The following is a 274,562-nucleotide window of genomic DNA, read 5'->3' as shown; positions in this document are numbered from 1 at the left end:
TCCTGCTGCTCCACTGTGGCAGGAATGATGTGACTGGACGCTGGACCAGACTTGGGGGCACCTCCAGAGCTCCAGCTCTTGGCAGAGCTCCCCAGAGCACTCCACGCCCAGAATCTTTGTGAAAAGTGCCACCAACACCATGGCAGTGTCCAACCATGGCCATGTGAGTCAGGGACACGGCCCTCAAACACATGGACCAAACCAGGCTGGGAATGGGCACCGTGGGAGAGGTGTTCCAGGGGGGGGTTAACTGAGGGTTCTGGTGGGACACCACAGTAGGGATGGAGGGGATGGCACAGCCTGGCATGGGATGGCACAGGCAGGGATGGGATAGCACGGGCAGGGATGGGATGGCACAGAGAGGATTGCATGAGCAGGTAGAGGATGGCCACAGGTAGGGATGGAATGGCTCGGGCAGGGGCAGGGATGGAACAGGCAGGGATGGGATGGAATAGGCAGGGATGGGATGCAAGAGGCAGGGATTGGATGGGACCTGCAGGGCACGGCAGCACAGACAGGGACAGGATGTCACAGGTGGGGATGGGATGGCACGGTCAGGAATGGGCTGGGACAGGTGGGGATGGGATGGCACGGTCAGGACGGGGATGTCACAGGTGGGGACGGGCTGGGCCGGGCTGGCACAGGCGGGGAGGGGGTGGCAGGGGCAGAGCAGGGTCCGGGACAGCGGCGCTGCCGGTCCCCGCCGTGTCCCTGCCCTGTCCCTGCTCTGTCCCTGCCCTATCCCTGCCCTGTCCCTGCTCTGTCCCTGCCCTATCCCTGCCCTGTCCCCGCCGTGTCCCTGCCCTGTCCCTGCTCTGTCCCTGCCCTATCCCTGCCCTGTCCCTGCTCTGTCCCTGCCCTATCCCTGCCCTGTCCCCTCCGTGTCCCTGCCCTGTCCCCGCTGTGTCCCTGCCCTGTCCCTGCCCTGTCCCCGCCGTGTCCCCAGGCCCGTCCCGGGGGCGGGGTCCCTGGGGGCGTGGCCCATCTTGGCCCCGCCCCCTCGCCCCCATCCCCACCCCACGGCGCGCGAGCGGCCCCGCCCCGCGGCGCGAGCCCCCCCCGGCCCCGCCCCCGCGGGGCACTTCCGGCGGAAGCGGGGGGCTCCTTCCCTTTCCGGGCGCGGGCCCCGGGCGGAGCGGCGGGACGGGCGCGGGCCATGGCGGAGCTGGCGCAGGGGCAGAGCCAGAGCGCGGCGCCCGTGGGGATCAAGCCCGAGGGTTTCGTGGACGCTCTGCACCGGGCCCGGCAGGTGAGGCGCCGGCCGGCGGGCCGGGGGCGGGCGGGAGGAGGCCGCGGGGCGCCGCTAGGCCGCGGAGCGGAGGCGGGGCACGGCCGCGGCCCCGCTGCCGGGAGAGCCGAGCCCCGGGGCTGTGCCTGAGGGGGCGGCGGGGCTCTGACAGTCGCGGCCGGGGTTGGTGCCAGGGCAGCGGCGCTGCTGTGCGGGAGGGGCGGCCCGCAGGCTCCGTGAGCCGGTGCCGGTGCGGGTTTCACACGGGCCGGGTGCGTGGGCTGAGCCGCAGCTCGGCCAGAGACCGGCAGCGAAGCTGGGCACGGGTCTGGGGTGTGTGTGCCGTGAAGAGCGGCGGAGGGAGCTGGGGCCGCTCAGCCTGGGGAAGGGGAGGCTCGGGGGGGGCTGGCACAGGGTGCAGCTCCCTGAAAGGAGGCTGGCCCCAGGTGCGGCCCGGAGTTGTCTCCCAGGCGGCAGGACAAGAGCACTCAGTCTTAAGCTATGCCAGGGGAGGTTTAGCTTGGACATTGGGTGGAATTCCTTCACAGAAAGGGTTATTGGACATCGGAATGGGCTGCCCAGGGCGGTGGTGGAGTCCCCGTCCCTGGGGGTGTTTAAGGGAACACTGGATGTGGTACTCAGTGCCATGCTCTGACTGACAAGGTGGTGGTCAGTCACAGGTTGGACTCCACGGCCTCAGAGATCTTTTCCAAGCTAATTCATTCTGTGAATACAGACCTTGGCAGAGCAGGAGCTTGGCATTCCCTCCAGGGAGAGAGGGAGGGGGCAGCGAGGTGCTCCCCAGAGGAACCCATGAGCTTACCCAGTGCTGAAATGGGAGGTTTCAGTGGAAGTGCCCAGCCCTGCAGGAACCAGTGCCCTTGCCTTCAGTACAGGATATTCCAGGTGTTTGTGTGCTCCTTGGTTTGTGGAAAGTGGCTGCACACCAAGAAGCTGCTGCTCACAGCACGGGTGCTGTGGCTGTTCCTCACATCTCCTGCTGCAGGTCTGTCTCAGGTGTTTGTTTCATCTCTGAGCAGGTTGCACTTGTGCTTGGTGACTGCACATTAAGGAGCTGTGACACAGCTGAGTGCCAGGACCAGAGCCCACCAGGTGCTCAAAGACTCTGACTTTATTCTCTCCAGTTTTACAGGCCAGGTGGGAGAAATCCCCTTCTGTTGCCCAGACTTTGTGCTTTCACTGACAGGCTTCTGAGGAAACTAAGCTGGACCCTAACACCTCTCAAGTGCTCTCTGTAATGGAACTGAGGTGCTCTCCCCTCACTCTCAGCTCACCTGGGAGTCAGTGTGGCAGCCAGTCCCTGTTCTGTGCAGCCTGCAGTGACCTGCACTGAGGCACCTGGTGGTGTTGATCCACACCCTGCACCTCCCAGGGCACCAAGAGCTGCTCTGGGGCCATTGAGTTCCTCCTCAGCACAGGCTGGTGGGGTGTGAGCTGCTCCAGGGTGAGCCAGGCCTTGCTTCTTTCAGTCACTGGGAAAGTGCCCTGTCCTTGACATGTGATGTCTGAGCACCCAGACAGGGTTTTGTGCTTGATGCAGTTCAGCTGAGAGGTGCTGCAGCTGTGTTTGTCTTGACCTGATTCTATCTTACTGAAGGCCTCTCATTGCAGAAACATCTCATTTAAATATCATCTGATAATGCTACCACCTGTTAGCAGTTGAATAACCCATTTATGTTAAAGAAAATAATGATTTGCTTGAAGTGCTGGTTGTTGAAATTATTTTGTGAGTGTTTCAAGTCCAGAAGAGGCCATGAAGTTGATCAGGGGTCTGGAGCACCTGTCCTGTGGAGCCAGACTGAAGGAGCTGGGGCTGTTCAGCCTGGAGAAGAGAAGGTTGAATGGGGACACCACAGCATCTTCTGGGATCTGAGGGGGCTGCAGGGAAGCTGGAGAGGGACTGGGCTCTTCCATCAGGAACTGTAGTGACAGGACAAGGCAGAATGGGTTCAAACTGAAAGAGGGGATGTTTAAGTTAGGTATTAGGAAAAAAATCTTCCCTGGAGGAGTGGTGAAGCCCTGGCACAGGTTGCCCAGAGAAGCTGTGGCTGCCCCATCCCTGGAAGTGTCCAAGGCCAGGTTGGACAAGGCTTGGAGCAACCTGGGACAGTGGAAGGTGACCCTGAGGTGGAACTGGATGGTCTTTGAGGTCCCTTCCACCCCAAACCCTTCTGTGTGTACCACTGGTGATCAATAACAGGATAAAGGGTGATGCCTCAGAGCATCCTGGGCTCAAACACAGCACAGACAAACGGATCTGAACAGATCTGGAGCTGTCATCATGTTTGTAGGGGGAATCTGTGAGGCCCCAGCCCGTGCATGAGGGAGATGGAATCATAAATAGTAAATAATTCTGTGCCCTGGCTGTGGTCACTTACTTGCTTTTGTTGTTCTTAAGTTCATTATACTTGCTGCAATTATTCTGTACGTGCTGGGTTTCCATGAGCCTAAAACTGGAAGATTCCAGCAGCAACCTCCTGGCTGTCTCTCACCCTGGAAACAAGTGCACTGGGAAATGTGGGCTCTGCACGTGTTTGTGGGAGAGCAGTGCCCTACATTTTTGTGCAGTGAGTTGTTTGCTGCCTGTTGAATATGATTTTTTTTCTGTTAGTGTTTGTGGGATGAAAATAGCTGTTGGAGGGCTAAAATGTTTCCTTCCCCTGTGAAAGTACTTGATTTAATTGGGTTCTGTAGAGGCTGGGTAAGGGAGCAGGTGGTCTTCTCTTGCACAGAACTAGATTGTCACTGATGACTTGTTACCAAATGTTACTGAAAATGCTCTTCAATGCTCAGGTGATGGATGTTTGCCTCACCACCCAAGCAATCTGTGATGGAACTTCCTGGCTGAGAATCAGGAGAAAATGAAAAGGCAGCTACACCCAATATTTCTCTGGAGGTGATGGCAGAGCTTTCACCAAGGGTGTTTGGTGTTGCATTTGAGCTGGTACAGCTCATTGTCTGTGATCTGGTACAGCTTTTGTTCTGGTTTTGGCCTTTTTGGAGTATTACTTTTGCTCTAAGGGAATGAGGGAGCAGAGGAAAGAAATTCAGCCATGGTTGTTACTGTACGGGTTGGTCATCCCCGGCTTGATGTTTGAGTCTTTCAAGGTTTTGTGTCACATGTAAGACCAGTAACCAAATTTACTAAATTCAGTTCTCATGAGAGCCACAACATTACAATCAGGCTGTGGAATACAGTGCTTGCTTCTGAATATCTAAACAAGGACATAACTTCAGGACAAGGAAGACTTCCCTGAGTCAAGGAAAGTAGCTGCATTCCTCAGAGCCACAGGGATGTGAGATGATTATGGGAATGTAAAATAGAAACCTAGAATATATTTGAAAGAAATTACCTTGCATTGCTTTCAGCGTTTGTGCTGGACTTGCCTGGATTTTTTGTGGACTCTGAAATATTTGGGATTTATGAATAATTACTTTTTCAAGGCAGTTCTGGGACTTTGAATTGCTCTGTCCTGCATCTTCTGCATCATTCTCAAGTGGATTGATGGCTCTTAGGTGGGGACAGATCTGTGCACCTGCTCCCAGGCAGACTGGCTTTTCTGTGGCAATTTGGGGAGAGAGAGAAAGGATGTTTGCTCCCCTTTTGAATAGTGGGATCAGAAAATAAGCAGAGCTGCTTGTACTTTGGACTAAAATGAATTTCTCTCAGACTGCCCTTAAGTTTTGTTCTTATTGACCAAACAGTATCTTGCTGGGTGCTCTGGGAATGCTCTGGAGAGGAGAGGCTGAGGCTTGGTGAGCCTGTGATGTGCCATCCTGGCTACCTCAAAAATGGGGAATATCCTGAGACTGACTGAGAGTCAACAGGCTGTGTTTGAAATCCCTCTCTGTCAGGCTCTAACTTTAATTTCTGTGGTAATGGAGGGGCTTTGGACAAACTTTTCTTTACCCCCTTGCAGAGTCCTTTTTCAGGTCATCCTCAAATAGATTTGGGCTTTGCCAATTACTCTGGTATTTAGGAAAGCCACCTGTGACATGAAGTTTAAATGGTTGTGGATGGTTTCATTGCTTTCTGCAGAGCTCTGCAGAAATGTCTGTCACCCCAACTCAGGTGTTCTGCTGAGTGAATGGGAGGAGCAGCACAAGGACCAGAATAGTCTGAAGGGTCAGATGACAGTGCCTTATTGGGTTTTTTTATCCTGTTAATACCTAGAATTGGTGATTTTATCTGTAGCTGTTCTTTGCAAGGCACCATGGAGAGGTTTTTCCTGGAAGCTGGGCCTGTTCTCTTGAAAGCTGAATTCTGCAGATATTGGTGTTTGTGTGTGCCTAGCAAAGAAGCTTCATATTTAGCAGTGGTTTTGTATTACTCTGTATTTTGTATTGTCATTTTCCTGGCTTTTAAATGTATAGGAGAACAGAAGTGCAAGGTATAGGAAAACTTGTATCTCCCACAAAACTTCGTGGATTAACTTGTTTTTCTTGGCTTTATCAGTGCAATTTGCAGCTGGGGCTTGTCTTGTCCTTTAAAGTCTTTGTTGGAGAGCTTTATTTGGGGAATTTGGGTGCAGAAACAGTGATGCTTTTTCCCTAGTGTATTTCAGAGCTTGATAAAATGGATGCATTGGGTTTAAGGGGGAGGAAAAAACCTAAGGCTGACATAGAGCAGGACAAAAGCAGTGGCTAACAGCAGTACATTACTCAAGGTCATTGAGGCAGATAAGGGCTAGGTCTGCTTGCTTTTGCCATGTCCTAATTTTTGTGCTTACCTCCCTGCTGAACCTGTCATAAAAACTGAGCTTCCCATTTGAACATGAGATGTTAAAATGTATTTTAGCTGCAACATCTACTTTAAAAGCTCAGCTCTTCATTTTGCAGGGTGTATTTTCCTGCTGTGGTGAGGTGGCACCGTTGTCTGCCTGTAATCCAGTGGCAGCTGGAAGGCTTTAGAGATAAGGATACAAGTTTAAATAAAGGGGGGGGAAAGGAAAATATCCTAAAAGCTGATAATGTAAAAGTTGCTTTAACACTCTTGCTTTGCCCTTTACTTGGAGGATTCTGTGCCAGGGTGATCATTGTGTGCTCAGTGTGAGCAGGGGTTCACAAAGCTCCCCTGAGGTGGGAGTAGACAGCTTTGGGGCCAGCAGGCTGGGCCTGAACACCTTTGTACTTCAGGCTGCCTTCCTTCCCTAAGCCAGCTTCTGCTACCCACAGACTGGTTTTTTTATTTTCCTGGAATGTGTGCTGAGTGATTTCACCTCTAAAGGGTCATCCATAACTTATAAGTCATGGTAAATAACTACTGACAGAAAGAGAGTTCTTGAAGGGGGTGTTGAAATCAAATGTCCCAAAATATGTCAGGTGTGTTAGACCTGACACTGTTCCTTTTGGTCTGTGTTGTAAGTTGCTATACGAAAGCTGTCAATAGGTTGCTGTACAATATATTTTCAAATTTATGTTTCAGCATTGAAGTAGTCAGAAAACATTTCTGCTCTTTGTATTTCATTAAAATCCTCTTCATCCCAAACATGAGGGGAAGGGGCAAAGGGCTGAATCCATGGATGCAGTACAACATTTAACAAAAGAGTAAAGCATCACCTGGCCTTCCCTCCTGGAGAGGACAGGGTGTGTTAATGCTTTCAGAACCAGCTGTCTGGGGACTTACTGGAGATGTTGATATACAAAATGCTTTTCATGAAAACTTCACTACAGAATTGCAGCTGGTACCAGTGGAAGATTTTATTCTCTAGCTCTGACATTTCTGACACAACAAACTTTCTGACTTTCCAAAAGGAGACAAGATAGAATGGACTATAAGGAGAAAATGGCCCAAACTTGGGGACCTTTTCATGGAAGGCATTGAACAGAATGTTACCTGTTCTCTTTCTAAAAGCAGTGCCCTCAATCTTTCAAGATTATTTCAAATAGCTTTTTTCCAGTACCCTGTGGTTCTGCATCTTGGGCAGTTGTTTGTTCCACTGCAGCAGAAGATAGTGTCAACAAGCAGAGCTGCTGTAGATGTCTTTCTGTTGCAGTGAAACACAAATTTTAGAAGTCTTTAGATATACTGGTCAGTGTAAAATACTCTTTCATCTGCTCCTGTTCCTGATCAGTCTCTTGGTAAAGATTTGATTAAATGATTTTATTTTTGCTGGGAAAGGCTGCAAGTGTTGCAGCATGCAGTGTACTTTATATTTGTTCTGTAACTGCTTTGGTCTGTGCTTGTTTATTACAGCAAAATACTTTATGTAGGCACAGGGAGCTGTGAGACTGCAGTTTGCTTGTCCTGGGAGGGTGCAGCACCCAGGGAATGCACCTGGGTGTTTCTGGGGTGGATTTCTCAGTTAGCTCAGAGAGCAGCTAGAAGAGCTTGTGTTGTCAGCACCCACCTGTACAGCTGTCCCCCAAATGTCACTAGAGATGAGCTTAACTTTTCACTTGTATTAAGTGATGTTTAGGTATGTGTGTCAGTTTATTTGCGTACCTTAGTCCCCTTACTGTGATACCTGACTGTCTCCTCTTTCCTCTGAATAAACTCCTTGTATCCTGGCTCAGCAGGGAATGGCAGTTTCCCCTCTGGAAGGCTTGGAAGCAGAGGCACAGACAGCATTAGTTGTGTTTGTGCTGTACTGACCACTGCAGGAAATGGAAACTAGTTTTGGACTGATAGTTTGCCCACTGGCTTATTCCTCACTCAGTAAACAAGAGTGATCCAGTTTTTTTGACAGGGAGTTCCCAAACCTATCCTTGTGCTGTGTGTTTCCATTCTCTCCCTCTGCTCCCCCATGGATGTGTGAGTGCATTTCTGTGTGTCTGGATCTGCATGGATGCAGGAGGAAGCACGTGTCCTCCCACACAGCTCTGGTGGTGGCAGCTTCTCCAGGACAAAACTGGTGGGTTAGTTTGAACCCTCCTCTTAGCAAGATTTAGCTTGTCAGCTGTCCATCGAGCAAATAATCCTGAATATAATGTTCCAGGGCTACTTATGATCAGGAAGAGGAACTGGGTGAATATGGTCTTAATTAAGCAAATATTAAAAGTAAGCAGAAAATTGTTTGCTTTACAAATGAAGCACCTTGTTACAAATCCACCTATATAGTAAATACCTGAGAGAAGATTGGCCTGGGGTCAATGCTTTATTGGGGGAAACAGTGTTTAGTTGTGGTGGCTGATAATGCTTTTATCCCCTTTTTGTAGATTGCTGCTAAAATTGGAGATATTCCTCACTTGAATAATTCTACAACACTTGTGGACCCGTCAGTCTACGGTTATGGAGTGCAGAAACGGCCCCTGGATGATGGAGGTAAGCTGGCTGTGATTAGTCAGTCTTGTGGATGCAGCTCCTGAAATTCATCTATGGAGGCAGTTGTCTGTTTTAAGGATGAAAATGCATCTTTCTGTGTATAGACATTTTATACAAGATGCCCTGTGCTGTTGACTCTCACCTAGATTGCACAGTGTTCTTAGGCAGTAGTATTAATGTGAAGCAATTCTTTGTTAGTTCATGACCTCTGGGAATCAGCAAACAAACGGTGTCATTTAAATCTTGGTCTGTGGTAGTTGAGGGAGGGAGGAGGATTTGTTCATTGGGCCTGTTCTGGAGCCCACATATAGGTGTACACAGCACATGTTCTCCCCTGATGGCACTTATTTTCTGAGAGCAGGTAATGTGTAGGGACAATATTACAAGTGTTCCTTTCCATCTGTTTCCAACACAGCCCAGGAGCTGAGTTGCTGTCAAGTTCTAGTTGCTTTTTTACTTGAATTTTAAGGAGAAAAGGTGTTTATGTAAGATGATGCAAGTTGGAAGGAAACTTCCAGTATTTAGCTTCACTTTCTCCATAATTAATTGAGAATTCTAAAATCTCTGAAGAACTTAAAATTGGCTGTAGCCAAAGGATAGTTTATTGCGTGGACCATAACTGGTAACTGTCATAAGTCAATATTGTATGAATTGTTACAATTTTAAAATAAGCCACTAGTTTCTTATGTTTGGTGGGAACAACAAAAATGTTAGAACAAGAGTTTTTTAGGTTTTATAAATTATATGCATTGTTACAAGTGTTTAAACTGTATTATCTGCTGCTATATAGATGCAAAGAGCTCACCTTTTTTTGTGAAGAAATAAAAAGCATGGCTATGTCTTCCTTTTTGCCATTTCCTCTGGTATTTTTCCAGACACTCGTAGCCCTGCTGGGTGATTCTCTCCCCCATGAATATGTTCAGTAGTACTGAGGAGATAAGCCAGGCTGCTGCCTAGCACTTCATTTTGAAAATAATTTTTTTCTGTCTGATACAAAGGCTGAAAATAACTGCACGTCTGCTCCTCAGTCTGAAAAAACATGCTGGTGCATGGGGAGAAGTTTCTTTCATGTGGAGCCTCTGGCTTGCTAACATTACTGTTTTCTGAACACATGCCACCACCCACTTCTGTTCTCTGCTCTTGGCTCTATTTGAGCAACAGCTTGCTGCTGCTCCTTTGGTTTGGGGTTCCAGGAGAGAATGGATTTATCTGGGTGAGCCCCCACACTTTGTATCTTGGACTGGAACATCCTTTTGTTAAGAAGCCAGAGGTCTGGCATTGCTGGTGTGTGCTGGTTCTGCAGGGGAAGGTGCTGGGCAGTGTTGGGGAATGCTGAACAGCTCTGAGCTTAGGGACGTGGCTGTGTGTGAAAAAGAATAAAAATAATCTTCTGGGAACCAGTCATTCACAGCATTTGTCCTGCTTGTGTTTTTCATTGATTCATCAGACTGAGCTGGAGATCTGACCACTTGGCAAAATGGGTTTTAGGAACTCGTAACACGTGAGTTGGTCGTAGTGCTTTAGTGACAGGTTGGACTTTGTACTTCAACTTGTACTGACGAGCCCTAGAACTTGGTGAGCCTTGTTTGTGTTGACACAGACCGTGTCAATACAGTAGCAGTCTGGGCTGGAAAAGTGCATTACTGCTGGTATCTTGTGTAGATAACTCCATGGAGTGGGTGTTGTTCCTGGGAGAGCCTCCCAGAGTGGCTGTTCCTGACTCCTGGATCAGCAGTTGTTCTGCTCACCCTGTCCTCAGCACTGGACCTTGTTTGTTATTGTTTTAAAGTAGCTCCAATGCTGTGTTTGCCACTGGGTTGTTCATACACATCTGTATATAACTTTGTCCAACTCCCCTCCCAAAAATCTGGTCTGTGAGGTCTTTGAGGAGAAGAGAAATGACAGAAGTAATATTTTAAAGGGCTGGAATTTGACAAAGAAGAAGGAATTGTCAGGGTAGGGATAAGGGTTGTAGCACTTCTTTCAGCTTGGGTCATGTTGGATTTTATTTCTAATGGTATTAGTAAATCCTGTACTGAGATGCAGCTGCGTGATGAGTTCCCCTCTACATGTGGGATCCTCCTGTGCTGTTCTTTACCTGCAGCCTGGCAAAGCAACTCCTGAAGCTGTGTGTGCTTCTTGCTCTGGATCTCTTTGTGGTGTGATCCATATCTTAGTCTTGGGCTACCTGCTCTTGCTGCCATGTAATTAAATGTCTGTAATGCAGCTTTAGCTTTAAACTTCTGGAAGATGAAAGTTGCTTTTAATAGGACACTTAAATTAAGAAAGCACTTCCTATTTGGATGATTTTTTTAGTTCTCTGTTAGCTGCAAACAAAGGGTGCTGGAATTTCATGCCCACACTTCTCTCTCAAAGCTCAGTTTGGAGATGTTGTTGTCAAGAAGTGATTATGTTGTTACACATGCTCTAGAAATGTTATAGTGCGTTTTATAGTGGATTAGGATACATTCTACTGCTCTGGATGGGTTGGAAACAAATCTGGTGGGAAATTTCCCTATACACTGCATGCTCACAGCTGGGTGCAGGTCTCACTGCTTCCTTATTCCCATGCAGCTCTTGGGAAATTTTCGCTGTTCCTAAATACTGCTGAAAAAATAGTCTCCAGAGGAAAGTATTTAAGGTGACAGGAGAACTGTCTTTCAGGACAATCTCATTCTTCCCATCTGTTTTTGTAAACAGCTGCTGCTGTGGCTGCCTGATGCCAGCTGAGGAAGTGGTCTTAAGACAGGTGTCAGTGTGTTGATCAAAACAAATTCAGCTGCTTTTCAAGCATTTCCAGGAAAAACAGATTTATCATAGTGTCGGAAACCAGGATGTGTGAGTGTTTTTTTGCACTTCCCTTAACATAACCCTCATCTGAACTGAGGAGCAGCAGGATCAACCCTGGAAACCTGGCTCATTGGTGTTAGATGGAGCTTGAGACTGATTATTTCTCTTTTCCCTGGCTTCTTTTTTCCCCCTTTCTGGAAACAACTTGAAAGTAATCCTGCAAACAGCTGTAGTGCAGGGAAGAGATTAGGTTTATTTGTACTGCTCCTGGGAAGTGACAGCTGGCATTTCTGTGGCCACTTGCAGGGGTTAATGTTTCTCAGTGAAGGGGAGCACTAGGGACAGGTGAGTCCGAACTGCAGAGAGACCTGGTGGCATCTTGCCTGTGGCTGCTGCTGAGGACAGACCCCAGCCCACCTGTTAAGGGCCAACTGCTGCCCCTGGCCTCTATTCTAATTAAAAGGTCCTTCTAATTATCAGCACAGATTAATAAGTTTGTTTAATGCTAAATAACCATTAAAGAAGCAGCCTCCTTTTGTTCAAAGGAAGGAGGGATCTAGTCTGCTGCCAAGAGACTTATGGACAGAACATTCCCCTTTGTTTGCCCTGCTTTGGGCTCCTTTAAAGGAGTGTCCTGTGAGATCCATAGGATTAAGCAGCAGCATTACAGCTGAAGGCTGGGGCACCCTTTGAGTCTGGGAAAACAAAGGTGAGAGACCTTGGAGAAGCCTCACACCCCCCTCTCTCCACTCCCCTCTCCTCAGGAAGCTCCTGTGGTACATCCAGATCTGAAGATGAGCTGTTCTGTTAATAAAATTTGATTGTAGTAGAACCAAGGGCTCAAACACGACATGACCTGCTGTACAGAGTACTTTATTCTTTTCCCCCAATGTGTTTTCAATAAAAATAGTGATGGGCAGAAGGGAATTCTATCCCTGTCTTATTGCTGATGAAAGTCAGTACTGATGCTCTGACACATCTGCAGCAGTAGGACCAGGGCAAAAGTCCAGATCTCTTGGCAAAAGATTTCATTTAATACACAAAATGCCACTATTCTTTAAAATTGTAACTTTACAAATGGCCACTTTTTAAAATTAGGTGGTTTAAGGGAGGGGGGCAAAGCCTCCAAATATTTGCAGTGAAGTCACACACAAAAATTATTAGGGTTTGACTATTTAATTCAAGAAAAAAATCTATCAATATTTAATGATGGAGATCTAGGATAACAATCTTTGTAGCTTTCTAAAATTTATGATGATCCCATTTTGACTCTTAAGTATGAAAAGCAGCCCTGTTCCACTGCTCTCAAGGAGATGTGTCACTCTGATTTTATTCTAGCCATGAAGATATTCCTGAAGAGATTGTATATTCCTATCATGCACATTAATTTAGTGGGAGGCACTGCTCTGTTTTGTGGGGTGGAAGAAAAATCCGCATTTGTTTTGAGTGTCTGTTAGGTAGAATTCAGTTAAGGTGAAGCGTAAAGCAGAATGAAGAGTTATCAACCAGCAGGTGCCATTAATAGGAAATTGTGCTGATTTTATTCAGTATTTTTCCTTATTTGCAGTAAAATGACTGCAGTTACAGTTAAATTGTACTGAATAGATGTAAAAGGGGAAAATATGTATGTGGTTTGTCAGAGTTCAGCCCCCTCCTTGGTGTGAAGGGAGACAGTGGAATGGTGCATCAGATTTCAGTATTGTGGCTGCCCCAGCCCTGCCTCTCTATTAGTCCCTGTTTTTCAGAGAAAAATGAACATGTTGGAGAAGGAATGGCCCTTTAGGTTGTTGGAACTGGGAGCCACACCATTTTTCCCCTAAAAAACAGAGAGAAATCATAACTGACTTGAAGTAAATAATTTCCATTTCTCTCCATTTGCCTTCAGTCTCAGTTTTTTGAGAAGTTACCTGTGAACTGCAGAAGGAATGGTCTCTCACATAAGTTATTGTGGCATAATTTTTCCATACTAATTTGTACAATAAACATGCATTAAGGCTGATACCTCCCTGTGGGGGTGAATGGCTTACTCCGTTTTGATTCTGCAACTCAGACTGGGTTGGAGAGACATTGCTACCTGCATCTAAAGCATTAATTCCCTGACTGATTTAACTTCCTGTGCTCGTACAGGTTTCCCCTCACAAGCTGACTTTTTCAAGTGTAGGATTGTGTTACAAAATGAAGGCTCTTCCCTTCCTTGCATGAACTTGGGGAGTTGATTATAGGATGTGTATCTGTCTCATAATTTGTGGGCAGCGGCCACAGCGGAACAGATTGCTAAGAGAGCTGTTCTGGTGAATTGAAATGCGAAGTGGAGATTTAAATACAGCCTTTGCAGAGTTAAAACCACTTTTTTTGGCATCTTGATAATGAGTGGCCTTGGCTGTGGCAACCCCACACTACACCAATACCACCAGACCTACTGCGTGGAGTTGAAATATTCTGACTTTGGTTGTATTGGCTCAGCTCCGTGGTAGAAGCTTATCAGCCAGAGCAAATATTCCCCATTACATCACCCACCTTTTTCAACTGCAATATTCACAATTATCAAATTAGAGCTTTTCATATTCAAGGTGAGAATATGCAAAGACAAATCTAAGTGAGTCAATTAACACAGCAGTTGTCTTATCACTGAGCTGGAGAGAATAATAAAATCGATACATTATCAATATTTTGGTCCTGAACTATCATGGAGGTATTGACACGCAGCAGAAATACACAATTGACTCTCTTTGTCTGTATTCTTCGAGTAAAGTGTTTGGCCACAAGCTTGATGCATTTTTCTTCCAGATTTAGAGAGTGTGGGATGCATCCACTTTCTATCCCTGCCAGCTGATTGCCAATTTATTTCAGGTCAAAGAATGTGCAGCTTGCTGCAAGGTAGTTTGAAACAGCATCTTTATTATCACAGCTCACATGTTGGCCAGTTTCATTTGTTTTGTTCCGTGCCCTCCAGGCATGCAATATAATCTTTCAACTGGTTGTTAGCACCAAATGGTCTGGTTTTTAGCTGGTTTGCTGCAGGCAAAGTCCAGTAGGAAGCCCAGCAGGGCTCGTGTTCCTACTTTGCATGAGTTGGTCTAATGATATTTTCCCCATTAACATTTGGAAGAAAGATCTAATCTGTTGGGGCTGGGGGGAGAAGTCTGTCTCAGGGTTGTCAGTAGGGAGATAATTGCTAATCATAGATGGACCACCAGCTAGCATGGCAGAAATGCCTGGAATGTGTTCAAGAACATGTGTTTTGTTGGGTTGAAACACTTTGGGTGCCACGAGGTTACTTAACAGCCCTATTCCTTTAACAGGTCTCCGTGTAAGTGGGCTCCATGGAGCACAGATCAGAGACACAGAGAGAAGTATGTGCCAGCCGTGTCTAATGCTTGGACTGAGGGAATCTCTGAGGCTGCTTGGCTTTTATTCTTGTTTATTAATACACACTGGTCTCCTTCAGATTTCTCTCCCTCCTCCTCCCTCCCCCACCTTTTCCCTTTTTTTACTACTTTGGGCTTAATTTGGGAAGGGGGGGAGGTTAGTTGCAGGGATTTGGATTTGGGCAGGCAGGATTTTCTCCCATGACTCTCAGCATGGGGAGACACAGATCAATTCCCTATCCTGTGTTCAGCTGGACACTGGGCTGTGGTGTGTGTTGATCAAGAAATCCCCTCCTGTTTTGTAGCACATAACGCATTCATTTCAGCCACTGAACCTAAATTACTGTTTTGCTTTTCTTTCTTTTTTGATGAAATGGTAAGAACTCTTTTTCTATAGGGATGAAGTTAGTTTATCCGTGCTAATGCTTTGATTTTTTTCCCTTTTTTCTCTCTCTGCCACAGTAGGTAACCAGTTAGGGGCCCTGGTACATCAAAGGTAAGCAGTGGGTTATGTTTTATTATTTATTGATCAATTCTAATTGTTTATTGATCCACCATCTGTAGTAGTGTTAGGAAGTCAGAGGTTGAGAATGTGGAAAAACTGTCAGCTTGGGTTTTCTACAGCCTGGGCTGTTTGTTCTGATGAAAAAAGAAGAGTTGATGTGAAACTTTGATTTGGTCTCTGCAAATCTGCATGACCAAAAAAAAATTAATTCTCTCTCCTTTCCCTTCCCCTGCCCTGGCAGGGGCAAGACAGAAAAAGTGAAAAAAGGTCTGGCATTTTGGCAAAAGGTGGAAGTATCAGACATGTGTTACTGTTGTTGTTGTTGTTGTTATTATTTCGTTTTGTTGGTGTAATACAACCTGGGATGACTCCTTTGTCAAAGATGGTTTGGGAAGACTGAAGCAAGTATGAGTTGTCATCCAACATGTCTCAGCATCCAGTAAAAATGTAAAATTCTCAGTTTTTCTCAAATCCTGCTCTTGAGGACTTTTCTGTGTTGCTTTGATGGGAAGAACATTTCTAAAGCTGGATTAGCCTGAAGGTGAATAGTAATGCATTTCCATCCTAACCAGCTGTTTGGGGCCTCAGCAGAAGGGACAAACAATGTGCATGAAGGCTGTAGAACCTTAAATTTTTAATGGTTAAGTTGAAGCTAATGACCTTCTAGAGAATCCTAGAAAGGGAAAGGCAGTGTTAGTACCTAATCTGCAACTTAGCTAGTCAAGTCTAGTGTGTATTTTACACTTTTCCTAACTGATCTAAAGCAAAAAAATGGAAATATTTTAATATACCTTCCTATAAAACCTGCATTAAACTTACTGTGCAGGTGTTTCATTGCTTTTGAGATTGCTGAGCAAATTGTATATAATACATATGTGCAAATTCCACGTTCATGGTGTTGTGTTTTCTACAAGACAGAAAAAGCTAAACAAAGAACAATGCAAGTTAATTCCTTTCTACTTGCTATGGTCAGGTCTTAGGAAGCAGCTTTGAGTGATTTGTTTTGAAGCAGACACATTGAAAATGTCCAAAGAGCAATAGGTATGGAAGTCTTGAGATAATAAGAATTCAGAGGATAATTGAAGACAGTCTTTATTAATTCCAAGGAAAAGAATTATAAGGACAAGCAGGTGAAAAAAGAGTCCCAAAAACACCAAACCTGTGAATATCAGAAGGGGGATTTCATGTTGGGACTGGCTTTGGTTGGTGTCTTCTGGGAAGAGAATATCCAGAAGCACTGGGCAGATGCTGCTGCTTGGAAGGTCCAGGCTCAATGATAAGGGAACTTTGTGCTTTTTTTTATTAAATCTGTGTGGAGCAAGAATGACAGAAAGAGCTTCTTCCATCAGCTCCATTCAAGATACCAGAGATAAACTGGAAATGGATCCAGCATAGGAGGAATTGTGTGACCGTGAGAGGTCCCTTCCAAAACAAATAATTTTGACAGTGATATGCTTTTACTTGTGTGTGCAGAACCCCTGTGCTGAGCCCAGGCTCCATGGCAGGGCTGTAGTTTCTTCCAAATTGTTCTTTGTAATGACTTTGATGGAGTTTTCATCTTCTTTTATTTTTTAGGGCTGTAATAACAGAAGAGTTCAAAGTGCCTGATAAAATGGTTGGATTTAGTAAGTACCTTGGATGCTTTTGATGCTTTGTGATGTGTTTCCTGTGCAGGACTGCTATTGATTCTGACACAAGTTTTTGTGCTAATTAGCCTTGGATAAGTCTTGTTTAATGCTGTCTTCATGGGGAACAGAGGATCTGTGTTTAAAATCGAGATGCAAACTTCATGGAAAAGCTTGGTGTACCAGTAATAAGAACAAGAATGTTTGGTACAAGTTACTGGGCAATTTAGTGATTTTTCTCTTTTAAATTCCCATTAGCACAGTACATAAACAAGTCAAAAGTGAATTTATTTCCCTTCATGGCAACATTTTACTTTGAGTATGCAAAACTGTGAGAGCTGAGGAAGGAAAACAACATTTAAATGTTAAAATATGAGTTGACTAAAGGCAAGTTAAACAGAATTTTAAATTCCTCACACATTTGCTGCAGGGAAACAACCAGACCAGAGTTTTTCCTAGATTTGCATTCCTGATGCTGTTCTCTTTCAAGCTTGATCCTAATTTCTCTCTTCCTCTTAATGATCATTACTCTGGCTTTCAATGGCACCTCCTGCTGATGTGTTACTGCAGTGATTGCATAGACTCTTCCACTCCTGGGTCTCTGTGTATCCCTTCCAATTTGATATATGGAGAGTAAAGAGGAAAATAACAGGCCGTGCTAATTACCCCATAGCGCGCCAAGTTTTGTCCCGACTCTAAAGACACTGTAAGACTGGAACTCAAATTCCTGCAGAGGAAAGGCTCCCTCCTCTCCTGCCAGAGCTCTTCATTTCCATGCTGCACATGGAGGATGTTGGCCCTGGGAGAGGGGAGCTCACAGGCATCATCTCTGTGTCTCACCCTGGTTCAGGGGGTGGATGGATACGGGGGGATGCAGCCCCACAGCTGAGATGCTGCTCTGGGAGCATCCTGAGCCAGGAATACCTGGGTGATTTGACAGCTTTGCTGGTTTTGCAGTCTGGGAAGGGTAGGAATGGTGATTGGCACAGTCTGTGCTCTGGGTGTCTTGTTGTGAAACAGCAATGTATCAACTCTTGAGAGTTAAGGGAGAGGGATATTTGTGTTCCCTGGAGGTTGATAGAGCATTTCAGGATGTGGTTCTGTCTGAGTGCAGACAGCCAAATAGCATGTCCATTCAAAAATGGCAGTAAAATAGGAATTACAAAGAAACAAGTGTTTGCCTTTTTTAGTACCCCAAATAACAGGCTTATTGGTTCAGGCTGAACAAAATGTACTTAAATTACTCTCCTAGCATCACCCAGACTAGTGCCTTATTTCTTTCATGCTTATTTCTTTCCATTCCTGTGCAAGACAGGCTTTTTTTGTTTTGTTTTTCCAAGCAAATAGAATAATGTTCGGCAGTATTTTAATGTTTTTCTGCTATGATAAGTTTGGTCATGCTGTGGATGCCTCTTCTGCAATCCTGGAGTCAAACTGTTCCTTTATAGAAAGCTGCAGCGGAGTAAAAGGGGGAAGGTGCTCTGCAGTTTCCAGGAAAAACAGTTTGTTCTGATGCTTGTTGAACTCATTTCAGTAATCGGCAGGGGAGGAGAACAGATCTCACGGATTCAGATAGAGTCTGGCTGCAAAATTCAAATTGCTCCAGGTAAGCCCCTCTTTGTTTGATGGGTGAACAGGTTTTAATGTCAAAGGGTTGACAGGCACTTTCCATGCTCAGGATGTGTTATCACCATTAACATGGATACAGACAGCCATGAGAGAGCTGTTGTGGGACCCACCTCCCAACCAGGGTAGAAAACAGGTTGGTCAGGTGGTTTGGGCAATGGAACAGTGAGGGAACTGACTTTAACCAGCAGATGGTTGCAGAGTAAATGAATCTGTGTTGTGCTTAGTCCTGAAGCTGTTGGGTTTTCTCACTTTGCTCAGCTCTGACTGATCTGGTCAGCTCCAGCTCCTGGCAGAAGACATTTCAGGAGGCTTGGCAGCAGCTCTCCATACAGCTTGCTTTGCATCATAAAAATGAGACCATTTGTCCAAATGGGATCATTTGGTGCCAGTTTGCTTTGGGGAAGACTGCTGCAGTGCTGTGCAGGGAACTGTTGATCAATGTTATCTGAGTTTTTCCCCTCCCTTTAATTGGTGGGGAAGGCTTTAAAAGAATGCAGACATCCAGTAAATCATTTAAAATATGTTGATCCTGGATGTCTTTGAATTCTCTAGCATGCTGTGTGTGCAGGTGGGTGGTGCTTCCATTGGTGCTTCATGGTCACTGAAATAGCTGCCACATTTTTAAATCCATGTATCACAAGTTTTCTCCTTGTTTCCTTTGCAGACAGTGGTGGGATGGCCGAGAGGCCCTGTGTACTCACTGGAACACCAGAGAGCATTGAGTGAGTTCTGATTTAATTTCTCTCCTTTTTCCTTCTTTCTCTTCTCCCTAATGCTGTGCTCTGTCAGTGGTGCTACTTGGTTATTAGCCACACCAGCAAATGTTGGCCTAGAGAAACTTGAGGGTCTCTGGAGCATAGAACCTCTTGGTCTGATGCTTTAAGCTGTGCACCTCAGAGGCTTTTTTTCCACTTGCAGTTTGACTTCTCTGCAGAAATTTCCTTGGAATTCCCCTCTTCAGGGTGAGGTTGCTCTTAGGGCGCCTAGGATGCAGTTTAGTAACTGCAGCTTTCCAGGATACTGAGCTAAGCTGTTGAAGGGCATTTCTCTTCTCCCCTTCACTTCCCTACTCCTATTGAGATGAGCATCCTTCCAGCTGAAGAAGGGCTGCATGAGGCCTCCAAAGCCTGTGGGTGCCACTCCAGGATTCCCTGGAGGTGTTGGTGTTGTTGCAGAGCAGCATGAGGCCCACTGGGTGCTTGTCTCTGCATTGCTGCCAACAAGAAGCAAAGGACTGAACCCAAGTCTTGATTCTGCTCCTTGCATGGTAGAGACACGTGGCCAGCCAGCAGGGATTTCTATCTTTAGACCTATAGAAACTTTAGGGACAGTGTTTCCTCCCTCCCCCTTCCCAGGAGCTGAGTTTGAGACTCTCACAAACCAGTTGAGGACCTCCTGCTGGAACTGGATCCAGGATCCTCAGGCTTACAGGAACACACTTAACATATGGAGCTGCTCTTTCTCTCCCCAGCCTTTGGGTAGGTGGGTTTTTTAAAATCCATCTGGAAATCTTTGAGTTGCGTTTGAAAATACATTGGTGCAAAGACTGTCTCTCTAAAGAGAAGACACTCATCATTCTTCCATTCCTAAAGAGATCTAAGGGTACTTAAATCTCCTTATTCTACCATAATACTGCAAGCAGTGAGCCCAAATAAATATAATTGGCAAACTCATAGGACAGGCAGTGTATTCTTGCTGATATTGAAGTGGTTTTCCCCCTTTAGCAAAGGATATTTAAGAACAAGAGCAAAATAGTAAAAAGCTGGGATGCTTCATGAGATGCAGTTGTGGGAAAATGGGGGAGAGGTGTAGTTAAGACTTCATGGTTCTGAAATAAGCAGTTAAATGTACTCATGTCCAAGGCTGTCTTCAAATAAAATACAAGTAAATCTTAAAAGTGAGACTATTAAATTTGTGAAACAGAACATGGACATGGAATTAAGTGAAATTTAATTTAGTTTTGTGTTAAAATTCTTGACAAGTTGGTTGTTTGAACTTGTTTTTTCAGGCTACTTGTAGGAAAAGAAAAGTAAGGAAACCATTCTAACCGTCAGACTTCATTGAGAAAGGTTTTGTGAGCAATGTTTTCATTAGTTACATCCAGTGACAAACTAATAGGGTTAATTTCCAAGTGACCCGTTCTCATCTGAAATATGTTGTGTATTAACTGTTGTGGTCTCTATATTGTCACTAAAAGAAATTTGCACAAAATATGAAGGCAGATGAATAAAACGTCCTAAAACTTTTCCAGAACATTTGAAGCAGGCTTCCAGAAATTCCACTTTTTCCCTTTCATTGTGAGAAAGTCAAGGGCAAGCAGTGTTCTGCTCTGAGTGCAGCCTCAGAGCACCACCCCCTGCGCTGCCCTGGGGGAATGTCTGCTTGAAGGGATGAGTTTGTACTGGTTCTTCAAATCTCCAGAGAGAAGTCAGTCGTCCTTAGGGTGCCTGATATGGCTTGGTGTGAAGTGGAGAGAGGGGAAGATGCTGCATTAGTCTGTACAGGGAGCCAGTGAATTTCTTCTGCTTTCAGAAGGGTTGTGGGACAAGGGCAGGAATGGGATGTGCTGGTATAGGAGTCTTGGAGATGAAAGGAAACCCTGCCAGTTACCTCTGACATGCTAAAGATTTTAGAGAAGGGATCTTTAATCTCCCAAATGCTTCTTTGTGTGTCTCTTCTCACCAGGAGTAGAAGAACCCAGTCTTTCACTGGTGGCTGCTGCAATATCCCTGCCTTGCTTCGTGGTGTAGCTTCAGCACCTACTGCTTGGAGCAGAGGCTGTGTTAGGACAGTGTTCTGGTGCTGCTGGTAAGAGCAGGTAGAGAAGAGCAAAGCAGTTGCCTGTGACTGATCAGAGAATGGTTAATCCATGGGCTGTGTTAGTTTCAGAGCAGTGTGTGTCTTTTTGTCTTGACTGAGGAGGAGACCAGAGCTTGAGTTTTATTATTGTATATGTGTTAGAAAAGTTAAAACCTAGAGCATCTTCATTCAAAGTTAGCACCCCAAATGCTATAGTTCAGCTATTGTCCTTAACTTCCTAAGAGGTCAGAGCATGCTGCTGCTCTTCCTTTTCTCTTCCCCTTCAAAAATCAAACTGCTTATAAGTAATCATGATAGAGGAAAATAGACATCAAAGAGTTTAAAAAAAATAAAAGGGCAAACATTGTGCTGACTATGGTTTCCTCCATCTTTCCACTTCTCTCCCCGGTCGCTCTCCATTCCGATGGTTCCTGGTCTCTTGGTCACGTGGAGCAATGTTGTCTAATGGTTGTTTCCCTCGATTCTTTTCCAAAGACAAGCAAAACGGCTTCTGGGGCAGATTGTAGATCGCTGTCGGAACGGACCTGGTTTTCACAACGATGTTGATGGCAACAGTACCATTCAGGAGATTTTGATCCCGGCATCCAAAGTGGGTCTAGTCATCGGCAAAGGAGGTGAAACAATAAAACAGTTGCAGGTGCGCAAGATGCATTTCCTTTAGGGCTCTCTTCCCTACTGCAGCTTCTCTAGATCCACTGGAACAGGCTGAAATGGAGAGCCTTGAATGCTCTAACCTTCTCCAGCAGGGACTACTCTTCTGCCTTCGGAGATTGGACTCAAATCCAATCTTGTGTTACAAAATCAGTGTGGCCCCAGCTACACAAGTAGTGGAGTTTTGCCAGAACTGTGACAGAAACCCGTGTGCTGTAGATAACACTTGGTGTGTGCTGTTTAGGAGGGGATCCCTGTAGCCAAGGAAGGGCCATGTCTGCTCTGCTTTGCAGTATTTTTAATGCCAGCCATGCTCTTGTGGAGTGCTCTGCTTCTCTTTTGTTGCTGATCTGTGGTAAAGCTGCCATATGTCATCTTTTTTTCTCATCCCACCCCTTTCTAATTAAGTGTTGTGTTATGTATAAACTGTGTTCCTGGATGTTCTTTATTCCTCCATCTGGTACAAGTTTTTAAAGAATAGAGGGTTATAGCAAAACACTTAGGGTCAAAAATGGAAGGGTTTTGAGTGCCCTTATTAGACCTCTGTCATACAGTTTGGAGGCTGGTCACTTAACTGTTACATGCAGAGAGCTACAGATTTTGGAAAGGGCTGGAAAGTCAGTAGTTGAGGTGGAGGGGGTTGTTCTTGCAAGGATTTCAGTTATTTGAGACCCTCAGGAGCAGTGCAGTTTCTGGCAGTCCTTTACACTCTGGGACTGTTCCTGAATTTGTGCATTCTGTAACGGTGCTGCTTTCACCTTCATAATGTTTAGTAACCAAAATCTAGTCCCTTGTTCTAGGGACTCTGCTTAGAAAATTGCTCTGTGCTTTTTCTTCAGGAGCGAACAGGTGTGAAAATGATTATGATCCAAGATGGTCCTTTGCCTACTGGAGCAGATAAACCTCTCCGTATTACTGGAGATGCCTTTAAAGTACAGGTATGTAACACAAGCAAACTGATTGCCCAAGAGAACTGAGGAGAAATTCAAACCTGAGTGTATTTGTGAGCACCTAATGGAGTCAAATCCAACTGTAAATGTAATAATCTTTCCTGGTTTTGTTTGTTCTGTAAGGTTGAGTAGAGCAAGTTAAAACACCAGAGCAGTTTGTTTTACAGCATAACTTAGGAGCTGTCACTCCATATAAATACTCCACATGGGTAGGAGTAGAGATGAGGGGGAGGGTTTGGAGAAAGTAGTTTTGAAATGCTTTCCACTGTGTGACAAAAAATGAGAGCTCCATGTCTCTCAAGCAAATGGGTTCTTAGTGACTGACTGAACCACACGTTTGAGACAGTGAACCTTTCACAAAACTACCTCAGACAGCCAATCGACGCAGGTAATTAAAAACCAATCCCACAACAACTCCTGAAACCAAGGGGTTTGCTTAATAGTCATGCCTCAGTCTCCTTGTGTCAGAGTTCTGCAGATGTGGATGTACCTGTGGTTTGGAAAAAAAAAAAAAACCATCAGCTGGAGACTGGGGGACTGCAGTGTGATGGGAGCGCCTGAATTAGAGCATTAAAGTTTAGCCACAGCATGTTCCACTTCTCAGCAAGTGCCTTTCATACCTTGCTAAGTACTTAAATCTAGCTTAGCATTCCTGTCTCCAATGGAGGTAGTTCTGTTTCATAGGATCTCCCTAATCATAAATTGCTGCCACAGTTGATGTTGCTCAGGCATAGTGTTTGGGTAGTATGTTTCAAAGCTCTTATTGCAAGTTTTAGAGTTAATTATTTCTTCCCCCTGAAATTCTTACTGTGGAGGTATAGCTGTGCAAAAGGAGATTAATGACAGTCTGGCTACTTTTAACCAAACCATACTCTCAGTGCTGCCACTTCCCACGTGGCTTCTGCTGTGCAGGATTTGCTGTTGTCACATCTTCCATTGAAGGAAACATGGAGACTGCACAGGCTGGAAGATCCTTGAGGCACTTAAAGCTGAGCACACTTAGGAAGTGTTTAAGAAGTGTGATGAATCCTTGGGTTTGGTGGGATTCTGTGGATGCTGCAACAGTGTTTCTTAACTCCCTCAAATCCTTCTGAAATCTCTCCATCACCCATATTTCTGTCTTGGCATCTCTGAAATGGCTTTGAGTTGTTTCTTTCTGTTAAAATACTTTGAGGACATAGGGAAATATGTAAAAATGAGAGAGATTCACCTCACCACTGTCCTCAAGCTTGGAAATAGAACCAAGATGTCAAAAGCTTGACTGGTAGTAGATAGAAACAAATGCTGGGGTTTGACTTACAGGCTTTTTTGATTTTGTTGGTGAATACTGCTGGCTAATTTCCAGGGCAGACTTTCACTAGCTGGGCTACATGCAGGCTTGTGAATGGCCTTGAGTGCTGTCAGTAGGTAGGAAAAATATCCATTTGTCTCAGAAAATGTCTTGCTGGATTGCTGCAGATTTGGGTTTAACTTCTCAGAGTCAGTAAGCTCAGTGCAGCCCAGCAGCCTCCTTGGTATGTGCTCTGTAGCTCTTAGTGGGCATGATCTCTGTCATGCTGCCAACAGCTTCTGTACTGGTTTCTGTTCTATCAGTAGGAAAGGGCATCCACTTCCTTTAATTTAAAAAAACAACAAAAAAGCAAAGATACTTTAAAAGTTAAAGGACCTTTTCTGAAAGACTGGAGAAAGCAATTGCACCCAAGAAACTGCCACCTTGTGCACCTGGCATGTTTTGTCAGACATAGAAGATGCCATCAAGAACAGACTGTGGTAAAAGAAATCCTAAATCAGACTGCTGTTCCTGTTCAGCAGATGGAGATCCCCCTGCCCGAAGCCTGACCATTACCCACTGTTGAGGCCCTAACACCAGGAGGGCAAGCAGAATAATTTGAAGCTAACTGTAACTTCTTTCCCCATGTAGCAAGCGAGGGAAATGGTACTGGAGATCATCCGAGAGAAAGATCAGGCAGACTTCCGAGGCGTACGCAGTGATTTCAGTGCTAGAATGGGAGGAGGCAGCATAGAGGTACGTTTCCTTCACAGTGCTCTGCTAACCTCCCTGTGGGATGGGTACTGGGGGGAGTCATCCAACTGCACTTGTAACCTGTAAGCTTTTTTTTAAATGTGTTGTGTTCTTTTTTTTTTGCCAGAAGAATTGAGTCTGGCTCTGCAAAGAGGAGGAGTTCTCGTGGACTCCCAGATGGCACTTTATAATTTAAGCTGCATTCTTGTAGTGCAGAGTTCATTTAGTGGGGAAGGAATTTGTGGCCACGTGTTTTTCTCAAGCGATGCGGTTCTGTAGCCTGGAGCTGCCTAACATGGCCCGTCCTCAAAGTTAAGAGCATCTCCTTGTAAAATCAGAGTCATTCAGTCTAGTTCTCTGCACTTTCATACTCCTTTGCCTTTCCCATCAGGTCTCTGTGCCCAGGTATGCTGTTGGAATTGTGATAGGAAGAAATGGAGAAATGATCAAAAAGATTCAGAATGATGCTGGAGTTAGGATTCAATTTAAACCAGGTTTGTGTGAGGATGGAGAGCCGTTGCTTTCTGACCAGTGTTCCACTTTTGGGTTCCAGCAGCCAGGCTTTCCTTATTTACAGGTGCATTGTGTCTCTTTCTGAAACCCATTTAAATATGATGTGCTGCCTCCTCATGCACTTCCTGGTTTTCAGAGAGTAAGATTATATACAGCTCATTTGCAAACATTAGATGTCACAACAGTCATGTCTTGAGTGGTAATTATACAGATAAATAAAATAACAAAAATCTTTTATTTCCTGTTAAAGAATTCTCCTTCAGGACATTAAAGCCTTTGGGGATCAGGAGTTGATTAATTCTGAGTAACTTTCTCTGGGTCCTTGGCTGTCTGATCACCTATCAAAGCTGCCTTTTTCCTCTTAAAATTATATCATAATTCTTTCATAGCTTTTTGACATTTGAAAATGTTTTCTTTTGAGTGTTGTTCCCTCTGCAGTGTGGGCTGGGTTTTGTCTTCTTGCAGTCCAGGGAAGAGGGGCTGAAGGTGGAGGGAAGCAGTAGCTCCTGGGATAGTTGTGTGGTGTGAAAATGCTGCCAGCAGTGTTGGTGCTGGAAGGAAGCTTTTGTTGGCGAGTGGATGTTTTCTGCTTTTAATTTGGTCTTTGCCTCCTCTCTCCACAGATGATGGGATTAGCGCTGAAAGAGTCGCACAGGTCATGGGGCTCCCCGATCGGTGTCAACACGCAGCACACATCATCAGTGAGCTCATCCTCACGGCACAGGTGGGTTCTGGAAGTGCTCTTGGGGAAGGTAGGCTGCGTGGAGGGATGGAGGCCATCTTCTGAAAAGCAGCAGTGTTCAGTTTTCCCCTGGTAGGGCACACATGCTGCTGCCCAGAGCTGCTGGATTTGAAGTTTGTTTGTTTATGATGGAATTTCTTTTAATGTTATGTGGGCTAACTGAGCTGTGGGAGGCATCATTATAGCTCCACATCTATCTCCTGTTTAGTTGTTGTTAAATTTGGGAACAGTGACCTGATGGAATGGAGTCCATCAGCATCAGTGACCTGGGGCTCTGTTTAGACAACAGAGCCATTGCTCAGTGGTGCCTCATCTTCAGACTCCAGCCCTTTGGTCTGGTGGAGGCACAGGAAGGTGCTGAGGGCTCAGGTGTTGTGTCTGTGCTCTAAGACACACCAACATACTGCATTACACAAGAGCAAGAAGGGTGAAGTACTAGGGCAGACGCTTGAAAGAGGTTGTAACATTCCCTTTGCATTGTAAGGAATTAAAACTTTAGGCCATTTCAGAAACCTGAACATGATTTGTCCAACAAGGTCCATAATTTGTCCATCCTGATATCTCTTCTAACCTGATTTGAATACTTGCTTTCATAATTTGCTGTAATGATTCACTTAAATGTTGAGGTCTGTCATGACAGCCTCTGACTGCCCATGGCATTTGTTTTTGGAAGAATCACTTACCCAAAATGGGTATGTCCTTTAAGTGTCTTTGAACTTAAAAGCTTCCTTTGGAAGTTTTGGAAAATGTGCGTTTCTGCTGGGTAATTCCAGCAGGGTGACACTTGAAAGGGTTTGAAAGCAACTTTTTTGTGTGTCAGTGCCAAGATCCATTGTTTGCTCTAAAGAGACCCCCCATCACAAACTGAAAGTCCTTTAGTAGTTGATGCTTATTTATGGGTTTATTTCAGCACATGTAAAGGCAAGCATTTAAAAATAAAAATATCTTCCTGAATCAGGAAGGCAACTGTAACCTACATTACTTGGCATCTTTCTAAAGTGCTTCAAAACCTTGAATGTGAAGCTGAGGTCCAGGAATATCTCAATTCAATGCCATTGATTATGAGGCAGTTTAACTGACCTGGCTTTATTTTGTTTTTAATGTGTATTGGTGCCAGCATAAAAACACTGATGCACATGTTTTGCCTTCTAAGGAACGAGATGGCTTTGGAAACTTGGCTATTGCCCGAGGAAGAGGTCGTGGCCGTGGGGACTGGAGTGTTGGAACACCTGGGGGCGTGCAGGAAATCACCTACACTGTTCCAGCTGACAAGTGTGGCCTGGTTATAGGCAAAGGTGGGTTTAGTGACTCCAAATACCACAGCTTGCAATCCTTCTCTCTCAGGATGGCCGTGTTCTTGCTGCCTGACAGTGAAGCTTTGGGGTTTTCTGTGGTTGTAGTGTTTAGTGCCCAGTGAATGCAGCATAGGAAAAAGCTGTAAGTGCTTGTGGTTGTTTTCTTTGTGGTGTTCTCACTCATAATTGTGTTCTCCAGGCCCTTGTTCACAAGCTGTATGAGAGGCTCTTAATGCAGAGCTGTCAAATAAGCTTGTTTTATAACAAGCAGCTGGCTGAGAAAAGGCAGGTTCATTTGTGGATTCTTTTTACAGGGAATTTGTTTGAAGGACGGTTTATCAGGGACAAGCAGAGCAGTAATTTCATCCTTCTGTGAGTGCTGTGTGAGGAAATGGAAGGTCTCTGAGTGTGGTAATAACAGGAGTTGCTTCCAGCCCCTGAAGTGTGTGATGAATGAAGTGAAGTAGGAGGATTTCTCTGCCTCTGCTGGCACCTGACCTGGCACAGAAGCCTGTACCACTTGGCTGAGCATGTTCCACTGCCATGGAGGACCCGTGGCTGCTTAGCCAGTGGATCTCTCCATGTTAAGGAGATGGATGGGGAGTCATCCTCTCAATCAGGACAACCCTGTGATGTTATGAAACTGAGCATTAGCAGCAGACTCAGTTTGTCAGAGAGCAGGAGCTGCACGTGAGGCAGTGGGAGGACTTAGGGTAGAGCCAGGAGCAGACAAACTCTCTAGCTCTGAACTGCTGTGATGTGTCTGAGCTAATGTACTGACCTATCCAAGGCAGTGTTTCATTCTTCTATCTGCTTATTTCAGAAAGAATGGCATATGCCTGAAGTAGTATTTAAGTAATCACAGCTGGCTTTCAGCCTCAGCAGAAAATAGAATAGGAATAGATAAGCTTCAGCAGAAAAGGAGGCAGAGACTTGAGGGCATTGGGCCAGGTTTCAGTGGCTGAGAGTGTTCCTGACAGGAGGGAGCTTGTGGTGAGACTTGTGGCCTCTTTCCCTCCTGCACATCCCTGCTGTTCCCTGCCATGGGCCTGTCCCCACAGCACCCTGAGCTCCTGCCTGTTGGATGACCAGGGACATGGGCAGGTCAGCCCTGTAGCTGCAGTTGTTTTCAGATGTTGTTTTTTTTGCCACAAGCCTGTTCACAAACCTGAAAACTTTTTTCAGTATGAAAAACCACCTGCTTTCCCCATTATGCAGAAATTGCAGTTATTATGCTTGTCCTCACTGAACAGTCCAGTTGGCCAAAAGATCAAACAAAGTAAATTTTAAGCCCATGAGTGAGACTTACATGTACAGAAAAATCAAATTATAATGAAACTTTATTGCTGTATCCATTAGTCATCTTTAATAAAGGATCAGAAAAGGTCACTTGTTGTTCAGCAGTGCACTGAAGTGGAGCATTTGTGACTACAGAGAGCACTGTGTGCTGAAAAGATAAATGCAGGTAGTGGAGTGAATGTCCCAGCATTCAAGTGCAGGGCCTGGCACAGCCTCACTGGGGGGTGAAGGGTGGCTTTTTACCTTTGTTTCCACAACAGCAAAATAGGGATTCTTACTTGGCCAGATCAGAAGCTTTCTGGAGTGACTAATTACTAGTTGTATGGTGATTTGAGTGCTGGTAGCATTGTAATACCACCTTGTAATCGGTGTTCTCACAGTGCCTGTGCTTTTAGGCTGCTGCAGCCTTCACTTTTGTCAAGTGAGTGATGGCTGTAACATTGCCTTTTGGGGTCTGGACCAGCATGGATGTGCTACACTCTCCACACGTTGATGCAAGACAGGCAATTCTTGTTATTTCCACCCCCGCTGCCTGTGGGGCAGTGCAGGGCTGAGGGGATCTTAGTGGGGTTTTCTTAACAGTGACCAATTACAAAACCTTTGCACTCCCTGACAGTTTCTGAGCAGTTTCCAGCTGTTGGGTGTTTTTCCTTGCTGTGGTACAGAATGGGGCTGTTGGCCTTCTCTGTAAAATCTGGATGAGGACTCCGGGCCATCAGCTTGGTCTTGAGATCAGCACCCAAGCAAAGAGTGCTGACCCCAGGTGTGGTGTGTGTGATCTGACCCTGTGCTCCCAGCTCCATGTGACCACTCGAGAAGCAGGAAAAAGAGGGAGGCTGGGAAGTTTCTCAGCTCAATTTCTGCAGCATACGTGACAGATCTGGTGCCTTTTCCTTGTGGACATCTCAGCTTGGGAGCATGAGCTTTTGGGAGCTGGCGGGGCTCCCTGCAGATCCTGCTCATGCCTTTTTCCCCTGGAGGGTGGGTAGGTGCAGCTTTTCTTTCCCAAAGGCCCTGAGGAAGGGTGGAGGCGAGCGCCATACACATGTCAAAGTCTGTCTGTGTTTGGTGGTGCTTGGAAACAGCCGCTGACTCCCTGGGCCCCCCTGGATTTCCATGATAAATACGGCGATCCTGACAGATAGCGCGGCCGGCCCGGCTCTTGTCAGCTCGGCCTTTGAGCAGGTTTGATTAATTGCTTTAGGATTTCACATCCAGCCGGGAGGCCGCTCCTGGATCGCTCCTGCCCCCCATCAGGTGGAAGAATGGAGGGGATGAATGCTCTATAGACAGCCACCATGTGCCGAGCGGTCATCTCGCCGTGGGGAGGACATCTCCTTCCGGCACCGCCTTGCATGCTCTGGAGGCTGGCTCGGGGTAGAGCACTTCCACATGTACCAGGCTGCAGGGTGAGGAGGACAAGGGCACTGAGTCCTTCTGGTGTGGGAGTAGGAGCTTGGAGTCTCCCACCAAACCTGGAGAGGCAGCTAACTTAATTCTGCCGTGTGGTATAGGAGGGAGCTGCTGTAGGAACAGGCCCAACAACCACAGGCTTGGTGCTGAATGCTAAATGGGGCAATGATTTGAAATCTGTATTCTCCTTGCTTCCAGTTTGAGAATGCTTCGATTTTTAATCCCCTTTTGGAAGGAGAAACTAGTCTGCAGTGCAAGTAGCAACCTCGGGTTGTGCCTCTGTCACCCAGTAAAGAAGTTGTGGCACTCCTTCAAATTGTGTTGCCTGAAAGGCTCCTCTGTTTTCACGGAGCAGATGAAATGGCTGTTGATTCAGATCTCACCTCGATATGTAAAAAACAGAGCTTCAAACAAATCTGCATCAGACAAAAGCATGACACAGAAAAAAAAAAAAACCTCTTGGTTTTGAAACTTCATCTTACTCCTTTCCCATGCTTGACTGAAAGTTAGTGGGTTGGCTTTTGGCTGCACAGTACAATCCCTGTTGTCTGCCCGGTGATGTGACATGATTATCTTTTGTTAAATGCATCTTCAAAAATTCATTTAGAAAGAGTTAATTGCCCTTTGGCAACTTTTCCTCCTCCCTTCCCCAAGAAGGCTTTAAAATGTTAAAAAGGTCACGAGTCCATTACAATGAAATGAACAAGTGTCTGCAACATCCACAGTTTGTTTTGAAATTGTGCTGGATGTATAGAGATGGAAATGTGAGCAAAATTGAGGCATTTATTTTTTTGGAGGTTCTTTTTAATGAAAACCAAACAAAAATCTCTGGTTAGTTTCCTTTGCTCTCTGTGCTGCTTGCTGTCTATCCTTTGAGCTGGTGATTTTTTTGGTTTGTGATTTAAAAGTTGTAAAACCCCTTCCTTCCCCACACCCTTTAATTTCTCCAGTTGAGTGGAGCTGGTCTGTAAGTTGTGTGAGCTCCCAAAAGAAGAATTGAACCATTGTAACATTGGCTGAGGCTTTTGTTAAGCAAATTTCATGAAGAGACCAGGACCTAGCAAGTCTTGAGGAAATCAGATCCACTTTGACTGGCCCTGCTGCATCCTGCTGGAAGCACTCCTGTGCTCTTGTGCATCCAGATGGCAAACGAGCCAGACATGTTCCCTGCATGCAGAGCTAACTCTGAAATAGCAGGAGACAGCCTGGAATCGTGTGCTGCCGTGCCTGTGGAGGGATGGATGTGTGGCTGCAGGGTGAATAGCAAACCTTGTAAGCAGAGGCTGCTCTAAGGCAATAACCTATCAAATAGCTCATGTTTGGGAGAAGGCTTAAGCTTTGTTATGTGGCTGGTGGCTTTTTGCTTTAGTGATGGAAAAGAAGAAAACCCAGTATGTTTAGATTGCAGGTGACCTTCATTTCCTAGAGGATTTGAACAGCTGTGCAAAAGCAATGGAATTCAGTCAGTGCAGGTTTTGCATCTGTTTTGTCAAAGTGTATCCCAGTCACGCTGCATCTTGTTGGGAGCCTGGCAACGGGCACTTAGCGGGGCTTGTGTGTTTTTAAGCAGCATCATCCACGACCCCAGAAACTGTTACAGTAGCTCAAGGTTTCAGGTTATGCTTGTGAAACATATTAAAGGAGCAGCATGTGCTCAGGTACTGCAGTTTCTTTTGCTGTTGCCATCCTCAGCCCACCTCTCCCAAGGCACACAGAAGGTGGCTGAAACTGTAATCCGTTCCCAGGACCTACCTTTGATACGATTTTATGGAAGGATGTGCTGGATATCCCTCCTTATGTCTTGGCTTTCTTCTCTTCAGGTGGTGAGAACATCAAGAGCATAAATCAGCAGTCAGGAGCACACGTGGAGCTGCAGAGAAACCCACCCCCAAACACAGACCCCGGCGTAAGAATATTCACAATCAGAGGGGTCCCCCAGCAAATCGAGCTCGCTAGACATCTCATAGATGAGAAAGTTGGTGTAAGTTCCATCTCTGCTCTCTTTCTCTGTCCCTTTCAGACATGCTGTTGTCACTCTTGGGTATCTCTAGGCCTGGACTCCCAGGATGGCACAGAATGTACGTGCTTGTGTTATTCAGCTTCAAAACCATTTGCCTCTTAGCAGCTGGCTTGAACTTGATGGCCCTCCAGCACCCATTTGGTTAATTTTTGCTGTGGTCCCAGAAGGATTTGACTGTTGACATAATCCTGGGTAGTGTACACAGCTATATGAGAGGGAAGAACAGCAATAATAAGGTATGAAAAAGCTGTCAAAGGAGATTTTTGAAAGGAAGACAGTAGTGTCACTGTGTGAGAATGACACAGTCCTGGCAGCATCGTCCTGAAAGTAAAGCACTCAACTCCTTGCTCAGTAAGTTCAGGATGACTTATCTTACACTTAATGCAGTGCTGTGGTATTGAAGCTTAATATAGTCAGGCTGCAGTACTACTGAATGGGGAGACTTTGATAAAAAAGTATGGAAGATACTGAACTGGGGCATGGCAAAGCTGAAAAGCTGCCTTCATGCTGAATTGTTTGAGAGGAGAAGGCTTGACAGCAACCACAGGATCCATGTGTCCCAGGATGTCTTCTCTCCTTTCTTACTACTCATAGTAGCTGCCTCCACCCCATACCTGGAGCTGGCATTAAATATTTGTGGATTCTGTGACAGGGTACCAGCATGGGTGGACCTGGAGGATTTGGTCAAAGTCCCTTCAGCCAAGCACCTGCTACACCTCATCAAAAGTAAGCTGCTGCACCTCCTCACCCATGGGCTGGGGGAATGGCTGGGAGCTAGAAAGTGCTGGGAGAAGGGTGGAGGGCCCTGAAGGGGTGGGGTATGAGTGGAGCCTTTTAAAGATTGAGCAGCAAGTGAGCTCAGTCCTTTAAGCTTGACTACAGAAAAGATATCATCTATTAAATGATACACAGGTAGGTATTGGCATCTCCAAAATTCCTATCTCTAGTGCAGTGAGAGCATGGAAAGAAGCCTGAACTGCACAGAGCACAAGGAGTGCTGTTCAGTGTGATGTATCTTCACCTTGGCTTCATGAACAGATTGATACCAAGGCAGGTCATAGCAGTTCACACCTGCACAGCTTTCCTTTTGCTCTCATGTTCCCTGTTTGACCAGCAGCTGCTGACTAGAAGTGAGAACTTCTCTTCTCTGGGCAGCTTCATGTCTGTGGCCTGGTAAGTATTTTATTGTTTACTTGAGCATGGCTTTTTGTCCTCTGCAGTGGTCCTCAGGCGTTCATGACGCAGGGCTGGGGCAGTACCTACCAGACGTGGCAGCAGCCTGGACAGCAAGTCCCAAGTAAGTGCCAGGCCTGGGTTGGAGAAGGGTTGGTGTTCCCTTTGCAGTCTCTGCCTCGTGCCTGCAAAAGGCAGGTTCACCCATGAGACCACGTGTGTGAAAACAGCAGAAGGATTTCCTGAGCGGAAGAGGTGTGTGGAGGCACACGGTGGTGGTTGAGCTCAGAACAAGCCGAAGGCCATGGAAAACTTTTGCTTTTTGTGTGCTTAACTGCTTATTGCCTCTTTCTGGTCTTTGGGTAGAAACTTGGTCCTTGCTGTCTGTTCCTCTCTTAACAAAAACATTTCTGCCTGTGGCTCTCTTCTCCCAGGATTCTCCAGGCAAGCACTTGATGACCACACTTCCCCCTAACAGGCACACTGTTGGTGCTGATTCCTCCCATCTCTTTGTTCTTGACCTTAAAATTTCTTGTTTATTTTTTTATTTATTCCTTACAAGCTTTTCTCACTGTTCAAATTCCAGACTGATGGAACAACAGGGGAGAGGGATGCAGGAAATGGAAGGAAGGTTAGGCAGGGGCTCCTGTACTGGTCATTTTTTCCTGAAAGTCTGTCGAGTCAAAATTAAGCAGTTTGGAATGGGGAGTCGCCTTTTCAGAATAATTCAAGTAGTAAATGCTGATGGTGATGCTGTAGCTGCATCATCCTGTGTCTCCAAGAGCTGAGGAATAGTTTGCTCTGAACAGAGCAGATTCATGTCTGCTTGGTAATCTCGGAGCTCATGTGATGGTGGTAATGTCCAAAGGACCCTTGCAGTCACAATATTTTAAGAAATAGGAGTTTTTAATAGTCTGGTCTCATTAAACTAAAGCTAAGCACCAAAAGGTGTGTGAGGAGGTAATTTTAAAGGGGTTTAATGGCAGATAGTTTTCACTGCTAAGGCTGATTTAGCAATTAAGCAGGTTTTGAACTTTGGTATAAATTTGCTGTGCCTGAAGTAGAGGAATCGTTGCAGGGACAATGCCTGCAATTGCAGTTGTGATTCCCTGTAACACTGATCACCTTTGAGTGTTTATGACATTGTGAATATGTGAAATTTGGAAACCTCAGTGCTGCTTTGTTCACTTGATGCATTTCTGAAATGTGTGCTGTGGTGGCACATGGGAACCCTAGTGTTAAAGTGTGTGTTAAACTCTGGATGAGTCCTTCCTCTCAGCAGTTACAGTCCAGAAATGATGACTTTCCCTTTGAGCTCTAGGGTCTTGGAGAAGGTCAGCAGTTGTTCTGGTTTCAGCACATTAAAATGCAGTGGTGGGCTTCAGTGGACTTTTCTTCTGTACAGAAGTGGAATAGTATGGTACTGAAGAAGAGTATTTTCTCACTAACTTGTTTTACAGGAAAAATTGTTACTCTGCTCCTTTGCTTTGCACCCCCAAGGGCTCTGAATTTCCCTGAGCTTTGGGAAGCAGAGCAGTCAGTGCAGCAGGGAAAGCTCCACAAAAATATTTAACTTTTATCTTCCATAGATCCTTGGAATAAATGCTTACAAAATTGCATTGCTCTTTGCCTTGCAAGATGCCTTTAGAAACTCTCCTTGGTAACTTAACTTCTTCCTCGCCTTCCTGAAACATCCCCTCATGCTGCCCACCAGTCTCTGGGGAAAGAAGGATCTCCCTTCCTGCAGCAGATAATCATGTCTCAGGCTCACCCCTCCTGGCTTTGGAGCCTGGTGTAGGAAGCACAGCCCCCTTGAGCCCCCTGATGACCAATAATGCAGCTCATACTCCAGTGCAGTTTTGCACTGTCAGGTTTCAGGTGGCTCCCAAAACCCCTGAAGCTTTCTGCCTTGCCATTGTCCTTCCCCATGTGGGTTTAGTCCCACACTGCTGCCTTTTGGAGGCAAGTGTTTTATTTCTGCAGGTGAACCTGATGGAAAATGTTGGCTCCCTAGTTCCACGTGTGCTTAGGATGCTCCCTGTTCCTGTTTGTAGCCAGGCACACTGACAGCAGGCTAGGTGAGGAGAGAGGACCCACACATAATGCTTTAAGGACCTTCACCACTCTTCTCTGCTGCAGTGGTGCCCAGGTGGAGCTCACCAAGGCGTAGGAGGTTGTTGTAGGAAATAGACAAATACCTGCTTTTGCACTTTTTAATTTGAAAACAGCCTTGTGCAGGGTCCCTTGCCCGAGTGCTGCAGCCTGTGTGTCACAGCTCTGTCAGCCCTGTCACAGCGCCGGCGTCCTGGGGACAGCCTCGAGTGCCCTCCTTGTGGGAGGAGGGGCAGACCCCCACCCCTACACATGTATTTAGATTTTAATTACTTCCCCCATCTTAAATAAATTAACTGGCTGGGGAAACATTTTGCTGTGAAATGCATTTAGCTGCGTGTCCTTTCAGCCTGCTGTGGACTGTAATTCTCCGAGAAGAAAAGGCATTGAAGGAGGTCCTTTGTTGGCATTAGCAGGTGGACAGTTGAGGCAGCCTTGACCTCTGCCAGAAAAGGTCCTGACTTGTAGCGTTGGTCAAGTCTTTTAACCCGCTTTTATGCCCCTGGACAGGACACTGCTGCCCTGTTCCCTCCACCCACTTCACACTTGCAGTGTATTATTTCCCCCTTCCCCCCACTTCAAAGCCCCCCTTGGGCCGGCGTCGGGGCTGGGCTGCGCACGGAGCTGGGATGGGATGGGAAGAGCTCTGCTCCACGCGTGTCCTCTGTCCTTGCCTCTCTTTGTCCCCAGTGGCTCGTGCTCCCCACTCCTTCCGTGCCTCTCTGCAGCTCCCAGCTGCTGCGTTTGCTGCTCGTTTGCTCTGTGTGTCACTGAGGGCTCTGTGCTCCCGCTGGGATCCAGGGAAGCCTGGGAAGGGCAGGTATCCTTCCTCTGTCCCGGCTGGCCGGGCTCTCCCTGCTGTAGCACTTGGATGTGCTGGGTTGAAGGTGTCTTAGTGCCTCAGAGATGGGGAGTCTGTGCTGGGTGGAGCCCAAGGTGAGGAGACACTGGCACCACTTCCCTTGGAGCAGTGTAGGAGCCTGGAGATGATGCCATGAGCCAGCTGTGGCTGTTTGGGATGTCGTGGCTGCCTCTTCAGTGATGCCTGGGCCGTGCCCCCTGGGCAGTGGAGCTGGCCGTGCCCCCTGGGCAGTGGAGCTGGCCGTGTCCTGTGCAGGGCTCGTGGCACCTTGAGGAGTCAGGAGCTGAGTGGCTGCCCCGGAGTTGTGCAGGTCATGCTGTGGCAGCTCGTGTGTGTGCAGGGTGTATGGAGGGGCATTGTTCACAGGAGTCCTTCAGCTCTGCTCTGCTGAGAAAAATGGGGGTGAAGGATTCAGCCCTTGAGAAACCAATGAGGTGACTCAAAACACGGCCATTCCCTTGGCAGCTCTGTGGAGGTGACAGATCTCAGCTGTCTCAGCTCTCCTGTGCTGAGGGCAAGCAGACTGGGAGCTCAGGGTGGCTGACTGCAGACTGGGCAGCTCCCAGCCACGTGCTTTGGCTTGAGCAGGTCCCACCCAGCAGGGTGACATTTGGCTTCATGCCCTTCAGCAGATGACTTGAGATAAGGAATTTAAGATTTTCCTCAGCTTCCCCTGAAGATGCCCAGCACTGTAGTAAAGTGGAAGCTGAAGTGTCAAGTCTGGCCAGCTGGGGTGGACCCAGGGCCTGTCTAGCGGAGAGGTAGATGTCACTGGCTGGAAACTGTCACCTGTTCCATACTGACGTGCCCCTTGTTGTCATCTTTGCACAGGCCAACAGAGCCAGCAGCAGAACAGCCATCCCGATTACAGCAAAGCATGGGAGGAGTATTTCAAAAAACAGAGTGAGTGAAACAGGCTTACTGGAGATGAATCAGCTCTTCTTACAAGGAGTTAACTCTAATCCGATGACTTGCATCTCCATCCCTGCCATTTTTAGCTTCCAGTCCTTTCCAGATGCCCTCTGGTCCTGCCCTGTTGGTGATGGTGCATGTAGTGCTCCCACGGAAAGCTCTCGGTTGTGCTGTCGCGTCTCGGGAGAGCGGCTCCCACTGAGCCTTGGTCCCCTCGTGCCCCTGCTTGCAGCCAGCCAGCCTGGGGGAGACGGAGCACGCAGGAACTGCTGCTGGCAAAATCCAGAAAGCTGGAGCTGGGTTGTGAGAGGGTAGGAGAGCTCATGGAAGGTCACGGGCCTGGCTCTCTCCACCGTGTTACGGAGTGCATGATCCCGACCTCTGGACTTGCTTTGACATGGAGCTGCTGGAGGCTTTGCGCCTTTGAGGATGAGGGCTGTGCAGGCTGTCAGCCTGTCCCTGCAGGAATGCTCTGGGTGCTTTCTGCCTGCTCTTGCTTGTCCCTCACAGTCCAGCTTGGAGCCCATCCTGCCATCCCACGCAGCGGAGCCCGTGTCGCTCTGTCAGGCGTCTGCAGCAGCTGGAAGGGGGCTGGCTCTTCTTTAAAGCTTGGCAAAAGGAGATCCTAAGCCTGGGCTTGCACTTCTGGAATTGCTTATCTCTCCCTTTTTTCTTCTTTCCCTTCAGGTCATGCTGCCAGTGCTGCTTCTCAGGCAAGTTCCCAGCCGGACTACACGATGGCTTGGGCAGAGTATTACCGACAGCAGGCTGCCTACTACGGGCAGACACTAGGGCAGGCTCAGGCCCACAGCCAGGTCTGTATCCACCTTCCCCAAACCCCTCTGCTCCTTCTCTTGGGCAATTGGGTGTATTGGCCTTGCCCTAGTGTGGGGACTCTCCTTCAGGCTCACATGGTGAAACAGATGTTTTGTGGCTGAGGAAGTGATCACAGAAGTGTTGCCTCAACATCGAAGTCTTATTTTCCTGTACAGGGTGGGTGAGGGGTTTTTTGGGAGAGGACTGGGAGGTTATTTGTTTCTCCTGGGAGCCTTTCCTTATAGTCCCCAGGCAGTTGTTTGACTTCGGGGAATTAAAGTAAAAGGAATGATGAAACCAGGCTGGTGAGGCAGCACAGCACTGATGCATCCCAGAACTGAGAGTGCAGGCGCTGCCTTTTCTCATGCTGGGACAGGAGCTGTGTGTTCACCAGCTCCCTGACTCAAAATTGAGACCAAAACCGTTGAAAAATAATTTGTATTAACCTGTTTCCAAGTAAATTCTCCCCTCAGCTGTCACTCAGTGCACGGAGAGTTGTGTGAGATCTATCCTCATCACACTCGGTGCTTCATGGAGCAAACAAAGCGGCAAAAAGTTTGTGCACAGCACGGGGGCACCTCGCTGTGGTCTGACACTTGTCCCCACGGCTCCACATTTAGCTGTGGCTCCCGGGAGCAGAGGCTGCTGTGGATGCCAGCCCCCAGCAGCTGCCCTCCCCTGCTCTCCCCGCTGACACCGGCGAGGTGGAGCCGGGCGCCAGCGCTCGCCGCGGGCGCTGGCCAAGTGTGACCTGGACGCGGTGATGAAAGGGCTGCTCTTCATTCCTCCCCGAGCCTGCCCTGCTAGAAAGAGAGATCTTGTTTGGTGAGGGGCAGGAGAGCTCTGGGACGGCGTTAGGGCAGAGGGCTCCGGTGGCAGCTCCGAGCATCCTTTGAGCTCCGTTTCCCGCTCAGCTGCAGCGGGGACAGACCTGTGTTGGGGGAGGAGGGCTCGGCAGCTTGGATAATTTCCTGCTGCTCAGTAACTTTTCCTTTTCTCTCCTCTCTCTTTCTTTCCAGGAGCAGTAGAACAAGGTCCTCGTGGCAATTTTTTTCCCTTGGAATGGTTGTGGAAGAAAACCTTTTTGTAACAGAGGTTTTTAGATTTGCAACATTTTGATGAAGACTTTTCTGTTTGTGAAACACTAGCTGTAGGATAATCTATACTGAACTTTTCTAAGAATCAGGAACAATTAGTAATGTACTAAACGTATGGACATGCTGGTAATTTTGTTTCCAAATTTATATTAAAAAAAAAAAAAACAAAACTCCGGGATTCTTTTTGGAGAGAAGCCAGAGAATTTGCAGGCACCAAAACGTACCCCAGAGATGTGACATTTCAACATGTGGGTTTTTTTGTGTGGTTTTTTTTTTTCCTTTTAATTTTCGATCTTTTCTGTTGGAACAGAAAGAGTGGCTTGGAAGTCTTAGGTGGTATGTAACAAATCTTAAAAAGAAAAAAAAAAATTTAAACAGTATTTAAATATTCTTAAATATGTAAATTCATTAAATGTTTTACTTCTAATTTCTTGTATCTTGGCTGTCTTTGATTTTATTGCATTTTTAAAAAACTGAACTATGATATGTATTGTAATTAATGATATGATTTCTGTATTTGAAACAGTTACTGTTTGCAAGTTCGGGGGGGGCATTTTGTAGGGTTTGTATAATTTCTAGAGTCTAAAGGGGTAATATAAAAACGTGTTAATTTTTTTAGCAATACATGTTTTCATGTCTCCATTGCTAGTTGCATTTATGTATCTAAGACCTCCAAGCTTGTTAAAAAAAAGAAAAGCAAAAAAAAAAGAAAAGAAAAAAAACTTCTTCTATGCTCTCAGAAATATAAATACTGTTATTTTTAATATTAAAATGAATCTGCTATTAGTACCTTTAACAAACACTGTGGAACATAAAACCATATAAAAGGTAGTAACTATTTTTTAATTCCAAGGTGTTTTCTGCTTTTTTGTTTCTTTTAAATATTTTCTTATCTAATATTTGTCAAATTACCTAGAGAAATAAATGAATCTAGTATTAACCACAGTATGCTCTAAATAATTTTGATTTAATAAAAGGGATAATATGATTTCTGATGTTTACTGTAGTGTTTCTTGTACAGATAACAGTGTATTTTTAAAGGAAAAACGGAATTGAAGCTATTTTTTCTTGCATTTTTAATTGCCCTGCGGGACATTCCGTTTTTAAATGTACTGAATTTACTGTTCTTGGGTTCTTTCCTTATTTTTCCTTATGCTTGAAATGTCTAACTATAAAGAACCGCAATTGGATAATGTTGAGCATGGTGTTAAAAAAAAAAAAAGTGTTCTTTTTATTTGACTGACAGTTGCATTTTACACTCTATATAATAAAATTTCCACAAGGTGTCTTGTGGGCCAAGTATTTCCCGTCTGTTGGACTCTGTTGTTCCCTCTCCGCCGCGTCCCAGGGAGTTTGGGGTGTCACTGAGGGCAGCATCAGCATTAATTCTGGAGAAACTCTGTCACTGTCACATCCCCCTGGTGCTGTGACACCGAGGATTCCCTGGCAGTTTCTGTGATTGCTGCCGTTTGGGCCAGAAGGGTCTGTGGTAACACCAGGTTTCCTCTGCAGCCCTGTAAGGGTTTCACTGCTAAGGAGTTGGCAGCCCCTGGTTTTAATGCTCTGGACTTGTTGCTCTTCCCCAACTTTGTGGCTGAATCCGTCAGGATCCATCCCTGCAAGGGGCTTGCTGGAGCAGCACTGACGAGAGGGATGGGAGGGACGTGGCTCCAGCCGTTCGTTATCGGATGTGTTAAGGGCATAAGTTGTGCCCAGGCCAAGTTTGGCAATAACTGTAGCTCCTTCAGGGATCCCTTTCTTGTAAAATGTGAGTTTTGAGCTCCTCCGACCTAAGGCAGCTCCATCCCCTGCTCCCAGGCAGCCGTGGGGGTTTGCGACGGGGGAAGGGAGGAAAGAAGATCCCATCTGCAAAGCCGGGAGCGGGAGGCACGCTGAGAGCCGGAAGAAAAGGAGATGTAGCATCTCTAAATATACCTCCAGAGAATCAAGAGAGACATTGAAAGATGGGATAGTAAAAGCCACTTGGAAAGAGGGGAGAGGGGGGAAAAAATGGCTAGAGGAGGGCATAAAGGCTGCTGATGGGAATTGGGAGCGGGCATTACCGAGAAGACTTCCTTCTAATTCATCTTCCAAGCTCTGTGCCAAAACAGCATTTGGCATGGTTCACAGGGAGCAATTGTGTGATAATGAACCCTAAGGTGTCCCTTAATTGAAGACTGAGGATTACAGATTGTGCCAATAGTCGTAAATGGCGCAGGATTGTGGGAGGATGCATTTTCTTAAATGTATCTGTAAGTACAGATGAGTGTGTCTCCCCAGTGAAATGCCCGTACTATAAATTATGGAAATATCTCTTTCTGATGCAACCTTTTATTGAGGGGGTGGGGCAGCAGCACAAGAAATAGTTTGCAAGCCTTTGAAATTTGGCCTGTCATTAAGATGGTGCCTGCGAAGCTGGGGTTTCATCAGCAGTCTGGTGTCCTGGAAGGATGAAGTGCTTGAAACGTTCCCAAGTTCACCGATTTGTTTTCCATTATTGCTGCCTGCTCTGGGCAGAGAGGCCGTGGATGTTGAGCTGTTGTGAGTCCATGATGGGCTGGAGAGGGGCAGGGTTTGAGGCAGAGATGCCTCAGCACTTCATGAGGAGCTGGTGGCCTCTGGGTTCCTCCAAGCCCAAGCTCTCCTCCAGCCCTGCTGTTTTCCTGGTCTCTGTCCATCCAGGGCGTTCTGGGACTGGTCTGATGGTCACTCCCAGCCCAGGGCTGGACAGCCCCCTCACCTTCCACTCTGGGGTCTGCAGGCAGCTCCTCATGTCCTGGCTCAGGTGTGTGGTGCAGCCCAGAAGTTGCTGCGGTGCCTTCAAAGCCAAGTCTTGGTGTCCAGGAGAGAAACCAAATCTGCTCAGCTCTGGGCAAATTTAACCCCAGGTAATGTGGATTAAGCCCTGTCTGCGCCAGGTTTTGAGGCAGGGAGGGTTTCCTTTGGCAGGAACTGGATGCTGCATGGAGCAGGAGCAGTCCCTGAGGGCTGGGCAGGAGCTGGCAAGTGGGACACATTCGGGACTTTGGGGTCCATGAATGGTGATGGGGATGGTGCAGCCTTTTCATCCTCACAGGGAGCCAGAGCCCAGCACGGGGCCGTGCCAGGACAGAATCCTCAGGGGCAGTGAGGTGATCCCATGAGAAGACTTTCAGTTTGGGGAAGGTTCAGCCTCCAGAGTGTGGCATTTGGGAAGAGGGGGACTGGAGTCAATGGCCCTGGCAGGAGGTGCCCAGCCCCTGTTCTTTCCTACCTTTGACAAAAATCCTCAATCCCTTTCCAGAGTCCCTGGCTCAGGCACACGATGGCTCTGCTCCCCCCAGAATTAATCCATCCCACTCCTGCCCAGCAGCACAGCTTTGCTGGGTGTGTGTGGGTGTCAGGACCGTGTCCCACAGGACCCCCACAAGCTGGCAGCACCCACCCCACTCTGCAGGCAGAGCCTGAATCCTGAGCAGACATTAACTGTGGTCCTTCTGCAAACCCTTTCTGAGCAGCAGCCCTACAAACCCTGTCACTAAAGCATCTCACTGAGTCCAGGATGACCCTGATGCTCTCCCCTGCTCTGTATTTGGTGAGCCTGAACAGGAACGGCTCTTTTAGGAGTGGGAGACTTGGAGATAGTCTGAAATACTTTCTTTAATTTTGCATGATTTGAGAACAAACTACATTATGGCCATTGTGAATTAGACTGAAATTGCTATTGAAAGATACAAGATGTGGGACCTTTTTTTTTCCCTTCTCCAAGTATTTAATATTTAATTGCATTAAAGGAACGCTGTATTTACAGTAATGGGCAGCGTGTTCAGGGCTCTCGCTCCTGGTGTTTAACGTGGAGCTTTCCAACAGGATGTGGATGTTCACAAGGTGCCACCTGCACTGCTGCTTCTCCCCTAAACCCACCTGGTTCCTCCCACTCTCGGGGGGATTTTCAGGCAGGATTGTGGCACAGGGTGAGGAATTGGAATCTTGCAGTGTCAGTGTATCCTATCACACAGCATGTGGGTGTTTATTCCGTGCAGGGAGCAGTTTTTCCTTCATTTGGCTGGTGTGGAGGTTTTTTCACTGGATTTGCTGTGGGTAGCAGCAGTGCAGGGTGCCCATGGCAGGCAGCGTTTCTCTGCTCTCATAAGGCTGGAAAAGACACAAAAGAAACTTTCCAGAATTTTAATGGTGGAAATGAGCAGAAATTGTTGTTATGCGATGTGAAGATGAGTTAAAAGAGCCACAGCTCCTGGGTCTGCTGACAGGAGGAGACAGTGGCCCCCGGAGCCAAGGGCAGTGGGAGGGCAGCGAGCTCCACCCGTGTCTGGGCGGCTCCGCAGTGGGTGCTGGGGATGGAGGAAGATGGCAGAGGAGAACCAGCCATTCCTGGGATGAAGGATTTGGGACAGTGGGTGCCAGATCTGCCCTGCCACTTCCCTCCAGCTCTGGGGCACCACGTACAAGGCAGGTGACCCAAAAGAGCATCTCCAGGGGTAATGTGGGGGCAGGTACCAACAGCCCCCAGATTATCCTCCTACCCTGCCCCTTATCACTTGAGGAAATCCTATTTCAAGGCCGCTCTAATGAAGCCTCTGATCTTTGCAGAGCCCGGCTTGCTCCCCTTTAATCCCGGCCGGGCCGGGGTGCAGGTGCCGCGGTCCCGGGGATTAGACGCTCCCTGCCCTTTGTGGGAGCCGTCACTCAGCGCGGCCTCCTTGTTCGGACCATTCGCCAGGGAATATTAAACTTTGCTGCCGTGGAGTCGTTACACGGGGAGGCCGGAGCTGCTGCTCTGCTTGTTTTGGGGGAAATAGGGCTGGTGAAGGGCAGGAGCTGCCGGAGGATTCCTCAGCCCCACGCCGGGGTCATCCGTCTGCCGGGCAGCCCCGTCCCCGTCCCCTCGCCTGTGCCAGGGCTCGTCCAGCCCCGCGGCCCCGGCCCTGGGGCGCTGCCCAGCCCTGGAGCAGGGAAGCTGTGGCTGGGTGCTGAGATCCCGGTCCTGCCAGCCTCAGCTGCCATCTCCCGCAGCCGGCTCCTGCCATTCCCCTGGTGCAGCCGGCCCGTGGCTGTGGCAGCTGCTGGAGAGGCTCGGCCGGCGTGGTCCTGGCTGTGGGCAGCAGAGCAGGGCAGGGGGAGCAGTGGGGCTCACGCACAGCCCCACACACTGTCCCCTCGGGCACCTCTCCCGGCTGATGTCTCAGCGCAGTCCCCACTCCGGCTCACAGCCCGCAGCTGGATTGGAGCTGATGCTGCAGGAGGGATGGGATGTGGGACAGACGCTGGTGGGATGCGGGAGACACATCGGCGGGGTGTGACTGTCCCATCCCCAGATCACTGCCAGGAGGAAAGAAAACGCGCAGAGATTTTCCTGTCTTTGCGGTCCACATCCCCCCTCTGTCCCTCCGGCCACCCCGTGCCACCGGCCCCTGCTGCCGAGCCGCGGTGGTGGCCGAGGAGTCGCCACCGCGATTCGCCACAACCGCGTTCCCTTTCGAGGCCGCTTGAGCTCGGACGCAGCTGGGAAGGTGATTTTCTTCCTCTTGCTCTTGCGTGCCGTGACACCCTCGCCGAAACAATCCTGGAAAAGAAAGGAAGGGGGGGGGAAAGAAAGGCAAAGAAGCGAGCGAGAGCGCAGGGGAGAGCACTCAGCATCTCTGCTCGGCTCCGCGGCCTCCCGCAGAGTGAAATGGAGGCAAATAATGCCCTAAAGCTCCTTCCCCGAGCAGCGCAATCAGCCCGCGGCTCCGCGGGGCTGCCGTGCCCTGTGCCGGAGCGTTTGCCGGGAGGGTCGCGGCTTCACCGCACCAAACCCTCCGTGCCCGGAGCCGCTGGGCACTGCTCGGGATCACCCGACCCCTCCCCACTGCTCCCAGCCCCTCGGAGGGCAGCAGGGACAGGTTAGCAGGGCGCGGTTCGGAGGGAAACAAGGGGTCATTCAGCTCCATGCACGGATGTGGCACCTTGGGGATGGCCGCTCTCTTTTTGCCCCTGGGCAGGTGCCAGCGCATCCTCCTCACCGCGCACCTGCATGTGCCCTGTGTTGGCACTGGGATGGGGGATGCCGGGGGCTGCTCTGAAGCAAGGGGCGCACCCATGGGGACCCCTCCTCGGTGTCCCAGCCCAGCCACGGCCCCTCTGGCCCGTGATGATGAAGCTCCCCAAGTGATGGTGCAGGGATGCTGCGTGGGGCGGGTGGAGGCACAGGTGGGAAGTCCCACCCTATAGAGGGAGCATGCGATGGATCCGCCGGCCCCCCTCGGCCCAGGCTCACCCTGGGCACGTCCTTGTCCTCGCCTTGTCCTCCTGCACTCCCTGCTCCGCCGGTGGGAGCGTTCCCGGGCGCAGGTAACATTTGGGCACATTCCCATAACCGAGTGTCACCAACTGCTGCGGCGGCAGGGCCGGAGCTCCTCTCCAGTGCTGCTGTTTGCTTTGCAGCCTCCTTAGCCCCCATTGAGGCTTTTCAGCTCCAGCCCCTTCAGGGGGTTTAAGTAGGTAAAACCTGAGGAAGAGGCTATTTTCCTCCCTCCCTTTTGAGCCCTGCCTTGTGCCCAAAAGGCCCCCTTGTTTCACGCGTGCCAGTCACCTGGCTGGGCCCCCAGCCCCTTTCTCTCCCAGCCTCCCTTTTCTTTCTCCTTTCTCTCTTTTGACTTTTCCAGGAGCCCTCGCTCTCCAAACGAGCTTCAGATTGGATCCAGATTGAGGTCCCTTTGTCTTTCAAGGGTTGTACTAAGCTAATTAAATGTGATCCCAACAAATAAACGCAGATCTCCCCATTACATTCAGGCCTGCCTTTCAGGCAGCACCGGGCGGCCCCTCGCCCCCGCCCGCTCCGCGCAGGGTCCCCCTCATTGAGTCCTGGCCATTGAAAGCACTGCCAGGATTTCTTTTGTGCCGGGGGTCTCCGAGCCCTTTTTCCATCAGAAAAGACCCCCAAACAGCAGCTCGGCCTTTGTGAGTTTGCAAGCAAACGCCAAAGAAAAGCCCCCTGAATGCTTTAATAAATGACACATTTAGCAACTTCGGAGGCGCCTGGCTCCTGCGGCAGCCGCAGGGGTGCGATGATCCCTCCTGCCCCGGCTCCCCCGGCTCCCGCAGGGGTGCGATGATCCCTCCTGCCCCCCTTTCCCTCCGGCTCCCGGGGCATTTGCAGCCCGTGGAGGCGCGGAGGTTGCGGCCGGAGCAGCTGACCGCCTCGGCTCCCAGCCCGGCTCTCCGCCGTCGCCCTTTCCCGGCGCTCGGGGGGCGCACGGAGCAGGTGATGGGGTCGGCCGGGCCGCCCTGCGCCGCCACCGGGCACCGGGACGTCGGGCAGCGGGCAGGGCGCGGCGGGGCGGCCGCGGCCAGGGGGCTTTTGAACTCAGACCCCATGGTCCCTTCGCCTCGTATTAGCGCCGGCAAATCCAAAATCGTTTTTAATGACACATACCAGCCCACCCCACCCCGGATCGGGGGCTGCGCTGGACTTTTCTCAGCTCAACTAATATCTTTTTAATGACTTTGGGAGGGGGCAGAGCCCGGCTCTGCCCTAGAGCCTGGATTGCTCCAAACAGATGTTGGGGCAGAGGGAGGGGGATGCTCTTCCCTGCCAGGGACTTTCTTCTAAAGTTCAAACGAGAGGGGAGCTTTCAATCACCGCTAAAAATGTATTTCTCCCCATTGAACAATGGGCTCCTTTCTGCGCCCGAGGGGACTCGGCTGCGATCGCGTTTCTGCTGCCGGAGAGGAGAAACCTCCGGTTTTAGGGCAAGAAAAACTCAGCTTCGTAAAGGGCGCTTCCCTGCGCCGGTTATTTTCGTAGCTCTGCATCCCTCCTGCGTTCTACCCTCTACGGAAAAAAAAAAAAATAAATAAAAGAAAATAATACAAAATTGTACTAAAGAAGCACTAATCCTCCTTCCGCGCTGCAGCCCTTCCCCGCCGCACAGGAGCCGCCGCAGATCTTTGCACTGAAGCCGGGCAGTGAATGCGGGGTTTGAGGAAAGGATCGCGGCTGCACCGGCCCGGGGCAGCGGCGGCTCCATCCCCGCATCCCGGCTCCATCGCCAGCGGCCCCACAAGAGTTAAATTTTAAAGCAAATCAAATTCCCATTGGCCACTGTATATTATCTCAGCAGTCTTCATTTGATACCTCTTTAATACAGAAAGGAGCTTTTCAAACCCCTTTTCTCTCTTTTCTCCCCGCCACTCTTTAAGAGCAATAAATGTTCAACTGCAATAACTATAAATCAATCTCCGCTCTGTTCAAATCCTATTCATGCGAAGGGCTGGAAGAGGGGAGAGAGCTCCCCCCTCCCCCCCGCCCCCCAAAAAGCAGCTGCTGGGCTCTAATCTCCTTTCTTGCACTGTCATTCACCCTCATTTTTCCTCCATCACCCCATCCCTGCAATCTTTTCTTGTTTTGCTTTTCTTTTCTCTCTTTGCTGCATTATGATCCCATGTCTCCCCTCATCAGACCCCAACCTTGTCCAGATCCTGACCATCCCCTTGTAGGCTGTGAAAGAAAAGAAGAGTCCATGGATGTCAAATTGGTCTCAAAAAGACCATGAAAGATTGATTTGCTCCACTTTTCTTCTGCCTGACATTATTTCTGAGGGTCCTGAATGGGAAACCAGAAAGTCTGGGACTGGAATAAAGATGTTCTCTCTGTAAGGGGGAGACGGGGGGGAAAAATGCCCATTTACTCCTGGCCCATCAACCCTGCAAAACAGAGCAAAAGAAAAGAGGACTGTGGCTATTCAGAGTCAGACCAATATGTACACCTCCCAACAATATGCCAATATACTGAGGGCTTCTCTATTAACACCCATGAATATTAAAGTGCTCACTAAACGCTCAGAAGGAACTTTGGGAATATACACATGAAAATACAAGCAGCATTGTGCGGGGCTCAGAACAATGGGGCGGCGATAATGGCCCTTCTCTATTAACAGCCATGAATATTAAACTTGTTTCCTCTTAAATGTTAAAAAGGAGGGATAGCTGCGATATTAAAAAAGAGAAATGAGTAGGGGGTGGTGGGGGGGGAACACACAGCAAAGCACCTTCCTAGGACCGGGAAGAAGCTTTGGGAAACAGCTGGGGATATTTAAAACCACGCAGAAAATGGAAGAATTTTTTTTTCACCTTTTTCTACCACTACCCCCCCGCACCGCCGAGCCCCCGCAGCCGGGAGCGGGGTTCAGCGCAGTCCGCACCGGAGCCGCAGGGGGTTCAAGAGCATCTATTATTTTTTTTTTTGTCCCGGGATAACTTGAAGGTTGAAGGGTTTTCCTGGGGAAACGGGGAAAAAAAAAAAAAAAAAAAAAAAAAAAAAAAGCAATCAATCCGATGACTGGCTTGGCTCGGCGGCTGGAGGGAGCCGGTGTTGGGAACCTTTCCACCTGATGCGTTATGTTTAGCAAGACTGAAATATTCTGACGGCTCCTCTAGCCAAAGCCCAGAAAAACAAAATAAACTTATTTTTTACGCTTATTAAACCCCAAACCAAGCCCTGGCAGGTTGTTAACCTCTCCTTTCCAGGACAGCGCTGCCTCTCGCCGGGCGAAGACCCGAAAGTAAGCGCAGGTTTAGGTGGGTTCTTGACATCTGCGTTGCTTCTTGATTGGATTAATAGAAATAATTGCACATGGGTTGTAGCATCATTTCAACCAGGCCAGAAGACACTCCACGGCTTCACCCTATAAGACACCCACGCCGGGGATGGGCTGGGGGTTTGGGCTGTGCTCGGCTGCTGCTCCGGGCACGGTGAGACCCGGCGGGGCTTGCCGGGACTCCGGGGTGCGGGAGCCGGCCTTTGAGCGCCTGAGGACCTTGGGGGCCCAGCCTTCTTCCCGCAGCCCTTTACAGCCCCTCGTCCCCATGAAAATCAAAAGAACAAGGCTAAGGAGAGGGCTCTAAGCTCCGACACAGCAGGACTAGGTTTAAATCCGGGAAAGATTAACCCTTTAGTGAGCCAGCAAAGCTCGGGCCCCGATGGGAGCGCTGGGTTTGGGGACACCGCTCTGATGCCACCTTGCTGGGGAGCAGAGGTGGCTGCGGAGCTCGCCAGGGCTCGGCAGGGCGGGGATGGGCGCCGTGGCTGACCGGGAGATGCCTTCGGGTGCGGGGACAGGGGCGATGCGGCGGCGGAGCCCCGGAGATGCTGCAGCCTCCCCGGGGTGCGGGTCCGGCCCTGGGGGGACACGGCAGGGCATGGTTGCTATTGCAGGGAGACGGGACATCCACGAGCGGTCCCCAATCCACACCTGGGCACAATTCCCGCGGGGATGTGGCGTTGGGCACCGGCCGGGCTGGTGGCGGCAGCCGGGTGAGCGCTGCCTTAGGGTCAAGCGGGGATCGGCCCCGGGAGCGCCGTGGACCCTCCCCGTGCTTGGCGACGTTCTCCCGGCATTTGGGGGAGCAGCGCCGGAGCCTCCCGGTGCTGCCGGTCCCGGCTGGGAAAGTCGGGGATGAGGAGGGCAGGGGGGAGCCGAGCACGGTCGGGACCAACTGCGGGAGCCTCAGCCCGTTCCCCCGGGGCTGCGAGGGCCAAACGCCGCAGAGCACCGGGAGCTGTCGGGCTCGGGGCCGCCGATTTCGTTGTGGTGCTCAATGGCCCCAAAGCGCAGCGTTTCAGTTCCAAAACGAGCGCCGGGGCCAGGTGGGGAGCGGGACCGTGCCCGAGGGTGCGCCCCGTCCGTGGGACACTGGCGGGGACATTTCTGCCCGTTTCGCTGCTGTTCTGCTGTGCCCGGGGACAGGTGCCCAGGTTTGGGATTGCCCGGGCCGGGAGGTGCGGGGGGCCGAGCCGGTGCGCGTGTGTGTGTATCGGTGTGTGTATATGTGTGTGTGTATCCTCTGTGTGTGTTTGTGTGTTTGTGTGTGTGTGTGTGTGTGCGTGTGTGTGCGCCCGCCGTGTCCCTCCCTCCCTCCAGCCACCCCACCCCCGGGAGGGGAGGGAAGGAGGAGATGGGAGGGGGGGGCTCCGACGGCTCGCCTCGCTCCGGCAGCCCCAGTCTCTCCGCCAACGTCAGGGAGGTCATTAATAACCAATTAGGAGGGTCAATGAAGCTCATATATAGCCGGGCGGGAGCCGCCGAGCCGAACGGAGCCCAGCCCGCCGCCCACCGCCCGCCGCGCCCGGCCCCGTCGCGCTCGGCCCCGCCGCCTCGCCCCCATGATGGGCTCGGTGCTGCCCGCCGAGGCCCTGGTCCTCAAGCCTGGGCTGAAGCCGCAGGGGCTCTCGCTGGCCGAGGTGATCACCTCCGACATCCTGCACAGCTTCCTCTACGGCCGCTGGAGAAACGTCCTGGGCGAGCAGCTCTTCGAGGAGAAGAGCAGCCCCAAGACAGCCTTCACGGCCGAAGTCCTGGCTCAGTCCTTCTCCGGAGGTGAGTGACCCCCCCCGGATCCTCCCCGATCCCCTCGGTTTCCCCCATCGGCCCCAGGCCGGCTCCCGGATTCCGGCGGCGGGATGCGGTCCCGGCGCCCCGCTCTCCCCAGGCGTGGGACTGGGGAAAAAGGGCTTTAAATTCATTTGGTTAACTTGGGCTTGACCTGAGAAAGTTCCCACTTAAACCGCGGGCTGGGGGGGCCGGGGCCGTCCCGCATTCAGCCGCCCGGGACAATATCTTTTCTCTCGCCCCGGCATCGCCGGGGCGTCCCAGCTCCCTTTTCCCCCTCTCGGATTTCTGTTCCTCTCTTAATTTACCATGAAGGCTAATTCCATTTCCATTCACGATATGTCAACCATCTCATCTCCCCATTTTGTAAGAGGAATTCCTGGGCCCTTTTAAACAAGCCCTCGCGCCATTCAGGCACAATGTACCGCTACAGCATTCCTAAAGGACTAATGAATTTAGAATTAGCAATTTCTTTCTAGTTGAGTTTAATGAATGCAGATCACTTTAACAGCATGACAAATTGCTGGATGGGCCGAAATAGACACCATTTAACCTCCTTTCCCAGCCCCGCTCCCTCGCCCAGCCCGGGATGCTTTTCCCAGGTACCTCCTCAATGCCCCGGGGGAACCTTGTACCGCTTTGTGGGAGCCCGGCTGGGCGTTTAAAAAGCTCAGCCCCGGGGTCTGGGCTGGGGCCGGGGTTGGGCGGGGTCCCCGCCGCCCCCGATCTCCCCCCTCTCCCCCACCCTTGTCCCTTTCTGAGCTGGTCTCCCCCCTCGCAGAGGTGCAGAAGCTCTCCAGCCTGGTGCTGCCGTCGGAAGTGATAATCGCCCAGAGCTCCATCCCCGGGGAAGGGCTCGGCATCTTCTCCAAGACTTGGATCAAGGCTGGCACCGAGATGGGGCCGTTCACGGGCAGGGTCATCTCCCCCGAGCATGTGGACCTGTGCAAGAACAACAACCTCATGTGGGAGGTAACGAACGCCCTGAACCCCGAGCCCGGACTGGTCTGGGGAGAAGCAGGGACGGGGTGCTGGGGCTCTGTGCCATGCTTGCGCACCATCCTTGTGCCTCAGTTTCCCATTCATGCAAATATCTGGGCAGGTGGGTTTAGGAACCCCTTGCAGGAGAAGCATGAGGTTTCCTCAGCCCTCGGGGTGCAGCCAGCTCACAGAGGAGCCCCGAAATGCTGTTGCTCGTGTGCCGTGCAGGCAGATCACACCCTGCCCTGCCCTGCCCCTCCTGTCCTGGTGGAACACCCGACTGGTTGCTGCCTGCACTGGCCACAGTGGACAAAACCAGCTCTGCCCTGTCCCTTGCTCCCTGCTTTGCCCCAGCCTGGTGAGGTTAATCCTGAATAAAACTGTGGAGTTTGGGGGGATCTAAGATCCCAGAACATTGTGCACTAATGCACAGCCAATAGGGAAGGTTTTCCTATTTTTTTATTTGTTTGACTCAGACTTGCACTTCTTAACTATTGTTAATTATTATTGTAATTTTATGCCTAACAGAAACTTGCCTCATCTTTTCTTGCTAAGCATCTTTCCAGACCTGGCATGCACCTTCCCCCTCCACCTAGGGATTCTCCCGCTCCCACGGCAGCTGCAGGATGCTGAACAGCCCCTTCCTCTAGGGCTGAGCTGCTGGTGGGGCTCTGATGAGAAGGGAGATTGAGGAAGGGAGTTGGGTTATCCAGGGACACAGGGGCTGGCAGGACCAGCCACGCCAGTGAGAGCAGGGCACATTTCTCAGCCCTGCCACACTCCAGCACCACGAGCAGGAAGGGTCTAGCATCTCCCGGCTGCTGTCAGGATCTCAGCCCTGAGGCTGTGCTGGCTTTGAGCTTGTCCCTGTCCAGGGGCTTTATCCCAGAGGCAGGAGGTGGAGGGGCTCAGCCCACTGCGGGCAGCATCGCTACCAAGCGCTCTCTGCCCTTGCAGGTGTTCAACGAGGACGGCACAGTGCGGTACTTCATCGACGCCAGCCAGGAGGATCACCGCAGCTGGATGACCTACATCAAATGTGCACGGAACGAGCAGGAGCAGAACCTCGAGGTGGTCCAGATCGGGAACAGCATCTTCTACAAGGCCATTGAGGTAAGTGGGGCTGAAGACTCTCCCTCCCTTGTTCTTTGGGTTGTTGGTGGGGTGTCTGCGGAAGGACACGGCAGCTTTTCCATCCTTGGCACTCAGATCCACCAGCAGAGGTAGAAACCATAGGGAAGGGCCATTGCATGGGCTCTGGGGAGTAGCAAAGGTCCCTTCTCCTTTCTGCCCCCTTTCTGTGGGCTCATGGAATGATGTGTGTTGAACAGGGCGAGAGTAGATCCTTGTTTGGGGTGCAAAGCATGAAAAGAGCTGCAATTCTGGCCCATATGGGCCTTTGGGCAAGGACAGGGTTTGGATGCTGTATTGAAAAAGTGGGATTTTGTGCAGAGCCTGCTTCTTTGTAGCAGGGTAAAGTTTGGGGGGTTCTGTGAAACCCAGGTGCTGAGCACAGGCTGTGCTTGACTCCACACTGCTTTGCCTGGGCATCACTCTGGCTGTGCAGGGAGCCACGGAGAGGACAGGGAGTGGCGCTGGTGCAGCTGTGCCCTGGGCTTTACACTGTGGGGAAGGGGCTCTTCCTGCCCCCCTCATCCCTGTGCTCCTGCACGAAGTGCTGTCGTGTGTTGGCGTGGCACAGGAGCAGGGGCAGGGTCCTGGCGTGGCACAGGCTGCTGTGCAGTGGGGTGATGGCTGAAGGGTGCCCACAGCTCCCTACAGGCGACTCTGGGATGGAGGTGGGTGTCTGGCTCCCCGGCATTATTGGTGACATGTGCATCCAAATCACACAGTGCCAGAGCGGGGAGATGGTGGGGACCAGCCCTGCTTACGGGCAGTGTCCCCATAACCCAACGCTATTGCAGGTGGAGAAAGGTGGTGGCTTGGGGAGATGGCCCTGTGCAGCAGCTTTGGCTTAAAGAGTCACAAGAGGGGACACGTCCCAGTCCATCCCAGACCAGCAGTGTGGGATTGTGCCCCTCCAGTATGGGGTTCAGAGTCTCACCTGAGGAGCGTTTGCAGCTGGGAGAGGCTCTCAGCTGGGAATGACCACGAGTGCCTGCTGGCTCCCTGGGCACGGGCAGCTCTCCGGATCTGTCCAGGCTCCTGCACTGGCTCACGGAGGAGCACAAACTCAAATGCTCCATGGCACAGGACCACAGCCCAACCCTGCACTGAGCAAGCAGCAGGGCTGGGTTAGGGATTGCTGCCGTGGGGTGGCAAAGGAGAATAGGTGGGTAGGAAGAGGATCAGATATTCTCTCCTCCTGCTGGAGAGTCCTGTGTGCCCTTTGGGCTCTGCCACCTTTCCCAAGAGCTCCAAGCACTTCCCTGCTGTTCTCATGCTGGACAACAGGCTTCAGGTGTTTCTAGTTTTAAGACCTGATATTCCTGTAGGCAGCTGTGCCTGTTGTGACAGTATCTTAAATACTTTTTACTACTGTTCTTAAATTATGCAAATAAGTAAAATAATTCCAGGTAGCCGTGGTGTAATTAGGAGCACAGCTGTGGTTTTTACACCTTGTGCAGGCACAGACAAGGGGGTGGGTGAGGGAATATTTGGGTATAGCCATGATCCAGCTGTAGGCTTGCTCCTGGGGCTGAGGCAGTGAGCAGGGGAGCAGGATGAGTTTAATTCCTTTGGCACAAGCAGTGAATTTAAGATGCTGAGAGTGCTGAACCCCAAGTGATGTGTGGGAGGAGGTGGGTGTGAAGGGTCCCTGCTGTCACACTGCTCCTCAAGCTCGGCAGGGCACGCACACACCAACCTGAACTTGGGTGCTGCCCTGCTCAGCACCAGAGGTGTCCATGCATAGCCATTGTCACCCTCCATCCCCTACCTGCCCTGGTGGATTCCCAGCCGGGGAATCCATCTCTTTGGATGCATTTCTCACCTACATGCCAAAAAAACAGATTGATTTGGTGCTTTTTTGTCCTATTTACCTTAGATATTTTAATGCATTTTGCCCGTTCCTGCCCTTATTTGCTGATTTGTTTTTCCCATCCTCTTTCTCAGCAATACCAAGTTGCTGCTGCTGGAAGATAAAGCAAAGGCAGAAAGATTTGGCCTTTGATCTGAAGGCCACAAAATTCCTGGGGGGCAATTTGAATTTGCTTTGGGATGTATGTACATGGGTGCTCACCTGCTGCTGGTGTGGCTGCAGCAGCTTCAGCAGAAAAAAACACACACCCATGTATGCACCCATGTAGATTGTTTTATCCTTTCAGCAATATTTTATTTGCTTGTATTAAAAATGACTAATTTTCTGTTAAGAGTAAATAATGCCAAGAAACAGTGTCATCAATTTGGGATGCAAAAGGATATCAGCTTCCTTTGCCTCCCAAATTCCTCCTCTGCAGCCCAGTGAGGTCATTATGCAGATGGACAAAGATATGAAGTCAAATTCCTATTGATTTCAGATGCTTTAAATTCAACATATTTTGTGTTGAAGAGATTGAACTTAGCATCTGTGTTTCATGTGGATGATGCTTTACTTGGATCTAACATGCTCAGTGTACAGAAAACGGTCCTCCAAAACACAGGATATTCCTATTTATAAATTAGATACTTAACAGTAGGGACTGCTGTGAAAATATGTATTTTTTAAAAAAATGATATTATTAGTGTTGTTTGAACTGGTCTGAGAGGATCCATCTTCCCAGCCACGGCTGCTGCACAAGGGGAGCCTTGAGCAGCGTTTCCTGGCCGCTCGCCCCGGCCATGCGGGAACACGACAGGAACAGCAGGGACAGAAGTGCCATCACTGCAGGGAAACGGGAGCGTGGATGATGCAAAATCCCTGCCCTGCTCCTATAGCTGTCCTTGGGCTGTTGCAGGCACTGCAGATTTGGTGGGGGATATAAGCAGCGTTTCACACCGGAGCCACGGTCTCTGACAGCAGCTCCTCTGCTCCACAGGCTGATGAGCTCTTTGCTGGCAGATCTGCATTTCCACCTTCTGAAATCGGCCCCGGCAGGGGTGGGTGGGAGGTGCTGCCTGTGCCCTGCAGCTGGAGGGTACTGATGGCTCTGTCCAAAGACAAAATGCTCTGCTGGAGTCCTGAGCGGGGGCTCCATGTCCCATATGTTTGTATCCCAGCTTGGGGGAGAGCCTGGAGTGGTTTGTGCTGGTGCTGAGCTGTGCCATCACCTCCAGTGCCACATCCTGGGCTGTTCTGTGCCTGCCTGTGGGTGTTGGGGTCAGCTGGCAGGTCCCAGATGGCATCAGGATCTCACAGAAATGGGGCACAGCCAGGGTAGGTCCGAATGGATCAGCGCAGGGATGGATGTTCATCGCCCCTCCCAACAACCCTTTCTTTATCTCTCTTTCTAGATGATTCCTCCAGACCAAGAGCTGCTGGTCTGGTATGGGAACTCCCACAACACCTTCCTGGGCATCCCAGGTGTGCCAGGGCTGGAAGAGGAGCAGAAGAAGAACAAACATGGTAGGTAACATCAGAAAGAGCCAAGGGTGCAGCATCCCTGCCTGTTCACCCTGTGCCCCGCTCTGAGGCCGTTGGGCGGGCACAAGGCAGGGACATCCCAGGGGTACGTCAGATATCCCAGTTCTCTGTGACAAGCACAGGGACTATGACATGATTCACACAGCTTGAGCAGATCCTCAGTTATTCAGGGCGATGCCTCCAGGCCAGCTTGCCCACGGCTGTTGCTGGTGGGGTGGTGGCAGTCGCTGCCTGACCCAGCCAGGCAGGGAGGAGCAGTGCAGGGTGTGAGCGCGAGGCAGCTCCAACACTCCGTGAAACACCAAGTGGATGCAGCCTCTACACTCCCACTCTGCATTTAAGGGATCTTAATCACCAACACAGGAGGGCTTTCTCTCCTTGAGCTTCCGCTCTCCGCTTGTCTCAGTGGCTCCCTGAGGTGCTTCTCTGTGGCACAGCTGAGCTCAGGCTGTGTTTGGAGTCACTTCTGTGCTCCCTGACTCTGCTCCCCACTCTGAGAGAGCCATGTCTGAGCCCAGCAGAGCAAGGGGAGAAGCTGGGACTGGGGCAGGGGCTGGACAGTGTGGTTGGGGGTTCCTGAGAGTTCCTGCACCCACCTCCTCCAGCTCTGCTGCAGCCCAGGGAGGGGAAAATTGGTTTTGTGTCCATTTATAAGGGATTCATTCAGCTCAGCTTGAACGATCCCCTTACCTAAATCTGGCTGAGCCCATTCCCAGCACTGGCTGCATCCCAAAATCCTAAGAGCCAGCCTCAATGCCAGTGTGCCCAGAATAGGTGACCTCAGCAGCAGGGAGCCAGCAAGAAGGCACTGGGGGGCTTTCCAGAGCACCCAGCACCCCAGGGACTTGGGGTGGGGTGAGCTGCTGTGCTGGAGGGCAGCGCCTGACTATCTCCTGTCGTCCCCAGAGGATTTCCACGCGGTGGAGACGGGGGCCAGCACGACGGGGCGCATGCGCTGCGTCATCTGCCACCGCGGCTTCAACTCCCGCAGCAACCTGCGCTCCCACATGCGCATCCACACCCTGGACAAGCCCTTCGTGTGCCGCTTCTGCAACCGCCGCTTCAGCCAGTCCTCCACCCTCCGCAACCACGTCCGCTTGCACACGGGCGAGCGGCCCTACAAGTGCCAGGTTTGCCAAAGTGCCTATTCCCAGCTCGCGGGGCTGCGGGCGCACCAGAAAAGCGCCCGCCACCGGCCCCCCAACGCCTCCCTGCAGGCCCACTCGCCCGCCCTGCCCGTGCCCCACCCTGCCTCCCTGGCCCATCACATCCCCACCATGGTGCTGTGAAGCCCTGGTACGGCAGCAGGATTTGGGACAGCAAAGACTGATGCTGAGACATGCAATGAACTGGGGGGGTGACCCTTGGCTGAGCTGCTTTGTGTCTCGGAGGAGTGTTGGGTTGTTTTTGGGCATCGCTGACTGCAGGGGGTCGGCAGGAGGGGAACCCCCAGCTCTGCAGCTGAGTTCCCCAGGGAGATGTGGCTGGTGGTCCCTGGGGTTGGCAGGGGAGAAGGGATGCAGTGGGATGTCCTGTGTGGGTTTGCCAGCGCACTGGGGGAGGACTGGGAGAGCCGAAAAGCTGGGCCTGGAGGAGTCATGGAGGATTTTACAGATAATTTGGTAGAAAGAAAAATTCGTCTAATCCATCCTCCTCTGCTCTAGCAGACATGTGCCCCGCTGAAAGGTTGGCACAGCCCTGATGTGGCCACCACAGTCACACTGTTTGCCCTGGGAGTGGCTTTGGTCCCGGTGGCTCCTTCCAAGGGACACCTTTCCCTCCTTGGGAGCCCTGAACATTCGCATCTTCCTGCACCCGAGCCCCCTGTGCCCGCCCTGCTCCAGCCAGAGCCCTGCGCTGGGGTCTGTCACCGCTCCAAGCCGTGCTGTGGGCAGAGGGGACAGGCCACGTCCCGCAGGGACACCGTGCCAGCTGGGAATGCCCATCCACAGGCAGGTTTTGCGGGGACCCTGAGCTCTGCCGGGCTGTGCCTGTTCCTGCACTGGCAGGAGCTCTTCTCCCCATCCCTTTCCCAGCTGTGAGGGAACATTTTGGTTGGAATTGCTACTGCCCTCTGGGGACAGAGAAAACCTGTCCCCGGGCCAGCTCTGTCCCCAAGGACAACTCTAAGCGCCCTCTGGAGTCCCCACACTACGGAGGAGGGCTGTGTATCATAAATCTTAAAAGAAGGTATTCTAATATTAATTATAAGTCTAAGATGTATAAAGTTCTCACAAACCGTGTTTCACTTCCAGAAGAAAATAAACAAAAACAAACGAAAAAAAAAAAACCCAAACAACTGTCACTTTAACTTTGTAAATATTTATGTAAACATTATTTACAAGACTTTGATATTATATATTATTTGATTGTATATGTACACAGTGTAAATACATTTGTACCTCTCTTGTATTCTAAATAAAAATTACTTGGAACATTTATCATTTAGAAGAGGGATTGCATGGAGAGCTTTATTTTATGTGACAGGGGAAGGATGTGGGTATTGGGATGAATGAAGGTCTTATCTACCACAACAAATCTGTGAGTGAGGACATGTGGTGTCATCTGTTGGACCAAGAAGTGCATCTGGGAGGGGAAAAAACCCCAGGTTTTGGCTAAAGAAGCCCCTTTTCAGGTCTGGAAGCTGGGGTAAGGGCTGGCTCACTTTGGAGTGGGTGGTATCTACTGATTCCACCCTGCCAGTCCCTATTCTTGTGAACTTGCACAGTCCCTCTTTGAAGCCACAGCTACTTGACACCCTTTGATACATTCCATGAATTAGTGCCCATATTTCGGCTGTGATGGGATACAGGTGCAAGCCCTGCTGGAAGGAAGCGACATTATTTGCTGACGGTCATCGCGGGCTGCTTTACCCGTGGAATTTCCTCCGCAGCCCTGAGACCCTAACCGGTGCTTGAATGGATTAAACTTTTCCACGGACTTACCAGTTCGTGCTGGCACAGCTCGGCCGAGGGGAAGGGCTCAGTGCCGAGTCCCGCGGGGATGTTTAAGCCAAGCGTGAGCACCGGCCAACCGGGGAGAGCGTCAGAGGATGGCCCTCAGGGGGACACCTCGTGTGAGGGGCGCCCGAACTGGGGGTGCTGCTCCCCACCTCGACCCGCAGCACTGCAGCCCGGCCCGGGCTGTGGGGCCCGGTGAGCCCCGGGGGAGGCCCGTGGCGTCCCCCCCGTTTGCCAGGCGGGTTCTGAGGAAGCGGGTCACTGCCGGGGGGTGCCCGCACTAAAGATGGCCGCGGTCTCCCTTGGGCTCCACCGGAACGAAGCCCGAGAGGCCCCTCGCTGCCAGGAACAAACATGGCTGCCCAGTCACCGCCCCTGCTGCCCTCACTCAAGATGGCGGCGCCCGTGCCCTCAGGCGCGCTTTCGCCAGCAGCCAACATGGCGGGCGGAAGGCGCGTGCGGCGGGGCCAAGATGGCGGCGGTGACCATGAGGCTGCCGGCCGCCCGCGCGCCCCTGGATTCCAGCGCGCCCCGGGGCGGCGAGAAGCACCTGGTGGCACCGGGGGACACCATCACCACGGACACGGGATACATGAGGTGCGGGCAGCGGCGGAGGGGAGGCGGCGGCGGCGGCGGGGTGGCGCGGCTTCGGGCTGTCCTTAGGTAGTCGCTGTCTCTCCGCAGGGGCCACGGTACTTATGTGGAGGACGAGAAGCTGATCGCCTCGGTGGCCGGCGTGGTGGAGAGGGTGAACAAGCTGGTGTGTGTCAGGGCGCTGAAGGCCAGGTGAGCGCGGCCGTGGCGGGCGCGGGCCGGCGGCGGGGCCTGGCTCGGCACGGTGAGGTGTGTGACCGCCGCTCTCTGGCCCAGGTACAACGGCGAGATCGGCGACATCGTGGTCGGCAGGATTACGGAGGTAAAGCCCCGTGTTTGTCGCGGTGCCTTGGAGGAGGAGGGTGGTCGTGGCTCAGTCCGACTCTAAGCGCTTCCCGGGATCCTAAAACACTGACACACATCATTGTCCCTGCGCGGGGTACCGGGAGCGTGTGGATTTTAACCGGGATGAGGCTGGAAGAAGCCAGCAGAGCTGTCCCCTCCTGCAGCTCGGTGAGCTGCAGCTCCCATTCAGTTTTTGAGTGTGTACCCATAAGTTTGGGTGGGTTTTTTCCCCCTTAGGTTCAGCAGAAGCGATGGAAAGTGGAAACAAATTCCAGGCTGGATTCAGTCCTGTTGCTGTCGTCTATAAATTTACCTGGTGGGGAGCTGGTGAGTGTAGCTGGTTGTGTTTTGCATGGCATCTTAAGGTCCCCCACAATGAGCTACTGATGGATGTTTTCTCGTTCTGGGCTACATGTAACTTTTCTTGTGATGTTTCAGAGAAGGAAATCAGCAGAAGATGAGCTTGCAATGAGGGACTACCTGCAGGAAGGGGATCTCATCAGTGTATCCTTCTGCTGCTCCCATTGACAGAAGAGCCAAGGGCATGGGAAGAACAGGGAGAGCTTGGCTGGCCTGGCTGGGGGTGAGAGCTATGCTGGGGTGGCACTGGGCAGCCTGAGGGACCCTGTTTCCTTAAGTGGCACCGACAGGCAGAGGTCCAGTCTATATTTTCTGATGGGGCTGTATCGCTGCACACCCGGAGCCTGAAGTATGGGAAGGTGAGTTATTCCAAAGCCCTTGATCCTGGGATAATTCTGCACTGGCTGACTTGTACAAGGCTTTTTGGAGGCTTTTTTTAAGAAAAAAGCTCCAAAGTAGAGCAGGATGTTGTTATAACTAATTCCTGCAGGACAGGAAGACTCTCAGCTCTTCCATGGGACCACCAAGCAGAGTTTCCCCGAAGCAAAGGAGGTGTCCTTGAGTTGCCCTTTGATCCACTGCTCTCCCTGTCCACAGTTTCAGCCTGCTAGTTCTGTTTCCCCCACTAGCCACTTGGGAATTAAATCCTGGGGAGAGATCTCCTCACTCCTCTTCTGCTGGCTGTTGCCCCTGTGACTTGTTCCTCTCCCCAGGGCTCTATTTTAGGCTTTACACAGTTGGCATTTATCTCTGGTTTTGTGCATTGAAATAAGCCAAGAGGCCGTTGGAGCATAGGCTGCAGTTTGGGATTACCAGACCAAGGGTATTAGCACTTAAAAGATGAAAGGGAAGTGTGCTTATTGCACAAAGGGTGAAGGACAGTGATTGGATTACCAGAGAAAGTGTTCTGCTAAATTGGGCCTCTGACTCCTCATTTTTCTGCAGGGATGGTTGATGTGTAGTTACAATCAAGATATTATTAACATTTGTGCTAAGCACTTAGAGTATTCTTCATCTTCAAAGGGCTGCACAGGCATTAGCTAATCCTCCCAGGGCTCCCAGAGGCAGGCAGGTTTTACATTCACTGTTTCACAGGAAAAGGTGTTAAAACAGAGTTGTTCCTAGGCCAGAGTGGAGTGAGTGTGTATCAGTGACTTGGTGTTATCTGTGGTGGCTCATGATGTCTCTCACACTGAGCCTCGTGGTCTGCTCTCCAGCTTGGCCAGGGTGTGCTGGTTCAGGTCTCTCCCTCCCTTGTGAAACGCCAGAAGACTCATTTCCATGACCTGCCCTGTGGTGCATCCGTGATCCTCGGCAACAACGGCTTCATCTGGATCTACCCAACTCCGGAGCAGAAGGATGACAAGGCTGGAGGCTACACGGCCAACTTGGAGGTGAGAGTCCAGGGAACATCAGCCTTCTTCTGCCAGTGATGGTTTTTAGTCTGACATAGTCAGAGGCCCATGAGTAACCTGAGACTTTGGGGATCTTGTGTTAGGTTCACAGCCAGGCTTTTTTACTTGCATTATTTCCCTGTGCATTCATCCCTTTTCCTCTGTCCTTCCTCAGCCAGTTCCCTTGTCTGACCGGGAGGTGATCTCACGGCTCCGAAACTGCATCATGGCTCTGGTTACTCACAAGATTATGCTCTTTGACACCAGCATCCTGTATTGCTATGAAGCATCCCTTCCTCATAAGGTACAGGAACCAGTAGTGTTTATTCCACACTGAGGGGAGGGAACAGAAAGGCTGCATCAGTTACTGCTGAAGTCAGAGTTTCCTTTCATCTTACCAAAGCATCCTGTAGTAAGTGACAGTATGAACTTTTCTCTTCTGCACAACATAAGTTTGCACAATTTCAAGGAATAGTTTGAAAGGTTCTGCCTCTGGCAAAGTCTAACTATTCCTAAAGAGAGATCAGTCCTTTTTTTGATAGATGTTGTGTATCCCTTGCTGGGATTATGGACCCTTTAATTCCTGTGAAAACAGTGTTAAATTTGGCATTGTATGAGGGTACAGTGCATTTTATGAAGCAATGAAAAAGTAAATGTCATGTATTGTACAGAGAGCAGGCTCATGTCTGTATCCACATCCTGCACTCTGGAAGACTGCCTCCATTTGACCTCTTGCTGTACAGCTTTTCACTGTGATTCCTGCCAGCACAATCACGGGCAATTCTCTTCCCATAAATAAATGAGATCTGAATTCTGCTTTCATTCCCAATGAGGTGTTCTTTTGAAGTATAGCTGTGCCCTTCCCAAATACAGTGTGTGTCCCTTAGGGAAGATGAGGAGGGTTAGTAGCCTCTCCTTTGATTTCCTCTGGTCTCTGTAAGAATCTCCAACTGGCAAAGTTAATTATGCCTTGGACCCTCTGCCATAGGTCTTTTTTCACCACAACCCTCTAAACTCCCTTGCTGGTCACTGCCATGTGTCAGGGACCTTTGTCTCCCCACAGAGTGCAGAAGTAGTTGTTGATTCCTGGTGCTCATATTGCTCTTCTTTCCACTGCAGATCAAGGACATTCTCAAACCAGATGTGACAGAGGAGGTCGTTCTGGAAGCTCGACAGAGGCTGCTGGATTCAGAGGGATAGGATAGGGCACATGGCCAGAAGCAGTCATTTGAAATCCCAGCATGGCAGCTTTGATTCTCAGTATTATATGTTCTTCTTCAGTGTTCTAGTCCTCAACATTCCTTCCACGCTTCAGAAACCACCAAAATTCCTCACTCCTAGGATATCTCCTGTGTCCTTTTAGTACAAAATAGTACTTAAGTACAATAGCCTTTTAGTGCAACAGCCTGAAAAATTGATATCTGACCTTTATAAAGATCAGATGCAACTGGGACTTTTCTCCTAATACCTGTTGCTGTGTCTGGTGCCCCAGAACTTTGTGCAGAATGACAGAGAGGAAGGGATTTGTTTTGTGATGTTTCTTTCTCCCCAGAAGATGATTTGGATTTTAATTTACTTGTGATACAGATCTGCCAGTCTGTCCCCTGACTGAGAGCCCTTGTTTTTAAGAATGTAAATCCAGGCACATGTGTTTAGAGAACAGGAGTATCCACAGCCTTGCTAACCACAGTTTGGGTCTGGCTGTTCATGACTTGAATGTCTCAGGGGTATGAGATGGGATGTGGCTGTCTCTGTCCATATGGGCCAGGAGCTGTGGACAAGCAGTGTCCTGGTTTGTGTGTATCCTGGTCTTTTTTTTTTTATACCTAAGAAGTGAGCTCCTCTTCTGAGGAGGCACCAATATGGTTTTGTATTAAGTATTTTACATTTCAATAAATTTTTTTGAAACAAATCAGTCCTTCAGCAGTGTGTGCATTGGCTTGTTTTTAGCCTAGCTTGAGAGCTGTGGTTGGCTCACGTTTCCTTGTGCTAGGACACTTGGAATGGTTACACTGTCTTATTTCTCTTTTAGTTGTTGCCCTTCATCCCAGCAGGACTTGACCTTCCTCTTCAGCCCTTACATGGTCCTCTGTAAGGATTGCCTGGTGTTCACAGTGCCTTTCCAAGCATTGCCTCCCTGCAGGATCCCTGGGAGAGGCGAGTCAAGCAGAGGTGACTGGAGGATGACAGGGAGCCCAGTATGGCACTGGTGAAGATCTTCAGGCCGGTGGTTAGAGGTGGACATGTTAAGCCAAGTGTTGGCAGGCAGTCAGTCACATTCTCTGTGAAGAATGTGATGCTTTCCCTGGAGAATCCTCTCAGCTCTGGGTGCTATATTACAGCTCGTTTATTATATATGTATTCTATCTATTTGTGTTGCAAGTATATCCTTGCACCACAGCACTGTAATTCTTAAAAAAGATGATAAAACACCTGTCCCAGTTGTCCCTGAATCCAATTGCACGTTGCAAATTCGCACTCTAGAAATTCCGAATCTTCGTTGCTGTCCCTGCAGCTCGGGCTGCTTTCCCTGTGGTCCCGAGCAGGCACTAGATGGCACCTTTGGATCGCGTTTGTGGCGCTTCCCTTGGCCAGCAGCTCCGCCTCGCTGCCCTGCCAAACAGCAGGGCCTGGACGGCTGCCACCAGCGCTGCTGCCCAAATCCTAAAGCACAATGGGGCTAAGGACAAGCAAGGACATGGCTAATCCGTTCTGCTGCTGCACAACTGCCCGTGCTGCCTCTGAGAATACTACTGAACTTGTTGGGGGTATCGCTGGAATGCTCCACACAAGACCTGGGAATTGTTATTTTTGAGTTTTAAGAGGATTTTCTAGTAAGTGTTGCAACAATCACATCCTCAAGATGACTGGGGAAATTTGAAAACCAAGGCTTGATGGTGACACTTTCAGGTCTCCATGAGGCTGCTGGTAGCCACATAACACACACCTCCATGGACCAGACTGGTTCAAAAAGGCTAAAAAAGCTTTAGCAGTCTGCATCTTTTACTTAGAAAAGTACTTTCCCCTCCGCCCCTTACCCAATACTGTAGTTTAGCAGCTGTTTATCTTATTACCACAGAGGGAGATTCAGGGATTTCTGCTAAAAAACAACTCAAGATCTGGACTGCTTCAGCTCTCAGCTTTCTGATCCCTCCTGCTTGCTGCAGGATTCCTGATATTTTGGCATTAATGATGTGTTAAATGGGGGAGGCATGTGACTTATCCAGTTCCCTTACTCCTGAATACCTGGTACTTTTGTTTTTTAAACCCTAGAAGAACACCAGCTGCTGCGGTTTGGTTGTGGATCTTTCCTGATGGGAGGGAACCAAAGGTCTCAGTATTTTCCCCAGTGACCATGAGGGGTAATTACTGATCTCTCCACATTCAGCCAGTGCTGTGCCAAGACTTAAATTCTGTAACATGGATTCAGCAAGGTCATTGCTGGCAGTTCCCATCCAGCACAGCTCTGCAGCAGCAGGTAACAACAAGCCAGCAACAGCAGTGTCCCCTTAAATTCTTGAAATAGTCTGTGAGATTTTGCTGGGCAACTTCTAAGCAGGAAGGGTGAAAGGGAAGAAACTATGGCTTCTCTGGTTTAAGGAAAAAAAAAAGTAGTTGAAAGCAGGGTGGTAAAAACCTGCTAAGTGTTCATTTTTTATATGGGGAACTAAAAGGCCCATGCAGGCATTAAAACAGCTCAGACCAATCTGATTTCTTTGTTCACCAGTGTCTGACACTGTAAAGCAGCTGTAGCACCTCCTGTGCTGCCTCCTCCAGGGTTAATACATGGTGCAGTTGTGCCCAGATATGGAGTTGGTGACTAGTTCCCTTGCTGGTGAATGTTGCCTGTAGGAATGAGAACACAACATCACTCATCTGCAAAAAGAATTTCCTTGTTTCTTGGGGCCAGTGTTCATGTACTAATAGGAAGAATTCCTTTTCTCCTAGGAATAACCACTGAGATTTTAAATTTGTGCTAATGGGTTATTAATCCAATTACTGCTGCTTATTGCATTACTTCTGTACCATCCGTGCAGTTTTGCTGTTCAGCTGAGAGTGGTACAAATAAAAAGCTTTGCACAGACCTGAGAAGAGACTGAAATCCCACTGAGATTAGAGGCATCTTGAAATGGTTCTCTCAGGTTCCTGAGGACTGTTAATTAACATGCTAAGTTTTATTATTTGGTGAAGAGGTTGAGTTTTAAAGATATTGTTATGGAGAAAATGTCACTGCAGCTGTTGGGTGAGAACTCACACTTAATGGGAGGTAAACAGAAAAAGTACTGAAGTATCTCTTTGCAAAAAATAAATGCTAGGATGTACACAGGTTTGATTGAAAAAAACACTCCGTAGCTTTTTTTTTTTTTTAACTTATTCTGTATTCACACCACTTTCTTCTCTAATAATTTCTGAATCTACTGGGCAGCTTCCAAGTTTAACATGAGAGTCATGTTCACAAAAACTGGCAGCAGGGTTGGGGCCAGAACATGAAACACCCTTCAGGAAGGGGAAGAAGGCAGGTATCTCCTGCTATGACATTTGGGAGTGACCAGCTGACTCATCTGCCTGTGTATTGTCCCACATTAACTACAGCAGTGCTCTGGGAAACAGGAAATGCTTTTGGAGAAACTGCTGAGTGGAAGGCTGGGAACTGCTGGCAAAGAACCTGCCCCACTTTGCTGCTTATGACTGCACAGATAAACTCACCTGGTCTGTTAAATAAAAAGCAAATGCATTTATCTGCACAGATCTCAGGCAAGCTGGGGAAGAGCGTATTTACAGCCTGTACTGTCCACAGCACAGCCCTGGAAGTGTTCAAGGACAGGGTGGATGGGGCTTGGAGCAACCTGGTCTAGTGGAAGATGTCCCTGCCTGTGGTAGGGGGTGGAACATGATGGTCTTTAGGGTCCCTTCCAACCCAAACAGTCCTGTGATTCTATGAGGTCCTGCATATTTGCAATGACTTCTGCTGAATTTGGTGAAGATTTTTCTGACTATTGTGGTTGTCTTCTGGAGTTTACTCTGCTTCAGCCCTGCCATGGTAGGAGAGATTATCCAGGATGCAGAAGAGAGTAACTTTTACAGTGAAGAATGGTTGGTATTGGGTTTTGTAACAAATTTCTCTTGGGCTGCTTGGCCTGTGCTGACAGCTTCATTTCCTCACTTTGCTCCAATCTGTGGGAGCCGAGCAGCAGTTGTATCATCTTGGTGAGAAGCTGATCCCCATTACTAACATAAACCTGGAGAAATTCTGCAGAGTTCAACAGATGTGACCCTGGATTTGTTTCAGCACGAGAATTTCTCTCTCCTGTGTGGGTGTGTGTGCAGCACAATCAGGCTTAGTATCTGCAAACTGAGCAATTGATGGAGAAATCCAATAGAAGTGGTTTGAGCTCAGTCTCCTGACTAAGAATTAGTGATGTAGGAGCAGCCTGGCACAGCAGAGATGGAGGATCCCACAGGGCTGTATGAAGTGCTACATTTTGGATGCTATTGTCAGAAGATGAAAAATACAGGTCTGCCACAGACCTTGAATATAGCATAGGAGACATGGAGTGTGTTTGGATTTGTCACAAGGGAAGAATCAGTATAAACAAGCTGCTCTGTGTCCAGATGGTTGCCCTGAGCAGGAGGCTACAGCACAGAATTGCAATTGTGTGTTTTGTGTGTTCTCCTGTTGTTGAGTGGGAGCAACCACAGACCTTTGACCAAAACACCCTGACCTCAAGCTGCTGCCTTGACCCTCGTATATTCCCAAAGTGAACTGGAGAATGTATGAAAAACTAAATATCTTCAGCACCATGGTCTGCTCTTTAGCTCAGGGAACTCTCAGTGCCTGCTAAAGAATTCGGGGCTTTAACTCCATCATTGTACCAAATGGTGCACAAAAACAGGTCAATAAAATATTTTTTCAATTGTCACTGGACTCTATGGCTGGTTTTGGTATCGAGTTCTGCGTATGCTGAGAGCATTCATAAAGAAGTGAAGTCCTTTGTGCAAGCAGGGTGACAGATTCCTGGCTGTGCACACAGCTCAGCCAGTAAGGATCTCTTCTTCCCTGTCCATCTCTGCAAGCATCCAGGGTCCAGAGCTGGCCAGAGGCTCTGAGACCCCTGCAGAGTCAGATCTGTGGGAAAACTTGGCTGGCCCTTCTAAAGAGGTAAGGGATTTCACATGAGTTTTTTGGGGCCTTTTCACAGGGTTTTTTTTCACAGAATCATAGATTAGTTTGGGTCGGAGGGGATCTCTGGAGATCATCCAATCCAACCCCCCTGCCAGGGCAGGGTCACCTGGAGCAGGTGACACAGGAACGTGCCCAGGTGGGTTTGGAATGTCTCTACAATGGGAGACTCCACGCCCTTTCTGGGCATCCGTTCCAGAGTTGTGCCATCCTTAACCTAAAGAAGTTCTTCCTCATGTTGGGGGAAACTTCTTGTGTTTTATTTATGGCCATTGCTCCTCATCCTGTCACCGGGCACCACTGAAGAGTCTGGCACCATCCTCGGACACGCCGGGGAGATACTGACATGGATTGCAGAGATCCCCTCTCAGCCTTCCCTTCTCCAGACTAACCCGGCCCAGCTCCGCAGTGTCTCCTCATCGGAGAGACGCTCCAGCCGCAAATCCTCTGGCTGCAAATCCTCCGCAGGGCCCTCTCCGGCAGCTCCTTGCCCATCTCGTCCTGAGGTGCCCAGCACTGGGCACAGCACTCCAGATGTGCCTCACCAGGGCAGCGTAAAGGGAGGATCCCCTCCCTCGCCCTGCCGGCCACGCTCCTCAGAGGCTTCTCCCGGGAACTCCCCGCGGCCCTTCGCGGCCCGGCCGGTCCCCGGAGCCGGGAGCGGGGCCGGGCTCGGGCAGCGCCGGGCGGGAGGCGGGGGCGGCGGAGGAGGAGGGGCCGGAAGGGGATGTGACCGCCCGCCCGCCGGCCCGGGGGTTCCGGGATCTCCCTCGCCGCCTCTGCCGCCCCCCGCCAGTCCCGCAGCCCCGGGGTACCCGCGGCCCCTCGCCCCGCTCCGCCCGCCCGGCCCCGCTGCCGCCCCGGGCCCCGCTGCCGCCGCCCGGGGATGCGGCCGGCGCCGTCCCCCCCGCCTGCCCTGGCCCGGCCGCTGGGCAGGAACCGGCCTCCCGGAGCTCCCCGGCCTCGCAGCCCCGCGCCCGGCTCCGCCTGAGGCAGCGGGCACGGGGCGCCGGCCCGGCCGCCCCAGCGCTGCTCGGACGCCGCCATGGCCCCGGCGGGCCCGCCGGCCCCGAGGTAGCGGCGGTGGAAGGAGCCGAAGGCCGGTGACCGAGGAGCCCCCGTCCCATCCCTGCAGCCCAGGGAGCGTGCGGAGCCCACCCGGAGCTGCTGCTGCTGCTTCGCCTGGAGAGCTGACATGGTTCCAGCGCACCTGACCCTGCTGGACTTCAGCGATACTTGAAGCCAAATCCGTGGCTCTTTGGCCTTTGCTAACTCAATGCTATGCAAAAGAAAAGGAGGAAAAAAAAAAGAAACCTTGACACTAGTTGTGGTGGGAATGGCTGTTTCCTGCCCTGGGTGAACCCATGTGTGGTTTCTTGCTTGTGAGATGAACTAATTAATTCTCCTTTACACGGTGGAAGACACACTACATATGGCAACTTGAAACTTTGGTAATGCTTGGTCATTGCTGAGCGATTGGAACTTTTACTAGGTTTTCTTTTTTTTTTTTTTTTTTTTTTTTTTCATAAAGTCACCTAAGGAGCCTTGTTGCTGTCTTCAGGAGCATTGGAGGAATTTGTCTTAATTCTTCACCTCAAGTGACTTTATCCCACTGTGAGTGCAGCCAGTGCACCCACCTAAATACCTTCTCCTTCAAAACTCCTTCCCATCCTGGAAGATCAGGGATCACGGACTTCTTCGAAAACTTCTCGTCCTGGGAAAGGCTGCCCATAGTTACTTTATGGGGCAGCAGCCTGGAAAAGTTCTTGGGGACCAAAGGAGGCCAAGTCTGCCTGCCCTGCACTTCATCAAAGGAGCAGGGAAGAAGGAGTCATCGAGGCACGCGGGCCCACACTGCAACGTCTTTGTGGAACATGGTGAGAAGTTTCTATTGGTATTTGGTTTAATTTTGGTTTGCTGAGCTAGATATAATACGGATTTATTCAAGACCATGGAGCAGATACAGATATGTACTTTACAGAAGTCTTGTTTTCTTTCCCTTGCTGCTTAATGCAAGTCTTCTGTGATTGTTTATTAAGAAAATACATGGGTCAGATTGCTTGAAACCTGGGGAGAAGTTATTGTACAGCTAAAGGTGAAATGCAAGGAAGTAACTTTTCAACATTGTACAAGTTTCTCATTTCTGCCTTGGTTATGTTCTGGCTTGAAGTCTGGGAAAGTGTTTGATCCTTTTTGAGTTGTCAGTGTCATTATACAGACCAGCCTCAGCCAGTGGTGATGCTGTGGTCAGTCAGGTGTTCTTTATTTATCTTTACCGAAGGGACTTTGCTACTTGGAAGGGGAAAAAAAACCCTTATTTTGGAAAGTTTGTGAACTTACTGCTGTTGTGAAAAGAGTTTCTTGTGGTATTTGGAGCACCTTTGCTTAGTGGTTTCTCAGAGCTGGTTAAACCTTCATCCTGTGATGGATTGAAGTGCTAGAGGCCTAAAGTTTGGGGTAGAGCAACCTTGTCACTTGCTGGCCTTCTGCAAAGTATGGGGGGAGTTCAGAATCTCAGGAAAGAAGGCAAATGAAAAACTCAGTAGGACTCAGAAGTAGATTTGGTGACTGCATCAAATTCTTCCTTAAACAACAAATACCAACCAAACAAACAAACCCCATCCTCCCAAAACCAGAGAAACTGTAAACTGATGGCACCTCTGCAGAAGTGAGGTGCAGAAATGCATTGTTTTTGCTTAAACTCTGGAGTAATCCTTGCTTTTGCACAGCACTTTTAAAATTCTAATGTTCTTTGAGATGACGTGCTGCTGGCTGCTGTCTTTGGCTGGAGAATGTGATTTCGACAAAGCTTCTGCAACAGTTTTGTCCTGTAGAGGAAGTTTATCTGTGAACAAAACAAAACTGCATCTGTAATCTTTATAGAACTAAAAATTGAAATATTTGCTGTCCGAGAACACAATCTAGTTAAAGTTTTGATTTGTTCTTACTTTTCAAGGGCCTTGCTTTCTAACTTTTTTTCATTCTATGTTTCTAGAAGGGCTCAAGGAATTCTCTGCAGTGTTCAACAAACACACAGAGATCCCATGTTTGTACTGCCCTGCTGAAATACTGTTTTGAGTTACTTCAGTGTTTTATTTTCCCATACAATGTTTGTGCACTGAAGAAACTTGAGGTAGTTAAGGGAAGGTTAGAGAATAGCAGGGCTAACTTGGCTCTCTGATGTTAAACCTGCTGCTGGATTTTTCCTTGCTTTCAGTCCTGTGATATACCCACTCCTCCACCCCCAGTTTGGTTCCTGCTTTTACTACTTTGGACAGAGTTTCAAGGTCAGATGAGATACAGCCAGAGCACTTGCTGCAAGCAATACCATGTTCTTAGTCCCTTTGGTGTTTTGCTGTGGCAGAAAAGCCAGAAACGTTCTTTTTTGATCATCTAACAGCAACAGGCAGATGGTAACTTCTTGCCAGTGTGACCTGAGGTCAGCAGATCCCAGCACATTCACGAGTAAAAATGGCATCTCTAATGTCCGTGTGCCATATGTCCACAAGAGACCTTGGTGGCTTGATTTAGAAGAGAATAAACTTGAAAGGGGACATCAGGGCTAGAACATCTGTTGAGAGAACTGCAAAAGATCAGCCTCGCTTATACACATGAGGAAAAGTTTCTTCCTTTGAGTGGATGAAAAGGTTCTTCCAAGTCCTGGCAGTAGAAGGCAGTACCACTGTTGTTTATTCAGCTCTCTTCTGAGTTTGTGCTGCTCCTGTCCTGAAAAATGCCATGTTAAAAATCTGGACAAATTAAGAGGGAGCAAAGTATATTTTAGAAAGTTCTTCCTTTTCCTTTCAGTGATTTGCCTTTGAAATACATAGACTGACATACTTTATAATTAATGAACAGATCAGCATTTCATGCCTTCAGTCCTATTCAGTTATTGTGCCATGGGCTGTAGTTCATAAAAATAAGATTGGTGTTTTTTTTCAGGGCTTAAATATTTGTATGTTTCCCTTTCAGTACATCATTGCACAGTTTCTTCTAAATACCAAACACTGTATCTGGTTTCTCTGTTGCACTGTGGGAACTGGTTTGCCCCAGGAAAATCGTGTTTCTGGCTTTTCATAACTAAGAAATACTTAAGGAGAAATTCCATGGTGGGCCCTTGGAAAGGTTAAACCCCTTAAACCCCTAGAGAAAGGTGAATTCTTAAATGTCCTTGTCTGAAGTTCCTGTATATTAAAGCCCATGATAAAACAAACACAAGAAGTGGAACTTTTGGTAGCTGGGCTCTCCTTTTTTATAAAGACATTCATGGTTCTGTTTTGGTGGGATCATTGCCTGCGAAGTTCTACTGAGGCTCCCCCAGCAGGCACTTAGGGAAGGATCTGGATTGCTTCAGTGGTACCAAATTTTGGCTGAAAGAGTTAGTGAATATTATCAGGTACTAGCAGTGGAAGGCAAAATAACTTTCAGGAAAATAATTCTGTTTTTCAGTCGTCGCACTCTCCGTAGCACCCAAAGCAACACATCGAGAGGCTTCTGAAAAGCCAAGGAGGCAACTGGCCAGAGATCAGCTCTGCTGGTGCTCAAATGTTCTGTGAGAATAATGCAGAAAGGCTCTAAATTTTGTCATAAGCTGACAATTGAGGAGTGCCTTAAGGGGGAAAAAGTAATCTATGGGCAAGTTTTGGGCTTCTCTCTTTGTGCTGTTACTTTCCCCACGGAGGGTGTTTTACAAGCTGGAGTTCATGCTCGTGTCGTTACCCTGGGCAGCAGAGTAGCCCTTGCTGGGATTTTACAAATTTCACCCTGATGCAGATTACTCCAGCTCACAGTTTGCTTGCAAGCTTGAACTTGAAAGGAATTATAAAGGCAAAGTTTGCTTCTTTCTCTCTGCTTTTCGCGGTGAGAATTGAGTCTATAGTGACTGCTTTTTGGGGATATCCAGCTGAGAAAAAAGTGTGGCCAGTAGACGTTAAGGGGAAAGTCTCTGTCAGTGCACCTTGAAATTTGCACGCTAGTGTATCTTGTGCCTTTCCAGAATGTTAATTTCGGCAAGACTCAAACTTTCTGAGAAGAAAGGTGTGTTCTCAGAGGGCTCAGCTGTGATCCCACAGTTGGCAGGAGCTGACTGGAGCGATTGACAAACACCACACCTTCTCTGACTGTTTTGTGGAGGTGTTGCTGTGCTGAATGATGAGCAGATCCCCTGAAGCATGTTGGTAGAACTGTATCTCCAAGCAAAAGCAGCACTTGAAGGCTTAAAAAATGAACTCTAATCATTACATACGTGATGCTGAGATGAGGAAGAGATTGATAAAACACTCAAACAAAAATGGCCTTTTCATAGTCTTTCATAGTGATAAAATGTGCCCTTAGAGTTTCCCTTCCAGCAGGTGAGTGATAGGGAAGCTTAAATGAGCTGTTTACCTCATGGTAAAGAGAGATAAACTGCAGAACTGGATCCATTTTTCTTAAACATTTAGTGCTGAATATAGCTGAAGTCAGCCAACTACAGTCTCTGTCATATTAGATCTGAATTCTTACAAGGGTGCTGAAAGTTTTACTGCTTTAATTAGGAAGCAGTTGTGCAAAATGGATCTATAGCACCAACTTGCCACAGCTGCCAGTTGGAGATGTGCCCTGTACAGTTCACTGTGAGGAAAAATCCCAACAATTAAAAGTACCATTTCCTACATTATCGATTAAAAATAAATTTTAAGGGTCTATATGTTTAATAATCTTATCTTGTTTTATGCTGTTAAGTTTCATGTTTCAAGTACTTCAATTGTGAAAATGAGTAAATTGCATTATAATCAGTTCTAAGCATATCCTGGGCTCATCCCACAGTGTGAGCAGCAGGGCAAGGGGGGAAATTCTCCCCCCTCTACCCCACTGTGCTGAGACACCACCTGCAGTGCTGTCTCCAGCATGGGAAGGACATGGAGCTGTTGGAAAGAGTCCAGAGAAGGCCATGGAGATGCTCCAAGGGCTGGAGCCCCTGTGCTCTGGAGACAGCTGGGGGTGTTCATCTCAGAGGAAGCTCCAGGGAGAGCTCCGAGCTCCTTCCAGTGCCTAAAGGGGCTCCAGGAGAGCTGGAGAGGGACTTTGGACAAGGGTGACAGGACACAGGGAATGGCTTCAGACTGAGGGTGGATTAGATATACAGAATAAATCCTTCCCTGTGAGGGTGGGCAGGCCTTGGCACAGGTTCCCAAAGAAGCCCCTGGATCCCTGGAAGTGTCCAAGGCCAGGTTGGACAGGGCTTGGAGCAACTTGGGGTGGTGGAAGGTGTCCCTGCCCATGGCAGGGTTTTGGAACAAGATTATCTTCAAGGTCTGATTTTTGTACTCATTATCCTTTATGCTACAGGGGAGCTCAATATGTCTTCCTTATATGCAATATACATTTATTAGATAATCAATTGTCCATACATGGAAATGATTTAAATGAGACTGCTTCCATACTAGAACTGTTTCTTCAAACCCATGTACTTAAAATCCCTGCATTTATCTCTTTCCATTGTACCTCAGGGAATTTTTATACTTTCTCTCTGCTTCACCAACTGCAAAACCTGAGACTTCCAAGAAACTGCTTTACTACTCCTGACTCCACTTTAGACCATTCACCTGAAACTGGATCATTAGCACCAGCCTAATTGGAAGACATTTTTTAGTCTGCCTTCAGTATTTCAGGTTTTCATTCTGAACTGACAAAACTTTCTTTGTTGTTAGGCTGGAGATTTGGCAGCTCCCAAATTTCAATTTCCATCTCTATTAGGAGAGAATTATCTCCAGCTTTTGGGATCATTGCTTATGAATCCAACTTCACTGTGCCTCAGTATTAGCCTGGTTAATGCTGACATCTGCTGCATGCTGAATGCAGATTTGTTTACTGCCTCTGACTGTATCCCTTTTCATCATAAAAATCACTTGCTGAATTTTTTTCTTGCTCCAATTATCAAATACTACTAGGTTATGCTAAGAAGCTCTTCCACAAAACTCGATCTATGGCTGGAATATGTATGAAAAGAGACCTAAGACTTTCTAAACTGCTTTTCCAGAGGCCGAGGTGGATGATGATGGTGGTGGGGAAAGGCTAATCCCTTTCCTGGGCAAAAGCAGCTCTGTTTTGAGCACTGACTAATCTTTGATAACTTGCCATGTTTAAGCAGTTGATCTCCTTCATGACAAATAGGTAGCAGTTGCTCATATGCCAGACTTTCATTAGCAGATTATGCTAGTTCTGCATTCTTATTTACAAATTTTAATAGGAAGGCTGTGATAGGAAATCAGGACAGGGAGGCAAGAGAAGGCTACAGGGTATTAGCATAGAAATCTTCCCTTGTAGGCGATCATCTCTTTCAGCACACTTCAACATTTACCATCAAACTCGCAGTATTTTACATCAGAAAGTTTAAGTCTTAAGCTTGAAAGCGAGGAGTTGACACAGTCCTGTTGTGGAGAATTCTGAGTTTCATCCCTGGTGCACTCAGTGTTAGGCTCTGTGGCAAATCATGAGGGTACAGAAAGGTGAAAATGGCCTTGGAAAGTCTTGTCCTGTTGACTGTCACTTCAGGGTGGTGATGCTATTGGGTTGTGCCTTGGAAATACAGGTATGTGTTTCCAGCTGTGCTTGTAGGAACTGTGATAAAGCAGACAAGAAATAATTGGGAGAGTGTTTTGATAACCCTGGTGTGGATGGGAGTGTAACCAGAGACTTGGCAGGTGCCAAGTGAGGAATGCTTTTAGCTGACATCAGGCAGTGGGGATGTAGAGCTGCAGGACTTAGTCCAGCTCTTAACACCTGCCTGATACCAGTGTTGTGTTCACTAAAGGTTCAGAGCACCCTGAACAGTTTCAGTCTTCAGCCTGAAGAGTTTCAGGCTGTTTGGAGTGTTTCAGCATTGCCAGGACATTCCTGCAGCTCCATCAGTGTACTTGATGCACCCTGTAAGGTTTAAAACCTGGATGGCTGTGGTACTGTGAGAGTGGACATTGGGAGTGCTGCAGGTGCAATCTCTTTCAGCTGTATAAAACACTCTGATTTGCATTTACAAAGACTGAAGGAAGTGTTTGAAACACTAGTGACCTTCTGGAGTATTTTTGCAGATGGACTTTGCTTTCCTTATTCTTTGGCAGGGGGAAGGGGCTGCCTTCTCTCCGCAGTGGCTGTTAAGAGCCGTGCGAGCAGCACCAGTGTCTGCACCCAGCAGCGTTCTCTCAGTTCAGCCATGCTGTGCCATTCTTGTGAGAAGGAGTTAGTCTGCTCATAAAAGGTCTGTTGTGAATCCCAGAAGTCCTTTGCTGTAGGAAAATCCAGAGCAGTTCCAGCAGAAGCGAGAGGGTTTCTTGTGTCTCTGCTTCAGTGACTCTCTTATCAGTCAGCTCTTACTCTTATCAGTCAACTCTCTATGTTGACTGAAGATCAATCTAAACACTTTGTAGAGGTTATTCATCTGCTTGCCAGAGTGTCCATTTAATTGGTTTAAGGAGGATTCTTGGGTAAAAAGGTAATGAACATTCAATTTTAGTGAGTAAAGCTGCCTAAGGCAATGTCTTTCCTTAGTTTTTAACTAAATTAGTTCTTAGTTCTTAACTCTGGTCTTTCTTTAAACTTCTGTGTTTAATGCCAGTGTTGCACTTAGATATTAAGCGTAAATTTTTGTGAGATGGCTGGAAGTTTCATCACACTTGTGGCAAAATTTGATACAATTCTGTTAAAATGGTGTGTTGTGCTCTGGGAGATGTCCCTTTCTACACATTTCCTTGTGTGTCCTGAATACCAGCTTGCTTTAGTTTTTGCTTAAGTACTCTCTGAAATTAGTGTTGAAATTAGATTTAGGGTTTTTTTCATGTGTGTTTTCTTTTTTCCCAGCATTTTTTCCTGGCTGTTACCAGCTGGGTTGTGAAAAGCAGGAGCTTGCTTTTATGCAGAGTGATTACTGCTAATTTACATGGATGCGAGCAAGCTCATCATTCTTTCATGAGTGAGGAGACTGCCTGATTTATGTTGTGTCATTTCTGAGCACTGTTTTTACCTAATGAATAGAGTTTCACAACAGATTATTAATCATTAAGACTCTGGTTTCATTGTGTGTATTAAAGAATCAATATTGCTACATGTTGCCTGCCTTGAGAAGCTGCTTATCCATTAGTGCTGCTTTTCTAAGGCATTCTGGTGCATTTATCATTTTGGCTGACTTCGGTTCCTACCTTATTCCTGCCACGTCTTCCCAGGGCCTGAGCTGTGTCCAGTCTGCCTCCCTGTAGATTCCTCCTTTGAAGTGCTGTCTGAGCAGTAGCAAATGTTATTTGCTCCAGTCTCTCCTTAGAGCTCATGAAATAGTAAAAGGCTGGACCTTCCTCTGCTGTGGTTTGCACTCCACATTTGCATCAAAGAGGGAGTGGTGGCCTCAGAAACTGGGAATAATGTGTGATGAAGACTATATTGAATTACATACTCTGCTGCCTGTTAAATGCCTGGGTTTTGGATGGCTGGAGGACAGGATTCCCCCGTTGTCTGACCTGCTGTTTGTTCCCTGTCCAATGTCCATCTCTGCTGGAAGTACAGAGTGACCTGGGCTTGTTCCCTGTGCTTCCCGTCACGCTGATGCTGCAGAGGAGGAAATTTCACTTGCTCTGCACATCCAGAATCCAAAACACACTCACATGGGCTCTGTCAGTGAGCTGATCTCCTGCCACTCCACACCTGGGGGAACTGATGGCTATTTCATGGCCTTTTCTTTGTGTGTGTGTTCCCAGAATAAACAAGATTGTTTTTCCAGAATGTGTGAATGGTAGTGGGATAAGGACATGGAAACTTTAAATAGGAAATTCTTTGGGCTTTCAGGAAATGTGTGCTCTGTCATTTGTATTCAAGTTGCCTAAATTCAAAGGCTGCTTGTTAGGTTCAGCCTCATTTAACATACCTGGTGAGGGGCTGTTCCCAAGCTCTCAGTTCCTGACCACAGAGGGTTATCACAGGGCTGTTATGCAGTAAACACAACTGTTTTCACTTAGGTTTTTGTGAATGAAATTATTTAATTAATTTAAAGTGTTTAAAATTATTTACTTAATTAAAATTTAAGCTTTATTACAAAGGGGTAAAGCAAATGAAATTGTCATTTGGGGCACTGGCCACCAGATGTCTTCTGTGACTCTTCACTAACTTGCTCTGATTAAAACAATCCCTGCAGTCAGAATCGTCTTGGAAATGAACAAAAGTTTAATGGTGAGAACCAGGGTCAGAAGTGACAACTGTGGATTTCAGAAGTAGTGGCTGTCAGGTCTTTTTAGATTCTACTAGAACCTGTAATCTTTGTGTTGCTAATGAAAAAAAGCTTAGTAGGTGATGTTTGCTTTCACTGTTAATGGGAAAATCTTGCTCTCTCATCTTCTCAAGCTCCATTTCAGCCCGTTCTTTATTTAAAAAAGAAAAGAAATAGTTTTCAGTTCTGCATTCCTTTTCACTTATTGATGTCTTCTGCAATTGGTTTAATTCCCCTACATCTTTTGTTATGCTGCACTGACTTTTTAAAAATATAAATACTTTCCTAATATTAAATATTAGATTCCTCACAGTATAGAAATTGATTTAGTAAATCCTCTTGTAGCATTGAGTTCAAAATTTGTGAACACGAGCTTTTTATGGCAAAGATGCTCACAGAATATCTGGAACAAATTCAGCCTGTGACACTTATTTACACAGTTGGTGTTGTCTGAATGTCAGAATTGCTCTCACAGAGCTAATGGTGGAGTTAAATTGTTATGAAGTCATAACAATGCTTACAAAAGAAAAGCTGTAATCTAGTAATACTCTATTTTACTCAAATCTCTTTTGGGTGAGAGAATTTTATAATAACAAAGAAGATTTAGTGCATCTAGCAAAATAGTTTAAGCTATAAATATGTATGTGTGAATGGGGTTTTATTTTTATTATTTTCATTGGCTCCAAGTTATTTTCATTCCTGATATAAATCTGACAACACATAATGTTCATTTAAAAACTACATCCCATTTTAGCCTGAATAACTGGAACAGCTATTAGAGCTATTGTTGTCTGGCTACACCTCATGTTTGCAAATAACTTAGGAAAGCTCACATGAAAAGTTTTGAATAAATGCCAAGCTGTTGTTTCTTCTTTAATATATTTAGCTGGATGGATAAGAAGCTGCATTTAAAAGTCTCTGCAATCAAACCATTACTTCCTACAAGACTTATTGATGGATTGCACTAAATGTGTTTGCTATATACATTCTTTTTTTTTTTTTTTGTTTTCTCAACGTGCAGCTATTTAATAGAAAATAGACGTCCTTTACAGGAAATGAACTGGAGGGAACACAAAGCTCTTCCCATCATTTGATACTGTTGATGTTCATATAGAAGTTGTAATTTCCCTGGGCTCTGCAGATTGTCTGTTATGTCTAAATAGTGCCTCCCACGCTGAGGGTGGATGTCAAGGTGCTATCATGTTTCAGGTATTAAGTAGTAATTATTGTTATGAGGTGATCACATCAGACAGTGTAAGTATTGCTCAACCTTTCAAATTCCATGTCATTGGGGAAAAAGAAAGTGTTGGGGAAACTTCAGTCTAATTTAGCCCTCACTGTGAGAACTGCTGGTGGTTTTTACCTTGCTCTTGCTGAAAAGTGGGATAAAAAAGGCTTTTCTTGACCACAGGTATACCACCAGATGTGGTGTGGGTTGTTGTGCTTGCAAAATACAACTTGGAGACATAATCTGGGAGTTAATTCTGGACTTGCTGTAGCAGTGAGTCTGGAAAGGGCCAAATCCCAAAGGCTGTGGCTGGTTAGCAAAATGTACTGAGCTACCTCGTAAGTAGGTAATATTTTGAGCCAAGCAAAAAGGAAAAATTAGAATAATAAAGGTTGGATTTTTGGAGGCAAATGCTAGCTTGAAATGCTAATATAATCATCTTGGTGACTGCAGTTTTGCCTCTGCAAAGCAAAGGCAGTGCATGACATTTCATTGAAGACCTGCTGCAGTGTTGATAAGCCGACCTCTCCTGAGAAGGAATTGTGAACTTCACTGAGCAACAGCATGGCTTTGTAATTGTGGTTAAAAACGCAGGATTTGAAAAACATTAAATGAAAATAGAACAACCCTGCATTTATTATCAGGTAAAGATTCAAAGAACCGTGAAATGTTAACTTGAAATATTTGCATTCCACTCGTAGGAGGAATAAGTAGCACAAACCCAGTGAGGTGTTTTTGCTCTGATTTGTTAACTTGGGCTACTTTTCTCCAAAAAAGTGAATATTGCATTGTGTTGGCCATGCCCACATCATTTAGTCCTGCCTAACTAGAGAAGCATTAAAAACATTGAGGTGAAAGTCTCAGACACCAGCAGAGCCATTGCTTTGCAGCTCAGACATCTCTGTCATCTGCAGCGTTCCCAAATTAGGAAGTGGTGGGCTTCAGCAGGACAGGGGGTGGGATGATGTGGAGCCCCTGGAATGAGACACATTTCATGGCCATGGACAGCCTTGAATCACCCAGTGCTGAGGGTGCCTCGTCACCCCAGAGCCCTGAGTCACAGCGGTGGCAGAACTTTGTCTGCCCAGAGATAAAGGGTGGATGTTGTGGCTGAAATGGGGAGATCACCACTCAGCCACTTCTGAAAAAACTACACCATGTGGTAGCCAAGGTGCTTGCTTGAGCTAAAATGTCTTGGCCGTTCTACCTTTAAATTGCTCCATGGATGTCACAGTTTTTTAAATTCCAGATTTAGAAGCAAGGTGGCTTTTCTGTGGTTATGAGGCTTTCATCTGCTGAAGTCGTGTTTCAGAAAGTTGATGTGCTGCTTGTGAAATGCTCCCCTAAGGCAAACAAGCCCTTCAGGGAGGGGGACTGAGGGCTGGAGTGAATCAAACAGGCATTTTACATTTCAATTATTAATACAGTACTTTTTATGATTCTCAGATTGGAATTGCTAGCAGCTGAATTTTAAAAATGTAGTAACTTCTAAAATTTTTAGGAGTAAAACTAACCCTGTGCAAGTAAAGGTGCTGTCTTCTACTGCAAGACCTCTTTACTACAGTCTTGCACAATCACACTTGGATTCGAGTTCTCTTTATCTTGCTGCAGTGTTCTGTTTGTATCCATGGCCAGCCATGTGGAGGTGTCCATAAGGGATGAGTCCAGGGAGCTCTGCAGAGTAAGGTCTTACCTGAGAGGGCTCGCACTCAAAAGGCAATTGCAGAATGCATTACTGATTTGTAATCAAATGATGATTTATTTAAAATGGATCCAAATAAGCAGTGCTATTAAAAATTATTATCACAAGGATGCCGAATGCAAAGCTGAACAAATGGATTTCTTTTAGACTACAACAAATTGGATTAGAGTATGTTGGATGCTTCCCCTTGTGCCTCTCCCCCCATTAAAAAAGGTATTTAAAAAACCAGTCTGAGTGTAATACTCTAGGCAAAAAAGGGATGGAGGAGGAGGTCTGTGAGAGAGTTTTGCTGAGAAGTTCTGTCAGTGCACCTACACTGTGACTCCATGCTGTGGTGAGGCCGAGCTGTGTGAATGCAGCTCCTGCCCAAACAAAGCCCCACAGGAGCCAGGGATGTTGGAATTCACCTCCTTGTGCCATGCAGCACTTCTGACTCCTCTGGAGTACAAATCATGACTCTTGATTTCAGGGGCTGACATGTCAATCTGAGCATCCAAGGTTTGCAGCTGTGGTGAGGGAATTGCTTTTAGCCTGGGATCATACCTGGGACGTTTTATGAAGCTGTGGCTTGAGGAGCTGGCCTTGCCAGTGGTTGGCCTGGGGGTGTTTTATGAGATGCACAAGTAAAAGCAGATAGCAGGGATGGAGGAGGAGAGCCATGGAAATGTTCAGGGCTTCTCCGGGGCTCTCGTGCCACCTCCTGCTGCGGGGGTGGCTGCGAGCCAGCCTGGGTGACAGAGCTCCTGTTACTGTGACACCACAGATAAACCACAACTGGGACTTTGGATCCTGCTTTTCCTTGTGCCACCTCCACTCTTCCTCCCACATCTGGCCCTTGCACACAGTAGCGAGGTGCTACCAAAAGCAGACTGAGTAATACAGGAAGAAAAGCAGCTTTTTTTCTTTGCATGCGACATCAGTGTTGTGTTGCAAAGAATAATTGAGATTTTTTTCCAATCATTTCTCCTCTGTGCTGGGCTTGTCCTTGGATAAGTAAAATGTATATTTTCAGGCTGGGTAATTGTGGTTTGTGCAGGCAGTGATTCCAGGGATGCACAGGTGCTGAGGTAGATGAAGTCCTGAGTTATTCCTTATAGCAGGGAACAGCATCACAGACAGTTAACAAGTACCTGCTTGGATTGTTCCTAAGTCAAAACCACATCTTTTATCTTCATGTTCTTTATCATCAAAAAGCTGCAACTTCTTGCTCTATAACCCATATAAATTGGTAATAAGATTTGTTCATAGGAGGGGAAGAGGGTTGAAAGTGTAGAAGTGCTTGAAGGTCCTCAGAGATGGAATATTTTGTGTTTGCTGGTTTAAATTGGAAGCTCTGCCTTTTGTACAGGTATTGATGCCAACATGGAATGCTGTGCATGTTTATTTGGCTTTGATTTATTCATTGGAGTGGGGGAATATTAAATTCTTCCTGGATAACGCCTCTAGTAGATGCCTATCCTGTAGCCACCCAAATCTGATCCTTTGAAAATCTGTGTTGTATATCCCTGATATTTCACACTCATCTTACAACTGCTCACCTTTTGTCTTCCAGTGTGCAAAAGCTGTTTATTATTATTTGTTTTGATTATTTTGGGGGTTGGTTGTTGTTGGCTTTCTTTGTCTCTATCAAATTGTTGCTTTTTCTCTTGGAAAAATAACTGTCCATTTTCAAATTGGATGCTCTTGCAGGTTGAGTGATTGCTTTGTATTGTGTAAGACTATGGAAATCCTGCTGTTGAGCTGAAGCAACTGAAATCCTTGTTTAGAAAGGAAGCAATAATTTCTTACTGCCTGCTGGAAAAGCTGTTGGCCTCCTCCTGCAGGTGACCTGCCAAGGATTTAAGAAAGAAAAATTGGGTTTTATCCTCTTTTTTCCTGGTTTCAAGATGGTCAAAGCTGGCATAAAAAACAGTGGTTTTCAGAGAGGGGCTTTGTCTGCCCAGAGCAGCAAAAAAAGAGCAAACCTAATCTTGCTTTTCTTCTCAGGTCAGCTTTTAAGTTCTTGGATATATTAGCTTGCTATTGAAAATAGTATTTCTTTCTTTCTGCCCCTTTAAGTACAGGGAGATGGCTGCTTTGCCCACTCAAATTGATATTCTGGCATCTTTCTATACTTGTTCTTTCTTGCTGCATTTTGGAAGATGGTCCTTAGAGGTTGGCAGTGTCCTTTTTGAGACAGCTGGACTTGAAAGGCCGGTGGCATTTGGATAAGGTGACATCCAGACATCCCTGACATCCCTGCTCTCCTCTCCCACCACAGCCTGTGACCCTTGATCTATTGATCACTGCTTCTGTAATTAAACATGCAAGTTGGTGGAACTCCTGAGCAGCCTGATGCTAGAGAACACTTGCAGTCTCTAGGGTGCAAAATTCCACCTCCAACAGCTCAGTGGAACCAGAAGATCAGGCTTGTTCTTGGGAAACTTGCTTTTTAGCTTTCTTGATGACATGGATCAAAGCTTTTAGCCAAACTCATCTGTATGACTGGTTCACGCTGTCTGGATGAAGCCTGAAGGATCATGTGGACAGGAGGCTGTTGTGAGTTATAACAAGAAGTTTGTTTTGAAAACCTGTGTTTTTCTCCTACATTGCAATTACAGGGGATGGGACTCAGATTTCCACTTTGTTCTCACCAGTTGTTGAGGCCTGACCTGGAGCTTGCTGGGAGGTTGGCAGTGTGATTGCAGCACTTTGGAGCAGGACAGACACTTGGGACTTCCAGTTCAGACACTTTCTCATCCAGCCTGCAGATTTTTATTTCTTTTAACAAACAGTCACAGAAATTGAAGAAACAATGCACAGGTTCACATCTCAGCAATTTCTCTTTTTCCATGAACTCTGACCAACACTGCAATGGGAAAGAAAGAACATAATTGTAGCAAAATGTTATGTGTGTCTCCTCCATTCTGCAAAGCCTGTATTTTAGGGAAGATTGTATTGCTGGACTCAGTAGTCCAGAAACATTGTCCTTCCATTTCCTCTACATTGTCTCTTTCCTACGGATATTATTTTCATAAGATGCAGTCAGAATTAATGCATTTTTTTAATATATATCTTTCCTGTGTCATAAAATAACCATTCCAGCTGAGATCGAGTTCATCCTTCAGCATCCATATTCAAAGGAAGTCTTTAGGATTATCAAAAAGCTGAAGCTGGAGGAGGCCATCTTGCCTTCATGATCCTTTGGGCTTTGAGATTTTGGTTCGGAGCATTTGGTATTTTTTTTACCTCATGTCTGGGGACATTTTATCATCCTCCTCTTTCCTGTTCCAAGCAATTACCATTTATTTTATCTTCAAGCAGCAGCCTGTGGCAATAAATTTTAGGAAATTCCTTCCCGCCCTTTATTAAGCCCTACATAATAGCTTCCGCTACTCACTCATACATTCATTAGGAAGAATTAAACGAGTGCTGGCGCCCATTAGCAGAGCGTTTTAATAACCTCTCCAAGGGAAGGTGCAGCAGATTGGAATAAATGAACAGGAGCAAAAACAAATGAAATAACTTCATAGAATATGCTCAACTAATTTGTTCTTAGAAAAACTACTTATTTACATGAACGTAGCACTTCAAAAGTTGTCGGTTTGAAACCCCTGGCAGAAGAGTCCCTGAAGATCTACAGGCAGTGACAGTGAGAGTGTGGTTATGGTGCCTGTGGGAAGGGTTCTGGATATTTTAGGGGAGAGAAAGGGCATTTTAGTGTGTCCTGCCCACTTCCCCAGCTGCTGATGCTGTCAGCAAGGCTGATGGCTGTGCTTATGGACTGCAGGGAGGACATCTGTCCTGTAGGAACTGGGCCATAACTAATAGCTCATCTCATCTGGTAGCAGCCTCACCAGAGCCCTTGGATGCCTGTGATGGCTGATCCCTGCCAGGACGGGCTATGGGGCAAACACAGACCTGGTACCAGTAAGGAAATTACCCCTCCTCCATTGGTTCTTAACTGTTGTTTTAAAGGAGATTCACGCTCAGCTGGCAGTTGGCATAGGAGAGATCAGAGTCTGAGTACCCCTAAATGGCTTTTCCAGAATAAAGAAAATATTGGAGGCATTGCTGTAGGGAATTTCCTTAGGAAATCTCAACTTGTAAAACATCGGGACTACAGACAGACCTGGAGTTGCATGTTACAGGAAGAGTTTTGCCACTAGTTCTAGTACTTTCCATTATTTGACAGTATTTTAATTTTTATGCGTATGATCTGATCCACGCAGATGAGGGAAAGTTGCTGGGACTCGTGTGGATCCAAGTGCTCTTTTGCTGGATATGCATTTCCTCTTGTCTTGGTGGAACACAAGCAGAGCTTTAAGATCTGCTCGTGTGTGTAACTCGTGACAGCTCCGTACCCTGGTGTAAAACAAACACTGTACCCACGGTGGGCTTGCAGTGTCACAGTAAGTCTCTCTCAGCTGTGCTCAGCAGCCTTTCCTCCTCCAGGATCTGATACTGACACGTCATTTTCACACACTTCAAAGCTTCAGACTGATTCTCTTTTGAAAAAAAGTTCTAGTAAATAAAGCAAATCAAAACTCTATATAGCAGTTTTTATGGCTAACGCTTCATATTGGCAGTGCTGACAACCTTGTTTTCATTTTGCTGTTACCTGTTTTGGAGACAAAAATGTCTCCAAATTACAAAAATGTAATTCAGGGCTTGTGGATGAGAGATTTTTTTGAGATTTTTGTGTTGTTGGGGTTTTTTTCTGTAGTCATTTCTGATCTCATTTGAGGAGCTCAGCGAGTTGAGAACAGTGACACAATAATTGCAGTTATTGAACCAGAGATGCAGTCTAAGACTTTTACCTCGATCACTACATTTGATTGATATTTTAATTTGGTTTTCTGGCAGATGAAAGATAATGAGCATCAGTTTGCAGTTAGAAATATTTGCACTGGAGAATTCCTAATTTTTTTTTTAATTATTGCTTTTTCCCTGCTTATAGTACATATACAAGTTTCCTGTTTGAGACCCCTCATTATATTTCAAGCATCACCAGTATCTGAATGGAAAGAATCTGCACAAATCATTTCAATATGCTGCTAATACACACAGAATATCTTTTTCTAGTCTCTGTGCTGGATAATAGCTCGGATAACAGCTTTCAGACACATAAATAACATTGCAGAGACATGGTGCAGACTCCTTAATGGATAAACGTATTTATGAACCTGGTTATTTGCATTGCTTTTTAAATGGCCTGATGACCACCCTTCATCCGAGGGAAGAAATAACTCGGGTAGATTTTGAGCAGATTGGTTTTGGCTCTGTCTCCTGCTGTGATAGGTGGACAATGAAGTGTTCCTTAGAGCAGGACTGAACCTGCAGGAGAGCAGGGTGAAATGCTGCTGATGAGCTGATTCATTCCTGTGGGGTCACTCCCCTGCTAGTAAATAGCAGCGTTGGTAATTCTTGCTATTTTCTTGCAAGTTTCCTAGGTATTTCAACTTCCTAGTTGAAATACTGCTGGATAGAGGCAGTAAAAGCATGGATCACATCCCTCCAGCAGTGCTCCCTCCACCTCCAGCTTTTCCTTCTCCCCCACTGCTTTCCTTGTGGTGCCAGTTGCTGCTACTGGAGGAGATCTCTTTCCATTTTAATTACTCTGGAAGCTTTTGTCCCGGATTTGAGAGACTTGCTTAAAGGCACAACGTAGACTGCAAATGGTTGCCCCTCGTATATAAGCTAATCGTTGTAATATAAGCTAAAAATTGTAATAATATCTTTATCGCCTTGGAACAATTCCCTGCTCCTTATGTCCTCTGGAGCAACAGAAGCCATTCAGCGCTGTGACATTTGATCGGGAGTTCAGGCGGAGCCGCAGCTTGCTAATGGATTTCTGATTGTTCTCCTGGCCCGTTCTCCTGATGAATGCTGCTCTGGCAGGCTGGGGAGCCGATAGAAAGGCTCTGCCGTGCTGTCATTACCTTTCTCTGGGAGGACAAGAGCAGGCTTCCTCTCCTGTCCCGGTGGCTGCTCTCCTGCTCAGTTGGAGAGAGAGAGAGAAGCGCCGGCTCTCTGTTTGAAGCTGGAATTAGTTTTACAGTTTATATTTTTCCTGGGTGTCTGGTGGAATCCCTCTTTGCTCTGGGGAGGCTTGAGCAGGCTTTCCTGTGGCTGTTTCACTCTGTGAATGCCTTGAAGCACTGCTGGTGCAGAGCTGGCTGATGTAGGGCTGTTTGTGCGAGGTGTGTTTTGGGAGGGGGGGGTTTCTCTGCCTCCTGGACAAAACACCTTTTTATGCCAGACCTCTCCATTTCAGGCCAGGGAAGCCACGTCTGCCTGGGGTCAACATGCAGGGTCCCCCTGAAGAACTGCCTTCAGTAGGGCTTTTATATAAGGAACTCTTAAATGTGCTGTGATTGTTGGTTTAATAACTCAGTTGTATGGTTTGGAATATCTACTTGAGGGCTTGTGGGTGCTAGTGGGAAAATTCAGGGTGATCTCTTTATTTCAGTTGTTACAGGACAACAAACATCTTTAAAATAAAACAATACTGTAGAAAGAAAAATTTATTCTTAGGAATGATTAATTAAAATGTTTTTATCGACTTAAAATCAGCATTTGTGGCCCCTTTACCATGTCTAAAAACTTGAACCAGCTCATTCCTTTCTCTTGAAGGATTGATTGCCTTCCGACAACTCCCAGAGAACCACAAAAGTGAATTTTGGGCTTTGTAATTAAGATATCTTGAGTTATTTCTGATTTGTCAACATGACTGATGAAAGGGGTTGCATGCATTTCTTTTCCTTTCACTGATATACTCCTGCATGTGGAGGCATTCTGAGGGCTTTGTGGGTGTCAATCTGCAGAGTGCCAGCCTGCAGACTTCACTGCTGGAGCAGTGGCACAGCTCTGCCTGGGGAGATCCCCTTCAGGCTGTGCCACCCTCATGTTTTGTTTTTTGGAAAACTCCAGGCTAATTCAGCCTGGGGTGTCGAGCCTGTTGGAAGATAGCAAGTGATAAACGATGTTGTACCAACCTACATAATAAACATTAATAATACCTTGCAGGAGATTTTATTCCCATGCATCTGAGAAATACCTAGCTCACATTTCACTAGGTATTTATCCCCACCTCCCCACCACCAGTTTAAAAAAAAAGTAACTAATGAATTGTTGGCTTAGCTCAGTTTTATGACTTAGAAGTTCAGGCTGTGCATTTCTTTCCGTCACAATCTCATTATATCCAACAGCTGCCTCTGGCCTGGTTCAGATAAACAGTATTAACTTGTATTTAACCCCAAACCCTGTGTGCATAGCCTGTGCTGCCTTTCCCTTGCACAGGTGATTTGTACCAAAGTAAATCCTTTCCCTGCAGGCAGCTGTCCCTAGGGAGAGCTGATGGGCAGTCCAGGAGTGCCCCATGATCCCTGCCTGGGTTTTCAGGAGCAATTTTGATTGGACTCATCTCCTTGTGAGGAGAACATCATTTTCCCAGGACATGCTGTCTTTTGGTAGGATTTTGAAATGGTGCTCCCATAGTTCTAAGAAGATTTTCCCCAAGATCTTCCTACTTGTCTAGGAAGAAGGCCAGTTTATCCTCCTCTCTTTCTATTACTCACTTGTTTTGACTGGTATTATTGCTCTTCCTGATTTTTTTCCTGTTTCCATGATCTTTCTGCCTCTTTGATTTCTTGTAAACCTAGTAGAGCTTATGGATCAGTTTCAAAGCCATCAAGTGCAGACCTCCTGGGCTCCTCACAGGGCCACCATGCCTGATGGTGTCACATTGCCCAGTCCCGTCCTTGCTGACATGTGCAGCTGGAGCTCCCCTCTCTGCCCTTTTGTTTGACTCCTCCATAAAAGCAACTTCATTATTTCAACTTGTAATAGTTATAGCTGTGTCCCGTGGACAGGCTAATACCAGGTGTCTGTACAGGCTTCCATTTTCTCTTCATTCATAGTGCAGAAGATGTGAAGAAATGTGTAGGGCTTTTTTCTTGTCAATCTGTAGTGGTTTGGTTTAGTAACTGCTTTGGGGCCTTGTTTGCTGTTTGAACTACTCCATTTGGGTTTTTAGTGTTTTTTGAAAGTATGCCATCAGAACAGTGTAGTCAAGTGTTTCCAAACTTCCCAATTATATAGAGAATAATCACTGTGCCAGAACCACCAGGAATCTTTCTTATCATACATGCTTCTTTTTCCTTTGATTACAGTCTTGCTGAAAGACAGTGTTTAGGCAAACATTCCTCTTTGTGTTCCCTGGGATGGGCTGTCAGTTTGTTAGGCTTCCAGCAGTCCTGTTTATTCACGTGTGCCTTTGGAAGAGTTGCGGCGCAGCAGGCCCATTTTGCCTTTGTTCACTGCTAAACAATTAGAAAATAATTTATGGCTTTGCTTTTGCTTTTGAATCTCCTAAGAAAATGATGGCATATTCTTACCCCAAGAGCTACAGCGCTGAGCCCTTTGCATCAGAGAGAAGCTGTTCCTCATCTGTGTTGGCACAGCGTTGGGGCACTCTGCTGATGATTGGGCCATTTGGCTGTTACTTAGAATTAAATGAATAATGAATTTTCCCATTCATCCAGAACGGCTAAGTGTTAAAAGTGATGTATGTGTTAGGTCCCTGCCTGGGAGCAGCAGCAGTGTGACTGAAGAACTGAATGCAGTTCAGGCAGGCTGGAGTATCCATGAGTGTGTGGGGTCATTGGTACTTAGGGTCCCTCTGCCCCCCACTACCAGGCAGTTGCTGGGTCTAACAAGCAACTGAGGTTTTATCCTAACCCAGGAAAACGTTTGTGTTGTGTGTATGGAATTAGCACCTAGGTTTATTGATTATCTAATAGCGTTGTCTTAGGCTGTTTAACCTGTTGAAGGTTAATTAAAAAAAGAAATGGCCAGCATAGGGACCTGATTGTTAATCTGAGTGTGACTGCACAGAAGTGAGTTCTTTTATGCACTGAAATTGGTTTATAAGCCTTTCCTAGATTGCTTTCCCTCCACCTCCTGCTCTGTGCCTGGCATTTTTTTCCCAGCTTGACATAAATATTTGGCTAAGGCTAAAGGGATGCACAGAATTACGTACTATCAGCAGAATTAGAGGGGCAAAAAAGGTTATTCTGCCAATCACATCATGCGCTGGGTAAAGCAAAGACTTGCCTTAATGCATCTTATTGTATTTGGCATATGCTAAGCAGGATGAGGATCCAGTGGGTGCAGGTCATCGCCCACTGCCAGTTTCCCAGGCTTTGGGAGAGCCCTCCATCCAGGAGTTCCAGCGAGCTGCGGGCTGGAACGAGGGCATGTGTCGGTACCCGCTCTGCAATGTGACCTCTGCTGCATTCCCCGGGCTCATTCCTGGCATAACTTGGCTTCTCCATCCCCACCCCCTGTCCTGGCTGGTTCGTGGTCAGGCTGGAGAACCGTGGTAACCCCAGAGCCAGACTTGAGTCCTGCTTAACCGTGTGCCTGGAGCCTAGAGACCAGCTCAGGGTCTGAGCCCACCACGGCACAGCAGGAATGCTGGGACAGGAGGGGATGGCACCTAGAAAAGTCATCCTGTGACTAAACCAGCCAGGCAGCACTGCTGTCCCAGCAGCACAGCTTGCTAACTTTAGACATGTGCAGTCTTCACCATGAAAAGATACTTAACCTTGTTAAGGGTAGGGTAACCTCTTCCAAAGTAATTTGAGCAGGAAAAGAAATCTGTAATGCTGGGGTAAGTGTAAATTACTGGGTTATGTGTCTGTATGTGTGACCTTTGGATTACAGCAAAGTGTCTAACAGGCAAGACCTTTTGCCTTGGGTTTTCTTCTAGAGCGTGCTCATCAGCCTGAGAGCAGCTGCTGGTATGAGATATAATTAAGGTTTAATTGGAGATGTCCATTAGGAGAATAGAGTGAGGAACATTGGGAGAAAATAAAGAGAATAGACTGTGAAGGTTGAAAAGAAGAAGAAAGTTTAAAGAATACTAAACTGAGAAATGGGAGCTGATGCAATATTGGTGCACTGGAGGAGAAAAAGAAAGGGCTGAGGATCCACGCTGGAGCCAGAGGGCATTAGAACAGCTGAGCTGGCAGAGCAGATCTCAGAAGTACAGTTACTTGAATTATTCTGGGATGGAAGAGAAGAGGAGCTGAGGAACATCAGGGCATGAATTTGAAGAGCTTAGAAGTGGAAATAAGTGGGTTTTAGATGGCAGAAGTATAAATGTTGAAGGGTGGGAGGCCTATTGGGGTGAAACAATGAAGTGGAAGGTCTTTTGCTGGAGGGCCCTGCAGTTCTTGGAGAATGGATTGTAATGGTTCTGCCCCAATGGATGGGAGTGGGTGTTGAATTGCTAGCAAAATGCCTTTTCTTCAAAATATCATTGTTAATCTCTCTTAGTGTCAGTGCTGTGTCCAAATAGGAGTTTACAGTCCTTGCTTTTGTCTTGTCAGTGTTTCAGAGGGGGTTGTTTATGTCAAGCACATTGGCAGTGGCACAAGAGAGGTGGATTGCTCTTCCAGTGGTTGGTATCCCTGGTGCTGCTCTGGGACAACACCACCAAACATCACAAATTAAAAGCTCTGCAGCCAATCCAATGCTCCAGAGCCCTGCTTAGCAGAGCAGCTTATCCTGGTGGAATTGTAGGGGTGAGAAAACCTCAGGGTGTACTCCCTAACTTCCCTGTGGCTCTGCAGGATCAGAGGCATCAGAGAATGCATTGGATTGTCCTTGGCTGTGCCAGAAGTCCAGAATGAATGAATTGAAGGGTGATGGCCACTATGAATTGCTTGGGATGTTTCACCCTATAAATTCTAGCCAAAATGAAAATAGCTCCTTTAAACAAAATATTTAGGCAGGCTCTATTTAAACATCCCCTTCAGTTTCCTTTCTTCTATATTGCTTGCCTAAGTAAGTTTGAAATTCTGCTGTTGAAAATGGAAAACTCTACAGTGGCAGTTTCCAGTGAATTTTCTAATTGTGAGCATGTGCACTCAGTGCCTTCAGATTTTCATCATGCCCTTTAGCAGGGTTGCTTCAAACTCTTTATGGAGGGAAGTGCCTTTTCCTAAGAACCGGGGAATGTTTGAAATGTTGAGAACAGATTTAGTATCTTTTGATGAGAAGGTTAGCCTGGTGCTTAGAGCAAAGTCCTGGGAGCTGTAAAAGTGCAGGGCTATTACGCCAGCGGAGCCAACTGACTTTCCTCTCTGTGTGACCTCCAGCAAGTCCTCAGACCTCTTTGCATATCATTCAACCCAGCTGGAAAACCTAAGTAAACAGCAGGAACCTTGCTTCAAGCCAGAAGCCTCAACTGACTGAGTTATTCTGGGGAAATGGAATAAGTAGTGAATTAGAATCAGGTAAACAACATGTAGATTGGATTGCTTTAAAGAGAAAATAATTTTGCAAATGTCCAAAGCCACTTTTATTTGGCTTAGTTTGAACGGGTGGGGTGATTGCTTTGTCCTACTTTACAGTAATGGGGAAAAAAATCTACTTGCAGTTTCTGTTTTCATCAGAGTGTTTACAGAGTCTGTAGAAATCGAGTTAATCAATATTTCTATTAGACACATCTTTGGGCCCTACGCCACATGCACACATTTTTAAACCCTTCAATCTTGTATCATTTATGGAGATGGTATTGTCAGAAATACCACTATAAATAATTTATTCTGCTGCCAGTGCTTTTCTAAAGGTCTCTAGGCATGAGGCAAGATTTCCTCCAGGAGCTGTAAAGCCTCCAGATCAGTTTGCTGTGGCAGAAGGATTTATTTTTTTGAGAGAGATAGGAAGGATGGTGGAAATGATAGGTTATTTCAGGGAGTGGCTGGCAGCTGTTTATTTTGCATCATTTTTGAGATCTAGAGTAGAGCAATTAGTAAAGTGGAATCATTGTTTTGTGGGTTCTGTGGGACGAGTTGTGCTCCCAACCTCCCGAATCCGCAGATGTCCCTGCCTGTGTCAGTGCCTGGAGTGTGGGTCTGATGGGTTCCCCGTGGCCCTGCCAGCCAACTCCAGTTGGAAGCAGCCCAGGGGCAGCTAAATCGACCTGTGTTCAGCCCTGGCATGGAGGTGTGTTGTGCTGTGAGAATACCAGGCTGCAGACTGTGCTTTTCACTGCATTGTGCAGCTACAGCAGAAGTGCAGAGACTCCAGTTTGCAGATTTGATGTTTTCCTCTCTCAGGTGATGCTGTTTTTAACTACACTGTCAGTTGCAGAGGAAATGTGGCACCGTCTTCTCTTTGTACTGTTGAGAGCAATTCCTTTGTGGGTGGCTGGTGAATCCAGGCCCATTGCAGCTGGACATACCAGCCTGGAACAGAAGATGGAAATCTGTCAAACTTCTGTAAGTTCTGAGAGACTGGAAACTGTTAATTGAAGAGAAAACCCTATAGCAGGCCTAAGTAAACATCAGCTGTGTGTTGGGAGGCTTGCAAGAAAGTCACTACCTCCAATTTACTCTTGAAAATCTTCCCATGCCTTTAACACTGTTTTGAATTTCTGGGTAATGAGTAAAGAGTGCAAAGAAAATTCCATGTAAACTCACTTGGTTTACTCCCCAGATAAACTAGAACTAACAAGTTTCTAACAGGAAAGCAGGCACAGGTAGCCTAAATTATCTCTAAGCTTCAGTGCTTGATGACCCTTATGGGTCGGTTGCAATCCAGAATATTCTGTGATTTGCTGCAGGTTTAGACCCAGAGAGCTGATGTGGCTTTAATGATGGTGCATCAAAGCTCTTTCTAAAGCACTGACAGCAGTTGTCAAGAGACTGCTTGGGTATCACGTGCTCCATCATTGTGCTCTGATGGTCTCTGCTCTCTGGATATAGTCTGTATATCAGCAGTAACCCACAAAGATTGGTGGTTGTTGTTGATGTAAATCTTGGTGGCTCCTGCCAATGCCCTTCCCTGTCTTCACTCACCTTCAGTTACATGTAGAGAAATCAACATCTTCAAATGAATTAAGATTAACAGCAATTTAAAAGTGAAACTCTGGCGTTTTGCTTGGAGGAGTAACAAAAAACACAGCCTGGTTACTGTTGTAGTGCAGATGGCTACTTACAGGTTTGGGATGAAACAAATCGATCCTGTACTTCCTATATGGATCACAATGTGCCTGGTGCAGCTGAGGAGTCTCCCATCCCTGTGGGTGCAATGGTAATGCAGCTTGCTAACAGCTCCACCAGCCAGGCTCCAGCTTGATTAATAGATGAATCCTCAAATGCCTGCTTTGCGTAGATGTATGTACTCTTAAAAATTGCCTTTTTGTAGTGCTTTGGGAAAACACTAAGAATAATAGTTAAAAATAACTTGTATTACTTCATGTCAGGTATAAAACATTGCATTTTGACTCAAACTGCAGATTAAAGTGGGAGGCTGTGTCTTTCCTTCTTTTTGTTTTACAGCCCCCAAGGTGGCTGTTTCACATGAAACAGTGTCATCAGGCTTTGTTATCAGTGAGTTTTGTGCTTCAAAGGAAAGAATCAAAAACTGAATCTACCAGTTTTTATACTGACAGAACAAACCTCACAGTATTTGAAGTTTCCTTCCAAGATAATTTTTTTCCCCCATGGCTTATTTTGATTTAGTTGCACGATCTAGCCTGACATTCCCCTCAGTGTGATGAGATGTCTTGGGACAGTGGATTTTTGGTTGTTTTGCTCCAGCTGATGGTGTGTTTGCAGCTCTGCTGACCCTGTGCAGCCATTCGGATCTCTGCCACTTGGTGACAGTCTTTTAAAATAAAATCATCACCACTAAAGGGGAGGCTTGAGCTCAGCTGACCAGTGTGTGTTTCTCCACAGCAAATCTCAGAGTAAAGAAGGCTGGGCTACAGGGATTTATTTGCATGTGAAGTAAAGTGCAGGGATTCAGCTCCTCAATGCCAGTTTGCTCTAAATACCAGGTTATCACTTCTCATTAAATCACTCCCTGGAATATCACGTGCTGGTAGGACTTTTTTGTGGAGCAGTAAATGGCAAATCTCCATCACTGCACTGTGTCTCAGGTTGTCACCAGGGGTGACACATATCCATACATTCACACCTTGTGAGCAGCCTCTTAAAGGCTGTTCAGACCATGCTGCTCATCTTTCCATGGAAAGGCACAATCCTGGTGCTGGTGAGGTTTTTGCTAATTTATTCTAGACAGTGAATCTGTTAGCTGGACTTTTTTCAAGTGAAGAAACTATGTTTCAGGCAGGTTTCCTGCATAGTGTCTGCATGGTAGCTGGTCCATACCTAATAACTTGCAGCCAAATTTAATCCAGGAATAGAGGGAGAAGCAGGGAAAGCTCATCTGTCAATCTTCCTGCACAGCAGAAGCTGGTCAGATGAGCATTTATGTTGTACTGGACTAACCACAGAATATCTTCATTGAATCATTCCACTTTATCTTCTCTTTCCATTCAAATCTGGCAAAGTTCTCCCAGAAAGTCAGAGCAGTAGAATAAAATGAAAAATTAAGTTTGCTCTTTTTGTGCTGCTCTATGGCAACACTTTGCCTGTTGAAACATTCATGAACCCATCTAGTATTAAGCTATTTCAGTGGATTTCATGCTGCTGGTGCCAGGAGAACCTTTCTAGTAGCTATAGTCCTGAAGCAAATTAGTAATCTCAAGAATTTGGGACCAATTTTCTTAGGTTCTGAAATCTGGTGTGCTGCAAAGTGAGATAATTTGTGCTGTGCTCAGTTCAGTGGAGAATTGTGGAAGTACCCAGTAAAGTCAAAGCACTAGTGCTTTTCACAGAATTATGGAAGTGTTGAGGTTGGAAAAGCCCTCCAAGATCAAGTGCAACCGTTAACCCTGTGCTGCCAAGGCCACAACTAAGCCATGTCCCTTTTAGTGGTTCTTTTATTAATTTGCAGCTATGTCCCAGGATTATAAAACAGAAAGAAAACCTGGTAAAGGCCAATTTCCTTTAGAATAAACCCACTTAATGGAGTTGCTGAAGGCAACAGAGAGATTTTGACATTGGGCCTGCTCCTCACTTAATGCAAACTTCGATTAAAACATTACAGTGTTTCGATTAAACATTACAGTGGAAGTTTCCTTGCTACATTTTGCTTGTTTCTTAAATTCCCAGGGTGGGAACATTGATGTTACAGAAAATGATTTTCCATTTTCAGCACCATGATACCTCAGAGCTGTTTCTGAGACGTGTGACTGACTACAGGTACTTGCACAGCACTGGCTGGACGAGCGAGATTTCCCTTAGCTGAGGGCAGGTGAGCAGGAGAAATCAGACTTCTGGAACCACGACAGCAATCCCCTTATGTTTCCATCATGCTCAGTTCCAGACAAAAAGTCATTCCCAAGACAAACTGTGAGGGATACTTGTTTTTGTGCAACCTGAGCTGCAGCAGCCTGTCCCGGTGGTGTGGGTGTCTGCTGTCTGTGTCTGACACAGGAGGACAGCAGTCTCCCTAAGCCGTCTTTCTGTCTCCAGCAGCAGTAGATCCTCTGTCTGGGCAGAGGATCCTGTCTGCAGTGCTGCCTCAGCTGCTGCTTTCAGACATGCTCAGCTCTCACCTTCTGATTCTTAATGGTCTGGAGAGGATGCAAGTGGGAGGCGGGGGCAGAAATCTTCTGTATTCACAATTTTGACATGGCAGCAGTGGTAGAGCTTGGTTTTTATGCTCTGTGTTTAAGGCAGGGCATGGTTCCCTTCTGATCTCTGATGCAAAGAGAAACACTCAGAAAATAACATCTTTCTTGCTGCAGGTGTAGGATGCTTTAGGGTTACCCTGCTAAGCTCCAAGTTTCCAACACAATACAGTGTATTTCTGAGAGCTGTGGATCAGCAGCACCAAGTGTCTGATCCTCTGTTCGTAGTCTGGTACCTGCTTTTGGATTGTGTAAGTCATTAGTTTGGGACACATGGCACAGGACCATAGCCAGAGGACAATATACTGAATTATTTAGATAGCTTGATGTGCCAGGGAGATGAATTTTGACTCCATTCCTTTCAACCTCACTCATACACTGGAGGAGCAGGGGAGCAGCTTCAGCAGCTCAAAGCTGGCCTGCTCCAGCTGCCCCAGAAGAGCTCTTGGTTGTGTCAACACTGGAGACTCAACTCTCTTGGAACCCAGGTCATGAAGGATAGCATGAGGCCGTTTTTTCTGAGTTCTTTCCCTTTTCTGCAATTCCTGAAATATTAATCAGCCTTTTTGAAATAACTGCCATCGTTTTCCAACCAGGGGTGTCTGTGAAGCAGTGCTCCATCGCTGGCCACGATGACACTGCTTGGCACGAGCAGCTGCCAGGTGAGTGAAAGTTGATCTGGAGCTGTGGAGAGAGTGGAAATAATGTGGCCTGGGACATGTGTATGCAATTTGTGCAGATGATTCAAGTGAGAGCCATGGCAACTGAGATAAACAGAGGGAAAGATACTGGAAAACTAGCAGTGGCTTCATTTTAATAGCACAGCCTTGATTCCAGACAGCTCACATGTTTACTAGAAGAGCTTCATCTTCCTACATCTCTTCCTCCCCACCTCCCCACCACCCCCATTGCTCTGCATGCACTTAGTCATGAGATCAGATGGCTGCTTGGATGAAGCACTGCAGGCCAAATTCCACTATTTCTACTTGAGCAAAAAAAGCCATTGCCTATCTTCAAATATGGGCTGCAGAATTTCTCTCCCTGTTTTACACCCGTGATTCAAAGCACCCTCATAAAAACGCATCTTAGAGCTTCCCATGGAACAAAATTAACTTCCTGAAAGTGTTATGGATTATTTGGCCTAGTGCTGAGCTTGGGATGTGTTTTTTGCTAGAGGTAAAAGTATTGGGAAGCTCACAGCCTGTGCTGTCTGAAGGTAAAGCCTAGAATGGAAAGAGAGGAGCGGAGCACACCGGGATTAAAGCACACCAGTGCTGCTCTTCCCGTGTGAAGTCAGAGTGAAGCTGGCTGATCTGTGGCTGTTGAATAACAAACAGCTCTTGAGAAGATCAAGTCCAACTTCCATGCCAGGGCTCTGTGGCGTGCTTGGCAGCGGGGCCGTGCTGGTGTGTGGGCTTTGGGCTGGAGAAACCTCAGGCTGCAAGTGGAAACAGCCCAGCGAGAGCAGCAGGCGCCGTGTGCTGTTCCGCCGGGAGAGGATTGGGAACGAGGACCTGAGTTCTGTCTCCAAGTAAACGATCCTGTGCTTGCTGCCCGGGGTTGTGTAATCTGGCATAGGGCTGCAGTTTGGGTATGCTTATCCCAAATTCACCCCCCAGGGGAGCTGCTGGTGATTCACCTCTCTGAATCATAATTCCTGACGCTTTTCTAATCGCTGTCCTTAGCGTGTCCTTGGTTCATGGGCTGCCAATCGAGTCTGATTGGAAGAAAAGAGCTTTCAAGCAGTTTAGAAGTTTGCCAGTTTCCTACACCAATGCATTAATCCCACGTCAAGACTCTGGCTCATTTCTTTTCCTCTGTTGCTTTAAGAGTGAACCAGAAGACACAAAAAAATTAGAGAAAGAAATTTAGCTAGCTGTAGAAATGTGATAAATGACCAGTAATTTGATTGTGAGCAAAAGCATTCCTTGTATGCAGTTTTCAGGTCACAGTTTGTAAAACAGAGTGTGTTAGCCTCTTTAGAAAATCTGCTCTTTTTGTGAAGAACTGGCAGGATCCTCAATCCTCTTTCCAAGACGGTGCAAATACTAATTAAAAAATCTTATCTAAATAAAGTTGTTTGCACACTAGATATCTTTTTCACATATGGTTCAACATAAAACTCCCAATTCTGCACAGAGAATGTGAAGCTTCGTATGCCTTTTTATGAATGACTGACAATAAGGACTAAAGCAAGTTCTGCAGGTGCCCTCCAAGTCCTTGTTTTGGAGTAGGAATGGAGCCAGGGCACTGATTTCTGAACTCTTGGCTCATGTGAAGCCATCCTGCACTTCTCAGCACCTACATGCTCCAGTCCTGCTGCCTGCTCTTCTCCTGGTGGCTCCAAGCTCCTCATGTGCTCCATATTCTTGGTTTCAGATACTGCAGTGTTTGTGATAACACATGTTACTCTGCCACGTGAGGAAATGAATGTTAGGTGCTCCCTGTGAGGCAGGAATCAGGAACCCTCTGCTAGCAAAAGGCTTTTGCCTTTCTGCTCTAGAGAGTGAAGTGTGAACAGGTGTGTCTTGGACATTTATCTTCCTTAACTTGGCTTGAATGGAACGAGCAGGCTCTCCAGCATGGAAGCCTTTTCCCAAAGACTTGTACTACCAACGTTAGTGGAGATGATAAAACAACACACTCATCTTTCTCTCTGAATTTGTTCTCCACTTCATTATTTAGTTTTACATTTTAATGTCATTTTCAGTTCTCTTATCGTGGTGAAATCTTTCAGAGAGGATAAAAGCTGAAGGCTACAAGCAGAAACCAGAATTTTTCAGCTGCCTTTGCTATCAAGCTGCAAACATCAGTCAGAATCCCAGTGTTTATTTTGCTTTTGTTACCATTCCTGTATGAAAAAAAAAAAGTACATAAAAGGGCTGTTTGCTGACTTGCAGTAATTGGGAGAACATAAAGAGCTGAGTGAAGGGATTCAGAAGGAAGAGAAACAGAGTTCAGTTTTGAGTCATGGAAAATGCTTTTCCCAGTCCAGTGTTTTTTGCATGCATGTCTCCCCATGGAGGTTTCAGGTCGCTTAACCTGTTGGAATGTTCCCTAAATGTTCCCTCCTAGAATAGATTTTCTCTTCTTTTACCTGCCTGTCCTTGCTGGGAAGATAAAACTGAGAAACTGGGAATCAGCTTGGAAAATTTAGTGTGATTTTGAATTTTGAGGGCCCTTTAAATAGGGTGCAGCTGGAGAGCAGAGGTTTGCACTCAATAATATAGCTGGAACTACAATCCCATGGGAATAGGGGCAGAGCTGGATGGGTCAGAGGAAGTGGTGGACCAGTGCTCATAGGTGTTCTGTTGGGACCAAAATATTTTCTACAGGATTCAGAGTGGAAACTTAAGCTTTCCTAGAAGTATTCCTGGGAAGAAGTGCCAGTGATGAATCTGTTTGCAATAAGGATAGGAACTGAAGTTTGCCCCCTGCTTCATGGGGTGATGCCTGCTCGGTAAGAACACCTAATTTCCACGGTTCTTTGGTGGCCACTTTCTGCCTGGAAATGTTTGGAGCCTGTTTTGAAGCTGTGCAGAAGAGCATGCTTGCGTCATCCAGAAAATGCAGTGAGTCAGTGGAGTCCTGAGGGAGCTGTAACGGCTCAAACAGAAACTTGGAAAATGAAATGGGGATGGATTTAAAGATACAGCATTTGTGGCTGCTGCTCTGTTTAGAGATGGTCTGCACTCATCAGAGGCATTGGTGAGGAAGGGGTTCAGGAAGGACTTTGCTGTTGTAAAATACAAGGGGAGCTTTATGAGTGATCCACCCGGGACAGGGTGTGGAACTGGAAGAGGGTGTTAAGCAAGTTCTCCTTGTCATTATGCTCAGTAATTTGGTATTCAGAGAATCTCCATGAATTCTTTATTGATATGTGTATTTTGGTATGTTAATGAATAACTTATGGGGATGGACAGGAAGGAAGGTGGGGGCAGCCTCTTGGTTTGGCCCCTACTCCTCCTTTTCCTTGACATTTTCAACCGCCTTCAGATTTGGGATGATTTCCACAGCATTACGAGCTGTGTGTTGCTGCAGTGCAGCTGTGTGGGGATTGCTCTTGGCCCAGCTTATCTGGCCCAGGAGATGCCCCAGGTCCTGTCACAGAACCCAGTGTGGCTTGTAAGGACGTGCCCAGGTCGATGTCACCACCATGGGGAGGTTTGCTGTCAGTGCATGCTGCTCTTCCTCTTTGTGTCCACCCACAGCTAGACAGAGTGGATATGGGATCCCTCCTTCCTCCAAACCCAGCAGTGATCCACAGCAGGACATTTCAGAGATTAGGAACCTTAAAATGCTTTTGGTTCCTGTCGTAGATGAAATAGCCAAGGTCTGTCATGGTACTGTTGGTGTGTTGGTTGTTTCATTTGAAAGCTTTCAGGGCTGTGAACCACTCAAACCTGCAGATGAATTCATCTTCATGGTCTGTTTCTGGAAGGAAAAAAGTACAAAGAAAAGAGGGAAAGTGGCCTAGCAGTGAAGTCAAGGACAGTGTTTTGTGCTTCTATATTTCCTGTTGGTTCTGCTTCAGAACTGACAGCCCGTTTTCCCCATTTACCAGACCAGCAAAACGAGGCTGTTCCTCCCAGCAGAGGTAGTAGAGCACAGCAAAAAATCCTGAAAAATCTCCCCTCCAGGCAGGATCTTTCCCTGCTGGGACCAAGTAACTTGAGGTGCTGAACTTTGTTGGTTTATCTGAGCAGGGCAGGGTAAGAGGCATCAAAGCAAGCTGGCCCTTTACAGGTAAGATGAACCTCCAGAGTGACTTTTCTGTAAATAAAAAAAAAAAGGGTTTCTGGAGAGCCAAGAACGAAGAAAAATGAGAAAACATGGCTTTTCCCATTCATTTGGCTTTTTTGAGCAGGGGCAGCTCAGTCCCTGGGCTTCCTCAGAGCTATTCTGACACTTTATTATCAAGAACATAAAAGCATTTTTGTGACTGTGATGTGTATGCACCTCAGCACTTCAGTTTAGCTGTTTTATTCAGACCAGGAAAGCTTCATTAGTTCGTGCTGATTGAAGAGTGATATGGTCCCCAGCCATCCTAATGCAAATTGATGACTCATTTATATCTTTAAAGTTGAATTTAAATTTCTATAAAATTTTAGACTTAGGCAAGTAATTGCATTACAGTTTTGTGGCTTCTGTGAAAAATCTATTTTTTTTTTTTACACCTAAAGCCATATTTCAAACCTGTCACCTCCTTCCCATAAAGCAAAACTATTTCATTACATCATAGCTGTGCAATTTGCCTTCTGATAACTGGCATATACATTTATGTTGGATCCATTAAATACTTGTCCACTTAAAGAGCTGGCAGGCATGAACATGCTCACGTGTAAATATTAATTTTAAAAAATTAGAAATTGGTATTCTTTTGGCCTTCTTGCTGGCAGTTTTGTTGAAAACAAATGAATCGTAGTTTTCCCTTCCATCATCATCCTTCTTGGCTTCCAGAAAAAATGATTAATGAGCTTTAGCCTTTGCAGCTGCAACATTTGATTGCAGTCTGACTTCACTAGTGATGAATTAGTGATGAAATATTTCTGCACTTAATTGGATGTTATCAAATCCACAGCAGGTGACTAAGACCATACTCAGATGTAGTTGTTGCAATGAGCAGGATCTTTGAGGGCAGGTTTCCCTCCGTGGCACTTTACCCCTTTGTATAGTGATACCAGTTCACACTTTATATTAAATAAATACTTGAGGAGCTTAGTGTCCAAGATTTGCTCCATTCCCTTTGCTTTGGGGGAGCTTAGTGCCCAAGATCTGCTCTGTTCCCTTTGCTTTGAGGCACTGAGGTTCCCCTGCTGCTCTGATGAAAGTTTCAGATAAGTTGGATGGATTTAAGGTGGGAAAGGATCAACATGTATTTGAAACAGTACAATGTGTCAGTCTCATACAAGGTGCCCATTTATAGGCTCCACATAAATGTAGAATATTTTAGCTTAGTATTTATCCTTAGCAATGGTCAACCATCTTTGAATCCCCCTGAGTTCCAGCACTAGTGCTCCGTGCTGAAATGACTTAAAACACATCTTTCATGGCTCTGCAGCTTTAAATTGCCTTATTTTTCCCTCTCTGAGCCTCTTCTGTCACCTCTGTTTTGCCAGCAAGTATTGTGAAAGCAGCATCCCTTGTGACTCAGATCAAATGACTGTCTGGCAGCAGGATGAGGACCCTCCTGTGGGGAGCAATCCAAGGGCAGACCCCCGCCCTGGACCCCTCAGTGCTTGGGGAGAGGATGCTCTGTACACGGGATTGAGCAAACCTTCCTCCCAGCACGCTGGGACAGGGGAGCACCAGGATTAACAGGAATATTTTCTTGGCACCATCAGCTTGGGAGCTGCGGAGTTAAATTCCTTCCTCAAGCTTTGCCCCCTTGGTAACACCTCCAACACGCTGATTATTCATGTTAAAAACAAAAACAACAAAGGGATAATTGCCCACATTTTGTAAAATGGCTATTTCTGCACATTCAGCCTCAGATGGCGTTTGACCCTTAATACATATGGTTTCACTTAATGTATTTTGTTTAAACAATCCCTGTTCCTGGAAGTGGTTTCAGAATAGGCTGTTCCTCATTGCTGTTCATGTTTGCTTTTTCTTATGATATTATAAGAAGCTTGAAGACAGTGGATTCAGAAAAGGGCAGTAATCAGTGTTCACAGGCATTTGTGGAAGCCTTTGTATTTTCCAATTAATACGATGTTGACTCCTCAAGCTTTCAGGACTGACGTGGTTTGGAGCACTTTTGTCCTCAGGCTGTCGAGCTCCCTGAGCTTCTGTTACTCCTCTGTCTGTGCTAAGAGACCCCAGGGAGTCCCAGCACATTTCTGTGGATCAGCTTTTCATCTGGGATACATGGTTTTCCTCCCAGGATAGGCTTCTTGGTGCTCCAACACATGAAAGCCTCCTTTCTCTTGAATGCAAACAGAGTGTTTCTATGCAAGGGGAGAAAAAATTGTCTGTTGTACTTGGAGCTATCTCCTTTTCATGTCTGTTAGAATTTCTGCATGTGCAGACATTTCACAGGTGGTGCAGGGTGTGTTGGTGATACTGAGCACACCCTGAGTGAGCTGTGAAAAGCCTCCCTCAGATTCCACCTCAGGAGACTTAAAATCCTGCCCTGTGCCACAGCCACGGGAGGCAGCCCCACTGCATGGAAAGAATGTGAGTGCCCTTGAAGTACATGACAAGTGTGGTTTCTAAGCTGGAAGTTGGTGTGTTGGGTGTGTTACTGAATGTTTCATTCGTGTTGTACCTGCTAGCAGTGGGTCCCGAGGCTGGGACCTGATTTGTAGTTTGAAAATTTGTAGTAGTTACAAAAAATGGGGAAAAAAAAATGGAGATGCTGAGTCAGGTAATTGTTTATCCACAGTGATTGGAGAAATCTAAAGAAGAGTTGGAAATAAAATTATGGCATGTCAATTCATATGGTGAATCAGAAAAGCTAACTTTCCCTTATTTTCCCTTACTTATTTCTTTATTTTTCCTAAATTTTTTTTTCTTAAAATCCAGGCCCTGCTTGGTGGTTGACAGTGTAAGCAGAAGTGACCCAAGCTGTCTTTCCAAAACAATAACCTGCTAATCCTCCCAGTGACCTTCTGATGTCCATTATAAACACTTCAGGTAGAATTAAAAAATGAGAGATCACATGGTCTGTGGGGTTTTTCCATTTTATAAATGGTGTGTTTTATGGCTTAAAATCCTTTTATGTCACCTCCTCAATATCCTCTGTTGTCCATACACTGCCCTTGCTTCATCCCCCTTGACTCCAGAGCTGCTGAAGATTTCTAGTCCTGATTCTTTCTATGAATGTTCCTCTACTTTGAGATTAGTTTTAAAATGGGTTCTCCTGGCACCCTGGCTGCTGTACGTGTGGGAGGGAGGGATTAGGAGAACACAGCAGCTCTTTCACCATCTGAAAATCCTCTGGTCACGCTGGACGTGCAAAGACTGAGCTGAACCAAGGAAGGGAGGAAATCAGGATGTGTGGCCTAACAAAAACCAGTTCATTGATTTTTGCTCTGGGTATTCCCACCTGATGTGAGTTCAAGCCAGAGACTTCCTTCTCTGATGTTCCAGGCTGCTTTTGTTAGGTCACTATTTTTCAGTCTTTATTCTTGTAGTAACTGAATATAACATCTCCAATTTGGCTGGGCAGGCAGAGGAACTTGTATATCACTGGCATGAGACCTCAGTATGGAGTGGCAGTCAATGAGAAATAGGAAAAGCTGTCAGTTAAATTACAGAGTTGTGCTATCTTCTGTCTGGAACTTCATGGAACAGCCCCGGAATCAGGAGAGGCTTAGAGTGGAGCTGCAGAGGAATTTCTTACTCCAAAAGGTTTCTCACCAAGCTGTGTTTTCTGGGACTGTTGTCTGTATTGCTGCACTGCTGCATATCTGGGTATCTGTCAGCTCTCTAGGAATTTGAGGCATTGCATTCCCTGATCCAGACTGGAGTGCAGCCAGTTCCTCGAGGCTGGATGAAGTACTTCCATTTCAGGTGGAAGCACGTCTCCCAGCACGGAATAACTGTGGTTTGTTTGAGGGTCTCTGAATGATTGATGAAGTCCATCTATAGCTGGTCCAGTTCTATATTCATATATTTATTTCTTTGGGATTTGTTTGTAGCTGTCTCAGTAGGAAAGGTTGGTGAGATTAAGCTGTTTATACAACTTGTCAATACAGATGGTTTAGTCAGTATTTTGAATTGAGGAACAGCTTTGCTGGCCCCCTCATGATGCCAGCACTGTTATTTGTGTGAACATACACTGAGGAGACTCTTGACATTCTTGAACTGGGTCACCACATGGTTGGTGAGCACCAGTGCCAGCAAGAGGGAGAAGGCAGGAAAGCTGGGACTGAGGCACGCTGTGTTTAGATGGGGTTAACTGGCTGAAGACCCTCACTCTGTGTCAGCAGGATTTCTTCCCAACTCATCTCAGTGTTTGTCTGTAGCACTTTCCTGCTTCCCACCCTGCTGCTCCATTGTGCAACTTTTCAGAGCAGTCACAGGTCTTTTAGTTTTATGTTTGTTTGTTTAAATATTTGTGCACATCCTCAAGATCTTCTTCTCTCCCTGAACAGTGAAGTGACTCAGCTGAGCCTGACATGACAGAAGTGTCTAGCTCACCCTTTGGAGCAGGGTGGGATGCCTTGGAGGATGCCAGTGGCTGTTACTCCTTGATACTTGGCACTTCTCCCTGTTTTCTGTCTGGTATGTGAGCAGACAGAATCAGCTCAGACCACATGTAACATATCTGCTCTGGGAATGGCTCTGATTAATGATGGGCAGGTAAAGAGGGAGTGAATAGAAAGGAACTTCTGGGGTTACTGGAGATCAGTAGCACTATTTTTTTTTTTTTTTTTTACACCTTCCTTTATGTTTCCACTTGTGCCTGGAAAGGCAGAAAATATGCAGAGGTATTGTACAGTCTCATACCATTTTCTAAGTCTATATTCAGATATGACAAGCATGATGAAGCATACAAAAAAAAACTCATCCTGAAAGAGCTTAGATTAATAACTTTTGCCCCTTATGAATTCACCATCAGTCTTTTGCTTTGTCTTAATGGTGCATCCTAGGGAGAATGTTCCCTAGCTTTAAAAAAAAAATCCAAACTAAAATGCTTCTTTCAATGTGTTTTTATGTTTAGGAATTGGAAAAGAGTCTTCAACCTTTGTGAGAATTTAGCACTTACAGACCCTTTTCCTGCATCCCTGTTCCAGTTGGACCAGGACAGAGATGTATATATAAATTTTGCTTTTGCCTTTCCTCATGGTGAAGTAGCTTATTTCTGTCTGAAGTTTCTTCCTGTCGGCCCCAGTCTTCACAGGAAAAAATACTGGTCCTGCCTTTACGTCATAGTCCCAGCAGGACTTTTAAAACTTCTTATATTGTGCCCTGACAAAAAAATAAAATGCTGAACTGTTTGGAGGGAACCATTGCTGCAGGCAGTTCTAATTAACTGGAAGCTTTTCCTTTCTGGGAGCATATATTTACTTTCTTACACTGGGAATAATAAGCAATTAGTGCTAGGGAGCACCAAACACTTACCTGCACATCTAAGGGAGGCTAGAGTAGATCCTGAGGGTGGATAAGTAGAGTAATTCAAATCAAGTGACTGTAGATGGCTTTATATAGTGGATTTTATGCTTAAATGGATGCCTTTTTATTTCTATAGTTACAAAGGGCTTCTACTACTTTCTCAAAATAATATGTATTCCCCTGTGGATGAATTAGTGACGTCTGGAATTCCTGGGCAGAAGGCACTGGAGTTTGGGGCTTTGGGTTGGGTTTTTGAGGGTTTTTTCCCTTGGTTTAAAAAAAAAAAATAATTTGAAAGAAGATAAAAAAAGCACACTCATTTCAGTGTCAAAATATCTGTATGTTGTAAGGGTTTCTACCCATTGATATTGATAGTGTTCAAAGGCACTAACTGTCAAGGATTAGATCCCTAGAGAAAAATGATTTCTGCAATCAAATTTATCCTATTCTCTTGTGTCTGTGTGAGTGTGTTACTTGAAATTTTCTGCATTTCAGTAAATTAGGATAATCTTTGCAGAATTCAGTGCTGAAAAAGCTTAGATGAGTGAGTACAAAAATGATGTGTGGCTGGGAAGGGAACCTTCACCTGCCTTGAAAGGGCTGTGAAAATGTTAATACTGCTGCGAGACCACCTTTGTGTGATCAGCTTCAAGGCAAAGGAATTGAATTGCTCCTCGGTTTGATGATTATTTGTTTATTTGTGCATCATTATTTGTTCTGTGTGGCTTTTATCCATTTGCTTTGGTGATTTCCACACCTGTGGCAGCAGCAGGACACATCCATACATCCGTGCCCCAGCCTAAACTCTCCAGCTGGGAGAGAAAATGCAGCACAACCACTTTGCCTGGGTGGGGAGAGCCAGCAGGAGAAAGGAGATCCAGCTGGTCCCATCACTGGAATTCCACAGCTGATGCACAGAAGGTTTTCCACATTGACCGGGGCTCAGGACTGGTCGGTGTTCCCGCGGGGAATGGCGGGGTGCAGGCACGGCTTGGGTTTGTGTTTACAGCCAGCCCTGGATAAACCTCTCCTCCTCCCTGTTCTCCTAATCCCCGCTGGGTCTCATGCGGCAGTGGTTCAGTAATACTTGTTTTCTTTTCTTCTTCTCCCCTTCCACCCCCTCCTCATGTGTAACTTGATCTCTGAGGCCTGCTCTTCTGCTTTGGCAGATTTTTCAGCTCTTGAATGGAAGAATTAACCACTTAGTTACTGCCAGGACTAACCCCTGCTCACTGCTCCCTCTGGCTCTCCTGCGGACGTGCTCGGACTTACACAAGAAAAGCCCACAAAGTCATCAGCTCTGAGCTCCTCGTTTTAACCTCTTCTCTTACCTTTACTTTCTCATCTGCATTTCCTTGCCTTTTCATTTAAAAGAAATACGGAAATGCTCCCACTCATGATCTGAGTCAGTATTTGGCAAAGATATTTCTCTAAAATTTGTTTGCTGGTCCTTTCCAAGCATGTATGTTTTCTGATTGCATCCTGGTTGTCTGTGATTCCTCCCTTCCTGGGGCTGGCAGAAAATACTGAACTTCAGCAGGATCCCTAAACTGATGGAATTCTACCTAACACACAGGAACTTCCAGTCCCTGCTCCCTCTTTTGCAACCTTAATAAACTGCCTGGACAATGGAAGTTCAGTCATTAATAGTCAGTAGGAATTTATGCCATTTTTGTGTCTTTAAGGTACACTACTACTTTTTTCAGATCTGAAAAGTGCAAGAAGTGACTTTTTTTTTTTTTTTTTTTTTCCTTTGACGGCAGATGTTTCATAAAGTGTTCAGTGGAAGAGGCCCAAAACTTTTTCAGTGATGGGTGATGAGCCCCTTTGGACTTGAATTTAACCTTGCAGGCTTCAAATGATAATACTCCAAGCAATTCCCTGCGGAACTCATGACCTGCCTTGTGTTTTTACATGACTACAGTGAATACATATCGCCATTGCAGGAATTTAGTAGTACCTTCTGTCTTGTTACTACCTTAAAAAAATAAGGATTCTGCTCTGTTGCTTGAAAGGAATTTCAAATAGTTGAACATTCCATCTCTGAAATCCCACCACTTCCCAGGCACCTCCTTCACTCATGAAAATTGCAAATAACAAACATCTGTTAAATCAAGGAGAAAAACCAACAAATGCACATGCTTTATTGCAAAATCCTTGCCTTTTCTGCTGATGTGTACAGTGGACTTTTTGTAACCTGGCTTTTCTTGGTTTTTTTGAAGTTTCTACTGACGAGAGAGGGACTTGGTAAGTCCAAGTACCAGAAGTGTTTAATATCTCCCTGTATGTGCAGTTACCTCTCTGTGCACTTGCAGGGCTATTCCAGCTATGCTGGATGGTGACTGAAGGAAGAAAAACACTCTTTGCCCTCAGGTGTTAACTTGCCTTTGTTTGTGGGTTTTTTATTTTATTTACAATAATACCTATTGTAGAATGGTCATAGTAGTAGCAAGAGGCTTTTGTTTTTAACATGCTGTTTTAACTAGCTGTTGTAAACATGTCAGCTGGATCTTGAGAACAGCTTAAACAGGAAGGTAGAACAGTGGTCTCTAAAAATGTTTTGTGTGTGTATTGGAAAATGAGAGACAGAGGTTTCTATGTAAAAATCTGGAAGAGAGACACTGGCAGCACTGGTGGAGTGGTTCTGATTAGGGCAGTGGTGGAGAAAGGCTGGCATTTACACACATCTCTGGCACAAAGGTTCATCTGGGCAGAGTGGTAAAACCACTTGAGCCCTGTTTATCTGGGGGTGCATTCCTAATGCCAGTGGGATTCCTAGAGCTCACCAAATAAGTGGTAGCTGTAGATCCCTCAGTATCCTGGTTGCTTGGGCTTTCTCCTGTGGAAAATCTCACTTGGAGATCTTACCAGGCTGATGTAGAGCACAATTTGTGTGAAAACACCAGCAAGGACTTCTCACCCTCTCCTCATTACATGGCAGATATTACAAATAAATCCCAAATATCATTGCCTTCTTGTGTAGTGCTGTCATAGCCAAGGAAGTGAAGAACCCTGGAGTATCCTGGAAGACTTGTTTTCACTTGTCCTTTGGAGTAGCTACAAGGTGTCTGAACAATCACTTGAGACTAAGAAGTGATCGACTCAGGAGACAGTTTTTTAAATCTGAGGTGCCTGGGAGTGGGATGTGCACTCACCTCTAACCCTGCCAACCTTGGGCTCACTTTCTGCCCTGCTTTCTTTAGCAGAAGGAATTTCTCTACCATAACAAAGCTCTCATGACACATCGTGCTCGACTCACTGAAGTTGTTGTATTCACTGCAAACAACTCTACAAGACTCCACCAGAGTTTTTGTGCTGCACGTGCCAGGAAGGTAGAGTTGAGTAGCCAGGATTTGAAAGCTGCTGGTCCTCTCTGTCTGATAGATAGCACTGTCTTCCCAAATGTTTGGCACTTTGTGTCTAAGAGTGGATGAAGTTGTTTAACAGTGGAGGATCTGAAAATCCAAAGGAAAACTGGAACCTGTCAGACAAAGCAGGACTAACCCCCAGGAAAACAGGGAATGCTGCATTTGCTATCGGATCCAAGCCCAGCTTTGTTCAGCTGCATCTGTAGCACATGCTGTGGTCATTCATGTACTTCAACATCAGCTTTTTTGATTATTTGCATACACACACACATTTTTTTATCAGGTAATGGTCTTAGGATGTGTTATTCCACTATGTGAAAAATGCCATCAGAAGAGAGCTGTGTAGCTCGGGAGTGTTCTGTGGCATGGGTGTGTTTTTAATCCTAAAGACAGTGACCTATGAATGTGCCAAATCACATATAATCTTACCACTTACTAAGAAAAATGCATCTCATAAATTATGTGATTCTACATTTTGTTGCTCCAGAGACAAAAAAAACTGTTTTACAGCTGGCACTGAGTCTTTATCACCTGTGGGGAAATTCTCAACTGCATTTATAGAAAAGAATGATAAGCCAGAGATAACTTTAACTGTAAGCAAGAATTTGCTCATTTTCTGGCACACTTCTTTACTCCTTTGCTTTAATCACTAGTTTGTGATACTTCTATTTCAAGTGACTTTTCCCATCCCATATCAGCTGAATGTGCCTATCAAAAAATGCCCACACTTTGGGACTTGAAACTCTGTTAACTTTCCATGTTTCAGAAGAGGATTTTAAAACAAAATTAAGCTCAGATTTTAAATGGGTGACAAACACTCAAGCTGTTTTTAACAGCATCGCAACAAAATTCACTCCAGCTGCTAACACGTGAGATCATGCCAAAACTCACTTTCTGTTCATGGAGTCCAGTCCTTTTGCTGCTGCTGTCATGTGTGTGTGTGATCATTCTCTTGTGGATAAAAATCTGTCCTCAAATTCTGGGTAGCATTAACAATGTAAAGAATAAATATCTGTCTGCTAGAAGCAGCTCAAACACAAAGGCTGTTGGCTAGATAGGTTTATGCTCTTGTAGGAGTATGAACAATAAAGGCTAATGGATACTGGATTGCATTAATGAGAGCAGAGCCAGCAGGTCGAGGGAAGTGATTATTTCCCTCTTTTTGGCTCTTGTGAAGCCACATCTGGAGCTCCTTCCCCTGTAGCAGATGCCGAGACCCTGGAGGGAGCCTGGCGGGGGCTGGAGCCAGCACTGCCCCCCAGGGCCAAGGGAGAGAGGGGGTGGAAGGGGTCCCAGAGCTTTCATAACCACCCCACTGGTGGCTGGAAAGACTCTTCTCAGAGGTGCACAGCAAAAGGAGGAGAAGCAACACTTAAAACTTGGAACAAGGCAAAGCTGGGTAGGTATGAGAGGGTAAAGAGTGTTTAACTGTGCAGCAGACTCGGTTAAAGTTTTGCTGCATAGAGCCTGGAAAATCCTGATGTAGGGAGATAGCCTCCCTCTGAGCAGGAGCTGGAACTGGAGACCTTCTGAGCCTGCTCCCAACCAAATTGTTTTGCCATTCTGCAGCAGAGAGCCTGAGTTGAAGGTTGCATCAGTCACTGTAGTCCAGAAATCTGCACACGTTTCGTGACTGATCTTGTTCTAAGCTGTGTATATGACAAACAAATGTGAGAGGGATTAATAGCTGACAGCAGTAAGAGTGGCAGAGGTTGTGTGACACTTACCAGTATGGCTTTCATTTCTGTATCACCAATTAATTTCATGGCATTCAGGAATGGCAGAGGGTATTTGCTCAAAGTATTTACAGCCCAGTTTGCCATGACACCAAAGAGGAAACGTTGAAGGATGATGTTTGTAGCACAGGGACCACACAAGCGTGTCTGCCTGGAAGCATAAAGGGAATTAATTTGTTTATCTACAGAGGAAGTTATCCCGGATAGCTCTTTGTGTTTAACTCCCCAAGTGGATGTGTTTCTCCTACAGTGAGGTTCTTCTGCAAGCGGGTTAATTTAATTTGAGATGAGGCATTCTTCTTCAGGAATAAGAACCCCAGGAGTTCATCAGAAATGTAATCCGCATTAATTCTGCTGGCACTCATTGTATTAACCTTAATTGTAATGTCTGGGTGGTGTTCATGGGGGGCAGCCTTTGTACTGCAGGGAGTGTTTTGGGGATTCTGTGTTCCTACAGCTGCAGGAGAAGCGGGATAGGGATGGGAATGCTCGTCTCATGGAAAAGAAGTTGTGTGCAGGATGCTTGGTCTGCTCTTAAAACCTCATTTCATCCTGGTTCCCTAAACATGACACTGGGCTGAAACACGTGAGGACTGAGCTCCTCCTGTGATTTATGTAACCTTTCTCCTCCAAATCTGTGTTTAACTCCTCTTTTTTTCCTGTTTTTTTTTCTGTCCCCCAGTGCAGTTGCACACAAGTTCCCTGTTAGGCAGGCAAGGAACAAGTAGATAGGTGTTGGTTTCTCTTAAACTCTGGTGCTTCCATAAAATAGAAATTCTCCAGAAGTGGAGAGAGGATGGGATGGAGTGGGGAGAACTGTATTGTTTTCCCAATGTCCATGCAGGCTGCCAGCAGTGGGGATGGGAGCCTCAGTTCTTTGAACTGTCTGAATTGCAGAAATGCTGAAGTTCTCTGCCTGCTTTCTGGTGTATTAAATGGGAATATCCATGTTCATGTTTTCTGAGAAAAAGGTGAAAGCACTGTGAACATCACAGTGTCCTTACTGTTATTTCTTTGCTAGAAATGTGATATTGTGGTATTAAAAAAAAAAAAAAAAAAGGCAAATGCTCTTATTGCAGTTCAGTATGGGTTGAGAGATAAAGGATTTTTTTTCCCAGCTGTCTTTCATGTTTTTACCCCATGGATCAGAAGACTGAGGCAAAGTGATGCTGTAAAATAATGTTTAAAGAGTCTGAGCAATGTTTGCTGTTTCAGAGGCACAGACCTCAGATGCTGGAAGCATGCAGAGTTTCCCCTAAAGTATTCAATGTTTGAAAACGTTGGAGGGCAAAAGAGCACAAGCACTAGTCAGAAACCTTGCCAAAATAAACTGTCAGATGTGAAGGCGAGTTTTCAGGGACAAAAATGAAGATTTGCTGCTCCGTTGACTCTGTGTGACACACATGCTGTAGCGTGGTTTGTGCTGGGATCAGCCTCCCAGGCTGTTTTCCCCAAGCTCTGTTTTGCACCCCTAATGAACTCTGCACCCTTGAGCACCTCTTGCTCCAGCAAAAGCACCCCAAGTTTTGGGAGGTGAAAAGGGATTTTTGAGTGGAAATATTGGAGTGGAATTTTGAGTGGAAATATATACAACTGCAATTGTATACATATTCCATATGCTATCTCCTTTAGAGAGAGAGATAGGTAGGTAGATATATAATAAAATATATATAACAAAAATGTTTGTTTAAATGGGACACACGCAATAATGCCAGAAAACAATCTATAAAAACCGCATAAGCAGAGAGCATTAATTGGTGTGTAGCCTTGAGAAACATGCAGGGAAAAAGAATAGTAGGTAGTGTGAGAGTGAAAACTTTTGGGCCCTCGTGCCAGAGGAGCAGCAGTAACCGCATCAGCCGAAACCTGAATCCCTGTGCCTGCAATTAGCGCAGAGATGCTAAGACAGGATCCCTGGGCAGGAGCTGCAGCTCCCCCGCCGTTTTTGTGCCGGGTTACAAATGGGCATCGCTCTCGGGTTGCCTCTCCCCGCTGCCGGCGCGGAGTTCGAACAGCCCCTTAACGGGCTGTGAAATGACGCGCTCTGGAGCCTTTGCCGAGCGCCCGCGGCTCCCCGCCGGCTCGGCCGCGCCCGCATCGCGCCTTTCCTCCGCTTTCCCCCAACCTGTTGGTTTCCCCCCTCGGCCTCCGCGGCGCTGGGAGAGGCGCAGGCAGGAGGAGGTTAAGGAGCGAGGGCGTTGCTGGATGCCTGATGTCATGGAGGCCGGCGGCGGCGGAGTGAGGGGCCCTTTGTTGGCAGCGGAGCCCCAGCAGCGCCCGGCGGCTGCCGCGCACGGCCGGCACCGCTGACTCTGCCCAACTTAGTTGGCTTCGCTTTTTTTTTTTTTTCTTCTTACTGCTTGTATTCTTTTTTTCTTTTATTCTCCCCCCACCATCCCCCGCCTCCCTTCCTCTCTCTCCCGCCAAAAGAGTTGGGAAGGAGGGAAGATGGCTGGAGTTAACTCCCCGGGAGAGGAGGTGCGGGGCCCCTGCATTTTCCGCCTCTCGGGCTCGCCCTTGTAATGCTTTTCGGAGCGCTGGATTTCGTCGAATTTCCCTGGATATTTTGTTTTAGGCTTCTCCTGGATATGTTGTTTTAGACTTTTTTTAGACTTTTACCGGATCTTTTTAGACTTTTTTTGGTTTTTTTTTAGACTTCTAACGGATAATTCCACATAGAAGAAGCTGAAGGAAGGGGGGGGGGGGAAGGGAAAACAGACAGCCGAAGCCAAACTCTAACAAATGAAAATGTTGGAGATTTGCTTGAAATTGGTGGGTTGCAAATCGAAGAAGGGGCTTTCCTCCTCCTCCAGCTGCTACCTGGAAGGTGAGTACCCAGAGGGACCGGGGCTGGGACGTGCTCAACCCGATCCCATCGGCACCATCCCGGACACGAGTTTTATCCCTCGATTGCAAGCTGGGGCCAGGTCTGGGGGATGTTTGGGGCTGGCCAGGTTCAGGCTGGGCTTTCCCGTGCGGGGGTGAAGAACCGAGCGGTGTCGGCGGCGTGCGGACCCAGGTGCCTTTCATTAATGCAGTTACAGAGGGAGCGCGGCTCTACCATTTATGGTTGTAAAATGTCAAGTGATCTTATTGCCGAGCCCATAAACAAATCCCTATCTTCAGGCCTCAGCTTTATTTTTTTTTTTTTCCGGGGGGGGGGGGGGGGCGGGGGGTAATCTTCCTTAGTTTGGACGTGAAAAAACCCAGCGCCACACTCAACAAGAAAATTTAGATGAGTCCATCAGTAAAATATTTTCAGCGTGTGTTAATACGTAACGCCTTGGTCAATTTTGGTTATCCCCCTTCTTAGTGTGCTTTCCACAGGCATTCATTTAACTGAATTTTCTTGCATGTTTGCTTTTAAAAAGTGATTTTTGAGTCACACCCGTGGTTACTTGTAGGCAGTGAGATGTTAAACATATGGACTCAACTGGTTTGAATGGAGAGATTGGGCGACAGAGGCGCCACGCTGGGCGGGGGGAACTTTGGGCTGAGGTCTTGCTTGGCGTGACCTCCAGCAAGATTTTCACCCTGACGTGGCTTCACACCCTGCTTGGAACAGCGTCGTGGTCCCTCCGTTCAGCCTCTTCGCTGCACTCCCAGGGCTGTGTCCATCCCACAGGTCCAGGCTCCTTCAACTTCTTTTGTGTTGCTGGATGTTGTTTCAGTGAAAATAATCCTCCTGCCAGGAGGACCGTGCTAAGTCATCAAATCAGAGGCACGGAAGGCAGCAGCTGATTTCCAGGGGCCTATCGCAAGTTGCTGTTGCTCAGCTCTCAAATATTCAGTGCAGAAATGGCCCTCGGAAATTCATGGGTTAGGAATCTCAAAATCTACAAATGGCTGCTCGTGGCAAACTCACTTGAAGAAGTTTTGGATCAAGAGTATGTATTTATTGGATACGTTCAGTGACTCTGAGGAATTTTCTGTTCTCTAAAATCAAAGAACAGTGTCCAGAGGACTTTTTCTGCTTATTTAAAGTTTCAGAAACCAAATGGTGGGCAGATCCATGAATAATTTTGATGTTTTTATGTGACTGAATTCTTCTGTGATCTTTTAAGTATACAAAGCCTCTGTCTGTGTCCCCTGCCTCTGGTATTGCTCAGGGTGTGTGTGGAGAAGGAGCCCCAAGCTGTGCTGGGCCTCCTGTCTGTGCTGCTGGATCTTTCAACACAGCCCTGGGAGAGCAGGCAGAGCATCTGGGGCCTCATTTCCCTCTGCAGAAATGAATGCTGAAGGATGATGTTACAAGGGTGTTGCCCTGACTCTTTTTGCAAGTTTTCTCTTTTGTGTTCCTTACAACCACTCCCCCCCTCCCCAATTTGCAATGCAGTTTCATAATAGGATTAGAGCATAGTTTGACTTAGCTGTATAGGCAGTATGAGTTAAGAACGTTGGACGCAATTAATATTGCAGTATTTCCACCTTCTGCTTCCCTGAGACTGCGGTTGTATATTTGTTTTTTATGATGGAATGAGAAATGTGTGTTGAAATGACTTTTGCTCGATCTCAAGGTAGCTCAGTCTCACTTCTCAGCTCAGCATGGGGCAAACCCAAAGCCCGTGTCAGAGGGGATGTTAAAGGTGTACAAATGTGGCAGCTGCAACCTTATTGTGGCAATTGTGGCATAGACAGCCCAGAAGCCCCATAATTGATTGGGGAACTCCTGGAGAGCAGAGTGAGATACTCATCTGCGGAAAAAGAAGTTTAAAAAAGCAGGATTTTCTGTTACTCCTTTCTAAAGCTGAATGTCTTCCAGGGCAGTTTTCTTAAAAACGTTACTATGAGGTTGAAATCATTGTTGAGGACTCCTCCAAAAGAATGGTGGTGGCTTGTCCCAACTCCTGAATTCCAAGAGCACGAGTGAAATCCATTTGCTTGTGTTGCCCTTAAGACTGTAACAAGTTTTTACATTTGGATTTGTTATTTTAAGCTTGGCAGACCAGGAGAAGGGGGCAGGGTTGTGTCAAGGGTCAGAAACTCTGGATCATTGCTCCTGGATCCCTGTGAACAGCCTGTGATGACCAGTCCATTTCCATGCACATCCCTCAGCCTCTGTGAAGCTTCTGAAAGAATAAATGAGATGATGGTGATATCGTTGGAGGATTTAACTCTGCTGTTGTTATTTTAGTTGTATGGAAAGCTGAAAGTTTCTTTACTGTAGTAGACTGGGAAACCTTAAACATAAGTGCTTAAAGACTGAAGGGTCCATTAGGTGCTGGAAAACCAGTTGCAGCCCGGAGGATAGATGAAATTTTACTTAATTCCTTATTTTTGTATTCATATGTTAACAGAAATAATTCAGTTCTTGGTTGATGAATAGCATGGGATGTTAAAAAATCAAGTCTGTTGTATTTTTAAACACATTTTGGAGATTATTGTGCTGAGTCTGGATTTGCTGTAAGACTGATGTGGTGTCAGGCACGTGTGTAGGTGTACGTGTCCCTTGACCAAGTAATCAGAAATGTGGTTTTCTTTTCATGGTGGTCCCTTCTGAAAGGCTTTTATGCTCTGTTAGTTTGCAGGAACGAGGGTTATTTGGAGATGCTCTGTGTGTGGTGTGGAGGGCTGGCAGGTGCTGTGGCCCATGGCTGTGTGCTGCTGTGCAAGGGCAGACTGTCCTGCTCCCTGAAAAAGCTGAAATCTTCTCTTAACTTGATCAAAAATAAGTTCAAACTGGTTCTAACAATGATTCAGTTTTCATATTGATGTTTGAGCTGGGCATTTCTTTGCCCTCATTTCTATTCCCACTAGTAAATATTATTTTAAAATGTCACAGATTTGAATTTCTCTCATCTGCTTTCTCCTGTCTGCCTTTGCCAAAGTGAATAGTTCCTCACCCACTTCACACCAAGAAAGGGTAAAGAGTAGAAGGGAAGAGGCACAGCGAGTACTGCTGCCAATCTGATCAGGAAAACAGAATGTGTCCATGTCCCAAATAGGGGCTGGAATAGTCTTGCTGCCTTTTTGGGCTTGGCTCTACCACTGAAAGGCAAAAGCCTTGTTTAAAACCTGTCAGCATTTTCTGTGAAGTTTAAAAAAACACATTTTGGGGACACTAGTGAAGTCCTTTTGTTTTCTAACCAAAAAGACTCCTGTCCTGCTAGCTGTCAGACTGACTCTTCTAATTTTTTTTTGCTTTTTTTCCCCCTCTTCCTAATTTATTTCTTTTAGCATGTCTTGTTACAGCTAGAGTAGACGAGCCTGGGGAGGAGTGGCAGCCTGTAGCCATTGCCCTGTTCCTGGAGAGGGATTTTTATAATGCATTTGGGCACATATTAAGCCAGACCTAAATTGGCAGCACAGTGACTCATCTGCCCCAATGTCACTGGGATCAGCAGGCAGGGCTTTGGTCACCCTGCTAGGGAGAGAAAATGCATTAACCTGGAGTTGCTGCCTCCCTTCTGTTTGTTTCCTCTCTTCCTTGGCTATTTTCTGCTCCTCACCTCATGGCCTCTCATCTACTACCACTCAGAGTTCTTGCTGTTCTCCACGTTTCTGGCTTTCTAGTGGCTTCTTTGTTATGTGCTTGTTCCAGTGGTTCTTATTTGTTCAAAAATCTGGTTGATGCCGCTTGCTACAGTTTCTCATGGGATGTGGTGAGGGAAAAGATTATCATTTCATAGGAAAGGTTGTAACTGGTTTCAGACCTAAAACTGATCATCCACAGATATGTCAGTCTGTCCCTCAGCAGTCTGTGGGGCTCCTTAGTAAAACAAGGGAATATAACAGCAAATCATGATGATTCTTGCTTGGTGCTTTCCCTGCCCAGGGCTCAGAATCAGGCAGACTTCCCTACTTCTGCTCCTTCAGGAAGGAAACAAAACCAAAAGTTATAAAAGTGAAGTTGTCAGAAATACTGAAGTGTCATTGAAGTTCACTTGAATCTAGTTACTCTTTCCTCTTCCCCTCACAGACTTTATTGTCTAGAGTCAGGCAGAACTCAGTGGCAGATTTGGGAGTAAAGTTCAAATTTTTGCCATACCCACTGTTCCATTCCATCCATCTACAGCTGTGATTAGCTGGCTGGAGAAAGATGATGTTTGCCATGTCACTAAGGGGTTATAAATGGAATAAATTCAGTGAATGAGCTCAGGTAGAGCCTACAGGTCTGTATAAGAGTAAACTTGAAGAAAAACCCAACAAAACAACCACCAACAAAATAAAAAACTGTAAAAGTCCCAAAATTATGGAATCATCTCTTGGAAGGAGTGGGAGATGCCACATCACCGGGGTGCTCAGGCAAGATCCAACAGTGCAGTTGACTGTGAGGGTCTCTTTGAGCCTGGACAATGCAGCCAGAGCCATGGGTGCCCTTGTTTTCATGCTGGCATTCAAAAGTCTTGGTGTTCAGTATTTGGAGCACTGGAGATTCCTGGTGTCCTTGTGGAGGGAGCACAGCAGGAGGAAGGTGCCTCGCTGGGAGGGGGAATGGGGCAGCACAGCTGGGGGGGCTGGATCAGCTTCTGCACTACTTCATCTCTGTGTATAAACACGCAATGTTTAAAAAGTGGTATTTATCCTCATGCTGGCTCTAAGAAGGTGGACTTCCCAAATATCAGCCAAGAGCAGGAAAAACAGCAATTGCCATTGTTGCAGAAGGGTCTGTGGCCTGGGCTGTGCAGTGGGTAATGGGAGAGGCTGAGCCTGATCTCACTAGGGGGATGAGACTGAAATAAAACATGAATCGCTCCTTTCTTTTGGAAAGATCTGCTTTACAGGTTCTTTAATTTTATATTTAAATCCATATTCCATCAGGCATAGGGAATCTGTGAGGGCCACTAAGGAAGAATATTGAGACAGAGAGGCAGCTGCTCCATCATATGTGCTCAGAGTCAGAAACATTTGGAAGTATTAAATCTGCCTTGCTATTCTGCCATTTATCATAATTTCTTCCAGGGGAAAAGGAATGTAGGGAAAGGAGAAGGCTTAGGTGGCATATGCTGTGTCTCCAAAGAGATTACTAGATGTGTTCTGCACTCCCTTGCTCTACAAACCTTGTGGAAAAAATGCCAGCACAGTTTGTAAGCCCACAGGATGTTTGTTTTGCAGGGAGACAGGAGGTCTCCTCCTTCCCTTGGGACTGCCTCGCAGTCAGCTCTGGAGGAGCCAAGTGTAATTCTGTGCTCCTGCCTGTTTTCCAACCCTTCCCTTACATTGTGAAGGAAATTTGCTTGCGTTGATCTAGACCAGAATTGTTCATATCTCACACAGCCCCTAACAATGATTCATGGCTTTGTATGAACAGTAATGAGTAGGAGATAGTTACATGTACAAAACCTTTTAGTGTGCAAGCATAAATACCTACTGGGAAAAACTTGATTTAGGGAGGAAATGATGACATTCTTACGGCTAATGCCTCAAAATACAAGCAGCTGTTGTCTTATTTCAAAGTCTGCACCACTTTAATTAAGAGTCATCATTTAGTTGATGTTAGTGGAGAACTGAATTACAGTGCTGCTTTAGGACTCCTGTCAGGAACCCAGGTGTTATCCAGAGCACGGTATGATCAGAGTAATAAATTGCAGCCTTGCTGGGATGCAGCACAAGACAAAGTGGATGTGTGGAAGGAATGACAGCGCAGCGATAACAGATTGAATTACGCTCGCTTCCTGCCCCATCACCGTGCCAGGATGGCCTCCTGTAGGTACAGCAGCCAGGCTGATTTATTAGAAGGAATCTGGCCCACTGAAGATCTCAGCAGTGCTGTAAAATTGTAGTTAAAACCAGCAGTAGGAGGTGAAGAAGCTGTGTGTTGAAAAAGACTCTCAATATGTAGGAACAGCAATGTCTAATTCCTGCTCTGAAGGACTGGAATGTCTGGGCAGATTTGCTGGAGAATAGCTCAGAGGGATAAACGCTGCTGACAGCCGGCTGTACGTGGCTCCCAGATGGACATGTCCTGTCTGCTTCTCTCGCTTCATGGCTTTGTGTCCTCAGTCTGCTGACAGTCTCCTCTTGGGGCCCAGACCTTTAAAAGTGTGTTTTGTCACGGTCTATCAAGCTTCTGCTACACTCGGGTCACCACAATTCTGCTCTTTCCTTTACGCTCTTCCCTGTGTTGACTCAGGGCCTCATCCTCCCTTTCTGGACACTCTTCAAGCTTCATTCACCACCTTCCCCACCCCGGTTCTTAACTTGGGGTTCCTGCCTTCTGGAAAAACCAGCCCCACTCAGCCCAAGAGTTGTCTGGCATGTCCCCATCGTGCTCTCCTGCTCAGCACGTTCACACAGAGCCCGCACCTCTGTTGGGGTGCCTGTGGCTGCACAGGAGGGTCAAACTGGAAGGGACAGAGGGCGTGAGCATCCTCTGATTTCACTGGGAGACCGGTGTGGTTTTCCAGCTTAGCAGATTCTCGTGTGTGTGTTTAACAGCCCTTGCTCTTGCGGGTCCTTGGTTTTGCAGGTGTTACCACTGAGTGGGTGTCTGTAGGAATGCCATCGAGCAAAGCCAGCTTTCCCCGACTCCGTACCGCGCTCGTGGGTGTTGTTGGCACTGGCACAGTGTTGTCTCACAGCTGAATCGAAGCACATACCTTGGCATCCGTGTGTAATGAGTCAGTCCCAGCCTCACCACGGCCTGGGCACGAGGGAGGGATTCTTGTGGAGCGCTTGGCTTTGCTCCCACGTCGCCATCCCTGTTTGTGCCTGAGCCATCCTCCCAGGGCTGCGATGTGCTAGAGTTGGAGGGGAGCCTGCCTTGGATTTCCTGCCTTCCTGTCGAATTAGTGCCCCATGTGGGAGGCATTTTCCTTCCTAACGGAGGTTATGGTCCATCCCACGGAGCAGCAAGTGCTGGTTTGTCCCATATTTGGGGGAGAGCCTCACAGCATTGCTGCTTGCTGAGGTTGTGTGTCTGCCCCTTGCAGCTCTGCTGTCTGTTCCAGGTGTTCACTGATGGTTTAACTCCTTGGAGTATCTCCCATCACTGTAGTGCCCTGTGTTTGATAAGGGAGCTTAATCAGCTTGACAGGATCAAAGCGTTTTCATGGTAAAATGATTATAGCTTAATTTCTGAAAGTGAATTTTCTGTTTCTTGTCTCATTGTCACTCTTGAGGGAAACCCAGGCTATTAAGATACATTCTCCTGTAGGATACAGGTAGAGGAAGCCAGGATGACAAGGTGTTTAAGATAACCCCCCCAACACACTACCACTTTTTCTGACTGTGGAATCATTTAGAAAGTGGAATTATTTAACTGCTTTGATTCACTGTGGAACTTTATCTCCCTGCAGTTACTGTTTTGCTAGGAAAACAGGCCCAGCAGTGTCTGTATTTGCTGTTTTGCTCACATAAATAATATACATTTTCCAATGAATACAGTAGCACTCATGTACATAAATAACCACCCAGAGAACCTTTACCAGTGGTCACCTGACCAACACATCAAGGATGCCAGATTGCCTTTGGGTGAATAGTGGCCACCACTACTATTTGCACTTTCACTATCAAAAATGATATTAGAAAATAATGTGTACTGTTATGATTTGTAGGGTTGAATTTTGGGGGATTGGTGTTTTGTTTTTTTTTTTTCCCCATTGGGAACATATTTTGGACATGTCCCAGTCTACACTAAACTTCCATGCCTTTTCTGATGTCAGTTGCATCAGTTCCTCACTGGTTTACTGGCACAGCTTATACTGAATTTCCAGGCCAAACAAACGGTGGTGTTAAAACCATGTTTTGACAGGATTGTATCTGTATAGCAGCACAATGCTACTGAGTATTGCAGGTATAAAAAGAGTTCTGTGCTCCCAGGTGACCTGACAGTCTAGGAAATGCTTGGCATGGAATTTCTGTGTCCAAAGCCCTGTCTGTGCAGAAGAGGGGTTCAGCAGACAGGGGCTGGTGCTGTGTAATGAAGGGCAGTTCCATGGGGCAAGGGGCTGCTGTGACAGTGCCGTGTTTCCTGTCCCCAGAGCCGCACTGACGCAGTGGTTTGTGTGCAACTCTGTGACCTCGCTCAACAAACTCATCCAGATGGAGAATGACCCTTCAAAATACAAAGTTTCACAACTTATTGTTCTGGCCCTGTGCAGTACAGTCAGGCATGGTGCTGCCAGCACATCTGGGGGTAGCGTGTTAAAGAGTGAGGGGGCACAATTATCTGGAACATTTCTGCTCCAAACTCTACAATCATGCTCCGAAGTGAAGGACTTGCAGGAACAACTGCAGTAAAATTCCCTGATGTATTGGCATTTGACTGATACTTACTGAATATTGCATGCCTAATGTGCTGCAGTGTATAAAAAACTTTGGAGGTTGGTTTTTACTCACCTGTAAAGCTCAGTTTTCAGGAATCTCTGTCTTTGGAGTTGTCTTAGGGTTCCTAAAAATGTGGACGTATGCTCAACACTGCTGTGGTTTGAGTGATGGGCAGGAGGGAGGGTAACAAAAAAATACTGCCTTGTCCTCATATAAGAAGATAAATGATTTTAAAAACTGTGAAGACCAGAAAGACCTAACTCCTTCTTAAATACCATGTCTTATAAATCTCACCTTGCTTGGCTCCATTTGCTGCACGTTCTAGCCATTTCATTTATAGGATAATTAAGGGATTTACCTTTTAAAGGTCTTGGGTTTGTTTTCAAATCTAACCATTCCAGCACTTAGGTGTGAGCCAAAGGATTTACAGGCAGCAAACAGCCTACGTGAGCTGCATTTACTGGAGGGATGGAGAGGGGCTTTCCCTTTCCTGCATTTCCTGAGAGACAGGAGCTGGGGGCTCTGGGAGGGCTGGGGACAGCTCTGGAACAAGAGTGTCCTGCCTATGTGGCAGGAGATCTGCATTAAGGCACTGTCCATATCCTCTGACGCACGAGGAGCGCACGTGTCCTGAAACAATGCAACTTAGAAAGTCAGAGTGTGTGGGTTGGCCAGATGGCTTTTATCAGCCAAAATGAACCTGCTTTTTCCTTTCTCTCCCTCTTTCTCCTCCAGAAGCCCTTCAGAGACCGGTAGTGTCAGACTTTGAGCCGCAGGGTCTGAGTGAAGCAGCTCGCTGGAACTCCAAGGAAAACCTTCTCTCCTGCCCTAGTGAAAATGACCCCCATCTCTTTGTAGCACTGTATGATTTTGTGGCAAGTGGGGACAACACTCTCAGCATAACTAAAGGTAAGGTCACTGGCCAGAATTCCACTGGGAGTGTGGGAGAAGGTGTAGGAAGGAAAGTCGCTGTGAAATAATTAAGTTTTACACCAAACCCTGTGGAATTTTTTTTACTGTGGGAAATCATCTTAAACAAATACAAATATTTCACAAAGTCATTACCTTTTTAAAGGTTATAACTGTCTTTTTTTTATTGCATTGGGCAAGAAACTGTTTGTCAAAACTAAATTCTCCATTAGGATCAAGAATTAGAACAGAGAAATTAAACTAAGCTGATTTTGGAGGCTGGCCTCTTATTTTCACAGTTCTCAAAACACAGTCCCTGTTTGAAAAATGACTGTACAGATATAAGAACCAGAAGGATTGAGAAAGAAAACACTGTATGTACTCCAAGTCACATCTACTTACCTTCCTAATTGAAATTAGTTTTTTATTGTTTATCCACTCCAGTTCTTTCCTAGCTCCAACAAGCCAAGTCAGTTCAAATAAAATTTGCTGGATTCATTTTTTAAACTCGAGCAGTATTGGAGCTGGTGCAGAACTGCAAGAGAGCCTAAAAATCTGAAGCATGTGACTTTATTTGGCTTAGAGAGGTCCACTCAAGCTTGAAGAGAAACACATGCTCCCTGCTGAGTCAGATACCTATTCTTATAGGAGATTATTTAATGATCTGTTAGGCAGAAAGAACTTATCTTTGTCCTCAACTCCCGGGCTTGCCGTGTCTAAATCCATTTTCTTTTCCCCAAGGTGAAAAGCTCCGCGTGCTGGGCTACAATCACAATGGGGAGTGGTGCGAGGCGCAGACCAAGAACGGGCAGGGCTGGGTCCCCAGCAATTACATCACGCCCGTGAACAGCTTGGAGAAGCACTCGTGGTACCACGGGCCGGTGTCGCGGAACGCCGCCGAGTACCTGCTGAGCAGCGGCATCAACGGCAGCTTCCTGGTGCGGGAGAGCGAGAGCAGCCCCGGCCAGAGATCCATCTCCCTGCGCTACGAGGGCAGGGTCTACCACTACAGGATCAACACTGCCTCCGACGGCAAGGTAGGCTCCGGGCTGTGCAAACCCAGCTGGGGTACTTGGTGGAGCAGTAGCGCTCCAAACGAGCGGTTCTGAGCTCTGGTCACAGGGCTTGCCATCTGTGGTTACAGTGAACTTTGAGATTCTGACATAGCTGGGACAAAACAGTTCTGTTCCTTTAGCAAACTGTGTAATACAGATCAGCAGAAACATTTTATCCCTTTCTTAAGGGAGAAAATGATAGAGTTAGATCAGAGCAGAATCGAATAGATCTTTAATAAGAGATTCTGAGAATTCTTGTCCCTTATGTTCAAAAGATAATCTCTGACTGTCAAATCAGGAAAGTCAGCCCCTGTTGCTAATAATCTTATAAATATTAGGGACAGAATGCTTTCTGAGGTATTCTGCAGTATTTTTAACTACTGTTTTGATTTCTCTACAGTATTTCAGCGTGATCATTGGAGACGGGTAGGCACTTTCACTTTTATATGGGCTTTGTCCCCAGTTCCTTCATTTTTTTCCCTAGATTGTTGTGTGCTGTAGCAGTGGTGCAATGCTGTGCTTTGTGGATGCTGCAGAGAAATGTTAGCACAAAAGTGTAGTTTTTCACAGGTTTTTGTTTTGATTTCATGGAAACATTGCTACTGGCGTTGGAATTTGGAAAATGTTGTTTTCTAACAAATCTATTTTAAGCAGTGTCTCTTTAGATCCTGTGCAGAAGTTTAAGTGTGGGTCTGGAGCATGGCTGCTGAGGCTCTTCTTGCCAGCATCTAATAGATGACAGATTCTGTGCCATTAAATTTCTTCAAAAGAAAAAAATAAAAGTAATTAAGTATAGTAGCAGTCCACTGTGCCCAATTTTCCTTTGTCCTGTGAGAGCTTTACTCTTTACAGCAATGCTGACAGCAAAAACCTTTAGTATGAAAATACAGGGAACCAGTGTACACCGTGTTTCCTATTGATCAGACTCAGCACTCTAAAACCTCCAATAAGATAACCAGATTTTACTTAGTGATGAAATACTTTTTGTCTGCTTTAGCAAGTGGATTGTAATTGAGACAGTTCTGACCATGTTATTTAAGGCAATATATTTCCAACTTATGGCATTTTAATTTTTCCTTCTCCCTCCCATGTAGACACTCTCTGTGGTCAGCATCAGCTCTGAAGTGCTGACATGCACCATACTTGAAGGACTACATGGCAATCTAGAATATTATTCCTCTTCCTGTCTCTGTAGAGGATATTCCTTCTACTCCCGTAGATGATGGCAGATGAGCAGTGCTCACATGTGAACGTTTTGAACCAAAGGCTCCTTGGGTTGCTGTAAATAAGCATGTGTCCATGAGGAGATAGCACGTGTTCTCCATCTGAGCTCTAATAGAGTTTGGCATAAGAAGACTTTCATCCCAGCAGAGCTGTTTTTATTCCAGAAAAACAGTTCTGCAGAACTCCAGTAATCCATTCAGGTCTGTGTTAGCCACGTTAAATGTTCATTTTCCACAAAGTTGCTTGCATTGGTGTTTTGAGAAAAAGTGCAGGTTGGAACAATTCGCTAAAGCAGATCTGCAGCTCATGGTAGTTGGAAATACAAAGTTGAGCAGCAGCAGTGACCAAGACCTGTGGCTTTTGGGTGTTGCAGGATCAAGCAGAGAGGTAGCCACGGTCCTCCTGATGCTGTGCCAAGTGCCAGCATCCCTGCAGGAGGGGCAGTTTGCCACGTCCATGCATCATGTGCTGCAGTTCACAGCCTGGCGTGTTAAACCTCATCGGTTTCAATTTGCGTTAACGAGCCGGGCAGTGAATTGCGACATCTTAGCGGCAGATGTGCTGCTGGGCTGGGGACACGGTGCTCTTCCAGCACCCTGTCCCTGGCTGTCAAAGCTGAGGAGCTGGGAAGAGAAACAGCCAATATCCCTGTTTGTCCCTCTGCAGAATGGAGGCTGCTGGAGCAGGTCCCGCTCTGAGCTGCTCGTGTCGCACTCTATTTATTACTGGCTTCGCAGCAGATCATGGCCGTGCTGCATGAGAGCTCTTGCCTTCACTGCCCTGAGCACCTGGGGCCCTCCCAGCCTGCTGTATCCTTAGTCAGCCTGTCCAGGGAATTTAATATCTCCCAGTGCTGCAGTAAGGATGAATGCCTTCGGTGGGATCATATCCTGTGCTTGACAGAACATGCTTCGGGAGAAAGAGGTATTAGAGAAGTGTGTGGAGCAGCTGCTGCTCAGCACAGTGGTGTGTCCTGCATTTCAAAGCCTTACCCAGACATTTTCCTGGGGGAAAATTGAAGGGACTAGTGAGATCAGAGGTTTGTACATCTTAATTTTAGTACAAATGATAATGAATGCATTGGCGTTCAACAACTTCAAAAAAATTCCTCTGGGAAATTTTTCTTTATTTCCCACTTTAATGGGTCATACTATTTTGGACCACCCTCTAATGTTTTGTTTTGTTGGTTGGGGTTTTTTTAAGGAAGGTATTAAAAATGACCTTTCTTGATTTGGCTGGCACAGTGCAGCCAGTCATCTGGTAAACCACTTCCGTGGTACAGAGGACTTGGTTTTCCTGACTTGATAGTATTTGAGGGAAAACCTATTGAGTAACCCAAATGAATAAATAGCCTTGTCCAGCCACTTTTTCAAATCCTGCTGTCCTCAGCAGGAAGGAAACAGGACTGGGGTCCTGCTTGAGTCTCCTGGATCCTCCAGTGGCTGAATTGGATGCAGACTTGAACCATAATGGATTTTTTGGTGTGAATGTTCCATTTTATCTGCTGAGTGGGGGGAGCAGGAGTGCCACTGGGTTCAGGATGTGCTGAGGTTAGCATGGGCCAGTTTAACTACCTGCACAAAATACCCCAGCCAGGAAAAAGAGATGTGGCCTGGTGGCAGAAGTGTAGATGAGCAGCCCATTTGTGCAAGCAGAGCCTCTTGAAAAAGGACTGGTGTTTATGGTTTGTTTGCTAAACAAAAATTGACCAAATAATGTGTTAACAACATAGCCAGGAAGCAAACTTGAGTCCCTACAAAACTCAGATGCTGGGTCTGTTACTTCTGTGAGAGTACAAGTCAGCAGCACCACATGGTTTTCTTGTTGGGTGTCATCAGTGAGAGGTTAGAAAAAACCTGCCTACAGATTAAACACTTTTACTGGTGGACATTTATCTTAATGTAAAGGGAAAACTTCATGAGTGTTAAGGCATGGAGTGTTGTTTTTGTGGCCTGGACAGGGCAGTCCTGCTCTATCCTCATCCTGCTACAGCTGTTCTCTGAAATCTTTGGCCATTTATTTAACTTCTTTCTCCTTCTGTAACAGGATCATACAATCTGTCACACTAAATACAGGTATCTCTAATTTTCATGATATATAACTTGTCATAAAACCATGGGGGAGCTTCCTTCTCCATGCCTCTCTAATACTTCCAAGTAATCCTGGAGTTCAGCTTTTTCTACATCCATATTTTTAGATGTTAATTCTCAGTGTAACATGGGAACTGCTCATACCACTGCAAGTACTTCAAGTCGTTCCCAAACAGGCATAGCTTGTTCTGAATTGTGGTTGTACTGGCTAATGCTTGGTCACTCACACCAAGCAGTTGTAACAACCTCTTATGTTGTCACTTTTCTGTTCTGAGAACATCTGGTTTTACGGTGATTGCATCTGTTTGATCATGAAAAGTGTTGTAGATTTTTGTAGGGATTTTTTTGTTTGAGGGGGATTTTTTAGCCATAGTGTTGAAATGAGATTTCAAAAGAATATCTGATTCATTCTGGTAGAGAATTGTGAACATGCTATCCAGGAGGTTGCCATTATTTTCCAGTCTTCATTAAAAAGACTAATCAAATTTGAGGGTGGTTTTGTCCCTTCCTGCAAACATTTTTTTCTCTTGCAAATGAAGCTCCCTTTTTTGTTGGTGATACTCTCATTGTAGGAGCTTCTCGGATGCATTTTCTTTTTCCATCCAAATATTCTGTCTAGGTGGAAGAAGCAGAATTTTACCCTAAGTCTGGAATTTTTGGATGCCTGGTAGCCCCATCAACTTCTCAGCCTCCTGAAATCCCAAACAGGTGGCCAGTGCACATGCAGAAACTGTTGAGTGTACATCCAGCATGTCAGAAGCATTTAGGAAGTTTGATCATAGCTGTTGGCATGTGATGTGAGCTGTAGGACTAGCTCTGTATGGAGTGGACAGGAATTTGGGTGGCCTAATATGGTGCTGCTCTTCCTTCAAGCTTGTCCCTTGCCAAACCTTGTTCCTTTGTGGGAAATGAAGCTCTTCCATCTTCTGTGTTATAGTCTAGACTATGATGCAAAATGCATGTTGATACAAAGATTTCTCCCTGTCTCCTTCAGGTGTAACCAGCACTTTTCAAATAATTAAATTTCTAGCTTTTTTCACTTTGCCTGGCAGAAAACTGGGCTTCAGGATGAAAACTGGAAACACACAGCTCTGGTGGGAGGGAGTCAGTTGTCCATTATCTTTAGCAGGATTTTAGGCTTAAAATGGATCTTCTGTATAAATGTTAAGAAGGTAACAAATATGGGTTATCATGCCTCGCAGCAGGTTTTCATTCAGTGGTAATGATTTTCCTTCTGTGCTATCGATCAGTGCCAATCACAGGGATGGAGCAGACCAGCTCCTGCCTTCATGCTAAACCCCTGCAGAAGCTCAGGCCTAAAGCAGGGGAAACTCTGGTGTGCCAGTGATGCTTCAGGGAGAATTTAGGCAGGTGAAACTGTCCTAACCCAAACCGTAATAGTGAAGTCAAGAAGACACTGAGGGTGACAACCCCCCATACTCTCCAGGAAATGTCCCACTGACCAGACTTTGAAAAAAGACATCTCAAGCAACAGCATGCCATTCTAGTGCTATTTGCAACCATTTCTGCCCTGTTGTTTTGGTGAAGTGCATGTATTTTCTCCTGAATCCATGCCTTTCCCATGTAAGCATTGATTGTTCTGGGCTCTGGAGCTGGTTACAGAGCTTCTGGAGCTCACAGTTCCATGGCTCAAGTAGAAGCAACACCACACTTGGCTTTCACAATTCTGTGATGCAGTTCCTGTGTACGAGCTCTCCGATGGGCATTACCTGAACGAGCTTTTCCCTTCCCCTTTGGTTCCCAGCTCTACGTGTCTTCAGAGAGCCGCTTCAACACCTTGGCAGAGCTGGTCCATCACCACTCCACCGTGGCAGATGGGCTCATCACCACGCTGCACTACCCGGCCCCCAAGCGCAACAAGCCCACCATCTACGGCGTGTCCCCCAACTACGACAAGTGGGAGATCGAGCGCACCGACATCACCATGAAGCACAAGCTGGGTGGAGGCCAGTATGGAGAGGTGTATGAAGGAGTCTGGAAGAAGTACAACCTGACAGTGGCTGTGAAAACTCTCAAGGTAGGACTCAATGTCTGAGCATTCCCCATTCAGCTGGGAGCATGTTCAGGCTGGCTGGCTGCCTTCGGTTCTAGTTGTGTTTGCGTTGATGGTGGCCCTCCCTTTGAGTGCTGTAGGCTGGAAATGGAGGATTTTTAAAAGAGTTTGATCCTCTTATGCTTTATGCGATACCTATAACACTCGTATCTAAACAAAGGAGGATGTTAACAGCACAGTTTTTTCTGGAGAATGGATGAAACCTTAGAAAAGTAAACAGTGCCGCGGTGTCTCGTGTTCAGGGTGTGGTAGAGGTGAGCTCTTCACGGATGAGCACACCAGCACAAGTTGGTGTATTAAAGAAAACTGTGGATTGTGAGTCAGTCAACATAAAATTCAAAGGTTGTGCTTGAGGGAGGCTTTCCATGTTTTGATTTTCTGTCTTATGTGGCGTCTTTCCCAAAAGACAAGCTCCCTGTGTACCTGGAAGTCTTAAGCAACTGTTCGCAGCTGCTTCTTATCAAAAGACACAAGAGGAGGAAAAATGGCATGCAAGCTAAGGTATATTAAAATTCATAAGTGGCTTTAATGAAGAACTGGATAATCAGTTCTGTTTCTGGCTCTGCTCCCTGATTTCTGCGTCTTAGTTTCCTTGTCTCTTGAAATGCAAATAGTGCTCTGTGAGTTCATAAGGTCATTTCTTAATTCATCTATGTTTATAAAACTGTCTTGAGATCTTCTGGCACCATCTGCACGCATTGCATTTGATTGCTTAATAGGAGTTTATGCAAACTTGACACCATGTTCTCTCTCCTCGAATGGGGACGTGGTTTGGTCTTGCAGAAACAAACAGAACCGAGGGTTTCGTTTGTTTCTTTTTGGTTTTTTTGCAATGGAAATTTTGAAGTGGAGAGAATTTGTAGACGCTTCAATGTCAGGGGAAGAACTTTTCCTTGATTTGGGGAAAATATTTCTTCCTTGCTCTCTGAGCAGCAGCTGCCTCAGTACTTCTGGGTTGCCATGGCTGCAGAAAGTATTTTCATTTTGGCCTTTTCTGTACTCTGGAGGTTCCTGCTGCTGCTCCCGGCGGGGGAGTCCAAGTGCAGCTTGCACAGGGAGCGAGTGACATCTAGTGTTGTCCCTGCTCGGGATTGCTGGGAGCGCCGCGGTGCAGGTGAGCTGGGATGTGACCAGGTTCAGCAAAACACCTGCTCACACTGAGGAGAGCTCAGCTCTTCCCTGCAGCACGGCTTGCAGTAACATCTTCCCGCTGCTGGTTGCAGCGTGAGGATTCCTGATGCTTTCAGACTTGCCATCTTGCTCCAAGCTGAAGTTGTTGCTTTCATTCTCTTCTCCCTAAAAGCCATCAACAAAGACAAGCTTCATGTTATCCCAGCAAATCTGTTTGTGCAAAGGAGAAACCTTAATACAGACCATGGCTGTTTCAAATAAATAAATATTTAATGAAACATGACTAAAAGTGGTTCATAATGTAGTATGGAGCAGCATGTTCCACTGGGGAGTGTAAGAACAACCAGGAAGAGAGTTGAGAAACACTTCAACCTGCAATTATGTACGCTAAAACCATCCTTAAAAGCAAATTTATAATCCACCTTCTTTAAATCCATTAGTCTACTGCCTGACAGGTGGGATTATAGCTTTCTTCAAAGTTTTGGGAAACATTTTAAAATCACATTTATATCCCATTTCTACTGGGAAAAACAAGCCTTTTGCAGCTTCTGCCTGAATCTTTGGATGACTCATTTTATTTTCCTTTGAGAGAATGTTTTTCAAAACTTTGTATGATTCTTCTTGCTCCTTCCCCCTCTACCTCAGATATCTCTATAAGAAAGATAAAGGAGAGCAAAGACTAAAAGAGAGAGGAGGAAAAAAGTCCTTCCAGCATCTTTTTGAATAATGATGCTTATGAACACCCATTTGTTGTTCAGTTTTCTGTCAAGTGTCTAAAGATAGCTCATGGCTGGCACAGAACTGGAGAAGAAGCGATGGAAGCAGCACACGCTGTTCCTCAGTGTTTAACTGGAGAGGGCAAGACCATGTTTTGGTTATGAAATGTTGCCTCTTAAAATCCATCCCTGGCAGCTCTGTGAGTTGCACAGGACACAGGGGCTGTTATAATAGGACACGCTCTGAATTTTTGTTTTTACCCCCAAATTGGACAGGAGCACGAGGCAGTGGCTGCAGGGACACGGAGCTCTGTGACCTGCACTGGACCAAGTGCAGCTGGTCGTGACTCTGGCCACAGCTGGTTCTTCTGAGGGCCATTTAATGGCTGAGCTGCTGTGAGCTGGTCAGCTCAGCACATTTCTTACTTCTCACCTTGGCTCTGCTGCCTCTAGGACTCCTTTTGCTTTTTCTTTTGTGTGTTTTTTTTTTTTTTTCCCTTTATTTTTTCCCTGGCAGAGAAGCCTGTGTTTTAAATTAGGCAACATGTAACCCTGGTGTCCCTTAATGCCATGGCATGGCCCTGTGCTGTGCTGGGAAAATGCTGGACAGCCAGAACTGTTTTATTTCTGCCATGGTTTAGTATAGTGGGAGCTGGAAGCCAGTTAAAGCTTGGTCCTCTCCACGAGATCCGATTTGCAGAGAGGTCATTGCTACCGTGGTTCTCTGTATGTGTCCTTCCTATTAATATGGTCACTGAGAGGTAAGAAATTTCAAACTGTGGAGCAGCTATGCAAAGGACAAACCTTCCAAGGTTTGTGTAGCACGAATAGGACAAAGGCACATTTAGGATAATTTTGCAACCTGGATTATTAACCCAGTTTCCTTTGGCAAAGAGAATAGTTTAAGGTTCTGCTCACAAGGACCTTTGGACTATTAGTTTTGACAGTGTGTTGAGCAAATCGCAGCTGTCAATCAAGCTAATTGGCAATGAATAGTAAATGATTGAATGGAAGTGTTGGAAAAATGTTCTCAGTGCTAAGTGCAGAGCAGGGAGCTGGCTGGATCTCACAGTGGCAGCCTACTGTTATCGTTCTCACCAGCAGCAGTAAATCCTTTCCAATCCTTCCCTAAAACACTTTGTCCATGTAGCCTGTCAACATTAATCCATCATTGAAAAAAATATGGATATAGAAAGAAACGTTGCTTTAGGAATAGATCTGTATTTTTGCACCACTTTGAAATGACCTTCCGGCCATTTGGGGCGTATCTGCTTCAGAAAAATATGTCTTTTGAGCAAGATTGTATCTTCCTTGGTTTTGTGCTGTGCCAAACCAACTTTATGGTGCCCAAGAAATTGGTAGTGACACGTCTACCCAGAATGGATACATCATGGGTCAGGCTCTAAATGCCAGAAATTATTCTGTGAAACCTTAGGTTTTCAGTCACACCACGGCTGCCATCAGTTGTGCCTCCCTGACTGAGAGAGGGGATTTCTTGTTCCTGCTCAGTGAACACAAGGGCTTGCCTTTCAGCAGCCTCTCAAGCATTTGATTGTGGTGTATCCTTTCTTTTATGTTCATACTTGTTCCTTTCCTGTACTTTTTATTTCATGTTTTTTTTTTTTTTTTCTGTTAGGAACAAGCTTGTTTTTCCTTTTCAGCTCCCAAGCGCTCTGTGAGAAACCCTTCACAAAAGGGATATGGATTTTCTTGCCCAGCAAGCTCAGCTAGTATGAAAATGACAAAAATATGTACTTTTTAAATCATACAAAAAAATTAATGTTTGTATGGCTTTGTGTTGTGGCTACAGGGAAAAATTACTGTGTGAGAACTGTGGCGTATGTTGCCAGTTTGCAGTTCTTTTTGTGTCCTCATACAAAAATCTGTTTCTCCTTTGTGTACGCTGCCTTTGCCAAAGCTTTGCCATTGTTCTGCAGGAGGATACCATGGAGGTGGAAGAGTTCTTGAAAGAAGCTGCAGTAATGAAGGAGATCAAGCATCCGAACTTGGTGCAATTATTAGGTAAGTGATAAATACCAAGCAGAGGGATTTGAACTAAACCCTTGTGCAGTGATATGGATGTTAAGGAGCAGATAAGCTGCTTACCATACCAAGGCTTTAAATACAGACACTTATTGTCTGGCAAAATTCGCAATTTGTACCACTAATACATGATTTTTAATGATCTCGTCTCCCTAATGTTTAATTTGCCAGAGGCTGAAGCAGAAAATTAAGCCCCTCTATTAACCACTTCTAAGCAGAATCCGTTCTTTCCACGAGCCCCATTTTTCTGCCTTCTGGAGGTACAAATTGCCTTTGAGGATGAAACCTGAAGATTCACTGATATTCTCCAACATTCACTGTCGACTTTATGTTGCTCCCCAGGGGTGTGCACACGGGAGCCTCCTTTCTACATCATCACAGAGTTCATGACGTATGGCAACCTGCTGGATTACCTGCGGGAGTGTAACAGGCAGGAGGTGAATGCTGTGGTGCTGCTGTACATGGCAACTCAGATCTCTTCAGCCATGGAGTACCTGGAGAAGAAAAACTTCATCCACAGGTAGGAAGGACAGTGAACACCCTTGAATCTTGAGCACAGAACAATCCTTGATGTATTTCCTCCCTTTCGGTCTATCACAGCATTGATTGGTGTCATATATTTAACACACTAGTGCAAATCTGGCACAGTCTATTAACCTGTCTAAAGGATGGGTTTTCTCTCAGGGTTTTTCTCTTGCCTTTGACGTAGATGCAGGTGAAAGACACATCAGTACTTAAATGTTTTGGGCAAGGCCTGAAATGTGAATTTAAGCCAAAGTAATGGACTTTGAATGGATCAGATAAGCCATTTCCTTGTTTCTACCAGCCTTTCAAACCAGCTGCAGTTGGTGATGCTGGATGTGTGCAGGTCCCCGCAGCAGAATCACCCTCCAAGCACTGCCCCAGCCCCTGTTCTTTCTTGTTAGGTTCACTTTGTTTTCCACTGCAGGGATTGTTCCATGCTATTGTCCAGATTGTGTATTCACTTTAATAAGCATCTCTGCTGTCTTTAAAGTCTCAGGGACTCTGACCTTTAAAGTGTGCTGCAATTATGGCTGGAGCTTTGCGTTCCTCGTCTGCAGAAATGGGCTCCTGGCAATGTAATGACACATCCTGCGCCAGGGCTCGAGCGTGCCTGAGCTTTGTACAAGATGCTCTCGGTGTTGTAGCGTGACCTTTCCTGCCCAATTAACTGGAATATGGAATTAGCACATGGTTTTTTTTCATAGAGACAAATACGAAGATTGTGTGTAAAGTTCTAGGTGCTCTTCTAAGCCACGAGTTGCCTTTGCTGCTTGAAAGGCCTGGTTAAATGCTGCTATCAGTCAATAAATTGAACAGTGATGCTGCCAATTAAAATTTCCAGCCTTTGATTTGCTCTGTTGAAAGGATTTTGTCCCTTCAGCCCGCAGGAAGTAAACTTTTAAAACTCCTTTGTGTGAATCTCATTTGTCTTCTCTGCCATTCATTTCATTTCCTCTTACTTCTGATGACCCATTTATCTAAAATAAATAGTAGCATTTTTCCTTATCAGCCACCCCCATAACCACCTACCCAATTATTTGAGGACTGTTGTCACAATTCACATCCATGGATTCAAATGCTGGGCTCTGACCTCATTTAATGAATCAGGAAGGAGGAGGAATTTGATTATGGAGAGGAGCTTTTATTTAGATACACATTGTAGTAATCAGCATTGATAAGAAGGTACATTCAAAAACACTGTGAAATTTAAATGGGCATCCAGTAAGATGTAGTTTTTTCTGTTTTTTAATTTATTCCAGTTGAGCAGAACAAGCAACAAGAAACAGCAGTGTCTGCCTCATATCTAAAGATCTCACAGGAGCTTCCTGGCACAATCAATTTTTAGTTCAATGTGACATAATCTAGAAAAGTGTTTTTAACAAAACCTAATATTAGGAGAAATGTGCTTCTGTGCTTTACATTTTTATCCTCCTGAAGCATTTCCAAGGATGCAAACAGCATGTACAAGCCAGAGAAGTCACAAATGCAACGTGCACATCTCTCACCTGCCAGGGTGGGGCCAGTGGTGGAAAAAAATGCGGAGAAAAAGTTAAATCTGCTTCTTGCCCAGTCCTTTGAAAATGCCAGCACTGATAGCAGAGGCTCCAGAAGGTTTGCAAAGGCCAAATACTGGTTGTGACCAGGTTGTGTTGTGAAAGGTGGTACATCTGGGAGGAGGAAGAGCACGGCTGAGAGCTCATCCTGGTGCTTAAGCAAGGACTGGAAAAGGAGTTCTGGAGAACAACTGGTGTTGGCTGGGGTGACTAAAGTGCTGCAGAGGTGGGCAAGAAGTGAGGAATTGAAACTCAGTTTATTCAGTGCTCATCCCCAGCTATTGATAACTTGAGCACTGACATTTCTTTGAAATATTTTTATCCTGAGGGTGGCAGCTTTTATTGAAAGTGAGGGGGCTTCTTGAAGCTCTCACTTCAAATTAGAAGGGAAAAAAAAAAAAATTCGGATGACAGTCTTACGAAGACGGAATGGAAAATAACTTTCCCTCTTGTGTGTGTGCATGTAACTCCAGAATTTCTGTGTAATATTTGGATCAAAATAATCACACAGGCCCAGGTTTCTTCGGAAACAGCAGGCTTCCTTGCTATCAGTAAAAGTGAGATTGTAAAGACTTCTCATTGCCTATTTTTGGTCTTCTTTTTAGGGACCTTGCTGCCAGGAACTGCCTTGTAGGGGAGAACCACTTGGTGAAGGTGGCAGACTTTGGCCTGAGCAGGTTAATGACGGGTGACACCTACACAGCCCACGCCGGAGCAAAATTCCCCATCAAGTGGACTGCACCAGAAAGCCTGGCCTACAACAAGTTCTCCATCAAATCCGACGTCTGGGGTAAGAATTTGCATGGGCAAATTAATGCAGATGATAGTCTTCTTTTCCAGGGCTGTGAAATGAGGCTGTTGTGAAACATTTCAAGAGGGAGCAGGAGGTTCCCTGGTTTGAGCACAATGTTCTGTGAGCTTGTCAGAGTGCAGGAACTAATCTCTGCTTGGGCAGTCTCAGCAGAGCACAGAGAATGCCCGCCTGATTTTATATATTTGAGTTGTTGGCAAATATGAAAAGTAAAGAGTAGTGTAATGCTAAAAGAAATGTATGAAATGGGACTGAAGAGCACCAGTGCTACTGCCTTGATGGAGTTCTGGCATAGGACTATGAAGTGATACATTATTATATAGCCAAAAACTTTCTATGTACTTCAAAGAGTAAAGAATCTGGTTCATTTTATGTTAAAAAAAAAAAAAAAAGTGTGTATCTGTCTAGTGATAGCTCCAAGCTCGTCTTTCTGCATTTTAAAGGAATAATCTTTGGAATGAGATGAGGAGAAGCAGAGGGAAAATTTGATGACAAATGGTTATTGAAGAGCCCTGAAGTGCTGGTGATAAGAGTAGACTTAGCTAAATTGAGCTGTATTGTATCAAATCTGACCACAGAAAATCTCATTGTACTTTTATCAGTACATTTCTTTGGATTTTATATCTCTGCAATAGCTGTTGGTCAAATTCTCAAAAGTGCCCAGTGACATGATACAGAAGTTTGTGGAATGTGGTCCCAAAGGCACTTGGAAAATGATATCCTGAGCATTTTCTATGTATAAACCAACAGAGAGAAGTGAAGCAGAGATGAAGTTTTCTGCAGTTTAGGGGGAAAATGTGCAGAGAAAGGTTTTATGTTGAAGAAACCTTTAGGTAGATGGCTGATGTAAAATGTTTTGTAGATGGAGGAGGAAAAGCCAAAACAGCCTTCCAAGGAGTATGTGATTGCTGACCAAGGTGTTTCTGCTGCTTTGGGTTTCCTTGTGGTGTTGGCTGTTGAGTGTCTGCCACAGTCTTAGGATGTTGCTGTACTGCTGTGGTGGCTGCAGGATCCCTGGTGCCTTTCAATAGCAGAGTGCTTGGGGGAGGAAAGATCCCAAAGGAATATGGAGTATCTTTATTTAGGGTTAATGTAACCTCGGGAAGCAGCGTTGGGGCAGTGGGCTTTGGGATCTCATCAGAGATCAGCTGTCCCCAGAGGCCAGGGCTGCTGCTGGGCACGCCAGGGTTTAGATGTTTTCACCTCAGTGCCTCAAGACAGCAATCAAAGAAAATTGTGCACAGAAATGTCTAATGTAAATTGCCCTTGGTGGCGTTGCCATGTAATGTGATGTGATTTCCTTACTTATGCAGAATTGTAATCGCTTTCTCTTCAGGTTAAGAACAGAATAGGGTGACTGAACTAATTACATGCCGGTTGTTGAACTGGTGTTGGGTTTATTCTGTGTGCCTGACTCCTGGGTTAGCTGCCTGACCCCGCTGCTGACCTGCATCCCCACTGACTGCTGCCACTTGAATGCCTGTTCCAAGACCCTTTTTGTGCCCTCCCTTTTCCTATTCAGGTTTCCCTGGGCCCAAAATGTCTCACCCTCACCATATCTCATTGGTAGCAACTGCTGAAACTTTCCTCTTGCTGCTGCCTCCCAGATTCCCCTTCCAGACCACGCTGCAGCTAAACAAGGGCACCCCAAAAACACGGAGCTATTAAAATGTGCGAGTCCTCCAGGGAGAGGTTGCAAATGAGAGGAGCTGTCACACTGAGGGAGCGACTGCAGTGCAGCAGTGAAGCAGTTTCAGCTAATCCACTGTGAAGTCTCTTAATTGTGCCTCTAATAGGACTTGAAGGATCTCAAGGCGTTCAGGTTTGAGACAACTGATACATTGAAAATTAGTCTAATTCTACCCTGTCATATCGCAGGAGACTTGTCTGTGCTGACGGAGAGGCTTGTTACGCTTCTTTAACATTTAAGCTGCTGCTGAGCATGGGATCTGAGCCACCCAGGGCTGGTCTAAGTGTGCAGCACTGTTTAGTGACGACTCCCACTAAACATCCTCTCAAATTCAAGATGAAAACAAAGCTTATTGATTTTTTTTCCCCTCTCTTTTTTTTTCTTCTCTCTCGTTCTCTACTGCAGCCTTTGGTGTTCTGCTGTGGGAAATTGCAACCTATGGTATGTCCCCTTACCCTGGGATTGACCTGTCTCAAGTCTATGAGCTGTTGGAGAAGGACTATCGTATGGAGCGTCCTGAAGGCTGTCCTGAGAAAGTTTATGAGCTCATGAGAGCATGTAAGTGTTTCTTAGCCCTGCAGATGCTGCTTTTCAGCTCTGCAAGGGTGCAATAAAAGTGCAGGGTTCTGGCTATGTACCACAAGGCATGAGAATCCCCTGCCAGTATCAGGGAAGGTGCAGTGCTCTGTGGAAGTGTTTGGTTAAAACTGCTTTCTCTAGAGGATGAACATGCTATGAAACCAGCTGTTCATCTCTATTGGGAGCCCACAGGCCCAGAGAGGAGATTTGTTGTGGATCTCAATGCTTCCTTTGTCTCCTTTTTCCTGGCTACTTAAAGGAAAGCTTGTGCTCCAAGGATGAAGCAGGAGCTTCATTTGGCTTCTTGCAGGACTGACTGTGACTCTTCACTGTGGCCTTTTGGTACGTGGCTCAGTGCCCTGCACTCTTCCCCAGCAGTGCTCAGCACCTACTGTCACACACTGACACCAAAACCTGATTTAGGGAATGCTGGGTGTCTGCCACTGTCACTGAGCCAAAGTGGTTGCAGACACTCAGCACCCTGTAAATCAGATTTTCATGTCAGTATTTTATCTCAGTGTATTGGAAGGGAACTGTGATTTCTGGCTCCTCCTGGTGCAGGGTACTGAGTGTCTGCTGCTGGAGGGAAGATTTGAGTGGTGGTGTGCTTTTTTTCAGGCTGGCAGTGGAATCCTTCTGACAGACCATCCTTTGCTGAGATCCATCAGGCCTTTGAAACGATGTTTCAGGAATCCAGCATATCTGATGGTAGGTCTGGGTCCCCCTTGGACCAGCAATTCCAGGGGTGAGGAAAGGGCTGACTGCATCCTTAACTCTGCTGTTATTCATAGACTGCTTTGCAGTGAAACTCAGTCCTGTGTTATACTATCTGGTGTAAATGATGTGGAAAGCAGATATTTCTGTACATGTGGTTATATTTTTCTGGGCAAAGATTTCATTTTAAAGGGCCAAATGGCTGAACAACTCCGAGGAACCCCAGTTTTGTGTTGTTTGCTTTTCTTTTGTGCTATTAATTCCAAACAGAGGGATAGTTTTTTATCTTCAGTTGATTGCAGTGATTTTTTTCTTCTGTGCATTGCAGAGGTGGAGAAGGAACTGGGAAAGAAGGGCATGAGGAGTGTCGTGAGCAATTTCCTGCAAGCCCCAGAGTTGCCAACCAAAACGCGAACATCGAGGAGAGCTGCCGAAAGCAAAGATGCCAACGAGGGCTTGGAGACTGCACATGCTCGAGGCCAGGGGGAATGTGGTAGGTTTTAATTAAAGTCATTATTCCTTCAGGAAATACAGGGGGAAACAAAATGCACATCTAGCTCCAGGCCCTCACGTAGGCAAAGCTGTGCCTAATCACAGGTGCCATCTCTCTGTACCAGAGCTGTGTTTCTGGGTGACAGGCTGCTGAGTTTGCTGTCCTGGGTGCAGAACTCCTTTTATTAGTTTTTGCAAAGGTGGGTTGTTAATTCTGGAGCCAGATATACACAGCAGCTGGGAGTGTGAGTCTGTAACTGGCTGAGGGACCGGTGATCTCCCTGCTGTTGCTTAGAGAAGCCCTTGGAGTTCTTTTAACTTAATGGCTGTTGCCTGCAGCTCCCTAAAGACCAGAGCCTGAGCACAGAGCTCTCTGATCATATCCTCTTCCCATTCCCTGGCAGGAGCCATCAGTGGGATCTCCCACTGCATCTGAGTGCTGGGTAATCTGCTGTGTTCAAGCCATTTTACACTACCACACTGCATAATTTAAAGCAGGGTGATAGCTTGGGTTTAGCAAGCCCCATAAGGGAGGTTTCTTCACTGTTCCATCCTACCAGATTTGTGCTTGCAGCACAGAAGAGTATTACTCTTGGCAGGCACCAAATATAATTTCAGCGAGGGACAAAGAGGTATTTACAGACTCTTCCATAAAATTAAACTTCCAATCAGTTTTTTCAGGCACTTACCTTCCATTCCAAGGTAATAAAAGCAGTGGTAAAAGGCTGAATGAGTACAGGAGATTTGTGTCTAGCTCTATGCTTGAAAAACAAGAATGTAAAATGAAATGCAGTGGGGTTTTTTCCAGCTCCTGTTGAGGCTGCCTCTTCTGACCACTCATGTGATTGACCTCTTTTGTGTAATGTCAGATTCACCCAGTGGTACATGTTTCAGTAACCAAAGTACATCAGGGCAGAGGGAGGGGAAAATGAGGGGATTTAAAATGTTGGAAAAAGAAAGTATCAGTGACTCAGGAAGGAAGGTTATTTACCATATATAGGAAATATAATTGCCTATTATTACAAGCTTTTGAAATTAAAATAATTTCATTTGAATACTTGAGAGCTTTGAGAAATTAAAGTACAGCAGGCATAATATGATTTTAACATTATGCTGGGAATAATTTCATTCTTTACTGTGGAAGAAATTTTTTCATGATAAAGTTTTATTGCAGTTTCCCTTCCAATTGTCAGTGTTTCCATAGCAAGTCCAGCAGCTGGAAGCTGATCCTTAGTGCAAGCTGCTAGTTTTCTCTGGATTTCTGCACATCTACTGTGTCTGTACTCAGTAAGGCCATGGTCTGGCCCTTCTGGCTGTCCAGGTCCCCCTGAGTCCCATAGGAATGGTGCAGCTGCAGTGTTCCTGTGCAAACATGTTGTCCTCTCAAACTACGCAAATATTTTTTTTTCCAAATTCTCTCCCCTCAACCAAAATCCATTCCTCAGCCAAAATCCTAGCCATAGCACGATGATCACCAGTTTGTGACTAAGAAGCATCCTTCCTTATGACTCTGCTTCATCTCCCTTCTTGCTGCCTAGTCAAGCTGTAAATGTATATGCTGCCCTGCAGGCATTCCTCCTTTGGATTAGAATGCCATTGGAGTGCCTGGCCTGGGAACGAGCCCCTCTGTCAGTCAAACACAGAGACCTTCAGGACTCTCTATGAATTTATTATAAACCATTATTCATTTTTAAGTACTGCTTGTAAGTGGAGGGAGGGTCACCCCATTGCTTCCCTCGGCAGCAGCGCTGCTGAAGGAGGCTGGCACTGCCCCTTTTCTCTGTTGCTGTACAAAGCTGAGCATCTTCACAGTGGTACGACCTGAAGTGTCATATCTTGATCTCCATTTCTGCTCATGAAACAGTTCTTTCCATTCCCCACAAAGGATGACATCAGGAAAATGAACGAGGAGCCTGGGGATGGAGGTGGGTTACAGAGGTGCCTTATTAATTCAGAGGGTCAGCGATTCAAAAGACAGCAATAGCACAGGGACTAAAGCAGAAGCTTCTTCCTATTTATCTTCTTCACAGTGTGAAGTTTAGACAAATCTCCAGATGTGAGGAGGGGAATCTGAACACAAACATGTAGTGTTTGTATGTCACTCTTCCAGTCAGAAACCCACAGGGAAGGTAGTTTGGCAGCCACCTCAGGAATGAATGGATGCAGGATCATGGACCACATTTAGTCCAGGCTTGAGTGTGGCTACACTTGCTTTGTTTCTGCTCTGAAGTTGTGTCTGTTTAGAGAACCTGCACCTTTTGGAGGTGCTGCACTGGTTTGATCCTGTAAGAAAATGGGTTATTCTGGCTCTTTGAGCAATGCTCAGAAAACTTTCCTTTTCCCTTGCAGACCTCCTGGATCATGAACCTGCTGTTTCTCCCTTGCTCCCACGGAAGGAGAGGGTGGCCCTGGAGAGCAGTTTGAATGAAGATGAGCGGCTGCTTCCAAAAGACAAAAAGCACAACCTCTTCAGTGCCCTGATCAAGAAGAAGAAGAAGACTGCCCCTACCCCTCCGAAACGGAGCAGCTCCTTCAGGGAGATGGACGGACACTCGGAGCGCAGGGCGGGCGGGGAGGAGGAGTGCAGGGATGCTGGCAACGGAGCTTTCATTGCCCCCCCTGCAGACACAGCTGAGGCCTCCAAGTTCCAGAGCCCGAGCAATGGGGCTGGTGTCACCAACGGGGTTGTGGCTGGGAACTCTGGGTTCTTATCTCCCCACTTACGGAAGAAGTCCAGCACGATGAGCAGCAGTCGAGGGGTGGCTGGTGAGGAGGAGAGCAGTTCCAACTCCAGCAAGCGTTTCTTGAGGTCCTGCTCAGCCTCCTGTGTGCCCCATGGAGCGAAGGACACAGAGTGGAAATCCGTGACTCTGCCTCGGGATTTGCAGTCCACGGGACGCCAGTTTGATTCCTCCACTTTCGGGGGGCACAAAAGTGAGAAGCCAGCACTGCCTCGGAAGCGGGCGAACGAGGCCAAGGCTGACATTGCTGTCAGGGGAACAGTGACCCCTCCTCCACGGCTGCTTAAGAAGAATGAAGAGACCCCTGATGATGTGTTCAAAGATGCAGAGTCAAGCCCTGGTTCCAGTCCTCCCACCCTGACGCCAAAACTTGGCCGTAGGCAGCCTGCTGCCCCTCCTCCCTCCAGCGGGCTCCACAAGGATGATGGGGTCAAATCCAGTGCCTTAGGTGCCACTGTGATGATGGACCAAGGTTCTGCTGCCAAACCCAGCCCTGCTGGGTTCATGGGGGCCAGCAAAGCTTCCTCTGAGGAGCCACGCCTGAGGAGGCTCAAGCAGACCTCAGAGACAGCAGGGAAGGATAAAGGGAAGTTATCGAAGCTGAAACCAGCCCCTCCTCTCCCACTGTCTTCATCCTCCATTGCCAAGCCTGGGAAGGTTTCTCACAGTCCCAGCCATGAAGCAGCAGCAGATGTGGTGTCTGGGCCGAAATCCAAACAGTTGACTCAGGTCGGAGAGGCTGCAGGCAGTGATGCTGTCAAGCCAAACCAGTCAGGGGAAGGTGTGAAAAAGCTGGGGATCCCCTCTGTACCAAAGCCACAGTCCTCTACAAAGCTGCTGCTGAGCACAGCAACCCCAGCTGCCTCTTCCTCATCCGTACCCTCTGCCCCAGGCGGGGACCAGACGTCATCCACAGCCTTCATCCCCCTCATATCCACCAGGGTCTCGCTGCGGAAGACCCGGCAGCCCCCGGAGAGGATTGCCAGTGGCACCATCACCAAAGGGGTGGTGTTGGAAAGCACCGAGGCTCTACGGCTCGCCATCAGCAAGAACTCTGAGCAAATGGCCAGCCACAGCGCCGTCCTGGAGGCTGGCAAAAACCTCTACACCTTCTGCGTGAGCTACGTGGACTCCATTCAGCAGATGAGGAACAAATTTGCCTTTCGGGAGGCCATCAATAAGCTGGAGAACAACCTACGGGAGCTTCAGATCTGCCCCGCGACCGCCGGCAGCGGCCCTGCGGCCACCCAGGACTTTAGCAAACTGCTCAGCTCGGTGAAAGAAATCAGCGACATTGTTCAGAGGTAGCAAGAAACCAGGCTGAAAAACAAACAAGTGAATCAATCAATCAATCACAATGGGCCAAAGCCAGCTGTGGAGAGAGTAACGTGTGGACTGACAAAGGAGCGGGGCGTTCGCGTGAGGGCTGTGCCAAGGACGCAGACTGTGAATGGACGCCCCAGCTCCAAAGGGCAGGGCTGGGTTCAGGAGGCACTTCCCACCCTCTGAACTCAGATTCCCTGTGTTTCATATACTTGTAATCGTCTTATCTGTGGAGTTCTTGCCTTGTGGACTACAAGTCTAAATGCTGATGTCACACCATGCCTTTCTATTAATATTTTATTGTTCTGGACAGATTGTTAAGACTGAAGCCAGACTGGTGGACACTGAGATGACATCCTCCTCAGGAGGACTTTGTACTGCATTTTTGTCCCCCCCCACTGCCCTCCTGTGCATGAGGATGAGTGTTTGGATAGCAATATACCCACTGCATTTCTTGTGAGAGTTTGCCCAGCACATGGCCCTGGACAAGTCTGACATTCACCTGACACTAATGCAACAGATTTGGTGCTTGGGAGGGAAGGGGGAAAAATTATTAATGTAAGGTTTTTTTAATGACTGAATGCTACAAGTGACGATTGCCCAAATTCTTCCTCCGATTCCACCTGCTACCCTTCCTTTCTGTGTTTTCAGTAGTTTCTCAGTGTTGTTGAGCTCCAGTGAATTGCTTGGGCTCGCAGCGTTGGAGGCAGCACCCGCTGGTGTCACAGCCCAGGAGCCTGTTCGTGGATCTCCCTCAGCAGCAGAACAGGCCTGGAGAAGGTCTGGAGGAGGATGTGGCACTCTGGTGATGTCTGACACTAATCAGGCTGGTCTTTGGGGTGGGGTCACAGAGCTTGGGCAGGTGGGAGAATGGCAGTGGGAAGAGATGGCTCGGGGTGAGTTCTGAGGCACCACAGCAGCTGTTCTGGCTGAGCCTGCACATCGCAGTGGGTGAGAGCTCCTGTGTCTCCAGTTGGATTTCCAGCTGTTTGTTTTGTGAAGGGAGATGGAGCCTGGCCTCTGCCCTCCTGCAGAGCTTTGGGGGGCTGTGGTGCCTGCCCTTCTGTGCCACTGGAACCCCCTGAGAGGAGCTCCAGTGCCAGTACTCTGGGGTTAAAAGCAGTCCTACCTTCATGCCAGCGTGGTTCCATCCAGCATCAAGCAAGGATCTGTGGAGACTGCAGACACCTCTCTGGGGTGCATCTCCTGAGGGAACTGCCACAACATCCTGACAGCAAGACTCCTGGCCTTTCTTGCCAAGGTCCTGTGACCTTGTCAATTAATGCTGGGAACTAACTGTGACTCGTGGCAATAGTGAAAGAACAAGGTTTAGGGCTATTAACAGTGCAATTTAACTCCTCCTAACAGTTCCAACCATAAGAAAAACACTTTTCCCATTTTCTGTTCCCCTGTAACTCGTGACCCCTCTTGTGTATCTTAAACACTAATTGCCTTCAATTGTATTTTATGCTGTTCTCTTTGGAACTGTTTGTTTTGTATATGATTTCTAGTAGTTCACTCATGTGTGTTCATGCCACTTCTCGCCCTCACAAACAGCCATGACTTAACATGTGACAAATGTTCAAAAGAAAATACACACTTCTACCACAGGCTGCCTTTAAAAATGTAAGAAAAAACCCAACCCTTGAATTGTCTCTTTCCTGGAGGTACTGTTTTTACTTTGATAACATATTGTGCCACTATATTATACATTTGTATCTTGTTATTACACACTTTTGTAGACTTGTCTTTTTTACAGTGTGTAAATAGCTCTGTCCTTCATCTCTGTGATACTTAAGGGGGTCATTTCCCCTTTAATTTAGTCCAGTACAGATTGTTTCTGTACGTGACTTTCAATTCTTCTCTCTTTCTCTGTTTCCATTTTTTGATTTGTTTTTTATTCCAGTCTCTCTTGCCTAGTATATTTAAAAATAAATCAATGTTGAGGAAAACTCTTGTTTGTCTGTTAGTGAGGCTTTTCCAATCCAGTTGAGTCCCCTTAGACTCCTCATCCAAAACCAGGAGTTCCCTGTTTGGGTGGTTCATTGTGACCCTTCAGCACAGTGGGATGGTCAGAGCCAGGCCAGCAGCCCCTTCCCATGTTCCTTTGATCTGGCTCTGAAAAGTCAGGAGAGAAAAGAGATGCACAGAGTAAGACTGTGTCATCACCCCTTCTTTGCTGTTGTCTTCAAGGAGATTTATATCAGAGATTTGACTAAACTTTTCCTCTGTTAATGGTTTGTATTTTATAATTCAGCTGCTGTTTTGTTTTCCTCCTCCTCCTCTGCTATGAAATGACCCATGAGTTTCTGTCCTCATACAGTTCCCTCTGTCATTTCTGGTTGCTTATTCTTGTTTCCTGTTTCTCTTCAGCCTTTCTAGTAAAATTTGAGGGGGGGGGGGGGGACATTTCCAGGTACTGAGCAGCCTCTAAAACCAGCCACTGCTTTGATTAATGAAGATGCTAAAGACTAAAAAAGGACGAGAAGGAAACAAGGGCAGGTGACAGTGTGTGGTGTGCCTGAGCTCCCACAGTTCCACAATGATGTTTTAGGGTTGTAACCCAGTTCTCTGCGTTTCTAATCCCCTCAGTAAGTCCCTGGTGAAATCTGTGGGTCCTGGCACTGGTATCTGGGCTGGGGGAACAAGGCTGATGGGAAACCTTGGCCTGCTGTGACAGCGACTGCTTTGAGCTGCTGGTGATGCTGAAGAAGGTGAAGGAGAAGCAGGGGGATGCACTGGTGAATAGATAGAAAATGAATGGCCTGCACTGACAAGGCACAGGCACAGCAAAGGAGTCTGCAGTGAGCGGGGCTGCAGCGCTCTGGGAGTCCTGGGTGGGTCTGAGACCAACACCCTGGCAAAGGTCAGCGTCCAGACTTGGATATGGTGAGTAGCTGTGGCCTGAGGGAAGATGGAGAAGCTTCACCTGCCCCTAAATGCTGTCACTCCTGGTGATTTCCATCCCTTGCTGGCTTAGGGACCGGTCCATGGTGTCGTGGGAAGGCAGAGGCTGGATGACCTGGCTGGGGAAAGCCCCTGGATCTTTGGTGTTGGGAGTGAGAGAGAGGGGATTAAAGGCTAAATTTAGCTGAGTACAGTAGGAGTTGATTTAACAGATCGATGCATTTAACAGTTTGATTGCTCCAATTTTCAAGGCTATTGAGCTTGAAAGTGAGAGTGCTCTGGGGGAAAAATAGCTGTGTTTGTGGTTTTGTTTTGGTTTTCGTGTCTTTGAAATTACAACGTTCACTCTTTTAAGTTTTCCTTTAATGTCATCTTGCTTTTTGTTGAGAAGTTGCTTGTCACGAGATGTAAAATGTGGTCAGTGTTTTATGCTCACTCTTTTTCTTACAAACTCCATGTTTTTATGGTCAGGCTGGTGTGACAGCCTGGCTGGGCCAGTGGTGTTTTCAGGTGTGCCAGACCACTGCCTGTCCCCCAGGATGGTCAGGGACAGCCCACAGCCTCTCCCTTGGCTGACATTCATCCTTCCACAATTGGAAATAGAGGAAAAATGCACCTAAGCACCGTGTCATCTCTGAGGAGAGGGTTCCTGTCATCACCTGTGCATCTAAAAGCAGGCTGGCAGCAGAGAGGGACACACTCCTTGTCCAAGGGCGAGACCTGGCCTGGGTGGGCTGCTGAGAATGATGCTCCTGGGTCAATTCCTGGTCAGCCCTGATGCCTTGGCAGTGCCAATGCCCCTGAAGCTGTGGGTGAGGGACAGCCCTCAGTCATTTCAGTGTTGAGGCCGAGCTCAGAGCTGTTCTCCCTGGCGCTGCTGCTCAGTGCTCAGTGGTAGATCCAGCTCAGCAGAAAGCTGACCTGCAAACCAGGCCGTGCTGAACGTTTTCCCAGCAATCACCCCCTTGTTGAGGGTTCTGTGTTTGTCCTAGCATCTATTCTGCTGTAAAGGTCCCACCTGTGCTCCTGCAGCCTGCATGACCCAGTTATGATACACAGAGCCCCTTCATGAGCCCCTGGGATGCAATTAATCCGGGCTCTTCCTCTGCAGAGGATGCTTTGGGTTTCTGGGATTTGCTGTTCCTGTCATGTGTGTTTGTAGTGCTGCAGCTCTGCCGGGGGTGGAGGAACAGTGAGGGGCAGCCCATGGGAGTGGAGCAGACGAGCAGAGGCCAGGGGAGGGCCAAGGGTTGTGCCTGGGCAGGGAAGGCTAATGGGGCGTCTCATGGACAGTCCCAGCAGTGGTGGCAATGCCTGCGCTGCTCTCTCAGTTCAGAGTAGAGGAATCCAGGGCCTGTTTGATCCAACTCCTTATGGACTGGTGGGTGGCTGGGTTCTGAGCTCTCCACCTCTCAGAGATGTTCAGGATCTGGGTGTCCCCTCGGGGGCTGCTCCCCCCCATCAGGAGGAGAGGAACTGGGCAGGGGTGTAGCTTCCTGTGGGAGATATCATATCCAGTGTGCAGGGTTGGGCTTTCCAGCCCCTCAGGGGTCATTTTTGGCACGTTCCCCCTCCTTCCTCCCAGCCACACCCCCAGGCTCCAGGCAGTTATTTTCCATTCACTTTTACCTCCCCTCCCCAGCATTAATCGCCAAGGAGCAGTAATCAAGAGCCTGGAATGCTGCCTCTTCCCAGGCACCCTGAGGTGTGCTCAGGGGAGTCCAGGGATGCCATGGCCCCTCACCTGCCCCATGTCACAGCCTGGCAGGAGCCCCTTTCCTGGCAGAGGGTGAGGAGGGTGATGGCATTGCCCTGCTGGCACCAAGCTGCCCATCAAGGAGCCCCGAGGCATGGGGGCTGAGCCCAACTCTGTCCCACCTGCCAGGTAAGTGCTCCAATTTTCAGTGAGTTCTACAGAGGTTATTGCACATCAATCAAAGCCTCGTTATGTGAGAGCTTTTATGAGGCTGTTCTGAGCCTGTTCCTCTCCGGGACTTGAGTGCAGGAGCCCAGGCATCCCCGCAGCCACAGCGTTGCCCAGCAGGTTTCCTTTCCCTTCCTGCAGCAGTCAGTGCCACTTTCCCCTGCAATGATCCATCACAGCAAAGCCGGGGATTTACCAGCCCTCACTAACCCAGAGTTACTCCAAAACTCTTCCCCCTTCCTCCCTTCCATCCCTCCCCCGACTCCAGGGCAGGGTAAAATTGATCAGTGCATGTTTATTGATGGTTTGAACACTCCAAAGAAAGGGGTAGGGGGAAGTCGTTGCCATGGAAACATCGATAAAGCTCCGTCTCCGCTGTGTGATGCGAGCGCGGCGCCTGCGTCCCGATCCAAACAGGGGGCCTTTGGTGGGGCTGAACGGGGAGGGATGGAGATGGGTTTGGGGGTGCCTGGGGTGCGGGTCTGCAGGGGCTCAGCCGCCCTGAGTGCTGTCGCTGCTGTGCTCCCCAGTGAGAGATGCTCAGGGCTGCAGGGGGAGGAAATGCCCATCCTCACCTTCGCAGCCGTCGCCGTCCTCTCCTGAGGGCCAAACCCTGGCACTCTCTGTGTCCCTGCAGACCTGGATGAGCCTGGTCCTGTGCCTCCATTGCTCCCTGGACCTGCTGCCCCACGACTGTTTTCCCCTGGTTCCAGCTCCTCCATTCAGCCACAGTCACTGCTCCTGCTGCCAGAACGACTCACGCAGCACTGCATTAAGTGGTCTGTCTGCTTGATGGATATTACAATGCACCTCTTGCAGCCTGATTTAGGTTTCTTTAAAATCTTTTTACTCCCCCAACCAAGTCCTGCCACGGTCTCTGATTTTTGAGGGTGCAATTCAGCGCTTGCAAATCATCTCCAGGCTCATTTCTGTGCCTACAATGAAATATCAGCAGTGGCTCAGTGTGTAAGTTGCCGTTAGTGCCTGCAGCAGGTAGTTAGAGCTCTGATTGCTGGTACCTCTGGCAGGCACAGAGAAAACACTGGGATTGGCAGAGCTAAATCTGCCCAAAAGAGGGGAAGGCAGTGCCTGGGCAGTGGGGCTCTTCCTGTGCTGGCTTTTTGGGGCTAATGGTTCCTAAAGCTGCACCACCGGTGCCTGGAGCACCAGTGACACTGAGCACCTCTCAGTGGTCCTGGTAGGTGCAGAAGTTCTTGTTTCAGTCCTTCTGCACCCAAGTTCCTCAGGAGCTACAGCTGGGATTAGGTGGTGACGAGGCCAGGAAGGCGTTGGGAAGGGCCAGGCTGTCAGCAGGAGCTGGCGTGGTGACAAGGACGTTGAAGGTCAGGCATCACTATCTCGCCCTGCTGAGGAGTCTGGGGCATGAGCAGGGTGCTGGGGCTGTGCCAGGGCCGGTGGTGCCAGGGCAGGCTTCTGTGCTCACACCAGGGGTTGCTAAGGACAAGATTTTCTTGAACCCTGCTGTTCTGCCCTGGTTTTGCAGGCAGGAGCTGCCTCGTGTAAGAGGCATCTTGACACTAAGCAGAATTTGCTGCCGGAGGGACTTTTCCTTAATAGGCAGGAGAGCAGCAGCTCTGTGGAGAGCTCTGAGGGACCCTCTCCTCCCTGATGACTGGCTCTGGACTGCAGACAGTCTCTGGGGACTGATATCACCACAACTATCCTGCTGTAACCCTCCAGCCTCGCTGCCTGCCCCTACTGGCACTGCCCGTCCCGTTGTGCCACCCCTGCTCTCTGTCAGCACTGGAGACCCAGCACCAGGCCCTTTCCCTGTGCCCCAGCAAAAGCCGTGTGTGATCAGGGAAGGGATTTGGTGATTTCTCCTTAAGGCACCCTCCTCTTCTTCCATCGCATCGGTCGGGAACAGGCATGGGAGATCTAGAGCAGAGCTGGAGTGGAGCAAACGCAGCGTCCCCCCCTCCCCAAGGCAACCCCAGCAGCAAAACCCCCCAATACCCTTTTGTCCGAGCAAGCCCAGGTGAGACGGAGGGGAAGGACGGGACAGGGTGACCCGCGGGAGGTGGGGAATCGAGTCCAAGCTCTCATCTCCCAAAGCGGAAGGTGAAGCCCCCTTTTTTCCTGTTGTAGCCGTTGAGCTCCTCTGCCAGGTTCCCCAGGGTGCCGCTGCGCTTCTCCCCTCCCATGGGCGGCAGCTCGGGGCCCCCCCGCCTGCCCGGCCGCTGCCCGGCCCCGGCCGTGCCGTGTCCCCGCAGCTCCCGGGCGATGCTCAGCAGCGCATCCAGCTCCTCGCTTCTCCTCCGCTGTGCCCCTGCCCTCCAGCCGGGACCCCGGCCCTCCTCCGCCGTTTGCCAGCCGGGACCGAGCAGAGCCCCTTCCGCGGGATCCCCCGGCTCCCACCGCTCGCCGGGAGGGAAGCAGGCTCCCAGGCTCAGGAGGAAGAGGCAGGACAGCGGGTAGGGTGCTCTCATCTGGGGGAAGCACAGGAAGGGGAAGGAATGTCAGTGGGGCAGCGAGCAGCCTCGGGCAGCGGCTGAGGCAGCAGCACGGGCTGCAGTTCCCCATCCCTGCTGCAGCACCCCCAAACCAGCCCTGCCGCCCCTGCTGGAACCCCCCGAGCTCCCACTGCTCCTTCTGCAGCCTCCACACCAGCACCCAGCCCCAGGGAGGGTCTGAGCTCCCGCCCTGCCTCCTTGAGAGCTGCTGCCCTTCATGGGCAGCGGGTCCGCGCTCACAAATTGCAGCCTCGCGGCTGCTCCGCTGGTTCCCAGCCGAACGCAGGGCTGGGGGCTCCGGAGCTGCCCGCTGCTCTTGGAAGCACCGCGGGAGCATCACCCTGATCATCCCCACGAGCGGCTCCTGCCTGCTGTGCCTGGGTGACACAGGGGCAGAGGAAGGTGCTCGGCTTTGTCCCTGTGCTTTATGGGGCTCGGAGCTGTCCTGGACAGGGGTCTGAGCCGAGCAGAAGGGAGTGAAGTCCTGAGCCTCGTGCGGTGCCGCAGGCAGGGGGTGACCTTCAGCAGGGGCAGGGCTGCTCGGCCTCCCTTCCTCCTCCCACAAAGGCTCAGAAAGAGGAAACGGGTTGTATTATTAATTATTATTATTTATTATCATCATTATTATTATTATCTGGAGATATTGCTTTAAAAGCTGCTGCAGGTGCTGGGGGCCAGGCTGTCTGCTCCACGCTTGCCCAAGGGGGCTGTTTCTCACTCCTGTGCCAGACCCAGGTACACTCAAGCCCCTGCCTGTCCTTCCCAACACCCCTTAGCCCGGAGGTTTCGCTTCGGGCTTCACCCCTACCTTTTTCACACCTTGCCTCTGTTCTGCTCTTTCCCTTTTCCCACCCCCTTGCCCATCATGGAGCCAAATTGCCGAGTCCCGTCCTGGGGTCTGGGGGTGCTGGTCGGTCCCCAGCTGCTTCCCACCAGCTTTTGACTCCTCCCTGGCTGTGCTGCCCGTCGAGGCAGGGACAGACAGACAGACAGACAGACAGACAGACACACGGGCACCAGTCACTTACCTCTGCACCTCGGTGCTGCCCAGTGCTGCCAGTCCTGGCTCCTCTCTGCCCACCCTGTGTCCAGATGAGCGGCCAGCCCGCCTTGGGCCATTAAATAGCCACGAGCGCTGATTGCCATGTCACCCCTTGGGCGTGTGGCCACAGAGAGAGGAGGGTGGGATCCTCGGGGAGGGGACAGGGGTTGGTGGAGCTGCCACAATGGGAACACAGCAACATCGCTCATTAACGTGCCACCTCGTGTGGAGGAGCAGCTGGGAGCTGGCCTTGTGTCCCTGGCAGCTGTCAGGGATGCTGCTGGGATGGAGGGTCTCATCTGGGGGCCCAAGTGTGTCCCCCTCATCTGGCTGGTGTGTCCTTGTGTGCAGTTGTTGGGGGTCCCACCCATCCATTTGTGTGCACAGGCACCACTGGAGACCCCTGCACCCCCAAACCTGCCCAGGGCCTGGCCCCACATGGACATGCCCAAGTGCTCCCACCCTCCCTGGTCAACACACACAGGCACCAGTGCTGGAACATGGTCCCCAAGGCACCCTGCTGTCCCCTCCAGGTTTGTCCTGGGCTGTGGCAGTGGAATGTGAAGTGGGCAGCAGGGAGGGACAGGGGGCATTGCTCGGTGCTCTGTCCATCAGAGCAGATCCCCTGGCACAGACACCTGCCACCCTCCCAGTCCTGGGGCCACCCCAAGGTCCTGCAGGGCCTTGGTTTGGGCTGGAGCCCTGGGAAGGCTCCTCAGCCCCCTGGGTCTCCCCAGCTCTTGTTTTGCAGGGTGGTTTCAGTGTGGTGGATGTGTTCCCAAGGACGCCATGCCTGGCACAGGGAAGGAGCCATCCCCCAGCACGGCGAGGAGCTGCAGTGATTCAGTGTCACTCCCTTTGCTGTCACCACAGCTGGTCCCTCCGGCCGTGTCCCCGCGCTGTCACGGCTGTCACACGGTGGGTAACGATGAGATCCTTTTATTAAGGAGTTTAGAAAGTCCACATGTACAGCGTTGGACACACTCACACACGACCTAGACTTCACAGCACTGCTACACGCCACGGCCTGGCCCAGGGCTTCTGGTCCATGGCCACATCCCAGACCCCCCGGTCACCCCTGCCCACCCCTTTCCAGGGAGGTGTCACCACGGATGGGTTTAACCTAATCCAGGGCCACGGAGCAATGCGTGAGCTCTTGGGAATAATCCTGGGAAATCCTGCGTCTTGGCATGGATTAAATACCTCTCGTGCAAATCAAAACAAATCTCTGGGGGGTCCTGGGAGACACAGGCAGTTACACAAGGATGTGCTACCAACAAACCAACGTACAATATCCCCTCCCTGGCAGGGCAGAGCACCAGTGGAGGGGTCTGGGGGGGGATGAGCCTTCCCACCCGGCGCCTGGTTCCATGTGCATTCCTGCCCAAAGCATCAGAAAACCCAGCTACAGCTAACCCACCAAAATAAGTGATCGAAAAGTAAAGGTGGGTGCAGGCAGGACCCTTTCCAGAAAGGTCCAGTGGAATACAGGAAGCTCCTTGGAAGCTGTCAGGGCTCCTGCAGTTGTGCTGAGAAATGCCACTGCTGAGTTCCCCCAGTTCCCATCCTTCCAGAAAGCCGGCCTGAGCAGCTGCTCAGGGAGCACTCAGAGGAGTGCGTAGAGCTGAGTGCCCTTCACTCAGAGCTCATCCTCACCCGAGGGCTCTGGAGAATCTCTCTGGCAGAGTAAAAAGCTGTGGTGATCCCAATGCATCGTTTGTGCATTTCTCTGTCAGGGCAGACAGACAGCCACTCACCCAGTAGGTGAGAGATCTTGTCCAGCACAAGATGCGGGGTGGGGAAAGCTTAAAAAAAAGAAGAATCACAGAGGGAAGTACAAACCTGGCACAGCTGGGAAGCTGAGCCTTTGATCTCCCCGTGCTTTAAGCTCCCCTGGAAATGGAGACAGGGGGAGTTTTCCTCCCCTCCTCAGTCCCTCCATCTGTCTGATGGTGTTTCTTGGAGCAGGGCTGTGCTGTAGCACAGGCAGAGAATGATGTAAAAGGTGGCAGGGTTCCGTCTGTCCCCTCCCCTCTCAGTCCAGAGTCTGCTCACATTTGGTTCTCGCTTTTCTTTGACAAAATCCCCCATTTGAGTCCTTCCAGGGAGCCAGCAGGAGACATCAGTCCCACAGCCCATGGCAGCTCCTGCTTGGGCCGGCTGCTGCTGCTGCTGCTGCCCGGTTATCAGGGCCCTGCAGATGCTAAGCCCCACTCGGGGCTTCTTTTTTGCAAAACCTTAACGGGATTTGAGGAAATGAAAGGCTTTGGAGATCTGCAGGTGCCGAGCCAGTGCCGCAGCTCAGCCGGGGTGAAAATGAACGCGGGTGCCCAGGCCAGCAGCGAGCAGAGGGGGCTCACTGGGAGATGTGGCTGAGCTGCCCAAAGGGTTTGGGGAAAGGTCGCAGCTTTTGGATGGTGAAAGTCCGATGTGAATCTGAGGGGTCTGGTTGGGAGGGAGGGGCTGTGAAATGCAGGCAGAGCTGTGTTGGGAAGTGAGCCTTCCTCGCCTCCTCCTCTTCCTTGTTGTGCTCCCTGTGTCCCCAGCACTGCCAAAACAGCTCCATGCCGTATTCAGTTCTGGGTGTGTGTCCTTGCAGCGCTGTTCTGGCTCACTTTGGGGTGTCCTGACCTGCTGGGAGGCTCCAAGAGTCAGGACAGGGACAATGGGGACTAAGGAGCTGGTGGTCATCCCTCCCCAGCTGCGTTGCTCTTGCAGGGGCAGAGGAGAGCGTTCTGCAGTCCAGAGAAGGAATTGCTGGCACGGTCAGGCTGACCCAGCTGAGCCCTCCCCATCACCAGTAGCACCATGGGGGAGCTGGAGCTGTGGAGCAGCAGCCTCATCCCAGTCCTGGGGGTTTGGGGGGCCTGGCGTTCCCCATGACAAGTGCCCCCAGTCCCTTGCCAGCTTGGCAAGGCCACTGCCAGGTGTCAGTGCCCAGAGCAGAGGTGACTAGAGGTGCTCAGCCTGCCTGGGCTGCTCCATCCCTCCCTCCTTCCTTCCCTCCAGGCAGCCCTTTTCCTTCCTGGCAGGACCCTGCTGGGCACCTCTGCCCAAATACCTGCATCCTCTCTGCCCCAGCCACGAGCACAGGCCGTGGGTCACACTCTGGCCAGGACACCCGTTCTGGCTGCGGGGGAGCCACGGCAGTGGGAAGCAAAGGTCTGGCAACATCTGTGAGTGCCCAGGAGCCAAAGTCACCCTCACTGGCAGCAGATGCTCCCCAGGGGCCCCTCCGAGGTGGGCGAGCCCTCAGAGAGGGTGGGGAGGACAGCAGCTGAGGGAGTGGGTCTGCAGGGTGCTGGGGAAGGGCAGGGGACCGGGCACGGTGTGGGGGGGCTGATGCCATCAGCTAATTCTCCTCCCGGATGGGCCGGATCTTCATCTCGGTGAACTTGAGGGAATACTGCCAGCCGGTCCAGGAGGACCACTCGATGCCGTCGGCGTAGGAGCTGTGGTGGCCCTTGAGGTACTGCCCGTTGAGGTTGGAGGTGTGGCAGTTGCGGTACCACCAGGCGCCGTGGTAGAAAGCGGCGCAGTTGTTCTCCGAGTGGTCGTTGTCCAGGTCCTTGGTGGTGAACTTCATCCCGTTGTGCTTCAGGAAGGAGTCACCTGTCCCAGGGGAAAGGAGTCCTGATGGGCACTTCCTGCCCTGCCCCGTGGGGCTCCCCTGGGCACCCCAGTGGGGATCCTACAATGAGGCTCCTCCAGTAGATGCCCAACCTCTCCCTGCCTCCAGCTGCCCGAGGCCGCGGGGATGCAGCCAGTGCTGCTGCCAGAGCACACTGGAACAGCCCAGCAAGGGGGCTTGGTGCCCATGGGCCCGCGGGGGTGCCCCCAGCCTGCTGCCCTACCTGCTGTCCCTGAGTAGTCGGCGATGGTGATGGGGTACCCGTCCTCCTCGGGGTCCACGGAGAAGAGCCCCACGCCGAAGCTGCCGTAGTGGGCGAAGGCGGTGCCGTTGTCGAAGTCCTCCAGGTCGATGCGGAGCTCGTAGCTGCCCTGCACCGTCAGCAGGTGGATCCTCTTCAGCCCTGGCAGAGGGAAAGGGGTGAGTGTGGGGACCCGGTGGGGATGGGGTGCCCAGGGGTCCAGCCCCTCCCTGCCCAGCCCATCACTCCCAGGACTTGGGTGTGCAGGGGGGGGGGGGGGGGTCTCAGTGTCCTCTCCATCACAAAGAAACCCCAGACCTCCCCAGGGGAGCGCAGGCTTTGCCAGCCTGCCCAGGACCGAGCACTGCCAGCCCCACACACCTAACCAGTGCTCTCCTGTCAGCTTCCCGAAGCCGTCCCGGTAGGCTTCCCAGCCACGGAAAAAGTTCACGGAGCCGTCCTCCCGCCGCTGGAACACCTGGGGACACACAAAGAGCATCAGATGTGGGGCTGCTCCCAGCCTGCGTGCCCCAGGCAGCCCCTCCGCTCCCCACCGTGCTGCCCACCTCCTCCTGCCACTGCCCAATTAGACACCGGCACAAATTAAACCCTGTCGGCTCAGTGATTACACAGGGGAGAGCTCCCCGGGGAAATGCTCGATCGTAGGGGTGGGTGAGCGGGTTCAGGTAAAACCCTTCACAGGATCCTCTGTCTGAAATGTGAGCAGAGCTCAGGAAACCTGAAGCTCCTTGGGAAGTTGTCGGGTGTCCCTGGAGCGGGACACCCTGCAGCTGCCTCCAAACAGCCGGGGGCTGCTCCTGCACATGGGAGCAGAGACACGGAGGGCACGACCCGAGCTCTGTCCTGCAGCAGGAGCTGCCCGGCTCGCTGTGAGCTCTCCTGCCAACCGTGGGTGCTCAGAACGGTGTAAAAACCCAGCGGGGCTGATTTCTTCCTCCTGGATCTCCTTGCTCTCCTGGGCAGACACCCCATTATAAAACATCATCTCTGTGACAGCCTCATTGATCTCCCAGAGAAATTAACTGTAGGGCACTGACTGCCCTGACCCCTGCAGAGCCCCCAAATCCCAGCCACATCCCAGGGCTCAACGCAGCTTTTCTGCTCGGAGCCTTTCCCTTTTCCTCTCCCATCTGCTCATCAGCGCGTGTGCCCTGTGTGTTTCATCCCCTTTTATCCATAGTTTTGGGTTTGATTTATTGACAGCGATCCAGAAAATGCTGCTTCATGCCCGACCATTTGAACTTAATTAAGCCTCCAGCCCTGGATTAATTGCATTAAAGTTGGCTGAGCAAGCCTGCCCCACTCCCTCCCAGCTCTGCACTCCCAAGGCCGTGGTGGGGACAGCTGGGGCACTTGGTGATTTAGGCAGAACCCTCCCAGGCTCTGTCAGCCCAGGGGCCAGAGCACCCCATCTTCAGAGCTGGGCTGCTGCCGAGCTGAGCTTCCAGCATCCCAGGATTGGGGAATGTGGACAAGCCCTGAAGTCGGCTGGGAAGCCACCATGCTTTGCTCCCCCTGGCTGCTTCTGCCCTCCCACACAGGGTTTCATCCTGGCATATGAAGCAGAACCACCCTGTGAACCTCTCACTGTTTGCCCTTCCCCAGACAGGCATTTTTGGGGCTGGGTGTGCTGCCTGAGGCTCCGGCACGCTCCTCGGCACAGCCCAGCTCTGATCCTGCTGTACTTACCTTCTAGAATTAGAGCCTTAATTTTTATCCCCGCGTTGAGCACTTGAGAAGCTGTGGTTAAGCCCATTTAAAGGGGCTTTCTTCAGGCTTGCTGGGAAAGGGGGACAGCGTGGCTGGACAGGGGCCTGAAGCTGATTTTCCCCAGCCACCATCAGCTCCGTCGCTGGCGCGTGGGGAAGGCGGTGGCTGCAGCACCAGAGCTGCCTCTTAATCGGCTTTGACCCACAGTTGTAAATAGGCCAATTGCCTGAGTGGTGCCCAGGGAAGCGTGTGGGACAGGGCTCCGCTGCCTGAGCCTTGACACGGCTCAGGAATCACCCCAGGAGAAGCCTTCAGTGCCCCACTGCCCCCAGGCCCAGCCCCAAGGGGGCTTGAAACCAGGTTGGTTGCTGGTGAGTGCTGGAGGTCCTGTGTCCTCCCGAGTCTCCTGCCCCATCCTCATCATCTCTCATGCACTGTCCCTTCTGTGCCTCTTCTGCGCACCCACCACGTGCAGCCAGGGCTGTGGGAGCTTCCTGATCACCCTCTGGGAGTGCTGGGAATGCTGGGTGCACCAGTGACCTGCAGGCTCATCGTGCTCCCAGCCCTGCCTCGCTGCTCTTTTCCTCCTCATCAAATATGCATCACCCCCCTCTTAAGCAAAAAGGATTTCCCTCCCTTCTTTAAAGGCAAGGCTGAAATATTTATCTCCCTCATTCTCTGCCTCCCCCAGTTGCCCCTGTGGGGCAGGGACAGGCTTCTGCAAAGCCACAAACCCAGAAAAATGGGTTAAAAGCAGAGAAAAGTGGGAGCACCAACCTGTGCCTGCCACGGCAGCTTCCTCTCCCTCAGCTCCACCAAACTCCTGGTGGGCTTGAAACTCCCAATCTGGGGACATGCTTGGCCACATCTTCTCCACCCCCACAGAGCTCAGGCTCCTGGTCCAGTTTTGGCAGCCATGGCAGAGACCCCACAGCCCTGTCCCCAGGGTGTCCTCTGAGCCCTGTCACAGCAGGGAGACCATCTCTGGGCTCAGCCAGGGAGAAAGCTCTGAGCAGTGCAGAGCCAGTCCTGTGGGACAGCCTGTGAGCACCACAGCTGGCAGCACTGCCCGTCCCAGGAGCTGCTCCTGCCTGGCCCTGCCGGCAGAATTGTCTTGTCCCTGTTTGTGGTGACACATAAACCACATCCTTTGGAAACACAGCGTGTTCCTGCGGCTCCTCTCAGCCCCTGCCTGTGGTTTACCCCAGCCCAGTGTCAATGCCCAGTGCCTGCTCAGCCCCGTCCCTCTCCAGGACCCCTCCAGCAGGGGATGTCCAGGCTGGTGAGGCTGCCCCCACCAGTGTCCCAGCACAGCAGGTACCCCTGAAGCTGGAAGCTGTCACTCAATGTCACCACAGCCCTCATCCTGCTGGCACAGCCTTTTCTTCTGCATTCTTTGGCTTTCCCACCATTTCCCAGCACACGCTGTACATGGAGGTGATGCTGAGGCACGCAGAGCGCTGCTGCTCATGGAGCTGAGGTGCTGATCCCAGGGGATTTTGCCCCAAATGAGGAGCAATGGAGGCTTGGGGGCACTGGGAGGAGTGTGGGGCATTTGCCAAGACATTCTGAAGACAACATCATATGAAAAGGCAACTTTTTGAGCCCTCCTGGGATGCTGTGCCTCCCTTGACCTCTACCATGCCATTATTACTTTAAGAAAGAGCCAGAGGTGAGTGTCAGGGGCAGAGCTGGGCTGGGCAGTCACAGGGAACTCACTGCAATCCCAGGCAGTGCTGAGCACAGGATATGGATGCTCCCATCAGCACCGGTGGGCACTGACCCAGATCCACATCCCCAGCAGCAGCAAACGTGGCCCTGCTGCTGGTGGGCAGGACCCAGGGGGCACAAAACAGCCGTGCCTTGCTCAGCCTGCCCCGGGACGGGGACAGGGAGCGAGCAGGACCCTGCCTCTGTGGATCATGCTTTGGGGACAGCGGGGTCCTGAGCTCTTCCCCCTGCCCCAGTCCCCGTGGCCTCTGAGCTGTCCAGGCAGCTGAAAGCTGAGCTCAGCAGCTCCCAAGCTCCCGAGTCAGAATTGATTCAGCTGCTGCCATCGCTTCCACCCACCCACCCACATGCAAATATGCCCAAATGTCAGGAGTAATCGCTCCAGAGAGGAAGGGAAGGGAAGGGAAGGGAAGGGAAGGGAAGGGAAGGGAAGGGAAGGGAAGGGAAGGGAAGGGAAGGGAAGGGAAGGGAAGGGAAGGGAAGGGAAGGGAAGGGAAGGGAAGGGAAGGGAAGGGAAGGGAAGGGAAGGGAAGGGAAGGGAAGGGAAGGGAAGGGAAGGGAAGGGAAGGGAAGGGAAGGGAAATTTCCCAGGCTCTGCCCCATGGCACCCAGCCATGCCATGGCTTACCTGGAGCCTGGATCAGCCAGTGCCCCCACACCCCCAGCCCCCCGGAGATGGCTGAGACAATCCCTGCACCCAAGGGACGGGAGGCACGTTTGGGACCCTCTGCTGCAGAGCAGCCCCAAGAAACAGGAGCCTGGGGTGTGCACCCTCAGCCCAGCTCTGGCTGGCCCTGGGCCACTGGGATCCAGAGCCTGGTTTGGCTCCTGGCCCCATCAAGGCAGGGCGGAGCCGAGGTGTCTGTGCCACTGCAGTCCCAGACCCTCCCGGTGCTGCCGGGCTTAGAATCACTCGCTGTGCCCCCTCCCCAGCCCTGCCCGAGCCCTCCCGCCTGCAGCAGCTTTAAATAAGCCTCTGAGTGTCTCGCTAATCACCTTGGGCTGCTCTTCAGGCTTGGCTGGGGTTGGTGGAGGCTCTGCAGACTGTGCACGGGGTTTGCAAGGACCCTCTGCACCTTGGGGAGCCAGAAGGGTTCCCCTCTCCCCTCTGTAGGCCCCTGAGAACTGAGGTCCCTGGCTGTGCTGTGCCTCAGTTTCCCCACTGGAGCTGCAGATACCACCTGGACACCACAGGTTCCTCCTGCCCAGGGTGGGCTCTCAGAGGTCGAAGGCTCATCAGCCCCTGAGGGCAGGGGGGCTAAGCTCCCTCCTGGCCCTGCTCAAAGCTGCTTAGGGGAATCAGATCGTGGGGATTTGTTTCCTAGAACGCCCAGCTGGAGGGGTGCTGGCCAGCTCGGCTCACCCAGCGTGTCCTCAGGGCAGAGGCTGCCTGCCCACCCCTCCTGGTGCGACCCCACCACCTCCTGAGACCCCCTCTCTGTCCTGCTGGCGCCCCAAGTGATGCCCTCCAGGGTAGGGAGAGCTGCTTACACCCATCTGCTCCCGGGGGCAGTGGGGGGCTGGGGGCTGGCAGAGCCGTGTCCCCCACCCCCTGCTCCCTGCCCCCATTGCTGGGATTACGGGCCCATCGCGGCCGCCGTGCAGAGTGAATCGGACAGGGAGTGAATCAGCAGAGCACCCGAGGTGCCCCAGGCAAAATGAGGCCAAATGTGTGGGTTTGGGGTCTGCCCTGAGCCCCAGCACCGCCTCACTGGGACCACGAGGAAAGCAGAGCCATGTGCCCCATGGCACAGCCCCAACCACACCCAGCCCTGCTGAGAAGGACAAATCCCAGAGGTGGCATCCAACTCCCTGCCTGACCCCCCCCTCCAGCTCCAGCCACGCTCCCCAGTCCAGGGCAGGCACTGGGCTCCAGCTCAGGGCTCTGCCTGGCACCACTGGGAAGCTCTGGGTGCACAGCCAGGCCCCCTTGACATTTATTGCCCCTCCTGATGACACCTCCAAGTGTCCAAAGTGACATCTCCCACGCCCAGCAGCCCGGCACAGGGCCAGCCCGTGGCCAGCGGTGCCATCACCCGGTGTCCCCAGCTCACCGTCCAGCCACCCCCGTCCGTCGTCATGTCACAGTAGACCTGGAAGCCGTCAGGGTAGTGGGTGGGGAAGATGGAGTAAATCCCATCCTCCTGCTGTCCGCTCGCATAGATGTCAAAGCAGTCTCGGGGCCGGGAGCCTGCAGCGTGCCATTGGGATGGGGTGGGACAAGGGGAAAGCTGGTTAATTAATGGTCTAATTTAATGTCTTGCCATTTCTTCCAGGCTCCCAGCCTTGCTTCCAGCTCTAGTTGCCAGCTTGGTGCTACTTTGCTCTTTCCCTCCCTGCTCCTCCGATGCTCAGGGCAGTGCCAAGGGGGATGCCACCACCGTGGGGACTCCCCAGCAGCTGGCAGGGACTGACCTCATGTCCCTGTGAGATGGCAAGGGCAAGCTGGGACCCACATGGGGACAAGGGGGAGCCAATGCCCGGGGAGGCTGTGCTGTGCTCCCAGCTCCAGGACAGGCTCACTCAGCTGCATCTCAACCCAAGGCTGAGGAATGTGACTGTTTATCCATGCAGGGCCACCCTCCACTCCCGATGGAGGTGAATGCTCTGCCTGTGTCCCTGCTACCCTCTGTGGGAGCAGATGGGTTTGCAGGGGTGTGAAGGGGCTTTTGGGCTGGTTTATGGGCAACTGGGAGCTGCACGGTGAGAACTCCCCCTTCCAGGACACACCTTTCCATCTCCCTCCTTCTCCACCTCCTCGCCACCCCCTGCACTGTATTAAATCCCTTCTCCAGGATGGTTTGCCCCATGCTGGGTGGTTTCTCCCCGCCACGAGCGGCCCCAGGCACATCCCTCTCCCCAGGGACTGGCAGGGATGCCACTCACCGTTGGAGCAGCCCCGGGGCCGTGCTCCCCTGGCCGGAGCTCGCTGCAGGTCAGCCTTGAGCCGGGGCCGGGCCCCGCCGCGCTCCTTCTGCAGCGTGTCCAGGACGTCACTGACAGAGCTCACCAGCCGAGCCATGTTGGTCTGGCTCTCCGAGAGCAGCTGTGGGCAGGGGACACACGGGGGGGACACTGAATTGTGGTTAAATGGTTAAATCCCTTCCACGTCCCAGCCCCTTGACCACTCTGCTCAGCAATGCCAGGGTATGGGCTGGTGGGGACATAAATCCACAGCAGATCCCATAAAACATCTCTGTTGCTTTTTGGCAGGGGTCAGGGGCCAGATAAGCACCAGGGAGGAGAAATCCCCAAACGTGGGTGCATTGGTGCTGCAATCCCATGGGATAAAGAGCATCTCTGGGCAAAGGACAGGATGACGGAGGCGGCAGGAATAGCCGTGTCCTGAGGCAGCCGCCAGCTCTTATCATTCCCTGAGGTGACCCAGGCTGGGACAGTGACACAGGGTGGCTGTGGCTGTGGCAGAGCATCAGGATGGGGAGAGAAGCAAAGCAGCGAGAAACAAGCAGCTCTGGGCAGAGGGAGTTGAGTACCAGAAGAGTCAGGCATGGAACACCCTGCCATGCCCTGGATCTTGCTACAACACCTGGCAGACCCCTGGCATACTCAGGTAAGCATTTCAACACAGCTCATTGGCTGGGAGATTTTGGGGACTGTAAAGAGAGGGGACTGATTGCTGCATGAACTGCCCTTGAGAAGGCTCTGTGTTGTGCTTGGCTCTGACTGGAGCTCCCAAACTGGACCTGGAGCTGGGCCACCCACAATGTGGGAGGCTGCACACCTGGCTCACTGGCACTGGGGTGGTTTGGCGGAGAGACTTCCCAGCTTCCAACTCCCAAACACTTGCCTTCAACCTCAGCTCCTGCACCTAGAGCTCTTCCCTGGATGCTGTGGGCAGGGGCTGCGAGCAGCCATACCCCCAGGGACATTGGGACAGGGAGTTCCATCCCCAGGGAGCCCTGCCTGGCACTGCCAGCCCCGGCTCACCTGGATGAGCCTGCCCTGCTCTCCCTGCAGGTTGCTGAGCTCCTGCCCCATGGCGCTGTGCCCCTTCTTGAGGCCGTCGCAGTCGGCGCGCAGCTGCACGGCGTGGGTCAGCAGCTTGGCCACCTCATCCGCCACGGTGACCAGCAGGGCCTTCTGCTGGCTCTTGGTGGCCTTGGCCTCGGCGTCGTGGTCGGTGACGGCGCGCAGCAGGGAGGTCTGCAGCCCCTCCATGCGGCCCAGGGTGCCGGCAGCGCTGGGGCAGTTGGGGTCGATGAAGATGTTGATGCGGGAGCTGTCGGCTTTCTCGATGGTCACCAGCGCGTTGGCCTCCTCGGGGTTGGTGCTGATGACAGGGGGCGACTCGGTGACGGGCGTGTGGTAGTGGTTCATGAAGAGGATGGCCCCCGTGACTGTCACCGCCAGGAGCACGGCCACCGAGAGCAGGACGGTGCACAGGATGTACCCGCAGCTCATCCTCTGTGGGCAGAGACACAGACACGCCATCAGCACCCCCTGGACAGCCCCGTCCCCTTCACCCCAGAGGTAGGCTCCGCACGGGCTTTGGGGTCTGGCAGTGACATTGGCCGCGGGGGTGGGTGGTGGCAGAGGAGGGAGGGTGGGGAGCCCAGGGAGCCCTGCGGCTCTGGCAGGGACACGGAGGCCACGGGAGAACACCGAGCGAGCAGAGCAGCCAAGCCCGCCTGGGAGCGGGGTATGAAATAATAACGAGAGGAAGGCACGGCAGCCGCCGGCTCCCGCTGGCATGTTTTATTTACAGCAGTGATCCTCGGCTGGAGCAGCCCTGGCTCCCCAGGAGGTGTGTGTGGGGCTCCCTGCTGCTCAGGGCACAAATGTGGGGAGAAAAAGGGAAAACACCTCGTGTCCCTCACAGCAGGGACCGCAGGGAGAGCAGCAAGGGTAGCTGTGGGTCAGTGCTGGGGTCACGTTGCCCTGAGTATCGTGGGGACCTGCTCTGCAGAGGGCAGGCAACTTATCTTCATCTCCCTTGTCACCTCATTTCCTGCTGGAGGGGGCAGAGCTGCTCCCAAAGCCTTTGGGTCAGTCCCAGAGCCTCCCGGCAAGGGAGAGTTGCTGTGGGAAAGGTCTCTGACGCCCCCAGCCCCTCTGGCAGCTCTGCTGCTGTTCAGACCCATCAGCTCAGCCCGTGGGACCTGCTCCGTGCCCACCAAGAGCCTTTTCTCCCTGCGAAGCCTGAAGTGCCAGCACAGTCAGTGCAGAGCGGGTGAGCTGCCACCCGATCCCATCGGCTCCTGGTCTCCCTCCACCTCCCCTGCTCGTTACACCTGCAGGACAGAGGCTGTGATTTTCCCCTGACCCTGGCCGCAGCTGTCACAAGGAATTGCAGGGCTGGCAGCAAACTGCAGATTCAGAGAGACAAAGACTACTTTCCCCAGAAACGAGGGGAAAATTGCTGCATCTGCAAAGATTTCCCAGGCCCTGTCCCCTCCCGTGCACATCTATCTGGAGTGACACCTTCCTTCAAGCACCCTTCATTTCGTTCCATCTCACGCAACCATTTGCATTAAGGTGACCCCAGCTGCAGCGGGGCTGCCTGGGGGGCTGAGGATGCCCCACCAGCCCCCGGGTATGCTCTGGCTTCCTCCCCCTCTCCATGGAGTGAGGCTGCAGATGCAAACAGCACCGGACTGAATGAGAAGCCACCTGCAGGGAGCTCTGTGAGGAAACAGCCCCAGGCTCAGCCCCTTGGCGCAGGTTAAAAGGAGATGTCAAAGGCAATGAGGGAAACTCTGGGCAAGCAGGGGGTTGAGGAGTTTGCCTGGTGTGTGTAGACACAGAGCCCTGGCTTGGGGGCACCGGGGACACCCAGGAGCAGCAGGATGGTGGCAGACAGAGGTGGGAGATGCCCATTGCTCAGACCCTTATGTGGACACCCAGGACCTGGGCTCAGCTGGGCCCCTCAGCCCCCTGCAAGCACAGAAGTGACAGGAGGGGTGGCTGCTGACCAAAGGCCCATGTCTGGTGGTTTGGGATCTACAGGGTGAGCAGGGACCCTGTCCCTGTGGTTGTCCTGGCTGTGACAGCACCCTCATCTACAGGACTTTGTGCACTCCCATGCTGCTGCTGCTGCTCCCCACAATGCTGCCGTGCCCAGCTGGAGGGGCACATGGAGGGGCTGCAGGGCCCGAGGGTCCCCTCTGGGCAGTGAGAGCTCCCAGAACAGAGCCATGAATGGACGAGGCTCCACTTCCCACCTGGGAAATCCCATAAATCCCAGCACACAAATCCCAGCTGGGCTGTAACACACCGAAATCTTGCAGCTCTGCCCAGGTGTACCACCACACTAGGAGCTGTATCCAGCTGTTTTCCAGCCTTCAAGCCCCAGAATCACTGCCCTCCCACCAGCAACAGGAATTGGGGGACAATCCCCTTCCAAAGTGATCCCCTCTGGTTGTGACTGCAAGATCCTGAGTGGCAGCAGCTTCAGGAGTCCCACGGCATTTTGCTGGCAGGTTGTGTTACCTGGCAACCTGCAGTGGGGAGAGGAGGCAAACTCAGCCAGTGGCACCAACAGCACTCCAAACTGGGGTGGGGGTCCCCCCAAGGCCCTCCAGCAAAGCAGCACTGCAGCAGCATGCCCAGCTCTGGCATGGGACCCTGCAGATACCCCCTGCCACACGCTCCTGCCTCACCATGACCACAGCTCTCATGATCCCTAGGGTTCCTGCTGTCTGGTCCATGGCCTCAAGCTCCCGGAATTCTTGCCGAGACTTTGGGACAGCTGTAAGACATCCCCCTGCTCTGGTTATTGATGTTCCCCTGGGGATATCCATGGGCTGGAGGTCCCAGTGTCTCTTTCCTAAGGAGAGCAGAAGCTGTGAGACTGTGTGGTGCTTGGGATGAGCAGATCTTCACTTGCAAACCTGCTCTGGAGCCTGGGAGGGGGCTTCAGGCAGGATCTAAGGGATGGTTGTGTCCCTGGTGAGTCGGGCTGCCCAAGCCCTGCACTGGCACAGGCAGTAGATCTACTCTTGGTCACCCATGAGAGCTGGGTCCTTAATGACCCAGCCACACTTTGTGAGCAGCTCTGGACCCCATCAGGACCCTCAAATCAGCCCCCAGCCCACTCAGCCAGCCAGACTGGTGTTCTGGGGATGGGGACAAGCAGCTCCATGCAGCCTGTGGGAAGGGAAGGACATCAACCGGCTTGTCCCCGGGGCACACAGAGGTGGCTGGTCCCTGGAGAGCATGGATGGAGAGTGGTGGCAGGAGAGGTTGAGGTCTGCCCTGGGAGATGCTTTAAGATGAGGAGGTCCCCTTTGCTCCTGCCAAAATCCCTGCTCCTCTCCAGCTCAGCAGACAAGCGCCGCTGTGGGATGGGAGGCAGCAGTCCTGCAGCCTGGCTGCTCTGCCCCTGGGCTGTGCCCTCAGCCAGGGACGAACCAGAACCTGTGTTCTGCCTCCCAGGCAAGTGGACACTGTGGTTTGCATCGCCCAGGCTCAGCTGCTGGTGCGAACTTTAGTCCAGGACCCCGCACCTTCCTGCCGGGGTCCACCCAGCGCTGCAGGCGCCCCAGGGCAGCGAGGGTCCGTCCCCCACCCCGAACCTATCGCTCATTCAGAGCTGCCTGAGCAGCTCAGTTTGCATCCTTGTTCTGCTCCACTGCTCCGTCGCTCTCCACCCTCGCTGCCCATCCCGCCCTGCTGCTCCGCCTGGCTGGGGGCTGCAGCCCCCGTCCCCTCGCCCTGGGCCGGGGCTGTGTCCCAGCCGCCCCCCGCGCTCCCCGCGGGCACGGAGCGGGTGAACTGAATCCCGCTCCCGTTTTCCTGCTCTCCTCCGTCACCCAGAGCCTGCCCGCGACCGCTCCCACGGCGCGCCACACTCTGCGGATGGGGAAGAGGAGAGGAGAGAGGACGGGAAGGATGGCGAGCGCTCTGTGGGTGAGCACGCAGGCGGGCTGGGATGGGATTCCACCGGAGCTTGCGGGAGCTGGGACCGCAGCACCGGCTGCACGGCAAACTCTGTGCATCCTTTGAAACCCACCGTGAACCATCCAGCTCCGCGCTGCGTTGTCCAGCCCCCCTCGGGTGGTGAGGCTGGATCCATCCTGCCCGGGTCGCCCTCGGGGCCGCAAAGCCGGGGGGATGGCAGCTCCGAACGGATGGCACTGCCCGAATCCCTGCGTGCAGGGGCTGTGCACAGGGAGGGAGCTCTCCAGGGAGGGGAGGGCAGGCTGATCTGCCTCTCGGGGGGTCAGGGGTCTCCCGGGCTGCGCAGCCCCTCTCCAGTGAGGCACGGAACCTGCTCGCAGAAGGGAGAAGTCAGGCAGAAGCCCCTCTCTCGCCTTGCTGCGGGTGTCAGGGGACAGGAAAGTGGCGGACCTGAGGTCGAGCGTGTCTCACGGCTGCTCCCCCTATCCTTGCCCAGCTCCCGGGTTCCGAGGAAGGGCAGCGCTGCCAGCTGTCGGCCCCTTCCCTTCACTCAGGCTCGCTGGAGATTTGCTGTCCTCCAGCTCTTCGCAGACACGTTTGCCCATACTCCGCACTCCTTCTTCCCACCCTGCCCGCGCTCAGCGTGCATCCGTGCCTGTGCCTATCCCTACAAGTGTCCAGGGCCAGGCTGGATGGGGGCTTGAGCAACCTGATCTAGTGGAAGGCGTCCCTGCCCGTGGCAGGGGGGTTGCAAATGGGTAATCTGCAATGTCCCTTCCAAGCCGAACCGTCCTGGGCTCCTCGGGCTCCCTGCCTGCTCGGCCGTGCTCGGTGGCTGGCGGCCGGCCGCGCCGGGCTGGCGGAGCTGGCACACGTGCAGCGGGATGTGCAAACGGGCTCCGGCACGTGCCGGATCCCCCGCGTGTCACCGCAGGCTCTGCCGCCGCTCCACCGCACCCCGCCGCAACGCCGGCCTCCCCCCAAAACCCAGCGGGGCTCCTGGAGGTTAAGAGCCGGTCGAGCGGGAGGGACGGCTCCGGCTGCAGCGCGGAGCTGAGATGCCCAAATCCCTTTCAAAGGGTTATTTAAGCAGTTTAGAGCGCGTAGCGGTTCAGCAGAGGCGTGTGGCAGCCCCGGAGCATCGCCCGCTGCCCGGCCGGGGCAGTCCCGGGGCTGGGGGGGAGCCCTGGCCGCAGGTTAATAAACACAGTGATTGGGGTGGGGGGGGTGAGGAGATGCAGCCCGGGGGGCAGCACGGCGGGGGAACAGCCGGGCAGCTCGCCACGCTGGGGTGCGCCGGGAGAAAAGCTCGCTGGGGACACTGGGGGGTCGCTGGGACCCCCGGGATGGCTGTCCCCCCCCCCCCCGCCCCCCCTTGCCCCCCGCCCCGTACCTGTGATTTCTCCTGCTGCCCATCCTCAAGTTGCGAGGCTCCTCCCACGGTTTTCCAACGCTCGTTCCCCATCGCGCCGCCAACTTCCAGCCCAAGTAAGTGCCCGGACCCCCACGAGCCCCCCCAGACCTCCTCCCCGGCGGCGCAGCCCCCGGCCCGCCCGCGCTGCCCGGCTGGCCGCGGCGGAGGACGGGCGGCGGCGGCGGCGGCGGAGGAGGAGGAGGAGGAGGAGGAGGGAGGGAGGAAGAGGAGGGAGGGAGGACACGGGCACGGACACGGGGGTGGATCTTCCCTCCCCGCCCGCCCCGATCTCCCCCGGGGCTCCCCCTGCCCCGCTCCGGGCACCCCGCCCGGTGATGCCCTGGGGGATCTCCCCGCCCCCCCCAGCACCGCCCGCCGCCCCCCGGCCGCCCCAGTCATTCCGGACCCGGAGCCGAACCCCCCCTCCAGCCCCGGGCTCCGCAGCTGCCCAGATGTGGCAGCACAGCTGGAGGAGCTGCAGCAGGTAAGGCAGGGGCTGATACCAGCGGGATCGGGGGTGCTGCAGGGGCCCGGGGGGGAGAGCGGGGGGTGCCCCCGGAACCCGCTCACCCCCTTCCCAGAGATACGCCCCTACACCCTCCAGTGGAACACCCCAAGCTGGTGAGGCTCAGTCCCACCGGTGGGCAGGGATGGGCAGGGTGCTGGGCGGGGGAGGCGGAGAGGGTGGCATTGCCATCGCCACCCCCCCAAACCTTTGTGCCCAAGGGTAGCCGAAGTGCTGGGAGGCTCTCTGAGCAATTCCCAACGCACCCTGGGAAGCTGCTGCTGGCGGGGCGAGGCAGCAGCCGCTCCCACCCCCTCCAGGGTCACAGCGATGCCCAAGCCCAAAGCCGTGGTGCTGGCCCTGCGTGCCAGGGCTCCCTCCCGGCCCGATGTGCCGCCACTCCCGTGTGGATGTGGTTTTCCTTCCCATAGCTTTGCCGCACCTCCCGTAAATCTTTTATTTGCCACTTGTCTGACCTGCGGGCAGGAGCGTTGCTGAGAGGTTCAGAGGAGCACCGTGAGAGCAGCGATGGCTCAGCGCTGCTTCAATCCGGCTGGGGGGAGGCTGAGTTCTCTCTCCAGGCTGAGAATCCCCTGGGAAACCTCCTGGGCAGCCCTGCAGCCCCTTGTCCTGAGGCTGTCCCCTGGGCAGGCGGCACCCCCCAAACCCCCCTGGGTCTCTGTCCCTGGAGCTCAGCCCCGGTCGGGACCTCCCAGCAGCTCCCATGTGGCTTCACTGGGGTGGGAGCTGCCTGGCTGTGGGGGCAGGTGTGGCACAGGGGTGGCAGGTTGCGTGTGTGGGAGACGACGGGTTCAAGCAGCTTCTCTCCAGGGCCCCATTTTGGGAACAGCTGGATGCGTGCTGGGCTGGCAAATATTCCCCAAGAGCTCTCTGGGGCGGGGAGGGGAGCACAGGCACTGCCTCAAGCCGTCGGTACCGTGTGCGTGTGGGGGGTGTGTGCATTGTCTCCCGGCCAGGTGCAAATCCTGCCTTTGGCTGCAGAGATGTTTTGTGTGGATTTACCGGGCGATGCTCGTGGCTGGCAGCCCAGCTCCTTCCCCATGGATGGTTTTCAAGGACTTCCCTTTGCAGCTGAGACCGGCCAGCTCGTGTCACTGGTGCTCGGTGTGCCCACACCAGCCGGGCTCAGCTCCCTGCTCCACTCGCCCGTGGTGGAAGCAGGAGGCGCTGGCCCCCGGGAAGCAGTTTAAGCTGAACTCCAAACAATAAAAACTTATCATTAAAAAGAAATGCATCTTGGCTTCATGCGGCCTGGCAGCGCGGGGAGGAGTGATTCAGTGGCTTGTCAGCCCTGGGCGTTAGGCACGCCGAGCTGCACAACTGGACACTCTCCAAGTCCAGCAACTCATTTTCTGCAGATGGAGCCGGGACCGTGCAGCGGGCTGACGGTTCATTTGCAATCCAACATACCTTGACATAACCCACAGCCGAATCGCGGAGGTGGTGCAGGATGGGATGGCTGGGAGCCTGCTGGCCGGGCTGTGCCAGCAGGGCTGGCCCCTCGCAGCCCTGCCATGTGTGGGGTGTCCCCACCGCACCCTGACACAGGGGTGCCTGCGAGGGTGCGGGGTCCGGCTCCGTCCCGGTGCTGCCCCCAGTTGCCGGTCTCCAAGCAATGCGGTGAGCGGGATGGAGGTTCCACCCTGGCAGAGGGGTCCGTGTTTTTGGGAGCTTGAGTGATGCTCAGGGTGAGCCCTGCCCGGACCAGGGACCAGCAGGGGCACTGGCCTGGCTCATCACTGACTCTACGTTGAGCTGTGTCACCTCCTGTTACCTGTCATAGGGTCCGGCTGCAGCTGTGGAATTGGGACATGGGAAGGGGCGTCCACGGCCAGCTGAGACCCACGGCCCCACAGCCCTGGGCCCAGCTCCACAGGCTGTGTCGGGAGGGATTGGGTGCTCAGGGTGCACCTTGTCTTGGGCACACGGTGGTGGCTGGGCACCGATGGGCACAGACCCTCCCCCCGGGCTGACAGGGGAGGGGGTGACGAGGGGGTTCTGCCAGCAGCCCAGCCCGGATCGATAGGCATCGGAGAGGATGATTCATGTCTCAGGCTGTGGCCCGAGGGCAAAAACGGGGAGAGGTTTGATGTGAGGATGCCGGGAGGCTGCGGGCCCTGCTGAGAGTTGCGGCTCCTGGCAGCGATTCCCCTCCCGCAGCCGGCTCTGCCCGCACTGCCCCGGGGTCCCGGCTTGGCCTGGGGGAAGAAAACGACTGAAGCAACACAGGATCAGACCCAAGCTCTAAACAGAGTCTTTTAAAACATTTCAGACACTCTCTTCTACGTTGTGGTCCAAGACAGCGAGCAGAGTTGCAGTGGGGGTGTCGGGCAGAGGCTGGGCTCGGGTCAGCGCTGTGCCCCCCGTGGGGACAGGACACTACAGAGAGTGGGGCAAGAGGGTGGCACTTTACCCTCCTTGTGTTCAGGTGTGCATCCCCAGGGTGCCAGGGCCAGAGCCGGTGAGAACACCGACGTCCCGTGGGTCCAGCCCAGAGAGGGGCTGTGTGGAGCATCAGGACTGTCCGAGACACGGTGCCGGGGCTGGGGAAAGGCTGGGGGAGCGGGGGGACACCGAGCCCTCCCCCGGGAACAGCGTGTGCTTTCCTTGGCAGGGAGCCAGGGGAGGCAGAGCCGTCGCTGCACACGCACGGCGTCAGACATCATCATCATATTAATAATGAAAGGGCAGCTCCTTCAAAGCTCTTCGTCCCCGCGCCGGCGAGAGCGCAGAATGCAGAGGAGGCGCGTGAGCCTCATCCCAAGCAGCCGTGGGAGAGCGCTGCGGTGCCCGGATGGTCCTTCGCTGGTCCTTCACCAGGCCACTGACCCGGAGTGACAAAAGCCCGCCCGGGTCCCCGCTGGCTGCTCTCCCTGCTGGGACTTTGGCTGCCGTGGGGGTCCCTGCACAGCAGCAGGGCAGCCCAAGGTGTCCCCAGCTCCTGTTCCCAGCACTGCCCTGTGCAGGCTCCCCTGTCCCCCTCGTTCAGCAGGAAGGGCCGTTTTGGCTGCCAGGGAAGGAGCCTCTCTCTCCCAAGGGCTGAGTGCTCTGTCCATCTCTGAGTGACACGGCAGGACACTGCTCCCTGTGTCAGGCCTTTCCTCCACGGGAGGAATCGATGGCTCAGACAATAGACAAACCACCCACAAAGAGGTCTTGGGCTGCAGCCCGCACAGGGTCAGTGACATCACGTCTGTTCTTCTCCCTGCAGGATATTTGGGTTTCCAAAAACCCTCCTTTAACACCCCCATTTTGTCTAGAGCATCCCCAAACCTGGTTGTACTTTGTGAGGATCTCAGCAGGACCAGATCAGGGCTGAGCACCTTTTCTCCTCTCTCCCCTCTGCAAAACCCTCTCCTCCACTTTTGCCCCTTTTGCTGCAGATGCCATGGTCTGGGGAGGAAAGAATGGAACCCTCTGTGCCAGGTGGAGATGGAGCACCCCACACCCACCCTGTTCCCATCCCAATCCCACCCCATGCCCACATGCTCTCCCTGGCACCCCGAGTGTTTCAGAGGGTCCCACCCTGCAGCAGTGTCTCCAAGGAGTGAGTGCTGCTCTTCCTTCCCAGCCCTTTCTCAAGCTTTTTTTCCCCTCCTCCCTCCAAACACAACAAAAGCCCCAAATCCCCCGCAAATGAGAAACCTCTTTTTGTTCCTCTTTTCCCTTTGCTTTCTGCCATGGCAGAGTATTGATTGGAGCTGATGTGCTGTAATCCGCTGTTTCTGTGAAAAGTTGGCATCCCAGAGTCCCTGGAGGGGCCGGATCCTGCCCCGGTGTGGGTCTTGCTTCTCTGCCAGGTTTCAGGCTTTGTGGATAGCAGGAAAGCTGCATCCATCCCCATCCCATCCCATCCCATCCCATCCCATCCCATCCCATCCCATCCCATCCCATCCCATCCCTCTCTCTTGCCCCGTCCCATCTCTACACTTGGTGAGAGGTCATCATGAGCAGCTGATGGGTGGGAAAAGGCTCTGGTTTGGAGCAGAGCCAGGTCAGACCCCACTGGGATGGATATCCAGAGTGCTGGGCTTCTGAAGGAGCCCTCCTGCCCTTTTGGCAGGGCAGGGGACGGTGACAGGGGGACCCTGGTGCTGATGAGAGGGGCTGGTTGTGGGGGTCAGCAGGGATCTCCAGAAAGGAATAAATCAGTTTCCTGACAGCCAAGGAGGGCTGTGGAGAGATAGGGATGACCCCAGCCTGAGAGGGGCTCACTGTGGGGTGCACAGCTGTCTCTGTGGGTCTGAGCCCTGGCTGGAGACCCCCCTGTGCCCACCCACCCACCCAACTCCACCGTGCTGCCACTCCATCTGCACTTAATGATGGCAAATGGGCCGGAGAGCTGGAAAGTCAGGGGAAAGAAACCCAGCCAAAAATCGCCAAAAAACACAGGGAAGATTTTAATTTAAAACCTTTTCCCACATGGAGAGCAGCAGCCTGGGCCATCTGGAGGAGCATATGCAGGTGAGGGGGGGCAGTGGTGCCTCCTCCAGCTCCCCTTGCTCTCAGCAGCCTCCAGAAAGGGCTTTGGGCTGGTGAAAACTAACCCAGGGGGGACCTGGATACCCCAATCCCAAACACCAGCCTGGGGGAGCCCAGCTTTCCCTCCTGAGCTACCAAGACCTCTCTGTTTAATTGCTGTATTTGCTGCAAAAGTGATGATGAATCCCAAAGCAAACTACAATAGCAGCTGAGTTTATTGCGGGAGATTAATTCAGCGGTTTAATCAAAACCACAGAAGCAGGATGGGAAAGCATCAGTGTGGGGCTGGGAGGAGGGGGTCAGGGTCAGCTCTGCTCAGCACCCACATCCACCCCTAGCCCCGGCAGTCAACGATGCCCAAATTAGCAGATTTACTCCTCAGAGGGCTTCTCCATTGGCTGAGCATCACATCCAGCATCCCAAAGCCCCAAGTCTCCTAGCAACTCCCCAGCTCTGCCTGTGCCCACCCATTAACCCCTTCCCAAGCCCCCCCCACGCTGTGTGGAACACCCGGTGCTTCGAAGGCGTCGCTGCCACACTTGGGTGGGAGCAGGGATTTATGCAACAAATAAATCTGCAGGATGCTGGAAGGAAGCTCAGGATGCTTGGCTGGGTGGGAGAACCGGGCTGGTTAGCCAAGACTCAGAGTGTTGGATTCCAGGTGGCACAGAGAAACCCTCAGGTTTATATATTGGTGGTTTGGTTTCTAAATGTCATGTTAGTTTTGAAGGTTTTATCCTCCTGACTTGTGGAGATGCTGGGAAAAGGTCAGGGAACCCCCAAATCATGGCCAGCCCGTGCAGCTCCCAGCTGGCATCGGCATCGGGAGAGGCTGAGCACGAGCCAGATTCTTCCTCCAATTTCAACAGTAAATCAATGACACAGTTTCTTTGAGGATAGGATGGAAGGGAAATTTTCAAGGAAAATGGCCTTGAAAGTGTAAAATCACAGCAGGACATGGTGTGATGGCCAGGCCTGGGCTGAAGGAAGTGGGGCTGCTCCGTGATGGTTTTTTCAGATTGGATGTCCAATACTTCCCTGGTTTTGCCTTTAGAGATCAGAAATCAGGAAACCAGGGCTGGAAAAAATAGTGGGTTTTATGGCTGAAAAATAACAGTTGACATGGAAAAAAAGCCAAACAAGTTTGTTTGGGTTTTTGTTTTTTTAACTGTCTTAATATATATAGACTGGGAAATGTATCCAAAGATCACGTGCCACTGAAAAGGATAAATCACTTCTCTCACTTTAATGTGCTTTGTTGGGTTTTATCAGAAACATTGTCATAAAATTACCAAATTGAAATTTTAAATGGGGGGAGAGAGGGGATATCTCGAGGGTTTGTTCTTGCTTCTCTTTTCTTATTGCCAAATAAAATACAATTAAAGCAACATTCTCTATGCCAGCCAGCATAGCTAACATCGCTTTTCTGACGGCACTTTTTTCTGTCAGCCAATGAAAATAAATGATGCAGGATTACCAGGGAGCATCCAGCCTCCGTGGCTGGAGGGGCATGCGGAGCAGCAGGCATTTCAGTTCAAAACAGAAGGATTTTACTCCCGCGGTAAGTGGAAATCTCCAGGGACGTTTCCCACAGAGCTCTCTGCCGCCGCCTGGAGCGAGGCTTTGTTTTTCCTTTGCTCTCCCAGTTCTCACCAGTGCTTCCCAGTCTAACCCAGTCCTTGGCACAGCCGCTATCTGGGAGTGCCAAATTAACTCGGGGCCCCCTGCAGCGCTTTCGGGGTGACCCTGGTGAGGTCACCGTGGGCTCGGTCCCCCATGGGGCTCATTCCCGTGCCGGGGGCTCATTCCCATGCCAGGGGCTACCGGTGGCTCAGCTGCTGCCTGCACCAAAATCCCCGTGGTAATTGGATGAGGGCACCGGTTTCCATGAGAATATTAAATCAGAGCCCCAGCCCCAATCCAGGGCGACACGCTTGGGGATATAAAGACACGGTAGATCACGTTACAGAGGAGTTATTTCTCCTACTTTAAAGTCAAAGGTATCACAACAACTTTTATTTGTCACAGAGCATATTGGGGCACCTCTGATTGATGGGAGTGCAAGGGAGGGGGGAGGCAGCCCCCAGCAGAGGGGCTGAGCACTCACCACTCATCACAGCGATGGGCTCTGGGGGGCTGTGGGAAAGCAGGCTTAAAAAGTTCTTAAGTGCTTTCCAAGCCTGATTTTCCAAAGCCTCCTGAGAAACCATCTCTGTGATGAGGTGTGAGCACTCAGCCACTCTCAGGGGACAGCCCAGGCTGTGACTGTGGCCACAAACCTTTGTGGCAGTGCCAGTGCAGGTGCTCCAGTGCTGCAAAGGTCCTGGAGGCTTTGTGGGCAGCAGCTCAATCCCCTTGGGACGAGTACAGGGAGTCACTCAGCAAATGAGGGGCTCCAGTGTCCTCCCAGTTACTGGTTTAGCTGGGTGTCTCATTGTAGTGACCATCTGGTGGCATCTGCTGCTGCTCAGCTGTCACCCTCCCTCCTAGTGAAGGGGAAATCCAGCACCTCATGGATGGGGTAGGCAAGGGACACGTCCAGGGATCCAGCAGAGGATTAGGGACAGCCATGGCAGGAACATCCCATGGCTCCTGCCACGGTGGGGATGGAAGGATGGATGGATGGATGGATGGATGGATGGATGGATGGATGGATGGATGGACATCTCCCCACTCACAACAGAGAGGCAGGGGGGAACACACAGACAGATGTGCCTTGTTAGCCCATGAGGTGGCCTCAGTTGATGCTGACAAGCCCATTAAAGGGGTTTATCAAGGGAGCTGGGGCGAACAGGAGGCTGCTGGTTTCAGCTGAGATCCTGCTTTTGGGCTGGGAGAGCCTAAGCCTCTGCTCGTTAATTAGAAAGGCTTCGAGGAGGTTTGTACTGGTTGGCCTCACTTGTGAGCAGCCATAATATGATGAGCGATTAGGGACTCTGAAGCTTTTTAGCCAGTGTCATTAAGCTGCTGATGAGCTCAGGCGAGAAAAGGTCCTTTTTGGCTGTGCCTGAAACTGGCTGGTCCTGCTCTGACCTGGTGCTTCCTCCTGCTGTGGCCCCCGACCTCCTGAGCCCAATGCAATGGGTGAAATGTGTGTCCTGGGGACAGGGATGGCTTGGCTGTCGCCCTGTGTCCTTGAGTTGGGTCAGACCTGGAGTAGTTCAGCTCATCAGTGAGATGATGAGCTTGTGGTCATGCACGAGTGAAGCTGAGATGTTCCTATTTTCACTGTCTGCCAGGTATTGAGAGAATTTGGGGGATGATTATCTCTGAAAAGGTGACTTTAGACCATTTGTGCATTAGGGAAGAGGACGGTGATGTGTGTCCTGACAATTGCTTTGGGAGAGAGCTCCTTTACCCGTTATGGGGTTTCCCCACTTGTCTGGGCACTGAGGGTGAAGCCTTCTGGCTCAGGGGACATCCTGACAGTGTCACTGTCCCATCCTCCCCTTGAGGGCTGTGGCAAAGCAGGGAGCAAAAATCTACTGGATTTTCTCTGCCCTCCCTCATCTCCTGTCAACCTTGGCAAAACTTCCTGCAGCTCAGCAGCATCATGGCCCGCCGTGGTCTGCCTGGCATCTCCAGCGCTGCATTTACGGCAGTGTTAATTAAATACTTTCTGCAATCAGCGCCACGCGTGACCCCGCTCCCCAGGCTGGGCTGGAATGTGCCATCATCGACCGAGAACATGACTGCTGCCATCCCAGGGAATTTCTAATAGAGATTTACTCATCCCAGGCCTCTCGTTTCTCCATTTTGTGACATTTTGCAAAGTTCAGGTTTACAAAATAAGCCAGCGCACACAAGAGATGCTCCAGCCGTAATTTACACTGCAGGTTCATTTTCCCACTACACTGAAGATGGGGTCTTCACTCCGTGGTCAGCAGAGCTGGGGGGTGTGCTGGCAGCTGCCCTTTCCTGCTCTCTGCCCAAGGGGCTGCTGTTTGTGACAAGGAGCACCCTGTCACCCCAGCTGTCCCCCCCTCGCAGGGCTGTGTGTGCTGGGAGAGCAGCAGAGCATGTTCTGTGCTCATTGAAATGCTCGTGGCATGCTGCAGCTCAGCCTGCCTCCAACCCCTGCTCCAGTCCCAGGGTGAGGGAACTGGACACAGTGTCAGGGAAGGCCAGGTAGGACTGCTGTGGTTTTTGGGCTGTGATTTGGGATGCTCAACTGCTCTGCTTTCAAAAATAAGCCTGTGCTGAAAGCTGGAGGAGAGCATGGAGGCAGCAGGCTGCCAGCAGAATTCTGTTACTGTGCCCCAGGTCTCAGCTACAGGCAGAAAAAGCCCTTTTTGGCAAATCACTGGTGGTAGGAGCTGCCTGTTCCAGGAAGGTGAGGCAGTGTGTGTGCTGAAACACAGGCAGGTGTCCATCCCAGAGGCTTGTCCCTCCATGGCACAAGGTGGTGGTCAGTGCCTTCCTGACCCTCTCCCATGTAAATTGTGGCCAGCTCCTGTGGATGGTGGGACTTGGGGCACACTGCCAAGCTGGGTGACCAAACCTTCTTCTCCTCTTCCTCAGGATGGACCTGGCCATCCTGTGTTCCCCTTCCTCCAGCAAGGTCAGCTCATCCCTTTGGGAGAAGGTCCTGCTGGAAACTAAGGGGTGTCCCTTTCACAGAGCCGCTCCAGGAGTGCAGTGGAGCCTGGGGCAGTGACCCAGCTCTCACCCCAGCTCCAGGGGATGGATGGGGCCACCCTCAGCCTCACGGGTGCTGGAGGCAGGTAAGTGGCACCCAGTCCCACGCACCCTGTCAAAACCTGGCCATGCTGACAGCCTGGAGCTGGGCTGTGGGACATGAGGGGCTGTGAGATCTGGCACACCTCGCTCCTGCCCCACGCCTGCCTTGTCAGGTCTGATCAGGAGGAGGATCAGTTGGCCCTGTTCCTGCTCTCCAGATTTAATTAACAGGCCTTTCATCTCTACCCTGAAGGAATCTGCTATCTTCTGTCTTCTTAATTAACGTTCATTAAGCAAATCAGAAGAACATTTTCTCCTCTCCGCCTCCACGGCTTTTAACCCTTGCGGGGTTCCAGGTCTGTGTTGGGGCAGAAGAAGGCTCCTGGACAGGTTGGTGTCACCACAACCTTGGTCATCACATCCCTGAAGTGCTTGGACCAAAGTTCTGGAGCATTGGGTGAAGTCTCTCCAGGTACAGAGGACTTCAGGTGAGGTCAGGCTTTGTTACCAGTGGACCACAGCAAGTGTAGGGCATCTCCTTGGGCAAGGGGCAAACTTGTGCCCACCACCCAGCAGGAGCCTGGTGAGGGCTCATCCAATCTGGGGTACAGCAGAATCCGTCTGGGAACGTGCAGTTCCCACCCCAGCTGCAGCATCCCCACTGCTGAGCACAGCAGTGTCACCACCAATTCCCATCGAGCTCTGGCCCTGTGGGCCATTCCCCCACGCCCAGTGGGCTGTGCTGGAGGAGGAGGTGAGACTGGGATACTCATCAGCATCCTGAGCCCTGGTTGTGTGGTGTCATCACTCTCTAATGTGCACCCCTCTGTAACAGGGCCAGGCAAATCCTCTCAGGGATGTGTGTTGCATCCCAAGGAGGAGGAGGCAAATCCTTGACACAAAAGATTTGGCTAGGGCATGGTGTTAATGGTGCCAAGGTCGTGGGTTCAATTCCCATATGGGTCATTCATTTAAGAGTTCATTTAAAGGGCTCAATTACCCTTTTGGGTCTCTTCCAAGTCAGAGTATTTTATGGTTATATCTCCTGTCCAGAGCTTACAGCCTCAGTACCACGGGAAAAGCAAAACACCTGGAAAACCTCACCTCTGCAGGATGCAAATCCCATTAAAACTGGTGGTGGAAACACACGGGGCAATTATTGAGCTGCAAACCCTTCTCTTTCTCCCTGGAGGTTGACAGTGGGTTTCCCACTGGCCGCCCACTCCCAGGCAGCTGCTGCACAGCTCCTGGATGCTGGGAAATTCAGCCTTCCCAGAGGAGCTGGCTCTGGCTGTCAGAGCCTGGGTCAATATATGATAATGGGCCTCTGAAACGGCGCTGCTGCGGGAGCCGCTGCCCAGGACTCTGATTCACAGCTCCCCTCTGGTGCTTCTCCCGCAGTGTGTACGGGGAAGGAGAATAAAATAAATAAGAGTAGAAGGGAAGGGGAGGAAGGGAGCTTAAATTATAAATGAGTACTAAGTTTCCAGAGCCCCTGTGGGCAGCTCAGTGAAGTGGTGTGGGGGTCAGAGGCAGCGCTCCCCTGTGCATCCCACTTTTGCAAATACAGCCCCTGTGAGGTGTGGGTCAGGATTTGCCCAGGGGCACGGCACCGTGCCAGGCTGCCTCTCTCCCTGTTTGCTGTCACCCTCCTGCAGCCACAGGTCAAATCTAGAGGGTGCCATGGTCCCCAGAGGGATTCCCCTGGCACAGACTATAATTAGCATTAGCTGCGAGCTGCTAATGAGGTCTGGTGATGATCTGGTTTTGCCACCCCACGGAGATGCCTCCACAGGAATGTGCCCTCACTCGGGTCCAGGGGACTGGGCTGGCTCATGGCAACAGGCAGGGATGGGACCCCCCCCACTCGAGGTTGCTGGTGTGGAGGAGTTGGGGTGTCACAGACCCACAACCCAAGCAGGTTGGTGTAAGTGGGAGAGCACTCAATCCCCCCAAAAATCAGTGTGAGGAGAAGAAGGTGCTACAAAGTGAATCTGTTTCAAAGCCTTTCTCTAATCCCTTCTTGATTTTGGGGCTGCAAAAATAGTGGTGACCCCTACCAATTGAAGGAAAAAGCCTCATGTGAGGCACCACAAGCTCATTCCCAGGGCTGAGGAACGGAGGAGCTCAGCTATGCCCACGCAGCTGAAGATGCAAATCCCCAATCCACAAAGCAATGGAATTGTTCTGGGGATGGAGCACTGCATGGTCCCATCCCCACGGCCTGGGGACTAGGATGGTCCCAAACTGCACAGCTCTGCCTCACATATTTCGACATTCCCAGCAGCTTCCACAAGATGGACCTCGGAGCGAGAGGAGGTGCCGGGTAGGGGGACACGTCCCATCCCATCCCACCCCGTCCCATCCCATTCCGTCCCTCCTGCTGCCATCCGGAGGAGGCTCAGAGTCCGGCCAGGAGAGCCGCGGCATGGCACGGCCTCCCGGGCTCTGCCTGCTGGCCCTGCTGGGGCTGGGGCTAGGGCTGGGGGGCTCGTCCCCCTGCTGGGACCCTCGGGGCCAGCCCCGCCGCTGCATGCCCGTCTTCGAGAACGCCGCCTTCGGCCGGGCCGTCCAGGCCACCAACACGTGCGGGTCGCCCCCGGAGGACTATTGCCTGCACATGGGCGCCCAGCACGCCAGCGCCCTGTGCCACCGCTGCGACGCCACCGACCCCCGGCGCCACCACAACGCCTCCTTCCTCACCGACTTCCACAGCCAGGAGGAGAGCACCTGGTGGCAGAGCCAGTCCATGGCCTTTGGCATCCAGTACCCCAACTCCGTCAACATCACCCTGCACCTGGGTAAGTGCCAGCAGGAGCCCTGGCGGTGTCGGTGGAGCGCAGCGGCTGCGGGGGCATCGAGATCAGGGTGGATGCTCCTGCACCCTGCAGCTCTTGCTGCCAGCGCTGGTTTAAGGACAGGACCCTCCCCTGGGCTTTCTGGGGGGTGTATGGAGGGAGCTGCCCTCTGCAAAGCACTGAAAGGACTCGGGGAGGGTCTGCCCTGTCCATCAGCCGAGCCCCAGGGTGCCAGGAGCTGTGCCTGTCTGTGCTGCGTCCCAGCCAGCCATGCCCGGAGTGCCTGCTCCCCCCTTCACCCCGGGCTGCTTTTTTTCACTGATTTTGGAAGCCTGCGGAGCAGGAGGCAGATGGTTCCTACCCTGGGAGAGCCTTGCCCGGGGAGGGTGACTACCATGGGTGCCAAGCCCCTCCTGTTTCATCCCCTTGCGTTGCTCAGGGTGCCTGGTATGTCTCAGGGTGCCGAGCTCCAGACACACCGTGCAACCCCAGTAGGTTTCCCCAGCTGGCATCGACCCTCTGTGTTTTAAATACCGTGCGAGCCGCCCACCTGGTGGGTACTTAAACCCAAGGGGCATGCCTGGCATTTTAAAAAGGTTTTATAACATTTTCCTGCCATCTAAACTCTCCTGGCTGTTGGCCAGCGCTGTAAAATCTTCATTCTCTGCAGTCTCCTGCCATCTGCATGCCGAAGGCGGGTAGTGGAGGGGCTGCGGCTGGAGCTGGTGAGGGGACAGCTGAGTGTCGGTGTGGCACCGAGCCCCGCTGGTGGGACCCAGCGTGGTCGGGGTGACGGTGACGGTGGCGGGTCCGTGCCTGCCCCGGCAGTGACGGGAGAGCTGCCCGGCTGGGTGGAGGTCGCTGCTTTCCCAGCCCCCTGCCAGCGGGCGGACATCTGGTCCTGTCCCCGGGCCGGGGCCGGGCTCCCCGCCGGGCACGAGGAGCGCTGCCGGAGGAGTCTGCCATCCTCACTCCCTGCTCCGGCCAGCCCTGGCAGAGGGGATTTGCCGGCCTCTTGCCCACCTAACGCAGGCTGTCAGATTGTCCCGCATCCTTTGGTGGGTGACCCGGGGCACAGACCACCCGAATGCAGCCTGTGTGGCTGAGCCAGCTGCCGCCGGGCCACTTTGTGGCCACCAGTCCCAGCTCGGCACAGCGACATGTGTGGGCTCTGCTTGCCCCGGGGCTTCCTTCCCATTCTCTGTCCTTCTTCCAGCTCTTTCCTGGCTCCTCTGTGGTCCTTCTTGGACCCCACTCTCGGGTTTCCAGTGGAGTCCAGTCCCTGTGAATGCCCTGCTGTGACTGTCTCTGTTAACACAGCCAGGACTAAAGCATTGCACTGATCTCATCTTCCAGCCTGTCCCTATAGCCCTTCGTGAGCTGGAGCATCCTCTGCCATTGTACCCTTCTTCCTACATGGCTCCTTTATCTTGCCATGTTAAAAAGTACCATCTTGGTGTTTGGCACATCACTGTCTGACCTTTCCCACAGTTGCCAGGTCCTGTTCTTGTCCCAGCCACAGATGTTTTTTATTGCTGCCTTACTGCTTTCACTTGGGTTAAGCAGAAAAAGCCCAACTGGCCCCTGCAGTCCCCTGGAATGCACCCTGGGCTGAGTCCTTGCTCCTGAGCTCTACCAAATAATTGGGTTTTTCATCCCATGTAGTGTGCCCTCCTAGCCTGTCTGTCTTGCTCGGTCACACCTCTTGTAAGTTCTCCAGCGTGGTTGCCTGGGGAGCTTATTAAATAAGACATGGGATGACTTGGACAAGACCCGTGTTTACCTGCATGTTGTTGATTGGCGTTAATTAGATTATGCTCCTTTAAATCTCTTCTCCCCGTGAGGTTCCAGCCATGCTGTTATGGTGCAGTGGGCTTGCAGCTGGTCGATCATCCCAAGTGTCCACAGCTCTTGTATTTGCCCTGTCAGATGTCACGAAGGAACTCAAAATATCTGTGGCTTGCAAAGGCAACAGACACCAGGGCTCCTCAGGAAGCAATCTGAATGCCAATGGCTCATTTTGGAGTGTCTAGATCAGGCACTATCTCTGTCTGTGACTCTGATTCTCCTGTGGGACTAGAGATGACAGTCATGTCACATGTAGGTGACATGATTGTCCCACATGCTCCTTTCCTCCTCTCCAGAATTCTCTTCTTGGAGCCCCAGAGCAGTACAAGCTGCAGTTTGGGCTCAGGGGGAGGCAGGTGCACACTTTATTCAAGTGACAGCACAGCTGGGAGAGCACCCAGGGGTCCTAGTGCTGCCTCTGCACCTTTCCCAGCATCACTGTCCAGCAGCACATCTGGCTTTGGGAAATGTCACACCTGAGCAGCAGAGAGGAGACAACCAACCTGGTTTATTTTCTGGACCTTTTTTTTTTTTCCTTAGGAGAAATTGGCTGATTAAAAAGCCTGTCTGGGAAAAGCACATGAAAATTCTCAGACAGGCTTTTTAATCAGCCAAATTTCTCCTCTCATGAAAATTCCTCAGAAAAGTGAATCTTCTCCACCCCAGCTGGAGGCACCAAATTGGGGCTCCCCCAACGTGGCTGTCCCCTCCCCTCGCGTGGGGCCACTTGGGGCAGGGGCAGTTTATTGACACAGCCCTGCCTTCCCTTCCTCTCCCAGAGGAAACTGCTCCGGGAGGTGACGGCCCCGACCTCGCTGTTTTGGTAGACAACCCCCTTGGGACCGCGCTGTCTGGGAACCGGCGCCTGCCAGGCGTCCCCCCTGCACGGGGTGCAGGACAGGGGCACCCCCGGTGTCACCAGCCTGGAGCGGTCCCAGAGGGAGGGGAGAGGCACAAGGCAAGGGTGGGACAGCCCAGCTGCAGCCCCTTCTTGGCCCTCGTCACCTCCGGGTGGGCTGGGAGTGGGTCTGTCCCCCTCTCCAGGCGCTCTGCCGGGCGCTTCCTGCATCCCTGATGGGATGCAGCTGCTTTTCCCAGCGCTGGTAGCCGGCTGCCTCGGCTCCCCCGCAGCAAAGTCGCAGCACATACGCGACAGTATTCATATGGGCCCAATTAAAGGCTTGTTTTCCTAGTCCTGGAATAACCCCTCTAACATTCCCAACTCATTATCTTTTCAAATAAAGCCAAAACCTTGCAGCTAATTGTTTTGTGCTGTCAGGAGTGGTGCTGTTATGGAGCAATTCGGGCTTTGAGCTGGTCCTTCATCTCTGGCAATTAAATGGGTCTGATGTTCACTTTGGTGTTTTCTCTTTTCCTTTCTGCTAATTCTTTCAAGCTCTTTCAGAGCTCGCCGGATGCCCCAAGGATTGGTGGCCTCTCTTTGTCTTCATCCCAGCAAAGATGGAAGCGATGCCAGGTCCTGGCATGCAGCTCCCTGGGAAGGGATTGGCCTTGACCCGTTCCAACTCTCCATCCCTAAAGTACCACTGCCCTGGGGATGCTTTCAGTGCTGTGGGCCTAATTCTCCCCCACAGCTGCTGGATAGAGCCTGGATTTGGAACTGCTCTTTGCCCTTGCAACCTTCCCAGTGCACCCACACAAGGGGTGGGCCTTGCATTGGGGTGAGAGGCAGCTTGGACCTGGGCAGGGTTTGGGCTGCACCAAGGAGGAGCTGGTTGAGGGCAGCTGGGTGATGATGAGGATCTGTCCATTTTTAGCTATGGTGGGTGCCACAGGATGCTGTTGGGGTAATCCAGGCTGTGGTGCCCATCGGGTGGCCGGCAGAGGGTCGCAGCATGGTGGGTCTGTCCCCAGGCAAAGCCTACGAGATCACCTACGTGCGGCTGAAGTTCCACACCAGCCGCCCCGAGAGCTTCGCCATCTACAAGCGCAGCCGCGCCGAGGGGCCCTGGGTGCCCTTCCAGTTCTACAGCGCGTCCTGCCAGAAGACCTACGGGAAGCGGCCGCGGCAGTACCTGCGGCCAGGCGAGGACGAGCAGGTGGCCTTCTGCAGCGATGAGTTCAGCGACATCTCCCCGCTGAGCGGGGGCAACGTGGCCTTCTCCACCCTGGAGGGACGGCCCAGCGCCTACAATTTTGATGGAAGCCCCGCGCTGCAGGTGCCATCAGGGTGGGAGGGGGGGTGGTGCTTGGAGCCTTGGGATCAAGGGCATTATTGCACCCAGGTGGGGTAAAAGCTGCGCTGCATCCCGGCTTGAAACGCTGCAGGATGTGTCCCGGTTGGGGTGGGAGCTGGTGGCCCAGACCTCTCTACCAAGGTGGCTTCCCCATGTCCCCTGCAGGAGTGGGTGACAGTCACTGACCTGCTCATCTCCTTGAACCGGCTCAACACATTCGGGGACGACATCTTCAAGGACCCCAAGGTGTTGCAGTCATACTACTATGCCATATCTGACTTCTCTGTTGGTGGCAGGTGAGGAGCAGCCAGGAAGAAATATGGGGATCTTCTTGGGGCTGTGGGACTGTGGCAGCTGCTCCCCACCTCAGTGTTGTCTTAATTATGATTTGGGGGTAAACTGCTCAGATGTGGCTTTCTCCATGTGTAAACTGGAGCTGGAAGTGCAGAGATGGGTGATTAAACCTGGAGATCTCCCAGCTGTGCAGAAACATTGTCTTTTTCCCACTAGCCCACTCCATGTGCCACCAGCTGTATTTGCTTTGTTCCCTCCCAGTCCAATGGCTTTTAATGACACTGGGGCACATGTTGCTCCTCCTGTGACCCTGCTGGTTCCTGGGCACTGCAAAAGGGGAGCCATGGGGTTCTAGTGGAAAGATGACCTGAAGCTGCAGAGGCCGCTGGAGGAGCTTGGAGTCAGCATGGCCACAGGCAGAGAAGCTGGAACAGCTGCCAGCAGGAAAGGGCAGCAGATGTGGGATAGGGATGCAGGTGGCACCCACTTGGTGCTGCCCGTGGACTGTGCTGCACATGCCCTTCCCCAGATGGGGGAAGTGGAAGATTTCCCCATCCTTGAGAGAGCTGTGTGTCCCAGGCAGCAGGGCTGGGACAGCTCCCAGCTGGCCGGCAGACCTGTAGCTCCTGTCCCACCTCCGGGGACAGCAGCAGGAGCTGGTTAGCACAGGCCACCCTCGGCGTGTGACCTCCTGACTGGCCAGGCTGGGAGAGCCTCGGGAGCACGACAGGCGGTCTCAAGGCCAGCACGGCCTGAGCTGCTCTCACCCCACAGCCAGCCCAGTAGCAGGGTCACACACTGCACAGCCTGGGCACCGTCCCGCTCCTGCTGCTGCCCACACCGGTGCTCAGAGCAGCTCTCCCACTCCGGGGTCTCGCCGCAGGTGCAAATGCAACGGCCATGCCAGCGAGTGCGCGCCGGACGAGGCCGGGCAGCTGGTGTGTGTGTGCCAGCACCACACGGCCGGCACCGACTGCGAGCGCTGCCAGCCCTTCTACCAGGACCGGCCCTGGGCGCGTGGCACGGCCGAGGCTGCCAATGAGTGCCTCCGTGAGTATCCCCCGGGTGGCTCCGTGGCCACAGCGGTGGCTGGCCCTGATGGGCTGCGCTGGTGCGGCATCAGCTCATCTGGCACCTCCTGCCCTTCCTGCACCTGCTCCATTTTGCGGGGGAGGGAGGATTTGTATTCCGTGCCCCCCCTTCACAGCAGCACCCCATTCCCTTTACCCCAGGGTATTCCCATTCCCTTTACCCCACGAGTGCAGCCATGCTCTCCGTGCATTGTACTGCACCCACCTCTGCTTCCAAGGGCAGAGGCACCACAGAAAGCTCTCGCTGCTGAGCCAAGGGGTCCCTCTGGCTCATCCGACCCCACAGGAGGTTGCCGTAACCTCCAGTGCCCGCCAGGTGCCCACCCATCCTCCCGCCTCTCCCCCAGCTTGCAACTGCAGCGGCCGCTCTGAGGAGTGCTTCTACGACCGGGAGCTGTTCCGGCGCAGCGGGCACGGGGGACACTGCCGCAACTGCCGCGACAACACGGCCGGGCCCCACTGCGAGAGCTGCAGGCAGAACTACTACCGCTGGGAGCCGCAGGGAGCCTGCCAGCCCTGCCACTGCCACCCCGCAGGTGCGCGGGGCTGTGCCAGGCTGCGGCTGCAAAACTACTGCTGCCCCAGCCGGAGTTTGCTGGGAGGGATGGTTTTGGTGGATTCTCTTTTGCTCGGGGTTTTCCCATCTTCCCCGTCCTGTGTCTCTCCCCGGCTGGGGCTGAGCCCCAGGTTGTCCCCGCAGGCTCCCTGCAGCCCCAGTGCGACAACTCGGGGACCTGCGTCTGCAAAGCCAACGTGACGGGCTGGAAGTGTGAGCGCTGCAAGGACGGCTACCACAGCCTCAGCGAAGGTGGCTGCAGGTGAGAAGGAACCTGGCCCCGGGCAGGAGCAGAGAGATGGAACCGGGACTCACCTCCTGCTTTTATCTCACCCCATCCAGACCCTGCACCTGTGACCCCGCGGGCAGCGTGGGCACCTGCGACCCCAACACAGGACACTGCACCTGCAAGGAGAGGGTGGAGGGGCACTTGTGCAACAGGTGAGCACCGTCGCCCTGGCATGGGGACAGGAACACTGTCCCTTTCCAGTCTTGGACTTGGTGGCAGGGCTGTGGGGCTGCATTCCTCTGGACCACTGAGACTGGGCTCACAAGGAGCTGTCACCAGTGTCCCACACGGAGACACTGCCGTGGTTCCCTGTGGCTCTGCCTGCCCTGTGCCACATACTCCTGTCTCCTCCCCGTGTCCAGGTGCCAGCCGGGCTGGTTTAACCTGCAGCCCCACAACCCCACCGGCTGCACCAGCTGCTTCTGTTACGGCCACTCCAGCGCCTGCAGGGCGGCAGATGGCTACGAGGAGACCTGCATCCGCTCCGACTTCAGCCAAGGTAACGACCCCCTCCCCCCAGCCCCAGGTGAAACGGAGGGCACCGCTCTGCCAGTTTCAGCCAAAAATGTTTGGGAAGGATGTGGATGAATGTCCCTCTTCGGGGCTGAGCACCTCCCTTTGGAGCTAACTGGTGGTGATGTGTGGAGAGGGTTTTCTCTGGCTTGCCCCTGTTTCACTGTTAAACCTCAGCTTCTGCCCCCAGCTCCACGGGGACAGGGTGTCCGTGACTCCTGTGGCACCCCTCCATGCCAACCAGCTCCTGGGGCTGTGCATGGCTCAGGGAGCGCCGTGGGGCCAGGCATGGGCATTCCACCACACCAGGGACTGCAGGAGCACTAAAGATCAACTCAGAAAGATCAAAAAATAATAGGATGGAGCCTGCTGGGAACTTTCCCAATTATTCCCTTCTCTCCCCATGTTCGGCTGGGATGTGACAGCGCGGTCGGACGGGCGGGATGTGGTGCTTTTGCCCGGCTGCTGGCAGGGCTGGATGCGTGCGGGATGCTCGGGGAAACCCTGCCATCTGCCGCGCATGCCGGCGTGTGCAGCCCCGCTGCGGGGACACCGCAGGGACGGGCACCCACGGCAGGCACCCCGCTCTGCCTCGCCTGTTCCCAGATGGATACGAATGCGCCAGGCACGGGTGGATCTTAATTGCCTTTAAACCGCGCTGCCAATTGCTGTGCTGCTGGAATGTCTTCCATGGCCTTGAAACTGAGCCAGGCTTTAAACCGAGTCTTTTTTTCCACCCTTCACACACCCAATTTGGGGCTGCTCCTTTGGGGACTGGTTTGGCAGTTTCTGAGCTGAGATGCAGCCACGGCACCCTCCTAACTCCCTGCTCCCCAGAACATTCCCCAGTCCACAGTGGAGGGGGATCAGATGGAATTTTCTTAAACTGGGCGAAAGTATAAACCAGGGATGATTTGATAACAGAGCACAGCCCACTTGAGAGATTTCCAAGTGTTTGTCCTGCAGGGCTGGAAGAAATAACCAACTCTGCGGAGTGAGGGGGAGTTTAACTGGTTTCTTAAGGAAACCAACTTAATGCAACTATGACCCATCTCTTCTGGGCTTCTCCATCATTTCTTCTCAGGCTTTCTGTGCTCACCAGCCCACAGTAATGTTAGAGTGGCAGCACAGGCAGGGGGCAAAAGTTTAAAGATAATAATTTCCTCCAAATCTAAGAAAATAAATAGGTGGGGGATGGTTAAGGCCACCCTCTGGTGCATGAGAACACACAGCCCAAGTGGAGCAGGGTGTTACAAAATGCGGGCTCCTTCCAAGACTTGAGAGAGTGTTGGGAGGAGGGACAGAGCCCCTGAAAGCAGCACCCTGCTGGTGCTGTGCTGGCAGGGACTCACGGCTCCCTTACCTGTGCCCTGTCACTGTGTCCTGTCACACAGGGCTGGAGGGCTGGGCTGCCACAGCTCCAGGCACCACAGACCTGCCTCTGCGCTGGGCTGGCCGGGAGATCATCGCCGAGTGGGATGGAGAGGAGTCTGTGGATTTTCTTGCACCAGGTACTGTGTGTGCTGGGTCCCTGGGGGGCTGCTCTGCCGTGAGGACCCTCTGGTGCTCTCGTCCCACTGTTATGCTGGTGCAGGAGGCACTGGGCTCCATTCCAGAGCTGAGCATGTTTTTGTAGCAGACAACATTGGGGAGTATTGGAACAGTGGACCAGGACTCCAGGAGGGCAGGCTGGAGCTGGCATCACTCTAGGAGGGTGACTGTGGCTCCTGATGATGGTGGTGGGAATAGGACTGCACTGACAGTCCTGGCAGGGCTGGTGCCTTCATGTCCTACAGACTTTGCTCCTCTCTCCCCTCACAGAGAAGTTTCTGCAGAACCAGCGCCTCAGTTATGGGCAGCTCCTGTCCCTGCTGCTGGGAATGGAGAATGGGACAAGAACAGAAACTGGGGTGCCCCTGCTCCAGGTCCAGCTGCTGCTGGAGGGCGAGGGGATGAAGATCACCATGTCCAGCAGCAAGAGCCAGCTCCAGCATGGAAAGCAGGCCGTCACCTTCAGGTACCCATCATGGAGTTTTGGGGAGCCTCAGTGAGGTTTAGGGCTCAGTGCCTGATTTGTCTGGGCTGCGCTTTACTGCTCTCTGCCCCACCTTGGGGATGTAACTGTGCTGTGCCCGGGTCCCAGCCAGGAGCCGAGCTGTCCTGCAGCACCGAGCTCATGCTGGCCCTGTCCTGCCTCCCCCACTCCCTCTCCAACAGGCTGCACGAGGCAGAGGAGGGTGTGGAGCCTTTGCTGTCAGCCTTCAGCTTCCAGCGCCTGCTCTCCAACCTGACCTCCCTCCGCCTCCGCGTGAGCCGCGGCCCCGTGAGAGGTGGGTGGCTCCACAGAACATCCCCACGGGGACCACGCTGGGGTGGGACTGGAGATATCAAAGCAGCACCAGGCTGTCGAGGACGAGAGGGATTGTAGGGGGTGTTTTGGGGCAGGGGCTGCCTCCTCCCTGTGAACACCCCTGGGCTCTCAAGGAGGTATTTTGGGGTCTCCTGTGCCTGTCTGGAGCATTTCAGAGCCGAGCAGGGGATGCACCGTCCCATTCCCACACCGCTCTCCCCTCTCACAGGCAGGTTGTCCCTGAGCGAGGTCCAGCTCACATCTGCTCGCCCCGGGCCAGGCACACGGGCGGGCTGGGTGGAGGAGTGCACGTGTCCCATGGGATACACCGGGCAGTTCTGCCAGTCCTGCGCACCTGGATTCAAGAGGGAGATCCCATTTGGTGGCCCCTTCGTCAGCTGCGTGCCCTGCACCTGCAACCAGCACGGGGACTGCCACCCCCTCACAGGTGTGCACCCCCCGGCCCCGCCACTCACCTGTTGCTCCATGCGTGGGTGGCAAATCCATGCCTTTGCTTGTTCTGAGGGAAGCTTGGAACCATTGGTGAGGTTGTGGTTCCCAAAATTTGCAAGTTGAATTGCTTGGGTGGTTCTAGGGACCAGGTTAATAACTGCAAAGATAGAGATTATTAATGAAGAAGTGCAATAATGGTGTTAATTTATAATTAGAGGAGCATTTTTCATTATACTTTATGACCTCTAAGGAGGAGAAGGGGAGGGTTCTGGTCTTCAGAGGAGTGGGGGAGCAGGGGCCAGGGCAGCAGAGAGGGTTTTGCTAGGCTGAGTCTCACAGGCAGCTTCACTGCCCGATGAGAGGAGCAGGACTGGGTGCAGCTCTGGAACCTGAAAACTGAGGCTTAACCTGAGCAGAGAAAAAAGCAGGAAAACACAGAGGTGCCGGGCTTGAGGAAAGACACCAGAGGAGCCAGCTCTTGTGCTGCCAACCCAGCCCCTCGGTGGCTGCTTCTCCTCAGTGCAGAGTAATAATGATGTACGGCAGGGATGGAGAGGGCTGGAGGAGGCAGAGCGCTCGGCGAATGCCCCTGCCCTGCCCACGAAAACACAGCGGCAGCTCTGCAAACCCGCCCTCACCCCGCAGAGCCGGGGCTGGCGCTGCCGACCGCACAATCCCCAGGGATGGGGCCAGGCTTTTGATGTTCCGGCCTGGGCGCTGCCAGCCTGCGCACTTCCTTTAGTTTATTTTTCCGCTTCTTCCTGCCACACGCTTTTTCTTTATTTTCCATCGTCTGACTCTGCCTGGATGTGGGGAAAATGGAATAACCCCCTCCTGCGCAGCCTTCCTGGTATGACCCGACCCCACAACACATGGGGGGGAAATCCTCCCCCTGACTCCTCTCTCTCCAGTGAAGCAGAGCATCTGCCTGGAGGTGGGGGGGTTCCTTGAGCACTCTTCCTCCTCTTCCTCCCTCTCCTCCTCACAGCCGATTTCGGAAGGCTGACTCACCGGCTCGGCTCGCTCTGGGGGAGATGCTCCCCGGTGGTTGCCGGGCCGGCTGCTTGTGTTTTCCAAGCCGGGCTGGAAAGGACGCGCCTCGACACTCAGAAATGTGTTGTGGATTACGGCAGGCGCCGGCAGCCTCCGCACACATTGACGGTGCTGTCTGTGCCAGCGCTGCCTCGTCCCTGCGTCGCTGTGGCCGCCGTGTCCTCTCCAAAACCTTCTCCCTCGACCAAAGACGGGGCAAGGAGGGAAAATGTCCCGACTACTGGTTGGAGATGTGCAACCCCTCGCTTGGAGCTGCACATTCCTCTTGCTACGCTCAGCGCTGGGCTCTCTATCCCTCCCGCAGTCCCTGCTGCTATTCGGGGTTGGGTTTTCGCAGACCCTCAGCTCCATTTTCCTCCCCGCAGGGCACTGCCAATGCTTGCACAACACAGAGGGTCCCTCCTGCGAGCGCTGCAGCCCCGGCTTTTACGGCAACCCCTTCGTAGGGCGCTCTGATGATTGCAAGCCCTGCCCCTGCCCCGGCCGCTCGCCCTGCACCGAGGTGCCCAGCAGTGGGGAGGTGGTCTGCACCCACTGCCCCCCGGGGCAGAGAGGTGAGCCTGGGACTGGGTGGGCACAGGGGCTGTGGGCACGGCTGGATCCTCCCCACCTTTCCACCTTCCCCAGGAAAACGCTGTGAGCTCTGTGATGACGGGTTTTTCGGGGACCCCCTGGGGCAGAGAGGTCCCGTGCATCCCTGTGAGCCCTGCCAGTGCCACGGGAACGTGGATCTCAATGCCGTGGGGAACTGTGACCCCGTGTCTGGCCGATGCCTGCGCTGCCTGTACAACACAATGGGCGACCACTGCGAGAGGTGTCGGCCGGGCTTCTACGGAGATGCGCTGGCTCCCAGCCCTGCTGGGAAGTGTGCACGTACGTACAGCCCCCGGGCACAGCTCACTTGCAGCCAAAATCCTCCCAGCAGTGAAGGCAGAGGGTGGAAGGGGATGCCCAGCAGGTTTAGGGGCTGATGGATAGTCCAGGTTACCCCTCTATGTTCCCCTTTGCCCTCCTGCTCCACTGCCATCCTTCCCCAGAGATACTCTGGCCTGCAGGGACTCTTTGGAGCCCTGGCTGATGGGGGAACGTGGCTCTCCACGTTGTCAGGAGCTCAGCCCCAGTGCACCATTCCTGCAGTCCAATCCAGCAGCCCCATGCTGGGATTTAAGGGTTATTTTGTCTCCCTTAGCTTGTGATTGCAACCCCAGTGGCTCAGACCCGAGGCTGGAGGGCTGCGATCCTGGCACGGGCCAGTGCCACTGCCTCCCACACGTGACAGGCAGAGCCTGTGGGCAGTGCCAGCCTGGCTACTACGGCCTGGAGCCCACCGTGGGGTGCAAGAGGTATGTGGGGCATGGCATGGGGCTGCCAGGGGGCAGCAGTGGCTCCATGTTCCCAGCTCTGCTCTCTGCATTGATTGCCTGCTCATGACCCTCCACTTCTCATGCCAGCTGTGAGTGCCACCCAACAGGGTCACGGGAGAGCAGGTGCCACGTGCTGACGGGGCAGTGCTCCTGCCAACCAGGTGTCACAGGGAAGAAATGTGATCAATGCCAGCACGGCTTCTTTGGCTTCTCTGCCAGGGGCTGCCGAGGTAATGGGAAAGGGCACTGCATCTTTGTCCCTAAAGCAGGGCTGGCAGCCACAGTGTGATGCCTTTCTGCCACCACTGCAGCCTGCAACTGCTCCCCACTGGGCTCCATCACCCCGCAGTGCCACGAGAACAGCACCTGCCTCTGCCACCCTGGCTTCGTGGGCTACAAGTGTGACCGCTGCCAGGCCAACTTCTTCCTTGACCCACTGAGCTCCCGCTGCCAGCAGTGTCCTGCCTGCTACGGGCTGGTGAAGGACCAGGTACAGCCTGTGCACTGCTGAGGCAGGCACAGCACCCCACCCCTGCAGTGCCTCACTGTCCCCCCATGTCCCCCCGTGTCCTGCCCACAGGCTGACCGCCTGAAGGCCAGGCTGCAGGAGATGGAGGAATGGCTGCAGAAGCCAGGCTGTGATGCCCGCCCGGGCCAGTCTGCCATGCTGGGAGATGCACCCCGTGGAGATGGGCTGCCCAGCCCACATCTCCTGAGAGGTACAGGAGACTCTCCTTCCTTCCACCTATTTCACCCTCTGCTCCTTCAGGGTGCTGTGGCATGCTGGGTGGGTGCAAGGAGGTCTCAGGTGAGCGCTGGCCTCAGTGTGGTGTGACCTGGGGGGAGGGCAGTGGAGGGGACATGCCTTTTTGGGAGGACAGAGCACTGCAGGGATGCTCACAGCACTGAGGTCTTGGAGCAGGCAGTGATGGGCATTACTGGGGGCTGAGCACCAACACATGGGTACCCTTTGGGTGCTGAATTCCTGGGTCTCTCCTGAGCATCCAGAGGAACTGTATTCCCCTTTCATTAGTAGATGTTAGGCAGGGGCTGGGGCATGGGGCAGCTCCACAGGGAAGCAGAAAGCTCCAAACAACCCCAATGGGCAACAAGAGACTTGTGCTGCCCACAGGTGCCTGGGCCACCCTCTCGGTACAGGTGGGGCAGCTGGCAGGGGCACTGAGCACTGCACAAGGCCGTCTCACCAATGCCAGCCAGGTCACCAGATGCTCTGACCATGGACCCCCCAAGACCTGCACCCTGCTCTCGGAGATCGGGGCCGTGCTGCAGTCGGCACAGCAGGAGATCCTGCACGCTGCAGACACCCTGGCTACCACGGTGGGGGCTCTCAGTGGTCCTGGGCTCCTGAGGGGGGTGGTGGCAATCCTGGGGGGCACTGGGATGTGCCTCCCAGGACTGTTGGGGTGGGATGTGACCAGCAAAGTGGGGGAGCAGGAAAGCCTGGGGTCTGTGTGGGTATAGCTCTCCTTGCAGCTGAGTCAAGAGGAGATACTTTCCTTGCTCTAGCCCTTTGGGAGGTTCTTGCTGGTGCTGGGCTGGCAGGGTCCAGGGGTGCCTGCTCCCTGCAAGGGTTTCATCTCTGCTGTTTGCATTCCAAGGAAATTCCCCAGGAAATCCCACAGCAGCCCACAAACTGGAGCCACTGGGCACTGGAGGCTCGGGCTCTGTCCAAGAGGTAAGATTTGAACAGGCAGAGGAAGCTGTCAGCCCAGCTGGGGGTGCAGGGGGCCCACTTCTTTGCCAGGAGGCCAATCCTGATACCCTCTGTCTGGGTGTCCTTGTCCCTGCAGCCACAAGGACTCCATGGCACAGGTGGAGGCTGTGGTCAGGAGAGCACTGCGTGCCTCCAACGCCAGCTCCGAGCTCCTGCGGGACCTGCTGGAAGGGAACACGGCACGGGACGAGCTGGAGGCTGGGTGAGGGGCTGCCAGGGCACCACAGCCCCTTTCCTCTGGCCAGGTCCCTGTTATAGGACTTGGTCGTGGTGATTTGGCAGCTGCCCAACAGGCACGTGCTGAGCACCTTCAAACTCATTGCACAGCAGTGCTGTAAAGCGCAGGGACAGGGTGCTTCATGCTGGGGGCATTCAGGAAAAGCCCCCAGAATTTCCTGCTACATCCATGCCCAGGGCCAAGTTGTCCTCTTCATCCTTCAAGGGACCAGAGGGCCCCGGCTGACAGGAGCATCCTGTCCGTGTAGGTATGAGGAAATCCAGCGGGCGCAGGAGGAGCTGGGTGCTGGCATGGCAGAGGTGGCAGTGAAGGCCAGGAGTGCTGTGACAGCTGTGGAACAGGCACATGCTGACCTGGCTGAGAGACTTTTGCAGGTGGCTGCTCTGGGGCAGGTGAGCAGCACCCAAGCTACAGCTCCTGCTGGCATCCCTACCTTCTGCTTTACCAGTGCTGCCTCCTGAGCTGGGAGATGATCTCATGGAGCCTTTGGCACTCCTGATCCTGCAGCAGGTGCTGCCAATGCAGGCTGGAGACCTGGCACAGGAGCTGGCAGTGCTGGAGCAGGCAGCAGCAGCCCAGGAGCCGTTGGCTCAGCAGGCTGTGGAGGCATCCCGCACTCTGGCAGCTGGATTGCACCTGGAGCTGCAAAGGACTCAGAGCTTCAAGCAGGTAATTGCTGCTCACAGGAATGGGGAGCCCCATCCCTGCTGCTCCAGCAACTGGAGGGACCATGCCTGCAGCCAGGGAGCTGGGAGAGGATGTTTTGGGAGACATCTTCCTTTGGGCTCCCAGATGTCCCTAGGAGCTTGCCTGCCAAACAGGAGCAGGCTGAACCCCACATTTCCCAGTTGGGTGCAGCTCTTCACCCACTCCCCAGCCTCATTCCTCCTCTCTTCTCCTCTCCAGCTGCGGGACCAGGCTGGCTCTGCCCATGACATGGCCACCATGGCTGTCTCCCGAGGAAAAGCTGTGCTCTCCGATGCCGAGTCCCTCCTGGCCAGCTTGGAAGGTAAAAGGCACCAGTCAGAGCATCTCCAGCCACAACCTGGCTCTCACCAGGTGACAAGGAGAGAAGTGGACAGTTTGGTGATGGCCAGGTTGCTCCTATAGGCATGAAGAAGGTGCTGGGGCATCAGAAGAGTCAGGCTGCCCTGAGGAGGAGGATGGCCACTGTGAGGGACCGAGTGATGGCAGATGCTCAGAGGAAGATTAAACAGGCAGAGAAGACACTGGGAAACTCCCTGTCCATCTCCACCGCAGCCCAGAGGACAGCTGGGGAGGCTGAGCAAGTCTCTGAGGAGAGCGCCAAGGTCAGAGCTGAGGGATTGGGGTGGAGCTGCTGGGCATGGCCAGGCTGGAGCCATCACCTCCAGAGCCCAGGCTGCTGCAGGCAGGGCTGCGTGTCCCCAGGTGACTGTTCCCATCTCTGTCCCTTTGCAGAGGGCACGGGCTGTGCTGCAGGAGAGCAAACAGGCCCTCAAACATGCCAGCCAGCTCGCCACACGTGTCAATGAGACCCAGTGGGAGCTCTCCCGGCAGGAGCACATGGCTGAGAAGCTCAGGGGAGACCTGGAGGAAGCACAACAGGTCAGCTGGGTTCCCTTGGGCTGGTTGTGTCCTCTAGAGCATGGAAGCAGCTTTGCCTACAGCCCAAAGCATAGGGAACAACCGGATTGGGAGCTCCACTGTAGGGACAACACCTTGGGGATGTTCCTGGGATCTTCCCTACCATCCAGCCAAGAGTCAGTGGTGTCCCTGATCTGGGTGTCTGTCTCTGTTGGAAGGTGGGGTCAGAGGTGAGTGAGATGGCAAAAAGTCTCCAGGAAGCCCGGGGCTCACTCATGTCAGACATCGAGACCCTGAACAACCTGCTGAACAGCCTAGGTGAGACCTGGTGGGAAATGGGGTGCAGGTTCCAGGGAAGGGGCTGGGCTCTTGGGGGCCAGGGCTCTCCTGCTCACTGGTACTCCTGCTTGGTGGCCATCCAGGCTGAGCTGGGTGCTCTTTGGCTCAGATCATCCATGGTCTCAGCAAGGCTTTTTTAAGGCTCATGTCTGGAGGAAAACCTCATGAAGAATGAATTGGGGCTTGCTGAATGTGTGTGCTCATGTCTGCTCTGGGTACACTGATCTCCCTTGGGATTCTCATGGGGAGCAAGGCTGGCAAAAGTCCCTTTGGAACTGGGGGCTGTGCTAGGCTGGGTTTGCTCCTTGTTGCTGGTTGGTCTTGCTCCAGCTCCTCATGTTTTTATCACATGGGTTTATTTCTGAACATTCCAGGACTCTTGCATCCAAGAAATTTTGCAAAAGGGTGGAAACCATGACCCATTTGTAAGAGTGAGAAGTGCCCAGGCTCTGCCTGGAACCAGAGTTCTATTTTCTTATCTGTGATCAGTGAGAAGCTGCAAAGCCTCCATGCCCTGCTGCACCCACTCCCTAGAGTTTGCCTGGTGCCATGGAGTACATCCAGAACATCTCCTGTCCACCTCTCTGCTCTCATCCATGTCCTCTCCCCCCTTGCCCAGGTAACCTGGAGCAGGACATGGAGGTGGACGCAGTGCTGAGCGCGGGGAGGCTGCAGCTGGAGCAGCTGTGGCTGCGCCTGGCCACGCCGGGTCCCCTGGCCAGCCAGCTCAGCCGGCTGCAGCAGGAGGCAGCACAGCAGCAGGAGAAGATCCGAGCATTTGAGAGCGACTTGGCTGAGATCCGGGCTGACAAGCAGAACTTGGAGGACATTTTGCGGAGCCTCCCTGAGAGCTGCTCGAAGTGACAGGTCGCTGGCTGCTGCCACATGCCCTCTGTGCCCACCCTGCACAGGGAATGGCAGAGGGAAGGACACTCTGCATTCACCAGCATCAATCCCTCCCTCCGCTCCTCACACTGCCCTCTGTACAGTATCACACCCCAGGTCCTTTTCCACACCCGTTCAGGCTCCACGTCTCCAGCACTGCAGCATGACTCCAGCCACCACCTCTGTCCTTGGGATGGTGGGGGGGGATACCCACCTACCAGGGCCACCGATGTTTCTGTGCAGGATATGGAGCCATTCCAGGCTGGTCTCTCACTGCAGAGTGAACAAAGAATTCTCACAGATCTCCTCCATCCCTCCTTTCCCATTGCAGCACGGCGCACTGGGCAAGCACAGCTTACCAAGTATGCAATGTACCCAAGCTGTACTGCCCGGCAGTCCCTCCTGCCCCAGGAGAAGAGAGAGGCTCTCACACGTGCTGGAAGCTGGTCCTGCTGCACAGCACCCTGCAGTGTCATGCTCATGGGCTGTGGTCACAGAGGTGCAGAGAGGAATCCTGGTGAAGCCAGGCAGAGAGCTGCTTGCCGGAGGGCACACAGCTTGCCTGCTTCCCAAAGGAAAGGAGTTCACAGCAGGGAGGGCTAAATTAATGAGCAGAAACAAAACAAAGATTGATCCTCACCCAGCTCCTGAAAGGCAGGTGGGACATCCTCAGCCTGCTTCAGTATGAGAGGAGCTCAGGTCTTGCTGTTCCCTTGCTCCAGGGTAAGACAAAGCCACGGCCAGCTCTGCTTGGCTCACGGAATGTCACCAGGCATGGCTATAAACCAGCCAGTCCCAGGGGCTGGGTGGCAGAGATGTAGTCAAGGTTGGTGTCAGAGCAGCAGCACCCACAGCCCCACATGAGCACCTGTGCCCCACTGGAGAGGAGCTGGCTGATGGCAGCAGGCTGTGCAGCCAGTGTGGGCTGGATGGGGAACAGCTGGACACCCGCTCCTGCCTGTGTCACTCCCACGGGGTGGCAGAGGTCAGTGGCTGTATTGCCTTTAAAGGAAAGGCATTTATGTTCCCCTGTGCTCCCATGTGGGCTGGGCTGCAGGACAAGCCAGGTCCTGGCTCAGCCCACCTTGTGCTGGCTGTGCCGTGACTCCAGGTAGCTGAAGTCATTCCCATGAGACCAGAAACGAGTCCCCAGGCTGGAACTTGCTTCATTTTTTAACCGGTTTTACCTATGTTTTTTCTGCTCACAGTGCTGCAAATCAGGTTTGCTAAAGTCTTGTGTAATTTATGTAAAATTGCTGCCATCAATGTTGAATTCCCCCAGCAACATCTCTGGTGGGTCCAGTGGCCTGGAAGGAACACAGGATTCTCCTACTAAGAATAAAGCATCACCCTTCTAATTCTGCACAAAAGCTGCCCAAGGGGTGGGGTGCCAGAGCTGCAGTGCTGTGGGGGTGTGATGGCAGGGGCTCCCCTGCTGCTGCCCAAGGACAGCTCTGGGAAAGCAAAACCATGGAACAGTGAGAGCACAGCGTGATCCGGCTTGGCCAGAGGCAGGGAGCCGTGGCCACTTACTGTCTCTCTGGGAGGACAATTATACATCTCCAGTGAACACACAAATTTGCTGCTCTTACAGAAATGTCAAGCCTCTGCTGTGTGCCTGCTGCTGAAGATATGGTTCACGCTGCCTCCCGCTCTTCCTGGAACTCTGTGGTGCCACCTGCCTAGAGCTGTATCCATTAAAAATTCTTAATATAACACACAGCTGTCCATACAGGGTGTGTGGCAGCAGGAGAACACACTGTACCCGAGTTTGCTGCTTTTAAAGAGCAGGGGTTGAAATGCGGCTGCATTTGGGGTGGTGAGGGGAATATGTCTGAAAATTCCCACTAAACCCCACGTTCGTACATGATTTTAACATAAAGTGTCAGGCTGACACCGCGGGGGCATGTGACCCTGGCCGGGACACGCATGGCCGGGACATCACCTCGGCTGCGACTGTCCCTCCGCCCGTCCCTTTTCCCGCTGCTCGCGCTCCAGGGTTTATCCAGCGCCTGGAAGCGGCTGTACCATCCCGCCCTTGTCCCTCTGCCGCCGGTACCGGCGGGGCGATGCCGCTCCCAGGGCAGCTCCGGAGCGATCCCCGGTGTCCCGGAGTCGCGCCCGGCGGGCGGTGCGGGCAGAGGGAGCGGGTCCCTTCCCTCCTGCGGGAAGCCCAGAGGCGGCGGTGCCTCCCCCCGTGCTCGGCACCTCGAGCCCACCGCGGGTACCACGCCGCCCTGCCGGCGCGGGGCATGCGGGCTCCGCCACCCGCCCGCTGGGGCGGGGAATGGGTTAAGGGCGGGGGGCGGAGGGCCCGGCCCGGCCCTGCCCGCCCCTATTTAAGGCGGCGGCGGGCGCGGGGTGGCTCGGTGCGATGGCGGCTCCGCGCCGGCCGAGCGGCGGGGGGCTGCGGAGGGCCCCGCAGGACGGGCGGCTGGAGGAGATCAACAAGGTGGGGCTGGGGCCGCCTCCCGACCCGACCCCACGGGGAGTGGGGAGGGGGCTGCGGCGGGGGCGGGCGGGCCAAGAGGAGGAGAAGGGGGGTGGTGGGTGCAGGAGGAGCTGCCGACCCCTCTGCCCAATCCCCTTTGGAGAGGGGATCCGGCCGGAGGAGGAAGCGGGGTTTCTACGGGGATCGCTCTCCATCCGCTGGTATTGCCCTCTCAGGCGGCTCTATCCTCTCCGTGCATCGCACATCGGCGGGTCCGAGGGGCTGGTGGGCGCCCGGGGGCTGGCTGCTATGAAATTCCCTTTGGGAACGTGCTCCAGCAAGAATGGGGACTATTGTTCTCCTGGAGGACTTCAACCTCCCCTTAGCTGTATCAAGCGCTTCAAGTTTTTCTTCCCGGAATGAGAAGTTTCTGCTGCTCAGAGCTGACTCCAGCCTTCCTAGCTTTTCGTTACAGCGGGTGAATGGGTTGCCCAGGATGGTTGGACGTCCCACAAACCTCGGCAGGGGGAATGGAACCTCCTGGATTAGTGCAAAGTGCACTGGGCTTCATGCCCTTCATGCCAGGGTCAGGCAAGGTCCTCTCCCCCGAGCTTCAGGCTTACCCCGTCCCTTGCTTGGCATGGTTGTGGGGGCAGTTCTATTGGCATCCCTCCCAGCTAAGAGCAGTTCTGAGAGTGAAAAGAAGGTTTAAACCTTGAAGCAAACAGTGCTGGGATTTCTAGCACTTCTAGGTGCTCCTTTAGTTAGTGGCACCTTGGTGTTACAAGTGCAGAAATCAAATCGCTGTACAAGATGAGAGCCCGGAGGAGATGGGTTCACCTTGTCCTCACACTGACTAAGCTCTGAAAAGTGGTAATATGCTCCTCCAGTGAGACAGCAGAGGTGAAGTTTAGGTCACTGGAGAGGGAATTAAGTCATTAGAAATTACTCAATTAACTAGAAATTAGGATGTGCTGCGGAATAAGAGTGGGAAAAGAGATGTCATGGCATAAGGTGTAGAATAAGAGCACTTGGTTAAAAAGGAGCCTTTGTAACCTGCTGCTGGAAGGCAGGCACAGCACACCCTGCACCAAGGTGTGTAGCTGGGTCTAACATACCTCCCCTAGCCAAGGTGGTGTTGGCCCTTAGGCTGAAGATCAAGGGACTGTGTTATACCTACTGCTGCAGTTTCTGCTTTTCCAGAGCCATCCTCCAGCATCACACAGGTGCAAGGTGGATACATGATCCTTAAGCTGGCAGGAGCTGTAGGGCTCAGTCTGGGAAGCTGTGCTTCCTGGGATGCTGGGGGTGTGCCACTGCTGTGTCCCGAGGCTCGGGGCTGTTCCCACGCAGGGGACAGGTTTCTCTCTCTTCCCTAAGCTGACATCACTTCTGGCCTTTTCTTTGGCTGAGGTTTGGGTGACAAAAATGAAACAAGCTACGTGACTTCCCACTGACAGAGCTGCTTGTTTGCATCCTTGCTGCCCTGTGTGCTGGCTCAGCGCTACAAGATGGGGTTTGAGCAGCTCAAAACCAAGCTGCAGATTGCACGGGTGGCAGATGCCCATGGATCCTCAGAAGCCATTGTGCCCTGGGCAGCAACCCCCACGCTGCTGTGCTTTGCCAGCTCCATGTGGCAGTGGGGGAGTGCAGCAAACAGCCTCACACCTCCCTGACAAACAGCTGATACAGAAACTTGGGCTGATACTGTGGCTGGAGCCAAGGAGGGGGTTTCCCCAGCACTGAAGAGCCCTAAGGCTGTAAAGCAGTCAAGTGCTCCTAATAAAACCTATCAGACCAAATTCCTATCAGGCTTAATCTCATTGTCTCATCCCAACACTTAGCTCCCTCCAGCCCTGTTTTCCTGGCTGGTTTCTACCCCAGAGCTCTCTCTGGGATGTGGGTCTGGCAGGCAGTAGACTGAGTGCACATGTGCTGCTGAGGGATAGCCAAGTACTAGCGCTGGCTTCTCTCTTCCAGCCTGAACCACTCTTCTGGGCTCCCCTCTTGGTTGTTCCCCTCTTTTCGGGCAATGCAATCACATTGTCCAGCCTCGTGCATCAAGGTGGCAGGTCTAATCCAGCACAGATTAGTTTCAACCTTGTTTTACCCTCTAATGCGCTGGGCTGCAGAGAAGGAATTCAGCCTGTTAGAGAGCAGGTGCCTGCTTCTCCCATCAAGGGCAGGCATGAGCATCCCTCAGCCCTTCCCAGCCCCTGCAGGCAGGGTGGCTGGCATTCAGCACTTAAACATCCCAGTGAGAGCTTGGCCTGCCAGTTGGAGTCACCTTTTTGGGGAGCAAGGATGGATCTGGCTTTGCTCAGGTTGTGTTGCAGGTAGCTGGGATTTGTCTGACTGAGTTTATTGGCTTAGAAAAGTCTCTCAACAGCTCAAGAAAGGCTGTTCAGGCCAGGAGCGGGGAGAGTTTTAAAGCAGTTCTTATTAATAGAATATGCCCCTTAAAATGGGAACTTAAGCAAAGGGCTCTAGGAGGAACTTCAGCCACTCTGAGTTTGAGTCACAGGCCCTGGGGACTGAATTCCTGTGTGCCATTGTGAGTGTTTTCCTTATCGCAGTCACAGCCCAGCTCACACACAATATGGAGAGTGGAATGCCTTTGAAATACAGCCCCTTGTTGCTTCCTTGCACCTGGAGCAGAGCTGTGGTGCTGGTGGGCTCTCCAGCCCCCCTCCAGTTGAAACACAAGGGAACTGAGTCCTAATCCTGTGTGCACTATCGCCTGTGCTGCTCTTGTGTCACGCTGCCAGGGGCTGGTGGGCTCCTGGGCCTGTGTCCCTCAGCCATCACGTATGGATGCATTCCCTTCATTCATCACCATTTCTGTGCTGCTTCTTGCTCCCAGAGAGATGCTGTGCTCTGCCCTCACATCCCCTGTCCTGCTGGGAGGTGGAAGCTGCTAGCTGCTCCTGCAGGGCAGGAATGAAGCTGTGACCTAGTGGCCAGGAGGTGTTTTGGCTTTCAGTGGTGTTTGCCTTCTCCAGAGGCTGTTCAGTAATGATGGCAGCAGGTCACATTACTCTGGTCTCTGGTGACTCCTGCTGCTGCCTGGGCCCAGGCCTTGAAGCTGAATTGGGCCCTTTGTGTTGGGCTGGTAAATGATACCCCTGGGTAGAAATAACTGAGCTAAATGAAACTGAGTTTGCAAAGGAGAGCAAAAGAAGGAACTGGAAATGTTGCTTTCCACCACAGCTCTCAATTTGAGTTGGTGACCATGGTGATGAGGGAAGCCAGTGTCACACTGGTTTTGTGGCCATAGTCTCTGGTGTCCCATGTGGAGTTTCTGGGGTGGGAGGAGGGGGTGGCAGTCACTTCTGTCCTAGTGGGCTTCCTACAAAACCCTAGTTCAGCTGCAGGGAAAAGACTTGCCATAGCAGTGGTTAACTGGCAGTGAAGGTTTGAGGATTCCCTGAGCAGTCTAAGCTCCCCTGTCCCAGTGAGGAAGGAGGGAGAGCTCCAGGTGTGTGGGACCCAAAGCACAGGAGCAGGATTAGGATTACCAACAGTGATCAGCACACACAAGGCTCTTGGTGACCCACTCCTGCCTTCCCCATGAGCATGGGGAGTAATGGTGAGGAACACATTCCCAGAGTAGGGAACAGCCTCAGCCCCCCATCCACTAACCCCTCGAGGGGTTTGTCCTGGACAGGCCATGCATAAACTGTGCAGATGTTAATGATTTCTATGCTGAAGAATGTGGTGTTGTTGCTGAACACAGATCGAGTCATTAGGCTGTGCTGGGCTGGAGCTGGGCGGTGTGGGAGGGCAGGGACAGGAGCAAGGCCCTGCTGCTCACAGCTGTGGGAAGTGTTGCTGGCAGGGCACAGCAGAAGAGCTGGCTGTGCATGTTGTGGTCTGTGCTCTTGGGTATCTGAAGGTTTTTGAGGTGAGGCTAGGGACAAGTGACCAGAAGTGATTCAGGGCTTCCTCTCCAACCACAGCAGGGTAGAGGGAGAAAATGGATATTTGGTATAAGAGAGTTCCTAAGCCCAAAATAGCCGTCCTCTTGGGCATATGACATTCTGCAAACTTTGCCTGTTCTATTTGCAAGCCCTCTGAGTTTATCTAAGAGTTTGAAATCTCAGATAAGAGTGCTTTTTGCAAGGACTAGGAGCTCTTGCTGGAAATAAGTGCCCAATCCACATGCTAAGTGTGCTTAAGCAGAGATGTGGAGAGCTGAAACTTTGGGTGAGCAAGAACAGGGGCTTTCATGCAGTTATTCCAAAGGCAGGTGGGATCCAGTCCTCCCTCAAGCTGCTGGTGGGAAATCTGAGGCATCAGAGGGATTCCCCTTGCACTGGAATGTTAATGACAAGGTGTGGAGGGATTCAGCCCATTTTCAAGTCTCCTGGTGCTCAGCTGTGACTCTCTGGGAATTGAGAATCTTCTGACTAATGCTGCCTTTGGAGATGCCCTCTAGGGTGTTTTCCTTTGCATCTTTAACCTTGAGGATATATATTTTTTGTTTTCTGTTTTAGGAGTTTCTCTGTGACCCAAAGTTCAGTGATGAAAAAGACCTGGAGGAGAAGTTGGCGGTGTTCAAAGGTGAGAACTGGAGGGTCACCCTGTCCTTTGAGCCTTACTGTTTGCTCTGAAGCAGATTATTTTCCTCAGCACTTGGATCTCACCAGCCTGAGATTCTCTGCCAAATACAAGTGACTGAGCTGGGATGGATTCCTTCCCCCTTGCTTGTGGGACTTGGTGAAACTCTCTGGAGAGGTGTTTTCCACACAAGCCTTTGTGCTTCTCCCGCTTGCAGGGCAGAGACATGTCACCCTAAAGACATCCTGCCTGGCAGCTGCTGTTACTGCAAAACCTGCTGTGTGGGCAAAACTCTGGGGAGCAGCAAAGGAGGATGGTTTCTGTCAGCAAGCTAACTGGCATAATGGACCGTGCAATAGCTGGACTCTATTTTTTTTTTCTCAGTAAGTAGGAGGGCCTCATTCCACAAAGCAGAAGTGTCAGCTGCTTTCTGGAGGAGTTGGGGACTTTCTCTCTCCAAAAGTTTCTTTAGTCCTTTCCCAGCCCCTTGACAGCAGAGGGAACATAGCACTGATATGTCTAGTTCTGGCCAAAGCCTGACTCCAGTGGGTCAGCAGATCTAGGGCTTAGGCTTGGGCCTTTTGCTGGGATGGGGGATAGAGAAACAGCTCAGAAGCCTGGAGTCCTCCGGAGCTTGCCCCCAAACTGGTTACAGGACAAGATCTGGCAGGGTTATTCTGGTGTACCCACTTTCTTTCCAAGCAGTGGCTGAAGGTAGCAGGGAAAACATGCCTGCGTCACACTGCCTCGAGGCTTGTGCTCAGCCTGGCTCTAACCAAATAAAACCTGACCTTGCTTCCCTTTCAGACACAGTCTGCTATTTCCCTTTGAATTTTGGCTTTGCAATCCAGCAAGGAAGAAGCTGGCTGGCGTTTTGTGATCCCTTACACTGCTGGGCACAGAGGAGCCTCCTGTGCTCCCCGATCTCTTTGTGTTGCCTTTTGTGTAGCTTTGGCTTTTGGCTGCAGCCCCACATTATTTTTTCCCATCACAATTGGGGCTCTTCAAACATTGCAACTGTAGGTCACAGGCGCAGAATTCCCTGTAACGAGAGCCTTTGGCATCTCTTCCTGCTGCCTCGTGAGTTTGTCTCCGTGGCCTGTCCCTCTCTCCAAGGCCTCCTCCAGCTCCCCCAACAATCAGCTCATTGTGTGATGATGGGGGGGATATTTCTTCTCTGCTGTCCTTCCCACTTCCCCCTCCCAGCGTGGGGGAGGCAAAGATGGAGCCCCCATGCAGCGTTTGTGTAAACGTATTTGTGAGGGAGGGACCATGCATGGTTTTTGCCCCACTATATCCCTGCTGCTGGGGTGTGAGGGAAACATGAATGTGTGAGCTGAGGCTGATGTAAAGCTGCCTCTGTTCTCTGTACTGTTGGCTAAGTGTCAGCTCAGAAGAAAAGAAAACATGGGCTGGGCATGGAGACCTGGCAGAGCAGGGTTTGTGCCCCATGCATATGCAGGGGTGCCTGACCCTGGTAAGGGAGGTGGCAGTTAAAATGCACAAGGTCATTCTGGAGAGGCAGTCCCACATCAAGCATCACTCTGGCCCCTAAACATGCGCGTTACAGCCCCAGATTCTTCTAGAATCGGTTGCTTGATGCTTGGAGGGAGACATTTACCCCAGCCTGAAGCACGAACAGCTTTGGTTTGTACATGGTATTTCTGTATTCTGTCCTGGTCAGCTCATGGCAGCAGTAATCCATGGGCTGAGACCCAGGTGAAGCCAAGCCAGTCCTTTGCCTCCTGCCCATCAGTCCAGTTAACCCAACAATTTCCCTTGGAAGCACAGGTCCTGGGAAGACTCTGATGTGTGAAATAACCACTCTTCACTTTGGCTTCTTAAATTAGCCTACCACTTCTGTATTCATGCTCATATGCCTGCTGGTGTCCCTGGAGCACAGGCAAAAGATCTTTTCCATTTTCCTTCCTGGGGCAAAGGAGCAGTCTGGAAGGGCTTGGTTAATTTGAGTCCTCCAAGGCTGTTGTGGTGAGCGAGTGCTCACTGCAGGGTGATTTCTCCAGCTCAGCATGGATGGATGGTGCCAGCAGGCATCTTGCTCTTTCCATTTAGTAGAGCTGAGGTGATGGGGCCCCCCCTGTGGTGCTGGGAGCTGTATGGTCTGTAAGACAGACAAATCCTTGCCTGAAGAGCTTAAAGTCTAAATGGGGAACAGCTATCAAGAGGTGGGGGGTGTGTAGGAAGCTCAGGTGTGCCACTTCAAAGGGCAGAAGCTGCACAGGACTGAATTCCTGAATTTTCTAACTCAAATCAGTGCTCTGCCTGTTACAGCATGCAAGTTTTGGTCCTGCAAAGCTAACCAGACCTTCTGGAGCGGGCTCTGCCTCTCTCTGACAATACTGGAGTTGCTCAAGTCAGCAGTGTTTGACAGCAGGCTGGAAGGGCAAACAACCTACTCCAGCATCACTGTGCCCAGGCATGTTCTTGGCTTCACCCTCTTGATGTGGTCCTTGAGCATCTCTCCTGGCAGGTGCTGCTCTGGGAGTGAGCACAGTGACGGGAGCACTGTGGAGCGTGTCCCTCATTATTGCAGGCAACTGCGTCATTTAATCCCCCTTCTAATCCGATCAAGCTTCATCTCAGGAGTGCTCAGGGGTTTGTTTTCCTTGCTACTCCTTCTGGGAGCCTGTTCCAGAGCTTTGTTTTTCTGGCTGGAAACCTTTTAACGCTGTTCATAGCCAGTTGATACCTTGTTCTCATGCCAGTGTTTTCCTTCAGCTTAAATGAAAAGCAGCCACAATTACAGAGAACTTAACTCTAGAGCCCTAGAGTTGAGATAAGAGTGCTAAAACCAGGCCTTGAGATGGTCTCCCCCTCTGAACTTTGCATTCAGCAGTATATCAATCTTATCACCAAATGCTTTATTTCAGTGCTGTAAGCAGGCAGTACTCCAAAGCCCTGCACACCCTCCTGCTCTAGAGTCCTGCTAACTTAATTCTGTGTCTCTTCCAGAGAAATACATGGAGTTTGACCTGAACAACCAAGGCGAGATTGGTGAGTGAGTCTGAGGGATGCTGGGCTGGAAGAGCCACAGCCTGTCTGCTGCTGAATCTGCTGCTTCCTTCTGCATTCATGGTGTTGAGGAGGAAAACTTTTGGGCTTTTCCTATGTCCAGCCTTGCTTGGATCTTGATTGCCAGCCAGGGGCTTCCTTGGCTCTCCAGCCCCTGCCTCTCAGCTTCCTCAGTCTCTCCTTGCCTATTTCAAGATCTAAGCTCTTCTCAGTGCTGTTCTCCTGAAGTTCTGTTTATCTCCTCCACTTCTTTCTGCTCTAAATGCTTTTTTTCTTCTCCCTTTTTCTCCACCGAGGCCTTCTTCTCGATCCTCTGCTGCGAAGCTGGGAATTCAGAGCTGGGAAGCTGCAGGACTTGGACAGTCCTAGGGCTTGCCTGGCTTGAGGCAGGAGCTGTATAAATCCATGAGCACTTCTGGTGCAGAGAAGCTCTTTGCTTTGCAAGGAAGGGAGCAGAGGGAAGAAAAGGACTTGGGTGTGAGTCTGGCTCAGCTGAGCAGCCCTGCTTTGGGCTCAGAAAGCACCAGTTACATAAAGTTCCAGCCTCCTGCAGGCCTGGAGCTGACACTGAAGTGTAATCACTTGTGCACTGTGCCTTTCCAGGAGGCGGCTGCCTCGTTCCCCTCCTCCACAAGGCTTCCAGCTGAAGTGAAGCCTGTGTGGAGCTGAAGAGGCCTGACTCAGGGCTTCCGGGAGGGAAGGGGCCGCAGGTCTCAGCAGGCAGCAGTGCAATGGGAGGAAATGGCCTGTGGCGATGGGCAGGGGCGTCTGCTCCCCACAGCTTGTTTGTCTCCAGCTTTAACCCCGGCGTTGCTTCCCTCCTCCCCATCCTTGTGATTCTTGGCAACACAATCCGGGCTAGAGAGCTCTGTCCCCATGTGTCTCTGGAGCACTTGGAGTTGTCCCTCTTCTCTGAGTGTGTGGGACTTTTATCTTGAGCTTGAGCTGCACAACTGGGAAGTGATGCTCTGTACTGGGCAGAGTGACAATGAGCTGTGCTGAAAGGCTTTTTGTGACTTTTGGCAACAGCTTAATGCTGTCAGCCACAGAGTCCACAGGTGAGGTGGTCTCTGGTGGGAACTCATGGCTCTGTCCCTAGGGTTGGTTTGTCCTCAGTGGGGTCACCCCTTGACAGCAGTGATTGCTCTTGTAGATTTGATGTCTGTCAAAAGGATGATGGAGAAGCTGGGGGCTCCGAAGACCCACCTAGAACTGAAGAGGATGATCTCTGAGGTGACCGGAGGGGTCAGTGACACCATCTCGTACCAGGACTTTGTCAACGTGATGCTTGGGAAACGCTCTGCTGTGCTGAAACTGTGAGTGTCCCGGGATGGAGCTGGGGAGAGCAGCAGCACCCGAGCTGCTCTGGTGGGAAGCTGGGAAGCACAAGCTGTTCTGTCTGGTGGAGCTGGAGCTGTGCACACTCAGTGTTCATGGAGGGAGATGAGAACCCTTGTGCAGGGGAGTCTACAAGGTGCCATGAGAGGGTGTATAAGCTCAGGTGGAGGCTGAGCAGTGGCAAGCTCCCAGCAGAGCTGCCTGCTGTGTGTTAGCACAGGCTTCCTCACACGTGCTCCATGGGAGCCATCCGCCTCCTTTCCCGAGGGTGGGCAGGCATTCAGCGCTGCAGGACTTCCCATCTCTTCCCTGAGGATCCTGCTGGCCTTGGGGACACAGACTTGCCCTGTGGATGGTGGCAGGACTTGAGTGAATGATGGTCCTGCCAGCACCAATAGTGCTGCCTCCTGTTTCCCACAGGATGCTCTGTCCCTGCCTGATCTTGGAGGGACGGGCAGTAGATGGAGATGGGACACATGCTTAAAACAGCTGGCTTGTGCTGGGAGAGATTTTCTGTAGTACAGGATGCCAGCACTAGCCTCCCACGGCCCCCTCTGCCCTCTCAACAGGGCTCTGAAAGTGCTGCTCTAACAAATGGCTTCCAAACACTTGCTTGGCTCCATCTCCATCCCGTTGAAGCCTGGCATTTCCTTTCACAGCTCAGAGGCTGGCCCTGCTTTTGTGTCTGAAACCACCATGAATAGGAGCCGATCCTCTCCATCCTCCTTACCCCTTTTTGAAGGCAGCTTTAGAAACACAGCCAGCTTTGCAGACAGGTTGGAAGGATCTTGCACCCACCTCTCACGTGGTTTCTCTAAGCTGGGACATGTTTCCTGGCAGATTCTCCCCACTGTGAGCTGTGTCTCTGTTGTGATGCTCCTCTTCCAAGCAGACACAGACTTCTGACATCCCTGCTCCTCCTTTTTCTCCACAGAACCAGACTGAGCCTGCAGCCTGTCCCATATCTTCCATCCCTCCTCCCAACTGCAGCAGCTTTCACAAACAGGTCCCTTCTCTTGCTAACAGACACCCCATTGTCTGTTGACCCTGTAGAGCAGGAGCAGAAATGTAAAACTCGTCCTAAGAGCAGTACAGCCCTTTGATCCATCGAGGCAGCTGGCATTCCCAGCGTAGCTGCAGTCCTCAGGGAGGAGGACAGTGCTAGTGGTTACAAAATGCTTGAGATTCCTACAGCCAGTGCCTTGCTCCTTGTTTTTGCTCTCTCCCCTGGCTGTAATTGCTGTTGCTTGCTCGGTGTTGGCTTCTGAATGTTCTGTTGTGTGGTTATGTGCAAGGTGGGCCAGGAGTGGTATTTGCTTTTACGCATCAGGAACACTTGGCATGCAGTGTGTGCCCAGGGGATTTCGGAAGTGGCTGTCTAAATAAAATGTGCTAATCCTCTGGGCTCTGAGAGGAAAACCAGCAGAGACTTTGGGAATCCACTGCTGGTAGCTGCTGGAAAAGCCAGCCTGGCAGCACTGCCCTCTGTTGGCTTTCCCTGCTTTGTTAATTATCTGAGTGCTCTTTGTAGGGGAGCCAGATGCTCTTTTTCAGCAGAGAACGCCACCCCCAGTGATGGATAAATATACATTTGCTTTTTTTAAAATTGGCAATATCTGTTGTGTTTTGCAGGGTCATGATGTTTGAAGGAAAAGCCAATGAAAGCAACCCAAAACCTTCTGGTCCACCTCCAGAGAGAGACATAGCCAGCCTCCCTTGAAGAGGACAGGCTGTAAAATGGGCACTGTTTGCTTTGCTGGTCTGTAACAGAGGTTACCTGTGCTTTGTTACTCTTTATTGTGGACAGTCCTAGTTTTCAACTAACCTGCCTTAGAGGAACAGCAAGGGAAGCTGGAGACCCCCAGCTTGTGTCTTTCTGCTGCATCCCTTAGCCAACTTGATCTGTTAGACAGAAGCCGTAGCACCAAGTGTAATGTGAGACCAAAAAGAACAAAAAATATCGTGTGATTTTACTCTTTCCTCTGCCCTTCCTGCATTTCTCAGACGAGGAGCTACTTTGTTCCCAGCGTATGGATTCAGAGCTGTGCTTGTCATGACAGGTTCCTAATGGTCCTTGCTGCCAGACACGGACAAAGCCCCTGAGAGCGGCTTCATGGGTGCAAAGAAATAAGTGCCTTCTCTGCTCCATCCTCCTGTTCCTACTTTGGACTTAGTTCTTCCCCTCCTGACCTCTCCAAAATGCAAATCAGGCTCCCACATCTGCCTGATCATATTGAGAACGTGGGAAGGTGCTTGGACACAGAGATCTGCCTGCACAGCCTATTGGAGTGGGGACAGTTTCTGTCTGCTCTGGGGGCTCATCCTGCGGGCAGATCTTGGGGTCCAGCACCAGCCACTGCAAGTGAGGATGGTTAATGCCACCTTGGGGACCCCCTTCCTGATAAATCACGACTTGAGTCCGACCAGGAGTGTAACCTCTGGGCAGCTGATTGTCTGTCCCATCCATGGAGTCCAGAAACAAGCTGTGATGCCTTTGCAGCCCCACAGGATTCCTGGGGCAAGTGAAACCTCCAGGTGAAACGAGGCTGTGTGACCAAACTGAGCCCAGCGAGAGCAGTTGCAGATGAGGATCTGTCCTCAGGCAGCTTCTCTGTCCCTCTGATTTTTGCAAAGCTCCCTGTATGTGTTTCAGCCTGGTCCCCTGGGCCTAACCATTTCCCTGATGGATAAGCCCTAAAATCTGCAGAATAAAAAGGGCTGTAAATATGGACTATCAGCTGGGACTGTGCTATCCACACTCTGGGTACTGTGGTGATTTTTGTTCCGTACACAGTTTCTGGAATCCAGGTGTTTGCTCTTTGGCCTTTCCCTACTCTTTTCTTAAATGTTCTTGACAGCTTTTAACTTTTTTAAAATCATGATTTAGTAAGTACATTTTTTTAAAGGAAATACAAATGATTAACTCTACTAGGCTGATTGTTCCTGCCAAAGGCTGCACTTTTAAATAATTTTAAATAAACCAACAAAAACATTCTCACTACTGTTTGTGTGAAAACCAAAACTGTAACGGAGAGAAAAATTATGAGCAAAAGCAGCACCAGTCTACTTCAAGGACTGAAAATAAATCTTTTGAAGCTACACAGTGTGTCAGTGTTTACTGTTATCACCTCTGAAGCTTGGTCCATATGACTGGTTGAAGATTAAGGGAGCTGGTTTCCAAGTCTGTTAATATAAACCCTTAAACAGATCCTGGAGATAGGTTTGGACTGTCTTGATCTGATCTTTATCTGTAATGACTGACTGAAAGCCATGGAGTTTGTGTGATAAAATACAGAGGCTATCTCCTGAAAACTGGCTCTTTTTTTTGACTTACTGAAAAAGAGCAGGTGCTTGTTTTAAGGAATAACTTGTTTATTCCTTAAGAGAGCAGACACTTGCAATGCTTCTCTTGAAGGAGGTCTTTGGTCTTTTTTTTTATTGTTCTCTCTGTTCTTGAAGCAATTGCCCAAGGTTCTTGTCTGATGTGAATTACCAAAAGGGGAGATGAAGTTTCCTGGGGAATGCCTGGGTGCACTTTTTCCATATGTTTCTCAAAAGGACAGAATTTCCCTGAGATCACAGCCCCATGTCTTCTTTCTGCTGCCTGGTAGCCTCTGGGAATGCACCTGCTTTTCTTGGCTGTGTGTTGAAGCTGTTGTTCAGTTGACAAATAAAGGAAGCATATTACACGAGGGAAACTTGGATGTGGTTTGCCACAGTTCAGGTCACTGCCCAAAGCCATCATTGCTTGCCTCTGTGGAAATCCTTGTCCTTTATGGTCCTGGAAAAGAGAATGACCTGCTAGAGCTGGAAACAACCCTTCTCAAAATGTCCCCATAGGGCTGAGTGCTGGCATTCTGTCTGAGTGGGAGCCGAACTCCTCAAAACTCGAACAAGTAATGAAATCAGGGACCTGGTGTGATCAAGCACCCACATTCTGCTTTTGTGTGGTCCTGAAGCACAATAAAGCTCCTCCAGCTCACAGAGCTTCTGTGTTTGCAGCTCAGCCACACCACACTGGAGCTGACCCAGAGCATCCCTGTGCTCCCACTGCAGCCCATGCCAAGGGAGCGGGATTTTAGCTGAGGGAAGGCATGAAACTGTGTCAGGGTAGAGTTAGGTTGGAATTAGGAAAAGGTTCCCCTCCCAGAGGGTGCTGGGCACTGCCCAGGCTCCTCAGGGAATGGGCACAGCCCCAAGGCTGCCAGAGCTCCAGGAGTGTTTGGACATGGCTCTCAGGGACATGGTGGGATTCTGGGGTTGCCCTGTGCAGGCTCAGGAGTTCAATTTAAGGATCCTTGAGCGTCCCTTCCAGCTCGGGAGTTTCTGTGACTCCTTAGACCTTCAGCAACACTGGATCTCTGACATGGAAAAAGCATCAAAGTCCCTCACCAAGGGCTGGTGGCCGGGTGGAGCAGCCGCCTGCCAGGCTCCACCACAGCTTGGTAGGGACAGCTGTAACCCATTGCTGGTTCAGCCGGAATCCATCCCTGGTTCGGCTGGAACCCATTGCTGTTCAGCCAGAACCCATCCCTGGTTCAGCCAGAACCCATCCCTGGTTCGGCCGGAACCCATCCCTGGTTCAGCCGGAATCCATCCCTAGTTCAGCCGGAATCCATCCCTGGTTCAGCCGGAACCCATCCCTGGTTCAGCCGGAACCCATCCCTAGTTCAGCCGGAATCCATCCCTGGTTCAGCCGGAACCCATCCCTGGTTCAGCCGGAATCCATCCCTGGTTCAGCCGGAATCCATCCCTGGTTCGGCCGGAACCCATCCCTGGTTCGGCTGGAACCCATCCCTGGTTCGGCTGGAACCCATCCCTGGTTCGGCCGGAACCCATCCCTGGTTCGGCTGGAACCCATCCCTGGTCAGCGGGCTCTGTCCCCTCAGGGCTGCTCCCCTCAGGGCGGAGCAGGGCACGGGCGTTCTGCGGCTCCCAGCGCCTCAGAACCTGTGGGAAAATCAGGGCGAGAGCGCTCAGCCTTAAGCTGCGCCAGGGGGGGTTAGGTTGGACACTGGGAGGAATTTCTTCACAAAAAAGGTGATTAGACGTCGGAACGGGCTGCCCAGGGAGTCACGGTCCCTGGAGGTGTTTAAGGAACGACGCTCAGTGCTGTGGGCTGGGTGACAAGGTGCTGTCCGGTCACAGGTTGGGCTCGACGGTTTCAGAGATATTTTCCAATCTGACTCTGTGCTAAGAGGGTTTATTAAGCGCAGCTGTTGTAGGGGAGGAGCCGCTGGGAGGACCCGGAGCAGCGAGAGCCGCGGCCGGAGCGGCGCCGCCGGAAGCGGAAGCGGCGCGGGGCTCACCCGGCGGGGCGCGGGCGGCGGGACCGCGGCCGCGGGGCCGCCATGGGGGACGACATGGACGTGATCCCCGAGCGGGAGATGAAGGTGAGGCACGGGGAGAGCGGGGGAAGGGTAGGCAGGCTGTTTCACTCGGGCCGGAGGGCCTTGGCTTGGAGCCGGAGGGGAACGGGGCTTGGAGAAGGCTCGGCCTGGGCTGCGAGAGGTGGTGGGTTCTGGGGGAGGCTTGGTTGGCACCGTGGGGCTGACAGACGGGGGAGGGTCGGCTTGGGGTATGGCGGGGCTTTTTGAGACATCCTCGCGGTGTTTGTGAAACGGAACGGCAGGATGGGTCAGGCTGGAAGGGACCACAGTGGTCCTTCATCTGGTCAAACCTCCCTGCTCGGACTGGTTCGTCCCAGAGCACATGGCACAGGATTGCGTCCAAACGAGCCTGGAATCTCTCCAGTGAGGACACTCCACACCCTTTCTGGGCAATCTTGAGGGCTTTCAAATATTTGGGGACTTCCCAGTATAGTGTGGTACAAGCCTGTGGGGTGGAAAAGAGAAGGCTGGCGTGGCCTTCGTGTAGAGAGGTGTTTAATGCCTGGGCAGGGAATCACAGGATGGTTTGGGTTGGAAGGAACCATAAAGCTCATCTCGTTCTAACCCCTGCCACGGGCAGGGACACCTTCCACCAGACTAGGTTGCTCCAAGCCTCATCCAGCTTGGCCTCGAGCAGTTTCAGGGATGAAGGAGAGTTGGAGGAACCTTGTTTTGGAAGAAGAGTGATATGTTTCCAAGTCCTCCTGTCAGGATGCCTCGTGCTGGGATCTCCTGCTTTGGGGATGTGGGGCAGTGGGAGCTGGAGTCTTGCTGTGTGGTGCCAGCCTAGCCTGTCCTGTGTCACCCAGTGTTACTGTGAGGCTGGGTAAGAAGGGACACGGGGGCAGATTCCTGGAGTGATTATGGGTCTTTGTGCAGCTGCCTTCTGCCCTCAAAAACAGGGTAGTTGGGCTGTTTGTTTTGCTGAAGTTTCTGAGTTCCCACATCCTCCTCAGATTGCAGGAATGTACTTGTTTAGTGGCAGTTATTTGGGAATAACTCAGGTGCTTGACTGGAGTTACTGGCATGTAGGTTAGCAAATGTGTACCTTGTAGCAGCAAGTTTTGATCAGTCCTGTCCTGTCTTTTCTTTATTCCTTTCTCTTTTCCTCTGTATCCCTTGGCTGGTTTTGGTGTGCTCCTGAGAAGGTCAGATGTCCTAGGCAGATTTTATGAACACAAGCACTGGGTACAAGTGAGATTTAACCAATGGGAAAAAAAAAAAAAAAAAAGGTGGTGTGATCTCAGTCCTTCATGGATGAGACAGAAAATGTGATGGAGTGGCCAGAGGCTGCCTGGGTGTGTGGCAGGGATTTGCAGCTCTCATGGAGAGGCTCCTGTATTTAGTGTCTTAGAGAAGCCAAAGTAAACTGTTCCTCTTGGGCAGCACGTGAACTCTTCCCAACTCTCTCAAACAGGACTTCCAGTTCAGAGCACTGAAGAAGGTTCGCATCTTTGATGCTCCTGACGATCTTCCCAAGGAGCGCTCCAACCTCCTCGCAGTGTCCAACAAATACGGGCTGGTCTTTGCTGGTGGAGGGACCAGCCTGCAGATTTTCCACACCAGAGATCTTCTCATGCAGAAACAGCTGGGAGAAGATCCCAATAAAATTGGTAAGACACACTTAAATCTCATGGGTTTGGCAGAGACAGGTTTATAGGTGTTTATGACATGGAGCTCTTGGCTTCTAATACATGTTACAGTCCTTGCCATTCTCTGTCAGGCATTTGAATTGCCACATTTTCTTGTGTGGGGAGGCAGGAACAACGGTTGGTAGCCATTCTTTGCTGGGTTGGTAGCCATTATTTGAGCTGTGAGCCCTGTGCATGTGTCAGGGATGTGTGTGAGTGGAGGGACACACTGAGGGAGTTTTCACACTGAGTTACCCACTCTGACTAAATGACTGTCCAGGAGAGGAGAAGCACCCACTGTTCCACCACCTGAGTGCAAAATGTTTTCAATCCCCTTAGTAACTGTTCCACTCTCTGCATACATAAATAAAGGCAAAAATCATTCCACTTATTATTACTCAGGTTACTGAGGAAAGAAAGTGATGTTTTCTCTTCTTAGAAATTTGACAGCTCTCAAGATTGTATTGACAGAGATGGAGGGATTTGCTTTCATTCAATTTTTCTGTGTTGCCTTTGAAAGCTGCTGTTCATGGGACTGAGGATTATTGCATAAATTCGTTGTATTGTTTTACAAGAACAATTCCTGCTATTTAAATTTGTCCCCTTCATTCCACCTTCCTTTCCTTTTGTGTTTTAAGTGGAGAACATTCAGAGTACTCTGGTTCCCATGAAGTTTCCTATGCAGCACCTGGCTCTGAGCTGTGACAACCTCACCCTGTCTGTCTGTATGATGTCCAGTGAGATCGGGTCCTTCATCAGCTTTTTTGATGTCCGCACATTCCTGAATCAGGTACGGCGTATGCCAAGTGGGTTTGGCTTTGGTTTGGGGCTTGGATTTTTTTTTCAGAATACAGCAGAGGAGAGGTGTAGCTGGGGTGGGATTTTCTGTCCCTGTGAGGGCTGTCTTGTAAAGGAGTTGCTCAAAATCTTCTCGTTTTTATCAGACATTAATTTATAGGCAGGTCAAAACTGCTTTGAACTGCAACTTCAGGAGACTTTGGTTTTGTGCTCCACTTTGACTGTCTTGTATATTTGTCTTTCCTAAAAGGCAAAACAGCAGAAACATGCATTTGCTTGTCACAAACTGGCCAAGGACTCAGGAAGTGCAGCCATGGTCAACGACCTGAAGTGGAGCCCTGCCAGTCCCACCATGGTGGCCATCTGCCTGTCCGATGGCAGCATCTCTGTCCTGCAGGTCACAGACTCTGTGAAGGTCTATGCCACACTCCCATCCTCTGCTGCTGTCACATCTGGTGAGTGGCAGCCTTGGAGGGCACTCAGAATGTTGGACACTGAAGAGCAGACATCAATTGTATAAACACAGGTTGCTTGTCTCAAGAGGAGTTTTCTTAAAATTCTTCACAAAAAGGAAGAGTTTAAACTTGGTGAGACTGAGAAAATGTGTTGCAGTGGAATTACTCTTTCCCAGCTGATTGCAGCAGCTGAGTCTTGTGAGTTACTAAGCCTGCCCACCTGTGGTTTGTGCTGTCTCAGGCTTGACTCATTTCCAAGAAAACATGCAAATAAGCATCATCACCTGTTGGGTTTTGACCTCTGTAGTCTTGCCTTCTCTGGGACTGGATGACACCCTTTTGATTCAGATTCATGACTTTTTTCAGTGGAAAAAAATAGCAGTTTTAGTTTATCGGTCCTGTTTTTGTGGGGCCTTGTAACTCTCCAGTTCCTTAGGGCTAATGAAGTTGTGTTGTTTTTTTTTTTTTTTTTTTTTTTGCCTAGTGTGTTGGAGCCCAAAGGGAAAACAACTGGCTGCAGGGAGGCAAAATGGCACTGTGGTGCAATATCTGCCTGTAAGTAGAGTTTGAAATGTGGTATATTTTGTTGGTTTGGATTGTTGGTTGGTTTTTTTTTTTTTCCACTTGATTGGTTTTTATATCACAAATTACAGAATTTGGTTAGGTGGCACATGGTGTGAGCCATGTGATGCTGCCCAATTGCTTCAGTAATATTCCAGTGTGTTAGGGCCAGTATTTGGTTTAGTTTAAGGTTTGCACTGGTCACTGAAGTCATGATTTCAGAGTGGCCCATGATTGTTAAAGAATGGGTGAGTTCTAAACCAGTTCTCTGGGCTTTCTGCAAAACTTGCAGTTGGATTTGTTCATTGCCTTTTCTGTCTATTTAAGAGTTGTTCTATTTGCAGAATCTGCAGGAGAAGAAAGTAATCCCTTGTCCTCCCTTTTATGACTCAGACAATCCCGTTAAAGGTGCATATTTTTATTACTTTTTAACTTGTCTCTTTAAAAATATTTTACTCATTCTTCCCCCTGTTGTCTTTACTTATAGCAGCTCTATAACACTGGTTATGAAATTACAGTGTGATTTTCTGTAATTCTTAAGCTTGGTCGTTTAGGAGTTAGTTGCCATTTGTTTGTAATTTCCTTTTGTGTGCTGTGCACAGTTAAAATCAACAGGAAAGTATTACTATAAAGTGTTTCTGGCTGAGGTATTTGCTTTCTCTTTCAGTTTTGGATGTACTTTGGATTGGCACGTATGTCTTTGCCATCGTGTATGCAGAGGCTGATGGGACACTGGAGATGTCTCCACAAGTGGTCATAGCCATATTGCCCGTAAGTGCCAGCAATCACAACGACACAAATGTCTGTTGCTTGTTCATGACATTGGCAAGTTGCTTTTGTTGTTGATATTGGCACTGCATAGAATTTGAGTTTGGTGCTGCTGCTAAATCATGGGATTGAGGTTGGGGGATTAAGTGGAGGAAGTAGGATCCACCTGAAAATCAATGAGTAATCTGTTCTCTGCTGAGATTCAATTATTATATTATTGGTGTGCCCTGATACTGTCAAATTTAAGGGAGATTACTTGGTTTGTGCATTGAAAGATAAATTATCAATGTTGATCTTACAGAAAAAGGAAGAGAAGCGACCAGAGAAGTTTGTGAATTTCATGGAGCCGTGTTACACGAGCTGCACTGAGAGACAGCATCATTACTTCCTCAATTTTGTTGAGGAATGGTGAGTGGCAGGTGCCATGGCAAACTCCTTCCCTTGGCATGCATGTCTGAGGGGTCAGTGCTTCTCCATAGATTGTGTTCCCCCTTTTTGTAGACCTTGCAGTGGACTGTCATGTTAGTTTTAACCTGTTTGTGTCCATGCTTACAGGGATCTAGTTCTGGCAGCTTCAGCAGCTTCCACAGAAGTCAGCATTCTTGCCAGGCAGGGGGATCAGGTAATATTTTTATTCCATTTGTGGAATATATTTTGTCTTGCATCTGTGCAAATGCACGTTTTCTTTCCCCAGGTATAACCTATATAAGACCTGGAATACAATGAGATGATGATTTTTTTAAGACTTCCCAAAACTAAATAAGCTTCTAAATTGTACAGAATCTGATGATAATTCTTAGATGAACAAGAGATGTGTGTTGTGAACCAAGTACCAGAGGTCTGTTTTTCGTTAGTCACTTGGCAGTCTCAAAATTTGGTCAAACTCACTATAATAAAGTGATTGATGTGAGGTCATCAGTTGAAGTTAAGCATTAAAAATGTCTGACCTCTGACATGCAGTGATACATGAGAAGTCACACACAAATCTGTGAAGGACCCTGATCTTTCTAGCATTTGTTAATCTGACAAATTTAAGTAGATACTCTCTAGCTGGTGTTTCAGCTGGAGTGCTGAAGAGGGCTGGTCACAGGAAAGCTGTAGCTGATGTAACAATAATTTTACTTTTTGCAGAACTGGGAGTCATGGGTTTTGGAGGACTCCAGCAGAGCAGAACTTCCTCTGACAGATAAAAGCGATGACACTCTGCCCGTTGGTGTTGCTGTGGACTACACCAGTAACATGCCCATCGTGATCAGTAAGTCTTGTTAGTCTTTCTTGTGGAGTAGTCCAAAAATCTCAGTATATTTGATATTTTTGAGGGGCAGCCTTGTGTTCAGAGATCTGGGAATCATTCTGAAAGGCAGGCGAACACACCTGCTGCTGTTCTAATACCAAACCCACAGCACGTGGCTTTACTTCTGTGTAAGGATTCAGTGGCGAAGTGTTAAACACAGTTCTTTCCTGGAGTTTTCAGCATCCTGGGATATGACACCAACAGACATGGCAAACAAAGCTCCTGAGTTACATCTGTCCCCAGAACTGGGATTTTAGTGAGTTTAAAGGAGTTGTGTTCTAACACTGGATATTTCAGGCTGCCCGTGAGGCGTTCTTTATTCTTGTCACTTGTCCTTTTGCAGAGCTGTTTTGCATAAAGTACATTTGCATGGAACTAAAGGAAAAGTGGCTTGGTTTCAAAGCCAGAAACAGCAAAGATCGCTGAGGTGAATGCGTAGGTTTTAATTCAGCACAGAGTCTGTAGTGCCTAAACCCTGCTGTGCTCTACATCTCAGCTGCATTATTGCTGTACCTTCTGTGCTGCCTGAAGGCCCTTCAAAGTACTCTGTCAAAGTCTGAAGCTATATCTGAGCTATTGTGTTGTATCTCAGTGAATTCTGAGAATTTTACCTTGAAGGCCAGAGACAGATGGAAATAGAGATGCCTTCAGGCAGAGTGGAAGGTACTGCAGTCAAGAGTTCCTGAAGAGCACAGGAGGGTGCCAGTTAACTGAGACCTTTACCTGAAAAAAAAACCTACAGTAGGGAATCGAGGTCAAACATTGTACTTGAATGCCAAATTGAATTTGAAGCCTTTTCTCTGTTAATCTATATAGTTACTGGATTAAGAAATCTGTCAGGACAGATTTTTTAAAGCCTGTGTTGTGCTGCCTCAGAGTTTTTAAAAAGGTTTTTGGAGAAGCTTTTTGCTAACACACTCCCTGTGTTCTGACACAAGGGTTTGGCTACACGTTAATTGGCTTTGCAGTTCACAGCAAGTTTAGGTTGCAGAGAAACCTGATTTGTCCTGGAGCTTGTTCCCAAGTGGAAACTGCACTTCCCTAGCATGCTTTTCCTGAAGAACCAATAGTAAATAAAAATGGCTGTTCACTGTGCTGCCTGACAAACAAAGCACCATGATTATAGCAGATTTTTCCTGCACTCTACATGTGTTAGGTTTGGGTTTTTACGTGTAATTATGCACAGTTAAACCATTACAGAATTTTAGAAATACAGAGAGTGTTCTGGGGCCTTTAACTGTTCTGAGAATTTTTGTACTGAAGCAGACTCACAAAGCAGCTGCATAAAACACAAGTATTTTATATCAGTGGTTCAGATCACGAGGATTTTTGTTTGATGTTGGCTTTCTTTAAAGTTAAAAAGGTTCCTATGTAGCAATTCCGTTTTGTAGTTTATGCATATGAATGTTAATGAGGGGACAGGGCCCAATGGAATGTGGGGATTGCTGAAAGGAATTGAAGGAGGGAGCAGAGTATCAGTGAGGAAAAATGACTGCTTCAAAATCTGAAAAAGCTTGGCACGGGAATTGATGGGTGAAAGTTGGGCTTTGTCATTCAGGAGATGACATTCAATTGTCAAATAACCCTTTTATGAAACATGAAGTCAGGAACATAAAGGAATACAAAAGAATAAAGAAAGAGATCTGAGCACTGACAGAGAAGCAAGGGAACAAAGATGCAAATGAAAGCAAGAAGGTAGAAATGTAAGAAATATTGTGTGAAGAAAGTCATATGAAGGTGACAATTGCAGTTGGAGCAGAATAGGAAGCTTTGACTGCAGGACTTACATGTGTGGTCTCTGGCAGGTGATGAGAAGATCCTTCCTCCAGCTCCAGTTCTGATCCTGCTCTCTACGGATGGTGTGCTTTGCCCATTTCACATGATCAACCAAAACCCAGGAGTCAGGTCACTCATTGTGAGCCCGGAGCCGCTGCAGTTGGTCGGGGAGAGAGTTCCAAAGTCAGCAGGTGAGTGCTCCAGGGGCTTAGGGGAACACTTGGGTTTGTGGATCTTTTTGGTACTGATCTGTCAGTTCAGTAGTCAGACACGCATGGTCACAAAAAAACATATTTTTTCTTCATGATGATAATGGGGAGCAGTTCTTGGGTGTTTTGAGCTCCCAGGACTGTTCTCTGTCTTTTGTGCATGAGTGTGAAATTACCTAGTCCTGTTCACCAAATCACAGAATCATTTAGTTTGAAAAAGACCTCTAAGGTCATTGAGTCAAACCTTTAAATCTGTTTGTTTGTGGGATCTGAAGCACTTTGCAGGTTGTGCATTTAGACTTCCCTATGCAATCAGCCTTTGGAAAATAGGGCCAAACCAGTTTTAGGAGGCTTTTTGCCCAGCTCTGAGCGTGGCCTGCATGCTTCAGAGAGGTGATGGTTTTCCTCCATAGTTTTGCCACAGGAGATCATGATATGAACTAAGGTGTTTGACTGCAGAAAAATCCTATTTAAACAAAATTCTATTTAAATCCTATTTAAAGCTTTCCTCAGCACTGTGAAAATTGTGTGAGCAGGTGAAGAGGAGTAGTTTTGTTTGAGTTATAGATGTGTTGCCCTGTATAGTGTGATGTAGGCAGGTAAGATGATTGTTTTGCTTGTCTGCATTAATGGAGAAATAATTGCAAATGCACCATTTTCCTCCATGTCCCCAAATTTGCCTCTCCTTCCTCTGCCAGAATGCTGTTGTTTGGCAGCCTGCCTCCCTGCAGTGCTGGCTAACTTGTGTGCTGACTGCCTATTTTATTTGAGATGGCAGGAACCTCATCAAAATCAATGGAGGAAGGTGAAGCTTTTTCACAGGAAACTGCAGACAGCATTAATCTGAACAGATTGTTGTATTGATCGTGACTTTGTACAGTTTCTGTATCCCTTGCTGGGACTGGGGACTGCAAGCCCAGCTCTGCCATCTCTCTTCTTCACTGTCCAGTGAGAGAAGCAGTGCTGAGCTGTCCCTATCAAACAGATTTGGCCTTGCAATACCTTCTGCCATTAGTGCAGCCAAATGAGCCTCCTCCTTTCCCATTTGTCTTCCTGCAGGGAGTACTGCCACAAGTCCAACCACTCCTCCAACTTCTCTAAAGCCTGACACAGCACCAGCTGTTGCTCCCACTGTGCCCACCTCAAGTCAGCCTCCAGCAGGAAGTGGAGCAGCTGTTTTTTCCTTCATGCCCTCAGCTGTGAAGACTCCTGGCTCCACAGGCAGTGATCCTCCACCATATTCCTTTGCCACTGATACCTCCAAGCAAGCCCAGACTCCTGCTCTGACTGGAGCAGCAACATTCTCCTTCTCCTCTGCTTCTTCCAAGGCATCCATGACTCCTGCTTCTGTAGGCAGCACTACAACAGCTCCTGCCACCTCTTTTCCTTTTGGGTCCATGAACTTTAAACCAGCTGCAGACAGCTCGTCTGGGCCATTGCTCTCCACAGCACCTGCTGCACAGAAGCCATCTTTTGCACCTTCAGCTTCTTCAGTCAAAGTGAACCTCAATGAGAAGTAAATAAATTCAGCAGTGAATGCAGGGGCTGGATACTTGTTAAATTGCTGCAGGCATGGATAATGTATGGTAGTTCTGAAGATGGTGTCTGGCTTTATGCCCTGACAACAGTTTCTCACATTCCCAGAAAAGCACTGAGGAAGCCCCTCTTTATCCAAGAGTATCATGGCTGTGGAAATCCTCAGTGCTTCCCATGCCAGAGGTTATGTTCACGGGTACTAGTCAAGGGACAATGCCAAAAATTTAGACTGATACATTGCCAAAGACTTAGGGGGGGGGTTCTATATCTTTGTTTCATAGGCATCAAACAAATTATTTCTTGCTTTGGTTTGATGCAAATCATGGCTAAGGACTGCTGGGAAATCCGTTCTGTCTGGGACTGCTTTAGTGGAGTGGTGATAGCACAAGTTTCTCTGACAGTTTGTTGAAGGTTCCTTACCCCCAGTCTGAGGAAGCTGGAGCCACAGCTGATGGATTGCTTTGCCACTCTGTGTTCAGCAGAGAGGGTGCCAGACCTTTTGGTTCTGTTCTGAAATGGCCCCTTCTCACTGAGCACAGCATCTGGAGTCTTCAAAGTTTGTTCACACTCGCTGAAAAAAACTAATATTGATTAGAAACTATGCAAAAAGGGTTTGAGCGTTCTCAGATGTCATATACTCACTCTTCCCTCCAACTCCTGAGACTTGCTTTTTATTTTTAGAAAAAGTGGTTTAAAACACAGAGCTATGTTAATTTGAGCTGCTTTTTAAGGAGAAGAACTTTCATGTGAATGCATCATAAGAAATTTCTGATGGTTTAAATGATTATTTTTGAATTAGAAAAATCTTTACTACCAGAATCTGATGGGAGCTCTTAGGGCTTTTTATATTTTGTGTATAAAGCAAATGATACACCAGTGAATTGGCTGAATATTTAAATTGGCTGCCTTGAGGAACTGAGTTTGCAAATGAATAGAAATTCATATTTTCTTGCAGAATTTCTGTTTGAGCATTACTCTGAGGATGACACTGAAGGGCAGCTCAGATTTGCTATAGTTGGAACAAAATGATGAGGTGCATTTTTAGCAGGGTAGTATTTTTTGCAGGCATTTAGCTTTTGCTCATGGGAGGATCTAAGATAGAAGTCTTTGTGGTTCCATGTATTCAGAAATTATCCTGAATGGCTCCTTCCCACTATCTCCAGAAGCTGCACTCGTGATTTTGTATCTGGAGCTTGAGTTGTTGCTGATCCCAGGGGATGCTCATTCATTTATTCATTCATTCACTCATTCATTTATTCATTCTGTTGCAGGTTCACCGCTGTAGACACCTCTTCTCCCACGAGCAGCAGTGGGCAATGCACTTCCACAATGTTTTCCTTCTCAACCAGTTCCAAAACTGCTCCTGGAGGTTCTTTGAGCCAGTCCATGCCCCTTGCAGCCCCTCCTACCACATCACTGAAGACTTCATCCCCTGTGCCTGCCACAGGTAGGAGTCTGATCCCTATTGTTAGGAATAATGCATTATAAAAAACACTCTAAAAGTTTTTAGGACACAGGGAGCTTCATTTGGTTTCTTGCTTGTTTATCCTGCTGCTTTCCCTGCTCCAGAGGCCCTCCTGATTAGCACACCATCATGATGTGGATCACTTTGTCTTGAAACTGAGCATTTTTTCCATTTGTGCTCTATTTCTCAGAGAGCCATATGTGACATAATTATATTCAGCTGCTTAAGTTTGCCCAGAAGTTCTGGCATTTTCAGTGCTCTGAATGTTTCTGGGCAGCCACACAAATCAATGCCTTACCTTCCATCTGCATTGACCAGAGTTCAAAGTAGTCACAAGACAAGTGGAATGGAAGTGAAAAGGCACCTGAGGAAGGTGTGTTCTAGCATTGGGGCCCATAGCACTACTGCTTTTGGATTTGATAGTGGTGATTGTTTCTGATCACAGCCAGTTTCCTCAAGCTTTGTATAAGTTCATCAATTACTGTTGTTCTTATTAAATCCCAGTGGCACGACCTGCTCAAAATACTCCTTCAGCTCCCTTGGTACAGAAGACACCCAAAATCACCCCATCAGCAGCAAAGCCAAGCTCTACTCAGGTAACAGGAACTTGACTGGGTTCTTTAGAGGGTGAATGTTTTTCATGGCCCATGAATTGCTTAGCATTCCTTGGACTGAACTAGTGTTCTTAGGTCAAAAAATTAACTATTTTCTGATTTTGAAACAGTAGCAAATCTGTGGTTCTAAAAAATGTTCTCTGCATGTCTCTGCATATAGAGAGCTATATTTTGACCTATGTTACAATCAGAGTGTATGGTGTCTGAATGGAGTTTCTAACACCAGGCCTTTTTTGGTATTCTAAGCTCCCCATTGCAATGGATATATCCTTAATATTGGTTTTAGTTTTGTCTTTTTTTTCCTCCAGAGCAAATCAGCACTCCCCAGCACAGCTTTAGAGAAACAGACCCACCAGTGGAAGGAGTCAGACCCTGTCATAGCAGGAATCAGGGAGGAGGTGAGATTTTCAAGCAGTTTTCTTCATACTGCCACACAAACACTTCCATTCAGCTGTGTTCTGATGGTGTCTGTAAGTAGTTTAGGAATCAGAATGGAAATCTTCCCTAAGATGATCAGCCTGTAGTTGTTATTTGTGTGTCCTGTTCAGTCATCTTCAGTCACTGTGTTGAGAAGATGGAGTATTCTTTCCTGTTAATGTTCAAGAAGAATTTCCTGCTTTGGCTGCAAAGTGACCAGTGTTTATGGTGTAGTTGAGGCATGATCCAAGAGCTGAGACATTTGTTCCAGACCCTGCTGTGTTTTCAGTGGCTGCCCTTTCTTCCACTTGACCTTGCAGATTGCACATTTTCAAAAGGAGATGGAGGAGCTGAAGGCCCGGACTTCCAAAGCCTGTTTCCAAGTTGGAACTCCAGAGGAAATGAAGATGTTGCGAACTGAGTCAGATGATCTTCACACCTTCCTCTTGGAAATTAAAGAGACAACAGAGGTGAGCAGGCTATCTTCAAACTGTGAACTTCCTCACCTGATGTTCCTCCTTAACCTGCTACAGCTGAACTGCAGATGGAACATCTGACTCTGCTGTGTTAATGAGGAGGTGGTATTTGCCTTTCTGCTTTCAGGCAGATGCTTGCAGAAATGGCAAGAAATGGTTGTGCTAGAAACGGCAGTAGAAAATGTTCCCTTGAACCTTGTCTCATCTGTTCTATTTCACTTTGCAGTCACTTCATGGAGATATCAGTATTCTGAAGACAACCCTGCTGGAGGGATTTGCAGGGGTAGAAGAGGCTAAAGAACAGAACGAACAGAATCATAGCTCAGGGTATTTACACTTGCTCTATAAGAAACCTTTGGATCCCAAGAGTGAAGCACAACTTCAGGTATGAATCATGTCAGCCAACTTCTGATAGAGAGCTTTAAATAAAATAAAACTTAGGTTTGTGTGTGCAAGTTGTTCTGCCCTATGTATTTGCTGTTTCAGTAAGTAGTCTTGTAAATGTGTGGTGAGCTTTGGTTTCCATGAGTTTGCAAGAGATGCTGGAAATCCTCTCCTGAAGCTCCTCTCTGTTCTTGCCATTTGCAGTAATGATTCAAAATTCCTTCTGAAGGGATGTAGTTCACCTGAGATCCAAGTCTATTCTAATCTTAGAATGTGACTCTTGACATCCTGTTCCTTCTCAGCCTGTAGTGTTTGCTCAGGGATTTCAGTTAAAAGAATGTTGGGTTTTTTCCTACACTTTATAGAAGAGTTCTTGGAATTATTTTTATCTTGAGCAAGTGCCTTATGGAACAATTTGATGATTTATTATGACTTACAGAATTGTGTGGTTAATTTCATGGATGGTGGAGCATAAAGCTTAATGATATTCTGAAAGCTGGGGCACAAAGGAAAATAACCAGCAGCACATAAAGAGGCTTTCAAAGACAAGAAAGAAAGTAGGGGTGAAGCACTTTTTGTTACAGCTCTGGTGATGAGGGCTATTTAACCCTCAGCAAAATAGAGTGAATGTGCCCTACAAATGATACTTGGTCTTTTATACACTGATAAGTTCCCCTCAAGAGGTTTGACTGGCAGGTTGAAGGCATAATTGAATGTCATCTTTGTGGCAGGAGGTATCAAGACCATGCATGCAATTATTAGAAATCAGCTGACACAAAGTAATTTCTTTTATGTCTGATCTCTAATCTTCACCTGGATTCTGTTGATTGATTCACAGTCTTAATTGCATGCCTGCTTTGATGTCCAGCATGTCTCTCTGACATTTAAAGCTTATGCTTGTGACTTCAGAGAGATGATAATCTTGAAGTATGTGTTTCACTGTGTAGAGGAAGGACCATGAGGAAAGTAGAACTTAGTGGGAGAGAAGTGGAAGTGGATTTGAATTGAATGAGAGAGTTTTTGGGTCAACTTTGTGGAAGTTTGCTTTGAGAAAGCTGTGTGCTGACTCTGAAATCATCCCCATTCTCCTGGGTAAGAAAAGTTCCCTTAGGCAGCTTTGTGTCTTCGTTTTCAATGAAGTTTTCAAGACCCTGAGACTTTTCTGATGTCCAGCTCTACCAGTTTGGTATCCAGAGAATTGCTGCCACAGTAGGTGCTGGGGAAAGGAAACCTGGGCTTGGCAGTGTTTAACACTAAGCCCACAACAGGACTGGGTTTGCTTTCAGGTTGGAGAGGTCCCACTAGAATTCCATGCTGTATCTTGAAAGCATTTGCAGTGGAATTCTTCTCAAGCTGTGTTCCTTGGCTGCTTCATCATATTTAGGTGAACATTCTGTTGAGATGAGCTGAAACCAACTGCAGTTCCCATTTCCATTTTACAAGGTTGGAGTTCAAGGCAGGGCCATGCCATGGCAGGCAGGAAGGATCACAGGAATGAGACTGAGCTCTGGGTTTGTTTGGGGAGCAGAGCTTGGGGCCAGAGCTCTCTGGCATAGCTGCTGCAGTTGTGCAGCTGTGTGGTCATGGATAAGTCACTTTACTCTCTGTCCTTGCTTTTTACTTACTTTTATTTTCCTACCTATAAAAGTCAAATTAATTCCTTGCCTTTATGTGGGAGGTGTGAGCATTTGTGAGTGCTTTCATGAATCATAGTCTGTGAATGCTAATGTTCTAGAGCCGTGTGAGCAGCCTGCAAAGCTTTGATCACTTATAATTGTTAGAAGTTTCAGTGTTGTAAGATGGGACCAAATGACTCATGTTCTGGAACTGGCATTTGAAATAAGGATTGTTTTGTATAATGCCTGGTGTTTGTAAAATCCTTTTTGTAAAGACCTTGGCAGCGTTTTGCAAATATTATGGACAGTATTACTCTTAGTTGAGAGCTGAGGTGAGGGCAAACCCTGGACAATGTGTACCCTATTGATTGTTACATACATTTTCACCGTGTTGGGTTCTGTTGTGCTGGCAAAACTTTCCAGGCAGAAATACAGGCAAGCGCTCTATGGCTTGGACTGAATGAGCCCAAAGAATCTTCATCTTCTTCAACTGAAACTGAGATTTCTGAAATGCATTTAAAGCTCACTTTATTTTGCACGGCAGGAAATCCGGCGCTTGCACCAGTATGTGAAGTTTGCTGTCCAGGATGTGAACGACGTTCTGGATTTGGAGTGGGACCGGCACCTGGAACAGAAGAGAAAGCAGAAGTAAGTGATTGAAACTGGACAGAACTATATCTGTGAATAGGGAATTAGTCTATAGTCAACAGACAAAGACCATTTTCTCTTTAACAGTATGATCTTTTTCAAGATGATCTTTTTCTGGGAGTAGAACTTGTCTGAGACACCTAATGGGAGCCATAGTTTCAGACTCTCTGGCTTCATACATGTTACAAGCTTGTCTCCTTGTACAGTGCAAATAGAGCTTATAGAAAACAAACTGTAAGCTTTGCAGAAATTCATTGATAGCAACTAATTAAACCTTTCTAAGACAAAACATCTTAAAGCAAATGAGCTGAATAAATAAACTGACAGCATATTCAAAGGAGAAATCTATATTCGAAATGAACTGAGCTGCTTGGTGATTGACCTTGAGTTTCAGTAGCCAGAACAACTAAACCATTGGTGTTTGCTTGCCTGCCTGTGAGCCAGATGCACAGAATGGTCCTTATCCCTGTCTCTTGATCTGATCTCTGCAGGCGTCTGATAGTCCCTGAGCGAGAGACTTTGTTCAACACCCTGGCAAATAACCGGGAAATCATCAACCAGCAGAGGAAGAGACTCAACCACCTGGTGAACAGCCTGCAGCAGCTGCGCCTCTACAACCAGACATCTCAGTGGAGTGTTCCCAGTGATACATCTCTAAACAGTGCTCAGAGGTATGTGAAACATGAATTCCTCCCTCTCTCTTGCCCCCAGCAATGTGCAAGGCTTCATCCTCCGGAGAATGATGTTTTGTGGGCATGGTATGGGAGGGCAGGACATTCTAAAGATTATACTAAACCATGCCCACGTAATACAGAAGCTCATTGGTTGTATTCTTAGACACTGTTTAATGCTTAGCAGAAATTTCTCCTAAAATTTTAAAGAGTTTTTTTAGTAAATGGGATAATAGAGCCTTCAAGCTGAGATACTGCTGGTTGTCTGTCTGACCTCAGGGGAAGAAGTGAATGGCTATTGAAGTTTCTAAAATAGTTAAAGTGCATCACACAGTATCTAGAGGAGCCAATTGTTCCTCCAGATATGCCTGTGGTTCTAGTGGCTACTTTGGCCCAGTTTTGTTCCTGCTTTGGTTGGTTTCTATCTGCTGCTGCTGTTTTTTCACTGTTCTGCCTTGTCCCAGTTTTGACAGTGACCTTGAAAGCCTGCGCAACGATTTGATGAAAACTACTTTGAAATCACATGCCAAACCTTTGCCCAAAGCACCTGGTAATTTATTATTTCTTCCTGCCATAAATGTGAATTACCTTTTTTTTTTGACTTGCAGTTTGACTGTAGACTAATAACTGCCTTCCATTTTCCAGCTAAGCTGTCCCCAGTGAAGCAGGCACAGTTGAGGAATTTTCTAGCCAAGAGGAAAACTCCACCAGTTAGGTCTACAGCTCCAGGTAAACTTTTAGTGACTACAGAACTAGTCTCATATGCTTTCCAGGAGGGTGACTTGCTTGTTGTGGGACTGAGACCTGAAATTAGCTTTTGACTACTCAACCCCTGCTTCTCCTTTCCTGTTCTCCCATCTGCTCTCAGGAGGACTTGCCTTCAGTTGCTGTCTGGTTGAAGGCTGCTTTTCCAGGCAGTTAAGAAGACAAATCCTATCAATGCATGAGTAAAACGAGCCAATAGGAGAGCATCCTAAAATAGGGTGCATTTGTCATTGCTGTTACATTGGATGGTTCCCTCAACTTAATACTGAATTTTGGTTTTGATGTTGTAGCAAGTTTGTCCCGATCTGCCTTCCTGTCCACAAGATATTACGAAGATTTGGATGAAGTCAGCTCAACATCCTCAGTTTCCCAGTCACTGGAGAATGATGATTCCCAAGCAGTGGACCAGGAAGAAGAGGCTGCCCCAGTCCAAGTCCCTCGTCATGCTCCTGTGGTCCGAACTCCCTCAGTTCAGCCTGGTTTGATGGCTCAGTCTCCATCCTTTGGGAAGCAACACCACCTGGGTACTTTGTGTGAGTTGTGTTTGCAGTGTCTCTTCTCGATGTGGTCTTGTGGGTAGCTTTAACTACTGTATTATCCATTGCCAGTGCTTCAGGCCCTGGAGAAGAGTGATTGCAGGATACAGATTTACTTTTCTAGGTTCCCAGGCGCAGTAAGAGTGGCTTTGTAACCTCATGAACTTGAGCTAAAAGCACTAAAACGCCTTGACTCACTGTCTGGGTTTTTGTGATAGCCTGGTTCTTTCAAAGTGCAGTGACCTAAAATATTGCCCAAAGACTAAGAAACTGGAGTACTACTGCATTTGTGGCCAAGGTTAGGAGTTCTGAGCCCAGCAAGTCTCAGTAAGAACTGCATTTGCATACATTCAGTTTTCCTTGTGCAAGAGAGATTTCTTTAATCCCTGCAACCAGAGAGAAAAATAAGGTGTCAGCAGAAGTGTCTGTTACAGCAAACTGGAAGTCCTTTAAGGCGTTAAAATGACATCTATTGAGACTTACTAAATTCCTTGGGATATACCAAAATCTGCCAGGGACAGATTGTGTTGATTGTTTGAATGGCCTGCACATGAGTCCTGTCAGAAGGAAGCTGTGTACTTAGAGGAACTGCAGTTCAGCAAAGGCTTTCAAAGGCTCCCTGATTTATAGAGAAACATTTAACTAATACTTTCGTTAATTTGGTTTTTTTTTTTTTTTTAGTGCCTACATCTTCAAACAGAATCATCCCACAAGGGGCAGACAGTACAATGCTTGCAACAAAGACTGTGAAACATGGAGCCCCTGCTCCCACTGTCACTGTTCCAGCACCACAAGCAGCTGCTGCTGCTGCAGCTCTGCAGAGGCAGATGGCTGCTAACCAGTCCCCAGGTAAAAGGATGGCTAATTGCCCAAGTGACCTCTGAGCAGCTGAATGGGGCTTTAACAGGGATTTAGTGCTCTCAGAGGAGGAGATCATCAAACAAAATGTGGCACACATCTGTAATTGTGAGCTATCCAGCGTTCCTTTGTCTTCCCTTTTCCTGTAAGCTGCTAGTACAAAATACCTGAGAAACTCTCATTTCTGTTAACAGAAGATGTTACAACGTTTGTAAGAGAGAGTTCATAATAGTTTTGGTCAGCAAACAAAAAATGTACCAACTATATAGATTGCTGCCCACTTCTTTTGTCCTTAATGAAGTCTGAGATTCCAAATGTTTCGGGCCAGGTACACTATGTATGTTTTAGAATCTTGGATGGATCTTTTTGGAATTATTCAGGCCATACTGAATTAAATGAAATGCTTAATATGGAGTTTTTCTTTACATCTTTTTTTTTTTTTCTCCAATTTTTTTTCTGTTCCTTAAAGCTGTGAGCACCTCCTTGACTGAATCAACTCTGAAGACCGTTCCTCAGGTGGTGAATGTTCGAGAGCTCAAGTCTGGTGCAGTGAGCCCAGCAGTTTCTGCAGTAATAGGGTGAGTGAGTGCTGCCCTTCTTTTGGGTGGCCTTTGGTAGCATTTGCACTGGAGCACATCTGCCAGTGGGGAGCAGTAGCAGTGTTTTACTGAGTCTGGCTGTGTAAGACCTAAAGTGGGTGCATTTAGACAAGAGTATTGGGTTTGTGGATTGAAAGAAAGAAATAATGACCTGGTAAAGTCAGTCTTTCAAGGAGTTGCTAATGGCTTGTCCTGAACAAATGATGAGACCAGTATTAACTGGTCTTAACCAGTATTAACTCCTTCTCCATTTGTATTAATCTCCTTCTCCATTTGTCTGTGAAATGCATTTATGTGCATCCTCTCCTTTTGGGATTCAGTGGCTTTACTGCTAATAAGAAATTTGGCCCTGGTATCTCTCAAATCACTACCTCTGTTGTACCTCTTTCAGTGAGGGAATTGCAGCCCTCTGTCACTGAGTGTGGTCTGTGACTTCAGGCTGTCCAGATGTTTTCCTTCTACTTTGTCATCCTTTGCTGAGAGAACTTCTCTGGAGTTACGCCTCTTCTGTCTGTTCCCAGATTCACCCCCTGAAGGGAGGGAGAACTGTGCTCTAGCTTTTCTGGAAACTTGTCTCAAATGTTTTGACATCAGAATTTTGACTGAGGGGTTGGGTGTCACTGGGGGTCAGAACACTACTGAGCTGCAGGGCTCTTCCTCAGGAGTAAACTAGGAACGTCTGGTATTTAACCTTGAATTTGTTACCATTTCTTGTGAGTTAGCTGTAACACTTGCCTTCCCTACTCTGCTTCCTGCAGACAACAGCCAGCTCAGCTCATTCCAGAGATTTCTGCCTTATCACCAGGCTCTGTCACCAGCCTAGAACTAGGCTTTTTCCCTGTCATTGTAATGACCTTGGAACTGTCTTTGCCTGAAGTTCTTGCTGTTGCTTAAGACCAGGGCAGTGCATGGCCAGTTCTGGGCTGGGGAGGGGAGGGCAGAGTTGGGCTTACATGAAGAGGGATAAATTCACCACATATCTCTGATTATATATGGAGTTGCAAATGCTTTATCCATATAACTGTGAGCTGTATGTGCAGCTCCTGGAACAATTGCTGTTGTTGCATCACCATTGGCTTTCACACATTTGTGTGTACTCTTCACCAATTCCAAAGGTGGAATTCCTTAGATTCAACTTCTTAAAAAGGGAACAGTCTCACAGTGATAGTACTCAACTAGAGACCTTTACATTTACTCCATGGTTTCTGTTGCATTTTAATTGAGAAACAGCTTGGGTGCTTCTTGCTATTTTATTTCTTCCTTAAAAGTGATGAACTGGAATGGGGAGGGAAATTGCTACATCTTTTGAAAGTCAAATTTGCAGACACCTCTACTTGGGAATTTTCTGGCTAAAAGTAGTGTGACCAGGAAGAGTTTTCCACCCACTGTTTCATCAGAACTATGATTGAAAAAAAAGTAGAAAGTACTGGCTGTGCATAGAGAAGGTTGTGAGTGAGCAATATGCAATGAGATTGGTTTTCACTTGAACTGTAGCTAAAGACTGTCTTACTTTCAAGTAGTTTTAGACTGGCAGTATTGATTGATCTCTCTAATTTATAGAGCACCAGCTAGCTTGATATCTTGGAGGCTTTCTACAGTTTTACTTTATAGCTGACCTCATAAAAATGTACTTTCTAAAAATTCTACCCAAATGAACCATGCTTGCCAGTCAGATTCAGCACTAAAATGAAGAGCATTCACCCAGCAAAGTTAATTCACCAGTTTTTGCTACTTCAGACATCGTGGCTCTCTTTTGCTGCCACAGCACACTCTTTGAATGGTAAGCAGAAATGATTTTTTTAGTTGTTATCACTTGTTCAGTGGCCTATGACTGGGTGTGTTGGTGGTCCCAGTCCAGTTACTAATACATAGCTTTTCAGTGAAAAAAAAAATCCTTTCTCCACAACTGAAGTCAAACCCAGCATTTTCACAGCATTGTCAAGTGATCTGGAGATCAAGTCCCAATCTCTCATGAATTTCACAGACTTTTTGTTGTTTTCTTTTTGTTCAGTATAAGCTTGAAATTTACAGCTGCACCATCCCAACACCAACTTTTTCCAGTGTTAACCTTGAAGTTTTCATTGTTTGCTGTACTTCTGCTTTGGGCAGAGGGCAAATCCAGGCCAGGCAATGTAGAGAGAGTACTCATGGCTGGAAGGAAGGAAGGACTTTATAGTAAAGCAAAGCTGTTTAAGGCACAAAACCATATCCAAGACCAAATGTGCATGCAAAATGTTTCATGTATGTGTCCTTTTCCTTTGGAATATGGTAGAAAATTCCTGTGAATTGGCCTGCAGCTGACCAAACAGTACATGCAGTTTGGGAATCCTCATGCTTTAGCAGACAGACAACTTTGGATGCCCAAATTTCCTCACTGTCTGGGATTTGTGGCCTCAGCCAGAAATTGATTATTGCCTTAGGGAACTTCTGGTCCGAGTCAAGATGGAGAGAACCTGCCTGGGTAAGAAAGCTGGGCTTTGCCACCAAGAGGATGCAATCATGGTTGAATTTAAGCTTCTGAAATTTTCTGGTATTGGCCAGTGAAGCTTCTGAACCTGGTGGGTCACAGACTTGAGGAGATGCTAAAGCTGGTTGGCTGTTCCCAAGTTGCACTGATTTGATTTGTTAGTGCCCCACAGTGCCAAGGTCAGATCCTGCACCCCATGAGATGCTGCCATTCTGCAGCAATTGTCTGGGGGTTTTATTTCATGGTCAAAAATACCAAACTTACAAGGTAGAATACAGGTTAATTTTATCATAGTTCTTGCCATGACTTTGTCAATGTTTATAGTACACTTCAAAGACAGGAAATGCTCCCTCCACCCCTTCCCCACTTTGCCTCCTTACTCAGCATTTCTAAGCATTGCGTGTACGTGTCTGGACTCCACATTGTGAAGGAAGCTGCTTAAATTTGTTATCCACTAGGCATAACATTGTAATCCCCTTACCTGCTGATTTTTCATCAATTCCCTGTAAAATAGAAAGCCCTGACTCTCTTCAGAGACAAGAGTGTCTGGAGAAGACTTGATCGTTTCAGTCTAGAGGTTTAAACACATTTACAGACTTCCTTTGTTAAATGTGGCTGATTCATTTAAGAGGTTTATTCTCTAATCAGATTTGTCCTTTTGGAGCTGTGTGTGGAATCTTTAATAGTGGCTGTTGTTCAAGGCTTCTGGGAGCTGTGCTTTCTGAGAGGAGAGGAAATCCTCTTTCAGACTAGTTATTCATATAATTATTTAATTTTTCTTTTTAAGATCATCTGTACCTCACTCTGCAGCCCAGGCAGTCCATCAAGTTTTGGCAACTGTTGCTACAAATCAAGCTAAACAGGTATTTTGATATAGAGCCCTTTCCCTGTGGAGTACTTACCTGGGCATGCTCAGCAGAGTTTGGGGGTTTAATTTTCATAGCTTGCCCTGCATTCTTGACAAACCATTCCTGAATCTGTGACCTTGACAGTGTGATGCCAGGCATATCTATGTTATGTCTTGCCTTTTCTCACTTCTGAAGACATGCAGCTTTCTACTGGCCGCAGCCTTGCTGCACTGAGGGTTGCAGCTGACAGCAAAGGAAGCTGTGTTAGGTAGCTACAACTAAATTTCACACAAAAAAAAAGAAAGTTACAGGCAATCAAGGGAGAGGTATTACCCCGTTATTCTACTGAAAATATTGCTTAATGGTTGACAAGCTGCTGGGTTTTATATCTATGCATCAAAAAAACCCAATGCAGCAGTCTTTGTCCTCTGGAATCATCGAGCTGCTGCCCACGGAGGCTTGCTGACTTGTTGAAAAGGCTGAGGACTGACCCTGTATTTATGTGTCAAGACATAATGGGCCCAAGAGTGCAGAGCTCTTCTAAGTGCTGCAACCACCCACCACTATTTTATTCTTAAGTCACTGCATGACACTGGTAATAGCAAACCAGTGTCAGAAGGACCTTTGTTAATGGGCAGACTGCACTGACCTGAGGTGGTGCTGTGTTTTAGACACCTCTGACAAGCTCAATGAAGAGCCAGACTCCACCTTCCTCTGTGTGTGCACCCTCTCCTATGGCATCCACAGCTGCTCCAACATCATCTGGCAGCAAGATCTCAGGTGAGTTTTCTTTCTCTTGTGGAGATGGAAATAAGGCCTGGATGTCTCTTGCAACATGTCCGGGTGCACAGTCCAGAGAATGAGGATACTGAGGAGAAAAGATTTGCCTCCACTGAGAGGTTTTTGTGCCAGTCTTGAGGGGGAGAATTTGTAAAGCAAAAGTACAGAAGTGCAGGAGAGTGGTTTTCTATACTCCCTGTGTTTTGTCTGTTCCTGCCTCTAGAATTTAGTGACACAATTCCTTGTTCAGAGTGCACTCAAGGCTTGTAACTCTTATCAGGAAATGCTGAAAGCACATCTTCCACAAGGCTACTGTGGTTCGACAGCAAATTAAAAGCAGCTCTTTTGTTTTTAAAACGTTAAAATCCTCCTGATTTTAAACATTTTAAATGTGCTGATTTGATTTTTAGACACAGAGAGGAGTACCTGAACAAGCTTGATCTAATTCTACTGAGCACTGAGGTGTAGGACCAACTTTAGAGCCAGTTCAGACACAGCGATCAGTCTCATCGAGTTGGGAAGCTTCTAAAGAGAGGAATGCTCAGTTCACAACTTAACAGGGAAAGAGGAAGCATTAGTGGAAGGAAGCAATTGATTTTTAATGTGTATTAGATAATAATGCTTGCATTGGACATGGTTTTATAAGCCTCTTTCATAAACGTCTGAAATCCATCTCTGTTGGTCTTTTGCCTTTAATCCGTGGATGTAGGTTGCCTCTTAGCCAGGGGTAAGAAGCAGTAAAAATAGCTAGGAATCATATTTGACTTGGCAAATGCTTCTTAAATTTTGGTTTACTGAAAATGTCAGCTCCTGAATTTGATAGCACTTCCTTTTTATTAGAAATTTATTAAATTATAGCCTGTCTGTGCAAGCTAATCCCTGCTTTTGTAATAGATGGATTACAGGGTGCTTTGTTTATTTTTTTTTTTTTTTTTGGTAAATTTATTTTAAAAGTATATTTATTTGTTGTTCTTGTAACTTACAGGTCAAGGGACAGTAAAAACAGTTACAGCTGTTTCTTCTACTGTGACATCAGCGCAAGCAACAACTTCACAGCTTAACAAAACGTCCTTGTTTTCTTCTGCAGGGTCTGTATGAACATTAAGATTTCTCTGTAGTTGACATTAAATATGAGCATTGGCTGTTACAGCAGGTGTTGCCCACAAGCTGTGCAGTACTGTGAAATGGCACCTGCAGATGTTAGACTGGGAGGGCAGGGGTTGTACCAGGGTGCTTTGAAGGCCTTGTTTGTGGAAGCCTGAGTGAGGTCTGAAGGTCTGTGAGACTTTGACACAATATCATGTTGCTCTGAGATTTTTCAGTTTATAACTAATCAAGAGTAAAGGATGACTGGCTTGCTTTTGGGGTTTATCTGCAGTGGACTGTTGAACAAGTTCCCAATTAGGACTCGAAATCTGTATACTGATGGTCACACTCCCTGAATTACTTATTCATTTTAATGAATAAGTAGAACAAAATTTGTGTTTTGGCTTGAAAAAGTAATCAGTTCATGAAGGTGACAAGAGGGTGTCCCAAGCCATCTGGTGATATCTGTTACATAACAATAACACAAAGCAAGGCACGTGTTATGAACATACAGTTACTCTGAAATCTCTCTTATGGAATGGTATTTCAAGGATGGCAAAAATCTTTATTTGGTTATATCTTATGTTTAGGGGAGAGGGATGATTCCTTAGGAATGATTGTTTGAAATTCTGCATGGTTGGCAACATTAAGTCTTTCAAAATACACACACATTCAAATGGGTGGTTTCTTTCAGTTTTATCCATCTCTCTACATGTTTTTTAAGTGGATGCTACCCAAATGCCTTGCTGGGCTCTTCAGAGGGCTAAGAGAGTCCTTTTGAGTGATGGAAATTCAGATTCAAAAAGCAAACAACCCTGCCTTTGTCCCATGTGCAGTGCCTCAGTGTGTAAACCATATGCTAAATACAGTGCTGTTGTCAGTGATGTCTTAGTCCCATGGCCTGACTTCTATATCAGCAGCTGGTCTTTGAGAATCAGAAAAAGCTTAAAAAGCCTCAGGGAATGAAGATCTCTGCAAGACTCATTATGAAAGATCACAGTATTTTTGCAAGACAAAATATTTTCAGTCTAAAGTAGTCATGATAACTTTTCATTTTTGTCTTGCTATGAGTGATCTCCTTTTTGATGGATGGTTGTATCCAGTCATTCCCTTCTGCACATGCACTGATTCTTCCCTTTTAGCTCTTTCAAACTCTGGTTGCCCCTGTGTTTTTTTTCTCTCACCAGTCTCCCCAGATCCATCAGATTTTGGTGCAAGGGGAAGAAATGCACAGCAGAAAGGAAAGAACATGGAAGGATGAGGGGTGGTCAAAAGAACTTTGAACCGTGACTCTCTTTAACCCTCTAGAAGCCTTTTCAGAGAGGGAACAAATGGAGCACTGTGTGTGTGTGTGCTTCTCTCTTCCTATTTAGTCCTTGGAGAAACTGCTCCTGTGTGCCTGGCTTTGTGCAAGTCTGTACTGGAAATCTGAGTCTCAGAGTTGTGCTCATCATATGGTTGGAAATTTCAGCACTTTGAGCTAAGTCATTCTTTCCCTTTCTCCCCTCTCCTCCTAGGTCTGTATTTAATTTTGGTGGTGTCACATCAGCTGCTTCATCACAGACGCTGCCCAACCTCACTCCCTCACAAGGTTAGTTTGGGACAGTGTGCAAAACCAGCATCTCTTCCCTCTTAATAGAGTGTTTACTCTTGCTAATCCATGTGGTTCTTTTTCTATATTACATTTATATTACTAGAATTGCAATATATTTCATATTGCAATAACATTTCATACATATGCTGGGTTCTCCCCTGTAGTACACAGAAATCTGGGCCACCCACCTATCAATTAAGCAAAATATTTGTTGCCAAGAACATTTAGGAGACAGTAGTTTATGAAAAGGGTAACATCTACAGTCATTTCCTCTGCTGTTTTTAATCTGTAGATTTAAATTTGCTGAGGAGGATTGACATAGAACTGTTATCCAGTGAGCATTTAGCAATCAGAGGGAAGTGCTTGGAATGGCTTTGTGTTGCTTCCAAAATTGAAGTGACAATACACAGGCTGCCTTTTCATGTTATAGGTAGACCCTACTTGTCGAGTCTCATAAAAGGGAACTGATAAAATCTGCTTTGTAATATTTTTGAAGCTTTTTGCCTTTAATTTTAGTCTTGCAGATGAGATCATACAGCCAAAAAATTTGCTCCCGATGTTGTTTGTTCCTCTGATAAAAGACATCACCTCTTCTTACAAATCTTGGCTCATTTCTATCCTTAGACCATCACAGCTACAGTAATGCTACTGATACTCTTGATGTTAAGCAGAGAGAGTGAAGTGGGCTTAAAATTTGGAGATTAACATAAAAGGTTAGGTAAATAACACAGATAAAGCAGGAGTGGGAGGTACAGGAGGCAGACTTGTAAACCACAACATTGTGTGAAGGCAGGTACTTCACTCTGTTCTGTGAGCTGGTAGGAACACCTTGTCTCTGTAATTGGTAATGGAAGAACTACAGAATGTAATTTCAGGGCCTCAGGAGGGAAAAAAAAAGCTACATTATTGAGTGTCAGTTACTTAAATATACTTAATATAGAGGAGAACACAAGGATAATACCAGATCTGCTGAGAAGCTTTTACTCTTTGTTGTTTGATCTCCATGCAGATTTCCTGTATTTTGTCCAAACACCGGTTCAGTATTTTCAAGTCAGAATTTGTTTGGTGCTCAGAAATGAAATGACAGTACATTAAATAAAACTAGCCCAGTCTCCCTTAAAACTTCAGCAGTTTCACACTGTTGGACAGCAGTGTAGGTTCGAAATGGAGCTGCTTTGGCAATTACATTTGAGAGTTTTTCTCTAGTTTTTCAAAGCTGAAAACAGGCTGTATCAAAACGGGTTGGTGGTCTATAAATAGCTGAATTTGTAAAGAAAGATTTGATTTTGTAGAAGACTGTTCAAGTGTCAGAAAGTATTTTTATGACCTTAACTGTTCTGAGCCATTGGTTTAAAAAGAAAGTGCTGTAGTAAATGTCAGGAATTTTTTACCTGAACCAAGTAAGAAGTGGTGAAAGTGGTGTCAGTAGAAAATTATCTGTAATAACCAGGTCTTTCATGTTTTTATCAAACTGCTGAAAAAGCAATAGGAGTGAAAAGCTGGAGTTGTCGGTACTCAAAGAGAAGGATGGTTAAGTGGAGGCTGTGATGTGAGAGTAACAGTGTTTGTCACTGCCACCCTGGCCATAAAGGCTTCAGGTGTCACTGTTGTGTCCTGAATGGATATGAAGCTTGCAGTTACCTGGTGGACAGAGGCTTTATAGTTTTGAGGCAAGAGCACTGACAGTCTGTGAAGCACTAAAATGGACCATTATTGCAAGAATGATAAATGAGCTTTGCATACCCTAACTCGATTTATTACCTCTGTCTCTCTCACTGACAGCCCCTGCAAAAGAATCGGCCCAGCCAGATTCATTTTTGTTTGCTGGGAGTTCCAAACTTGGAGCAATTCCCGAGGGCTCCTTTGTATTTGGGTCCCACAAATCAGCAAGTGCTCCAGGAGGTGTAGCAGGAGGTAGCTCCTCAGCAGATGGCACCCAGTCAAACAAAGCTGCTGCAACATCATCTTCTGCTCCCTCCACAACCTCTGGCAAGTTGGATATCGCTCCATCCAAACCAGCAGATCACTTGTTTCAGGGCAGTCTGGCTGGGGAAACTCTTGGGAGCTTCTCAGGACTACGAGTTGGTCAAGTAGATGATAATGCCAAGACCACCAGTAAAGCACCATCTACCAGTGTTGCAGGAACACCGTCAACTAAAGTGTCTACAATACCTTCTGGGTTTAATTTTACTGCTCCCCTGACTTTAGGAAAAGCTGGAGAAGCTGCTTCAACATCAGTCACGGCAGCTGGCACTGCATCCCTGTCCAGCAGCACTAGTGCCACAAGCAGTCTCTTTGGCAATGTCCAGTTAACCAGCACAGGGTCTTCTGGGGTGTTTAATCTTGGAGGCTCTGGTGGCAGCAAACCCACCTTTTCCTTTGGTATTCAGCAAACAAACAGTATGAGCACTTCCACCTCTGCCCCTTCCACTCTCCCTGCTTCAACATCCCTCTCGTTTGGAGGTTTCTCAAGTTCGTCACAAACTGCTGTCCCTGCTACAACTTCCAGTAAGTCTGCAGGGGATGCCAAATTACCACCTGGGTCAGAAAAACCATCTGAAAACGAAGCTGTAGCAGCTGGGTCTTCACCTCCAGTGCCACAGCCCCAGGCACAGCTCTCAGAGCTGCATAAAGAACCCGCCTTACCCCAGGCCACAGCTGGGGACGTGGTCCCAGAGGGCTCTGGGACCACAGTGGCACCACCTGCCCCTGACACCGTGGCTGCTCCCACCTCCACCAGCGAGCTGAAGGCTCCGGTACCTCCTGCTGTCTCCACAGTCACCCCACCAGATCAGAATGTCTCAGCAACAGCCTCCACAGCAAGTGTTGCCTCTCCTGCAGAAGCCACAGGTGCCCCGGCTGCTACCTCTGATGTTACTACAGGTGTGCAGAGTCCAGCTGTTGTTGCCTCTGTGTTTGCCCCCACTTCTGCAGGCTCCTCGGTGTTCTCTCAGCCGCCAAGTTCCAGCTCTTCTGGCTCGGCGTTTACCCAGCCTGCCGGGGAAGCAGCTGCTGCTCCTTCCACACCACCCGTTTTTGGACAGCTCCCAGCAGGTACCACAGCATCCTCTCCATTTGGGCAGCTCACCACCAGCACTCTGTCCACAGCCACTGCTACCAGCCAGGCTGCCACCTCAGCCTTTGGTACTTCTGCTTTTGGCACCACCACCACAGGAGGCTTTGGCCAGCCAGCCTTTGGGCAAGCACCAGTCTTTGGACAACCCGCAAGCAGTTCTTCAAGTGGCTTTACCTTCAGCCAGTCTGGGTTTGGGACAATGCCAGCCTTTGGCCAGCCAGCAGCTTCCACAGCAGCCTCGAGCAGTGGGAATGTTTTTGGAGCCCCGGCCAGCACCAACAGCGCCAGCTCCTTCTCCTTTGGCCAGCCAGCCAGCACGGGCGGGGTGCTCTTTGGGCAGAGCAGCCCTCCTGTGTTTGGGCAGAGCTCTGGCTTTGGGCAAGGGGGATCTGTGTTTGGTAGCAGTGCTGCTGTCACCACCACCACGTCCTCTGCTGGGTTCAGCTTCTGCCAGGCCTCAGGTAAGGGCAGAGCGTTGGCCCAGTGGCACTGTCTGGCTTGGAGTGTATCACTGGGGAAAGCAGGATGGCATCAATGCCTTTTTTTCCCCTATGGCACCTGATGGGTCTCATTTTTCTGGTTTGGTTTTGTTCTGTTTTGTTTTCAATTGGTAAGAACAAGAGCTGCAGTGTATGTGAGAAGCAGACTAATGTTGGAGGCAAAAGAAGCTTTTGCTCTGCTTCACTATTCATCAGCAGGCCTCTGAATGTAGCTTTGTCATCCAGTCCTGCCTTCATTTTTTACTTACTAGTCTACCTTAATTTAATTTTGAATTACATATTATCCTGCCTGTTGCACAATAACTGGAAGTGTTGTAAATTGTTGCACCAAAGGCACAGAGCAGCTCTGAGACCATAACCAAGGCAATGAATAAACACAGATGCAGCGCTTCCTTCAGTGGCCTGCACTGAACAAATGCAACAGTGGATGTAGAGACAGGTGTAATATTGTGTCATCAGCTAGGTTAGCCAAAAAAAATTTAAGCCCTCAAAGTGATGGGTTTGCAGGGAAAAAAATCTGTTAAATCCACTTTTGCATTTGGAAGCATCTCAAAATTAAATATAGCAGTAACACGAGCATCAGCTACCTGTCCACACACTTAAATTGAATTATTGCACAGACCAAATCTCCTTGGTCAGTCCCTTTTTGTTCTCCACATGCTCAGTATATTGTTGGGGCTTTTCCAAAGGTTTTTCTGTACAATCTTCAGAGAGCTCCCAGGGAAAAGTGACACATGCATAGTAATAATGGAGAGCATGTATTTCCAAGGAAGAAAAACTAATTAGGTTCATTTAATTAAAAATGATGGCACTGCAGGCAACTGCTTGCTCATTTTAACTACAGTAGCAGAGAATAGTTAAATTGTGGGAAGTGAACTCTGCTCGAGAAAGGTGTTCCTAATTATAGAGATGCAAGTTTTATTACAAAAGGCACATTTAAGTGAAGTGGGAAATGGAAAGGGGAGTTCTTTTTTTAATCAAAACATTTCATTATCTTTAACAGGAGTCTTCAGGTAACAAAGCTCAGATCTTTTTTACACAGGGGCAATCAGAATGCTCCAGTGCTTGTGCACGACTTGCAGTATTATTGTAGCCATGTTAACAGAAATCCAATTCTCTTAGTGTTAGCAACAATTCCACAGGTGAAAAAGCCTTCTATTGTCTATATTTAAGTTGGCCAAAGAGAGAATGAGAATGACTTTCACATAAACTTTCAATGTAATTTATTTTGTGTGTGTGTTTGCACATGCTTTGTATTTGTCCAGCCTAGATATGTTTGGTAACATCATTTGTATCCTTGTGTTTTGGCATGGAAGACCTGTCCTGATCCTGTCCTGGTCTAGTGTCACCTCCCTGAATGTCTTACACTGTGGTAATAGTTTTGGTGGTTGATTTTTCTTTTTTCTCTTAGGTTTTGGTTCTAGTAACACAGGTTCTGTGTTTGGGCAAGCAGCAAATACTGGAGGCACTGTCTTTGGCCAGGCAAGTATTTATGGCTTTTTGTAGAAACAAAGGGCTGTTACATGTGGGGGACTTGGTCAGGGTTCCCTATTTCTGATATATTTTTTCAAAACACAGTTTGATGTGTTAAATAAAATGTGTCCTAGTCTGTACTGGAGATATTTCCTGTTGTGGTAAGCACCAGAGCATCTGCATGAATACCCCAGGAGGTATGGAGGCACAAACATTTTATCACATGCAAGATAAGATAGATGCAGTAAGTCTCCTGCCTTTATTCTATGCAAAGTGGAAAGTAGGGCAAGTGTAGGGCAAGTCTCAAAGGCATTATTCTGTGCTGTGGACAAGATTTAAGACAGACTTAAATAAAATTTCATGGCATTCTATTTTGGAAGGTGATTGCTGGCTGCTTTGTCAGCCCCTTCAGACATCCAGAGAAAAGGCCCAGGCAGAACAGCCTTGGTGGGAACATGTGCTGCTTTGACTTTGCTTAAATCCCTTTTTTTGTCCTTTTTGTGTTCTAGCAGCCATCTTCTTCCACTGGAAGCTTGTTTGGAACTGGAAGTGGTGGGAGAGGTGGGGGCTTCTTCAGTGGTTTGGGAGGAAAGCCAAGCCAGGATGCAGCCAATAAGAATCCCTTCAGTTCCTCCAGTGGAGGATTTGGATCCACAGCTTCCCAGAGTAAGTGAACAAAACAAGAATACAAAATGTGCAGTGATTTCCATCTGCTTTTGTGAGCCCATCTGCTTTTCTGCTGATTGTTTTTGAGTAAATTGTGTGTTAATATGAAAGGCTTTGAGGGAGTAACCAGAGTATGTGTGATGTGTAATCCAGAATTTTTCTTCTAGGTTTATGGAAAACAAGTAGGGAAGCCAATGAAACAAACAAGCAGATGCAAGAAGTGTGAATAATATCTATATTCTGTAGAGAATTCTTGTCTAAATCCTTCCTTAAAATTAAATACTCAAAATTCTTGTCACTGAATTTCTGCCTCCAACTTAGTTGGAAGTTAGAAAGCTTTGATCATCTCTCATCGCCCTAAGACTGTAAAAATTGCAAAGAATCAATATGTGAGGGAGAGAATTTTTGTTAACCTCTGCCTAAATATTAATATCTTTATGCAGCACGTGCAAGGTACTTTATCAAAATTTGCTGTGACATATGGATAAGCAGGTAGAAGGCACAAAGAAGGGGAAGCAGTGGCTGAACGTGAAAGTTGGGAAACAAAGCAAAGCTGTAAAATTAGTGCTGCAAGTGGTTAGAAGTAGCACTTCAAGCCCTAAGAGAGAAAATCCATTTATTTTATTTCATCTTTAATGACCCATTGGGATTAATGGTTGAGGTCAGTTTTCTAACCTTGCTAATTTAATCATTTAATGCAGTTCTGGGGTTTGTGATGAAACAAAATAGATGGTTCACCAGAGAAAAGCTTTGGTTGTTCTGTGTCCTGCCTCTAGTTGCAAAAACTCCCTGTAGGCTTATGAAGGATGAAAAAATCAGTTATTTCTCAGTAAGGCTGGAGAAATTTGGCTCCTGCTTTAAGGTCCTGTTAGATAATCTTGTGTAGAAATACTGAGCATTGCCAAAAGAGCTGAGAACACTTAATTTGTGGTGTGCTGATATTTGTGTTGTCTGGAGAGACTGATTGTGGCTGCTGGGATTTCTCACTTGAGGAATTGTCTTTTACTGACTGGGGCACAGGATGCATCTAAACAAATTATCCCTCTTGGTGATTTACTAGATTGCAGCAGTAAAGGGTTGTTAGTGGTCTATCAAATCCAGAATGGATCTTGGTGCAACTACAAAGTCCTGTAGGAATTAGGGAAAACTTGGCTTCTGCCTGTGTTGTTTTCAGCCTGATGTTCATTGTGTGCTTGGGGGTTGTGGAAAAAAAAGTAATTTTCCCTTCTCCTGCTTCAACTAATGAAGTGCAGTGTAGAATATTGTCTGCTCTGAGTATTGGCTGTTTATAAATATTCTTCATCTCCCCAGATTCTTCGAGCTTATTTGGAAACAGCGGAGCAAAGACTTTTGGCTTTGGCAGCTCCTTTGGAGAGCAGAAGCCTACGGGCACTTTCAGCTCTGGTGGTGGAAGTGTGGCCTCCCAAGGCTTTGGGTTCTCCAGTCCAAACAAAGCAGGTACTTTGGGGATGCACCCACTAGGACAGCCCTCACTGTCTGGGAGATATTTGCTGTTCTACCACTTAGCTGTCCACAGCCTGGACTCGGTGCACGGACAAGAATTGTCTCTGAACAATAAATGAAAAATAATGGCTGAGTGAATGGAGCTTTAACTGGTGGGTCCAAGGCAGAATTTTACTCTCTCTTATGCAGCATCCAATAACCACATCCTCAGGTGTTAATTCCAAAAATTCCTGTTGCAATTTAAGAGCTGAGAGCTATGTAATTTAGTTCTGGTTTTATGTTCTGTAGAGTCAAGAGTACAGAACATGGAACTGAACACATTTTTCCTATTTTAGATACTTCCTTGGACTATTACTTTACAAAGTTTGCTCTGGGTTTTGTAACCTCTTTTATCCCCATTTCACTACTTAAAATAGTGGAAAAAGGAAAGTGAAACACGTTAATATTCATTGCTAAAGAGAGTGTTTGCTGACCAAAGCTTCAGCCCCTGGGATAAATGCTCTTAACTTCCTAGAGATAGAGGTAACAAAATATCTGATCTGCCTTTAAATAATTCAGCCCTAGCATTTATTTTTTTTTCCAGACCTTTTGTGTTTACAGCCAAACAGTATCCATTACCTTGGCATGGACTGGAATTTCACCCTGGGTATTAAAATGTGCAGTGGTATCCCATCCTTATCCCTGGTCAAATAAAAGAGCAGGTGTCCTTCATGTTCCATGGTGAAACAAGCCAATAATATCAGCAGATGAACATAGAAAGAAATCATCTGGGTAGAAATGCATTCAGAGCTGCAGGAGGCAGCTAACCCCTGAACAGAAATTGCCAAGAGCAGAGATAAATTCTCAATTCCCTGCAGGCAGTTCCACTGACCTGGCATTTAATCCTTCCATTTTAGTTTCCACCACTTAAACCAGGATTAGATCATACCCTACCTCCCAAATCTTTGCATCACTGAAGCACCTAAACCCCAAGTTTGCATCTACTCTCTGATCTTAAGAGATGGGGGAGACTAGCCAGTTGCAGTTTTCTTTCATGCATTCAGGCACTTCTCTGACCCATCTCTCTTGCAACAAAACACCCTGCAGATTGGAATTATTTCTATAAATTGGTGTCCCTATGATAGGATGAACACCCCATTATCTACCTGGAAAGCTGCTCTTTGTTTTCTCTCTCTGCATTATTGTTTATGTGATATTCTTGTCCCCTTTTTTGCCTCTGTTTTGCTCAGGTGGCTTCGGTGCTGCTCCAGTGTTTGGCAGCCCTCCCACTTTTGGGGGATCCCCTGGGTTTGGAGGGGTGCCAGCATTCGGTTCAGCCCCAACCTTTTCAAGCCCTCTGGGCTCAACGGGAGGCAAAGTGTTCGGCGAGGGGACGGCAGCAGCCAGCGCTGGAGGATTTGGGTAAGCCAGGGAAAACAACCTTCTTGCATGACAAGGTTATGCTTGGTTACCTCTGCTTTTACATGAAGAATGTGTTCTGTCATTGACTGGTAAGCTCGAAGTGTCCTTGGTTTGATTGTTTAAAAGACAAAACCAATTAAGGTATAAAACTAAAACTCACACCCCAAAGGGAAGAATGAGTGTGATCATTTTAATGCTGATAACTCCTGTGTTGAATCTTTAGCTTTTGAGATGTCAGCTTGCAACTCTGTGAGGAAATGCAGGGGTATTTTCTCTGTGTGCATTTAATGAGTGCAAACCTAGGACTACAAACTATGCCTAGCAAAGAAAATAACAATTATTGTTATCTGTTACTCTGTCCAGACACTTTATCCTCTGGTTAGATTCAGGCTAGAAATGCTAATGAGAATTCAGGCTGTTCTCTCACCTGTGGGATGAGGCACTTGAAACGGTCTGTGCTCCCAGAGCTCTTTATATTTATCCCTCCCTGATTGTTTTCACCTGTTCCTGTGTCCCCTAAGCCTGTGCTTGGCACCAGAGCAGACAGCACATCATTCCTTGCTTTGTTCATCAAATACAAAATTCCAAACCTTGCCAAGCAGCTTCTGCAGGAGGCAGCAAATGCAGTTCTTCAGCATTGTGCTACCAGCCAGCAACACTCCTTCATGTCCTGCAGTTACAGTCAGACTGAACAGAGCCAATTAAAAAGAGAAAAACTTCCAGTGAGGAGAGGAAACCGGATGTCTCCCCAATCTTGGTGTTTATATATTTCACAAGTGTTTGTCTCTTAGTCTGGTTTCAGGAGGAACTGCCTTTAATAAGGCACAGGGGACATCCAGAAGTGTGATTTGTTAATTCCCTGTGGGCAGGTACCCCTGAGCTGGAACAGGCTTCAGCCAGGTGCTCCTGCTGTCCAGAATGTGCAGCAGATTGAGGAGTCCCTTTGGAAAGGGTGAAACTACAGGCAACTTAATTAAATCTCAAAAGAAGGATGTGTTTGTAGGGATGACTTGGCTTAAATCACCTGCTAGTTTGTTCAGTTACAACATCCAGCCATTGTGCTGCAGGATTTTGTACTGAGACTGGATCTGCTTAGTGACAACATGGAGAGTTTAAAGATAAAATGGGACTCAGAACAAGCAGCATGTTGATGGAAAAGAGGTCTTGCATAAGCAGTCTGCAGACTCAAGAAAGATAATTCAGTGACTTAACTTGTAGGAAGCTTTGACAATTTTTTCTCTACTAGAAAGGTACAGACTCTGATATTTTCAGAGTTTGCTGAGGATGTTGATTTTTAAAACTTTAAAGGAGTGTGCAGAATTCCCAGGCAGCTTTACAAAAATCCAAATCTCACCACAAAATGTTAAGCAATAGTTTAATTCTGCAGTATAGTGTAGCATCTGTGCAGGACTTCCTTTTTGCCTTTCTCTTGAAGTGAAACTTTAAAAATCCCAGTTCCAAAGAAGTCACTTGCAAGTACATGGTGTTGTATTAGCTCCAAGTTCCTGAGAATACTCTGCTGACTTAAATACATGTGATTCATACTGCTTCAATTCTGAAAAATCTGCATCACTCAATAAATTATGGGGGTGTCAGAAATAGAAACCACTACACTTCTTCAGAGCCTGCAGTTCCAACTGTTGGTGGGCAAATAATGTTTTGCTTTTATAAACTAACCTCAAGTGCATCTCAGTTGTGCTTTGCACAGCAGCTTTACAAAAGACCTGAAAGTCTGGGCAAGATAGGTTGGATTAAATTGTTACCAGGCAATGACTGCATTTCACGTCTTTCATGTGTCTGGAAAAAATTTTCATATTAAGCTGTTTCTTACTTAAACTGTGTGTAGCCTTTCCAACAGGCCTCTTCTGATTGCAGCTGAAAGGAGCAGTTTGAACCACAGGTTTTCTTGTCAATATTTTTACCTCCTCTTCCTTACACAAGATAGACAGGATTTGTGTGTTGTAGCACAGTCCTGAGAAGATGGAGCACTCTAAAACCTCTTGTTCTAAACACATCAGCCAATCTTGCTTCTTTTTAACAAAACTAAAAATATACCTGTTCTGCTTTTCTTGAGAAAAGCACATTTTGTGGTTCTGAGTGCTGCCTGCAAGTACAGAGGTGAGAAGCCAAAGCAGGACCAGAGGTGCAGAGTCACTGAACTGCCCCTGGTATCTGCTGCTGCCTGTGGAAGCAGTGTGCACACTTGGCAGTGTCTGGGAGAGGAGAGGTGATGTCCTTTGCCAGGTGAATTGCTTGTCACATTGCTACCAGGGCTGTCTTTTGTCTGGAGAGATAGCTTTTGATGTAGGTCTGTGTTTTGGGTTTTTTTAAGTCTCCTAGATGTGGATGGATGGAGAGGTGGGTTAACGTGCTGTCAGGTTGTGTTTTAAGTGAGAAATGACAGGAGTTTGTGTGAGGCACAGCCTGGCAGAGCTGGCACACTGTGACATGTCCAGCTCTACTCAGGCTGCTGCTGGGATTTAGGATTGTTGTGCACTTGCAGAGCTTGTAATTTGGAAATCTTGTGTCTGTATTTTGCCCAGTTTAAGTTAAACTTGAAGGTTCTTCTTTGAGAACATTTCTTATATTCAGAATGGAAGGAAGGGCAGAGAAACATACTGCATGTCATGGTCTCATTAGTGTGTCACACTGAGAGCTTTGTGCTGCCTGGTTGGACAGAGTGGGTGGAGAAAGACACATTTCCATATATAAAAGTGTTTCTTATTTCAGTCCCCAAAGGCAATTAGGGAAGTGATTAGTTAGAGATGGTGGGAGAAGTGCCAGGTTGGTGCAGATCTTCAGGGAGGCACTGAAACCTTATGTGGTTCAAAATGGGCTGGGGAGAGAAAGGAATTGAGAAATCTGCACATTTCTCTGTGCAATGGGGAAGGTACCCTCTGAAATTTGGGAATCTGGGTTCTATATCTGACTCTGCTTTGTGCTCTGGCTTTGAGCAGCTCACACCAATTCTGTGTTTGCTGCCCTGTGAAGTGAAATGATGCTTCACACAGGGGTGAATTCAAATAGTCCATTTGATGGCTGAAGTTGGTATTTCCAAGCACTTGAAAACATACTCAGTATAAACATGAGCATATTTGTGTGGTGTGTGTCAAGAATGGGACCTTTCTATGTACAACAGTCTCCCAAAGCAGGAAATCTCTTTCCAAAATGAACAATTATTCACATCAGCTGGTTTCACCCTTTGATGTATCCTCATTTAGGAGTGCACTTTTATTCTGGGTATGGGGACAAACTTCCAGTTTAAGTGAGAAGATGTTTGCAAACTCAGATTTTCTCTTTAAAACCTGCAGGTTTGGTGGTACCAGTAACAACACAGCATCATTTGGCACCTTGGCAAACCAGAACACACCCACGTTTGGCTCCCTGTCCCAACAGGGCACAGGCTTTGGAACACAAAGCAGTGGATTCTCAGCTTTTGGGACAGGTGGAGGAGGTAGGAGAGGCTAAAATCACCCTAGCAGCCCCCATGTCTCTGGTTTTCCCTGGAAATTGGGTGGGACTCCTCAGCTCCCTGCCAAAAATCTGCCCGGTGCTGTAGGGAAGGCACCATGTCCAGGAGAACTGAGGTGCAGGGTGGGGTATAGCACCTTCTCAGGCTTCAGCTCCTAATTCCATCACTGATCTGCTGTGTGCAATGCCAGCACATCACTACTGCTCTGCACACCTCATCTGATTATTGCTTTTCACCCCTTTTGTGGACTTGCTCTTTCTCCTCAAAGGAAAATACTGAGAAATAAGGAATATTTCTTCAGTACCATGTGCTTGGGTATCAGTGCTGTAAGTACTTAGTGTTAGAGGAATATGCACTGAAAATCTGAGCTGGAACACCAACAGCCACATGTTTGTCTGCTGCAGTTCAGTGAAGCCACAGTGATTTAGCCAGTGCAGAGCCCGTGCAAGGCCACGTTCCCTGGTGGCTGCCTGACACCAGGGGCCTGCATTAAGCACAAACCACCTCCAGAAAGCAGCTCAGGGAGAGAGGAGCAAAGCAGGCACATTGTCTGCAGGGCTGCTAATGAATGACCTGGCTGATGAGTAGTGAAAGCCAAGCCCTCTTAGGAGCCAGGCAAGTCACATCTCTTGTAGATGGAGATTTGACTTTCATTGTTTGCCCATCGCTTTTCTCCTGGCCTAAGGCAGGAAAGAAATATTTTTCAATCTGTGTGTGGGAAGGGACATTTACTACAAATCCTACGCATTCATTTTCCCTTTTACCAACTATTTTTCTATCTTGCTTTTCTTTCAGGGTTTGGTTTTGGATCACCTAACACGTAAGTACCATTTTGTGTCTTACTTAACTCTTCCTTAAAAATAGGAATTTTAATCAGAATAAAGAGTGGAATGGTTTACAAAAGTAAACTCTGAAAATAGCATTTAAATACTAGTTCTGATTTCCATTTTGGTAATGCTGCAGAGGTCAAGGTCCAGGCTCTGGATGTGAGCTTTCCAGTGAGGTTTACCTGTCTCTTAAGAGAAAACTTCCATCATGCTCCTTCTCCACCACTCAAGGACAGGATGTGTGTGCTCAAGCTGTGTGTGTGAATCAGGAGTCTGCTCCATTTATCAGGTTGAAACAAGGAATGAAATCAATTGGTACTTTTGTGGCTGAAGTGAGATGATGATTTACAGTTAAAGGTTAACTCTGTCATCTGCTCTGCCTCTGCCTGGCTGGATCCCTTCCAGCAAGTTTCTTAAACTTTGTTTCCCTGTCAGATAGTGAGAACATGGATCTCTGCAGATGGCAGCCTCTAGAATAAGCACAATTATATCTAGTCAGTGCATGTTGCTGCAAGCTCAGGTAAAAGAGGCTGGAAATACTTGAGTGTTCTCATAAAAAGCTCCTGGTACTAGGGAGACTGGAGGTTTGATTGAGAGATCTGCTGAATTAATGCTGCCTGAGGGAGGCTCTAGCACTCACTGCTGTGGTTTTCTTTTTATCTTGCTCCACAGATCTTCCTCTGGATTTAGTGGATGGAGAAGCTAGGAACATCCTGAACTTTTCCTGTAGCTCCTGCATTCATGAGTCACCCACATGATCAATACTCAACCAGCTTTTCTTCTAAATACAAGTTCTCAGACTTTTTTTTTTTTTTAAGAAAAATATTTTGCTTATTTTTATGCAATACTTGCTCTCACTCTATATTAAACTATTTTATCTGGCTTGATGTTTTATGTGGTGGAAGGGTTTATTGTCTCCCTGCATCAAGAGGAGATGAATGTATGCTGAGCTCAGCTTTCTCTTGTCCATCCCTTGCCTACACAAGGGAGTAGCTCCAGTTGGTTCCTGACATAAACCAGCACATTTTTCATTAATAGAATGCCTGATTATCCCAGGCTCTGAAGAAGAGGCTGAGGTTTGGCCTGCTAATTTTAAGTCTAGGATGGGGCACATGCTTATCTCAGTGAAGTGCTGAAACTGAGTCATGTGTGAGCCAGAGGCTTAGTGGAGAAATAGGAAATTATCTGGGAAGAAGCTGGCAGCGTGCAGAGCACGTTCCCATGGCAGTAACATTCAGCAAAGAGGTGGGAAGTAAAAGCTCTCCTATTTTTACCTTTCTGTAAATCTTACAGAACTCAAAAAATGGAGCTCAGGTTCTGGGGAAAACTTCTGGCCCTGGAAGCAGACACATGACCTCCATCTAGAGCCATTAGTGATTTTGCTTTTTTTTTTTTTTTTTTTTTACTTTGGTTGTTGGATTCTACAGTTGGATACTTTTTTTTTTTTCTTTTTCTAACAGAGATGAGATTGTGCTTTTTTTCCCTGTAGCTTTTGGCTTTAGTCAATATAATTTGTGAAATTCTCATGTGCTTATACTTGAACATACTAAACAAATGTTTTAAAGACTGCCCCGAAGGCTTCTGGACAAACACTTTTTCTATTTGAATGCATCTGACCTCCATGAAACCTCCAAATGATGCAATCAGGTTTTGTTGCTCTGTGGATAACACATTTGAAATAGCAGCTCCTGTGTTAGCTGAGTCCATGAAGATTGAATGGGCTTTTCTTCTTGGTCCTATTAGGATGTTTTGGGGAGTTCTGCATTTTCTGTTTTCAGCAGAAACATGTATTGTTTCTTTTTCTCTACCATCACATGATAGGATGACAGGTGACATTTTCTGGTTTGGTGGATGTGATCAGTTTTGGGAATTGTAAATAATTGATAACTTCTTGTTTTCATATCCCTTATAAACTTATATTTTTCAGCAGTTCCTGAAGAAATTGGGGTTTTTTTTTCAAATCAGCCTAAAAATGTTTTCCTAATCCTGTCCTTGCTGAGCCAGGAGTCCTTCCTGTCTCTGCACCTGGGAATGACATTAGGCAGGTTTCCTTTAAAAATGAAGAAATGTGGGCAATTCAGTGTACAAGGAGGGCTTGTTTTTAGCTGTGGAGAGGCTCTGCAAGGCCATGGGCTCCAAGGCTTTTCCATATGCCCTGGGTTTCACACCCTGGTGTGCCATGGGTCATGTTAGAGGCAGCACTTTTGGGATTTGGTCCCTCCCAGTCCCTTCGGGGGAAGAGGGGAAGTTCTGGTGATCCAGGACCACAGCACTGGGACAGAGAGAATATTCCCAAACTGGCTGGCCTGGAGGTGAAGAAAAGCTCAGGATGGATTGAAGCATGCCCTTCCCAGTGTGTTCTCCTTGACAAGACAACATTTCTTAAGGCCTAGAGGTGACACTGCTGTTGTGCTTTCTTTCCTCTTTATAAATAGCAGCTGGCCCAAACCATTGACCTTAAATTCTTTGCATTAATCTCCCCTCACTGTGGCATGTGACACCTCCTCAGAGGCCATATCAGCTGTGCTCCCCCAGATAGCTCAGAAGCCTCTTGCTATGGAGAAGATTGGCTTGGTAAGAATGTGGTGTTGGCAGGCTGAGCCATTTGAAGTTTCTCTTTTGGAATGATGGGAGCAGTTTGGGGGTGTCCCTGCTCTGTTGCTTGGTACCTGTTTAACTCCTGGCAAGTGAAGTGCCTTTAGAACTACCCCACACCCTGACTGAACATACATTTTTCTTGCAATTGTTCCCAAATCCTGGCTGGAACAGCCCAGCCCCCTGAACTATCTGCCCTTGAGAAACAGGTGCTGCTCCCTGTTTCCATAGTAGCTGCTGGAGGAGCTGAGCAGCTCCCAGAGGCTGATCGTGACCACGAGCCCACAGGAATTTGCACAAAACCCAGCGGAGCCGGCTCTGGAAAATCTGCATTTTCATTAGATGACTCAAGGAGCTGGCAAGTGCCTGTGGCAGTGGCTTGGTGGCTGCCAGGGGCTGTCACAGGCTGTGTCACCTGTGCTAAGTGGCCTCTGGTCATGAGGCCTCTGTCCAGTGCTCTGTGGGTGGACATCCACCAAAGAGTAAAGCTGCTAGTGCAGAAAACCCCAGTCTTGGTAGTCCTGGGGAAAGAATTCAAGGACTGACCAGGCTGGGAGACCATTCAGTAGTTTGTCCATGCTGGGTAATCCTTGGATAACCAGCAGCCCTCGCTCCACTGTTCTGGAGGAGCTTTGCCTTCTGTGCCTCTTTTTTTTCCTGCTCTTTCAGCATGAGCAGAAATTTTCCAAGGCTTTTATCAAAGGCAAAGTCTTAATTATTTCTAATGGAACCACACACTTATTTTCCCCTCCTCTGAGACCACGCTGTGGCCTCAAGGCAGTGGGAAGCCAAGTGCTGGAAGTGCTCTGCTGTGACAGAGCACAGGGCTGGTGTCACTGTGGTGGGCAGAGAGGAGCCTCAGGCACAAAAAGGATCTCCCCAAACCTGTGGGGAGACCAAAACAGGATTTTATGCTTCCTTGAAGGCTAAAAGAGCAACAAAGAAAAGAGCTTTTTTTTTCTGGAAAAATAAGGCAAAACCATAGCTTTGTCACAGAGGTAGAAAAATTAATTACTTAAATCTCATGTTTGAAAGGCTTTTGCTGTCTAATGCTTGGTATTTCAAAATGTGGTCTTGGCCATATCCCTCTGTCTGGTTCTATCTCCCGGGAAGGGAAGGACATGGTTTCTTTGGCCCTTCTGTGCCACAATGGGGAGGTGACCAGAGGACAAATGCCAGAAGCATCTGCTCTTGTTGAGCTGGGAAGGGATGGCAGGGCTGGAGTTCATCCTGTGCTGCTGGGTCACATCCCTTGGCTTGTCTGTCCCTCACGGCCACCCTCCTGCCAGGGGCAGAGCTGACTTGTCCCTGACCAAAATCCTGGCAGTGGGAGGAACCAGACCATGCTCCTGCCCTGGCCTGGGCAGGAAGGGCTGCTCAGCCCCTACAGGGAGCTGCTCTGGTCTGCTCAGGCCTGGGGTGAGTCTCACAGGGATCCCTGTGAGAGATGATGGAGGTTGGAAGAGTGCTGCAGAACATTCCCTTGCTCCAGAGGAGGGATTGAGGCTGGGGAAAGGTGAAGGCAGGTGGTGGCACCACCTCTCCTGCCAGCCCTTTGCCCAGGAATCAGGGCACTGGTCTCTGTCCCTGCCAGCATTCTGGAGCAGAGCTCCCTTCTCCCCTCAGCTGTCTATGTGTCCAGGCTCAGAGGCTGAAATGACATTTTATTTATCCCTTCTTAGTTTTCATGTGTCCCTTGTGTATTGCTTCCAGCATTGCTTACAAGGAAAAATAATCCTGCATGAGGCTTTGGCATGAGTGAGTTGGGGAGTGCCAGGGAAAGTTTTGTTCCTAGATAAATGTCGTGTGGAGCCCCAGGGGCTGGGAAGAGGCAGCTGTGGCTCGCAGGGATGGGTCAGCAGTGAGTCCATTCCTGTCCCCCCTCTCACAGCCATGAGGCTCTGGGGTCTTGCAGCCATGGAGAACAAGCTCCCAGTGCTCTGGTTTAACTGACATGGGGCTGTTTGGTCACAGGTGGGACTCCATGACCTTGGAGGTCTTTCCCAACTTTTGTGACTCCATGACTCTTCCTCTCCCAGGGATGAGCTTGGATGTGTCAACACATCTGCACACCTGCACGTGTCCGTGGGCTCAGCTCCCCAGGGGCTCTGTGCTCACTCTCAGCTTATCCCTCACCCCATCCCCACCTCCTCTTCCTGCAGCTCCCAGTGGGTCACAGAGCTTCTCCTCTGCCAGAGTGTGGCTGTCCCCTGCTGCAGAGCCAGGACTTCTCCTGCCTGCCCTTATCTCATGCAGGCTCTGTGCTGCCAGGGCCTGTGTTGGGACTCGTGTGTTCCCTGACAGGAGATAAGCTCAAGTGCTGGGGCTCCACTGGGCTGCAGTTCTGCCTCCTCACGGACCCATCCCAGCATGGACAGAAGCAGTGAGCCCCCCTACACCACCCTGTCTCAGAGCAGGGTGCTGCAGTCACTGCCACTCGGGGCTCCTCACAGAACCTCTCTGCAGGTGGAGAGGTGAAAGGGGAATGTGGGACAACCCCAAAGTCATGAATCATGGTTGAGTCAGACCTGACTCTCCAGTGCTGCTCTCCTGGATTTGGGGCAACCCCAAAGTTATGAATCGTGGTTGAGTCAGACCTGACTCTCCAGTGCTGCTCTCTCATGTTTGGGTTTTTCACAGAATCATGGAACGGTTGGGGGGAGAAGGGACCTTAAAGCCCATCTCATTCCACCCCTTTCCACACCTCCCACTATCCCAGATTGCTCCAAGCCCTGTCCAACCTGGCCTTGGACAGGGCCTCACCACCCTCACAGGGAAGTAGTTTTTTCCAGGACTCTACAACCAAAAGCTTTGTGGGGACCAATTTATAAAAGTTACTAAAGGTAGCCCTGAGAATCTCAGTGCAGGTTGTTTCAGGAGTTGTTACAATCACGTGTAAATACATGACACTGTATTTTTATTTTATTTTTAAATAATAAAAATTATTATTATTATTATTTAGCAATTATTTTTAAATTGCTAAAAATGTTTTGCTTTAAAACTTGAAAACATGAACAAATGAAAGGAGTATTTGCAGCTGCTGCACATTAACAGTTTAAGGAGATGTGAGAGAAGAAATAGGGAACAAAACCTGATTTGAATCAGCAGAGGAAAGTCCCTGCAGAGTTTCAAGAAGGAACTGTGGAGGACAGAGGGTTTCTTCAAATGAAGGAGCCGTTGCCTCAGTCTGCTTAAAACCGAGGTTAGAAAATCACAAAACCAAGGGACAAAACTTGTAGAAAGGCAAAGTTTGAGATGTGCTGCAGTCAAGGATTGGTGTTAGCTGAAGCACCAGAATGGAGCTCCAGCATCACCCGGGCTGTGCTGGGCTCAGCAGCTCATCACCTTCCCTGTGCCCTCCTCATCCCCCACAGGGGCTTTTCCAGTCTCCCTGTGCAGGGAGAAGTGACCGGGAGCTTTTGGCTCTTCCAGGATCTCCCCAAAGCAGCTGTGAGTTAGCTGCTGTCCCCTCCCCACCCCTCCCTCCCTCCCTCCAAAAGTGGGACATCTAAATTTAACCTGCTATCAACAGATGAGGCTGGAGTGTTTCCACTGTGGCAAGGAATCCCACTCAGAATCTGTCCTCTCCCCTGCTCAAGCTCCATCCCTGCACATTCCTTTTCTCGAGCTGGGAGTTTCCTTCCTCCTCCTCCTCCCCACCTGCGCTTGTTTCTGTCACTGCCACAGCACTGATACCACAGCAGGTCTTTGCTGCTTTTTGAAGAAGCTTGGATGCTGCTTTGCTGGCTGGATCAGAGACCAGCAAAACTTCTCAAAGACCAAAAAAGTGTGAAAGGGAGAAACCGGTGTCTTGCTTGGGCAGAGCCGGTGGATGGGAGCCTGCAGTGGGGTCGGGCTGTGGCAGGAGGAGCTGGAAGGTGCCAGTGGGGCCCCGTGGATTTAAGGGATCAGCAGTGGGGCTGTGCTGGCCGCTTGGCCAGGCACCCCCTGCTCTCCAGAACTGATGTCAGCACTTTCCTTTACTGGAAAGCAAACAAAACCTGAACGTGAAAATTTTCGGGGGCGGGCAGGGAATAGTGGAATGAATACAGGTGGTGTTTGAAAGCCAGTCACGGACTGCAGCAGCTTTCACCCTCTCCTCTGCCCAGGGCTCTGCGCTGCTGCCTCTCTCCACATGCGGTACTTTCAGCGAATATCTGACCCGGCTTTTGCTAAAGAAGCAAAGGGCGTCAGGAAACCAAAGCGTGCGGAAGTTCAGCCGCTGCCTGCGCCGACCGGCCCGGCCCCGGCCGCCCCGAGATGCGCAGCAGGCTGGTGATGAAAAATGCAGGATGTTGGCTGGTGTTTTTCACCAGAAACCTCCTGGCTCTGTCTGCTGCAGCCCAAGAGCTGACACGGAGAGAGAACTGGAGGTAAATAGGGTGCTTATCGCTGCCTCGAAACGTGAGCGCAGAGCTATTCGTTTAAAAACAGCCACCGCCCAAACGACTCCAGGCAGACGCGTTTGAAAATTTCACTTTATTTCTCTGTCTGTTATAAAAGCAGGGTTTTGTATTTTACATCTCTGTAAGTGTCCAGACTCGGTACATCTTGGTTTTGTTTTCACAGTATCTCTGCAAGACCAAGGACGATTCTTATTGCTGCGCCGGGAGCCAGGGCAGGAGGGACGGCGGTGCCTCGCCTTCCCCCCGGGCTGGACCCAGCCTGGCGCCGGCTCGGCAGGTCTCTACCCCTCCCCAAGGCTGCTGAGGGTCTGTACTGACTCCCCGAGGGGCTGCCCCTCTCCTCCCACGCTCATCTCCGTGTCAAGGGTAGGGAAGGAGAACCACGAGGTCCACGACCCACTCGGCACCTCGGCAGCCCCTGGGTGCAGGTGAGGGTCTGGGCCAGGGCTGTTTCTCACCCTGGACCACGACGGGGCTGTGACAGGGATGGCCAGGCTGCACTCTGAGCCCCTGTGGGGATTTGGGTCTATAAAGAGCTGAGAGCATCACTGATGGGAAGGGTGAGGCACAGACACGCTCACGTTCATCCTGTATCCCGTGCCGGTGCCCCAACACCTTCCCAGTGTATCCTTTGTGTATTCCTGGTTCTGCAAAAAGCTGCCAGAGAAGGAGCTTGATTCACCTCTGCTCATTTGCTGCTCTGCCCTGGGTCCCCAGACATTTAAGTCCCCCCTGGAACCCTGTCAATCAATCCCTGTTCTAACCACATGGCCATTAACCAGCCTTAGCAACAGCGGTGTCTTAGAGCCCCTGTTCCTTCCAGCCATCCTTCGTGTTATAGACAATCTGTCCCCATCAGTTTTGTAATGAAGCAGCATTGGAAAAGCATCACTTTTAATCACAACGCATGAAATCTCCAAAGAGGCAGCATCACTCTCTCTGCTGTGTCTGGTGATGCAGATGGAGGTGAAGGGGCACGTTTCGACCTAGGCATGGGATAAAGGCATTCTTTGGGAAGGGAGAAGTCCATGCAAAGCCGACCCCAACGTGAAATTTGAATTTTGTATTTACTGCTTAGCTGGGTCCATTCAGTGCAACAGGACAAATTAGCCAGGAGGTTACTATCAAATTGCATGGATGTATCCAGTCCACCAGGAAGAGGGAATAGGAGGAACCAGATTTACTTAATGCACTGGGAGACTAAGTCCAACACAAAGCTAAGTGGAAAAGGACATAGGTATTCCCTGAATGTGTTTTTTGGTGACTGAGAAGAAATCTTTCCTTGGAATTTCTTTGTGCAGCTAATTAAGACAACTGGGTCCAATTCCTTCGACCCAGGCTGACATCAGTGAGAACTGAAAGTACTCAGCACCTGGAGACAAAGTGAATACCAGACACAAATCCCCGTTCTGCTCCCACCCATGGGACTCAGCAGCAGCCAAGATGTGTGAGAGCACGATCAGCTATTCACCCACAGCTCACAGTTTGTCCTCTTCTGCATGTATTGCCTCGGAGAAAATACAGACAAGTCCCAAAGGGCTGTGCCAGTGGAGCTATAGTTGGATTTGAATCCAGGTAAGAAAACTGAGTTTAATACAGAGAGTGACTGTGCAAGTCCAGGTCTCCCTAGCTTCATCCTTTATAGTCCCAAAGCCGAGATTTAGGCACCCTTTGGCTTGTGGATTTGGGTTTGATCCAGTCCAGTCGTTTGCATGCCAGACTTCCCACCTCGGAGCTCTGCCCATGGAAAGGAGCAGCTCCGTGGCTGAGAATCTCTGAAAGCCAGTGGATGGAGGAAGGTGGGCTCCCCTGGAGACAGGGAATGGCTGCAGAGCCCCAGGACCCTTGTTTGCTGGTTTGAGGCTGTGGGGGACACAACTTCTGGGCGTGCATTCCCCAGGCAGGGGTTGGTGTTGAACCTGTTGCCAAAGGAGGTGGTGTGGCTGTGGAGAAGTGAGGAAGGAGAATTTCTTGCTGGTAACGTCCTGTGTGAAAGATGGGGATAGGAATAGCAGCAAATTGGTGCCTCTCCGAGGGGAGAGCCTTTTGAGCAGCGTGTGTGGGGTTGTGAGACCTGTTCAGACCAGCTCAGCAGGGCCAGGCTTGTACCTGGCATGCAGAACTCTCCTTAGTCCCAGCTCTTGAGGCAAGTTGTTAATAGGAGGAAGAAATATTTTCTGGGGGAAGGAGCTGCAGAGGGAAGTGATCTGCCTCGGGCCATGTGCTGGAGCAGGGCAGATCCTCCACTCCCCATCCTGTGCCCTGGCCTCCAGATGCCACCTCTACCACAGAACTTCCTCTGCCTTCAAACCCGTGCCTCCCATTCTTCTGCTTCATCCTCCTCTGCAGAAGAGCATCTGGTTATCTCAGCAGCCATCTGGTCCTTATTAAAACCTACAGGTTTCCCCTCCTCCTCCAAATGCTCCTTCCTCACTGAGGATCCACACCCAGGGCTCAGGTGTTGCCCTGCCTGCACCTTCTCGTGCACTACCCTTTGCTACAGTGGATGTTTGTGCCATGACAGACAGGGACAGTGTCATGTCCTGCCTGAACCTCGTTCCTGACAGTCAGGTAGATCATGAGGTCATTGGGAAGAAAATGATCTATGAATCCCAGTGTGATTCCTTACCACAGAAGGAAGAGTTTTCCTCAGCTGTTGCTGTTTTTGCCGGGAGTGGGTCCCTGTTATTTTCAGACGTGGCTGCTCCTGAACTACAGATCGTGCTGGGTAGACTGGGTGGGTAAGATCTGCCCTCACTGACACCTGTGTGTGTCCAGTGACTTCAGAAGGATCCTTTTGACACCCTGCTCTTTGTACAGCACCGTCACTGGGACTTCACAGCAAACGGGGCCACAGAGCTTCACCCGACAGCAGCAGGAGCACGAGCCCTTGGCTCTTACCCACGAGAAGGTGAGGCTGTGGGCTAGCTGGGAAAACATCTGTGTGTCCTAAAGACAAACCCACTGGGACATCCCCCCCCTTGACTGGTGTTGACTCCCAGGGCCACAATTCCAGCTGTGAGGTTATTCCCTATTAAACTGCTAACGGGAGGCTGAGATCACCACGGGTGAGCAGCACGAGGAGCTTCCAACCCCTCCTGCAAAGCAGGGAGGTGGCCTGGGAGCTCCCCTCGAGAGCCATCCGACAGCAGGGTTGTTATTTGCATTGCTTTGAAACGGAGATTGCTTCCGTGCTTCCTTGTTCCAGGTTTTAAAAAGAGGAAGATTTGCTTCTTCCAATTTCATGCCCTTTTCATCCATCAGCCCATGCCACGCTGAGAATCTATTCCTTGTTCCAAAACTTCTTCTCCAGAATTCTGTAGAAAGGACATTCTGCCTGGTGGTGGTTTTGTTGGTTTTTTTTTTTTTCAAACATAGCTTTAAGGCAAAAGTTTGGCAATGCAAAGCAAAGTCTACATAAGGCCGCATGACTTGGATTTGCAACTCAGAACCTTACAGCTTAAAAAAAAAAATACCTTATCTTAAATAGTCAACTTTTTGCTCCAGGAACTTGTTTCATTCTCAATGAAAAAGAAAAAAAAAAAATTCTTAAAATCCCAAATAAAATGTTCTTATTGTTCTGGGCAGTTCTGGACAAGCTAATGAGACTAAAGTTCAAACGGGAACTAAAGTAGGGAAGAAAAAAAAAGCTCTAGGGTAGACATCAGTGTCAGTTTCTTCCCTTAGGAATCCAGTGATGAGACAGACCCAGTCCAAGGTCTCCTCTTTAGCTTTAGCACAGTGAAATCCGTCCCAATGGGAGAAGGTAGAATGGTTGCATTTGTTGGATGAACAAAAAGTGCATTTTGATTTTGCTCAGATTATACGTGTGTATCCTAATACCTAAGTGATTGTTTTGCTTCGGGTTTCGTTTTCTCCCTTTCGGTGCCGGGACGCCAGGTGTGTATTATCGATGTTTTGGGGGTATCACCACGAGTGGTGGTCCATCCTTTGGCCTCCACATGAGTACCTGAGCATCATTGGCATTGGGTTTGACAAGGGCACTGGGTGGTATTGGCTCATTCTTGCTGAGGACCTGGGGCTGCTCTTGAGCAGAGGGCTCCTGCAGCTTGGCACGCTGCCCCAGGGGCCTGCTGGGGTTCACCTCGATGCCCAGCCTCATGCGCCATTTGATAGTCTGCAAGGTCACCATCTCGTTGGTGGCCGTGTTGGTTGCCACCAGCCAGGTGGTGAAGCTCTGATCCCGGTGGATGCTGGTGAGCTTGGCCACGTTGCTGTCGCTGACGGGCACCGCCCACGTCACGCTCGGATAGAAGTTGTCGTTCATGCTGATGTTGAACTTGGACTCCTTCTTGGTGGGACCCACGATGGTGCAGGTTTCTGTGGTGTTCCCATACCAGGGATAGTTCACTCCATCTGAGTCACTGATGGCCTGGATTTTACCGTCCAGTAGATCTGGAAGCTCCCAGCTTGACCTGCCATAATCAATAGCAAATTATGGATAATGCATTAATTAATTTGTTTAGAAACATGCTGGACTTTAGAAAGGAGAGGGAAGAGCTGTGGTTGCATTCCCTCTCCAGCTTTTTACTGCAATTTGTGCCCTTTGTGCCATCCTGCTCAAAGAGCTCATCCCTGCCATTAAAAGCAGGGATGCTTCTCGTCAGGCCTGCTCTCAATCCGCTCATCCCCTAAATTTCTCTCTGGGTGAGCCACTGTCCCTCCCCGCTGTCTGCCTGGTGCTGGAAGTGTAACCCATCCTCCTGCAGCCCTTGGAAGGACCCAGCTCGAGGGCTGCACTCCAGACTCTGGGCTGGGGATGGTGTTACAGTAATCAGAGAGCCCGAGGTTGAGCTGCTTGTAAAACTGCCCGCGCCGCTCACCTGCGAGAGGGACAGAAAGGTCAGTGTTCCTAGCAGGAATATAAGTGAAAACAGTCCCCTGCCGCCTTGTACTGCTGATGCACAACTTGGAGTGGGTTTTTTCATTAACTTCCAATTTAATTTTTAAGATTAGATTTGCCAATAGAAGCAAACTGCTGTAGCTGTCTCAGAAGAAGGGTTGGATGTTTGCTCTGGGATGGCACAACCACAGATCACTTGCTCAGTGCACAGCAGCTGTTTTAAGGACAGTCTTTTAAAAACCAGGCTGGCAGAGGTGCCTCTCGTGTACCTTCTCCCTCTTGGTCATGAATCAGCACTCCTCACCAGCCAGGGATGATGTCCTAGCCATCGAGGGGGCAGAAGGGACTGGGTGGCAGCAGCAGTGGCATTTGCACCTGACCCTGCCACAGGACTGGCTGTGCTCCAGTCCCCCGAGCCTTGTGGCTCCCTGCTGCAGGCTGGGACATGGGAAATGATTTATCTTGGAGAGACACAGAGGGGACGCCCTGAGGCTCCTCAGGGTCAGGGTGACTGTCCAAGCCTTTCATAAGTCTGGTGCTGCAGCTTAAAATAGCCCCTTGATTGCAGAGGAGGCTGTGGCTGGGGGTACTGGTCAGCCTGGCTGGCTCTTACACAGCTCTGGGATGAGCTGCTCTGGCCAGGGCTGATGTGACTGTCTCATAAGGCTGTTTGGACTGTTAATTAGTTAATGACCGTGAAGTGCCTCCATGTTCGTACCCGCTGGATCGTTCAGCACTTAGCTGTGTCTGGCTCTGGCTAGAGGATACCAGGGGGATTTAAAGGTCTCATTTATCTTTTCTTCATCCGAGCAGGGGATCCTGGCAAACACCTCCCCAGCGGGAGATGAAGTGTGAGACAGGACGTGGGGTGCCCTGGGGGTGCAGGGATGCCGGGAGCAGCAGGACCAGGGGATGCTCTGAGCATCAGGAGCAGGGGATGCAGGGATGCTCTGAGCCGCAGGACCAGGGGTTATGCAAGCACAACATCTCCCTGCACAGATTTACAGGCTGCTGTCAGCTACGGCACCGCAGCTGCAGCAATCCCTTCCTCCCGAGCTCATCGCCAGCAGGCAGAGGGAGTCCTTTCCCTGGAAGAAAATTTTTAGTGAAGGCAGCCAAAAGGAGATCCCTGAGCAGTCCTGCCAGGACCCTTGTGCACTGCAGAGATGTTGATATGCTCTGCTCTGCAAACCCGAGTCATCCTGGCTCACCACCTCTCGCGCCCTTCAGGCAGAGCTGAGCAGGGGAAGGCTCTGGGAAGGCTCAGGGGATGCTGGGTGACCCAGCCCTCGCCGATGGATGAGTGGAGGTCCTGCTCTGCAGCCCCCACCCCTCTCTGCTGCACAGCCCACTTCTGAAACCCCATCTGGGGGCTCTTCTCTCCCTTTCAGCTGCTGGTTTAGGATTACTTTCCATTCAGACAGTGGCTGGTACTCAGCTTGGCTGAGATGTGACAGAGGTTGACTCTGAGGTGACAGGCGTGGTGCAGCCACAGCATCTCTGCAGGTACCGAGGTGCCAAACCAGGAGCTGAGATGCCACAGAGGGTGATAACCCTCCTGGGCTGCTCCAGCCTACTCAGATCAGAGCTGGTGGGTGAATGGCAGGAGGACCTGGCAGAGTATGCTCAGAAAATGCAGGTCCTCTAATACCTGCTTGTCCCCATCTTCATTCCCAGTGCCCCAGGTCAGGAAGGAATTGCAGGAGCTTCTCGGGATTTGCCCAGGATTTAAACAAGAGCACAAAGGTGGAGCTGTGACAGGGCCCGAGCAGGATGGTGCCTGCAGAGCCTGCAGCATCCCAGGACAAAGCTGAGCGTGGCTGGGCTCAGGGTGGCCCAGGAGGGCACCCAGTTTGGGGAAAGGCGTGGGCAGGAATGGGGAAGGAGAAACCGGCCTGTGTTTCTTCACAGAGCACGCTGTGCCTAATTCTAGCCAGTGTGGTTAACCCCAGGGTTTCAAAACCATCATGCTTCATCTGCACAGCTTGGAACGAGCAGAAGAACGAGGCCTCATGATGATCCCATGACTGGAGCAGAGCAGAGGCTGCATGGTGGGTGCTGCATGTGGTTGCCCCTCGCCTGATGCTACAGCAAAGCCTCTGTGCCAGCCAGGCTGGCAGCCTCTGCTTGCAGAGCGTGTCCATGTTAAATAATATGCCTACAACTGGATGATTTTGGAAAGAATGCTGTGGAATGATCTTTGGCTGCATCAGCATCTTTCTCTGGTAGTGTCGTGCCAAGGAGAGACCAGAAAGTGCCCAGTAAACACTTTGCTGACAATAGCAGGAAGGAGGCATGAAAAGAAACCAAGCTATCTGGTTTCGTGGGTTCACTGATCAGCTCCAAGATCAGTAGGTTCTGCCTTATAACACTGACAAGCCTGTTTCTGCCTCTTCTGAAACCTTCAGAGCTAATGTGGGCATCACCAGAGCCTGGAGCTGCCAAGAAACCTCTCTTAACAAATGTCTTCTTGCTACCAGAAGGAACTTTGAGCTATTTCTTGTGGTACAAGCGGAGCCCTGCTGCTGACAGCCAAGCAGCTTTATGTAGGTTTCAGCTTCCCAGTTCTCATTCAGACACTTTTCCTATTCTGTCACACAGAACGAATCCCCCAGCTCATCCTGAGCTCCCAGATGTCAGACCCACAGCACCCACCAGGGCAGTGACAGCAAACCCAGCACAGCAGCCTCCAGCCCTGGGCATCCAGCAGTGTGGGAACATCCAGGTAACCTTTCCAGACAGGCACCAGGCACTATTGCATCCTCAGCTCTAATTGATTAAAGCCAGCTCCTAATTAGTCACAGGCCAGATGGACTTGCACAACCTTCTGCTTTCCAACACCTTCCTCTCCAAGCTCCCTAAATAAGAGCAGCCCCTCTGGGACACAGCCCCTGCCTGGTGCATGGACCAGGGCCATGTGTGGGTGTAGTGAAACTCTGTCTCAGGCATTTCCATCCCTGCTCCTGCCTCCCTCCACCACTGGCCTGCACTGGGGACTCACCGAGAGAAAGAAAACCTGATAGCCAGAGCTGCTTAATTTTAAATTCTCCTTTACAGTGCCTCTCTCACCTACTCCAGCACGTCAGGCAAGTCAAGGCAGGGTTAGAGTGAAGAACAGGAAGGAAATTTAAGATGCTGTTCCCCAGCTGACAGAGCTGTGCTGTTGTGGTCCCTCTTCCTCCCACCCTCCAGCTGTGTGTTCCTGCCTCATGTCTTGAACCAGCAGCAGTGTTTGATGGCTGGGTCAGGGAGTAGAACTAGCACAAAACTGGCATTAGGGAAAAGGGAACAATTCCTGCTGGTTTAGGGGAGCAGACTCAACTCCAAATGGACAACTCATGTAACTGGGCTAAGGTGGGTGCTCACAGCACAAGTGAGATCCAGGGGCCATTGCAGGGCAGCAAAGCCTTTTCCTCTAAATCCCTGGAGGGGTAAATTCCCACAGAGAACTGACCTCCCTTCACTTTCTTTGGAAAAGATACCCTTGTGGTCTTTTTGATTGTGTCCTCCCTCCTGAGGACTGGGGGTTTATTCTCTTGACAATTTGAGTTCATTATGTCCCTGCTGCAGGGCATGGAAGATTTAATCTCACCAGGAAGAGATGCCTGGGAAGATGAAGTGATGATGTAAGGATGCAAGTGCCCCATCGGGTCTTTCAGGGGGAGAAACATCCACAGGAAAACTTCTCCAGATTCTTGGCTGATCATATTCCAACTTCAATTTATTTATCTCTCTCTTTTGCATATCTCCATCTGCACAGCTTCTTGCACATCTCCATGGAGATGAAGGAGGCTGGATAATGCCATTCCAGCATGGCCCAGCCACTGACACAGGTTCCACCAGGTGCAAAACCAGCAGCCACCCCAGGAGATGCCAGCAGGGACCTGGTCCAGCTGCTCCTGCACAGGTCAGAGCTCTGGCCTGATCCTGATGCTTCCCTCTGCACAGCAGCATCCTTCCCTAAGGACAAGGGTAAAATCCTGCATGGGAGGAACAGCAATACCAGCCATGGGGGGCACAGGAGTTTGCCCCAGCCCTGCACAGAGAGGGGTCAGAGAGCACATCCACATCCTCATGCTGGGGATTTTATGTTCCCTGCAGCATCTACTGACTCACATGTAAAGTAATGCCAGCACTTATGTGTTAGCTGAGCTCTAATTCTCTCCCTTTAAATTTAAAAATGCTGCATTTAGCCCCCAAATTGTCAGTGCCACTTTAAACGTGCGTGTCTAAATTATCCCCTCTGTAGCTCCCATCCCTATAGCAGCATTATGCACAGCTCCATCTGCTCCAGTATTTCTCAGCTGTTTCCATCCTCAGTGTAATGGCCAGCTTATGCACAGCTAACAACTTCCCAGCAGAGAAGTGAAAAATTAATCCAAAGCCTGCTGTAAGTATTGCTGCTTCGGTTGGATGACTGATTTTTGATTATTTGGGGGTTTTTGTTTGCCGGTCACCACAGGGGTTAAAAACATGGACGTGGCAGCAGCCTCTCCCTACCATGGAAAGTTGGGACTCTGTTGGCATCAATCGATGCAGCTCTGTGGAGGTCAGTGGGATTACATCGAGTTACACCAGCTAAAGCCTTGGCCCATCCTTTCTCTTAGGTTTGTGTCCTGTCTCTCTCTCTCTCTCTGTAATGGTCTTCCAAGCCCGTGTTTCAATGGCATTGAAGAGGCCTTTCCTCCTAAATGCCTTTATTTATAGCCTTCAGATGGCAATGAGTCTACAGAAAGTGAGTGCAGGAACAGACCAATTCCTGCTTGAGTTCAGGTAACTTTTTTTTTTTTTTTTGTATCAGTTAAATGTCAATGAACCTCTTAGGGAAAAAAAAAATCTTTGTTTTCATGATTTTCTAGCTAATACCTCTCATACATAGCTGCAGTGTTTAATTCTACCAGTTTACAGCAGCAGCTACTACTCCTTTTTTTTGTTTTTTTTTTTGTCCCAAAGCATTCCAGCAAGGGCAGGCTGCACCAAATCCTCGTTTTAAACACAGGGCAGCTCAGGTGCAGGGAAATAAAAGGCCACGCTGAGTTTTGCAGCCCAGAGCAGCACTGGCAGCATCACTATGTGCCCAGTCCCCTCTATTTCAGTGCATCTGAGCTGTATTTATATAAAGTGGACTTTTCTATTTTCCTCTGCAGCTGGTCGCTAAAGACAGGATTCCTAAATGAGCCTGAGAATTACACATGCAAATCCCAAAGGCCTGCAATCGGGAACATCTGAGCAACAAATTGTCCTTGCTAAAGATGCTGTTGGAGCCAAGAAAGCCTACAGATTTCGTGCCTGCTGTAAATACTTTTAAAATCGAGATCAGCCTGTCTGCACTGCTGCTGTTTGCCAGGTGCCAGTTCGCCCCTCAGGAAACTTTCTGCTTGAGCAGAGAGGGGACATGGGGACAGGAGCCTGTCGCCTCGGGCTGCTCCTGCCTCGGGGCACTCGGGATGAGCAGGGAGAGGATTCTCACACCTGACCTTCCCGTCCTTCCTCCCTCACCCCCAGAGACTGGGCAGCGTCAGCAGCTCCAGCCGCTGACCCTTCCCTCCGGTCCGCATCTTGCAGCCTGTCCGTGTGATGCCGAGATGCTGAAGGGGCTCAGAGGGGAGGGAAGGAGGGCCGGGCTGTGCGTGCAGATGTTCAGGCCGTCAGGAGGGCGCTGCATTAAGTCAGTCCTGCTCTCCAGCCCGCCCTGTCCTCCTCCTCCCTCAGCACTCCTCATTCAGGGATTTTTTAAGCTGCCCAGACTGACCCTCAGGGGCTGAGCCGGCTTCTCCCTGGCTCGGGGCACTCGGGATGAGCAGGGAGAGGATTCTCAGACCTGACCTCCCCGTCCTTCCTCCCTCGCCCCCAGAGACTGGGCAGCATCAGCAGCTCCAGCCGCTGACCCATCTGCCAGCACTGGCTCTGCGGTCGGGTTCTGTCCCCGTGGCTGGACAGACACATTTGTGCTGCACCAGGAGGCTGCACCTGTGCTGCCCAGCACCGTGAGTTGCAGAATTGCTGTTCTGTGCAGGCATTTGGGGATCAGGTGCTGGGGCTGATTTAGCTGTGGGCCAAAGCCTGCAACGTTTGGAGAACAAGCTGGTGGGGGACTGGGGAGAGATGACTTTTCTTGGCAGGGAGGTGACATTCTGATTTGACTCATTCCTGTCTCACTATGACTGTCTGACCAGTAACACGGGGATTCTTGGTGTGCAAACAGCCCCTGGATTCCTCCCACCTCACATATATACCCATGTATTCCCTTCCACGTTACCCATGAAGGAGGGTAACGTGGAATTCGCACCCTGCTCCAAGCTGATGCAGATGGTTTAACTACCAACGGGTTAAATCCAGCTTGTGCTTTCCCGTGGGCTGCCTGCTACTGTGGGCAAAGCAAGAAGGATTCCTCCTGTGACGTTAAATGTGCTCCCAAAGCTGGTGGGCTACCGAGCTGCCAGCCACGGCTCGCTGCAGCAGCAGCAGCAGAGCACACCAGGGACGGCTCCGTGCCACAAGTGTCAGCCCTCGGCTCTCCCTGGGGCTCCTCAATGCGCAGGTTTGGGATGGGGAGGGATGCAGGCAAGAGGAGCTGGAGGTCAGGAGAACCACTCGTGTCAAACACGTATCAAAGCAGGGTTCCTGTCGTGGCAGGGCTGCTCCCGTGGTTTCAGGATCTCCTGTGCAGCCCAAAAGCTGTTGTGGAATAGTGTTGCTTTTGGGTTCCTACCAGAACAAGTGGGGTTTGGTTGGGGCTTGGGCAAATTCCCACTCGAAGAGAAGAACACCCGCTGCTTTAAAAGGGCAGGGGACAAGCTCTCCTGTATTTTAAACACATGGGAAAGTCCTGTTAAGTTTCAGAGAGGCTGGGTTTTTAAACATGGATTATAATTTTTGGCTTAATCCACTATTTCCCAACCAGGCCACGGTCCTCCCGCTCCCTCTTCCCGCTTAGGCAAAGGCACCCGCACGCGCTCTTGGAAATACTTACATTCCCTGGTCCCCGTAGTGATTGTAAAATTCCATGTGGCTGCAAGCCTGGATCCAGCCCACGATCCAGGTCTCCTTCTTGGGAAGAGGGGGCACCAACACTTGCGCAGAGGCTCGGAAGTGAGGGGTCCGGTAGCGCAGGACCACGCTGGAGGACTCGTCAATGCTGGTGGGAATGGGATCAATGGAGGCTTTGACTTCAATCACTGAAATGCTTTCCCGGAAAACTTTGGATTTGCAGCTAATACTCTGAATACAGCCCATGGCATACCCCGAGTACAGTCTGACGCAGCTCCTAGGGTACTCCAGCAATCCTGGGGAATATTAGGCATTGAAATTATCTGGTGCTAGATCAATTACAGATCTTCTTGGTTTGTAATTTCAAAACTGATATCCATAGGATAGAAAATTCATCACGTAAAGCCTTAATTCGAATATCTGTCTTACAAGTACTGCTTCTATTTTTGAGGTTAGCTGCGCTTCAGAAGCAAAAGGGCCTTTAAAATTTTTTTCCCCTTTTAATGACCCATTAAATCTCTTGCTCAAACAGTCTTTGGGTTAAAAAAAAAGAGTCTCTTGAGTTCAATAAATAAAGGTGGTGTTCTTAGTTGATATATTTAGTCCTTCCTTTGCTCAGATGCAGTCTGTCATTCACCATCAAACATAGGACTAGCCGGTATTTCCCTTTATTCTTTGGATGAAAAGCAGAATGTTGATAGACACATCTATATAAATAATGAAATAGTTTTTAGCCCCAGCTTGTCACAACCGGTGTGGATTTCCACTTCCTGACTTGCAGTTGTTCATAACTTCCTTTCGCACAAAATTACAATAATAACAGAAAAAAACGACGGCTGGAAAATGCAAAAAGTCGCCAAATCTCCGATTCTGGAGGCTCCTCCGCCAGCGATGTCTGGGCTTTGGGGATTAATATTTTTTTTTTTCTTCCCCTTAGAAATAGCCGGACGCAGAGGGAAGCGACCGCGGTGCCGGTGGGGCCGGCGGCTCCGGGAGCGCAGCGGGGCAGGCGGCGATGGAGCCTCCCCCGCGCCCGCCGGGGCCGCGCCGCTCCGCGCCCGCTCAGCGCCGCGGAACCGCCGCCCGTGACATCCCCCGCCACGCACCGGCCCGGGGGGCGCCGGCCCCGCCGCTCCCCTTCCTCCTCCTCCTCCTCCTCCTCCTCCTCCTCCTCCTCGGCGAGCGGCTCTCCGCAGGGGTGTCCGACCTTCCTCCTCCTCCTCCTGCCGCCGCTGCCGCCGCCGCTCCCGGGCGAGCCGGCTGTGGCTCAGCCGGCGGGGCTCATGGGCGGGCGGCGGGGCTGCCCCGCACACGCGTGGGCCCCGCAGGGCGTCGCAGCATCCCGGGGAGCCGCGCCGAGCCCCGGCCGCGCCGCCGAGCCCCGGCTCCTGCGCTGCGGGGGCGAGCAGCGGCGCGGGGCGGGGGGGAGGCTCCTTCTCTCGCTGGGTTTTTTTTTTCCCTTCGCCTCTTTGCTGGCTGCCCGGGGAGGTGAGCGGAGCAGGATCGGTGCCTCCGCCTCCCGGCTGCCGCAGGCTTCCTCTCCCGCAATACATTCATGCACCCGGGGACGGCGCCGGCCCCGGGTCTCAGCCTCGCCGGGGGAGCGGGGGGGCGCGGGGGGGCTCCCGCTCCGCTCGCCGCCGCAGCATCAAAAAGGCAACGGGGTCAAACTTTGCGGAAACTCGCCCGCAGCCCCTCGCTGCCCCCGGGCGTGCCCGGCCGCTGCCGCCGGCTGCCCGGGCAGGGAGCGCCGCATGCCCGTGGCTCCCGCGGCCCCAGCGGCACCGGCTGCGGGTCCGGGCCCCCCCGCCGCCCTGTCCTCCCTCCTTCGCCCAGTCCCATCCCTCCCCCTGTATTTCGCTTTTAAACTGCAGCTGTTGAAGCTAAACCTCCTTTGCAAAAAAACAGCATTTCCTCCCACATGTCCGTGAATTGTGGGTAATGTAGTTTTTTTTTTCTTTTAGAAACGCCTTTTTTTTTCCCCCCCTCTTTATTATTATTATCTTTTAATTTCACTGCGATGTACTTTTTCTTGGGTTTTCGGATTAAGATTTTTCTCTCCTGTTTGGAGCCTGCTGGGTCGATTTGGTACCAACCAAAGGGCACCAGAGGGGATGGTCTCCCCGTTTGCAGAACTTGTAACCCTAGGTTGGATGGGCTGTGATGCCAGCAACGAATAATGTAAAGCTCTCCATAGCAGCAGTGGAACTCGGGAGCAGCTGGAACAGGGAGCGAGAAATGTCTGAGGCAGCAGTGGCCTGCGGGAAAGTTGTAAACTTCTATTAGAGGTAGTTTTAGGGGTAATGTTGCCAGCTGGTCCTGCTGGCCATCAGCTGGCTGAGGATCTGAGCACCAGGGGAGGTGAAATTTTTGGCGTTTCAGCAATAGCTGATGGACATCAGCTCATCAGCGGGGTGAGTGTCTGTCACTTGTTTCTAAATAG

At 49.5% G+C, this 274,562-nt stretch overlaps 11 protein-coding genes across 20 annotated transcripts; 7 read left to right on the top strand and 4 right to left on the bottom strand.

The window, feature by feature from the left end:
• The first annotated feature begins 1,145 nt into the window (after positions 1 to 1,145).
• Positions 1,146 to 40,430, top strand: FUBP3 (far upstream element binding protein 3). Of its 5 annotated transcripts, none has more exons than XM_053996445.1 (19): positions 1,146 to 1,249; positions 8,408 to 8,513; positions 14,606 to 14,656; positions 15,137 to 15,167; positions 16,752 to 16,801; positions 18,336 to 18,407; positions 19,095 to 19,152; positions 21,725 to 21,887; positions 22,741 to 22,839; positions 24,773 to 24,877; positions 25,266 to 25,368; positions 26,011 to 26,111; positions 27,283 to 27,424; positions 31,957 to 32,117; positions 32,809 to 32,882; positions 33,377 to 33,453; positions 37,135 to 37,206; positions 37,903 to 38,030; positions 39,051 to 40,430. In XM_053996445.1, the coding sequence occupies exons 1-19, from the start codon at positions 1,157 to 1,159 to the stop codon at positions 39,057 to 39,059; spliced, it is 1,695 nt and encodes a 564-aa protein (XP_053852420.1). In that variant the 5' UTR covers positions 1,146 to 1,156; the 3' UTR covers positions 39,060 to 40,430. The 5 variants fall into 5 exon arrangements, with proteins under 5 accessions (XP_053852420.1, XP_053852419.1, XP_053852421.1 ...); XM_053996444.1 differs by having other exon boundaries at positions 15,134 to 15,167; XM_053996446.1 differs by lacking the exon at positions 14,606 to 14,656 and having other exon boundaries at positions 15,134 to 15,167.
• Positions 40,431 to 50,271: 9,841 nt separating this feature from the next.
• Positions 50,272 to 57,289, top strand: PRDM12 (PR/SET domain 12). Its single transcript, XM_053996558.1, has 5 exons — positions 50,272 to 50,485; positions 51,279 to 51,469; positions 52,436 to 52,591; positions 55,871 to 55,982; positions 56,907 to 57,289. The coding sequence occupies exons 1-5, from the start codon at positions 50,272 to 50,274 to the stop codon at positions 57,287 to 57,289; spliced, it is 1,056 nt and encodes a 351-aa protein (XP_053852533.1).
• A 1,866-nt stretch (positions 57,290 to 59,155) lies between these two features.
• On the top strand, positions 59,156 to 63,565 carry EXOSC2 (exosome component 2). Its single transcript, XM_053996678.1, has 9 exons — positions 59,156 to 59,557; positions 59,645 to 59,746; positions 59,831 to 59,876; positions 60,137 to 60,226; positions 60,338 to 60,403; positions 60,550 to 60,618; positions 61,477 to 61,653; positions 61,829 to 61,957; positions 62,773 to 63,565. Exons 1-9 carry the CDS (start codon positions 59,247 to 59,249, stop codon positions 62,851 to 62,853), a joined length of 1,071 nt encoding a protein of 356 aa, XP_053852653.1. The 5' UTR covers positions 59,156 to 59,246; the 3' UTR covers positions 62,854 to 63,565.
• A 1,723-nt stretch (positions 63,566 to 65,288) lies between these two features.
• On the bottom strand, positions 65,289 to 69,031 carry LOC128817877 (collagen alpha-1(I) chain-like). Its single transcript, XM_053996781.1, has 3 exons — positions 68,750 to 69,031; positions 68,227 to 68,686; positions 65,289 to 65,499 (listed from the first exon to the last, which is right to left on the bottom strand). The coding sequence occupies exons 1-3, from the start codon at positions 69,029 to 69,031 to the stop codon at positions 65,474 to 65,476; spliced, it is 768 nt and encodes a 255-aa protein (XP_053852756.1). The 3' UTR covers positions 65,289 to 65,473.
• Positions 68,686 to 146,520, top strand: ABL1 (ABL proto-oncogene 1, non-receptor tyrosine kinase). Of its 4 annotated transcripts, XM_053996673.1 has the most exons (13): positions 68,686 to 69,190; positions 69,366 to 69,711; positions 97,121 to 97,186; positions 123,634 to 123,807; positions 124,549 to 124,844; positions 129,942 to 130,214; positions 134,035 to 134,119; positions 134,483 to 134,660; positions 136,824 to 137,008; positions 139,125 to 139,277; positions 139,917 to 140,006; positions 140,341 to 140,505; positions 142,854 to 146,520. In XM_053996673.1, the coding sequence occupies exons 2-13, from the start codon at positions 69,576 to 69,578 to the stop codon at positions 144,551 to 144,553; spliced, it is 3,501 nt and encodes a 1,166-aa protein (XP_053852648.1). In that variant the 5' UTR covers positions 68,686 to 69,190; positions 69,366 to 69,575; the 3' UTR covers positions 144,554 to 146,520. The 4 variants fall into 4 exon arrangements, with proteins under 4 accessions (XP_053852648.1, XP_053852649.1, XP_053852651.1 ...); XM_053996674.1 differs by lacking the exon at positions 97,121 to 97,186 and having other exon boundaries at positions 68,686 to 69,711; XM_053996676.1 differs by lacking the exon at positions 129,942 to 130,214 and having other exon boundaries at positions 68,686 to 69,711.
• Positions 70,856 to 213,244, top strand: AIF1L (allograft inflammatory factor 1 like). Of its 2 annotated transcripts, XM_053996679.1 has the most exons (5): positions 201,126 to 201,233; positions 205,709 to 205,775; positions 208,746 to 208,787; positions 209,959 to 210,121; positions 211,776 to 213,244. In XM_053996679.1, exons 1-5 carry the CDS (start codon positions 201,156 to 201,158, stop codon positions 211,861 to 211,863), a joined length of 438 nt encoding a protein of 145 aa, XP_053852654.1. In that variant the 5' UTR covers positions 201,126 to 201,155; the 3' UTR covers positions 211,864 to 213,244. The 2 variants fall into 2 exon arrangements, with proteins under 2 accessions (XP_053852655.1, XP_053852654.1); XM_053996680.1 differs by lacking the exons at positions 201,126 to 201,233; positions 205,709 to 205,775 and adding an exon at positions 70,856 to 70,860 and having other exon boundaries at positions 208,744 to 208,787.
• On the bottom strand, positions 151,463 to 152,935 carry QRFP (pyroglutamylated RFamide peptide). Its single transcript, XM_053996681.1, has 2 exons — positions 152,902 to 152,935; positions 151,463 to 151,849 (listed from the first exon to the last, which is right to left on the bottom strand). The coding sequence occupies exon 2, from the start codon at positions 151,847 to 151,849 to the stop codon at positions 151,463 to 151,465; it is 387 nt and encodes a 128-aa protein (XP_053852656.1). The 5' UTR covers positions 152,902 to 152,935.
• FIBCD1 (fibrinogen C domain containing 1) lies at positions 153,850 to 169,587 on the bottom strand. The gene is made up of 7 exons (XM_053996677.1): positions 169,503 to 169,587; positions 164,198 to 164,674; positions 163,136 to 163,295; positions 162,304 to 162,440; positions 157,169 to 157,265; positions 156,770 to 156,949; positions 153,850 to 156,527 (listed from the first exon to the last, which is right to left on the bottom strand). Exons 1-7 carry the CDS (start codon positions 169,572 to 169,574, stop codon positions 156,268 to 156,270), a joined length of 1,383 nt encoding a protein of 460 aa, XP_053852652.1. The 5' UTR covers positions 169,575 to 169,587; the 3' UTR covers positions 153,850 to 156,267.
• Positions 181,632 to 200,497, top strand: LAMC3 (laminin subunit gamma 3). The gene is made up of 28 exons (XM_053996672.1): positions 181,632 to 182,012; positions 185,733 to 186,037; positions 186,221 to 186,351; positions 187,233 to 187,399; positions 187,788 to 187,976; positions 188,141 to 188,258; positions 188,339 to 188,437; positions 188,648 to 188,784; positions 190,193 to 190,309; positions 190,620 to 190,815; positions 191,016 to 191,128; positions 191,378 to 191,596; positions 193,020 to 193,208; positions 193,282 to 193,527; positions 193,844 to 193,997; positions 194,106 to 194,248; positions 194,330 to 194,508; positions 194,599 to 194,737; positions 195,151 to 195,356; positions 195,638 to 195,714; positions 195,830 to 195,955; positions 196,239 to 196,383; positions 196,502 to 196,660; positions 196,898 to 197,000; positions 197,102 to 197,301; positions 197,432 to 197,578; positions 197,776 to 197,875; positions 198,516 to 200,497. Exons 1-28 carry the CDS (start codon positions 181,640 to 181,642, stop codon positions 198,758 to 198,760), a joined length of 4,722 nt encoding a protein of 1,573 aa, XP_053852647.1. The 5' UTR covers positions 181,632 to 181,639; the 3' UTR covers positions 198,761 to 200,497.
• A 2,215-nt stretch (positions 213,245 to 215,459) lies between the features above and the next one.
• NUP214 (nucleoporin 214) lies at positions 215,460 to 254,648 on the top strand. 2 transcript variants are annotated; one of them, XM_053996506.1, is made up of 36 exons: positions 215,460 to 215,536; positions 216,951 to 217,146; positions 217,803 to 217,954; positions 218,213 to 218,417; positions 218,902 to 218,972; positions 219,323 to 219,386; positions 219,646 to 219,749; positions 220,048 to 220,154; positions 220,302 to 220,368; positions 220,878 to 221,001; positions 222,846 to 223,007; positions 224,085 to 224,541; positions 225,833 to 226,008; positions 226,531 to 226,622; positions 226,949 to 227,038; positions 227,378 to 227,527; positions 227,760 to 227,918; positions 230,078 to 230,181; positions 230,673 to 230,852; positions 231,317 to 231,402; positions 231,498 to 231,581; positions 231,908 to 232,150; positions 232,835 to 233,002; positions 233,481 to 233,589; positions 236,865 to 236,940; positions 237,597 to 237,705; positions 238,691 to 238,793; positions 240,309 to 240,382; positions 242,168 to 243,922; positions 245,373 to 245,443; positions 245,947 to 246,100; positions 247,412 to 247,558; positions 248,794 to 248,965; positions 252,277 to 252,419; positions 253,233 to 253,257; positions 253,937 to 254,648. In XM_053996506.1, the coding sequence occupies exons 1-36, from the start codon at positions 215,495 to 215,497 to the stop codon at positions 253,968 to 253,970; spliced, it is 6,255 nt and encodes a 2,084-aa protein (XP_053852481.1). In that variant the 5' UTR covers positions 215,460 to 215,494; the 3' UTR covers positions 253,971 to 254,648. The 2 variants fall into 2 exon arrangements, with proteins under 2 accessions (XP_053852481.1, XP_053852480.1); XM_053996505.1 differs by having other exon boundaries at positions 245,944 to 246,100.
• Positions 254,649 to 260,326: 5,678 nt separating this feature from the next.
• On the bottom strand, positions 260,327 to 273,178 carry FAM78A (family with sequence similarity 78 member A). The gene is made up of 2 exons (XM_053996688.1): positions 272,103 to 273,178; positions 260,327 to 264,701 (listed from the first exon to the last, which is right to left on the bottom strand). The coding sequence occupies exons 1-2, from the start codon at positions 272,363 to 272,365 to the stop codon at positions 264,173 to 264,175; spliced, it is 792 nt and encodes a 263-aa protein (XP_053852663.1). The 5' UTR covers positions 272,366 to 273,178; the 3' UTR covers positions 260,327 to 264,172.
• Positions 273,179 to 274,562: the final 1,384 nt, after the last annotated feature.

The sequence above is a fragment of the Vidua macroura genome, chromosome 21 (assembly GCF_024509145.1).
Source record: "Vidua macroura isolate BioBank_ID:100142 chromosome 21, ASM2450914v1, whole genome shotgun sequence".
Taxonomy (NCBI): Eukaryota; Metazoa; Chordata; class Aves; order Passeriformes; family Viduidae; genus Vidua; species Vidua macroura.
This window is presented reverse-complemented; position numbering and strand designations above follow the sequence as displayed.

Excerpts from the sequence above, each read along its gene's own strand:
- FIBCD1 (XM_053996677.1), bottom strand. The coding sequence starts at position 169,574 with ATGGGGAACGAGCGTTGGAAAACCGTGGGAGGAGCCTCGCAACTTGAG. Across the intron at positions 164,675-169,502 it reads GGCAGCAGGAGAAATCACAG|AGGATGAGCTGCGGGTACAT; the intron begins GTACGGGGCGGG and ends CTCTGCCCACAG. Across the intron at positions 156,950-157,168 it reads GACAGGAGAGCACTGGTTAG|GGCTGAAGAGGATCCACCTG; the intron begins GTGTGTGGGGCT and ends TCCCTCTGCCAG.
- LAMC3 (XM_053996672.1), top strand. The coding sequence starts at position 181,640 with ATGGCACGGCCTCCCGGGCTCTGCCTGCTGGCCCTGCTGGGGCTGGGG. Across the intron at positions 186,352-187,232 it reads GACTTCTCTGTTGGTGGCAG|GTGCAAATGCAACGGCCATG; the intron begins GTGAGGAGCAGC and ends GTCTCGCCGCAG. Across the intron at positions 187,977-188,140 it reads CTGCCACTGCCACCCCGCAG|GCTCCCTGCAGCCCCAGTGC; the intron begins GTGCGCGGGGCT and ends TTGTCCCCGCAG.
- LOC128817877 (XM_053996781.1), bottom strand. The coding sequence starts at position 69,031 with ATGTCAGCTCTCCAGGCGAAGCAGCAGCAGCAGCTCCGGGTGGGCTCC. Across the intron at positions 68,687-68,749 it reads TGCCCAGCGGCCGGGCCAGG|CGGGGCCGGGCGGGCGGAGC; the intron begins GCAGGCGGGGGG and ends CCGGGGCGGCAG. Across the intron at positions 65,500-68,226 it reads ACACTGCGGAGCTGGGCCGG|GCAACATTCACCAGCAAGGG; the intron begins GTTAGTCTGGAG and ends TCATTCCTACAG.
- EXOSC2 (XM_053996678.1), top strand. The coding sequence starts at position 59,247 with ATGGCCGCGGTCTCCCTTGGGCTCCACCGGAACGAAGCCCGAGAGGCC. Across the intron at positions 60,227-60,337 it reads ATTTACCTGGTGGGGAGCTG|AGAAGGAAATCAGCAGAAGA; the intron begins GTGAGTGTAGCT and ends GTGATGTTTCAG. Across the intron at positions 60,619-61,476 it reads GGAGCCTGAAGTATGGGAAG|CTTGGCCAGGGTGTGCTGGT; the intron begins GTGAGTTATTCC and ends TCTGCTCTCCAG.
- AIF1L (XM_053996679.1), top strand. The coding sequence starts at position 201,156 with ATGGCGGCTCCGCGCCGGCCGAGCGGCGGGGGGCTGCGGAGGGCCCCG. Across the intron at positions 201,234-205,708 it reads GGCTGGAGGAGATCAACAAG|GAGTTTCTCTGTGACCCAAA; the intron begins GTGGGGCTGGGG and ends TTTCTGTTTTAG. Across the intron at positions 208,788-209,958 it reads GAACAACCAAGGCGAGATTG|ATTTGATGTCTGTCAAAAGG; the intron begins GTGAGTGAGTCT and ends TTGCTCTTGTAG.
- PRDM12 (XM_053996558.1), top strand. The coding sequence starts at position 50,272 with ATGATGGGCTCGGTGCTGCCCGCCGAGGCCCTGGTCCTCAAGCCTGGG. Across the intron at positions 51,470-52,435 it reads ACAACAACCTCATGTGGGAG|GTGTTCAACGAGGACGGCAC; the intron begins GTAACGAACGCC and ends CTGCCCTTGCAG. Across the intron at positions 52,592-55,870 it reads TCTTCTACAAGGCCATTGAG|ATGATTCCTCCAGACCAAGA; the intron begins GTAAGTGGGGCT and ends CTCTCTTTCTAG.
- FAM78A (XM_053996688.1), bottom strand. The coding sequence starts at position 272,365 with ATGGGCTGTATTCAGAGTATTAGCTGCAAATCCAAAGTTTTCCGGGAA. Across the intron at positions 264,702-272,102 it reads CACTACGGGGACCAGGGAAT|GTCAAGCTGGGAGCTTCCAG; the intron begins GTAAGTATTTCC and ends TGATTATGGCAG.
- ABL1 (XM_053996673.1), top strand. The coding sequence starts at position 69,576 with ATGGGGCAGCAGCCTGGAAAAGTTCTTGGGGACCAAAGGAGGCCAAGT. Across the intron at positions 97,187-123,633 it reads TTGGCACGAGCAGCTGCCAG|AAGCCCTTCAGAGACCGGTA; the intron begins GTGAGTGAAAGT and ends TTTCTCCTCCAG. Across the intron at positions 140,007-140,340 it reads GGAATCCAGCATATCTGATG|AGGTGGAGAAGGAACTGGGA; the intron begins GTAGGTCTGGGT and ends TGTGCATTGCAG.
- FUBP3 (XM_053996444.1), top strand. The coding sequence starts at position 1,157 with ATGGCGGAGCTGGCGCAGGGGCAGAGCCAGAGCGCGGCGCCCGTGGGG. Across the intron at positions 16,802-18,335 it reads TGATAAAATGGTTGGATTTA|TAATCGGCAGGGGAGGAGAA; the intron begins GTAAGTACCTTG and ends AACTCATTTCAG. Across the intron at positions 18,408-19,094 it reads CAAAATTCAAATTGCTCCAG|ACAGTGGTGGGATGGCCGAG; the intron begins GTAAGCCCCTCT and ends TTTCCTTTGCAG.
- NUP214 (XM_053996505.1), top strand. The coding sequence starts at position 215,495 with ATGGGGGACGACATGGACGTGATCCCCGAGCGGGAGATGAAG. Across the intron at positions 223,008-224,084 it reads GAGAGTTCCAAAGTCAGCAG|GGAGTACTGCCACAAGTCCA; the intron begins GTGAGTGCTCCA and ends GTCTTCCTGCAG. Across the intron at positions 227,528-227,759 it reads AAATTAAAGAGACAACAGAG|TCACTTCATGGAGATATCAG; the intron begins GTGAGCAGGCTA and ends TTCACTTTGCAG.
- QRFP (XM_053996681.1), bottom strand. The coding sequence starts at position 151,849 with ATGAGAGCACCCTACCCGCTGTCCTGCCTCTTCCTCCTGAGCCTGGGA.